We start from the raw sequence: 250,167 nt of genomic DNA on the forward strand, positions 1-250,167 counted from the left end.
TGAAGCTCAAGGGCGTGAGAGGCATCAGTGCCTGAGAAAGACAAGCCAGAAACAATAGCAACCTTGCTTTTGCCCTTCTTGGCTTCAGAAGCATCAGCCATATCCTCATCTTCATCCTTTGTCTTGGCCTTTTCTGAATTGGGCTTCGAAAGGTTCCAACGGTCAGGTTGCGGAGGCAGGTCAGGGAACTTGATGTCAATGACCTCTAATTCGCCGTTGGCGTTTTCGGTGCCCATGGCCCCGATAATACATCCAGTGACCAAGTTTACGGTCTTCAGCACATCGCCAACCAGCCTGATGCGGCCCGACTCATCCTCCAACATGACCTGGTCGTCTTGGGAGAAATATTTCGGTGTCAGAATAGGAGCGGAGATCCAACGCTACGGGCACATTAGCATTCCATTTCATAGTCGATCGGCAACTGATATGGCATACATCCTTGGACACGTCCTCCAGAATATTCGGCTTCAGTGGCATCTCCATGTATACGGTGCCAGTTACCCAGCACAGCTCTCCCTGCCGAACATCAAGCACTCTTTCAACTCTCTGTGCCTCCTCTTCACCAATCGTTGTGCCTGTCCAGGCCTCTGCGGCTACTTTGTCGATAGCTGGTTTTATCTTGGTGAGGCGCAAAAAGTACATATCACCATACTGCTGTTGGTAAGAGCGTTGCTTGTCGAGCACAAAGGATTGTAGGGGCTTGTAAACGGAGACGCTCCGGGTAGGGAATTGGTGGGAAGTTTCACTGAGGGATTCGAGTCAGTCCAGTGCTTGCTTGGATGGGTAACAAAGCACAGCTTACGACGGCTTTCGCAAGAGGCTCCCCTCGACATCTTCGAGGGTCACCATGTTGAGTGGCCCCGAAATGGGAGTATTTGCAGGTTGACGGTGCAAATGAAGCGGCTGAAGGATGTACAGGAAGTTTCAGGCAGTGGCAAGTTTTGTCATGTATCGTAGTCGTGCAATTGACTTGACAAAGAGCTAAATTGAAGCTTCCACCTGTAGGATGAAAACGCGTGAAGAAGTTTGGTCCACGATTAGACGCGAGTTGGCGTAAAGTGGCTAGGCAACGGATAAGGGGACTGATAGGGCCCATTAGTGGGCAAGCGTTCCACTAATAAGGGACTCGATGGGTCTCAGGTGTCATGACGTGCTGGATCTCAGGCGGAGGGTTCACTAACTGGAAACGACAACGATAGTGGAGTGCGGCCATAAACGATAGCGGGGTTCAGGTGATGGGCAGGAATCCTCATGTCCAACGGATCCCGCCTGTCACCGGCTGAGGTAACCAATCTTCGTATTGTACCTAATTTGGAGGGGGAACAGAAATCTCTGACTCGCCATTCTCATGACACATACTATCTGATTATATAAATATCATATCCTCACAAATTTATGTTCCAGGATTACTTTCAATCCTCTTCCCATTGCCCTAACCTCTCAATTTGGCCATCCTTCTGCCTCTCTCGTTCTCTCCCGCAAGACGTCACCACCTCTGGAACTCATCATGACACCTCCTCCTAAGCCTCCACGTGTTGAAGTCAACAACCTCTCATACACTTTTCCCGACTACTCGACTGGTGTCAACAACATCACTTTGGATCTTCCTCCGCGGTCTCGTACCCTTCTGATTGGTGCTAATGGAGCCGGTAAAACAACTCTGCTTCGTCTTCTTGCCGGCAAACGTCTTGCGCCCAGTGACACCATCTCTATCTGCGGTGTAGATCCCTTCAAAGAGGGTCTTGAGGGTGTCACTTATCTTGGACTGGAATGGGTCCTTAACCCCATTGTCCGAACTGACATCGGCGTCAATGAGTTGCTTCGCTCTGTTGGTGGAGATGCATACCCTGATCGACGAGACGAGCTGGTCGCCATGCTTGATGTCGACACTAATTGGCGTATGCATGCTGTTTCAGATGGTGAGCGTCGTCGAGTCCAGCTTGCCATGGGTCTACTGAGACCCTGGACGGTTCTGCTCCTCGATGAAATCACTGTCGATCTCGACGTTCTGAGTCGTGCTGAGTTTCTGGCTTGGCTCAAGCGTGAGACGGAAATTCGGGAATGTACCATCGTCTACGCCACTCATATTTTGGACAACCTCGCTGGTTGGCCGACTCATCTTGCTCATATGCACCTTGGTACTGTCAAGGAGTGGGACGAGGCTGACAAGATGCTCGCTACCATCGATGGTACTGTGGGTGCCTCCGGCAATAGCCGTCTCGGAGAGCTTGTCTTGAGCTGGCTTCGAGAGGACTTGAAGGAGCGGGGGCCACGGAGCAATATGAAACGTGGCCCTGAAGGCAAGACCTATGGCTTTGGAGGCATCCAGATCGGTGGTTATGGCGACGAGTCTAAGCAGCGCGAAGCATGAACTATTTCTTGCGGATGTTCTTACTTCGGAGCATTCTTAACAATCGCCCCGAATTTCATTTGTTTTCGGGTTGGAGTTTGGAAAGATGGATAGCACTCAACTGCATTTCTCGGCGTAGGGTCGCAATACGGGGAGGATTTGGTGGCATTGGTCACTCATGCATGGCGTTCGACTCAAAGGGAAACAGTCCTCAACCCTGTATTCTGCGGCGTTTGTTCTTTTCAACACTTGATGCATGACGACGGAACGATATGGCACTGGAAGTGCTTAGCACGGTAAATTTCAACCAAGAGTTGGCCAAACTAGACCAGGCTGATCATAATTTAACATATGGTACAAAGGACAAGATATTCATTTTCTCATCACCATTCATTGAAATGACTGCGACGTGGTTGGCCTGGAGCTGCCCTCGCCGTCTATTAATCTCCTCAGAACTGTCATTGTGTTCTTCAAAAGATCTGTAATGCCTCCGAGTTCACTAGCAGTCAGCGCCTCGAGCACCTTGATCCTATAATCCTGCCACGAGATGCGTAGCCCCCCGGAACTTGCCAATTGCCCAAGGCTACTCTGTGTCGGCGGTCCCTCATGCCTGGTGCGCAATGAAGAATCACTATCGACTTCGGCATCCTCAAGACCTCTAATACATCGTTTGCTTTGCAAGCTCAGGAGTGGCGAGTGTGACAATGAGAAGAGAGATGCTAGAGTATGAGCCTCGTCCACAGAAGTCACATACGATGACAGAACAGGCACGAGGCTCCTCGGAATCATGCATCCAAGTGCGTTGGGGTCACTGTTAGTAAAAGCCCTGCCACGCCAAAAGCAATTGCACATGTCCATAAGGTAGCCATTGAAAAGGCTGACAAAGATCCTGTTATATGATGTAGAGTCAATGCGGCTACTTTTCTCACGCCCCGGCTTGGTGAGCATGGCCATCTCGAAACCCTTCTTGTAAAAGGCAAGAATGGCACATATGCGTGAGACAATGGCCGCAGAACTGCTGAAGAAGAGTATGTAAATGAGGGATGAAGGGGGTAGTTCGATGCAAATGTAGTGCTTGAGGACCTGATGGCTAACGAGTCTGGCGTTTTGCTCATAGAAGTCAAGAATTGCAGAACGTGATGAGACAGAGGGACATGTTTGGCAGACTGTGAGGGCAAGTGGATTAACGTGTCGGACCAAGGCTGTGATAGTCCCACTGGCATGGTCTGGTACTGTGTCAATGGATTCAAGCAGAACTGTCCAGTGGTGAAGAAGGTTCTTGTACAGGGCGAGAAGCGCTAGCAGAGATTCCGGGCTATTGTCAAGAGTGGCAGCTTCCAGGGGCTGAAAGATGTGCTTGTATAGCCCTGGAGAGTGTCAGCGTGACGGGCCAGTCTGGAGCGGCTTGAACTGACCTTGGAAGTCCAGTAATGGGGAGTAAGATAAGATCTCAAAAATGGCATCGCGACGTCCAGATCCATCCCAAAGCGGAAGAAAACGTGCAAAGAAGTCGAGTAGGAGAGGAGGAAGGTTCTGGTCCTGGTCAGATTTACCTTTAGCCAAGTCAACAAGAAACATACCTTGGTAGAAATAACATATTCCCGTAGGATATCCAGCATGTCAAAGAAGGTGTTTTCGTCTGCATCGCCATCACGAACATCTTGCAGCACACCATTGAGCCAGTTGACTAGTCTCTGCTCAGATTCGCCGTCTGGCCTCAGAAGCATGAGCTTCTGCAACAAAGGATCTGCCAGAACAGCCACTAGTTGATTGGGGAGTTCGAGCTTGTCAAGATTTTTGACGAAACTTGCAACATTCTCGATTTCCTCTAATGTAACAGAATCCTAGCAAAGTTAGTACTTTTTCACGCAGCACAGCACGTTGTTGCAGACGAACCTCTGCCACATAAGACGTGTGGACTACAGGGATTGTTCTGTTTCTAGTGCTACGTCCTATAGGGCGATGAACACGGAAGCCATCTCGAGGTCGTAATGTGCCTTTTTCTGTTTGGTGAAGATGTGCATCCTGGATTTCGTCGAGCCTTGCTCGCCATTGTAGATCAGGGTGCTGAAAAATGGTCAGTAAGAGCAGTAGTAAAACGACAAGTAAAAACGAGCCTTGAAGGAGGATGCTTTGCCCCGAACCGCGTCTCCAACAATAACTTCAGGGTAATAGTCTTTGAAAACTCTTAGAAGACCGATCAAGGACGGGTCATGTCCAGTTTGCCGGGAAAGGCTAAGCCTGTGATGTGTGAGCGAATGACCAGGCGTCTTCAACTGCAATACTTACAAGGCTTGTATTCTGAAAGGCTGGACATGTTTGCGTCTGGTAATGAGAGCCAGGAGGTGGCTGAGGTTAGGTCTGGCCAGAGTTAGCGGATTGCTCGCGGCAAAGAAAAGAAAACTTACCGAGTGGCCGCGGTATCGAGGAGATTGAATAGAAACGAGTAGGTTTGAGAAAGCGTTTGTGGTGACTCCAAAGTGTGGTGTACTGTGATGAGCCACTTGAGAAGAGCAGCCTGGAGAGTCAGAGATGGCTTGAGGGCTCCGTGTCCAAGGCACGAGATGACTTGAAGAACAGATTTTCGAGAGATAGGTGCCACGGGATACAGGTTTCGGATGATAGCAGCTTGGCTTGCTTGGTCAAGGTGATTTGGAGTTGTGACGAGAATGATGAGATCGTCAAGGGTCTCAGGCAAAAGGCCCCATTCATACGATAGTGAGGTAAGACTAGCAATAGTAGATTTGACGTTGGTCTGGCGTGTTTTGGCGGGTATTTTGGATGCTACGCGGAATGTAAGTCAAGGCCTTTATACATTGCTCGGGCAGTCTCACTCACATTCAATAACTTCGTCAACGAGAAGACGAATCTCCTGGTGGCCCGCCTCGGCGGGATCTACATCCGTCTCCATATGCTGGTGAATTTCCTGTGTTTGCAGTTCTCAGTAGATGTCAGGCAAAGAGACGTACATGCGGTCCTCCGGGGCCGAGCGGCAACCTTGGGTTGAAAGTGAATGAGTGGGACGCCCCGGAAGACGGAAGACGCGTCGGCCAAGGAGACGCGTTTACGGTTTTCGGGGTTGGAGTGGGTTTCGTTCGGAGCGGGGCATGAAGCTGTAGGTCTGCCGTCTATATACAGCGGGTACCTAGGTAGACTAGGTAGGTAGGGGAGGAAATAAAGGTCAGGACCATGATCCTAAATGATGAAAAGACTTAAGTAACTTGGCATAAATTTAAGATAAGTTTAGGATATCTTTACTTAGGTTATTTTAATACCCTATATCAAGGTCCCATGTTGATTTACGGGAACCCACTTTCTCAAAGTCGTTGAGCGTTGGATAAATGAAGGCAAACGAACGAAGCTTATTTCAACCTCAATTCCGAAGAATATATTCAATGGTTTTCAGGACCTTTTCCTCCTAACCCGGAGTGTATTTTGAGTTCAACATAACGGTTCTCGAACGTCACGCTTTGGTACAGCGCCCTTTCAAGGTTCTACCGATATTCATCAGCACCTAGGCACAAGGCACCTAGTTGCCACAATTTCTGACCTTGGTGTAGACGTGTACCCAGAAATTCATTATGGCAGATCTGCATATCCTTCTGTATAATAGCTTGGTTGTTTATTTACTTGATCTATCACTTCATATCCTTTAGCATATTTTGCTACGCATCTTCATCGTTCGGGCGCGCGCAGTGCTATGACATATCCAGGTTTCAATCCCCAAGGTACGGAGTGCACATAGGAACTCGCCTGGCCTCCATTTGCCGCGGCATCAGTAACACGGTAACTCCAACCAACCTTGGGGCCGTTGAGGTTGCAGACAACCATCATCTATCAAGGCAAGGTAAATTGAGTTCACACTGCGTGTGGCAGATTGGCCTGATTTTGAAGCTTGCCTACACCATTACAAGGTAAAAACGGCCCGTCCCTGCCGTAACCTTCAGTAACATTACTCTTAGCCACTGTCTAGGTACTAATGTTTCTGATTCCTATCAAGTAGGTCGGTACCTTTAGCCATCATACCTAGTTACAACCTCAACTTATTATTTGAGGTTATTGCTAGATGCTTGGCAGAAAAGACGGGGCTTCATTTGTTCATATCTATTTACTCCTTTATCGACTTGTTATTATGCAACTCCATTCGATTTCTTACCAGTCTTTCCTCATCCTTGCCTTGACAACCAATACGGCACGATCCAATAGCCTACATCTCTCAACTGGCTGTCCATGGGCCAGCCAAACCACTGCTGACACCAGAAAACAACATCTCCATGGCTGCCATGGCGGTCAGCCTGGTACAGCCCTGGCCTATACGATAACTCCCACATTATCTAGTGCGACAGTCTTGTGCAACCGCCCGCATGTCATTGTGGTCTCGTTATGTTATTCCCTGATCAAGCCAACGGATCCGACATGTCAACTACCTATCCTAGCAAACCGCATTACTCAGGAATGTCCCTAATACGTCCGAATAAGAATAGAGGGGCCTCGCCCTATAGTTTCCTGCCTCTTTTCCAGAGTCAACAAGACAAGGGTCAGCCAGGCTGGAATGGTTGTGTCAAGCCCGTATACCATCGACTGACGCGCAATCTCTATGTACTTATTTGCTGCACCCGGGTCTCGTTCTAATTATTCTCCTTCCTCGTCTCAGGACCTGTTGCCGTGAGTCATGGCGAAGGTGTTTTTGGGCCTCGTGCCGGGGCGTTATCATTGATCCATGCCACTTTGCTGCAAGTAGCTCACCCGGTTCTGCCGACGTGCGTCTTTGTGTTACCATCAGACAGACAGCCTCTCGTGGGCGTCTTCCGCAGTCTTGACGGATCCTCGCCTTCGGCAATCCCATTTCGTCGACTTTTTGGAGCTCATCGACGCGGATTGGATGTTCTCTCCGCCATGACCTCCGACCGGCCTTGGCCGAGGCTCATATTTTTGATCAGGTAATCCTGACCGATGCCCTCATATCCTGGCAGCTCGAGAACTTTGTGTAGCCCTGGCGCTTCGAGGCGGCTGATTGCTCGTACATAGTACAGTACTCACTTAACTGTACCAATTGGTGTCGCAGCCTTCGTCCCATCTAACCCCACACTCATTTAAACCCTCCTCCCAGTCCCAGCAGTCTGGATGGTGGACAGTCGCAGGACCCTAGCAAACCTGGCGCCCTAAGGCCATCGTCGTCACAAAACCCGCATTTATAGATCACTCACTGCATTGCTATTGCTGTTGCTGTTGCTGTTACTGTTGCTTATTCTCCTACCCGTCCAGATTCAAATTATCAAAGCATACCCTCCTCTTCTCCTCTGTCGTGAGCTTCTTATCCAGCCAGACGGCCTCGATTATGAGTTTGAGTTTCCATTCTGTCTCTTGAGTCCTCTCATCATTGAGCCATTCTCCTAGCTCACCGGCGTCCCTATCTGCGGAGCCGCTCACAACAAACTCAACAATTCGTCGCATCTTTCTTCTCCAATATTGTTTCATACTTACTCTTTGGAAGCTGATTTATGCCCAAGGGGGTTGGGTTCTTGTGGAGACTACGCACTTAACCGAGACGAGTAGCTTCATCGACGGTTCCAAATCAGCCATGTAACTGTATCGTCAGTTTCGATACTACCAACCTACACACAGTTGAAAACCATGTCAACTATACAAAGCCAGAGCTCACCGGCTACTTTGCTATGGGATCACCAAGACTTGATTCCTCTTCAAAAGAACCTAGGTGATGAGGATTTGGTCTTGTTATTAACACCTGCTGTTGTCCCTTTAGACCAGAGTCCTGCCAATGCAAGTGACCCTTTCGAGCCTCTCGGCAAAGCACTTGCACGCACACATCCATGGATCCGGCATGTTCCTTATACCAAGGAGCGTGGAATTACCGGCATTCATGTGGCATTCATCAAGAGAGCACGAGTCGTTATTTTCGTGCTGACTGGCTTCTCGACAGAGGAAGGTTTATTTCAGCTTGAACTCGCCGAGGTTGCTCGTGAGGTGTGTGAAGAACGCCCGTTAGTGCTTGTAGCCTGCTGTGAAGTTTCGGAAAAGGGGGCCCGCGAGTATGGTTTCCCAACTATCGTTCAGTGTCCTGGGTACTTTGCGGCAGACTTACAAGCCGTCGCCGTTCTTTTGACAAGTGAACGACCGGCAACAGAGGCCACGCCGCCGACCGGTAACTCTCCTCCTCCGCCAACTTGGTCGCTCCTAAAATGGGACTACGACAAAGATCTCCCAGAAACCCACTCTTTATGGGAAGCATGTTTGCCTTCCAAATTCTATCTAAATCGCTCGACTCTTGGTTCTCTCTTGAAACGCGATGGATATGCCATGCATTACATGGTCAGAGAACCCAATCAAGGGCAGGCCGTTGGATTTTGTGCAACATTCACAACGTTTACGGATAGCAGCGGTGACCGACTGATTGGATCAGTAGCTGCTATCATCGTTCACAAAGACTTTCGGGGTCAAGGTGTTGGGCGCTTCCTCCACAACGAAGTCGTGAGCAACCTTAACAAGATTCGAGGTGTCGGAATCATTCAACTTGGAAGCACATTTCCAAGGTTGCTTTACGGTCTGCCCGCACCCGAAACCGATACGGAGTGGTTCGAAAAACGAGGTTGGAACATGAAGGAATCAACACCTGGAAACGGGCGGCGGGTGCTCGACTGGCTGTTGAGATTTGCCGACCATCCAGTTCCTGATCTGGCTTCCGCTGGCTTGACGTTCAGGCCTTGCCAGCTAACAGATTACGAGAAGGTTGTCGAGATGGCAAACAAGGAGTCGCAGAAGAGATATGGGTTTGGGTGGTACGACCAATACGCCAAAACTATGGACAGTTGTTATATGAATGACATTGTAGTCGGGCTTGAAGGGGAGAATCTGGTTGCTGCAGCAATAACATATTTTCCAAATAATGGGAGCCCTTGCGGCGCAGATATTCCATGGCCAGCCTCAATCGGACAGAGCATTGGAGGAGTTTCGTGCATCTGCATCAAAGGTCGGCCACAATCCGAAACATGTCATCTGACCTTGACTGACTGTTAGATTAGACGAAGACCCGGATATGGTCAATCGCCGTGACTCAGTGGCTACGAGATTGCTCCTAGCTTGTCGGCAGACCCTGAGTGAGAGAGGAATGGTTGGAATGTTTGTTGATGGCAGCAGATCGGACGAAAATGTCCTGCAGTCTTTAGGTCAGTAAGATACTCAGGACTTTCGCAGCTACCACTTGCTTACAATGAGACTTGGTAGGTTTTTGCAAATGGGCAGAATACAAAGAGCTTTGGCGCAAAGTCTAAGGTAGGGATGAATCTCTATCGCACAGGGGGGCCACACAACATGAACATGGTCAACAATTCTGTCAAAAGCAGCTGGCAGAAGGGAGACCTGTTATTCAACGAATTTAATCCGAGCTGAAATCTCAAATATAGCTCCCGAGGACCGCTTCTTGCAACGCTATCTTATATACCTTTCTTTTTATATCCGACTTTTACGACACTTGCCACAGAGTTACAACTTATATCCTCCTTTTTCCACCTCATTCAAAGATATCACGACACGACCCAACAAACGAAGCCCCATGGACAGCAGCATACTGCGCCGGCTGGCGTATTTGACTACCTCAGGTATATCATGGCGCGGGTCTTTTATGCAAGAGCAACGAACTATTTACCTTGGTCAAACATTGGTATCAGCCAACAAGCCTCGTTTTAATCCACAACCTATTTTCACGCCGAGGATATTACCGGGGATCTAGCAGAGTGAATCGATTTTGGATTGTGCGCGCTTCTATCAGCGGCTGACGTGCGACAAAAGACTATGATGGATTTTGCCATCCAACTTCGGAACCCTGCGATAGCAAATCACCAGGTGTGATCTGCCTGCAGTGCGCCTACTATCCCTACGTTGCCAACGCAGAATAACCCCTTAATGCATGTATCTTATAAACCCTATTGGCTCTTTTACTCATGTCACCATCCTTGAGCTCTCATTTGCTCACAAATGAGCCCAACCTCTGATCCTGTGCTACCGTCTTCGTATGCCGCCCAACCACCAAGATTCTTATGTCAAGCAACAACTAGAGCTTATGAAGTACCTACTGCTTTTGGGTGAGGTTTTGACTGCAACTACTACACGCGCCGCACTTGTGTAACAGTGACCTTACTGGCTGCTAGTGGATCAACAGGAGCCAGCCCGTTTGGTCTTACAAACACCCCAGGCAGTCATGCAAGTAGGCGGATTGTGACAACGAGACACTGCAGTCCACCAAGCATTATGGGGTTTTGATAGGCGGGTTTAAGCAGTCTGAGCGTTGGTTACACAACAGCCTCTCAATTATGCAGCGTTGTACGACGAAATATTTTCTATCGGCTGATCAGGTCAAATGAGCTTTGTACGTGGATGCGTAAGCTGCAGGCTTTCAGAAAAGTGATTTGCTCCAATAATCAACCGCCTTTTTGAGGTAAGGACTGTCAAGTAAATCAAGTCGCACTGGCAAGACGATTAAATGTCTTCTAGCAGTCTAATAATGTTCTACTTCGAGCGAGACACAGCTCCAGGGTATATCGAGGTGGGCTGTAAGCAGAAATAGACAGAAAACAGATTTGAAATAGGGATAGAACAGACAAACATCAAGTGTGACCTAGAGCAAAAAACTTTTGAACCCCCCCATGACACCTTATATATAGACAGACGCCTCCACCCCCCCCTTTTTTTTTTTTTTTTGAAAAACATAATGACTTTACTAGAATGACTCCTTGCTTCACGTTTCCCGCGCCCCATTCAATAACACATTTTTAGGCCCACTTGGAAAAGTCGACGGTGTCAGTGTGGGAATCCTGCCCGTGGAATGGCCCAATCTCGGTATCGTTTGTTGTTGTAGATGATGATAACATTGAGGATCGATGTGAGGTCTGCTCACTTGTGCTTGTGAAAAAGGTGGCTACACTTGTACGACGTAAACTCGTAAAGCTATCGCGGACGGTGCTGGCTGGTCGCGACGACGACATATCTCCCTGTGGCAGGAACTGCTGCTGTTGGTGTAACGGAGGCGCACCCCCGAGAGATGAATTCTGTGAAGCCGATGGTGTTATTTGCCCGGATTTTGAAGGTGTGTATTTCTCCCGAAGCCTTTTGATAGCACGGAGGCGACTTCTCCACGAGCTGACATGCTCACCGCCCTCACGGTTGGCCCAGACGTGAGAGAACACCGAAGCATTAAGAGCCAACAAACGGATCAGGCCTGGGAGAGCCTTAAGTGACACAATTTTCATCTCTGAAGCAGGCGAGATCTCAGGGAAGCCTGGCTTGCTCAAGACCTGAACGCGATAAAACGGCTGACTGTGTTTGGAAGCGTCTCTAGCAGCAATAAACGAAGCCCTTGACGCTGGTGTAATGACAATGTGGACAAAATTGAAGTCGCCCGGGAAAGTGTCAAATTTGAAAGGCAGACCCGAATCGTTGAACACAATGTTAACAAAATCATTGCCAATATGGCGTTTCTTCATTGTGCAACGTGGGTCATGTTCAAGGTTCGTAGGCATCTGTGTGGTAACGTGAAACACGATTTCTGTGACACGATCTCGCCAGCAAAAAGTATACTGGCCATCAGAGTCAAATTCGCGATCGAGCCCATGAGTGTTGAACGTCGCCCCCTTGAGCTTGGTCAATGTGCCAAGATTGTTGAGGAACTCCATGTAATCGCTGCTACCAGACACATTCCCAAGAATCTCAACTTCATCAGTCTGTCCCTCTCCGATATATATGACACCGACTTTGTGCCCATCAACAGTAGAGCTTCGATCAAAGACTCGAATGGCCCTTTCAACGGCATCATCCTCAGGGAGCGGAATAGGTCGCGCTAGATCATGACCTTGAGGGATGGACGACATCAGTTGTACCATGATGTGACTGGGCAAGATAGTATTCGTCGAGACTTGTCCCTCCCTGCTGATATCCACGTAATTAGGTGTTTGATGCGGAGGCGGTGGATCAAACGTTTCTCGAATCGTGAAGGCCGAGGTGCCTGAAGGCTGTCTCTTGACAATTTGAGCCCAGCCAGTGGTCGTGGCCTGATTTACGGTGACGATGCTATAACCAACCAACCATCTCTTCTTTATGATCTCTCCGAATCGATCCGATGTAAAGAGAGGGTCTTGGGATGATTCCTCCACATCAGCGTATGTATACCTTTGCATGAAGTCGATCGAAGTGAGTGCTTGTTCGTTATCTGTGTGCGCATCTTCAATCTCGTTATATATGTTCCTGACAAGCCAACCAACCAAGGTGGCACGGTCTGGCAGTTTTAACGCAAGGAACCAGAAAAGTATCACATGGTATGCTAATGCATACACATACTGCGGTAAATCGTCTGTCGCGCTTGGGTGTACGGCATCCGAAAGGTTGCCCGTTGAGGTTGCTGGAGTAGACGGTTCACTGGCATGACTGTTCCTGTTAGAAGCCTTTTTGTCCCTCACAGATTGCAGATAGCGAATGCAAATTCCAAACACAATCTTGTACTCCTCTTCTCTGAAGTTGACATACACGTTGTGTAAGCGGCTCAGACAAGCCAGGAACTCGAGGATGTGGATGGAGACATAAGGCTGGGTGATGATAGTAGACATTTTGGTCAACAGCTGAACCAGTGATTTACTTGTTGAGAGTGGCAATTCATGACAGCATATAGACAAGGCATGGATGCAGCATTTTGCACTCCGCTCCCAAGTGGCGATGCCATGAACAAATGTTTTGACTATTTCATCCTCATCGCCCTTTTGAAAGTGGTCATGGTAACTGAGAATCATCGTTAAACTGTGGAAGAGACAAATCGCCACATCAGCTCGCCTCAACCCTGATGCATTTGGAGGCTCTTGAAAGGAGTTGGTTCGGATTTGCTCGCATATGAGTCTTCGTAGCTCCTGAATCTGGGGAATGGCGTCACTGAAAATGGCATGGTTGCTGAGTTGTGATGGAAGGTGAACCAGTGCAAAACTGTACACCTCCCAGTCGCAACCGTGCAACAAGCCGAGGACAGCCTCGAGCCAAGCGGCAATATCGAGGGCAGTAGCCTCAATATTCGTTTTGGTCTCTTGGATTTCTTCATCCATCATGAGTTCAGCGGAGCCAGGGCTATGAGAAACTAGAACTGGACTAAACACGCCGGTCACGGTGTCAGGCAGAGCCTCTGGGTCCGGAAGGCTCCAAAGCTGATGATAGCGAGCTGCGCCACCACTACTGCCGAGTAGGCCACTTCCAGCAGCGACGCTTGCAGACCGAACGGGCATTCCTCTTTCATGGCCTTGCCCTTGGCTAAACGAAATACCGCGAGCAGACCTGGACGACCCAACATGTTCATTTCTTAACAAGCGTATAGATTGTACAGCCTCCTCAGCCTGCTTCTTGGCGTATGTTTCCGGGGTTCGACACAAGGAGGCGGCAACAAAATTAGTCTCAAGTGTCTTTGTGATGAAAATTCGGTTGGCCCAATCGGCACGCAGCCTAAATAAGAGCTTCATAGCGGTCAACCGAGCATCGACCTCGCAGTGACTCGACTTCACAATGTTTATCAACGCATGATATAGCCTCAAGGATTTCCCACTGTCGTAATCCATAGTCTGAACAAATATCTTCACGTAGCCCTTGGCAACCACGTTTGAGGGCGACTGTCCTTGTGGCAGGTGTTCTTCCGAAGATCCTTGAGCGAACGGACTATGAGATGCTGACGATGGAATCGGTGATTTGAGCCTGTCGCCAATGACGATGCCTCGGAGGGCATCGATGATATAATCGAATAACTCCATGTCACAGGATACTACAACTGAAACCATGAGCGACATGATTCCTTCAAGGACCAAAACATCCGTCTCTTCAGAAACATCTTGAAGGATGCTCTTAGCCAGTTGTGGGATGAAACTCTCTTCGGGGTCGTCGCCAACTAGATCCACGACTTCGTAGGCGTCCATGATGGTTTCCAAGGCTCGAAGCCTAATCTGTGAGGACCGATCTCTGTTGCCAAAGAATCCTTTTAAAACCAAGGTTAGATTTTCTTCCCATTGGAGATCTGAAGGTGAACAGCATCTGAACTGCTGAAAGTAATTCAAGACAGACGATGCAGTTTCGTCAGGGAGAAATTGATGGACTTCGGTTAGAAACGAAACAATGGTTGCCCGAGGAATAAACACATCCGATTTTTGGTTAATGAGCACATCAAGCTGTTTGATGAGGATTATAAGTTCTCGGCTCAGAGCTTCCTCAGGCTTCTCGTCCCTCACAGGACTCCGGTATCCATCAGAGTCGCGTGGCCCAGGTATTGCTTGTTTGGAGCATGTCGCGGCAGCCTCGAGTATTACCGACCAGTCCTCGTCGATGATTAAGCGATGTATGTGGCCGTTGCCATCGTCGAATAGAGCGTTAAGCAACTGAAGAATAGCTGTCAAAGTTTTGATGGAAGTGCCAGTTTTCGCAACTATTGTAAGACCATCCGCCAGTAACGCGAAAGGTATCCCCGGATAGCCGTTCTCCGGACTTTTGGACAGAACCTTTTGCAGTACGGCAAGGGCGCCGCGTATCTCTCGGTTAACATCCTTCTCCTTGGCCCCATCCGTAGGATTATTTCGTAGAATATCCAATAAAATGCGGATGGTCGCCTGTCCATTATGGCTTTTGAACAGATTTGAGAGTGTGTTCCAGGAGTCTTTTTGAAGACTTCCCACCATGCAATAGATAGAGCTGAGCACTTGAACACAGCCTTTGAGCTTATCTTCTGGTATAGACCCAAATGTCACAATTGCATCAATGACCGCTATGCACGATCTGAGATCCTCTTCCACGCTTGTGCTCATGCAAATTGCCAGTAGTCGATCGATCAATCCTGTCACAGCAGATTCATCTGCATTGTTGAAGCTGAACTTTATGACGTCGATGAGAAAATTGAATAACTGAGCGAGGTTCTTTTCTTCACCAGTAGCGACAGCACGATTTCGAGAAGCGCCCTTTGAACTCCGGGACACTTTCCTTCTAGCTGCACGCACCACGTTATAAGATTCCCATAGCCAATTAGTCAAAAGGGGAAGAAGTTCATAATCGAAGCCTGTCAAAATTCGGCCCCGCCGGGTTAGGTCAACAAGGGCAGCCAACTGTAGGTGAAAATCCTCCGAGTTTGCAGGGGCTGATAAGGTTGTGAAATATTCTTGCCGTTCGAGATCAGAGGAGGCCTCGTGCTTCACACACTCCGTAAGAAGCTCCCAACCAGCTGCCCGTGCTGCTGCAGGTTTTGCGGGATCGATAAGGTCTTTCGCAGCATACCAAATATCCAAGACAGGATTGAGAGGGTACTCGGCAATTGCGTATTTCAACGAGTTGGCGGCAGCAATGCGCTCGTTGGGTGAGCCGTTCTTGAGAAGCTCAAAGGACTCCATGTGACTAGAGGACAGCCCATGAGGTGGGTTGGTGGAGACGGCTGGGGCTGGAGCATGAACGAACTCGGCGGTCGGCTGGGCGTTTGCTGAAGAGGGTGATGCTATAGATGGCGAGGATTTGGAGAGCTTAGAACTTGTCAGACCCCGGAGGACATGGGCAAGGCCACCCTGACGGGACGTATCTGGGGATGATGGACCATCTCCTGGCTGCGGTGACATGTGCTCGTGTGAAGTCTCGTTGGAGTCTTTGTGACTAAGTGAGGCTAATCGGCGCAGCATGTGCTACCTAGGCCTGAAATTGGCCTGTAAGAAGTTGCGTGTATACACAGGATAAGGCGTGTTCATTAAATGATCAATGAAGGTTGTAGATGATGGGGCTTGTATCGTGCAACTCAGTCAGGGACCAGAAGGAATGATGATAACGATAAGTGTGACCCAATAACGCGGAGGTGGACGAGGATCCGGGATGGCACCACACGGCGGGCAGATCGGCGGGATGCAAAGGCGAGAAAAAGAGGCCGGGACTCGTAGAAGGACACACTGGCTAGAGCGCGGGGGGCTCGATCAATGACCAAGTTGCTATGATGGATGTATGAAGCGATTTGATTTGATGAGGCTGGAAGGATGAGAGAATATTGAAGAATGGGAGACGATGTTGGCAGATTACCGTTAATAAGTTGGTAAAGTTTGCGCTTGGTGAATACCACCCACCTAACTCTGGGAAGACGCAATGACAAGGCAGATCAACGCAGTAGGGTCCTTGCTGTAATGTATGGTACTGATCTTTTGCCCCCCCAGGGTACCGGGTAGCAGCTAATGGAAACGCAAGATTTCCTTACTAAGCCATAACAGATGACCCCTTTGGTGACATTTGAATGGCTGTTTCCTGAAGCACACGAACAGCTCAGGGTTTGCTATGTACGCCATGCCACCAAGCTGTAGGCGGTAAGGTACCGCACGTCAATCGCGCCAATCTGGAACTATGAAGGGACCCTGAGTCTGTAGAGAATGATATTTTGTTCCTTAGCTACAGCGTACCTGCAGTATTCTCTGGCTACGGTTGTATTGGTGTGGGTTCTGTCGCCGAGTTGGGTGACAGATCATGGCGCTGATCTTCTGGCTTGATTTCATCATTAAGTCTAGTAAATACATAGTCAATGAGATATACTGTCTTTTAGATTCGTCCATGAATGTGCCGGTATGTGTGTGTGTTTATGCATATCAACTGGGGTATCGCTGTCATCCGCCACAGAAGAAGTTGCCCAGATAGATGGATGTACCTTAGTACTTGGTTTCATGGGCTCCTGTCGATGCATACTTAGTACGTACTAAGTTAGATGCCTAGTGTAACAATTATTCAACTGCTACACCTAGGTATTTGCCTATCGTTTTGGGACAGTATCAGAGTTGTTATTCACGCAGAAGGGTTAGTACTTACCTAGCTTCTAGGTCTAGCATCAGGCCACATTGATGCAGAGAAATGCGAATATAGCCAACCTGTATTCTTGATCATTGGACTCCTTAGTACTGATCTTTTACAATACTCTGCGTCGATGATGAGCTGTGTTACTACGCACGGTAGGTCACCATTTGATAACAGTACGGTCTATTCGTACTATTATGCAGGTAGCAACGAGGTAGTCCCCGGGGAGAAAGAAACTCCTTGACTGCAAATTAAAGCGTCAAAGATAATGAGACAGGGATCTCACAAATCTATACCAAGCTCTAGCTCGGTGCTGAAGGCTTCAAAGCCATTTACTGCCAATAGCATCCCGCCAATGGAGACCCAGAAAAAATTAGAGCCGCCCGAGCTTTGATTTGCTTGTCAACCTGAACCTGCAACCTCTCAGCTCTTACTACCTACCTCCAAATTCGTCCTTCCCCATCACCACCGCTCATTTCTTTCTTCTCTTCGTCCTTTACCCTTCCCTCTTAAGGAGTCACCATATTAATACGTCCTCACCATGGCGGCCGATATTGGTCAGATCGCTCAACTTCTTGACGCAACTCTCGATCCTACAGAGCATCGTAAAGGTACTTGATCCGTTGCCCTGTCCCACTACTTTCGTTGCCCCGCGGTTTTGATTGGAAACTAATAAACAACCATCACCAACAGCCGAGACTGCCCTCAAGCAAGAGGCTACCAAACCGCAGTACTCTCTCAGCCTTCTCAACATTGTCAACTCCGGCACCCTACCGCCAAAGACTCGACTCGCTGCTGCATTAGCCTTCAAGAATTTTATTCGAACAAACTACGTGGTCCGTCTTGCCTTTTCCTCGACCGACCCTGCCCAGAATACTAAATCGCGAACTCCGTGTAGGACGAGGAAGGCAACTATAAGCTACCTCAAAATGAGGTTCAAGTCATCAAGGAGCGCCTCATAGGCCTCATGATCTCATCTCCCCCCAATATTCAGGCCCAGCTTGGTGACGCTATCAGCGTCATTGCAGACTCTGATTTCTGGCGGCGATGGGATACCCTTACCCAGGTGAGCTCGCAATATTGATGGGCATTCACAATATAATGTACTGACATCTTTTGGTGTAGGAACTCGTCAGTCGATTTTCCGCTACTGACCCCAAGGTCAACGTCGGTGTTCTCGAGGTTGCACATTCAATCTTTGCCAGATGGCGACCTCTCTTTCGAACAGACGAACTTTATATGGAGATCAATCATGTGATTGAGACCTTTGGACAAGCTTTCGTTCAACTTCTCGTGGTAAGTCATGGCGAGTGAATACTCTTGTCTGCTTCGTGCTCATGGTTTCTGGCGCATTAGACGATCGATAAGAAGATTGCCGAGAACAACGACAAGAAGGAAGTGCTGCATGGCTGGTTCGAGGCCTTGGACCTTCAAATCAAAATTCTCCATGACATGTCTTGTCATGATCTACCTCCTATCTTTGAGGAGAATCTCGGCAGCATCTCTGAGCTCCTTCACAAGTACCTTACCTACTCCAACCCCCTGTTGGAGACTGATGACGACACCGAGACGAGCATAGTTGATACGGTCAAGGCTGATATTTGCGAGATCCTCGAACTCTTCACCGTCAAATACGATGAGGATTTCTCCAAGTACTGTCAGCCTTTCATTGAGAAAGCGTGGAACCTTTTGTCTTCAACAGGCCCCGAGACCAAATACGACCTCATTGTCAGCAAAGCTCTGCATTTCCTCACCGCTATTGCGTCGTCTACACAACATTCAGGAATCTTCAACAGTGAGGATGTCTTGACGCAGATTGTCGAGAAGGTTATTCTGCCGAACGTGGCGCTCCGCGAATCGGATATCGAGCTATTTGAGGACGAGCCTATTGAATTCATTCGCAGGGATCTGGAGGGGTCTGATACAGACTCACGTCGTCGATCTGCTACCGATTTCCTTCGAAAGCTTCAGGAACGATTTGAAGCGCCTGTGACAACGGTGGTGTCCAAATATATCACTCACTACTTGTCTCAAGGAAGCAGTGATTGGAAGTCCAAGGATACTGCTATCTACCTCTTCCTGTCTATTGCTGCCAAGGGTGCGGTAACTGCTGCTCAAGGTGTAAAGACCGTTAACCCCCTTGTCAACGTCGTTGAATTTTTTGAGCAACACATTGCCCAAGATCTTGTTAGCACGCAAGGTATTGAACCAATCTCGAAGGTCGACGCCATCAAGTACCTCTACACTTTCCGAAGTCAGCTGTCCAAGGAGCAGTGGAAAGTGGCTCTAGGCCCTCTGATCCAGAACTTGAACTCAGATAACTACGTCGTCTACTCTTATGCTGCTATCGCAGTAGAGAGGGTGTTGTTTCTCACCGATGATTTGGGCAACCCCATGTTTCCTCGTGCAGACATTGAACCCTTCGCCAAGGATCTTCTCGGCCATCTTTTCAAGCTCATTGAAAAGGAATCAAGCCCCGCCAAGCTACAGGAGAACGAGTTTCTAATGCGTTGTGTCATGAGAATTTTGATCGTTATCAAAGACGGAGCTATTCCTCTGCTGGACAATGTGTTGACTCATCTCATCCTCATCACCAATGTTATGAAGCAAAACCCCAGCAACCCCCGCTTCTACTATTACCATTTCGAGGCCATTGGTGCTCTTGTCCGATATTGTGCCCCTAGCAATGCTGCTCTTTTCAACGAGAAGCTATGGGGGCCCTTCCACCAAATCTTGGTCGAGGATGTCACGGGTAGGTCACGCAGTTCCACGTTTGTGTATATTGCTAACATTTCCTCAGAATTTATGCAATATGTCTTCCAGATTCTTGCGCAGCTTCTCGAATCTAGCCCCTCTGAGACCATTTCGGAGAATTACAAGGCCCTGTTAGGCCCTCTCCTAAACCCCACACTTTGGGAGACTCGAGGAAACGTTCCTGCGTGCACACGTCTCTTGTCGGCTGTCATTCCTCGGGCGTCCCAGGCTATCCAGGCCGAGGGACAGATTGCGCCCGTGCTTGGAATCTTCCAGAAGCTGCTCAGTGGCAAAAAGTCCGAGGTACTTGCCTTTGACATCTTGGATTCCATTGTGAAGAGTTTTGAGCCGTAAGTCTTGCATTTCCACATGCTTGTATTGATATCTAACTCTTGGTTACAGAGCTGCCCTTAATGATTACTTCGGTACAATTCTCAGGCTACTCTACACGAAGCTTCAAGGAACCCCTGCCGAGTCTCTGAAACTCCGCTTTGTCCGCTTCTACCATCTTGTATCTGCTCGTCTTGAGGCTGGCTATGGAGCAGACTACTTCATCCAGCAGTCAAACTCAGTAGAGGATGGTGTTTTCACCAAGGTCTACCCTGTTTTTGTCCTTGGTGAAACAGAGAAACTTGCACGCCCAGTTGATCGAAAGGTTGCAGTTGTCTCTCTTACCAAGACTCTGTGTGACTCGTCATCGTTTGCTCGACAGTTCGCGAAGGGCTGGGCCAACAGCTGTCGCAAGCTTCTTTCACTACTTGTTAACCCCCCTACTGTAGCTGCTGGCGCTGGTGATGAGGTCGTTGCGGAAGCAGATGTTGATGACATTGGCTTCGGCATGTCCTTCACTGCACTCAACACCTGCAGAGTATTGGCTAAGGATGATTTCCCCGAGGTTCTGGACGTCACCAAGTGGGTAAAGGAGTACATGGCCAGCGCCAATCAGCGACATGGCGGCGCAATTGAGCGCTTCGTCGGTGAGCGATTGAGCCCTGAGGAGCAAGAGGCCATCGCCAAGTATATCCGATAAACTAGAGGGATGTGGTACGATGCATGTGGATGATGAAAAGGGGCCGAGGTCATCCTTTTATGGATGTTGGATGATATTGAATGGGCTTTACGAAGAATACCAGGACCCGAAGGAGGTTCGTGAATCCAATTGATGGATTTGACACGCAAGACAAAAAGGATGACAGTTGAGCAACCAAGCCAGCAACACGAATAGAGGGCTGCGAAGAACCCACATCAAGTGAGGACAAATTCCGAGTTCCAACCCCTGAGAACCATTCGCCAGTGATTTTATGTTCGTGACAATGCTATCACGTCAAAAGTAGTTTTAAAATGTATTAGATGGATGATGCTCTGGCCGTGGAATGACCTTTGTATGATGTCTATGGGGTTGTATATGCCAATGCCCATCAGAATCAAAGACACCGAGCAATGCTTGTGGAGACAGAAAGTCATCCGTGAACAGTAAACGCCTGGGGCCACGTACCCAATGGCCCCTTATCTCCGTCATAAGAGTCGTGACAATGCCATCGTTTGGTATCAAAATCATACAAGCAGCTAGGCTGCACCAAAAACTGCCCATATCCTTATCATATGCAATTGCATAACAGCAAAATTCAGAACTAGATATCGCTTCAGAGTCGTCAGAAACTTCCGCCATGGGGTCGAGTATTGTGGGATCGTCTCAGTATGTGGTCTCGTTGGTTCTTGGAAATGGCAATCTCAGAAGAAGGTGCCGCCTCTGCTGACAACGCCAACACTGTTGCGCCACCCACATCTGGTGGTGACATCACCAGAGTTTTGGTCTTGGTCTTGGTCTCGGGTGGGCACTGCAGTCCTTTCTGGATTCAGTGTCCCACATGGTAGGGCCGAGGGCTGGAGGTCGATCTCGCTGCTTCTCCGGGAACTCCTCCCACTAGCGTTCGTCTGGACGAACAGTAAGCTGCTGGTGCTCGATAGTCTTTTGGTAAATTCGGTGAAACTCAACCTTTTGGTAGCAGTGCTTGAAGTGGAGAGACGCTTGTCTCCGTTCGACATCAACGAGGAATCATCAGACACCTTGCTTGGGGGTGCAGTCAATTCCAGCCTGGCCATGTTGGCAATCATTTGAGGGGTGCTGTTGGTCCTCTGTGTGGGGTTCGGCCTCGTTTTAGCATGTGCAGTGTGCGGTCGTATAGGAGGTGACTGGGGTATCATCGGAGTCCTCGATACCGAAGAACGGCTGGATGGTGATAACGGTGCTGGGTCACGACGATCAGCAATAAACTGCAATGCCCTCTGTGTTGTCGAAGGTATCAAGGCCGGACCTCGTCGATCAGGAACCCCTCCGTACGCATCCTCATCTAAATCGTCCGAATCGCTATCATCATCCTGGCTAGAACTGTCAGAGGCCTCGAAAGCACTGCGCATTGCCAATTGTTGGGCTCGTTCGGCTTCTGCCCTCTGTTTCATTTTGTCGTCAGCTTCTCGCATCAATGCATCAAATCGAGCTAAGGAGCTCAGCTTCTCCTCGCCAGGCACCTCTCGCTCAGAACCAGGAATGCATCGCATCTGAAACGCTCTGTCCAAGATGGTTTCACGTGGCCCAGGCGGAGAGCTAGACTCTATCGCAGCGATAGATGGATGTGGCGGCTGAGAGCCAATACTGCTGCGACCGCGGATTGGCGAGCTCATTGTGGATGATCTTCCTTGCGCGGAGGTCCACCCCTCGATGAATTCCCCTTGATAATCTCCTGTAGTGTTGACAGGGGATGGCAAATCAGTTGGAAGGACCGTAGTGTAGTGCTGCCCAGGGATCGGGAAATTCATTTGCTGAATTGGATAATTGTTGCTCGAAGGAGAGGAGACATCACTGCGTTTTGATCGTAAACTGGGGGATTCAGAACTGAATGTGAGGGGCCGCTCTCTGGTGGTGGTGGTGGTTGTAGTTGTTGATTGTGTGTTGATAGAGCTCTTATGTTGAAGACTCCGTGGATCAGACCGGCCAGATTTGTTACCACTAGTCGGCCGGGAGAAATAATCGGAGGCATCGCGAGACATCGAGGCAAAGGGGTTGGAGAACTGGGGTGACATTGGGCTCTCTGGACTCATCGGAGATTTTCGAGCAAGAATGTTGCGTGCCCACTCATGTAAACTGACATGATGATCGTCTGGAGGCGTGCGAAACCACAGGGTCGTCGCGCTAGCTTCTTTGCTCGATGATATGAGACCGGCAGCCCGGCTCGAACGTCGTTTCTTTTCTTTGTCGGCAACGGAGATGACGAGAGTAGGAAGAACGGGACCTTGTTTGCGATGATTGATCTGCTGGACCTGACAATCGGTGATAGAGTTCACTGGCCATTGCTGGATTGGCTCATTATCGTCCTGAAATTCCAATGGGGTCAGCTGGGAAACATCGGACAAGATACTTATGGGCTTCATACCTTGTGTTTATAGATGAGTATGCAGGATTCTTCTATGGGTAGTTTGGGGAAAGATCTACTGCCCCCAAGACTGTTGTTGCGACCGTTGGAGATAAACTGTGACTGACTAGGGCCACCTCTGGTGTTACGCCTACCAACGACAACATATCGCAGCTTTTTCGGAGGACTGTGAGTTTGGGTGACAAATAGAGCAGCGCGATAAAGGAGACTAACCTTCCAAACAGCTCTTCCAAGTATCTGGCCGCGTTCCGGAGGGACCAGGAGCATCCCCTCCAAGTTATCCATGGTGAGTGAGCACGGTAAGAATATGCGCAACGCAAACCATGGGGACAATGTCAAGTCGGACTGGTTGATGCCAAAAGAAGCCAGCAAGTGGGATCACAGTCGCATCATGAGAACTGAATCATCCACGGAAGCCAATAGAGGGATAGAGTATCCCGACAAGCCAAGACTAGCAGAAAACAAACAAGCTCCCAGAAACAAAACTGAGAAGTATGGCTAATCGAAAACAAGCTGAGCGCAGAAAGACGAGACCGAAAAACCGTTGAGTTGGAATGCAGAGAAGAAAATTAGAAGAGTCGAAAGATCCAATGATGCTTGTGGCAACCGGACAGAAGCAAACTAAAGGGGACTCGGCCGGATAATGGAAGGTTCGGCAGCTGCTCGGAGACGGGACGGGCAGATCGGAGTAGCCAATTAAGGTACGCTACTAAAAGGTAAGGTACTCAGGACAAAATTAAGTTAGTCGTAGGCTTAGGTGCGAAGAGTAGTAGGTTAGTAGGTAAAAAGGAAGGTAACAACCATCCCGTTGTCTCGTCTTGTCTTGCTCAGAAAGTCGAATGGGATATAAAAGGAGACCTAAAAGGGTTGGTTGTTTGATGAAGAAGGGTTTTCGTTGGCGGCTTACTTCCCTAGACTACCTACCTAGGTACCTACTGTACCTACTGTACCTACGAAAGACACAAACGTTAGTTAGGTACCTGGGTAGTTCAGCTCGTTGGCTGGCCGTCTGATGAGGTCCTCTTTCTTTCATCGGATTGGATTTCTTTTAACCGACCTCCACCAGCCCCTGTTGGAGATGGGATGGATGCGGGAAGAGGGGGGCCATGATTAGATGGCCTCAGCTTCTGGACCTAATCCATCCTGGACAGCCCGTGGACGAGACATGGTTAGCACGAGGTTCACCTTTAAGGAGGATCCACCCTAGGAAGACCGGGGGTACGAGGGTCGATGCGGGTGGACTGGTACTAAGGCAGGTACGGAGGAGGATGCGTTACAGACAGGAGTCAGGCGAAATGAACTAAAAGTCTCGAACAGAAATGGAAGGAACAGCCTGAGCACCGCTGCACCGGTACAGTGGCTTCTCCAGGCATGCACAGTACTAATATCCTAGAGTTCAGCGAACACAACTTGCCCGGCTCCAGGTCCATACAGTCTTGTCTAGTAGGTAGTAGTCACCAGCATCGCTGAAAGAAAGGAAGACGTACGGATAGGTAGTTGACCCAGCCTGTAACCTCCTCGATTACTACTGGGTCCCTACCTATTTCAAGCCCTAGGCAACTTATAGTAGTAAGTCCCTGCTGACCACAGTACCGACTTGCTCATGCACCTGGGGCACGTACCTAGCTACCTACCTGTAGGTAGTGACTAAAACTTTTAGGGGACAATGCTGGTCTTTACTCTTTTCTGTCTGTGGTGGGATGGTGGGAGGACTGAGCGCAGATATCATATTGAGATCTTACAAAGTTTCAAGAAAAGTTAGTATCTGACCGTATTACCTGAGATTCTGCATCAACAACGTCGGGGAGCAAGAAAATAAGAACTGAACACACATTTAAGTTATGTCAGGAAATTCCCAATTATGGATAACTTTTGAGAAACTAGGCGGTTAGTCGGTCAACAAACAGTTCATCCCAGATGAAACTGACTCGGGTAAGCCTGGTGGATCGACCATGTTACTCTATGTACGCCAGGAGAATTTGACAACTGATTATTCCCAGGTATGTACCCCTGTGCTTACATATGTAGTGCCTACCTTGCTTGCCAGGTCGGAAGGGCATTTAGACGTGGGGACAATTCAATTCTCCTTTCCCTCAGTTCTTGAAGCTGTAGAAAAAGAATGTCTCGATGGGCGAAATCGGCAAGCAAATTCAGGCCGATAACTTAGTAAGTAGGTAGAACGGGAAGCCGTAAAGGAGACTCAGCCCATATATTGATAAGAAACCCTCTCCTTCAGTCACCAGCGCGTTTGAAGTTAAGCACTGCCCAGGTGCCTCATGTAAGCTTGGTAGGGTAGGTACCTAAGATATCGTTCCAACCTGTTTGCTGCAGGTAGCACGACTCAGGATACCTTAGCGCTTCTGGCAAGATTACGGCCACGTTATTCTCTGAATCTGAATGCTCACCTCACCTTCGTAAGCCACGAAGTGACTTGGTGGGCCGATCTCGCCGCTGGAATCTCTCTGCTCCAGCACCTTCAACACTCCCAGCTACATTTTGTCCTTCCGACGTCTGATTGCCCGTTATTCCCTCCAAGTCCTCATGAGATACGGGTGTAAACTCCAAGCCCATGTGGCCGCTCATGGTAAATCATGTTTTCAGGTATTCCCGACATTGATCGGTCCCAGGAGAACTGGCAACTACCTATGTATGGGGTATGTCTGTGAACACTATATCTGAGAAGCAAACGACATGATGAGGGTCGTAAACCGAAAATGGAAGACCAACTTTCGCCCATGGGTTCCGTGCCCATGTCACCGTGCACATACTGACGCTTGAGCCATTAATCATATTAACCCATGCCTGGATCGCCTAGGTGTTTCTCATCGCACGGTAATGCACTGAGTGCGGTATGTCATCTACAGGGATGCCCCAAGATCGAAAAAGCAAAGGCCTGCCTTATATCAATGTGCCTATCCGTAGTCGTAGTCGCTGCCTCCTGGTGTTTGAGTTGAAAGGAAAGAATCAAGAGCTTCAAGCCTCATCGACAGCGCTTTACATACGATTAAAGATCTTCGGAATACAGTTCAATCACGATCCATCTTAAGTGTTTTGCCGGTTCTTAAGGAGCCAGCACGTGGCCAAGGTCAGCACATCTGGTTGCTCTAACGCCGCGCTACCCCCACAGGCTCTAGGGCTCCATCGAAGATACTTAAGATAACTACCCAACCCTCAGAGAGCAAGAAAACATAGGACTTTATTTAATGTGCGGTGTCAAAAAAAACTCAGCAAAAGGTATCCTAAACTAGCAAAGATACCCTAAATTCATACTACATTCCCTAAGTCCTTTTATCATTCAGGATTCAGGTCCTGGGTTTTCTTTCCCTCTAGGCCTACCTAACTACTAAGGTACCTATGGTTTGATCTGGGACGCTGTACGGATAGTCTGCTATGGATGGTATCTATCTACATTTTGTCCTATAATTTTAATGGACAGACTGGCAGAGTCCGTCGCCCATTTTACACGCGGCGCCGGCCCATCCCGCCAATGGCCAAATCTTTCATAACGAAGGTAACATCAAGACATTTGTACACATGTAGTACTGTATGTAGTTCGGTAAACCAAAGCAACGGATTTTCCCCGGACTGTAGACTGGTGTTCGTGGCCACCATTCGGCCTTAACCTATGTTTGAGTATCAACAACGTACAGAGTAGGAGAAGTCGTTAAAATAGAAATAATATAGCACTCACTCTTTGATGATGCTGACTGTTCCTTTGGGCTGAGCGTCTGGTTGCATGGTACAATACCAGGCAGTCAGGCACAGAGTATCCGTACCTAAGGTAAACACAACACAATTACGGAGTACAATGAAATCCAAGTGCCCAGCCCTCCGGCGGCCGTTCCTGGTCCACTAAGCAGGGGTCATGGAAACATCAAATCCTGTCAGGATATTTCCAGGGGTCTCAAGGTGGCATCGACATCACTCTGGCCTTTTGCTCTTCGTCCTCTTCTTAGAGGATACAATTCCTCCATGTATCATCGTCAGATAACACGATGCCTAGCGACAGTGTTCAGAACATAAACCAATATCGAGTAGTCTTCTACCCTCGCGTCAGTGCAATATTAATATGATCATGACCCTGTTCGGAACAGGCTTGTTGACCCCTTTCTTACTGTTGAAAGACATGCTGCCGCCTCAAACAACATCTTTGATTGTCTCAACAATGTCAACTCTGCCTCCACTTCGGCCCTTCCTTTCTACCTCGGCCTTGCTCTTCATCCGTCTTTGGTTCCCGCGTCGTCCGTGAGCCATGACTGCTCCAACGTCAGGGGGGAACAGCCGTCAGGGTCTTAGCGTCTCTACGGGGTACATGGCTCGATAACGCCCGGTTCAGAACCATGTGTCGACAGGGGTTCAAAGGAAGCCAAGGAGGAGAAGTCTCGATGGCAACGAATAGACAAATCAATAATCAGTTCCGAAAATCGGGAATACTCTATGACTTTGTGTATGTTATTCTGTGCTGAACCAAGTGGAGTGGTGTTGATTCGCTTCACCGTCCAAAATGCATCGGCGGCGGCGGCGGCTCTGAGAGATTCATTGGGATTCGTAACTAAGGCACAGCTTATCTTCTAAGTTGAATCCTCGAGAGGAACTCCGAGTAAGTTGATCTTTCCCAAATCTGCAAAGAGGCTCAACTCTTTCATCCGCCACTTTGGATGTCAAGAAATGTATTCCATAGGAGATCCGAATGTTTCTGACTTAGTGGTTACTTTAAATGCCGCCTCTTTGATCCGTCTCTTGGTGTGGATGGGATGAGTGATTAGGGTACATTTACCCAATACATTCCTTCAAAGTCCACCAGTAAGGCTTATGACATTGTCTCCGGCCGAGCACTTTGACGAACCTATAGCTGAAGTCGTCGTGTATTATCCACAGCCGCAGATGCCTGTTTAAAGTCGGATAAGGGCTCTGTGATATCAGACTTAGATCTAAGTCCCCCGAGCTACACGCAGATAGATCCATGAACATCTACTCGTGTAGCCCAGTATCTCAGATGCTGTTGTGCGTTGATAGGCTATTGAGTGCTAACCATGGGTCATTACCGTGTCGACTCCTTGACTATTTCTAGTCTTGCATTTGCTAGATTGTAGTTCTCTCAGTTTCCATACAAGATCGATCTTGCGGATGCACAAATGGCGTGCCGTCCCGCGCTTGGCCTGGCCACCATCTCATCCATCTGCCCTGGTCCCAGTATCGCAAGGTCAGTTCATGCAGGCACTGCTGATAGTGAACTTAAATTTTATATTTAAGCTGAGGAATCTTTGTTCTAAATCCAGGCCTTATACTCCGTATAGGCAGGCCAGAATACTGAATTAGAAGAATCTGTAGAACTCCAAGCAACAAACAACGAAGGCAACCAGCCTGCATAACAACTTTGTTTTATGGTATTAACTAGTTGTGATTGCAAGAATTCGTTCGGATCACATCATTGATAGCAGTCAATGTACCGCGCCTTAACTACCAACCTAGGCGACCACTTTTGTTAGAAATGTTGTGAGGAACGATTTCGCAGTCTGTCTTGTCCAGCGCAAGTTAAGCTTTCGCACACGAAGGACACTCGCTCCGGGCTACCAAGGTCTAAACGAACAGAAACCGGGTTGTGAAGATAGGATTTCACATTCATGCGCCTGTCTACCTGAATACGGTAGGATGAGACACTTAACATATTCAGACATCTCGTTTTACACATCACCCACCATCCAGACCCAACGCCGAGACAATCGATGGCCGTTTCCCCGATTCGTCAAGGCCCATGATGATTATGATCGTGCCGGCGTAAGCAATCTTGGTGTGTTATACTTCCGTACATCCGCTTCCATCTACTCTATAAGCCAAACGCAAAGCACGCCCGCCGTGTTCTTCCTGCCAAAAAAAAGTCACTTGAATGCGTCAGGAGTCTTTGACGTTACCGCATTCATCGTTCCTCTGCTGTCCAACCGTTGCCTGCTTGATTATGACGAGCCCTTAATTCAACACTGGCCGTTTTGTTGGACCAACTGGGATTCGTGTTAGCTGTTGACTTACTCATTGGGTCTCCGTGGTAACGCAAGAACACTCACATCTTTATTCGGCCATCGTCTCCCGCTGACGCTAGCATATACGAGTCGGTAGGATTCCATGCAACAGCATTGCAGCGGGGATGATGGCCATGTAGGCGCTCGACTGCCGCACCCGTGTTTTTATGCCATATAACGATGTTACCATCTTCACTACCACTTAGGACAAAACTCTCGTTGGCTCCACCAAACGAGCATCGAATTAGATAGTCTCCGCCTGTATGACCGAAAAACTTCTGGACCGAATTCCGCGTCAAGAGGTCAATGAGCTGAGCTTCACCGTCGCACTTATTGACAAGAAGATGACGCGAGTCTTGGCTGATGTTGACTGATGTCGGTCGGGCTTTAAGTTCCATATCAAACTCCAGTTCTCGTGTAACAGCGTTATAGACGTGGATTGTCTGCTGATTGTCCACAGCCACGAGCCAGCGACCGTCTGGCGATCCACATAGGTCCTGGACTCTATGCTTTACCCCCCACTCGTACTGCTCACTCGTATCCAGGTTCAGAGTTCGAAGGCTGTAATTAGGATCTAGCGTTCCAACGACCAGTGACCGACTGTCCTGAGCCCAGACGCAGCCGCTCACAGGCTCCTCAAATTTAGGAAATTTCCTGATCAAAGTCCCGTCCTAAGCTCACTGTTAGTGCTGCTTTCGGGTATGAGAATGAGGAGTTGTTAATAACTCACATTAGTAGTCCACAATCTTGCATGCCCGTCCCTCGAGCAGCAGAGAATCAGAGAATCGTCAGGGCTAAAAACAATGTTTCCGACGCCGCCATCATGGCCGTCAAGAGACTCTAAGACTTTAAATGTGCGTGTATCCCATATCATAACTTCTGGGCTACTGCCGCACGCCGCCATCTTGGCTCCGTCATGGGAGAATTGTACTTGCCAAATCTCATCGGCCATATTCGAAAGCTCCAATGCGACCTCTGTTGGAAAGTTGCGTCTGTCACAGAAGTGGTCTGAGTAGAGCGAAGGCGATAACGCTTCAGTATGGTATAGACAGGTGTCGATCTGACTCTGCTTAACCTGCTCAAGAAGGACTGCCAGGCGATTTTCAGGGAGCATGACCGACGGTGATATGCATTCTTTACATGTCAGCAGGGAATCGAACAATTCAACAGGATACGTACTTGATAACTCCGAGAGCAACAGCTTTCGAGATTGGCCATTCGCACCATCCCACTCAGCCTTTGCCATAAGATCCTCGACCGAACGACACATGAGTAGACCTGATAGGAAATGCAGTTTACCAGTGTCATGGGATAACGGGGTCAACTCGCTTCGAAGTACTATCAGAGCCTTGCTTGTATCTTTCTGCTCCAGAAGTTCCAGAAACTTCTGTTGTCGTAACCAAAACCTCATGGCGTTGGGATCCGCGCCAGGTGCTAATACAAGGCCATTACCTAGGCCTTCAGTCTCCAACGAAGCGCCAGCAAGCAACTCTTCGGCCACGGGCCATGACCCGGTCAGAACAGCAGATCTGAAGCCGGCTACTGTTGGACTTTCCAGTTCGTAGCCACTCTCTTGGCTCACATTATCTGCGGCAGTCCGGTATCCCATGTCTGATAAAGCTTGTATCAATAGTCGGGTTACCTCCTCACGGTCATGGCCAAAATACTTTGAGGATCGTTCGTTGCGTCTAAGGACCGATGTGTTCTTATCTCGAGCTGAAGATCCGTTCATGGCAGTCTTGTTACCGTTTGTGACCCCTGAAAACACTTCACTTGATCCATTGGATATTCCTAAAGGAGCACCATTATGGGGATCAAGAATGTCACTGCCACCCATGGTGACGTTCCCTCTTCGTCGCTTTGCCCTGGGCTCAGCGATAAGATGACCGTCTGGCGTGTAGGATCGGCCGGTTGACGGTTCGAAACGGCGGTCAGGAGCCGGGGAGCGTTGACGTCGTCCGAGTATCCGAGCCGGTACTTGACCCGGAAGTCCTTCAAATCTGGCAGCCGAAGAATCTATATTCGCGATGCCAGTCTGTGTCTGATTCCGGTTTTGTCGATGGGGTTGGGGCGCGGTTGCGTTAGCCGGGGAGACGGCGGAGGAATGGGCGGAAGCAGTAGTGTTAGAAAAGTTCGAGAGAAGATGTGGCGTGTCTGGATCACTGGAAGTGGTGTCGTGGAGATTTGGGTGCGATGGCTCGCCGGAGGAGTCCAGGACGGCCTCTCCGCGGTTTCCTGCCGCGGTGGAATCTGGGGTAGCTTGATTAGTAGAAAACTGGCTTCAACCAGAAAATGCAGTTCAGGCAAAGTAATGAAACAACAATAAGGCGAGCACGATGACAAAGGGCAGGATGGATGTGAAGAGTCGTGGTATTGTGATGTAAGGTAGGTAGTGTAGGTATGTAATGGATGGTGGTTGGAAGCGGGAGGTGGAGGTGGTGGCGCTTGATAGGTAAGGTAGGTAGGTACCTAGGTAGGTTATGTTAGCAGCTGGGGTCAGTTAGCAAGGAGTGTGTGCATGTGACGAGGTAAAGATGCTAGAAGAAACCGCCGTCTTGATCTCTTATACATTAGTAGCTTGAGAAAGCCAGATACGATTCATGTCAATATTTATGAGTTCCAACGAGATCATCGGAGCTATCACTGTGGGCTTATTGACTACGTCCGCAGCTATGGTGTTATGTGTTGAGGTATGGCAGAGCTGTCTGAAGGAGAAGCATCCAAGGGTGTTCACGGCTCCCCAATTAGCACCCCGACAGGCGACAACAGAGGTGTACAGCACACCCAAGCTCATCTGCAACCCAGGTCTCCCCTGGAACAATTGCTCATTGTGGCTGACATTGAGGGCATAAACACCGGGATTTATGAATCAGAGGGCGCAATGAGTGGAGGCTTGCGAGACGAGATAACCTATTCAGCATTGCCTCTGTTTCCTACCTACTTTGATATCCCATCGCTTTTGATGGGTATTTTTCTTTCCCATACCCCAAAGAATAAATTATTTAGGCATGCATTCTCTTGTTGACTGCTAACCAACTCAAAGACCGCATGGAACCTCTTACCCATCCATCAGTTAGCGTCTCTGGCTTAAGACGCAGTGTCAACCCCACACCACTGCAGCCTTAGCTGATGACGTTCAAATCATATCGTCACCGCAAATGATGAGACACTCCCGAGTCCTGGACTGCGCCTGGCTGTGTGAAATCCCGATAATGTCTTACAGTGTGCTTTTCTTCGAGAGGGTGACCAGAAACTTTTATGTTCTTACTGCTCCTCTGCTGCAAGCCAATACATGTCCTACCACCATGCTGACAGTTCTCGAGCAAGCTACTGTATCAGTACCCGTTACTTTGGTAGCTACCCATGTACCGGCTTATCATGCACAAGACGGACATCTTGTGGTTGTAGCTCATCCACTACTTCCGCATTTCATGCACATGACCCTTCCCCTATACCATGTTAGGGTCTAGATACAACTTCTTTTTCTTGTCAAATTAACAAATTAGAACTGAGGCATGGCTATCTAAGGTCTATCGCCGCCTGAAGGCTGGCATCGAAAGACCCGGCAAGAACTGATTGTATAAGCAAGGGTCTAATAGTGCAAGTGTCCTTGAAGCACCATATTGAAATATGTAAAGCACCAACGAAATATGATTGACAAAAACAAATGAACCGCTCCTGGGTTTGGCTGAATAGGATCACATACATACTAAACCCAAAGTCCATTTTAGGTCGCTTTCTGAATGTACCTTCGAACGGGTGTACCTGGGGTTCGAACATCTACCGGTACCTAAATCGAGGCCTCCAGCCAGGAAACAGTATCGCCATGGTTTCTCTTAGGTATGCCGCCTCGAGGAAGGCAACCATTTTTATCTTTGGGGACCATCACAGGCTGACGTGTTCATCAGGCTACAGAGTTCTGAGCTTCCAGCCAGAATGATATTCAGGGTCGTCACGTGCAATATCATTGATGGGAACGCTAAGCTTTTGGACCAGTTATGTAAGGCAATAAAAGCTGAGATTGGGAATTCCTGCGCCACACTATGTGGCACAATGTAAGGACGTAATGCGGCGCGCAATTCTTAGTGCCATTAGGCTCGTGAACTCGCTGTCGTCTTGGGAGTTCCCTCCTTTATTCTAGCAACACCACCCATCTCTTATATACAACGACCTTGCACCCCCGAACGCTGTTCATTCTCACGACTTGTACGCTTGAAAAACTTGCAGATCAACCAGGGCTGCTGTGGTACCCTGTTCCAAGCTTCCGCACCGTTTCCCGTTATCTTTTGCCTCGACCGCTTTCTGGAAGTTAAATAAACCATTAACCCTCCTCCCCCACCTATCGTTTTCAACTCGCTCGATTCTACGCATCGTTCAAGCGTACACAGCCTCAAGCTGGAAGAATCAACGAACATGAGCGGCACCCTTGCTTCGCAGGGCGGCATTTCGGATCCCGCCCTGATCCAGTTAGTCACGATGCCTACCCTCCAACTCTACCCTACCTCTAACTTCCATTGATAGACTTGTCAACAAGCTTCAGGATGTTTTCGCGACTGTTGGTGTCAACAACCCTATCGATTTGCCTCAGATCGCCGTGGTGGGAAGTCAGTCAAGTGGAAAGAGTTCAGTTTTGGAGAACATTGTCGGTCGAGACTTGTGAGTTTGCTGCATACCGCCTATGTTAGGTCGCCATGAGACTGACCGCCCCTCCTAGCCTGCCCCGAGGCTCTGGTATTGTAACCCGACGTCCCCTCGTTCTTCAACTCATCAACCGTGCGCCCCAGAGCAATGGAGTCAAGGCCGAGGAGGTCGATACCACCAACGACAAGCAGGCCAATGCCGATGAGTGGGGAGAGTTCCTTCATGCCCCTGGGCAGAAGTTCTACGATTTTTCCAAGATTCGAGACGAGATCTCTAGAGAGACAGAAGCCAAGGTTGGACGAAATGCCGGCATCTCCCCCGCTCCCATCAACCTTCGTATCTATTCTCCCAACGTCCTCACTCTGACCCTGGTCGATTTGCCCGGACTTACCAAGGTCCCAGTCGGAGACCAGCCTCGCGATATCGAACGACAGATCCGGGAGATGGTTCTCAAACATATTGGCAAGTCCAACGCCATCATACTTGCAGTCACTGCCGCCAACCAGGACTTGGCCAACTCGGACGGTCTCAAGCTGGCACGAGAGGTTGACCCTGAAGGTCAAAGGACGATCGGAGTCTTGACCAAGGTTGATCTGATGGATGAGGGAACTGATGTCATCGATATTCTGTCGAACCGTGTCATTCCTCTTCGACTGGGCTACGTCCCCGTTGTGAATCGAGGCCAACGAGATATTGATAATCGAAAGGCCATCAACCAGGCGCTCGAGGCTGAGAAGAACTTTTTCGAAAACCATAAGGCTTACCGAAACAAGAGCTCATATTGTGGAACTCCTTATCTCGCGCGCAAACTTAACCTCATTCTCATGATGCACATCAAACAGACCCTACCTGACATCAAGGCCCGCATCAGTAGTTCTCTTCAAAAGTACTCAGCTGAACTGGAAAGCCTCGGCCCCTCTATGCTCGGCAACAGCGCCAACATCGTTCTGAATATCATCACCGAGTTCACCAACGAGTGGCGCACAGTTCTGGATGGTAACAACACTGAGCTGTCCAGCACTGAGCTTTCGGGAGGTGCTCGTATCAGCTTTGTCTTTCACGAGCTTTACTCGAACGGTGTCAAGGCCATTGACCCATTTGATGTCGTCAAGGATGTTGACATCCGTACCATCCTCTATAACTCTTCTGGATCTTCTCCAGCACTATTTGTCGGTACTACCGCTTTCGAACTGATTGTGAAGCAGCAGATCAAGCGATTGGAAGACCCCAGTTTGAAGTGTGTTTCTCTCGTATACGATGAACTTGTTCGAATTCTGTCACAGCTTCTCGCCAAGCAGCTTTACCGCCGGTACCCTCAACTGAAGGAAAAGATGCATGGCGTAGTAATTGCTTTTTTCAAGAAGGCTATGGAACCTACCAACAAGCTCGTCAGAGATTTGGTGGCTATGGAATCATGCTACGTCAACACAGGCCACCCCGACTTTCTGAACGGTCACCGAGTAAGTCAATTCGCTTCTGAGCTTACTTGAAATGGCTCTAAACTGATATCTCAGGCAATGGCGATGGTGAATGAGCGATACAACCCCAGCAAGCCTGTTCAGGTTGACCCAAAGACTGGCAAGCCACTTGCATCAACCCCCCGGGCTGCCAGCCCGACAGTCCCGGATCCCGATAGCGCCGGCAACTCGGGCTTTTTTGGTAGTTTCTTCGCGGCCAAGAACAAGAAAAAGGCCGCCGCTATGGAAGCTCCTCCACCCACTCTCAAGGCTTCTGGTACCCTGTCAGAACGCGAGAATATTGAGGTGGAGGTTATCAGTACGTTTAGATGAAGGGCTTGGCATCTATGGCATAATACTAATGACTGTACAGAGCTCCTCATCTCCTCTTACTATAACATCGTCAAGCGAACCATGATTGACATGGTCCCCAAGGCTGTCATGCTGAATCTTGTGCAGTAAGTGTTTCGCAGCCAGAGGTTCCGTCAAATCCCCTAATATCAGCGATAGGTTTACCAAGGACGAAATGCAACGAGAGCTATTGGAGAACATGTACCGAACCGACACATTGGACGACCTTCTGAAGGAGAGTGACTTCACAATCCGACGGAGAAAGGAGTGCCAGCAGATGGTTGAGTCTCTCTCGAAGGCCAGTGAGATCGTCAGTCAAGTACAGTGATGTGGTGATGGACGAAGACTCGTATCATGACTTCCCTGCTCAGCATCGGGGTCAGACTGAGCCCTTCTGCCGCTTCTCCACCTACGAAGTAACCGCCCCAGGGAGTTCACTACCCAGCAGTCGTCTCCCGGCCCCTTCTCATGACGTCCTAAGCATCACTTTATTTATATTTTTCGATACCACACTTTTCAGGGAGAGGCCTGTAGTAGACTGCTTAATGACTTATATTGGGATGCATGGCTTGGCCCTTGCATACGACAGGGTTTGCAGGCGTGGTTTTGTCTTGGGGCGCTGTTGACGAAGCGGGAGTAAGTGGCGGTAATGTGTTAGCTGTCCAGCTACTGGCTTGCGCTTTCTACCAAGCTTACTTGTTAGTTCTGAGTGGATTGTGTAGAAAGGTCCTGTTGTAGGTAGAATATATAATCATTGCCCTTCTGAGTGTGCATCCAACGCAACTCTCTCTTTGGTGCCTCTGTCCTAACACACCAGTTTCCTGGTCTTTCTACCATTAGCGCAAGCCAATGATGGCTTGTATAAAACACGACACTCATACTCAGTACATGTTACAGCTTGGAAAGCTCCTTGAGTACAAACCCTCCCCGCTCCAGTACATACTCGGTTCCGTTCTCCCATCCCAGCCATTTCCTCAAGACTTCTTCCCCCCCTGCTCCAGGCTTCAGCAGATTCGCTCTATAGCCGTCTCCGGGTACACCTGGGCCTTGTCCAAGCCGAGCTGGGTCTGCATGTCCTACGCCCTCTTTCACGGCAAGACAGGGCGTCTCCCGCAAGGTCACCGCCGGTCTCTGGTCACCTTCCCGCTTGGGGTCATTCTCTAGTTCGCTATACTCCAGCACAGGGGTGCAACACGCATCAGTACCATCGAAGACTAGTTCCCACTGGGCACGAGTCTTACTTCGAAACCTATCTGTCATTAAATGCCGAAGCTCGGGCCAGCGATCTCTGTTGTGCTGATCCTCTTCCCATCCTTGACCAGCAATCTCGAGCCCACTTAAAAGAATGGCAAAGAATTGCGGTTCAAGAGCTCCGACAGCGACATATTTGCCATCCGATGTCTCGTAAGTGTCGTAAAAGGGAGCACCTCCATCGAGCAAATTGTTTCCTCGGCCACTGTTGCCCACCATCGTCTTGAGCGCCATTCGAGGAAAAGTGGTCAGATATGAGCTTCCATCCACCATATTTGCCTCGACAACTTGTCCGCGGCCAGAAGATTGTCTTGAGATGATGGCCATCAAGATACCTTCAAATAGCATCGCTCCTCCACCAGCGAAGTCAGCCAGGATGTTCCACGGCGGATGTGGCTTCTCGCCATCTCTGCCCAGCATTCCCAGTGTACCTGAAACGGCAAGATAGTTAATGTCGTGACCTGCCATGAGTGCGTACTTTCCATCACGACGGAACCCAGTCATGCGGCCATATATAAGTCTTGGGTTAAGACGGCACAGCTCCTCCGGACCCAGTGACAGTTTCTCAAGTACGCCTGGACGAAAAGGGTCAATGAGGACATCGGCCTCAGCAACAAGACGTCTTATAAGCGCAACGCCCCGCTCTGATTTAAGATCCACGGCTATGGAGGATTTATGCCGGGCTAGCATGTCTTCTGTAGGCGCAGATGCGTCGGGTCGAGCACGGTCTATGCGGAGAACCGAGGCGCCTGCGTCAGCGAGCAACATGCCAGCATAAGGTCCTTCAAGAAAATCGGTTTATCAACTTTGCTCTTTCATTTGTCTTTGATGTACTCACCAGGAGCAAGACCAGCGAATTCTAGCACCTTGATGCCAGTCAAAGGAGGATGCTGCAACATGGTAGTCGATGTTGAAGGTAAGATGAGATTAAATATGCAGCAAAAGGGCCAAACCAAGGCCTTCACTTACATCAAGTAAGACTAAAGGAACAATATCTGACTTACAACTAGAACGAAGGGGATATATAAGATCCAATGCCTACCTAAGTACCTACTAAGGTAACAATTCCCCGCGGTAACACCATCAGCCGAGGTTCCACAAGTGAACAATCAGGAACCATAAATTAACCCAGACTAGGTAACGCCGCAGCCGTCCAGTCCCAGATCCTTGGCTACTTAATGTTACATGCCGAAGTGGAGACGGCTATGAATGAACTTCACTGGAGATGTGTGAGATTTTGGATCAAATTGAAGCGGCAACTCACACCAAAGAAATTTTGGCCAAATTGAATTACCACCTCTTCCCCGGAATGAGCCCTTGAAACTATCATTGAACGATGTAGCTTAAGTCCTCCCCAGTCTCGAAGAGCGAGACAGAATAATGATACCAAGTGATTTGGCAAATGGGCAAAGTTTGAACAATTTGAAAGGATTAAGTTTAGATACAATCCAGTGGACCAAGAACACATGTCACAGCGCTCTCATTTTCTTTGAATCAAAAGTGTCATGTTTCATTCTTCGTTCTATCGGGCTAAAAAGGAGAAAAAGTAAAAAGGAAATAGGTGAGAAAAAAACTATAAGATCCAGGCCCACGTCTATCGTGAAGAAAACCCAAAGTGATCCCCTTCTTGAAACCCCGCCAACGCCCAACAGTATGCAAGCCCTGATAGTAGCCAAGAATGAAACTCCGTTCCGTGCAGAAGTAGTTCGACATTGTGCGAGACAATCGTGATGAGAAGATCAGAGAGCCTTGATGTGAGCCCAGCTCGGGTATTGCGGCCTTTCTGATCGATCTCTTATCTCGCTCCAGGCATCCTTGAATAACTGTTTAGAACCAATCACCCTGGTCGTGCATGGCCTCGGCGACCTTGATGAAACCGGCGATGTTGCTACCAGCAATCAAGCTGGGAAGCTCACCCTCCTTGGCCTCGACGTACTTCTGAGCAGTCTCAAGACCAGCGACAAAGGCATCCTTCATGATGGCCTTCAGGCGGTCATCAACCTCCTTCTCAGTCCACTGGATACGCTGGCTGTTCTGGGCCATCTCAAGGCCAGAAACAGCGACACCACCACAGTTGGAGGCCTTGCCGGGAGCGTACCAGAGCGCTTCAGCACCCTTCTCCTTGCGGTGAGCCTCGAAGACATCAATAGCCTCAGCAGTGCAACCCATGTTGGAACCCTCAGCGACGATGAAAGCGCCAGCATCAACGAGAGCCTGGGCCTCCTCCTTGCTGACCTCGTTCTGAGTAGCACTGGGGAGAGCAATGTCGACCTTACCAACATGGACCCAGGGGCGGGCGCCCTCAATCCATGTGAACTGTCCATCGTGCTCGAAAGTGGTCAGGGCTTGGTGCTTGATCTTGAGGGCAGCAATGTTGTGGATTTGCTCGGGTGTGAATGAAGAACCCTCCTTAGCGACGAGAGCACCCTTGGAGTCGGAAAGAGAGACAACAGAACCACCAAGCTCGATGATCTTGAGAGCAGCGTATTGGGCGACATTTCCGGAGCCGGAGAGAGCGACACGCTTGCCCTCGAAGGTGCCACGGTTGGCGTGCTTAAGCATGTACTCGACATAGTAGACGAGACCGTAGCCAGTAGCCTCAGGTCGGATCAAGCTACCACCCCATGAAAGACCCTTTCCAGTGAGGACACCCTCCCAACGGTTGCGAAGCTTGCGGTAGGCGCCAAAGAGGTAACCGATCTCTCGGCCACCGACACCAATATCACCAGCAGGAACATCAGTCTCGGCACCAATGTGCTTGGACAGCTCAGTCATGAAAGCCTGGCAAAATCGTCGAATCTCGGCATCAGACTTGCCCTTGGGGTCGAAGTCGGCACCACCCTTGCCACCACCCATGTTGACTAGAACAATGTTAGCGAGTCTGGTTCATTCACTTGTGCCAACCATCGCCCCGCAATATGCAGGGACTAGATAAGCGCGGTGATGAGGTCACTTACGGCCAGTCAGGGCATTCTTGAAGATTTGTTCGAAACCAAGGAACTTGAGAATGGACAGGTTGACGCTGGGGTGGAATCGAAGACCACCCTTGTAGGGGCCAAGGGCACCGTTGAACTGGACTCGATAACCGCGGTTGACCTGTAGGTTACCCTTGTCGTCGTTCCAGACGACACGGAACTGAATGACACGCTCAGGGATGGCGGCCACAGCAAGGGCAGTACGATACTCGGGGTGCTCGTTGAAGAGAGAGCTGTTCTCGAGGGCAGAGGCGAGCTCTGGAGATTGCAAGTCAGGGTTTGTGTTCTCATTGATGTACATAATGGGTTACCTACCGCCATAGGCCTGCTCGAACTCGGGCTCTTGGGGAAGGTGAGACATGGTGTTCAGCTGCATTTGGGATGTGTATCGAAAGTGGTGATTGATAAATAGATTCCTGCTGGGAACGAGATTGCGAAGAGATTCGATACACTTTTCGAGACTTGTTGAGTGTGAGATAAGGAGGGAGGGAAACCGTCTTGAAAAGCGATGGGAAGGCGAGGTTTATATGGTTATCGAGGGCTGCGAAAGAATGGCAAGAGATGGTCGCTTGGGTCACTCCATCACTCTTTCCGTCATGGCATCGAGGTCCGCGTCCGCATCCGATACAAGACCGATGCCAGGACGGGATAGATACATGAGCGCAGCGCAGCGCAGCGTGGCACGCACGCACGCACGGCACGGCACAAACATGCGACAATTCGTGTTCAGAGATAAAGGACGGGAGTCAGAAAAAAGCTCACTCGATAGGCAATCGCGTTGCCATTATCCCATCTAATCGAGTGACAAGACACACCCTAATCTCTGTCGTTCCCGATAAACCCCAGTCTAGCGTTACACCCCACATCGACATCGACAAGGAGCCTCATCACACACCCCTGGGGGGGGTTCCAATTTTTTCCAATGCTGTCTGGTTTTGTCTGGAGTTGGGGTTGGGGTTGTGGTCTTGCAAGTTGAAGAATTTGGATGTGGTAGACATGGACGAAACACATGTTATCGTAGCATGCCCTTCCTTTTCCTTTTCCTTTTCCTTTTCCTTTTCCTTTTCCTTTTCATCTACCATTCACGGTAATAGAAAGACTCAAGTCACCGCATGAGATTCATGCCTCACCTTAGCAACTCACATGTGAGAGCACTAGTTAATCTATTACTACTACACCAGGGTCTTCGCAGATGCCGTGAGCTCCTCCGTACAAACTCCGTTTCTTCTCCACCATCCCATCTGGCCAATGGATCTCGGGCTCTCATATGTCGCGCGCCTACGGGTACCTTACTAGCCTTCCATTCTCACGGGCAACCAGGGCATCGTCAACCTCCGATATTCGCTCATTCACTCCGGCAATGTAGGTCCTGGCTGCCGTCGTACCATGCCCTCTGCAGTAAAGATCAAAGACGCCATGTTTTCAGCCATTCATTATTCATGATACGGTTCCTATTAGCCAACGCCCATTATTCCAATCCATTATCAGATCCCCTCCATTCGCTCTATACGGAGTACAGCACTTCACCTCCACGCTTGCCACCGTCGCTCTTAGACTTGCGTGGTGGGGGTTCTGTAAATTACATGCACATCTTATCTTGGCTTGTTTGAAATCATCATCGACGTTAATCCGTTCATCAATGCCTTTATTAATCACTTGCAATTCCTGCTCAGCGCCAAACTGAGCTGGCCTGACTGTTGCACTACTCTCAGTATATCCCCAGGTAAGCATGGACCTTCTCAGCTAACAAATAACCCCACACGACATGTAATCATGGTAGGTCCCTTGCTGCATCCCACGCTCAAAGGACGACTCCAGGATTTTATTTTATTTTATTATTTGAGGGATGATCTGTGTGTCTAGCGGAATGAGAGAAAGTGCCTCATCCCCAGCCCACCACACTGCTAATTAACCTAAATCTTAACATTAAAGTCCTGTGTCGTGTGTGTGTGTAGGTACGTAGATGCATCAGCCAGGTTCCCGGGACTTTAGCCTGACCAAGCGCGTCAATTCAAACAATCCATTACCAATTCCCAAGCCAAACTTATTCTTTATATCTAGAAAGGGAAATATCTTTTGCCTTCTGTCGAATCAGCGGCAACCCTGAATGCGGGAATAGCTCATACCGTTGCATCTTACCCTTGTCCCGTCACCGGCGTCTTCCTCCGACCCAGCGAACTTGGAAATACAGCATGCGCCGGGATAATTATCCTTGTCCACTTCCAGGTTGCTTCAACCATCTTGTTCAATTATTGTCAGTGATATTCGCCGTGGCCCCATTGACGCGCAGCACATATCGACACTCCCCGGACCCTGAACTGTAACTGTAACTGTTACCTAGTCTCTATACTATCAAGACATTCTTATTGGCCGCCTTGTCATCTTGTTTGAAGAATGAATTGACATCAACTCTTCTTCCAACCAATGGCGCTCTTGATCAGCCAACGTCGGGAAAGGATCTATCAAACCACAACACAAACCATCATATGTTGCCGAAATCCTTTCCGAACGAATAATTACTGGCACGCTACAGTTCGTTCAGTGGCGGGGATACTAGGATAAAATAATCCGGGGGAGCCTGTCCTGTCACAGCATTCTCCTAATTCATCAGTACGGATACAGCGCCTGTCAAATTGTCAGAGCATGCCTCCCCGGACCGATTAGAAGACTTTAGCTTCCGTTTCATCCCTCGCCATGCTTTTGACCGAGACTACCTCGCTCCCGACAACAACAAATTTTGGTCTTGATCGTGAATGTTTAGCCGTCCACCGTTTACGGAACTGGCTGATCCATCCGGACATACATCTCCATGAGAGAGAAAGTCTGAGACCAGATGCTCCGGGTGCCCTCCGAAAACTACAAGGGCCAGTCGAAATTCCCGGCCTTCATCACCGAACCACTGCAAATCGGCCATAGCCCGAGGATTAAGCACTGGCCACATTCATCATGAATCTGTTCCCTCATGAATTGCCCCCAACTTCCAGCTCATCATGACTTATGATACCCCCCTTCAGGCTTCAGCACCCCTCATTACCCTTGGGCCTTGGGCTATCCAATCGTTCCGATATGTTCCGCGGCCTCCTCTTCCTTCCGATCATTACTTGACTCTCAAAGTTTTACCATTGCCAAAATTATTGTTAATCACCATCGGTCTGCTCACGGTCAGGGTCTATCCCGCGGAGAAGCTCCCAGTGAACTTCGATATGCTTCGGGAGGTTTGGCCGCTCAGCAGCCCAGAACACATGATGTGAGAAAGTATCATCATATCATGCCATTTGTGTCTAGTTTTCTTTCTCGCCGAAACACTTAGACTTATGCTATTCTACTGCTTCCAACCCATGCATTGTGACTGAAATTTCTCAATAATCTTTTGATGCCATTGCTACGTTGCCTTTAAACGCTCCATCGTCATGTTTAGTAGTAACACTTGGTCCTTGCTTTTCGTAAGGGAAATAAAGGTCTCAAACGCCTTCATGTCCAAAGCCGTGTACTTTATTCTGTCTTAAATATATGCAACGATACCTGCAACAACGTTGAGCCCGCAACCCCAACCCCCAGAACGCCTTACCTACACAATACGATTATAAACAATGCCAAACTCATACCTGCGCCTATACATACAATATGTCTGTGTCAAGCCGTGATTTTATAACACATCTCTTCCATTACAGCTCAGCATGCCCCTCCACATCTTGCCGCCCGCACCCAGAGATGCTTTGGTTCCCTCTCCAGTGATTCAGCAAACAAAAATAGACATAAAAATGGCAAGGCGACGGCTGCGAATGTTGAACAGGTATAGATGCCTGAAGAAGCATCCCTCTCACCACATGGCAGCCTGATCGGCGTCGAAACGTGAAAGCTCGCGGCCAGCATCCTCAAGATCCTTTTTAGCTTTCATGCGCATGTAAAAGATGGGGCAATCTTTACTACTGCAGATAACCTCGCAGTGCATGCTGCCCTGACAGCGCTGGCACTGGGTCCATAGTCGCCCGAAGCGCACCTCCAAGTCTGACACGCGATCTAGCGTCTTCTTGTAAAGCTCACCAACGCGAGGTGCGCAATTAGAGCACAATGCCCCCTGTGACTCTTCTTTCCCTGTCAGAGGTTTCTTGCAGCCCATGCATGTTTGTGTCTTCTTTGCAAACTTCATAAGACCTCCAACAGTGGGAGCTGCAACCGAGATTGTACGGGTATGATCTCCTGTAAGTAGAGAGCGCGCCTTGGTCTCACCGAGAATCGGCTCAAAGATACGGCCGAGTGGCTTAGCTAGTTGATTATCCAGGTAGTATCGCGTATCTATCGGCACGTTGTGCTCAAGCACGTAAATGGGGTCCTCCGACTTCTCGAAGTTTTTGGCTCCAGCTGGGCCTCGGACCATGACGTAGGCCACTCGGTCACCGAGTCCCGGTGCCGAGCCTGCATCTCGCTTCTTCATGCGTTGCGCCAGCTCGACGTGCGCCTGCTTTGCGGCATAATCGTCCTTTGTAAGGGCCTTTGTGATGACCAATTTCGACATGTCGACCTTATTCTGCAGCAGATCGGCAATCGTCTCTTTGACGTATCTAGAAAATTTACCATTAGCATTCCGTTTTCTCCCCGCATTGCCTGATGAGGTCTAATAACCTCTAAGAAAAGAGGAAATACTGAAGCATCATTCGAGAAAGAACTTACTCTTGGGCACCTTGAACATCTTGGTCGATTAAGATCATTCGCAAGACTTTTTCGATGACCGTCTGGACCAACAAACAGTTGTCACGTCGCACCGTCTCAATACCCTTTGTGTCCATCTTGTCATACTTCTCTGGTTTAGTCCAGTATAGGCCAGCATATCGCTTCTTGTTGATCAGCAGATATGGGAAGTATACTTTTTCGAACTCGAGTTTGATGGGTTTGATGAATTTCTCCGAGACGTATTTCGAGGCTTCCTCACCAAGCTTCATAGCCTCCTGCAGGTCTTTGGTGCCAAATTTAATCATGACGGAATCAGTATCACCATAAATGACCTGAGCGTCGTGAGAATATCCGTTTGCTATGTTGTAACGGTTTTCCACCTCTTCCTTGGTCTTCTCAATCATCTTTCGGCCAAAACTTGTTGTACTACTGGCAATTTCGAGACATGGGAGTTTGCCTGTTGTAGCACCAGTCAAACCATACACACTGTTCGCGCTGACTTTCAAAGCCAGTTGTCGACCATTCAACACAGCCTTCTTGAACGGATCTGTCTCAACCGCCAACTCACGCTTGGCCTGTTTACGGGCCGCGAGAAGTTCCTCAAGAATTTGTGCCAATAAGCCCTTGCGTTGCTTGGTTGTGACAAAAGTGTCTCCAGTCGGTGTGACAATGTAATCCTCGTCTTTCTGGAGATTGAAGGCTTCAATCGCCTTCTTACTGACCAGGGTAGTATAGCAAAGGTTGTGAGCTTGCATGATACTAGGGTATAGAGAGGCGAAATCCAGCGTGGCGATTGGAACATCGTAGTAACCTCGGGTTGGCTCAATGACTGTAGCTCCTTCATACTGTTCATCAGAAGCCTCTGACTTGAGATTGGGAATTACAAGCTTTTGTTCTAGTGCTTTTCGGAACAACTGACTGATGAACTTGACTTGCTGACCCCGAGATAATAAGAAGTTGAATGGCACCCCTGTGACTCTTGCCATTTCAGTATAATTTTCCACGCAAGAGAGTTTATCCATTAGCCTTTGTGGGAGGTAGGCATCTTTCAGACAGTATAGCGCTAAACGTCTTCGAGACTCGGGTGTGCCGTTGAAAAGCTCTGTGATCATTGTATGGTGGACATCCTCCTTCTGCTCGCCAAGGAAATTGGCACACACGGAGTTCAGGGTGTAACTCCTGAGGTGATGATCACGCTGAATCAGTTGGAGAAGATCCAGTTGTAGTCGACCGTTGGTGTTTGTAGCTTTGGTATCTCGGTTGCCCATCTGTTTGCTGGAGAAATTCGTCTCCTTGGCTTTGGATTGCATGCTAGGAATTCGAGTCCAGTACTCGAAACCAGGTACCTTGAGATGTTTCGCTCGGTCTAGCAAATATGGGAAATCGAAGTTGGAAATATTGTAGCCGGTGATAATATCAGGGTCCGCTCGTATAAGGAACTTCTGCCAGTCACTCAGCATTTTCTCCTCCTTTTCGTACTCAAGAATCTGAGTTGCCACAATAGAGCTCGTCTCTTGCAAACAGAATACGTTTCTGACGAATGGCTTCTTTTCTCCATATTGTGTAACAATATTTGCGATCTGGATGACGGGATCGTGGTTTGCTTCCGGAAAAATACCCTTACGGCCGGCACACTCGATATCAAAAGACAGGATACGCAACGGTGCCATCTTTGACCATTCACCGACGGGTTCGTGTGCTATGAGGTCGAGGTAGCTAACTTCAGCTTCGATTTGACAGTTGGATTGGCGAACATGATCGGGGATGATTTTGTACGTCTTAGCGGGAGCTTCAACCCACGACATTCCTCGGACCTGGGCGGATATTAGATCATGTAGCCATAACATCGCTTTTCTCATACCTTGCAGTCAACCATGAAACGCAGTAGAAATTGCAGGTTGTCAAAAGTTTGAATTTCGCCATCGTTCCTCCACATGCCTTTCCAGTTTGCATTGCCACTTTGAATCGTTGTTCGGACTTTGTTGATGAATTTGGGATCTGTCACGGTAACCTTCAGGTATGGTTTCGATTGGTTCCCTTGAAATCCGTAAATGTTCTCTCTCATAGCAAAGGCGACTGAGTGGATGGTCGGCTGATGTTGAGCGACCTGAGTCTCCAAGTATGCCTTGAAAGCTGCACAGTCTTGTGGTTGGAAGTTGACAGGTGCGGGAACATATAGATAATGCTTGAAGTCGGTTACATGCAGCATGACTGAGTTTCCTGCTTCATTGACACCAAACAGCTTGACGGTGGCCCGCCCACCATGTAATGTACCCTCCTCGGCTTCAATAGACTGGAAGCAGAGACTGTCACGCTCCGGTACGAAGTCAACTACAGGCGGTCTATCCCATGCCTGATCCTTCTCGGTGTTGTTACGCTTGCGGTCCGACAAGTCCTGGCTGAGCTTTTCGAGGACTTCTGATTCAAATGCACTCTTGAGCTGAGTGGATGTCATTTTGGATCGACGGTCATGCTGAGAGCTGGGAGCCCGGGCGGCAGCAGGTGATGACGGTATCGTATCTACTTTGCGCTTCTTCGTTGAGGAGGGAGACGATGTGATGTTCTGGCGAGTGTGGCTCTCGCCCAGAACTCGTTTCTGAGGAAGAACTGCACTGGCCATGGTGGATGAGGAAGGCGAATGCGAAACACGAAGAAAGAACAAGTCGACGTCGGAAGAGAAAAAGACAAGAAAACTGCTATGCAATCAAGTATTCATCCACTGAAAGGAGAGTGAAGAGTGTTTGACAACGTCTTTGGTGGATTATGATTGTTGACACTAAACGGTTGGAGGGGAGACTCTCACAGGGGAGATTTTTGATGGGTTTGACGACACGACTTTAATTGATAGCTACCGCGTAGCGCGACTCGTGTTAGTCGTGACGTGACTGACCCCACTTACTCGCCATGATCACGTGAACAGGCGTCATATATCCTTCTCTGAGACAGGGGGTGAAACCTACCTACCCTAGGCCATTGATAAGTGAGATTAATTGTATAGGGCTTTCTAGATCCCTTACATGGAGAGTCTATATATGATACGACGTGTTGCATTCAAAGGCCCTCTGCGCGCATAGCATCGTGGAAGTCATCGATATGCTGGACTCTTCTGTGGTCGCTAGCTGCCTCACTATTCCATTACGACTTTGAAGAGTCCCAGGATGTATGCACCTAGAATTGGCGAACTCGCCAGTTTACCCCCAAGTAGGATTAAATACGTCAACATCTAAAGTGCGACTGCTGCACAGGTTTCCTGCGGAAGCAGGCGCTCATATCACAGAGTTTGGGTCCCAGAAAAACGATACAAGACTAGCAGAACTAGAGGTTTTCGACCATAGATCGTCTACTAAAGGAGTGATTGTCAAAGATCAACCGCGGTCAGCGGCTATTGGTAGCACGATGATCTGTTCCGAACTAGCGCTTAATCGTACTGGGCCAACTTAAAGCGAAAGTGAAGGATTAGTTACAAGGCCTTGTATATTCATATTTTGAGTAATGGCTGCGAAAGCGCTTCCACACAGGCCAGGCAAATTGAGTCATGCTGAAAATGCACATATCTCAGAGACTTGGCAGCTTCTTAGGTAATTGTCCCTTACAATGGTGTTTCTGAACGCAAACGGCCCCTGGCCGTGCACAAACGAAAACTCCATGGAAGGACTGATGTCGTACTTGAATTTCCTGGCAAGGGTTGCACTGCCAAACTCAACTACAAAGATGACTGCCGAACACATCTTGAAAGGTATCACATGATACTAATACCTCGACGTGACAGTTGTCTAGAGACTTTCATGGCATCTATTCTTCCTGTCAGTTCATGGGTTGCAACACGGGCTGATAGCAGGTTGCAAAACTAGGGGAAGAACACATTCAGACATCCATTCTATAAGCATCCGTACTCCGTCTCGGGAGATCAGTTAAGCCATGCATAAAAAGAATTCATCATCTCACCCAAAATGGGCTAAAAAGGATCAAGCATCGAAAGAACTTACTCATTCAGATAAAAGGGGGCCGACAGCATGTTTTAGAGAAGTCATCTTCATGGAACCAGGACTATACGTGTGAGAATCTTTGTATAGACGGCGAGGAAGAACTTATATTCACAAAGCAGCAACAAGCGGGAAGTATTATAGCATTTAAAGCACTGTGAAGCTGCCAGGCATATCATTTCCTTTGGTCACAAAATCGCTGACTTGCGGGGTATCGCGTGACATTGTGCGATGTTGGTTGGGCCTGCATACAGCCAAGAGCTGCAATATCATGTAATAGTATCGCTGACCCCATGTCTCATATCCATGTACAAGTGTAGTGTGATGGGTAAATGTATGATACTATGCCAACAGCAACAGCCTGCAGGAATGTACAACTGGCTGATGGTGGTCAGTAAGTCACATTCACACCACTTATTCCGAGAGTTGCCGGTAAGATCCTGGTATCACGCGCAAGCACACGGTGACACTGGACAAATCATTTCTTCATTAATCGACATAAAGAAAGCAAGAGGTAGCATTCTCCAACATCCCTATAGTGTTTCCAGTGAAAGAGCATGACCTAACTGCTATGTCCAATGGTGTCGAGTCTTGCAATGAATAAAATTGCTTATTAACGTGCAGGCTACTTTCTAAAGCTGCGCACTCTTTAACCTGATGCGATTTTGTTGGGTCTCTGCCGACCCAGCCTCTATTCATTATCAACTTATGAAGAACTCTTGGGCTCCTTAAGATGCTCAAAAGATCCCCAATCGCACCAATCGTTGATGGGCTGTTCAAGGTTAGCCACTTTGTCATCTTGTGTAGTAGTGATGAGAAACTTACTAGGCAATTGAGATACTTGCACCAATCACAGGTGTCGTGATACTTGTAAAAGTTGTTCAGGAGAACAATGAAAACGACAATGATCATGACGAGGAAGGCAGCTCGAACCAGCCACCAAGCCCACCAGAGTGGCTTGCGCCCCTTGAAGAAACCGACAGGGTTCTTGAAAAAGTGAGGGGGCGTCTCGCCAGTCTGAGGAGAAACGGCTGCGTACGACAGCTCTTGGCCCATCCGCCGTCGAAGTGAGTTGGGCGAGTGCAGGACACAGACGCCAAGCGAGAGTCCCATGAGAAAACCGCCAATATGGACAAAGTTGTCCAAGCCGGGAAGAAGTCCCAAGACAAATGCGATTACCATATCAAGAATGATGAAAAGAAGGTCCTTGACGGGGTTGCGTCTGTCCTTCCATGAGTACAGAAGATCGAGGAGGACCAAGGCAATAATGCCAAAAAGGGCACCAGAGGCACCCACAGATGGCTGTCCTGGCGGCGCATAATTTCCACCCATGATGTTCCCGAAAATCCCAGCACTCATGTAAACGAGTAAAAACCGCACTGGCCCAATGGCCATTTCCATCTCTTTCGCAATGGTGAGCTGCAGAAGAAGGTTGAAAATGATGTGAATGAGACCGGCGTGCATGAAAATTGAGGTGATGAATCGGTACCACTGGTTGGGCTCGGGACTCTGGTTGATATCGCCATTGAACTTAGGATCTGGCACGTCACCCCCGAAACCGCAGACCACATGAAGAGGGCAGAAACTGTCGTCCCTGGTAGCATTAGGACAAAGTAGACCAGGTAGAACGGCGCCCTTCGCATTCTTGTCCACACTTTGGATACCCTTCACGTTGCGCATACAGGGGGCATAACGGGCGCCCATGTTGATCAGTAAGCCGGGAGATGGGCCGATAAATACGTTGAATTGCGGTTTGATCGCAATGGGAGTTCCTGTTAACACGCCTGTGAACGAGTCAGCTGACAGTTTTCCTCCTACATCAATCTTCACATCTTACCCATTCTTGCTATTTCGGCGATAAAAACGGCGATTTGGACAAGAGAAAAGATATAGACAACCCAAGGAATCCTCTTCTTGTTAGAGCCAATCATACCCAATTCGCCCAAGCGAACCTTGCCCTTCTTGCCCTTCTTCTTAGACCGTCCAGGGGCGTCATAAATATGATCATTCATCTCGGGGTCGTCATTTTTGGCGGCCCGATCTTGAAGGGGAATGTCTTCCTGGCCGTAAGGTCGCGCAGCGGCAGCCCCTCCAGCATAGCTTGTATCTTGATAGAAGCCTTGTTGGCCAATGTCAGCCGTACTGGAGCTGGGAGTCGGTCCGGTGTTCGAGTTTGCCGGGTACACATGATCGTCAAAGACAGTGTCGAAAGGAGACTGACCAGTTTGGCCAGGCTGATTATGGCTTGAGCTCTGACCAGAAGGGCTAGCATAAGTGCCCGCAGGAGGATATTGTATATCGTTAGGCGAGTATGGTGTTTGCTTGGTCGGGACAATATGCGTGGCAGTATCGGCAGGATAGATCGAGGTGTCGGGAGCATAGTGTGAGTTGTACGAGCTAGGCTCATATGGTGGCGCTGGTGTAGAATGCGGCGAAGGGGTTTCGTGATTCTGATAGTAGGGAGAAGCGTTGGGGCCGGCGCCATAAGGAGCCTGTTGACTTCCACCGCTGTAGTAGTCGTGTGAAGCCATAGTTGACGAAAGCAAGAGATTCTCGAGTAACGGGGACGAGGTTACGTAGGCAGTTGATGGGAGTAAGCCGCCAAGCGGCAAAGAAAGGAGATACAACTGCGACAAGCTGTTTCAGAGGGGTCGGGACGGCGTCACAGATCAAGAATCGGTATTTTGAAACTCGGCGAATGATCCTTGCCCTGATCTTTATTGACAACAATGCGTGGGTGTATGTCAAATTGGCTTTGTCGTTTCCAAAGTGAAAGATGTTGAACCAGAAAATGTATCCCTCGCGCTAGGTCAAGCTTAGGTGGCTGGTCAGAATCCAAAGTCCTGAACTTCAGCTCAACGGGTTAGGTAGGCTTGAGCGGGTTGTTTCAAGGGTCGCCAGGGACGAAGAGACTGGATTGCGTGGAAGCTCTCTTTTGATTGGACGACTGCCTTACGCGTGGAAGCTGTGGGCCCAGTGAGTAGTAGCCTGTTCTATTTGCGTCGTCGTAAAAAATCGCCAAACGAGTGAAGCACAAGAGTGAAGATGGGAGCATCGAAAAAAAAAAAACAGGAGAGGAAATACTTGGGAATACAACAAATATGCAGCTTAACTAGTTAGGTATCATTATTCTGAGGCAGCCTTTAGCTTAGGTAACAAGAGAATAAGGGCATATTTGTTCTATTCTCGCTGACTTGTGCCCATGACGAAACCACTCACAGCCGAGTGACGTACAAGCCGGGGCTGTGCTGACAGCTGTAAGCCATGGATCCCTGCAACCAAAGGTCGATCACTGGGAAGAAGGGTTTTTGGGTGGTGCTGTGCGGTTAAGCCATTGAGCCTCACTCTGGTTAATGGATGTTTAAGCGCCACAGCTGCTTAATTTAGAACAGTAACCTCTATTCATGGCTGTTTTTGTGGTGGTGGCTAATGTGAGCCTTTGTTGATATCTACTCGCTTATGGATCACAAGAACACTTGTAATCATGAAGTACTGGGAATGCTGATATTTTATTAAATGTTAACTTCGATTATTCCGTATCTGCGAAGGTAAACCCCGATTAAACTCAGTAACTTCCGGACTGGTAAGAAAAACACCACGGCATCTCTTATTTATAAGTAATACTACAGCCCGTCAGCATAAACACTTACTGGGACAGTAGTGTAGCACAAACTCATGGATTACAATTTACTACCTACCTGTATTCTAGCTTTTCATATCGCAGGCACATGGATACTAGGCCCAGTTGACGCATTTTCATTGTCTCAACCACATCACCAATGCATTTATGGTGAAATACTTGTCTTCCAGCCCGTGGCTAACACTACAGCGCAACGGACCACAGCCACTGCTAAAGCTGACGAGTCTTCCCGTATTCCTTGTACGCAGTGGAGCTCGTTGATGGCGTGTGCCCATATCGATCAGTTGTACGGGTTCCGATGAGATCTTTTGCAGTGGACAACAATTTACGCGTTGCGCCTCGTCCTATTCCACGCCAAGCTCCGGGAGAGAGAGATCCCTTGTGCAAGAAGTACAGCTCCCAGCTTGATGCATACCAGGAAATCCACCCCAACCCTCACATTCGATGGCATAACGAATCACTCCAGTGGGATGATCTCAACGCCAAGACCATTGACAAGCAAAAGGTTCCAACCTTCGCCCCCCTCCCTTCCGCGTTGGGGGACCGGGACACGACAACGCTCGATTTGTCAACAGTGGACACGACGGGTCTGGTGTGGATGATGCAAGCAACACTTCAGTATCGCAGCAGCCAGCCTGCATTGACTGAAAACTTCTTGACAACACCTTGCACTGTGAATTGCTGAGTGCTCATGTAGCACTCCGGTCAGTGGCCCGATATGCTCCTGTTGAGTGGCTGATGAGTTGGGTAGATGAGATAAGATCGTGATTATACAAACTGTTGTATCGTACATGACATGAGCTGCCCTATATACGTTGTCCTAGCCCTCTTCATTGCTCATTACAGTCGTATTGCCCTGGCGGCCCTTCGCCTTTTCCGTTAATAGTGGTACAGTTCGGTCTTGTGCATGTCGCATTTTGTCGACAATGGGTATGCGACCAGATGATACCCTCCAGTGTTGTTTGGACATCTATGCTGTCTCTCCTCAGTTGAGACAATGTTATTTCTTCCCGATCGATGAAGCGTCGTCCGTTGTGGTCTCGTCATCTTGTTTCTTGGCACCCTTTCCCCAATTTCCACTCCAGACATCAGCGACTTGCTCCATGATGATATCGCCAATACCCTTGCCCTCTTCCATCTTTTGTTGATGCTCTTTCGCACGCTGCTCTCGCCAATTCTTCTCCTCGCCTCCCATCCATACATCGTTGAGTGCCTTGGCCACACCCGTCTTTTCCTCTTCGCTTTGTGGATTCTGTTGGCCTAACCTAGCTTTGAGTGCCGCCTCGCGCTCTCGGTGCTCACGTAGCAGTCGTTGGGTGCGCTGAGCACCTTCGGGGAGTTCGGTTCCGAATATGGAGCCCACACGGTTGCCGAACCGTGAGTAGATTGACGAGCCCGTATACTCGTAGGCGAGCTGGTTTGTGGCAAGAGAGAAGGCACTGGCGAGGACGAAGAATCGAAGATCGATCTTTCGTGGTGGGAGTAGCATGGCGAGAGGCGCAATAACTGCGCCAGCAATGGCAGAGTTGTGAATAAATTCATTACGCTCGGGCAACGGAGGTTGCGCTTGGGGCTGATCCTGCGACATTGCGATGTTGGTAGTGGTCATATAGCAGTGTCGGTTCGACTATCGCTGCAGCAGCACGATCGCAAACTGAGTTTGCGTGGGTTGGGAGAATTGAAGATGCGAAAATCTGCCACTAACTTTTTCTCGCTGTCTGGTTGGTCGCCTTGTCACGGCTATGGGAACTTGGCTTACCAGCCAATCCTGGTGAGAAATCAGGTCCCTTCAACCTCCTCGTCATTGTAGGGTAGTCACACTACAGCAAAGTGTCATTCGAGAGCAAATGGCCTTGCCATTTTTTGGTTTTTGATTCTGGTAACAGTAATACAGAGAAATCCGAGTCCTTAGTTTGGCGACTTGTCTGTTTTAGAGTTTTCTGATATTGCCTCTGTCGGCGCCTTTGCCAGTCTAATTGGCGTTTAATGTTGCTGGAACCTTTTGATCCAATAGCTGTTAAGATTTCTAGCTTATGACCAGGATATTGTCCATCGACATTCATTACTACCCCATCACTTCTCAATACATAGATATAATGAAATGCATGACTTGCCTGTTCATACAAGGCACGGGCAAGATATGCAGAACGTGTGTTCACTGAGTTAAGACCATGTGAAATTCAATTGCTTTCGGGTTCGTTACGCCCTCCCACAACACGGCGAGAACTGCACAGCTAAGCTGCATGATCATGGCTACTGCCGGAACACTCCATTGCCGTTTTGAGAAGGCATTGAAAGACAGAGTAAGGTAATCGGTCCATAGGTCGAATCACGGGTTTCCCATTATGGACGTCGTTGAGTTCCGCTGGCAATTTCCGGTAATTCGTGTCGTAACAGCCCTCGGATCATATCATCGGTCACTGATGGGGAGTTGCCCGACATGCTAGAGTAATATATGTCACGAAGCAAGAGAATAATCATATACATCATATATAAGTACCCAATGATATTCAGATCATATGTCAATCTCGTCGGTCGTCGTCGAACGCCTTCTTAGCGTTAGGCCTAACGATTAAGAGTCCACGAGGGATCACATCGCAAACATAGCTTCTTTGGGACAGAATGCAGATAACTTCCCGGGCAATTCTTCAGCTCAGTGATCAACAACATCATCTGTCCGCCAATAACCGAGGTAAGGGATGCATCGTTGCCAGCGGCAGACTTCGACGACACTAGACCATCAAAGTCACACCAAAACTCCTGAAAACCAAGCCACCGGTGCTCACTAGCTACATGTGAGAATTCAATGGTCCGAACTGCCGCCCCCAGCCGTGCCGTGTTTACTAACTCCACCTTGACTACCGGCATAAGATCCTGCCGAGCAAGCCTAAGGGACAGCAATCTGGCCACATGGTTAAAACCTTGTGAATATGTGATGATAGAAATCATCACATCAGGCTCTTAATGAAAGGATGTACCGGGCCGATAGGCGCATGCTACTTCAAGGTTCCATACCTAGACAAGCCTTTACACAGCACTTCTCGACAGGAGAAGTCCCCGACGGGCAATCTGATTGAGATGCATGGCCATCATTATGGCGGATCTCGATGTAAAGAACAGCCTCAGTGACTACAGTGTCACTGACGTGAAGAGCAATTCAATAGAAAGCAGGGTATTGTAACAGCCTTGCCGAGTCTTCACCCAGTGCCAGGTGGGCTTGACAAACGTCACGGAGCTAGGTGGACAGCTGATCCCCTGTACAGTCAAACATGATAGGGACTAGCTGTTGGAGCATAAGGTTCGCTCAAACGAAACATATAAGTATGAATTTAGACATCACGGTACTTGATAAATTCATGTGACGGCGAAAGACAGTAGCGGCTTGGAGGACGTTACTATGCTACCCGTTTCTTAACCAATGAACCACCGTTATTTATTAGATGTGAAATAACGCGAGGGGCGGGCGCATTTTAGACAACTTGTACTGTAAAGATTGGCTTTCCGTGGTTATAACCTGTGGAAAATGAGGCTTGATAAGCTCCATGCTAGTGGACAAAGTTTCCTATATATGTTCCTGTACCTGTGAGCATTTTCAGCTCATGTACATATAGTCTCTCGGCTGATCCTTATTCGATTAGAAACACTTAACTGTAGTACCTACATAAGACTTGCAACAAGTGCCTTCCGCTGGGATTCAAATACCCACCACAGACCACTCAAACATCGGAGAATCAGAGGTTCAGAAGGTTGCGATCACCTACTCATACTCGCTGCTACGGGAACCCAATGCCATTGGTAAAATTACGGAATAGTTCCTTAATAGCATATCAAATATTAGTACTAGAATTATGGGTGTTGCATCTTCAAACCGTTTGTGTGCGAATTTACTCGTAGGTATTGCAACAAACTTACAAGAATCGACATACTTTCTGTCAGACGCACTGTTTGCTTTACCCGAGGATAACCTAGTATAGAAACAAGGCCACTTGACTGTGGGTATAGGAATAATGGATTATGAAATGCATTGTGTCATATGTTGGCCGGCGCCAACTCCCGCGTAAACTCTCTCCCTGTCTAGCAGAACAGTTGCGATCTCTAGTGATGAACGGAAGTTCCGCACTACCGGGGTGGTAGTAAAACTGTATCCTTTGATCGGACCTTTCCCCTCCAATATCAGCTACTACTTGTTTGGCCGACCGCTCGACGTTTATTGAGGCTGGGAACAAGACTCACGATTGACTCGCGTTCTTAGTCGATTCAGCACTGGTTTCAAATCTCCAATAGCTCGTGGCGTTTAGAAGGACTGACTTGGTAGGTCAGTGCCACGCCTCCATGCAGCCATGCAACTTTCTCCCTTCCTTTTTTTTTTCTTTGACTAAATCTGCCTTGAAATAGACTAGCTATCTATGCCGTAAGAATACAGACCGTTGTACAATGCACGTGGCGGATACATCTCTGAGCTATTTTAGACTTTGTTGAGATGAGATTAAAGGCGCGTGGTAATCCCGGCTGCCGAGGCCACGGACTCAACTGCCAGATGAGGTTACATTGCCGATTCATTTTCAATCAATGTCTTGCTCGCATTCTCTACCGTTGTTAGCCTAGGGCGATGCTCTGTGGTTCTCTCGGCTGGTTGTCGTATTAGTGACTGATATTATGCGTCCACAGGCTTGATTTAAACCCTTGTCCGCGTTGGTGTACAATTTGTGAACTTTAAAAGGTGTTGGCTCAGCAGTGAAAAGATAAACAAGAATGTTACCCAGACATGAGTCAGGAGGCCGCAGCAGTTGAGCTTGTACTTTGTCTTCATGATCGACTGAGAATGGAGTTCATTGCTATGTTATATCCACATTGACTGCCGAATGGCCCAAGACGTTGACGCATGACTTAGGCAACTGTCTTAACATCTCATTCACTGACACGAGCGCTTCTGGAAACAGAGGTTCCTGTGGGCCTCTTGGCGAGCCATCCAATGGTATTGTATAGGGAGGTGGCTTCTATTTGTCATCGCCGTACCTAGTGGTTCAAAAAAAAAACAACCCGCATGAGTTTCAGTGACAGATGCCGTGACAGCCCTTGCTTAGCCCACCAATCGGCCGTTTGTCCAATTCGGAGCCGACGCACACGGGAGATGGCACAGCCAGAGATGTAATCAGGGCTGGCTGATGGCTTGTGGAATGTCGAAACGCACTGTAACGCAACACAACGCAAAGCATCCAACTCCGGGGAGGACTGGTTCTTGGCAATTCCAATGTTACAGCTGACAATGCCATGCATGGATCTCCATAGAGCAAAGGTGTTTCAATATCAGGACAAGTGCGCACTCATTTGCCAACCTGAGATGATTGGTCATTTACCGACACAAGACTAACTCTAATATTGGGTAAAGTATTTTTCAATAGTAGTTGGCAGTTGGCAGTTGCTCAACAAGGGAACGAGGCTTGGAAACTGAAACAGCAGAGCGTCCGATACTGTCACGTTCCGGGGATGTTTGAGAATCCCTGGAGGACAGGTAACGTTATACGCCAGTTTGATGGTTGGACTTGGATACAAATGGAACGATCAGCGGACCAATAACACGATTGATAAATTCTGTTAATATGGAGAGACCGGCATGGAGATCTGACTCGAATAGGAGAAAAAATTGTCCACAACCATTAAGGGCAAGACTTGGAGAGAAGTAGCTTGAGAGGCCAGGATGAGATAAAGCCTGGCACCGGGAGACGCCGTCGGCGGCCAATGTGGCCGAAATGTGATCTTCACGAGCTACTGTGCGGTCGACGTGCCCGGTGTGGAGAGCCGAGCCGAGTATCAGGGGCACAATTAGGAACCATGACTAGCATGGGTATGTGCTGATGCTCATGGACAGGCACAGGGCAAGGCCATACCGGCAGAAATGGGTTGCAATGTTGCTGTTCCATGAGGACAACCTAGCCTAGGTCAACGGACCGGGCCCCGTGCCGTAAAGCATGTTGGCTGAGAGTGTTGCGACATCTTAACGATCCCATAAGGCTGAAGATGGTAACAAATAGATTGACTGATACCAAAAGACGATAAAAACATCATCAGGCTCTTTCCCTGAAGCCCTCAATCCTCGACCTCGAACACTGGGCTCTCTGTCTCAGAACGTCGATATCGAATCGCTCAACCTATTCTACCCCGCCTCAACAAGCCAGAATTACTCGTAAAATGAGACTAAAATTAAGACAAGTAATGATAGGTGTCTGACAAATTGTACCGTCCCACCGGGAAGTTTCTCCTAGGGGAGCTCGAGAGAGCTAGGTTTATCTCTTGGCAGAATTGAGCATTGCCGACTAATTACGGAGTAGTCTAAAAGCACTGATACCTTCAGCGGAAGTTGCCGCCTGGCTGGGAATGAAGCTGGATATAGTATGGAGTATGTGTTGCAATCACAAGACGCCTGTACATAATGAGATGCTGAACCTCCGGTGGTAGCTATTGGCCGCGGTAATGAGATTCACGAATACTCAACAATCAGTGCAAGCGCTGCAAGGGATCTCAGACTAATACGGACGATGAGACAGTCTAGTCTTCAACTACGCCGCATGATGGGATGGCCAAGAAAGTCCCCTCCCAAGTAATGGCTGAAAACCTCATACTGCACAGCGGGTGTATTGTGCAGACCAAAAGGGTACGTAGCCCAGCCGGATGATATGGGGTACCAACCCGAAGGAGAGGCTATCGAGATCTAGATTCTCGAGATTAGACGAGTACACAATAGTACAAGCTGGAGTATTATTATGAAGGCTACTAAGCGCCATACCAGATTGGTATACAGATACCTTAAGAACTGAGACAGGCTGGCACACATTCTGAAAGCATCCATCAATCAGTGTCACTATCTGTATCCGTAATTCCCTTATGTATCCATAAACGTTTCTTGTCTTGGAACGTTCCCAATGTGGAGGGTATCTAAGAGTCGGGTTGTCCATGTGTAGAGGCTAGAGATCTAGAGAGGGAGAGGGCACCCAGAAACAGTCGGTGGCTGACGACAAGAAGCTCCACCAACGATAACGAGAGAGTGAAACATGTTCTCGAATTGCAGAACTGTACTTTGCTGTGCTGTCATTTTTGCTTTTTCCTCTCGCAGAACCAATGTGCTATAAATCCCATAGTCTACATGAAAATCACTTGCCAGCGAGCGGCCAAGCCTAGGAACCCCACTAAACATCGGCCAAGTCAGCCACCTCACGGGCTGTTGAACGGGTTCAACGGAAAGAGGCCGGCAATAAGCTGGAGACCTTGGAGTACAGGAGGCACTGTCTGAAAAGGAGTTCAGGGCGTCTTTGTATCGTGCCCACAGCGGACATGCATCGGAGATATTACATGTTGTGATGCCAAGATCAAACATCTTCCCTAGTGCTACAGCGCTGACCCAACTCGCTGGGCCCCCCCAAACACACACAGCTGGGAGGATCACATCAGTATCAACGCCAACATGAATGCTTGCTCGATCAAGGAACACCCATGATGGACATGGGAGAGAAACAAAATGTCAGATGCCCTTGTCCCCCACCGCCACCGCGCTAAGTGCGCCCCTAACAGCCCTGCAACTGCAGAGTACAGAGCGTCAATCCATCTTAGGACGGCTTAGCTATCCTTGTGCGACCAACAACAGGAACGCACAAGCGCCCCCCTGTCAGATGTCAAGTCCCTATTGGGCGAACAAGTCTCGTTCCAACGAAGAAGCAAGCTCTGGGGCGCCAAAAGGATGCACTAGAGCGGCGCTGGGGAGGGGAGGGCCCGAGGCTCATGATGGGACGGGTCCGGGCCTGTCCCCGGTCGTCCCAAAGGCCAAGTCTAATCAGCCATCCTTGTCCTGGAGTTGCTCAAAGGAGACAGGCACAGGCACAAACTACCTAGCAGGACTCGTGGCTGCATGTTCATAGTCTAACTATGTACTCACCCTCACTCAATGTCGCACTCATCTCGGGGACTATGTCGATGTACCACCACCACAAGTTCCGTCCATGGATCTTCACCACCCAATCCACTCACTATCACGGATTCTCAGCTGGAAATGGTCAAAACTCCCATAAGCACCACTTATGTGCACTTCGGTACATTACCTCTCCAACACCCTGGCGCCTGTGGCAATGCCTTGGAAAACAATACCCGCACCTCTCTCTACGCAAGTAGTCCAGTCACTCACAGTGGTACCTCCATGTCCTCGAGCGATGCGTTTTGCAGCGGCTGTCTCGCCTGTCCTGCAACGGCTTGATCTTAGCGATGGTTACACAGAGCGTGCTACTCCTAGTTTGGCAGAGCCCGCCGTACCAGAGCAGATGATAATATGGGTAATGCCTAGAATAAACCCACCGGCGATCCGTAGCCCGTCTCTGTTTTGACTCGTGCAGTCAGTCAGTCAGTGTCTTTTGTCTCACGAGGGAACCCTGGACTTCTTGTCCCATCCAATGCTCCGCCAGACTCCCATGGATCTGCTCTCGAGCACATTGCCCCAGGCCCTTTGTCTCTATCCCCGGCAGCGAAACCGATGACCTCAGCCTCTTTTCCCTTCTCCTGGTTAGGAGTGGCGGTGATATCGGTATGAGCCCCATCTATGCCTGTTAATGGATGCTTGATCTGCCCCTGGGATCACAATAGCATTTATGGAAAAGTGATGAGCTATAGAAAGACCTCATTGCGCCCGAGAACCGGGGCTGACACTCACTATCCGCCACTGTTGGGCTGCCCTTATGCGTTTCCATGCGTATCGACTTAGCCCTGTGCTCATCTCTGTGACGACTTGCCTTACTTGCCTTACTTTAGTTTCTTTTGCTTGCTTGTCCACTCTTTGCTACTAGTCCCTCCCAAATCCTTTTATTACCCCGGCTGCTTCTAGTCCTCTGCCACCTTTTTCTTGCAGAAACTTTGATTGTTGACTACCGCTAAAACTACCCTTTCCCTCCACCCTCCTCCGTTTTCTCGGCCGAGAAACGGTTCGATAGAAGACGTGTGGTCGTAGAGCTACCGTGAGGTGAAACGATACCTTAAGGTATCACTACTTACTTGCTGGGTTGCTGAGGAACCTTTACTGTCTAGGTGTACTTATGGCTCAGAGTTGGGTCAGAGAGGAATCTTCATCGTCTCATTCCGAGAGAGCGGGGGGAAGAGAACAAGCACAAGCATATGCACACGCACACGCACACGCACAAAGGCAAGCAAACTCGCATGTATCCTTTACAAATATGAACCATGCGTCCTCTTCGTCGTCAAGGGACAAAGCAGCAGCAACACCAACAACAGAATCACAAGCACAGGTGCAACCTGTTTCAACATTGACGACTACGATCTTCCCAATAACCGATCTGACCACTCATCCGTCCTCTATTCCCCACCCTGCCAGCGTCAACACTTTCAATAGCATCGATATTCCCTATACAGAGAGCTCTTACAGCAGCAGCAACGTCTCTCCTGCTTCAACGAGTACTCCGGCTACTCCTATTACAGGTGCCGGTAATACTGAACGCATCGCTACCACCAGAAGCCCATCTGTCTCTGCTGCCAGCACTTCAACTAAAACCACTTCAGTCGCTTCGACTGCCTCAGCTTCCTCCGACCTTGTTGCACCATCAGCAGCCCCTCCAGCTAAAGCAAAGCGTGTGCGGACAAGTAAGCCAAAAGTCAAGACGGGATGTGCCAATTGCAAGTTCGTCCCCCCAATCCTTATCCCCTATTTCTCAACCTTGGTCGTGTTCGGGTGTAATGGTAGCCAAAATCTCACCTTTGTGGCATTATAGACAAAGGCGAATCAAATGCGACGAGGCTCGTCCAGCTTGTACGCAATGCGTTCGAAGCAACAAAACCTGCACAGGCTACCCACCCCCTAGTCGCAGTTCTCGTCCGTTCGAGGAGATTCGGATCGCTCCAAAGCCGATGCCAGCATACGATGCCCAAGCATCTTCAAGCACTTCCATTGCTCCTCTCCACGGCGACTACCATCTCCTGCCACGTCGGGCCCATCAAAGATCAATTTTGAGGACTACATCCCCAGGGACTACTTCGCCGTCACCTACTACTTACCATCCATCCTCCGTTATGCAGATACAACCAAATGAATCCTTCTACCTTGACATATTCCGCTCACACACTGCTAACGAGCTTTCTGGCTTCTTCAACAACCTCTTCTGGACGCACTATGTATTACAGGCGTGCCACTCTGAAGATGCCATCAAATGTGCTGTTATTGCACTGGGTGCTCTGTATCAGACTCTCGAGCAGACAGCTGTCCTAAACATGCACAGTGGATCGGAGATGGGTGGTGACGCGCGTGTCGAGCTTGTCAGGGGTCATTGGCAAGTTGCCATCAGGAGATATGGTGATGCATGTAATGCTTTGGTGAAACTAAACACCCAAGACCAGAGATCGCACAGGACCTCGATCATGGCGAATGTGCTTCTGGCCTGCTTTGATTCCTTTATTGGTGATCACAGGCAGGCCATTCACCAGATCCAGACGGGACTTGGCCTGCTCGACATCTTCCGCACTCAACAAAGACAAAGACTCCTTCCAGTTTCCGAAAATTCGCTGGAGGAGGAATTGGTTGTCATTTTCACTCGCTTGGCGATTCAAGCAAAGTCCTACGATATGGCATTCCACTTCCCCCAGCCGTTCAGTATAAGGCTCAGCTCACAATCGCAAACACAATCTCCTGGTCCGAGTGGCACAACTACCCCTTCGCAAGAGGAGCCCTTCTCGATCCCAGAAACTTTTACATCTGTTGTCGAAGCTCGAGTGGCCTGTGATGCGTTAAACGCTAGAATTATGAGATACATCGAGGAACTTTTCGCCATGAAGACCGACCTCAAGAGTACCTTACCCCAATCGTGGCTTGACTATGGTCTTCATTTCAAGGATTACCTAGACGCTTGGGGAAAAGCGTTCGACAACCTATTTTTTACACGGCACAATCCTTCTGTCAGCCTTCAGGAGAAAGCTGGCATTGCTGCACTGAAAATGCTGTCCACGAATTCAAGAATCCTGTACCTCATGATGTTCAGTGACAAAGAGTCTGACTTCGACAACTTTCTTCCTCAGTTTCAGACAATTGTTGATCTTGGTACCGAAATAGTCGGTGACGAAGAGAGGCGAGCCGCATCCCGTGATTGCCCCGATCCTGAGCACTGCCAACATCGCCAACGGGAAAATTGGCAAAGTCAGGAATTGTTCCCGGCCATGGGATTCTCAGCTCCGCATCTCAAGCCCAGGTTCGCAGCTGACATAGGAATTGTTGCTCCTCTGTTTGTCGTAGCAACCAAATGCCGCGATCCAGGAACAAGGCGCCGAGCTATTCAGCTTCTACGCAGCAGTGCCCGCCGTGAGGGCATGTGGGATAGCGAGATGGTTGCAAATATTAGTGCATGGGTCATGAATCTTGAGGAGTCAGAAGCGCTGTCTATGGGGGTCGAGTCATATCATGTCGACGGCATCACGAGGCCCATACCACGAATAGTCCCCGAAGAAAAGCGCTTCACAATTCGCTCTGTTGACTTCGACCTTCGAACTCGAGTTGCGGACCTTCAAGTTGGCACTCGCGGTCTGCCACCTGGTATTCCTGATTCTAAATTTCGTCAAACTCGGCTGAACTGGTAGCGAGGCCAGAGGCGTATCGGTGCTCATATTCGTGTTGTATAAATGGTTTACCAGCCGTGTATATAGACATGATCTTTCAAGGAGGTGGTGTTTCGGACTCGGAGTTCAAGGAGGTTGGGAAATGTGTTGAACTAACATATCTATGTTGCGTTATCAATGCAACAAAAACTCTCTTGGGAGACAGACTTTAATAGTACATACAGCGTCTATCATGCATGCCATTCTGGGTTCTAAACATCTCAAATTCGCGCTATTGCTCACCAGTGCCACCCACGTGTAAAGGTGCGAATTTCCATCTTCTACCGGTATTACAAGGGTGGTAGCTCCTCTCGACATATGGGACACTGAAGTCGAAATCGCATCCAACCTTCCAAGCAAGCACTGTGAAATATATGCCTGCAAGGCGTGACCATGTATAAACGACGAGCGAAGACGCCAGCAACGCCGGTGTCTTCGTCTTCGGCAGTGAGCACGGGCACCTCCAAGACTTCACGACAAATTGCGCAGTCGATACTCCTCGTCGTGCTTTGCTTCTTACTGCCATCATCAACTGATGATCGGGCACGCTCGATACCAGGTGTGTCATCAACAACCAAGCCAATTGGCAAACCACCAGCTTCGAGACTATCCTCGCGAAGGACAGGATGGTAGTCCCAAGCATCAGGGGCCCAGCCAGCGGGAATGCCAAAGCGGGGACCGATAATGTCTTGTGCGGCAAGAATGATAAGCTGTATCCAAAGCCAGGCGCAAAAGACAAGGAAGGCATGCCGATCTGAGCGAGCATAAAGAAAATTGTCTTCTTTGATCCAGAAATAAGCTACGGGGAGGAGTCGTAAGATGGACTGGCCAACAACGAATGGCCAGGCAAGAGCTCGCCGGCAGTTTCGACGAGTATTACGGAGAATTTGAGGGATCCAGAGGGATAGATAGACGAGGACACACAAATTCAGGAACAATGACCTCAGATTGGGATACCATGTTGTAGAAGAAATGGCCAGGAATATAATACACAGGGAGGAGAGAATCATGCGGCCGATGATGCTCTGGAAGGATTGGGGGGCTTCCTCAGCACGTTGCGCAGTTGTGGCGCCAGGGACTGCAGCAGCAGCAGCAATCTCGGCATCAACATCTTGATCGGAGGGAACAATCACAGGCTGTTGCTGAGATCGAGGCGGGGGAGGCATGGCCGGTTGGTGTGCTGTCACAGGCTCCGGCAAGAGTGATCTGACTGAAGTCGTTGCAGCGGGTAGTTCGGTGCCATTGGTGTTATCACCCATGCTGTTTGCTTCCCGCTCACGTCGAGGCCGGGCTTCAGGGAGCTGAACTTCATGGACTTTGGCGAGAAAGCTTCCACCAATGGTCATGGACAGGAATGCGGCAAACAAGAGGGCCAATGTCGGCAGAAAGGTGGCGCCAGCAGATGAGACCCAAGTTGCAGCAGCAGTGAAGGTCATGCCGTCAACCATGAGCATCATGGCGATAGTCCAAAAACTCACTCGGCCCATGGTCGACGGGGTACAGGACTCGCGCATCTGGTTCTTGAGGAGATTGACCTGACCAAATACAACGATTGCGTAGACAAGAATCCATGTTTTGACCTGGTATAGTTGAACCTCTATCTTCATGCCTGTTAAGTGCTGGGCCTCGCTTGGGCCAAAATCTGGTGGTCCTTTGGTCTCTAGGAAGAAGCCGCAGTCTGGAGAGTAGATGATAGCTGACATTTGGAGTTTGGGTATCTTCGGGATGGGTGCGCCAACAGGTGATTGTAACTCCGACTCAATAGCGTCGATAACAGCCTCTAACGCGTCCCTCGATGATTCCTGGGAATCTATGTTGAAATGGGTCCGACTTGGTGGAAAGACTTGCGCATACATAACATATTCGCAGTGTGGCGATGGATTAGTAGTGTATAGAGGGTTTTCCAGATCTGAAGTCCATGGCACAGTCTGGTCTGCATATATGTTCTCCCTCTTTGTCGCAATGGTGTGGGCAATCGACTCGTTAAGTAGCCTCTGACTAGACTGGAAGAAATCCTCACTTGGTGTAAGGTGCGGCAAGCCGAATATGCCCTCGAACTTCTCGCTGGTGGTGGTCATCAAAACCACACCCTGACGTGGCCAATGAACACCCCATAGCCTCATTTCCCAGTCATGGCCAGAGCCATGGGTATCCTCAATAGTCGTCGTGCCCTTGACACTCCGTATGAGACCCCCGGCGACGGGGACGCTACTTTCAGTTGGCAATTGCTCATACTCGTTGATGGTTTGATTCCCTTCTAGGCGCAGCATCATGCGACCAGTGCGACCAGTGATGTTACGCGCCCAAGGCACGTTATCACCAATCCAGTCCATATCAGGAGCAATTTTGCTCAGATTGTAGCTGTTATATCCTCTAGAGATAGAGGCTTTTGGCTTGACCCATTCTCCATGAACAGTCCCTGATGCATTCAGCCATATAGGCTCACCATGTCCAGTGTCCCACAGATTATGTTGTCCAACAGGTGGTATGGCATGTCGGCTTAAGGCCAAACTCCGCTCACGGAACCTTTTCAAACCGCCCCAAGAGAGGTTGTCATCCGCACGAAAACCCGTAAGATTTAAGAAAGACGGCTTCGCCTTGGAGTCCTTCCCTAGGACTGGTGCGAAATCGCCCCATCGCGAAGCATTCAGCACGTCCAGAGCATCCTGAAAATGATCAAGTCTCTCGCCAGCGAGATCGGAAAGAGTCAGAGACTGACTTGAGTAGTCGCTATCGGGAAAGACGAGCCATATAATGAAAACAATAAATATAAGTGTAGCGATTGGATGTTGGGCTTGAGGCATGATGGATGGATGACCCACGATAGCAAGCGACTATCACTGTATCATGCTAAATTTGGTTTAGTCGTCGATCCAAGACGACGTGGTAATGACTGAGAGATTGAGTGTGATGAGGAAATAGGTTCGTAGATGTATGCGGTGGCTGATACTTGGTGGCTGGTCAGCCTCTCCTCATAAGATATTGTTTGAGCTATGAGACCTGGCGTTCATGGAAGTGGTACGTATCGCAACTCAGTGGTTGTAGCTGATGAGGTGGTGCTAAAAAGAAATGCCGTATCCGTCTATTTTCCGGCACAGTATGAATAGGGGCAGTTCAGCAGCATCAAACAAACCAGGTACCGCCAGACACAACTACCAACGCACATATACACGCTCACAAGACAAACATTGCATCTCAGAATCCACTTTGAGCACCTCAGTATCTCTCTATTAGACTCTTTCTTCTTCAGTTTTGTTCATTCGACACACCGTCCTTTCATCCTCCTATCCCAATATCATGATGGCTAGTAACGAGCCGCAACCAGATCCAACAGCCAACAGCAAGACTGAAAATGTATGTTTTATTCTTCCGCGATTCAAGCAACCACATCTGGATTCATTTTGTGCAATATCGCACTGAGAACGCTTAAGTTGGGCTGCAAGGCCTTCATGGATAGTTTCAACAGCACCGCTGACTCGTTCTTTGTCACAGCCTTCAGATGATGCTCGCGCCGATGTCACAGCCGCTGTTGAGGAGCTCCTAAACTCTCTGTCTAACAAATTTGCCGGCGTCTCGTCAGAAATCTTTGCGAAAAGTGAGTATCTAAGGGCTCCTGTTCCGCATCATCCCGCTAACATAGTGTGAAGTGGATGAGATGTCTCGGAGGCTGGATAATCTCGAAGCAGCTCTTCAAGAGAGCAAGGCGAAAGATGGAGGATCAACAAAGTCGTCGTAAAATTTGCGTTCAATAAGAGATACACGGTGTTTGGGCTTTCTCTTGGTTGTTTCGATTCATCACATGCAAATAGAAGTGCTAATATGTCTCGTTACGATTTTATCATGTCGAGTCTAGTCGACTAAGATCCAAATACATAAAACCCTTTGATTCGTGACTTCCTCCCCGCTCTCATTTATTATATAATGGTCCTTTACAGTTCATCCTTGATCTCTTCGGCCTTCTCCTCGACCTTTTGGGTAAACTTGCGAAGAACGTTCGTCTTCTGCTGAATCTGGTCACGCTTGGTGGGGGCCAGTCCACCCTTAGTAAGGATGCCGTCCAAACGAGCGAGCTCCTTCGACACCCAGTCATTGTTAGAGCTCAGCTTGTCAAACACGCGCACGTAGTACTCGGCGTATGTTTTCTGAGCAGAATCGGTGAGGGTCTCAACCTCCTTCTTGACCTCCTCGGCGACGTCGGCGATGGCAGCACCGCCTGTGATCTTGGCCACGAGCGTGTCAAGAGACTGAACGGTACCAGCAACAGTGTCAAGACCACCGCCGGTGACTCGGTGAGTTCCGGCATGCTCATTGACCCAGTCAACAAAAGCTTGCTCACTGCGTCCACTTTCGTAGGCTACAGCCTTCTTGCTGCCAGCAGGGAACCACTTAATGGTTGGGTAGGACTTAACACCTTGCTCCTCAGCCACTGCCTTGCTGTTGGGGGCTTCAGCGTCAACTTTGGCGATCAGGACATTCTTCTCGTTTACGAATGTGTTGGCGAGGTCTTCCCAGGTAGGGGCGAGGCTCTTGCAGTCTGGAATATGTCAAGATTAGTGAGATTGAACGAAAGCATGGCGCAGGGAACACTAACGTCCACACCACGGAGCGGTAAAAGCGACAAGAACATGCTTGTCGCCACCAATGGCCTTGGGAAATGTCGCATCGTTGAGGTAGGTAACCTCGCTGGGCAGCTCAAGCTTCTTCTTGGGTTTTACACCAGTCTTTTCAACGATGAAATTGGTCAGACTCTCAAGGTCGCGGCCAGACTTGTAATCCTGAGGCTTGCTGCTCTTTCCATCGAAGAACTTGAGGGTAGGAAAACCCTGGATACCAAATCGCTTGCCAAGCTCACGCTGAGCATCAGCGTCGACTTTGGCGATTTGGACCTTGTCCTTTGCGTACTCGTAGGTATTGGCTAGGTCCTCCCAAACGGGAGCAAGCGTCTTGCAGTGTCCACACCACGGAGCGAAGAACTCGACGAGCGTAGGTTTGCCGGACTTGAGAACGATATCGTCAAAATTAGAGGGAAGTAATTCGATGACGGCGGATTTGGCTGCGACGGTAGCGGCAAGGGCGCTCAGCACGAAGCTCTTGATAAGAACCATTTCTTATGATGAACTCGATTCGATTGTCTTTGGATATAAGAGAAGTAAAGAAGAGAAAAGAAAAGCAAAATGAAGCAAAGCACTGTCTGCAATCAGATAGGTGCTTGTTTCTGGAGGGTTGCTTGGAAATCCACCAGAGATGCCAGCTTGCATAGGAATGTCCGGTGTAGGTGGATATCCCTGTAGGTTAAAGCGGGACCTAAAGCTACCTTGAGGTGAGCTGGCGCTGTATTGGTCAGCTATTGTACATACAACAGCACATAGTTTGGATTACAGCCTTTTCGATGAAGTGTCCTCGATTAAAGTTCTCTTTGGTTCTCTCAAACTCATCATATCGGATAGTATCCTTGGAGTCACTATTTACAGAAATTAATAGCCCTCAACCTCAGGTGTGGGCTACTCAATTGCCTATATGCTGTGTGTTAATAAGAATCTAAGCACAACTATCGTATAAATTCAATGATGCAGCAAGGTGAACGAGACTTGGCGGTTTGGAGCCTGCGTAACAGACAAACAAAGTACATCGAGCATCTTCATATAAACAGGCCGTCGATGGGCATCTAAACTTAGAGCTTCTTGAACTACCATGTTCACGATAAGAGTGCTGTGGTTCTTACAAATGACCCCGCCGAGGCTCTTTTAGCTTCAACCCCAGCTTCCAAGTTGGATTTTCTAAAGAAATTTGAGAATATGCTTGGCTACTGCCTGAATCTTTGCATAGATTCACATCAGAAGCATTGTGCATATAGGCGGTCAAACGAAGTACAATCTTCACGGATATTCCTTGAGAGCAACTCGCAAGCAGAAGGCAGCTCGCGATCCTTGACAATCCCGCCGTGTCAGAAAAGAGTGACCACCCCAGCAGCAACATGATACTGCCCTCACAATGATACACAGAAAATTCAGGGATGGTATATTCAAGCTCATGCCGAAATCGAGCTTAACCTATTGGTGCGAACAAGCCCAGACACTCATGTTCGTTTGGTCTTCAGTGGATGTCAGGGTAACCTTGTTGGACAGCTCCGTGTCAGTGGAGGAGGTGAGCGGGTCCATGTATTGTCCCGGGTCATTGATAGTCCGGGGTCCGATATGCCCTGCTTGAACTGGGGCTGCGGACCTAGTAGGTGCACACAAGTCAAGTGTAAAATTTCCAGCGGCAACCAACTCGCGAAATCAAATCATCCCGCAACCCTTCGAGCTTTCGGCCTTCAATCATCACCGCAACGATGTCTCACGAAAGCGTCTGGAACTCCCGACCCCGAAACTACGGCAAGGGCTCTCGCAGCTGGTACGAATATATATCTCCTTTGCCCAAAATTCCATGCGCCCGATGGCGTCGAAATCATCGACCGAAAACAATTGATGCTAACATATCGTAGCCGCGTCTGCAAGCACAAGGCTGGTCTCATCCGAAAGTACGACCTCAACCTGTGCCGTCAGTGCTTCCGTGAGAAGGCCAAGGATATCGGCTTCAACAAGGTGAGTTTTAATCGAGCTGAATCACTATGTGCCCCGACACCCAGGGCGACGTCCAGTCAAGTAGTGGGAACAACGAAACTGACCCAGGATTGCCTTCAGTACCGATAAACGATCATGACGCCCGGTTTTCTCGTGTAAGGGATGGGGGGGACTGCTAGAGAGCAAAGTATTGTGTGGATGGGGAGAAACTCTCAGCAGAACGTCAAAGGCCTCGCGGTAACAAAAAAGAGCACTCGGAGGGCGGCCGCTTGGAACAGGAGTTTTATGGCTTGCTTGGGTCCCTCAGGAAGATCGTGCGTTTGACGAAAATCCTCCGAGGATAGACGAATACCATTGCATCGGACCTCGATCATGTCTCTGTGTCCTGTCTTATCCTCCAACTTTTGCGCATGACCAGCCTGTGGCTATGGAGTGCATCGGGTCAATGTGATTAATGACAATCCTAAAGAACAACTCCAAGTGCTGGCCCTCACGCATCCTTGAAGACCCTGCTGTGCTCATCAAATGTTGATCCAGTCATCGTTACGTGTCACGGCCACAATCACCATCATACTGCCGCAATGGACAAATGATTGGAGGCGAAACGATTTTTTAAGTTTATAAGTCTTATTACTGCCTCCCCTAGATTTTATCTAATTCGGATCACCAAGAAGGTGGGAGGAAGCAGAGCGGAGATCTTTGAGCCCCAAGGCCAGCTAAATAAATATACAGGAGCCAAAATGGACTCAAAGAAAGACATTGCATGATTGTACATAAGCGTAATAATTCGTACACCGTCCCCGTTAACCTTTTCATTTCTTGTCTAAAGCGCCGCTTATTTGAGGATGCGAGTGCAGAGACCAGTAGCGACAGTTCGACCACCCTCGCGGATGTTGAATCGCTGACCAACCTCGATGGCATTGGGGTGACCCATGGTGACAACCATCTCGGTGTTGTCGCCAGGCATGACCATCTTGCTGGAGGCATCCTCAGTACCCTCAGGGAAAGTCAGGTCAATGGACTCATCTGCGGTTCGGAGATAGAGCTGGGGTCGGTAGTGCTCCTGGAAACCGGTGTGTCGGCCACCCTCCTCCTTGGAGAGGACATAGAGGGAAGCGAGGAACTGGGTGTGAGACTTCACGGTGCCAGGAGCGCAGACGACCATACCACGGCGGACATCCTCACGGCGAACACCTCGGATGAGGAGACCAGAGTTGTCACCAGCCTGGGACTGCTCACAAGACTTCTTGAAGGTCTCGATGTCGGTAACCTTGGTCTTGATAACCTCCTGACCCTTTCCAACAAGCTCGATCTCCTGGTCACGCTTCAGAACACCACGCTCCACTCGGCCAGACACGACAGTTCCACGGCCAGCAATGGAGAAGACATCCTCGACGGACATAAGGAAGGGCTTGTCAAGGTCACGCTCGGGGGTTGGGATCCACTCGTCGACGGCAGCAAGAAGCTCATCAATCTTCTCGGTGCCAATCTCAGGGCGCTGGTTCTGGAGAGACATGAGAGCCGAGCCCATGATGACGGGAGTGTCGTCGCCTTCAAAGCCATAGGTGTTAAGAAGCTCGCGCATCTCCATCTCGACGAGCTCAAGCATCTCCGGGTCATCAATGGCATCGACCTTGTTGACAAAGACCACAATTCGCTGGACACCAACCTGACGAGCGAGGAGCAAGTGTTCACGGGTCTGGGGCATCTGTCCATCGGAGGCAGCAACTACGATGATAGCACCGTCCATGTTGGCTGCACCAGTAATCATGTTCTTGATATAATCGGCGTGACCAGGGCAATCGACGTGGGAGTAGTGGCGGTTGTCGGTGGCGTACTCGATGTGTGCGGTCGAGATGGTGATACCACGCTTTCGCTCCTCAGGAGCCTTGTCAATGGCACCATATTCAAGGAAGTTGGCGAGGCCCTTGTCGGCCTGTCGCTTTGTGATGGCAGCAGAAAGAGTGGTCTATGATGAAGAGTCAGCTGGGCTTTGAGAAAGAAAGAGAGGGGAGGGGTTGTAGGATCTAGAGGACGCAGTCATACCTTGCCGTGATCGACGTGACCAATTGTACCGATGTTCACATGAGGCTTTGATCGCTCAAAAACAGCATATGTGCGGTAGAGGTTGAGGACACCGGATGTGTTCTGCTTGCTGAAGGCGGACTGAAGAGGGTTGACGGGGTTAGCCCGTAGACCTTGTCGGGCGGTGCGCAGGAAAGGCGCAAGGGATCGGAAAGCGGTCGACATTGTAACGGCTCCTCTAGATAGTATAAATGACAATTAAAAACGAGACGGGGCGGAGAGAAAGGGGAACAGAAGCGAGAAACCCACGATGGTGCTGTCGGGGTGCACGATAGAGACGGAGATGGAGATGGGACACGGCTATAATGAGGCCTCGAAATTTTCTCGAGCTATCAGGTCAGGCCTCTTGTCTCGCTCTAAAGGTGTCTGTTCGGGAATGGATATCTGGTGGAGCCAACCCGCCAGTTTTACACCCACTCAGACCACAAGGAAATAAAAAGGTAGATCACGTGGAGTTGATGAAGCTGATATTCCGTAAAGTTCCTGTACTTATGACCTATTTACTACTAAATACAAGGTATGAATGTTTTGTTTTTTTTTGAGAGAGAGAGAGAGAGAAGCTGTAAAGCTTTATGGTTTCATAGGCGTATGAGTTACACTTTTGTATTGGCGGCAATGGTACCCTTCAGGTTCCAGATTCCTACTAATACACTGGAATGTCTCGACGACTCTGGATTATATAAGTAGTGTACTTAGCCTACTATCCGTCAATGCCCTCAGGGCGTTTTAAATAAGTCTCGGGATCAGTAGGAATTGAATTACTGTAGCATATCTTGAGTGATTAGGATTCTTCTTCATTAAAGCAATTCGCGAAGCACTGCCAATCATATACATTCAACAATAGCATAATGCCATGGAAGTATCCTGTACCCTCATCTTATTTGCGGGTTCCAGAATTTGACCAGTGAGACGGGTCCGTCGGAGAAGACCAACTAAAAGGAACCTTCCAAGTCGCGCGCCATATAAAAATCTCAACCGCAGCACCTCAACTCACAAGCTTCGACATCTTTCCCTCTCCTCACTGAAGCATTACTCCTTATACTATTCTGGCACCATTATTCCCGTCGCTTTCAACTGCAACACCTGGACATCTTCACCAATACGATTATCAAACTCACCTGCTTGAAACGCGACAGTCTCTTCAGACCCTCAACAGCGACCACAGCAACATCCTAGTAGAGCAGGTTCATTCACAAACCCATCGCCCATTTCAGAGTACCTGGAAACGCTTAAAATGGATCCTGTTGGTCAACAACAGCAACACCAGGGCGAGCAGCCTGAACTCAATGCCTTTGGAAAACTCACTGCTCAGTTCCTGCAGTATGGAGCAAATGCATCCAACAACATTTCAAACGCCTTCGACAGCATGGACACAAAAGCATGGCTCCGTCTCACCGTCATTGTCGGTGGCTATATGCTGCTGCGCCCCTTGTTCCTCAAGTTCGTTACTAAGGGGGCTGTCCAAAAGTTGGAGGATGATGATGCCCGCGAAAAGCGCAAGGCACAAATTTCTCCCAATGAGCTACGTGGTCTAGTTGAGGATGAGCCTGAGATTGACGAGGAGGGCGATGGCACTGGTGCCGATTGGGGCCAGAAGGCTAGAGTGAGGCAGAGGACTATGCTGAAGGATCTTCTCGAAGCTGAGGAACGAAGGAGGGAGGAAGAGGAGGAAGATAAGGATATCGCTGATCTTCTAGAGGACTAGACTCTGGTCATCTGGGCTTCTTTGGGCGCATTGGTGGGGAGTTTCTGATTTGGTTGATTGAAAGTGACAAGAGGGTCATATCGTGGGTTGCAAGCACATCTCCTAGACTGGCCACTGACTTGATCGAAAACTTGGACACCTCCACTTCGGTTTCTCGTAAAACGCAGGTTTCCCAGTGAGGCTGATTCTTTTGATCAGAATGAATCCCACCAGACCATACTGATGATCTGAGAAAGCGGAAGAATGAAGCAGTCTGAAGCATAATATTATTACATTTGTATAGTCTCGCCGTTGTTTGGGACCATAGAGATTATTGAGTTAACGTACGGAGTAGAATGACCATGCTTATTCGATAGGTAAACTATATCTAGAATACAACCAGAGGTTCCAAGCGAATGTGGTTCACGTTGACCGGGGAACAGGCACAAGGGTCAAGTAGTCAAGCATGGCAGCGCTGGAACCACACATGTGAGAAAACATTAAGACAGAGTCGACAATCTAACCCGAGGAATACAATGATAAATTGTTTTTACGTGTGGATTTACAAGTATTTATGGCACCTGCAACTAGCGACAGCATTATCTACAAGCACCCGTGACTATAGGCACTTAGAGTAGGCTGCCGTATACCAGATTTTGATAGCCCTGCAAGGCATGAGAGCACTATGTAAGTGCTGGGCATAGGCGTTGGCCCTCAGCATAGCCGCGATTGTCCCACTCGAATATACGAAAGGCATTATTATCTATCGATATGACTGGCAATCCTTCCAGCGTTAGATAGCGACTAAAAAGAAGTAATTGTCCTGGAGGTTATTTGAAGTACCTAATCTGGTGGCATGTGAAGATCCGCCTGCTGTATTACTATGTACAACCGTTCGATGCTGCATGAAGTTCTCTGTCCGGTTACCGACGGGAGACATGATATCCATGATCCATCTTGTGGTGATACGTTACCCTTGAGCAAATCGGTGATTTTTAGAGTGGCTTTAATGGCGTGCAAATCGAAACGTAGGAGGGGCAACCTGGCGGGGGTATTGGAGAGGGGTGGCAGGGTAGATGCCCGGGCAGCTGCCCACCAAGAGGTACTTCGATTTGCGAGATCTGACAGCCAATTATTAAGTACTTCAAGTGATGGATGCTATGTCATCTGGCTTCGTACTTCGATTTGGACCCAGACTGCGCCCCAAGGCATCTCCGACACCTTCTCGTTCCTTCTGACGTCGCCGCCTTGAAACCAAAACTAGAACCGACGAAGTAGATCGTGTCTTTTTCTGCATTTTTGTTTAGGCTACCAGGCTTGAGCTTATAGTTTCGGCTTCAACATTTACTTAGAGCGTTTCTCAACGGTTGGTTGATAGACCCGGACTGCGAACCATTTGGGAGCGCCCGCACCAATAACAACCTAACCTTCCCGTCTCCAGCAGGCCTGTGCGACAATAGAAAACAAACATCAGCAAACTGCCCGAACTGCGGCCTGATCCGAGCAGATCTACTTGGTTGTCCTTCGTTTTATGATCTGTGGTCACAGTTGCTGTTTTTGTTCCCCCGGTAGTGTATCATGATTTCTTGATTTCGTGCCGATCAGACATATAGACGCTTGCATCATGGGCGAATCGTTTGACATACAGAACCTCCTCCAGGCGGGTTACTTCACAACTTCTCGAGCCAAGAGTCCGAAGCCGTATGGTCACCGAAATCGTTCAAGAGAACTACTACTTACACAGAAAAATAGTCCATCATCGCCAAAGTTAGAGGATCGTCCTTCTTCTCAACCCCCACCGTCGCAACAACCACCATATCAGCTACCTTACTACCCTTTAATACCACGACCACGGTCCGCCGCGCCGGCACGAGTACAAAGAGTTAGACCACCGCCTCCGTCTGTGGAAGATGAGGAAGTCTCTCTCAAGCGAGAGCATGGTGTGTGCCTCGCAAAGCATCAGGAAGAAGAGCCCCCATCCCGCGGAGATATTGAACAGAACCCTATGATAATGGAAGTTCATGAATATAACCCTGAGCGGCGGTTTGTCATTCTGACAGGATCATCAAGCGGCTCAGAAGGTGGTGAAGCAGAAACGAGGGTTGGGTCGGACAGGAGACGTGAGACCGAGAGACGAAAAGAAGAGGATCGACGCAATGAGCCAAGCAGGAGGCCTGAACCTGAACGAAGGGCTGAACCTGAAATGAGGAACGAAACAAAAACTCCTCGTGCTGACCGGTTCGAGAAAGCCCAAAGGAACGAGCGACTCGAGCGAAAAGATCGGCCATCGGGTGACGCATACACAGACACAATATCCAGCCGGAGATACGATACTACTCTCAAGGCTGATGTAACAACGAGCAGGGAGCGTAGTCGACCACCGTTGGAAAAGAGACGCAGTCGGCAGGATCTACCTCGACTTGAAACTGAATTTAGAGACGACCAACTCCCCGAAAAATACCGTACTCGTCCTTCAGCCAGCGGACGACATGACCAACCCCCTGCACGACCCCCAAAGATTCCTCTTGACCCCCAGCTCGCACCTGAAGTTATTAAAAGTAGCGCCAGCGGACGGGATCAAGCGTACTATGGACAGTCTCAGAGTGCTTCTCGTAGGTCTCCCACTCGACCAGGGCATGTATCAAGCGCCCCGAATGAGCGACGATATGATAATGGTCACACCCGTACTTCTTCAACCGCTTCCACCTCAAAGCGTACGAATGTCGAGACTGAGAAACCGACACGCCCTCTTTCAAAAGAGCGGATTGGAGATACGTCAGCTCGCCCTCTTTCCAAGGATCGTGATGAGCAAGCTGCTCGTCCGCTTTCAAAAGAAAGAGTTGGAACTGAATCCTCTAACCGAGGCGATTACTTGCCAAGAACTACCAAGAAAGATAGATCCCCTTCCTATGGGAGGACTGATCGTGAAGATTATGGAAGATCATCGACATACCCTCCTCGCGAGCCAACACGGGAACCAACAATAAGACGTGATGACCGCCGTGATGATCGAGGCGATGACAATCGCTCTGGCGACGATCATCCAAAGGGTCCACGGGAATTGCACCCAAGACGTAAGAAGTCTGTCGTGTTGCAGGATGAACGCGAATCCCAGCCAAAGCTGGAAAAGGTTGATGTACCAAGTGGTCCCCGATTGAGACCACGAGGACCTACGATGCCTATTCCAGTCGTTATCCCTACGGGTTCGGCAGTCTCGGATGATTTTACTCAAAACTTACGACCTGCGTCAACGTTTCCAGTTGCTCGAGATGAGCATGTTCTTCCAGAGAGGCCTAAAAATGAGCTTCCATATCCCGTGGACGAGGATACTTTGATCGACCCCTTCGATACCCGCAGCAAGTCTGATAGGATTGGTAGGCCACGATCCCAATACGAACCAGACCCAATCTTATCAATGCCCGAGATGCCAACGCCTATTGCCATTGGCCCCGAAATACCACTTGAAGCCAGGCCAGCATCAGCTATTCCATCTGCCACTCGCTCTCCAGCTTCTTCGCAGTCATGGCAACCTCCAACATTCGACCCTAATCGAGATGGCGTTCGCCTTGAGAAACCGGTGGGGTCTGTTAGGCGTCACTCGGAGCATCAAGAAGCGACAGGTGTAACCACGTTCCCCGAATGCCGCCGCAAGCACCCCGTTGCAGGTTTGGTGGATTGGCTTACACTGCCTCGTACAGAGTTCAACATTTGTCCTGATTGTTATGGTTCCATCTTTGCCAAAACCGAATACCGAAAGCCATTCCAGCCGATGCTTCGCCCCTCGGCTCAAGCAATTGCATGCGACTTTGGCGTTGGACCATGGTATCGTATTGCCTGGCTCCTCACCTTGAAAAACGAAGTGCCCGATCTACGACTCTTTCATGAGGTTGCCAAAGCCATATCTACCACTTACAGCCTCCCGTGCCCTGGAGACAGAGTCACTACCCGTAATTGGCTAACGCTCTGGAATCCATACACTCGACAGCCTGTATATGATTTTACCATATGTCCCCAATGCGCTCAAATTATCCAGGCACTGTTCCCCAATCTGACTGGCATTTTCATTCCTCTGGACTCCCGCTCAGAACCTACTAGGGGGCTTTGCGCGATGCGTTTTAAGCCAAAAAGAAAACGTTTCGTCATGTACTTTGACGCTATGGAAACGACTTCAGACCAAGCTCGACTGGAACAGGAAGAGCCAGACCTTGGCACACTTGCACAAGAAGTTGAGAAGATGGCCGCGGTGAGCGAGTGTCAAGAGGACAAGCCAATCACCAACGGATACTGGCATATCATGCAATACCTTCGACAGTTCTCTGTCTGTGGCGAATGCTTCGATGAGGTCGTCAGGCCATTAATAAAAGACGACAATGTCATCGCTCGCAACTTTTATATGAAGCCACAAAAGCTGCCACTCGCAACCTGCCAGCTCTACTCTAATCGAATGAGAGAGATTTTTAAAAAGGCGTGCCGGTGGAATGACCCCAAGTACCTAGAAGCCAAGGTACTTGAGAGGATGGATGTCGAAGCCATGATTCACGAAAAACTGGCCAAGCTGGACAGATCCAAACATGAAGACGAGGATTGGGTTGAGGAACAGGTAGATAAGTATATTCAAGAATGGAAGAGGTGGGAATGATGGGTTATGACGCAAGGGACACGGTAAGGTGGTATATCTGCATCTTGGGGTATTTAGAAGGACATAATGATGACACGTACTTATGCTAAGACGGAGCGACTCGGGTGAGCCTTTATGAGAACGACACGAACATTATATGAACAAACAAACAAACCTTATCCAAGTGATACCTTAGTACCTTAGTGTTGTCAGTGTAAGCCACGATGATCACCCCATAGAAGTGCGAATAGTACCACTCGCACTGTCATTTAGTGAGATAGAAACTCGCTACTTGAAGTGGGGCAGACTTAGGGTCTCCCCTTCCCACCAAACCGCAAAAATATCCTAACTGAAATTTCGTGAGCCTCGCAACCTCCCACTCCATCACCAATTTCGACGCCGCACGACCCGAGGTAAGAACTCAACGCCAGCCGTCACAATTGACCTGGACCTTTTTCATACTAACTCAAGCATCATCAACAGGTCCAAGTCTCAACCTTCGCAATGGCTTCGCGACCTACCGTCTCTATCATCGGCAAAGATGGTGCTCCCACTGGAGCTACCCACGCCATTCCCGCCGTCTTCACCAGCCCGATCCGACCGGACATTGTCCAGCAGGTTCACACCGGTATCGCTAAGAACAAGCGACAGCCTTATGCTGTGAGCGAGAAGGCTGGTCACCAGACCTCTGCCGAGTCTTGGGGAACTGGTTAGTACACGATGTCTTTTTCACCCAGATTTATGGTTTAAGAGGGGAAATTTTCTGTGGGCGGGGAGAAAATCACGGAAGAGGACGAGGGAGGGACGACAAATGCTATGGGATTGCACAGCGATGAGCAGAACAACAGGCTAACCACATTGCAAACAGGTCGTGCTGTCGCTCGTATTCCCCGTGTCTCTGGTGGTGGTACTCACCGCGCTGGTCAGGCTGCCTTCGGTAACATGTGTCGTTCCGGTCGCATGTTCGCCCCTACCAAGATCTGGCGCAAGTGGCACATCAAGGTCAACCAGGGCCAGAAGTAAGTCTATTTTCGACGACGAGGCTCCTAATTCCAAGGCTAACGTGCAACACCAGGCGATACGCCGTCGTCTCTGCTCTCGCTGCATCCGCTGCCGTTCCCCTGCTCCAGGCCCGTGGCCACCAGGTCAACTCCGTCCCCGAGGTTCCTCTGGTTGTCGACTCCGCCGTCTTCGAGGGTGCTGCCATTGCCAAGACCGCTGCTGCTTTCGGTCTTCTGAAGGCTGTTGGCGCTGGTCCCGATATCGAGAAGGTCAAGAACTCCAAGAAGCTCCGTGCTGGTAAGGGCAAGCTCCGTGGCCGACGCCACCGCCAGCGACGTGGCCCTCTTGTCATCTACGACCCCGAGACCGATGGCAAGGAGCTCGTCACTGCTTTCCGCAACATCACTGGTGTCGAGACCTCTCCCGTCACCGCTCTCAACCTCCTCCAGCTCGCCCCTGGTGGTCACCTCGGCCGCTTCATTGTCTGGACCTCTGCTGCCTTCAAGGCCCTTGACGAGATCTACGGTTCCACCACCGAGGCCTCTGCCCACAAGCGTGACTTCCTCCTTCCCTCCAACGTTGTCTCTCAGGCCGATCTTACTCGTCTGATCAACAGCTCTGAAATCCAGAGCTCTCTCAACGCTCCCAAGGGCGAGGCTGTCACCCGCCGATCTGCTGTCCAGAAGAAGAACCCTCTTAAGAACAAGCAGGTCATGCTTCGCCTGAACCCTTATGCCTCCGTGTTTGCCCAGGAGGCTCAGAAGAAGCAGAACTAAAATAATTCTCGACTTGCTGGGTGTGCAGCGGGTTAAGACGGAACTAGATGATGGGTCTTGCATGGTTTGATATTGAGGCGTAATGGCTTCTTTGAAGGTTGAGCTCTCTTAAAAATGAATCAGAGATATGATACGAATTACAGCCTGACTCGGCATTGGTTCCACAACTTGACGCTTGTTCGCCGTAACTGTGAATTTCCCCTACTACGTTTGCTTGCGGTGATTGTCGTAGTAGCAGTTGTTTTTGTTTCATGATTGATAACATACACACATGTAGCATCGAGGTTGACCTGTACAGTGACATGTTCCATGTTGGTAGCCTGGGCTACTTTTCTTGTCCAATGCTCATCATCCAGTAACTCTGTTCTTATATCTACTCTAGCTGGGCAACTCTTCAAGTAGCTTCTCAATCTGTGCCGTATCGTTAATCTTGAAGAATTCACCCACAGATCGTGCAAATCTGCTTGAGCCGTCGTCAATATTCCGGTCGCTCTCCGCTGCAAAGCACAGTCGTATATACTGCCAGCCACGCTTTTCCCGAATCTCCGGTGTGGCACTGAACATGCTACCAGGGCTGCCTAGCACCAGATGAGGTGCATGTGTACTGTGGATCAGAAATGCATTTGCCAGTGCGGTGCCACCAATGATAGGGGCAACGTCACCCCCTCTGGACTGGTAGAGAGGGTGCTTCTCGAAGTGGACACGCACCCAGACAAACATCCCTCCACGGGGCCAGTCAAAATCGAACAGGCGTATCTTGTTGACGACGCCGCCGTCCAAGTCTGGGTTTTGGGACGCTGACTGCCTCGGAGAAAATGAGTTCTTCTCGAGGATAGAGCACATTCGGGTCATGCGGCGCTCATACTCGCCACGAAGTCCCTCAAGCCATCGCACCCAACCATCAAGCTGCCAGCCAGTAAACGAGGGTTTCTCTGATTCTGGGAGAGAGGAGTATGTCTCAAGAGCTGATGAGTGGGGGCCTAGAATGGCTTGAGCAATGAGTGCTTGGACGAAACCTGAGGGCTGGCCAGTGCTGGTCTCTGCGATCCTATTCATCAAGAGTCAGCCAGCCTTTACGATATCGATTACTGAGATACGGGATAACATACCTAGTAAGACGTTCGATGATTGCGGGTTGCGCAGTGGCGTAACCCAATCGGGAACCAGGAGCAACTGTCTTGGAAAAGGTATCGAGACGAATGACACGGCCGTCAACATCAATGCTAAGATATGATGGAACAAGGGAATCTATGAAGTCGTAGCCAGATGACTTGACTATCTTGTGTGAATCGGCTACTGAGGGGATAGTGTAGCCCCTAGCTTTGGCTTCGTGTACTGCAGCGGAAGGGAACTGCAGATACCAATACGGGTCATCTTCAACAATGATGATGTCGTACTTGCTTGCCAGCGCGTAGATCTCCTTTCGTCTCTGAACGCCTACAACACCACTTGTAGGGTTGTCGCCCATCCTGTATTCAGCGGTCAGTATACGAGCGCGTTCTTAGTTAAGCCAAATTACTCACGTTACCGTATATAAGAAATGTGGCAGTCGTCCGTTTCGAGGATTCCAGTTCTCGAGTACCTCTCGCAGACCACCAGATCCTTCGACTATCATACCTTCTTCGTCAATCTCAACTGGAACAACATTGACTCCAAGAGGCCGAGCTTGAGTAAGGACGTTACCAAACACAAAGGTCTCACAGAGCATGCCCGGCCGCTCTTCCACGGGATGCAACCCCTCATACCAGGGGTCAACCAGGAGCTGAAGGACCTTTGAGAACCCATCCGTGCCACCATTGTTGAGAATGACATCCGCGCCACCTTGGTATGGAACGCTTGGATGAAGTACTTGGTTCGTGAACTGCCTAATGAAAGAATGCAGCGGCGGGTAGCCAGTCACCTGTCCATACTGAAGGGCAGTGGCAAGGTCAACCTTCTTAGTTATGTCTGGCTCGTTTAGAATCTTCGGTATAGAGATCCTAGACGATGTTTTGTTGTAGTCTGGATTTCTGGGTGCGTTTTTGTCTGGACTGTTGCTGTGTCCAATAACACTGCCTGAAAGAGACTCAGTTGATGGCTCAACCTTGTCAGGGTAATTCGGTGAGGGCTCCCAACGGTCCGCGTTGGATATCTGGGCTTCCAAGGTATCGAAGGGGAAATATTTGACATTGGGCATTCCTACCGGCCGTGTTAGTACGGACGTGTAAGACGGAGGCTAACTCAAAGTTTCGGTGCTTCGGTGCCGGGATTGTCGATCACCGACCGAATCCTACTCACCTCCAGCAAAATTGCTGATGCCCGGAATCTGCATGAATTTGTAAAAGGCCTTGATATTGCTTGGCTTGCGATTTCTAGCCACTCTCGAGAACAGGTGCGACAGGTCTTTGGGCGGAGGTAGAGCTTGGAGAGCCGTCGCAGCTGGCGAAGCCAGGGCTGTAGCATCAGTTGCGGATGGTGCCATTGCCAAGATCAAGACCAGTTGGCTTTTTCAGAAATTGTTAAGTTTTCAGGCAAGACCTTAGAAGATATAAAGGCAATCAATATGGAAGAATGAAAGAACACAAGCAGATAAAATGAACGTTCTTTTCCCCTCTTCAAGTACCCTTGACGTTTCTTCGCGTATCTCTAACCGGATGTTCTAATGATAAGGCAGTCCAACTATTGCCCTGACTGGGTTGGACCGGACCTGTTCAATCGCATTCCCGATGGCCGAATTGCCCCAAAACGTTGGATCCATTGTCCTTCCAACTGCATTACAAATCCAACCCCGACTCCCGCCATTCTAACCCACCATCACAACATCATTGCACTCGCACCATCCCCAAAGACCCCATAGTTTGCCGAATCGGATATGGAGTGAGTGGGAACCACCACCAACGGTTTGCTCTGCAGTCTGAAGCCCCTGTCCTAAGCATCCTATCACATCGTCTGGGGTCAAGACGATATTGAATCGCAAAGTCCTAGACAAATGACGAAAGTGTATTGCGAATTTCCGTAATACCTCGTCCTTCAGTCTTAATCAGAGCTCTTCTCCCTCCTTCTCCACATCAGGTTGAGCTCCAGGCTCATAGTGAAATCCAATCTCCTCAAAGGTCTGAGCCTTGCAGCCTAGTTGCTCGAATCTGGCCTTGGCTTTGAGGAACATGCTGCGCTGCCACATGAGCTCGTCATTCCAGTAAGGCGGCTCTTTTCCTGGCCGCTTGGCCTTCATAACCCAATCGTGCAATTTGTTGATGTAGTGGCCATCTCCGTTGGGACCAAACACATGCAAAGCGTCGCCTTCCTGCTTCTCCAATGCCTGGCTCCAAGCTTCCATGGCTTCCCGAGAAGGGAGCTCAATGCTGTTGGACCACACAGCTGAAAACAGAGCTGCTTGGCTCTCACTCAGCGGCCAAGGGGCTGCTTTCATGTTGAGACCTGGGAACACGAGGGTTGGATGGTGAATATTGAAAACATGTTGGTACAACCCATGCACACCTCGGCCTGTGGTAATGAGCTGGTGGCCTAGATCCCCAAGAAATGGGAAGCTATAGAGGAAGCCGGTGCAGAAGATGATGGCGTCAATATCCGTCTCAACTCGGCCATCCTTGAAACGGATTCCCTTCTCTTCAACCAAGAACTCCTCAACCTCTGCTGTTTCCGTACACCCAGAATGAGCTAATCGATCTGGGGGTGTAGGATGTCGCACTGACAAGATAGCAGGCTTTCTACACTCCTGATTGATCTGCAAAGCAATGTCGAGCCCAGACGGGCCATTACCAATCACAACTACCTTGCTGTCTCTAAACGGATGGGGAGTGCGATACTGTTTGGAGTGCGTAATCACTCCGGGGTACGCCTCGTTAAACTCTTCCAGGTTCTTCATATTGGGCAGATAGGGTATAGAGTAGTGACCGTTCGCAACGACCAAGGCATCAAAGGTATCCGTAGTTATGTTGCCGCTATTGATAGTTGACTGTGTTTCAACCTCCCATCTGTCCCGGCCGTCTCGCGCTTCCAGAGTCACCCGCTCGACACGTCGACAAAAACGAATTAAGGGTTTGACATCCTCTGCATACTTGACCAGATAGTCCTCGATCATAGGCCTCTCGGGGAAGAGCTTGGAGTCCTCTGGAAAGGCTTGGTCGGAAAAGCTCATGACTTCTTTTGGGATATTGGCGTGTAGGTTCTCGTACATCGGCGAAGTGAAAATCGGAGCTGATGTTGAATTCCATTTTATGGGGTTTTCAGGAGGGCAATGAGGATCTTCTTGAGGCACAGGACAAGTTCCTGGGGCTAACCCATAGTATCGCCAAATGCCGCCAACATGATCCTGCTGCTCGAAGATAACAATGTCCTCGAAACCCTGCGCAATGAGATATTTCGCTGCCGCAAGCCCAGAAGGACCAGCTCCGATGATTGCGATTTTGTGGACGTCGAAAGGCGTCGGCTGAGTCAGAGAGCCCATATTGTAAGAGGTGAAGCAACTAATAAGGCAGCGTCCCGTCCCAAACACGAACCAATTCTTCACTGGTGTAGAGTTGTGAAGCAGAAAAGACAAATCAGCAAATCAACGAGTTGCCTAGGTAATCAAATTCTTCTATGGGCAAGCCTGGAGGGAGTCATCAGCTTTCCCTTGCCATCGAGATACGCCTAAACCTGAGTGGGGGTCAGGAGCCATTTCGACTTTGTCCCGACTCTTTTTACTGCTTCTGTTAAGTCACAGTAGTTCGGTGGTTTCCATTGGAAGTCCTGGCCTGTTGTCGGCCCCAGAGCCGCATAAGAGGCGCCGTCTAACACCCGGCGATTTTTCAATAGCACCTCAGTGATAGACTGATGGGCTAGACTGCGATCCCTTCACCGCCTTCTATTTTCGGTCATATCCCCACCACAGCTTCCTCCTTGCTCGGAAGCTTGCATATCGATTTCATTGTTCCAACAACAATTCACACGTCAACGAGCAAATCAGCGCCTCGGACGCGATTAATAGGAGCTTGACCAACGGAAAAGACATACGAGATGCGACAATCATAAAATCATAGAAACAACAAATAAAGCTGTCGCACATGGTTTAATACAGCAACACAGTCCCTCTGGCTTTTTAGGTCCCGCAGACGCGACTTACATTGCGACCAAACCACGATGAACAACTCGCAACCCACAACATCACTACTCGACCAGGGTGAACCTATATCAATCGCCCAGCTCAGTCCGGATGCCCCAAATCAAGACGCACGAGTTATCATTGGTACCGTAACTATCACATGGCCATTTAGCATCCTCAACAAATCTATCGCATTTCTTTTAGCTGAGCGAGACTTTCGACTCCGACGCGAGAATGGCCAGGTGCGGATCCGTTTCCATGGCGCAGCCGCTAGAGCGATCGCAGATGCATCGCTGGGGGCAGGGGATGAGGTTCGTGTGAGCCTGCAGGGTGTCAAGTGGGAGAAGAACGAGACGCAGACTCAAGTCGCAGGAAGCACTCTTGCATGGCAGCTCGAATTCTCAAACCGCTTGGTACTTGGAATCCGCCGACCTGGAGAAGAACGAGACACATTGCTCACTATCGACGCCCCAGACGCGGAGACGGGAGTTACTACCACCAACGGCCAAATTGATGATACTGACCAAGTCGACACGCTTACATCCGTAGCCGAGCGACCTGCTACACCTACGCCTTTGTCTCCAGAAATCACCTTGCCTCTGAAACGAACTGCTTCATCGACTTTGGATCCTCTTGAATTCGCTTCGCCTGCTTTCCTCAAACGAGCGCGTGTCTCTTACGGCGCATTATTCGAAGGCGATATAGACATGTTAGATGACGAAGTTGGCAGGACCAAGTCGAAAAAGCGCACACGGTTCAGTCTACCTGCCAACTCTTGGCGTTACACTAGCCGATCCCCTAGTCCTGAGCCTGAGAATGATCATGAAGAGGAAGATAAAGAGGAGTCCTATATGAGTAGTGTCTCGCAGCGCAATGGCGAGACAGAAGATACAACCATGAACACACCACCGCGACCGGCGATGGTAGATCAAGGTAGCCAAACAGTATATGTTGACTTTACTCCAATGGCCAGTGTGCAGGTTTTGGCTGAATCCAGACCAGCGTTTGGGTTGACTCAGACGACTCCCACACCGTTTACCCGAACGAGACCGTTTGAAAGGGACGACTCTCTTATGAACCAGTCTTTACCACTCGCAGAAGACTCGACAACACCACAGGGGACGCCACAGGGGACAGAGGAATATTTACTGGGTCATGCCCCAAGTAACATGAACACCGATATGGCTTTTAGCTTTACCCCACAGACCGTACTCTTTCCTCGGGCAACGGGCTATTTTGCGGAAGAAAATACTCGAGATACTGTAACAAACTCGTCCAGTTTCGCTTCAAGAGAAGTAGATTATCCAGCTGAGTACCTGGAGACCGAAAATCTCCCTCAGAATGCTGCAGAAGCTCTTGCTGGTCTTGCTGGTCATGAACCACCGTCCTCTTCACCCCATCTAAATCCTTTTGGTGCTGAACCAGCGTTTCACCCTACGTTTGCTGCGACTTCACAACCGCCTCAGACTGCTCGGGCTGTAGGATCATCCCCTGGACCTCGCTCTGTAGTTGCTAGTAGTGACGCTGAGAATCCAGTCGAAATCTTGAGCTCTTCGCCATTAAGGGAACAAGGGTCGCCGGAGTCTGGTAGAGACCGCCAGTTGTCTCCCTCGCGAGAGAACACGGATATGAACACAACCGCGAACGTATCTCCAGAACCCATACTTGAGGAACCGGCCGGTGAAGCAGAGTATTATCGCGACGGTGGTGATGAGCCTGGCGATGATTACGACTTAAGGAAGTACTCCCGCACGCACGACGACGATGACGACATAGAGACATCTGAAGAGGACCCCGATCTAGATACCAATGACCCTGACACACAAACCATGAACCCCGACGAAGATGACAGGGATGGCGATGAAGATGTCGTAAATTCACAGGAATACCTTGACGACGAGTACGCTGACACGTACGAGCAACGATCCGACATTGAAGCAGAAGAGTACGAAGGGTCGGAAGGTGATGCTGAAGGTGAATATGATTCGGATGAATATGATTACTATGATGAAGATGGCGCAGAAGAGGAAGCATACAATCGCCCTCCCGCTACCCTTGTTTCTAGGGAGCCCATTGTCATCGACCTGCTTTCAGATTCTGAAGATGAGGAAGCACCTGTACCAGAACCAGAACCAGAGACAACAATGGATGTAGAGGCCAAAAATACAGACGACAACTCAGCACCTGGCATAGAAGAGGCGGAAACATCACCAATGACCAAGATAGAAGGAGATTCTGAAGTCCCCAAAACAGATGGGATTATGGCTGAAGAGGAAAGCCAGCGTCTGTCGCGGTTCGATACGGTCGAAGAACCCCTATCTTCATCAAGCAAAGGGGGGGAGCAGGCAAGAGAGACACAAAGGGTTGACAGCCGGCAAATGGGTTCAATGAATGAGGGCCAAGTCCCTACATCTCATAATGAAGGCTCAACCAAGAATGAAGCTGAAGTTACCGAGGCCACCATTTGTGCAAACAAGCTTCGGGGTGACAATGAGATCATAGACAAAGCAAAGTCGCCTGTCCCTGCAACTGCCCCGCGGAAGTCTCCCATCGCAGAAGAATTGCAATCCTATGGTTACGAAGTTGGAAAGGAATCAAATCCAATGGAAACGGAAGCATGCGATATCAATATGGGGAATGCCCCTACACTGCAAGGAGAAGAAAAAGGGCATGAGACAAAAAGCATTGCCTCTGTTCGATCTGCTGAGACGAAACCGCTAGACGAGACCGCAGTTGAGCCTGAAGTGACAGTCGAAGCCATGGACATTGATGAACTACCTCGCAGACCCAGTCCAACAGCAGAAATTCTTGAGGCCAACATCGATACTAGCGAAGAAGTAGACACCGCGACAACGGAAGCTCCTCGCGAAGCATTAACACATCCCCAAGAACCATCTCAACAGCCACAAGAGACCCTATACGATGATGTAAGATCGTCGAGTTTTTGCAAAACGGTGCCGTTGTCCGGCGAGAGTCAATCTGTGGCTTTCGAGATTCAGAAAAATGTCGAATCTCAGACATCCCAAGATCTTGAACATTCTGAAACACATGAAAACATATCGGACCACTTGTCAGAGATGGCAACTAACTCAGGTTCTGACATGGCAAATGCCTTGTACCAAGTCGACAGGGATGGTGTTGAGAAGCCAAGCGATGAGACACAGCCTGAAAATGGTGGCCAAATTTCCCCTCCACCAACGCAGAACCCAGAAGTCCAAACCCCGCCAGCAGACAGCATCAAATTCTCACATGACAGTTCTGTCGAACATCTTCCTACTCCTGGCGGCACACAGCAGGTGATTGAGGTCGAAACAGTCGAAACAGTCGACACACTTAGTGTTGTCACTCATGCCCACCAGATAACGGAGGAGGATGAAGGACCAGAGGGTCAGATCATGGCCGAAATATTACAACAATCTCCCATGCGATCCAAAACATACCTTCCTACTGATCCTGCTTTGTCCACAGTATTGTCGCAAACCAGATCGCCTGACCCCACTGGGCCGGCTGATGGGCCACTTATAGGATCTTCCCAAGACACTGATGCAGCATCTGAAGTCATTTTCGCCAAGTCTCTGCGACCTCGGCGACACAGGCCAACTAAATCATCAGGTGGTAATGACCACGACGATCCTAGCCTGGCTTTTATCACAGCCACGCCCACCTTGAAGACCTCGGACCGTGAAAGTAAGCCTAGCAGTCCAGCCACATCAAGCAGCAAGACACGAAGTAAAACCCACCAGGATGATCCCAGCATCCAACTGGCAGGTGGCTCAGTGCAGGCAGATGCAAAGAGCAAAGGGAAGAGAAAGGCAACCGACGATGAGAGTGTTCACAGCGTGGACAACAATTCACCAGGATCCCAGCGAGTGCTGCGTTCGAGAAATGACCACGGTGACCCTAGCATACTGCTTGCTAAAGGGTCAAGTCCACCGACTCGCCAGACTAGAAGTCAAAAGACGCCAGATCCAAAGCGAGAAACCCCTAGGCGTGAAACTCGCTCGGTGTCGAGAAGTTTTCACCGGCAGGATGAATCCCCGAATATGTCGTTCGCCTCGCTCAAGTCACCTTCCATTGCTGGCTCTACAGCGACTGTGCCTGAAGAAGAGGATGTCAAAACTCTGAAAATGCAGCTGGTCAAAAGCCTGCGAACGAATTTGCCCGACTTTCTGTCGCTTAAGATGCTCAGCAGAAACTCAATCGACAAGATGACGGATATTCTTGCTGTAATAACACAGTCACCGCCTCCTCCACACCGACCGAAGCACGGCCCTCGGGATTTCATGCTCACTTTGTGTCTCACTGATGCGTCGACCGCGCCGACCCAGGTCCGGGTGGCCCATATCTTCCGGCCCCATCTAACATCACTACCGGATGTCGAGAGTGGGGATGTTATCCTCCTCCGCCGGGTCAAGGTGGTGTCGATGAAGGGCCGTGGCTTCGGCGTCCGTTCCGAAGATGGCTCGTCCTGGGCTGTCTCGAAATCCAATGAACGAGAAATTCTTACGCAGGTCAAGGGTCCACCTATAGAAATCACCCCGGAGGAGATCGAATACGCCAAGGGTCTGCGGCATTGGTGGAGCCTCCAGGATGACAACGCTATGGGCAAGATCGAGACGGCGTCCCGGAAGGTGACCGAGGCAGGTAAAGAGAACGCCAAATGAGTGGACGGGCATAAGAAGAAATATTGTGGATTGGAGAACGTGGCATGGATCTCACTCGCGGCATATAGAAAAAGGGCATAAATGCATTGCTTTCGTTTATGTATTTTGGGGATTTATGACTGATGGTGTTTTGGGAGCAAACGACGTCAATAAGCAACCTTTTGACATAAGAAAGTTGCTAAAAGAATCACATCATTCTATAGCTAATTATGCCCGAGGGCTGACATTGTAACTATTTGTGTAATTCGATTCTTTTCTCTGTATCAATACCAACGCAGTCACGGGCAAACAAGTGTATCGAATCTACTTATGCCGAGGATATGTTCACCACGTGTAAGCTGCGAGCAAGCTTAAGTTTAAGGTGCGAGCAGAGCTGATGGCCCGATATCGGGATGATGTGACTCTTTTGCGAGTTCTCAGACACTTATGGCTTGTGACAATGAATGAAAATTCGTCTAATTATAAGTAGGCAAATCATTGTAGGAGTCATGAGGTGGCGTCAGGGACAAGGTTCGGTGGAGTAGGATAATCTGGGGGAACGGAGGCTTCACACCGGACAACTAGATGGGAGCTAGGACGAACGGCAACGGGACTTCTCCAGATGTCAGACGGGTATGTTGTGTTGATGGTAGCACTGGATTCTCAAGGTAAGGCAAGGTCAGGGAGTTCTATGGGGTACCTAGACATATTTAGCACGGAGCCGCACCCTCGGTACCTGTCCGTGAGTGGGCACGGGGTAGGCACGAGCTAACTTATGAAAGAAACACGCCTCAGACATTCTCTGGGGTTTAATTTGAACTTGCTAGATCCTGTATCCGTAGAGGGGTGTATTTGTTTATGCTAAGCGAGGCCGTTTTGAAGAATGTGGTTGCAAGTGACGTTTGTTTTTACTCATTAGAGCAATAGTTGCCCATGTCTTGGTTCCTGAAGCTAAAGGCATGTGAGGCGGGGTAGCTCTTCGTTCTAAAGGGAGCTCGGGGAGTGTGAGGAGGTTCGGAGAAACGGAACATGATGAATGTCTACATGTTGATTGATGTCGAAAGAAGCTCGGGGTGTGCAGGGAACGAGCTATCCAAGTCTGGCTGGTGTCTTGCCGTCCAACAACTATGATGTTTCTTCGGCAAAGATTTAGTGATATACTTGGTGTAAGGCTCAAGCATCACATGGACTATCGGTTTATTCTTGCAAACCAACCTACTGAAATGGTGTAAGTCCTGATGCGGGTACGGGAATTTTCTTTGCTTGCTTGGATGGCCTCCTACACTGTACACCTAAGTCAGACAATGACAATTCTCAGCTTGGCCGAGGCAAGCCGATCTATGATTTGGGAGCATATGAAATCAATAGGCTGCTGCTCTTCAGACACCAGGCATGTCAACAGGGGCTGTGGCTCCCAACAGAAAGATGTCGTATTTAGGCCGAAGTAAACCAGGGCCAGACACTTGCTAGTATGATGTGGTTGATATCTCTGGTACCAGTGGCTCACTTCCAGCTATTGTTGAGCTTATTGACGCTGAAGATGCTCAAAGCCGCAACAATAAATTGGCTTTCTATTGAACATATCCATTTCGGCAAGACTAGCCATTACTTGCTACCCGTGAATTTAGTCTGTCGATCTTTGTCCATCGAGGAGCTGATTTGATATGCCACAACGGTCTAGATACCGTGATACCGACATATGTCCCGCGAAACATGTATGCTAGGAAAGCATAGCAGGTAATTCGGCATTGCGGAGGGTTGCCCGTGAACATCAAAGGTGAATGCTTGCTAGTCTACTAGTGCCGAAATACTCCAGGGTAACATCAATCACGACCAGATGAACATAAAGCCATGATCCTTTACAGGCCGAACCTCGTCCGAGAACACAGACAACATGTGCCGTGGCTTGGACTTGTGATTATATGTGTCATCACATGCATGGATGCTTATTGTGCTGGGGAGTTATTGAGTTTCAGTTCAGTAACATAAATTTTGTTGACGTTTTGACAAAGCCCCGATCTAGACAAGTCAACAAGATCCTGGAGAGGATAGACGAATGCGGGGTGACGGCATGGCATCCAATAGGCGGGCTGTCTGGAAGATTCAAGGCTAACCTTCTATCAATCGTCTCATTTTGTGTGAGCTGAATGACTCAAATTGAGTTGGGAAAGAAAGTCACGAGTTGTAGTAGCGAATACTGTTGAGGAACTGTCGACAGTTTTGGCACAGCAATGGTAACTCAATGATTACCAATGCTTCCAGACCAAAAGAGAAAACCCCTTGGAATCAATTAACCCAACTCAATTTTAGCCAGGGACTGAGTGGAACTCAGGTGAAGGGAAGAAGAAAAAAAAAAGGTCAGGCATGGTGAGAGAGAAGTGGAGTCACCTTCCTGGAGATTCCGTGGTGAGACGCGCGAGACCTTGAACCTCTAGAGGTTAGGCGTACCCGAGCATGCCCCTGTCTCGCACTTTCCCCGCTGGATCCATTTGTCGATCTCCACTATCCACATGTACATCAGCAAAGTACCCGCCGAACTCTGATAAATGCATGAAATTAGGCTCTGCGATGCCAGTGGATCACATTTCGGGAAGACGGCCTGAGGCCGGGGTGGTTCAGCGCTTCCTGCCTGACCCGCGGGATTGCTTCTGGGCTGGATGGGCGCTAGTGAGGGCATCCACTCGGGCAAAGTCGGAAGACTTTTGATAGAAACTGAGTTATTGAAGTCGGGAGACATTCCCTAGTTTTCGTCTGACCCAGGGAGGCGGAGCCCAAGACGTGCATGCGGAATAGCAAATGAAACAGTATCTGAGCCCAAGGAGGTTTGTTGAAATGATTTGTGATTTGGGTCTGAGGAGAAATCAGGTATCACGGAGGAATCAACAAAACTTGATAGGTACCTGGGCAGAGGATGAGGGATGCGCATGAGCTATTGCCTCTTTGGAACAAATTTTCACTAAATGACTGATGGCAGTAAGTTTCTAGGGTTGTAGAGTGTATCTGATACGTAATGTCACTTCTCCTACAGCCAACCGTTGGGGAAACGGCAGCACTCTGAGCACACGCTGCTAGACACTCATTTCCCGTCAATTTCAGGCCAGAGTGAATTTCGGTGAGTCGGCCTGTGAGAACCCCATTTACGAGATGCGTTGGTAAGCATCCAAAGATAGGTATCTGTTGTGGCCATGGCGCTGCAGGCACATGGACTTTGCTGACCGTATCTTACGTACGACGCAAAATGATAATAATAATGCAACTCACCGTGTGTCTAATAAGCATGGGGGAGACGCAAGATGATGGCAATCGATCCAATCTCAGCAAAAGCAAGCAAAACGGCAGCACATGCAGGCCTAGTGTGCGTGGATCAGTCGCACTTCTTTCCAACGGCATTGCTTCTTACTGATAACTGCAGCACACAGTAAAGAGCGGAATCAGACTCTAGAGTATGTGCTGTTACTGATACGAACATTGAGACAAGTCAGTTCATAGAGAGATGTATCAACAATTGTCAGACCCTGAACCCAGCAAGGGACAATATCGTCCTGATTACTGGGGTTTCTCTTCGCATTTTACATGGCTGCATGATATCCTCCTCCCAACTCCGTACCCCTTTCTCGGCCTCAAAGGGTCGGGCCGTTGACGAGTGGTATGATTTGTACATATCTAGAGACCTGCCTGTACTGCTTTGCTTATGAGCAACAGAGAAACATTCGAAACTGGAATGACGAGATTATCAATGTACATAACTATTGCAAGATATATGTTCCTGTTGTGAAATGCTACCTTACGTTTACCAGATTGAGATAATGCCCCATAAGTCCCCGCAGCTTTGGCACCAAGCTCGAAAACAAACCTATTGCAACTTAAAGCGGGCTAGAAAATTGGCGTGGATTCTTATTCTGCTGTTTATAGCAACAGAGAAACACTTCGATACTGCGTTCTCGCGGAGGAAATTTATAGGTACGACAAGTCAAAATCTACAAAGCTGTAGAAGAGAGAGAGGAAAAACATCAAGAATCCCCTCTTACATACCACAACAGCGTAACGGCGCCTAATGTAAATTGCATTATGGTACAAGTAGTCAGATCAGTGGACGCGTAAGAGTTTACCCTGGAAAGACAGGCCGAGTAAGGCGCTTTACGCTTCAAGCTGCAAAATGAAGTGCCACTTATTAGCAGGACAAGTGAAAACACATAGAACACATATATCAAATTCTTTCAGACTTGCAGAACTTGCAAATCAGTCTCCAAGGTCCAATCACAACCTCATTAACAGACGTAGCGTCCACAACGCCCCGTCAACCGGAGGAGCTCCAGAGAGGGGCCTCCAAGAGTGGATAATATCGGGTGTCCGGTGGGGCCCTCGCCGGGGCCTTGTGCGCCGAGTTTGATGATTGCGAACCGAGACCTTGTTCCGAAAGCACGACATCGGGTCGCAGAGCGAGACGTTGTGTCCATATCAAGGTCAGTCAAAAGATCGATGCAAATCCAAGCATGGGCTATTATTCGGTTAAAGACAACGCAGGGATCCTTGGGCCTCTTTCTTGTTTTGGTTATTGCAATCTCTTTAAACTTGAGCTTTGAGGCTCAATACTTTCTTCGTGTCCCTGATTATCCATTTATCCACATTAACACAGAAATTGCCGTCCACTGAGTACCCGTTCCTTTCCCTCTGATGACATCCGTGGAAGTAAAGCCCTGCCAGTCTCATGTTTTTCATGATCCCCCCCCTTGAATCTCATCTTGTCAACCATGTCTGACATTTTTTCCTTTGCGTGTTCTAGGTTCTAACCAGGGCTTGGGCAACGATGTGGAACCACTTAAGTTAGCCCCCGTAGTCGGCGCCGTTGTCCTTTGCTGTGCCTCCGTTTTCCGTCCTCAAATGCTCGTCGTGACTCTGCCAAAGGTTATTTTCCTCATCGTTCTATGACTGAGCACGGCAGTCGTCGGCCTGTACCCTGGCTTGTGAGAACATCAGTAGAGATACCGGCGCCGATTGAATCAAGATACGGCCGGCGGTAGATTTTTATCTGTAGGCAATAGATAGGGTGACTCGGTTTAGGGCTATTGCATGGCAAGTGAATTAATCAACCTCGAAGTCCTGGAGATTATCCCACATCTCCTCTCTGGTCAATACTGTATTTACTCAATTGCCAATTGTCAATATCGGATATCTTCTTGTTATTCAATGAATCCCAGCGCCTATGATTCTTGACAACACGACTTGACCCCCACCATCACCCCATTTGGACCGTCGTCAAGTGGTTTCTGCGCCCATTTACACATACCTACACCGGTGTCCTTACTGAGCCTCACCAAGGTAAATCGACCTATATCCCAAGAGAGATTGACTGTATGGAGTGTTTCGCCGAGCGTCTGGATCTGGCTTCTTTTGACCGAGATGCGCATGTGGAATGCTCTTGAAAGTGGCCATATCACTGATCGTCTAAGGACTCGACAACATCTCACATCCCAGCGTAACGCATCGTGAAGCGGACGTTCACCCGCACATCCATAGGGGCACACGGGCTCTGCTACGCACTCCACAGTCAAAGCCACCGAGCAGAGAACGTAATTCAAAAGTCAAGTGACTCATAGACACGGAAAGATAGAGGTAAGTTTGAACAAGCCATGTTCGGGACTCTTTCTAATACCGAAACAGTTGCCAAGCTCCCCCAGTATTTGGCGAGTTAGAGTCCTGCCTCAAGAGGAAAGAAGACAGAAGCTCGACCTGTAGCTTCCGCAGCCAGGGTCCTCGTCTCAGTTCCATCTCCCCAGCAAAGTACGTATCAGCCAGATTTCTGTCACAGCCGAAGAGGACTAGGTGAAAGATACATCTTTCCACAAGTCACCCGCTAGTCCCCCCGATACATGAATATCCCCAATCCTCCTGCGTTCCACGCGGTATCCCAGCTTAGTGCTTCCACTGGTCCCACCCTCTACTCACCTTTCAGCCCCAATGCCCAAGAAGAAAATTCCCCCATGCGGTTATCCCCATCCATAACAGCTCGGGTTTGTGTGCTGCAGTTGATCTGTTGACCTCAAGTCGAGCTCAATTCATCCAGTTCAGTTCGAGTTCTCATTAGGAATTCGAACTGTGATAGGGATGTTACTTGCTATACGCCCATGTTATTTCTCACACCCACGATCTATCCCCATCATGTCTCCCGTATTCCAGAGGTTACCTCATCCCCTCCCTATCCTTCTCATCGAATGAAAAGCTGCAAGGATCTGCTACGTTTACTCGGTCGCGCCGTAGACTTTTCGTTGGTGCCCTAGTAGTGTACCGGTACCGAATTACATGGCTAACAGTCCACTCTCAAGGTGACCAGGGCGTATTTCTGGAGAAAAAAGTGAAACCGCTTTTTGTCCGTCCATAGGTTGCCATCCGTCTTGCTCCGTCATTGTCATCGCTGGTCATCCTCTCCTCAACCTCCCCAAAAATTTGGGTTTGGTTTCGCAAAAAATTGGCTGGTGCTGCGCCTGTTGCAGTTAATATCCCCTTCCTACGAGGTCAAGACACGCCAAGCAGCAGTATTTGCATAAACGCACTCATAATCTCATTCTTACACACCTCACAGCATCAGATAAGCGTCGGCCGCAACATTTGTTGCATCACAATCCCTTGATTCATTCACTGATTTCTCTGCCCTGCCTGCCTGCCCTACACCACCCAACAAGACGCACCCCCGTTCCCCGAGCTTACCCCTGCTCCCTCTCCCCCATACTCCGGTATCTCTGCGAGTTTCTCATCTGAGGTACGGTACCATTGCCATACCCAAACCCAAACATGGGCCAAACGCTCTCGACCATGACAGTGGCCTCGCCTTCGGGACCCGGTTCCGCCCAAAACGTCTTAAACCGACTTTTCTTCGCTAGTGGCCCCTTGCGCTCCGCGACATCGTCTACTTTGACCCGTGCTTCCACCCGCTCGTCTACTGTTGTTCCCCCAGCCGCTGTTCTCACGGCGACTACTAATAATCGCCGCCCTCGACCCTCAATCCCCAGGCTCTCCTATTCATCCTTCTTTCCGTTCTCATCACCCCATCTCTCATTGTCTATGTCCATGGCGTCTTCGTCTCCTCATAGTACCGCCAGCTCTGAAATTGCCACACCTCGCTCTAGATCATCAACAACATCATCCCCGTGTGTACCCCCCTCCCGCCCCCCGACCCCTCCTCCCCGTTGCCTATAACTATATCTAACCTCCCCATGTCTTTCCAGACGAAGACTTACAGATTCCAATCCAATGTCCCCCGTCGACCTTTCCAAGATCGAACAAGAAATCAAGATGGCCGCCCTTGATCAACACCGTGGCTACGTCCAAGACCACTATGCCGAGGTCAAGCAGGACCGAACACCTGAATATGTCGACGAGTCCAATGCTGCCGGCTACCAGATTGTCCGAGAACCTCTCTGGAACAAGGGTAAGCCGTCCCATTCCACCTAGTCAATTGCAACAACACTTGTTGTCACCACTATGGCGCCAGTGGCCTTGCTACCACTTGTAGTCATGGAAGGTGTCTGTCGCTCGTGACGAATTCCTTCTTCGCCGGCTGTGATACTTCAACCATGCTAACAATTCTCTGTGCAGGACTTGCCTTCACACCCGAGGAACGCGCCTCCAAGAACCTCACTGGTCTCCTCCCTCACACCATGGAGAGCTTCGAGACCCAGTGCGCCCGAGCCATGAAGATGATTCAGACCCGCCAGACACCTATCGACAAGTACCTTTACCTGTCCACTCTCAAGGACCAAAATACCGACCTTTTCTATCGTCTCCTCATCGACAACATCCGCGAGCTCATGCCACTTGTCTATACCCCCACAATCGGTGATGTCTGCTTGCAATACTCTAGCATTTACACTCGCCCCGAGGCTCTGTACATCTCTATCAAGCAGCGAAAGTCCATTCGTGCTATGCTCCGAAACTGGCCTTGCCAGGATCCTGAGATTTGTGTCGTCACCGATGGCTCTCGCATTCTTGGTCTGGGTGATCTCGGTATCAATGGTGTCGGCATCTCTGTAAGTCGATCGCAAAACCACACTTGAAAATACTTCTAACCAGGAACACCAGATCGGAAAGCTTGCTCTTTACACCGGCGCTGCTGGCATCCATCCCTCCAAGACCCTTCCCATTGTCCTTGACTGCGGTACCAACAACGAGGAGAACCTGAGAGACCCCTTCTACCTGGGTCTGCGACAAAAGCGACCTTCATACCCTGAGCAGCAGGCTTTCATGGATGAGTTCATGGAAGCTGCCCGTGAGGTTTTCCCCAGCATGGTTGTCCAATTCGAGGACTTCGACAGTGAGAAGGCCTTTGGTTATCTCGACCGTTACCGAAACCAATATCGATGCTTCGTAAGTGAACCCATAAATATGATGAAAGTTCGGCACTGACATGATCTTGATAGAACGATGATATCCAGGGAACTGGTGCCGTCGTGTTGGGTGGATACATTGGTGCTGTTGAGCAGTCTGGTGTTCCCATCGAGGAACAGCGACTTGTCTTCATGGGCGCTGGCTCTGCTGGTGTCGGTGTTGCTAAACAGCTCGTTGAGTACTACACACGCCGTGGATTGAGCGAGGCTGCCGCCCGCGACAAGTTCTGGCTCGTCGATACCAAGGGTCTTGTTACTAAAGACCGTGGTGACCGCCTGGCTGAGCACAAGAAGTACTTCGCCCGAACTGACAACAATGGTCAGCAGTACCGTACTCTTGAGGAAGTCATCGAGTATGTCAAGCCCAGTGCCCTCGTTGGTCTGACTGCGACCTTCGGTGTCTTCACCGAGCCTGTTGTCCGAGCTCTCAAGCACTCTGTCCAGGAGGGTGGCCTTGAGCGCCGTCCCATTCTCTTCCCTCTCAGCAACCCTCTCACAAAGGCTGAGTGCACCTTTGAGCAGGCTATTGAGTGGACCGAGGGCACTGTCCTCTTCGCTTCGGGCTCTCCCTTCAACCCCGTCAAGGCCAAGTTTGGTGACGAAACTCACCACACGGTCTACCACCCCAACCAAGGTAACAATGTTTACATTTTCCCTGGTCTGGGTCTCGGTGCCATCCTGGCCAAGGCTTCTCGTGTTACCGACGAGATGGTTTACACCTCTGCCGCTGCTCTGGCCGGTTCCCTAAATGCCGATGAGGTTCATAAGGGCCTCATATACCCCCGCATTGAGCGTGTCCGTGATGCTAGTGTCATTGTCGCTCGTGAGGTCATGAAGGCTGCTCGACGTGGTGGTGTCTCTGAGCTTCCTGAGTCCCAATGGGCTGAGTGGGAGGAGTGGGGTGATGTTGCCCTGACCACATACATCAAGCAGCGCATCTATAACCCCCTCTGCTTTGCTGATGCTAAGACGCATCTGTAATCATGTGCACACTTGTGCATGATTTGCAAGCATTGTCATTTGAGGGGTTGGGATAGGCCAAGATGTACATCTCGACCATGAAGTGCTCGTCGTCGGGATTGCGCTTGCAAATGATTGCGGTATTTGAGTGACTTGAGTATACCTACTGAGCTGCTTTGCAGACTTCAATGCCAAAGATCAGCTGTGGGTCACTCTTGTTATGTCATGTTATGCCACACGCTATAGTCGGTGGCGCCTAGTACTCTGCTGAGCGAGCCTCCGTGATGAGGCTTTTTTTTATTTTCCATAATCTGCTTGACGTGTTAACGGCTATTAATTTTGTTTACATCTGGCATGGACCAGACAGGATGGGAATAGAGGCGAGGTTAAAAAAGAGACGGAAGAAGACTTTACATACCAGTCAACGAGATATTCGAAACAAGCATTGCTGTGCCTTGTGTTGCCCTTTTCTATCATGACATTTGACGTGCTGACCGTGCTGACCGTGATGAGATTGTTGTATCAAAGGATTCAACTAGCCATGAAGCATTGCTAGGTGAGGTGTCGGTTGGCCACAAAATGCCATGGATATATCCTCAAAATGGGGTTGACTGTCCTGAGACTTTGGGAACCGGCGCTGGAAAGCAACCTATGAAGGTGCTAAAACCCCAGTCATTCCGTGAAGCACCACGACATGCCCAAAAGCCTGGGCATGCTTTGCTTGTCTCAGCATGAAGAACCAAGTTCTGGCGAGGGTGTGTTGAGTGACTCCAATGCCCCTCCGCGCTGTTCACGTCGATCAAGGCACAGGTCCCTGATATGTGACTGTAGGCGCACCTGTTATCGTGGAGGTGGCCATTAATTATGCTGTAAGATGGTTGCTATGTCCTGGATTGCCAATGGGTATTTGTGTGGTTTCGGTCCAACTTGTTGTTGTTCAGCAGAGGAATGAATGATGATACGAGATACAAGAAGATCTTCGAAACTTTGCTTGCGAAGTGCGATCGCTCAGGCCGGTTGTTTTTTTTGGTTTGTCAAGCTACCTATGTTGAAACGCTGGGGAGATTGATTGTTAGGCCGCCGCAAATTGATGTCCGAGAGCATAAATAGAAACTGAGGCTGTTGAATGTCCAAAGCGAGGCATTGATGCCTGTAGGAAGAGTTGAGGTAAGTCAAGGGCACCACTTGGACCCAGAGAAATGCGGCAGGATCGTGATCGTAACAAGGCAGGTGAATGTGAAGGAGGGTTACAACTTGTTGGGGGTAGGTGGTTTTTGTCCCTCGCACAACCTAAGTCAACTCGTAAGATGAGAGGACGTCAAGGCCGGTTGATAACCGCAGCCGCTTCAGGACGTCGGTAGCCGAGCCAAAGCTCGCCTGGAGGTTCGGGCATGGCGTTTGCCAAAGCCGAGCAGGGGGAGTCTACATATGCAGTGCGACGGCGCGTGGCTGCGGCAGAGGGCATAGGGCAAAAGATGAGACATATTTCTGTCATAGAAAACGTACCCTGTGCCATTGGGCAACGGAGACTGTTGGTGGAGGGGTTTTGTATTTGAGCAAGGCCGTGTTGATATCATGTAGCGATTTCTTCTTCAACGGTATTGTATTTACGGTAGTGGGCGCGCCTCAGGTACCCTTGGGATCGTTGTATGTGGAGTCCGTCTCGGACCCGGGCTCCAGCTTTCGATAATAACGGCGGAGGGCGCGGAAGGTTGGCGGATGGGTGCAGTTGAGATGTTTTCTTTTTGCACAAACTATCATACTGAAAGGTGCGCTAAACTATTTGTCAAGGAAATTATGTTGCTGTCTTCATTTTATGCTTCTTGTGCCTGCTCAGGGACACATGGCAGGTTGAAACACCAATTATTGACGTCTAGATGGTATAATCGATGACCAAACCAACTCTCAGCTTCGATCAAGCAGCCTGTTCCTGGTTCGTATTACGCATGAACCGCCCGAGAGAAAAGCTCCGTAGTGGGGATTTCTTCATTGACAAACACGACATTTGACGTGGATTGTGGTAAATCACTTCTCAAATATTGACGAGTTGTTGGGGAGTGTCAAGAATGCCCGAGGGTCCCGAGGATTCTACGAGACCGACCGACGTTATTTCCCTACAGTCATCGGTCAGAAGTGATGTGCTTAGACAAAGCTGTCAGTCATTGTTGATCTCGGACCTGAATTCGACGTCCTTCGCTCATCATACATCTGTGCGTAGTGAATACGGCGAATCGTGGCATGATCGTCAACCTTTGGTTTACGGAACATGTCCAGGGCGGGAGATCGGCCACACCACCACCCCGGCTCGTTTACTACTCCGTACAGATTCCTGGAATAATGCGGAGGGTAAAAATGCTAAAGTCCTACGGAGAAATACCGATATTCAGGGTGAGGGTGAAAATCATCTATCAAACCTAGTCCAGAGCTCAACCATCAGGGCCGGTCATGTCACAAAAAAAAAAGAGCCCCTGTCTGGTCTGGGCTGGGCTGCGTCTGCATCTGCATCAAGATGGCTTTGACCGGCACGAGACGACACGATGCACAACAAGGCTCATGGCCCACTTGCACCCCATGGAGAAGCATATGTAAATAACCTGCTGAAGAATAAAAAAAGCGGAAAATGCCTGCTCTCATTGGAGTTTGATCTCCCCTGCCTTCATGGCTCAAACCTCGAGGGGCTCAACTTGACCAGGCAGGGTTAGCCGGATGTCTTTTCCCGCCCCCCTTCGAGCTTAGGCTTACAGTAGCCCTCCGTAGTGGTAACCAGTGGGCTCGGGTTGTGGCCGATGGGGGAGGTGATCTCAGCGCCGGAGGCACCGGGGGCCGGAAGGGGATCCACTGCGGGTTGAACTCCGCTTCAGGCGGGCGACTGACTTGACCTTCGGTGATTGATTTGCATCGCGATGATGTGGAGATCCCCCGACGTCTCACCTTCATTAGCTTGTTCCTAAACTGGATGTTCACCTTGGAATCCGAGGCGGTCACAAGAATGAGACTCAATGGTTAATACTCCGTACCCACAGAGCACAATATGTATACCCACATGACCTTCATGACCTTGACGAAACGGTGAAGAGAAACATACTGCAGTCAAGGTGTGGGCAAAGGAGTGTAAGAATCAGATGAGGTGAGGTGGTGTAGTGAGGAATTTTCGTTCCGTGTCTCCCATCATCAGCCCTCTTTAATTTTAGATAGATCACCTTGCTGGCCATCATAATCCATGCAAATCTGCAAGAAGACATAAACCTGCAGCATCGGTTAAATTTGTTGAGGGATGGAAGTTGTATTTGCTTCTTCCTTCTTTTTATATATGTATATATGATGAAACATGACTATAAAAGATGTGAGAAGTTCAAATTCAAGTCACAAAAACAAATGCGTACGGAGTATATTGAGCGGGTTTGTTATGTTGCTCCTACACCGACTATTGCATGCCTGATAGAACAAGAAGAACTCGTTCAAATATTAAGCTTCAGTGACCCGGAGCAACCCGTCAACTTGCGCCGTTAAGAACCTGTAGCGGTGTTGGTCTTCTGTGGATGCTCACGTTCACACCCTCAGACGTTTTGGCATGGCATTCCTTCCATGCAAGTGGAAATGTACTTTCGACAGAGATTTCACAGCCTCGTGATTCGTCAACAGAGCTACCCATCAAGGATGTTGGTTGCTTTTGGATAGCCGAACGTTGCCGACTATTCTCCGTTATTGGCCAATGTGTCTGACGTAATTCGTGTCAACACGAATTGATTGGTTCAGACAATGCCCAGATTCATCCCTGCCGTACCGGACCAAAGGCACAAGCACCATGATATTCTTGGGTTTAACAAGAGCGTCATAGTTTTTGACTTCATGTCAGTTGAATAAGTAGTCTCTCGCATCTCGCTGCGTACTGCTACCAGATCTGAGGACGCATTTATAAAATAGCAATTCCAAGAAGGTGGGTCTATAGGGAAAAGCTTTGATAAACTTCATGATGACCCTAGGGCAAGGCTTTTGAGAGCGGATAATTGAGGTCCGGAAGTGGGCCAGCTCCAAAAGAAGAGGACTTGGCAAGGACTACGGCATGCTGTTCGTGAACCATGAAGACCCTGGCAACTCTGGGGTACCCTCCTCCGCACGGGTTGAAGTCCGACGTTGAGAGGGCTGAGGGCTGATTCCATCGAAGACTGCAATGGAAGGATGACGAAGAGAACAACCCTGGTTCGAATGTTGAACCGATGCGATACACAGTATCGATGTCGTCGTACTGTAGGTTTGGTTAATTTCTTGTTCTAACAGGCCGCATTTCTGCGTTTGTAGCGCCTCGTGATGTTTGAGCCGATTCGATTCGACCTTTCCGATTCCGAAGCCCACGCCCACCCCTGCCGACACTGCAGCGGCTGACTCGATTAGGATGGTCAAGGACTATCGGTGATTGGCTTCTCCACACTGCACTGACAAACTGTGGGGAGAGGAACGCTGTTGGGATCGGGAGCGACACATTGGGCAGTTAGCACGGATACTGGGGACGGCAGCTCAGGTCAGTTCTGGTCAATTGTTTCTCAGGGAGAGCTATTGGACTAACTTAGCTCGTCCAAAATGTGGAATCAGCATATGGAAACATTGGGCCTGCGGTACCTATTGGCTTACTTACGTGGCCTGTTTCTCGAGACTCATTGTGGGGAGAACGGGGAAAAAGACAGTCACATCATGAAGATGAGGGACAGCATGTGGGTACTGCCGTACTGACATATCTCTCCAAGTCGGGGTAAAGTTTGGAGAAGTTTTATCAATACGTGATGAGACAACTGAACGCCTTTCGAGTCAGAATACCACAAAAAACTTACTGTGGCTTGGGAAATGGGTCAATTGAATTGCTTGTTTCTTTTGCTTGGCACATAATAAGAACATTCGACGTGAATGTGTCGCTCTCAGACTGATGTCGTCAACATCACCTTACCATATCCTCGGATCTCGAATTATTGCTGGATCTAGAGAACCCCAATACTTGGTAACGCAAAGAGCTATACTGGCGATCTCTTCGATATTCGTCTTAGCTGCTCATCTGATGTGTATGTATTGTCGCCAGCTTTAGAGTTGTCAGCCTCTTCAATGCCGGTGCTGCAGCGCCCGTGCTTGCGTGGAGCCGGCATCTCATGAGGTGGGAGGTGTTGTGGACGTTCAATCTTGAGCTAAGTATCCGGCTGGTCCAGCGCATGATACATATCAAGAGAAGCAGGATCGCTTTTGATAGGCTTCCAAACGTAGTTGAGGATGGATAATGGCAAGATTCATTAATCGCGAGGTGAAGGTCTCGCCGGTCGTGTCCGTCCATACCCGGCAAGATTTTAAACGCTAACCCCGGACCAAGAGAGCATGGCTCAAGAAAGAGACTTGCATCTGGTCCCGCAAACGCCAAGTAGTGGTCTCGACGCCTTGGTGGCTGATTAGAGTGAAAATGAAAGGAGGGGAAGAAAACACCATACTCAAGGGATAGATTCCGGCGGACAAAGAATTATACATGAACCAGACGTCTTCTAATTAATTGAAGCTTTCCTTCCACTATCAAAACTCCCAGAGCAACCTCTTTTGTGAGACTGGCATGCTAATAACGATGGTAGGGCATTGTCAAGGATGAACGCAATTCCAAGTCCAAGTTCACTAGCTGCCAACAAAAAGTCAAGTGACAAGTGCCCAGACAGATGACAAGATTTCGTCAATGCCCAGATATGAAATGCTTGGCTGTAGGTCAGAAGCTGATCATCTACATGAAATCCTCGTAGCTCACGATTACATGGTTACATCTCGTTCCCTTGGCTTATCGCACAAACGCAAATCCAACACACTGACGTTGAGTTTCACTTTTATTTTCTTATCCTTTGGTAATGTGTAGCTCTGCCGTTGTATCGTCGCCGATAAATCCCCACATCCACGCGCACCCCAATGTGACGGCGAAGGGTGCCACCTCCAGACTTGCCCCCTGCCAGAGGGCTTTGCCAGCTTGGGAGTAGCTCTCCGCTTACAGTAGGAACAGCCAGCGCTAAATTACCCATCATCCAGGTTCTTCTTGTGGACTCGTTAGGCCCACCCTCGATGAGCCCTGTCCTGGACGCTCAAACGCCATCGACACCCTCGCCCAAAGACCCTCAAATGCCTCGTACACGCCCTCCTCCACTTGGCTACCTTGGTGCTTGTGCTTGTGCTTGCTCTCATCGATCAAACTGCTTCTTGTCCCCTCCGTGACTAACATGGCTCTGCCAGACTAGTGACGAGAATATAATAACCTTCCGCACCCCCCACCAACCATCCCCCGGATTTCCATCCCCTTGGCTTCAAACTTCTATTTGCACCAGACCTGTTGGTGATCCTCTGTGCCTCTGTGCCTCTGTTCCTCTTTGATCGTGAAGCATCCCAGATTATCTCACTCTGACGGGGATTAGGCATTCGCTCTAATTCAGATTGAGGTCGACATCTGAGCCTCAGCCTGTCCCTGTCATCACTCTTCCAGCCTCGTCTACCTTACTTCCCATCAGTCTCGGGGTAAACAAAAGACAACAACCAAGCTACGATAGGCGTATTGAATCTCGACGACAAACGACTGAAACTAATCTGAACTCTCCACTCTACCGCTCATATCTGGCCAAATCGAAACTTTCAATGATTCATCACAACGACGACCACTGCCCTCTCTCACCATTTTAATTTTTGCAACACCTAGTACCGCCACATCGAGGACCTTCAGACAGCATTACGTACTCATTGAGCTTTCAGTGACGAGCTCATACACCAGGAATCACCATAACTGGAGTTGTCAATTGACAAATACTGAGCTTGCACGAGATCAAACATCACAACAACTATAGCCATGCAAACAGAAGCTTCACAGGGCTCGGCTGCCCCGCCATCGCCAACGGCAACCTCAGTAAAGGCTTCCAACGAAAAGAACAGCAAGAAGAGAGCATCGCCTTCTGGTGACTCGGAGCAACCGGAAAAGATCACAAAGCGACGCGCTGCCCGTGCTTGCGTGTCCTGCCGGGCACGAAAAGTCCGATGCGACGTAGTCGAAGGAGCCCCTTGTGGAAACTGTCGCTGGGACAATGTTGAGGTACGCTTCTAGCTACTAACTATTGGATTCTGGACCAAACAGGCAATCCCCGCCCTGGATTTGAGAGCAAGACTGACATATGACCAGTGCGTTGTCCAAGAAAGCCGCAGGCGAAAGTAAGTTATCCCAACGTTTTCCGGGCATCGTGTTCCGATCGACTCCATTCCGGCTCCTTGAACCGTCTGCCGGTACGAATGGAGCTCATTCGAAAACGTCATGTCGCGCAAAACGCCCCGGAGAAAAAAAATCACGTTGGGTTTACGTTGCTAACCGCCGCCGCAGGAAGAATCTTTATACGGCCAGCACAGCGGGCCAGTCCGTCTCCACAGAAGCTCAGTTGCGTTGCAAAACAACGGCCAGCAACGGGAATCCTACAGGTCCCAGCAAGAGTGCGACTGTGGGCATGAGCACAGCCGACCTTCGACGTCCCAGCAGCGGCTCAGCCATTTCGACTAGCAGCATTGACGCACCCAGTACTTTTCTGAACAGTTCCGCCCTTGATAGCCATGTGCCTCACATGATATGTAAGTTTTTGCGCTACTTTCCACTTCCAACCTCAACCCTCATTTTGTGCGCCGTAGCCAGCCCTCTCGATTGGCTAGTGGCTTTCTTTTTTGGGGGAACAACTCCGTTCTCCGCATTTTCAGCCGCCCCTGGCCCGTATTCTTCATGTACTCCACAGTGCTTACATGCCCGATCACATGGAAATTTAACGACGGTTGATGATGGAATGCGCGGGAACCGAACGAACTATCGCTGACCACAAGACCCAGATCAACGCTCTGGCTACCGCCGAGATTCCAGCTCACTAAATAAGATTCAGTCAATAGAATCTAACGCACACCGGTCGTCATGGGGTAGCATCATCCCGGACCCTGCGTTCTTCGATAACTTGCGTACCACTCAATTGCTCGGATCTCTCGAAGAGAAGGACACCCCGGCTCCTCAGTTCCCTGCATTCTTACGACCTCTGCCAAATAAGATCGCGCCTGAAGATGTCGATTATCTCAAGATCAAGGGCGCACTATCGGTGCCCACCCTGCCACTGCAAAATGCACTCCTTCAGGCTTATGTCGAATACGTGCACCCATACATGCCGCTTATGGACCTGAACAACTTTCTCGGCATCATCAACAGTCGTGACGGAAAGAATGGTCAGACAAGTCTCTTCCTCTACCAGGCTGTGATGTTCGCAGCGTCAGCCTTCGTAGACATGAAGTACCTTCGTGAGGGTGGTTACACCACTCGAAAAGCAGCTCGCAAGTCCTTCTTTCAAAAGACAAGGGTGAGCAAGGGCTCCGACCACGTGGAACTTGCTAAACTAATCCGCCAATAGTTACTGTACGACTTCGATTACGAGTCAGATCGCCTCGTCCTGGTACAAGCTTTGCTTTTGATGACGTATTGGTATGAGACGCCAGATGACCAGAAAGACACATGGCACTGGATGGGTGTGGCCATCTCATTGGCACACACTATCGGCCTTCATCGAAATCCCGGGTCCACCAGTATGGCCCCAGCAAAGCAAAAGCTCTGGAAGCGAATATGGTGGTCTTGCTTCATGCGAGATCGCCTCATCGCTCTCGGCATGAGACGGCCCACGCGTATTAAGGATGAAGATTTCGATGTGCCCATGCTCGAGGAGAGCGACTTTGAGATCGAGGTCCTCCCCGAGAACAATACTGTTATCCCAGCTAGCTGTGCATTGGTTCGCAATCTCGACATGCAGCGAGAGCTGGCTATCATGTGCATTGCCAAAGCTCAGCTGTGCGTATGCATTAGCCGCATGCTGAAGGCTCAATATTCAGTTTTGATCCGGGATAAGATGAAGCCCGAAAATACTACTAACAGCACTATGATGCTTTTCCCTAATAAGCAATTAGATAACGTTGAGAGCGTTACCGAGGTGGACCACGAACTTATGGCATGGGCTGAGTCGCTACCAGCCTGCTGCCAGTACCGCACTCTAACACCTTTGGATGTCAAAGACGGACGATCAACGATTGCTGTTCAGAGGACACTCCTGCACATGGTATACTACACTACCATATCGGCTCTGCACCGACCCCAGTTCCTGCCATCGTCACCTCTCCAGGCCCCAACAACATCCCGACAAGTACAAGATATGTCTCGACTACGTGTTCGCGATGCTGCGATGCATATTACCCGAATGGCTACGGAGCTTCACCAATACCGATTGGAGCGATTCTTGCCAACGACTGGTGTCACTGTTATTCTTCCTGCAATGATCATTCACCTCCTCGAGATGAAGAATCCCACGCCCCAGGCTCGGGAGCGTGCCACACGAGGATTCCGCCAATGTATGCGGGTTATGGAGAAGCTCCGAGAGGTTTATGCTGCTGCAGATTACGCAACCGGGTTCCTTGATGCTGCTCTGCGAAAGGCTGCGATTGATATCAACTCCAGCGTTGCACCTTCAACTCTAGCCATGATGAAACGGGTACCAATCGAGTTCAGCGCTCAAACACCTCCTCCTGAGAATGCGCCATACATGACTGCTTCCGAGTCGCTATTTAATGAGAAGCCGAAGGAGCCTCGGCCTGTGGCGGCACCAACTATGATGCCCCCAAATACTGTCAACGCTGCAGCTTTGGAGATGCCCACAAACTCACCACCCCAGACGGAGATGGAGTCTCCTGCCGCTGGCTTGACACCGAGCGTCAGTGCTGGGTCAGAGGAAATTCAACTGGATGTTGACAACATGGATCTCGATTTCATGCAAGGCCACGACGAGTTTGACTGGAATGCTGTGGCCGGAACCGATTTTGACGTTGACCAGTGGCTGCAATTCCCCCCTGAGGGTGTGAACAATCAAGACGATAATTTGATCGCTGGGGTATTGGGCGTTGAGGAGCCTACTATGTCGGCAGAACAAGCGCTGACCTGGGCTATTAATGCCGAGGTCGACGCAGCCCGGCAAACCGAGAACCGCGAGATTCCTGCACCGGCATAGTTTCAAGACACCTCAACTTCGGTATTGCAACGCAATTCTGGATCAATGATCTTTTGGACGGAGCCTTACATTTGTTTCATTTTTGCGTTACCTGTTGTATGTGTCTGAATTTGAGACAGGGCGTTAGGATTGTTGCTCCAGGCGGCGCATTATGTTTTTGGGGACGGGGGATATGATTTAATGTTTTTAAGGACATCAAAAAGCAACGCTTGGCACGACTGTTGATGAAGACATTGATTTTGGCGTTTGATATCACCTACAGACAGGAAAGGGACGCCCCCAGGGGCTCAAACTTGTTGTTGCTGGTTGTTTTTCTTGTCAACCTGAAGATGTATTTTGTAGTTGAATGGTAACGAAATCCAAGTTGAATCATGAGTACCTGATGTGACATCTGTTATAGTGTCTGTAGTTCTATTTTAGCTAGTTATGGACCCCTGCATGCCCTAAATAGTAGGAAAACTTTTGTATTGTAGGTACTCAATGTTAACGAAAGCATGTAGTTCCGTTATCCTGTCTACTCAGCTCAATATGACCAATAAATGCAGGGGAGCACATTGACTATGGAGAACAAGAAATAGCGGGGTTGAACCAATGGACCTCGCAGTGCGTTGTTATTATAGGGTGTCGGCTACATGAAGCGAGAATTTGGCATGGAGTATGTAATTTAACTCGGCAGGTCATGAATTGGAGGTCGATTGGGTATGGCGCAATCTATTTGTTGACATTGAAAACTAGCATCATGATGGCTGACAGGGTGACGGTTAACAGGGGCAGATAGGTACAAACGAGACGGGGGTCTTGTGATCATGACTGATAGATTAGTAGGCAAGACATGAACAGATGAGATGGATGGAAAAAGTGCTTTCAGAGGAATGAGTAGCTAACTTCGAGTGTCTCTGCCTATTCAAACCACCCCTTTTTTCTGTCTTGGTGATGTGTAGACAGGCACAGAAGCTGCGGATAAGATGGTTCAAGATATTGAAGACTGACAAGGGCCAAATCGATCTAATTCGATGCCCTGGCTTGGTCGTACAGGGCAATCGAGCTAATAATATCACCGTTGACGGTTGATGGGCCAGCCTGCGATGGAATAAAGAAGATCTCCTTTCCATCTACATTATGTACGAGGTGGTCAAGGTCGTTACCTAGCCAGGTCTTGGCCTCATATTAGAGAGTGGAGGAAAGGGAGGCGAATATGGGGCGTAACCGAGCCCAGGCGAGAAGAAGGGCTTTTCTCTTTGATTACCTCTAGCTACTTACTACTTTAGCAGCTGTAACTAATGCTGGCACGTAATAGTACCTACTTGAATGCAAGACATGGATGGATGTCTAGCATCCGTCAGGTTGGTACCTGGAGGGAAAACACTAGGTGCGCAGCAGTCTATGTATCCTATAGTGAGTGTCCCGAGCTCATTTTCTCTCCCTTGCAACGTAGGCCTCTCAACCATCATCACTTCAACACATCTTCTTTTCCTTGACTAGATCTTGCGACTATGGTTATTATTCTTTGTATTCTTGGCATCTTTGCATTATACCTGATCCGTCAATTGTCGTTGTACCTTTCTTTGCCGCTTCATCTTCCCTAAGTTTGCTCTCTTTCATTGAATGATATCCCTCCCTTGAAGCAAAGTGGCCGCAGCTCCGAAGCTCATCGTTCAACGTCACCAGAGTTGACCCTCCAACACTTTTATTATATTTATTGCTTTTATCTCTGTGCATACTGTTTGCACTCTTTTGTTCACTCGATCCTCAAACTCTTACCAGTATCTCTAAACAAGATCTTGACCAGATCCGGCCATTCCATCGTGCCAACCAACAGCCTAGCTCTTGCAAAGTTCCAACGACGTCAAATTGACGATACTCTGTTTGAGCTGCGTTTCTATTTCACTACATTGCGCACAGGGCATCCGGCCGATCGAACCGATTTTCTTTTTCCTTCCTATCCATGATCACGAATCGTGGGTGACGAACCAGTGGTTTTGGATTCATTTGACCAGGGCGCTAAATACGACAAGCTACTTGCACAAGCCCCATCCTTGCCGCCAATTCAGTGTAAACCTCATTTATTACAGGCCTCCGCAACGAGACGCAACGCGACCGTGGCCCACACAAGAACCTCACACGTCAACCCAAACCACGTCTAACTCAACTCTTCTTTGCGCAACTCTTTGACCGCCATCTCCCATCGGCGATTGCTTCGTTCCCTTACAGCTCCCTCTAAGCTCCCAGAGTGGCCTTCCAAAGGCCCTCTTTGTCGCTCCTTACCTCTTCGGATCCACTTTCAGCTTGCTTTTTTCCCTTTCCCTTAAGCCCAAGAGCTTTGTCAGTTGCGCGACTCTGTGCCACACACAGCTTCACTTCTTGAATTCGTAACTAAGCGGTCTTCCAACCTGCATGAAACCTTGCAGCCTTTGAACAAAGAAGCTCCACCTGATCGCATTCACTAGCAAACACCACAAGGACTTTTCCGACCTGACAGCGACCTATCTGACGACACAATTTCTGACGTATCTTCTTCGATATGGGCATCAAAACCTCCACTCATCCCCGCCCCATCGACATGTCCCCAGGTTCCTAGACAGATCATGATTCTACGATCCATCCACCCGATTCGAGCCTGTCTGTCTGCTGGATAATAACCATGACCGATCTCAACGCCCAAGTCGCCAAGCAGGCGCGCGATGCCGCCGCCACTTCACCGGCTCCGAAGAACAAACTTACTGAAGATATTATTGTGAATCTCGGTCCTGCTACTGTCGTCGATGCGCTGAACACAGCCACTGGCGCCCTTCGCACGTCCTTGGATAATGCCTCTTCTAAGGAGCGAGATTTCATAAATCGCACCGCTCTTGCGTCATACACAATCTGGGGATGGTTTGAGGAACTTCAGTCTTGGCCGTGGCCCTCCGAACCGGGGCCTGCTGGATTTCTGATGCCCAGCGATGAAGAGCGCAAACGAAAATCAATGCAACTTACCGTCCCAGGGGACGACGAGGATCAGTGGATGGGGAGTTTGCTTGCTCGTGATGTGTCGAAACATGAGCAGAGGCTGGCTCAAATTCAGCGTGATTTGTCAGACCTTGATCTCGAAGACATCAAAGTCCATGTCCTCAACCATCATATCCTGCCCTTATCCAGACCAGGTACACCGCTTGCTGAATTCACTGGAGCTGGTCAGTTATCGCGTTCCAGCTATAATCGCATGGAGGACCACACTGCAGTGATCACAGCGATTGTTCTGAAGGCGCTGCCCGTCTTGGATAAGTTGACTCGCTTACTACACACCTGGAACCTACGACTTTGTGCTCTGCGTCGCATACCAACGGTTCTACTTGCCCTTGAGGACGCTGAAGTTGCACTTAAATCTGCTTTTAAGGCCATTTCTATCCCCACAAAAGACACACCCAAGAAAGACGACAACACTCCTTTGCAAGATTCCGCGCTTACGAGGAATACATTTGATGTGATGAAGGCGCATCTCGGCGAACTCATCGTCCGTCCGGGTCGGTCGCTTGATTATATGCTAGACTGCTTGGAAGGACTACCTGACACGCTCCCCAGTGATTGGTTGGATCGAATGGAAGCTGTAGAGTCGAGCTACGGCGAATGGGTTGTGGTTTGTGAGAGGAAGATCAGACACACTGAAAGGACTGCACCCCCTGAACCATCGGGACCTCCCCGCTCTCCTTCACCAGTGAAGAACAGCAATGCATCTGACAAGTCTACTACACTCGTTGACAGTTTGACTGACGATGAGTCTGATAACGATGATGAGAGCTCTGCCAATGCTGGGGCTGCTGTTGTGCCCATCCCGTTGCTTCTACCGCCCAAGAAGGTGGCAGTCACTAGCTCCGACAACTCAGCTATGGAACCCACGAAAGCTAGGGTGCCTTCTGGCGTTTCGGAGTCGGAGACAGTTGTCCCAGAGTGGTATAGGAGAGATCCGTCATCAGAGAGTGAGCCCGAGAGCCCTTCCTTTCTCCCCATCGAAGAGGTCGACGAACCCTACGATGACGAGAACCACACTTTTGACGGTACCAGAGACGTAATGCCAGTCCAGTCACAATTACCAAGGCCAAGCATCGAACAAGACTTTAACTCCTCGATATTGTCAACTCAGTACCCTGAAACACCTGACCACAGCTTCACACACCATTTCGATCGAGATATCTCTCCTGAATTACCACCGCTTCGACCCCTCCCTCTTCCAAGGCAGAAGATTGATCCATCCCGGACTCTTACTGTCACTCAGCCTTCGTCGAGCTATTTCGGCGGCCTATCTAGTGATCCACCTGAGGTATCCGCTTCTCCTGACATTCCTCGGACCCGAATTCGTGAAGCAGAGTACACTCAGGCAAGCCCCCCTAGTACTCCGCCCATGTTGCCTGTGAATTCACGGGAATCCTCTTTGGCACCTCTAGATAGCCCTCTATTGCCAGATCGGAACATCGATGATCTAGATATGTCCAATATGCGAATTGAGGATTCGTTCAACGAAGACTTTGACGATTCATTTTCAATCGCTGAGTATCCCACTACTTTCGACCGCCGCAGTAGCGTTGGCGATCAACACCTGCAACAACAAATCAGTCAGATCATTGACTCGATACCCGCCAAGATCAAGCTAACTAATGACTCCTCTTCGAGAGTCAACCTGAACCCCCCGGATGTGCAGCTGCCACGCATCAGAAAGAGGCCTTCCATCGAGCCTTTCCGAAGAAGCGCTTCGAATCTTTCATCCCGTGCTGGTACGCCCTCGTTCACCCTTTCGCCTGCCAAGAACACGAGGGTACGAAACCGTGGCCACCATGAGATCAAGGTCTACCATCTTTCTCGTTCGTCCGGTGAGGCTCCAATTAAACTGTTCATTCGCTGTGTTGGCGAACAGGGGGAGCGCGTCATGGTTCGTGTGGGTGGCGGCTGGGCAGATCTAGGCGAATATCTCAAGGAGTATGCTAGCCATCACAAACGCCGATCTGCTACAGCCAACGCCAAAGTCGAGGTTCTTCCAGAATCTCCTGGGGCATCAAGGTCCAATATGGGGTCAAGTCCAAATGGACGACCTCAATCTGCGGTTGAGTTATCCCCTATGTCTCCATTGTCTGTCCGTAAGACGCGACGGAGCGTTGGTGCCGTGGGTAGCGAAGCACCTAAACTGAATACCAAAACGTACGCCTTTGGCCCTGCTCTTGGTGAGGAGGATCCCTCAGAAGTGTTCAACCGGTCGCGGTCCAACTCTCACCTTGATTGGAATGAAGACGAGAGCTCTTTCCTTGGACTTGCGGGGCCTACAGGCAAGAAAGTTGAGATGAGTGAGGAGAACAAAGCATGGGTCGCAAGTGTCAAGGAAAAGGTCAGAATCGCTAGCGGCGAGCGAAGTCGGCTGCCATCAACGAGCAGCCAGTTTGGTGAGCTCGGTAGAATTGGTGGCACAAAGCGACTATTCCTCAAAACTGAGGACCGTCGGGAATCGAAAGGCGGTCGAGAATCAAGAGGAGGCCGAGAGTCACGGGGAAGTGTCAGATGAAGCTGGTATAACAGCACGAGCAACGAAGCCTCTACTCTTGTGTTAACATACTTGCACTGGACCACGAACCTATGAACCTTAGCATTGAACACGCACAACGACTATCATGGGGGCAAACTTTTGCTTTGTGGAGTTGGGGAACCACTGGGACTCATCATACATGGACTTAGCATTTGAATTTTTCCTTTTGTTTCGATGATACGGTCTTTCCTTGGACGAACTGCGGACAGTGTAGACAGTCAATACCCATATTTCCTATTTGTTATGAGATCTTAGCGTAGTACTTATTTAGATATGTGAGTAAGAAGAAACGTGAAATATCAATCAAACCATCCAGGCAAATTTTGGTAATCACTGATGCTGAGCCGCAATTTGACAATGATTCCAAGTCTAAAAAGCAAAAGTTCATTTCGATTCCATAACTGACCGTTGTGGTCAAAACATGCGTAGCACCATAGCTTGACCTAAACCCTACCCATAACAAGATCCTTTTCTGCCAGACCCAATGCACCCGGTTTCCGAAGCCCACCTTTTGTTCCCCTTCAATGCCAGTGTATCCGATTTTCAGTTCCCGTTTTCTCTCCTCTCATCGTTTTAGCTCAATCATCATCGTCTCCGGCTCTGCGGGCAGCGCGACGTTTACCCTTTCCACCCTTGGGGTTACCCTTAAAGTGCTTCTTGCTTGATGTCATCTGGATGTCCTTGGGGTCAAGGCCATTCTCGAGAGCGACCGCTGTACGCGCTTTGCGGCCTGACAAGTGTTTACCCGCCAGGGGATCTTCTTTGCCCTGCTCCGAATACTGGTAGTTGAAAGGTCGGCTGATGTGACCCTGAGAGCTAGAAGGACCGAAGAAGCCCTTGTCGATTTTTTTTGACTTTGGGCCTGCAGGTAGGGGAACATCGACAGTAGAGGCAAGGTCAACAGCATCGTCGTCCATAGCAAGGAAAGGTTCGCTGCTGGCTGGGTCGATGACTGAGAGCTGATCCATAGCGGCACTTAGGGCAGCTCGTCGTTTCTCAGGAAGGTGCTCTTCATCATAGAGACCTCGGTTGAAGTCGGCCGCATCACTAATTCCAGGAGGCGGTGAAACGAATAGCAGCTTACCATTTACATAGTCCTTGAGGATATATCGAGCAGCGCGGGACTCATCAGGCTGACCAAGACCCTGGGTCTGGAAACCACGGGCACGGGCATATGCACGGAGGAGCTCAGCCGCCGTAGGAATTCCTGTGCCACCTTCCTCTATGGCTCGGGTGCGGATATGAATACCATAGATTGCCTCGAGGAAAGGCTGAGGGATTCGCTGAGTGACGAGGCCCACAGGTCCCTGGAACTCGCGAAGCTGGTCGATGGGGAGAACACCGTTACAAACAAGATCAGCCTTGGTGGTGGCAAAGTTGGGGAAGACAAGACCAGGACAATCGCAGAGGATGACACGTTCGCTGAGGTGAATGGTCTGGAAGTGCTTGGTCTTTCCTGGAGTTGAGGAGACTGAAACTTTCTTTGCACCAATGAGAGCATTGATAGTAGAAGATTTACCAACGTTGGGGTAACCAACTAAGCCAACCTGTAGCTTGTGATCCGAGCCTGTTAATGCATTAGCTGAATTGTTTATGGAGTTTGGTTTTCGTGGTATATCTCACCTGCGTCTGCGGGAGAATGTTTCAGGAAGATGTCTTCCAGCTCTTGAACTGTAAGAATCTGTGTATCAATGTCGTCGGTTTCCTCTACCGCGTTTGCCTCTTTATTAATTTGGCTCTGTTGCACAGAGTCTTGAGTCAATGGAGCACCCTCTTGTGCTTTTTGGTCGCTACCCTCGCCTTCTTCCTCCTGTTCAGATTCTGACGAAGACCCAGCGGGCGACTCATCTTCTGAATCGTCGAGTTCCCTGGCCTCGTTCTCTGCCTTAGCCAGCTCGGCGGAGAAAAAGCGATATGCAATGCCAGCCTCCTTCAGATGCTTTGCCCAAGCCTTTCTCTGTTTGGGTGTCATCATATCTGCCTTGTTGATGAGAAGAAGGTTCTCTTTCTTGGGATCAACAGCCTTGACATATGACTCAAGATCCTCAGAACGGAATAGGAGAGGGTTTCTGGCATCGACGATCTGGACAATAAGATCCGATCGTTCAATGACTCGCCAGAGCTGTCGCCAAACCTCTAGGTTTCGCTCAAAAGGTGTCATAAGAAGATCGTTATTCTCTTGCAGCTCTGCCAAGCCACGCCTCCAGTTAAGGAAGCTCTCTCGCTCTCGTGCGTCCAGTTCTTCAGGTGTTGTTGTAGAATCCCACTTGGGCCTTCGGGGGACAGTCAAACGACCTTTATGCTGCTTATGCTTTCCAAGGACATCTCTCTCCTCATGTGCTGAAAGAAGGTACGGGTTCTTTTGGTCTGTATGAATAATCTTGACATTGTTGGTCTTTTCGGCTGTGAAATCGGTACCAGCCAACTCGGCGGTGGCCAGGAACTCATCCAGATCGCCTTGCTCCGTAACGGAGCGCATCTTGACCCACGCAGCATCCTTCTTCTCATTGACAAGATATTGTTCGCCTGTGGCGTGGTTTGTTCTGGTGATGGCAGAAGTTCGCTTCCTGTCAGTTCCCTTGCCTTTGCCGAAGCGATCGTTCATGAGGGCGTTGCCCAAACCGACCGAGTTCTTGGACTTTGCCAGAACCATTTTGACGTCGATATAGAGTGTAGTATTCGGTTGGTGTGCTTCGGCAGTTAATATACGAGGAACGGCTGCTCCAAGTCGCAATACCTCTTGAGGTTTTGTTGATTTTGTGTAAAAACTGAGTTGGACTGATCTGAGAGGGCTGTCTACTGATCAACTCTGTGCCCCGCTGAATAATGACTGTTCTTGGAGGGGCAAATGGATTTTTCGGGGTCCGTCACGGTGTTTCAATTGCTGTTTCCGCACTATAGGCTTACGCTATAATTGGAGGTTTGACACTGTGTGAATGATCTGACAGGGCCTGGGATAACTGTGGAGTATATGATAAGGATTTTTTCCCACCCCGCTAGATTTTTGTACCCGGATGAGTGTTGTCTAAGCCCAACATCCACGCCCACCTAACAACTAAATTCTTGTTGCTTCAAACCGTCAAGATGCCCCGAAAGTGGATGTAAGTACCCCGTGGTAGTCATGAAACCATAGTATGCTGATACAGATCGTGCAGCGACAAAAAATCTGCCCAGCACTTTACCCTGGTGCACCGACCGCAAAATGATCCTCTTATCCACGACGAGAATGCACCTGCAATGGTGCTCAACCCTACCCAGGCCAAGAAGGGATCATCCAAATCGAAGGACCTCGACGACCTGGCTTCTGAACTAGGTTATGATGCCGAAGATATCCGCGCGAACGAGGGCGAGGCAGCTAGTTATGGTGTTTACTTTGATGATTCTGAATACGATTACATGCAACATCTGCGCGATCTCAACACTGGTGGCGGAGAGGTTGTTTTTGTGGAGTCGACGGCTACTGCAAACAAAGGCAAAGGAAAGCAGAAACAATCACTTGAGGATGCACTCAAGAAGCTGGACATTGAGCAGAACGCAGGCGATATTCTCGATGACGAAATTCTTCCATCCAAGAATCTCACAAGGGTGACCTACGAGGCCCAACAGGATATTCCTGATTCTATCAAAGGATTTCAACCCGATATGGATCCGCGTCTTCGAGAAGTCCTTGAAGCTCTGGAAGACGATGCATATGTTGACGATGGTGACGACGATATTTTCAAGGAGCTTGCCAAGGATGGTCGTGAACTGGAAGATTATGAGTTTGACGGCGCAGATTTTGACGAGGATGACGGCTGGGAATCAGATGCGACAGCCAAGCCAAACAAAGAGTACAAAGACGACAACATCCCTCAACTCGTACCGACAGAGCAACCCGAGGAGGGGCCCTCTCAAGATTGGCTTGAGGATTTCAAGCAGTTCAAGAAGGAGCAAAAAGGCGGCAAGGCCCCCATTGCTCCATCACAGTCTGAGATGCAATCTAATTGGACGACAACTACTCACGGAGGCCGACGCAAGAAGAGAAAGGGAGCCCTTACGGATAACTCGAGCTATTCAATGACCTCTTCATCTTTAGTACGAACTGAACAGATGACCCTCTTGGACGCAAGGTTTGACAAAATCGAGGAGCGATACAACGAGGATATGGAGGATGACATGCAGTCGATGTCTGCTGTTTCAACTATGTCCACTGTTCAAGGCCCTGTTCGTGGCGACTTTGATAACATCATGGATGATTTCCTTGGAAACTTCACAAAACCTGGAAAGAGGACAAATAAGAAGACTAAGGCTCAAACAGGCCTCGAGCAATTGGAAGAGATTCGTAAAGGATTGGGGCCTGCTCGAATCCGCGGCAGGATAAAATAATTGAGAATTTGGCACATGGGAGATCAACCAGATTTGAAATTTTGGACTGGAATAAAAGAACGGAGTTTCAGGAGTAAAGGGATTTCAATGAGACATGTGTTCGCAAATGTAGATGGGATACGCGGCTGATTTACGTTCTACTATGGTACGAACTTCTATGTACCTTTGCTATCACGTGAGAGTGGGTCCAGTGCAACAAGCAAACCATAGCTCTCTAGAATAGGAACTAGCTCAATGGATCAATTCTATCTCCATCACTCAACCGCAGCTTGTTAAAACATTCACGTCACACCACTCATAGAGAGGGCTTTAACTCATCCTCATGTCCAGACGATTTCCTAGATGAGTGCGACGCTTGTTGCATCATCAAATCAGATGTTTTCGACTTTCGGCCAGCCAACGCGGAGTCCGTCTCCAGCGTTCAATCCCTTTGCGACGAACTCTGAGAACAAAGGCAGCGCATTCGGAATTGATAGTACAGGCGACTCGTCAAAGACGAAGCGGACCAAGCGATCATCAGCATTTGGCGACCAGAGCGACAATGAAGCAAAGCGCAAGGCGAATAAACAGTTCAAAAACAAGGATGCCAATCTGAGTGACGGAGGTGGCAGGAACAAGAACCGGAAAAGCGACGAAAAGAAGAAGAACACTGATCTAAAGAAAAATCTTTCCAATACTGCCACCTTCTCAAGGAAACAAGCAGGACAAAACACGCGGAGCAATGGATCAACTCCTTTTGCGGCGACGCGTATCGAGTCGCGACCAACTTCATCATCAAGCGCCAACTCCGACGATGAGCCTATCCCCGATACCTATCATTCCGACGATCCGCAAGCGAAAAGGGTATACGAGCAACTGCGTAAAGATGGCATTCACCCTCCCCAGTGGCCTTCACAACCTGGGAATCCCAAGAACAAGGCTGAAGTGACAAAGTTCCGCGAGAAATACGAAACCTACCGCAATAAGGCGCGCGCATCTCTGACGAAGGCCGGACTGATCGATGACCCAGATAAGCGCAAAACTCTTCAGGATGCTATCGATTTCAAAGGCATCTGCGAGGATATGTGCCCTGAGTACGAGAAGATCACGCGAATTAATGAAATGGACGTTCATCAGCCCGAAAAGAATCCCAAGACTACATACGCCAATACACGTCGCATGGTCAAGAAGCTCGCTCGCTCCGCCGCTGGTCAAGAAGCGCCGTTGCCCATGGACGTTCGATCCGTGCCGGCCCTCAAAAGGACATTGGACTATTTAATTGACGACCTGTTACGTGACGACGGCAACCTACCAGTCTTGCATGGGTTTTTATGGGACAGAACACGCGCGATCCGCAGAGATTTCACCTTTTTCTCGTCACTCACCCCCGACGAAATGAAACTTCAGGTCTATGTTTTGGAGAACATCGCGCGGTTCCATGTTACGGCACTTCACCTTCTCACTCGAGACGGCAAAACACCCGAGGACTTCGTAGAGCAACAGGAATTAGAACAGCTTGGGAAAGCCCTCTTGTCCCTCCGCGACGCTTACGATGATTGCAACGATCAGGGCATAAGATGTGAGAACGAGCCGGAATTCCGGGCATACTACCTCATCTTCCATGCCTACGATTCGAACATTATAGAAACGTTGCAGCGCCAATGGAAACCAGCCCTTTGGAAGGACTCCAATGAGGTTCGTACGGCCGTCCTACTCGTTGAGGCTCTTCAAAATACCCAAGACTTTCACGGACCTCTGAAGGATGCGCCGTCATTAGCAGCATCAGCGGCATATCAGTCATATTTCAGAATAGTTGAGGATCCCAAGGTTTCATACACAATGGCTTGCTTCGCAGAATGCCACTTTCCCAGGCTTCGTCGCGCTATCTTGGCCGCCATCAATAGAGGTCTCGCTCGGCCCAGGGAGACGTCCAAGGACGTTACTGCTGCAGTTCTGAACAAGTTTCTTCGTTTCGATACCATCGAGCAAGCTGTTGAATTTGCGGAGCTTCACAATATCGAATTTGGCCAATGCGATGAGGACCCATCCGACGCCAGTCGCCAATACGCGAAACTGGACAGTCGTGGTTCTTTACCTCACCTTCGCCTTCAACACCAATTCTCTTACTCTCTTGTGGAAAAGAAACGTGGCTCAAAATCACTACCAGAGCTGATACATCAAACAACCTATCAAAGCGCAAATCCCCCCAAGGCTGCAGTTAACGGTTCATCCCAAGAAAGCCTTTTTGTTCCAGAAACAAAACCTACTCCCAACAATCCAACAATTCCCACTGGACCCAAAGCTACAACGCCAAACCCATTTGCATCATTTGGCAAGCCTAGTGAACCTGGAGGGGACAATAAGCCCATCAATGGCAACTCAGGTAAGACTCCATTCCTACTGTTTAATTTGCGCCAAAGATTCTGCATCCCATGGTTCTCTGCATGTTCGATTACGTGCAAAGACCTTTACTTTGCAGGCGAATAGGAAATCGCATTCAGCCGGAGACTCGACAGGCCACAGTTCTTGAGATTTACTAAGGACAACACATTGGCTCGAGACGAACCACTGGAAATCTGGCAAAGACACGCCTAAACCACTGGTTCTGACGTTTGTATTCGCTTAGGGACTACAATCAACGGAACGGCCTCGATTAGTGCTTCTGGTTCACAACAAACACCATTCCAGAAACCCCCATTCGTATCTGGCTTGGCTTCGACAGCCAAGCCGCCTGCGGTCAACCCCTTCGCACACACATCTGCACTTACGCCATCCTCCGCCGGCAATGTTTCTCATCTGCCAGCACCTACCCCCGAGCAGCCACCTCGATCTGGAAATGGAAACGGGCCAGTACTGAACCCGTTTGCCTCTTCTTTCAAGCCACCAACCACTTCGGGTGAGCAGGCACAGAGCAGTCCATTCGGTCAGGGTTCTGCCTACAGTGAGAAAGAGACGACATCAGGAACGACCTTCACCTCACTGCCAGCCCCTACAGCGGTCGCCTCGACAGAGAACACTTCTAGCAAAGTGATAGCAGCGGACAAGCCACAGCTCCATGCTCCCACCATCACCTCAACACAACCCGCGAAGCAACCTAGCATCAACATATTTCCACCAACGCCTCAACTGTCCTCAAGTCCCTTTACTACCGTAACACAACCTCAAAAATCATCCACACCGAGCGACAGCAGTGCCACATCACAAGCGACGATACCCCCAGCAGCTTTGAACCTGGGCAAAACAACTACGTTAACTGGAGAACAAGGCAAGCCGGCAACGAGCTTTTTTGACACACAACCCTCAACCACATCTACGCCTCAATTTTCGTTCCCTTCGGTCGGAACCTCATCTTTGTCCCATCCTGCATCAAATGGTGGTGGCTCCCAACTGTCAACAACCCCAACAGCTGCACAAATAGCAAAGGAGCCTATCCGCCCTCCTGAACCATCATTGCCACCTCGTGACCTCTTGGGTGACTTTACCAGATGGTTCGTAACTGGCGATGACGGACTCATGGACGAATTTCAAGCATTTATGTTGGATAATATACTACAAGGCGTGTATCGAAAATACGTCAAGGAAGAAGAAGCCAGGAGACAAAAGGAGGAAGAAGAGCAAGCACTGGCAGAGGCACAAAAGTTTCGCATCTACAGCTTATCAGTCAGGTACTTCTATCGCTGGAAAGAGATTGCGCGTGATCGCCGCTTGAGCCAGCTTCGTCGTAGCGGTCGAGAGCAGATGAGAGCTTACTATGAAGCACAGCGTGTAGCGCAAGCCAAGGCTCAACGAGAAGCTGCTCGCCAAGCTGCCCGAGAGCAGGCTGAAATCGCCGAGTTGAATCGACCAGAGGAGCTGAAGGATCTACTTAAACACAAGAAGCCAAGTAAACGCCGTCAAGCAGCAGAAGAGGACGCACTGCTTGCTTCCGGTGTTCTATCTGGAATTAACAACGAGCAGGAAGCTGTGGCCAGGATTGTGCGTAGAGCGCCATCCGCCACCAGCTCCATTTCCAGCAAACAATCGAGCTCATCTCTCGCAAGAAGTGGTTCAAAGACCAGAGCTCTTCGGCAACAGTTTGGTGATCAATCGGCCACTTTCAGACGCTCGCTGCCTCCCGTTGTTTCTCGAAATGCCGAAAGTCCAGAGCCCAGTAATCGTGTCAGCAGAGTATCCGAACGCTGGCGACTCAAGGCTATGGGGATTGTGCAGATGCCTGATGGAACTGCTCTCCCTGAAAGGCTGGCGAACGAGATGCAGTATGGCAAGAAGCAGTCAACGGGCAGTATGGGCCCGCCTAGCAGTGGTTTTAAGCGCCGGGCCTCTATAAGTGGCCTTGGTCATTCTGAGGAACGCCATCGATTATCTGGGTCGCACGGCACCGTCGATACCACCGAATCTGATAGTTCTGCGACAAACAAGAGAAAGCGAGCCACTGACGACGATGGTGAGCTAGCTCAGGATGACCAGACCAAACTCAGCTCGCATAAACGAGTAATGAGCGATGCGCAAACCCTAATCGACGAACTCCGTGCTATGAGGGAGGAGATGGAAGAGGGAGCGACTTGGTTCAAAGACCAGAATGATAGAATGCAGAGTGAACTGATCAGCAGAGGCTCGACACCCTGGGATCAAGATATATGAGAAATTGTACATAAAAAAGCCAAGACTGTTGATGACGAAGACGGCGGTGCCATACAAAGTATATACTCCTGTGGTTGGATGGAAGGGAGTTGCAACACTTGAGTCTTGGCGGTTACTCCAGGTACCTGTGTTGATATGAGGTGATGGCATGATTTAGTGCTGGTTGGGAAAGGCATTGCATTATAAGGAGAAATGGTCAAGCAAATAAATACACACGTCTGCATTTCATTTCATTTCAAGTCACATCACGCATTCGCTGCCTTTTGACTGATCTCTTATTACAGCATCTCGCCACTAAAGCCATATCCATAATTAGGTACCGTGTCTGTTTACCCATGAAACTCCTCCGCTCAGAAATGATCAACGTAAATAAGCACCAGTACATGAGTTCACGGTCGTCTGGCCTTTTTGGGTGGTGGATCAAAGACGATCCGAATATTCCGTGTTTCGCTGGGAGCCTGTGAATCTCTGGACTGCTTTTTCCTCAGAAAGCCTTTGCCTGAACCATTACTTGGTTGTTGCACCCAGGGATTGTTGCTATCGTGGCATTCACGTGGGAATGTAGCTGAACGGGGCGTTGTGATAGAGAAACCGGGGCTAAACAGCGGGGATGTGATCCCCGGTGTACTACATTGTGGCCCAGCTGAGTTTGACAACAGGGGAGCGTTTGTACAGCTTGATACGCTCTCTGCTGGAGACGCATCCTCGCGATAGGGTGTGTGTAGAGGAGCTTTTGTCGGAGGCGGGTGCGGGATAGCGGTAGTGACAATGCCGAGTTTGTGGGTATCGTTCAGATTTCTCACTGCACTACGTGGGTTCCAAAGTGCAGTCTTTGACAGGTTTCGTTCTTCATCCATATAAGGGGGGAGGTCGTGGAAGCCGGGAGTCCTTGGTGTAACATGTGTCTGGCAACGGAACGAGAGAGAAGAGCGTCTGTTGCGTACAGAATGCTTTTTGCGTTTCCGATGTTGCATGAAGATACAGCCTGCAGAAATGAGAAGGAAAGCGGCGGCACCAACAGCGATGGCAGCAATTGAGGTGTTGGGAAGGTCATGGTTATCTCCTGGTGCAACAGAGGCAGAGGGATCTACAATCGAGATGCTCCCCTCGCTGAAAACAGTGTCATTGAGTCCTATAGGGGTTCCTGGTTTGGGACGCTGTTGGCATCCAGCATTGAGGGCAACAAGGACTAGACAAAGAGATGGTTAGATGAATCAAGCAGCTGGGTTAAGGAACGGCTCACAATTCGATATGATTGTCTGCGAGCTATCTGCCTTGACACATGCCTGGCATTTATCAACTGCGTCACCGAGCATGGCTTTGTCATCAGTGTCACAGTAATCATACTGTCCTCTATCGTTGGGTTCGGTGATGCCCTTCTTCAGAGCATTCCCAATGGGGCCACAAGCTTCAGATGTGACACAGGGGCCGGAACTGATGCCGGTTGCATTTGGGTAGCCAAAGATACAGTAGTCGAAAGAGTAACGCATATTGTCTAATGGCGCAAAAGTCAGATGATGTTGAACAGATGAGTCCTCAGCATGACTTACACAAGAACCAATCTTGGTCACTTTCGTCGCCCTGCTTGAAAGCACTGTCCTGCAAACAAGCCAGACATCTTTGGAACTTCTGGCCTGCTGTCTTCCTCTTGAAGTCATCGTCATCGCAGACGATCTCGTTGCCACGGGTTTCGTACGAATTGGGATCTGACTGGTCAAGGCAAAACTGGGAACAGGGAGAGTTGGGTGTGACTTGTAGAGCCGAGACCGGCATCCAGAACAAAAAGAAAGGGACAATGGAGAAGAGGAACATCATGGAGGTCCACTGTGGTGTTTAATGTTTCAAGAAGAAGGTCGCTGTTTCGATAAGCGACAAGAATACTATGATGGGTATCGAGGTCGATCTGAGGCCAGGCCAGCTGTGAAACAGCTCGATTTGAAAGAGAAGAAACGGTATTAAAGAAAATGAATACGGTGGGTTGGTATACCAGATACCCTTGTTACAACATGTTGGTATCCGTCGTCAAAGATAAGGGCATCGCAATACAACCAACACAAGTACGAATTAGAATGAGTGAGCGAGCGAGGAGCAGAAAGGAATGAGAAGTGGAAATCTAAGGCGAGAATTCTTGAGAACAGAGGGGAAGCAGAAGAAGCGAGCTGCAGCCCTTCTGCATATTAATTAACTTAGCTAGTATACTTAGATTCCCTACGGATAGTGTGAAGAGAAAACGAGAACGTGGGTGTCGTTCTCCATCACTCGATCGAGAGCTGCAGATGCAACGCCATGCACCACACTTCACCGCACTAAGATGCATACTCTGCCCTATATTGCACCTTGCAGGACTCAGCTGGAGTTGGCCAAGGATTGAACGCGACCGAAAAGGGGGTCTGATTGCCGCGCTATGGCTCCCAATCACCCAATTCTCGGCTGAGAAGTGCCGCCAACTTGTCTGTGCCGCATCGATCCATGCTTGTGATAGGAAACAACTATTCCCCAGGCGGTATCGAGGCGGTCCAAGCAGCGAACAAGGATTGAGGGTTAGGTAGTTGGGTGGTGAAAAATGGCTACGGGCGCTTAAGTTGTATGTATGAGACACAGAAAAGGTGGTGAACTGAGACCATCCAAACTGTGCCTGTTTACGGAAGATTTTCTGTGGCCTCATTGGTTCGTGCCTGGAAGTGCCAGAAGATGGCTTTCACAAGCAGCGAATCAGAGACAAGGGAAGCGGCAGTGTAGTTCAGGGCGGTTATTAGGTAGCTTTAGGGGCCCAAGCAGCCCCAGCGCTTAATCAAGGCTGGCTCTGGACTGTAACCGTCATCACCAAGTTCATTCATCATCATCACATCACACCTGCGAAAGTGCCTGGAAACGACTACAAAGAAAAGCGCATATGAAATGAATCAAAATGAAATCTAGTCTATAAGCTTAACCAAAAAAACGTCCCATAAACACCAAAACTGCCGAATATTTCCTTCTCGATGCCGGTTCTTTTCTCATTCTAGTCGTATTCAAGGCCATATCCAATGGCATACATGCATCTCTTGCCCTTCCCGCACCACGCATGAAACACCATGAACTGTCCATCTTCCGAACTTGTGCCTCCACCAGGGCCTTTCAAGCCTAGAGTTGGTGTCTTGAGAAATGGAGCTTTCCCCCGCCTGTAAGGGCCCTCGACTCGGTCACTTATGGCATACTTGAGATCATAGGCATCACCTGTGTAAATGTGGCTACTGAAGAAGAGCAGATACTTGCCCTGTTCTGTCCGTACCAGACTAGGAGCCTCAACCAGGGGCCCATCCTCGGAGACGATCCGGTCCAGGATGTCCACAGGTTTGCCGATTGGTGTGGAGCCGTCCTTTGTCGAGACCTCTTGGAGTCGGATGGGAGTTCCCGAGCCGTCGTTGAGAGCGTTGCCGTCGACTTTATAGACGACATATCGTTTCTTTGTGGACTCGTCAAAGAAACCCGCCGGGTCGATTGCGCCGCCTTCGTCACGTGGGCAGGCGAATGGTTCAGGATCCATTGTATATGGACCGGTGCTGTTGTGGGATCGTGCAACTCCAATGCAATGTCCACCTTCTGGAAGTTCTCCAGAAAAGTACATTATGTACGAGTCATCCTCCAGCTTCCGCACGTCAGGGGCCCAATAATTTCTGCCACTCGTCCATCCATCTCCAGGGAGGGCATCCTGCTGGAGATGAGTCCACTCGCCCATGAGATCATCTGCCACAGCGACCTGGATGTGGTAGCCACCACCGCTTGTTGCAAAAGACACCCAGTGGTCGTCTTGGTCTTGAACAAGACATGGGTCGGGGAAGTTGATATCTAGTCTTGGGGAGAAAGACCTTTCGCGACCTTTATGTCTTCGACTCAAGTGCTGCTTTGGTGGTGGCAATATGAATGGTCGAAGAACGGGAGACGATGTTTTTGTTGGTAGGGCTGATACAGTGTCGAAAAGAGAGATTGAGAGAACGAAGAAGATGATTAGCCCCCAGGGACTCGATGAAGCAGACATGACGGTCATATCTTCTGAACTCAACCCTTTCTGGGACGCTGGCGGTGCAGCATATAAATCGTTCAGCTGAGCCTCAATCTCGGTATCAGTCAATCTCTATGTCATGTATAGTCGATCACTGGGTCCGAGTAAAGCTGAAGGCTAAGTGATCAACACGCTCTGACGTTGAGTTGTGAATCCTTGACCCAGATGAGAACTTGGCAAGTATTTATATCCCAAGGGAAAACAGACTTTGCAGAAGAAGGTTTGAGTCGAATACGCCTGCAAAAGTGTAGATAGGCTTCTGATTCAATGACGGGTCTTGTTGGGGGTATTTTTCATGTATGAGCAACTCTAACTGATCTCCGGGACAAGAAACTTTAGATATCAGAACCTTAGACGAGCAAACGCACAACTAACCTCCGAGTTTTCCTCACTTTATACTTCTGCTCTTACAGCCACAGGCCAAGCCATGGGACCTACTTCCACCACTTACTACGTGACCCTCTTTGCTATCACGCCAATACACTCTCATGCAGGACAGAAACGGCCAACTAGACGCTCTCTTGACAACAGTCTAATCTTAAGCCCATCCCTGATCTTAATAGGAGCAGGCAAAGGAAGGGACCAAGAACTCAGCCAGTCCAAGTAAACGCCCAAGCCGGGATATCCCTCGCCATCATGCTGTGCCATGCGCTGGCTAACAGAGTTGCAGCGACTTGAATCCTATGCTTAGCGAACAGGTTGCTGCGGTGGAAGTCCACTCCCTCAACTATGAAACAGGGACAGCTGTTACTCGAGATGCGTTGCTGGAGCCTGATTCGTCCAATGTTTCCACCTAGGCCCAATGTTCTGTTTGGCCAAGACTGGTTCCTTTTTGATCTGCGACTAATACGACAACGGTTGGATTGTTACTCGACCGCACGTATCAGGGACTTTCCAATGTTCCTCCTGTGGAACCCTGACTCAACTAGACTACCTGTGTCTTATGCTCTCAGTTATCTCGTGCCCAGAAAAATGTGTCATCATACTTACAGTAGCCTCCTCGACAACACATGCATTGCCCAGACTTGATGGACGTTTCATGACGATGGGACCTCAGATCGGATTTCAACAATGCCGTAACACCAAGAGCCACCGTACTACGTGACCGCTACATTATGTGTCATGTGTCAGTGTACCCCAACCACGCATCAGTCCTTACACACAGCGGTCACAAGCATAAACTACGGCAGATAGACATGATTCAACCTCATGCATTCACAGGTCCTAGACAGAAGGTTCCCACAGAGACATGCAGTAGTTTTATCGTGCTTTGCATTGAGTGCCTTGCATCTACTCCTACCAGGATTTTCGAACCAAAAACGCCATGATAACCCCAAAAACATTTTCAAGCAGCCAAAAACGGCACGAGAACAAGAATATGGTACAGCGAGCAGACCTCTCCTTGCCAGCAGAACCTACATCTCGGGTATCAAGATCTGCCTTCAGGTTTCGGCCCATACCCAAACTTGGCCTGTATTCCATTAGTCGCTGTCGCTGTCCATAGCCTCGCCCTTGGCAGCCTTCTTAGCAGCCTTGGCCGCCTTTTTCTCTGCCTTTCTTCGTTTGCGCTCAGCCTTCTCTTCAGCAGTTTCGCCATCGTGCTTCTTGCGCTTCTTGTCCTTGCTGTCATCAGCAGCAGGTGAAGAGGGAGTGGCAGCCTCCTCCATGGGAGTATCCTCAGCCTCGGAGGCCTTAGCAGGAGCAGCGGCGGCGGCGGCGGCAGAAGCATCGCTGGTGCTGAAATCCTTGTATTCGGAGCTCCACTTGGCAGGAGTGGCATCGTTAGGGCGGCCGTACTTGTCGAGTTTGCCGTCAGCCTTGAGCTTCTTCTTCTCAAGAGCAACAGGGCCAAGACCCCAGCGGCGGGGGTAGAGGTCGCGCTCCATGATGCAGCGCTTGACCTTGGCAACGACACCGTGATCGCAGGTGGACATCTCGACAGTGGACATCTGAGCGATACCTAGAGCAATGGCTTCACCCTTGGTGGTCATAAGAACGACCTCCTCGTGATGCTCAATGGCAGACTCTGTCAATGAATTAGCAAGTTGCGACACGAATTATCGCTTGAGGACTTACCGTATCGAAGAAGACCGGGAAGCATGAGCTTGGCACCATAGCAGACAGCGTTAACAGCACTGTCCTTGACAACAAGTCGCTTGTAAGAAGTCAGGAGAGTCTCAAGAGGAGAGATAACCTTGCGAAGGTAAGACTCGTCGCGGGTGTTATCCATTTGCCACTGGGCGTCGAGAACATCGTGGAGAGTGACCAGGCCCTTGGACTCATCCATGGCACCACTGCGGACACGTCGAAGCTCCTGCATGTGGCCACCGACACCGAGAAGGAGACCCAAGTGGACACAGAGGGTTCGGATATAAGTACCGGCCTCGCAGCTGACCCAGAAGACACCGAGGTGTCGGTCGTTGTCGAACTCGATAAGCTTGCTCTCGTGAATGGTTCGAATACGGAGCTGACGCTTGACGGCAGAGATCAAAGGGGGTCGCTGGAAGAGCGCACCGGTAAGAGTCTCGAGAGCGCGGGCGAACTGGGCCTGGCCACCGGGCAGCTTGTCGTGAAGGCGGATGACAGCCACATACTCCTTTCCGGCACCCTGCTGGGACTTGACAAGACGAGTGGCACGGTCAATGCAAACGATCAAGCAACCAGTGACCTTGGGATCGAGGGTACCACTGTGTCCAGTCTTTTCGCATCTATAGGCAATATCGTTAGCAGATAGCTCGACTTGGACGCGCACTTTGACGCGATACTCTTGGTTGGAAAATTTTCGTACCGTAGAATGCGCTTGACCCAAGCGACGACCTCGTGCGAAGAAGGGTTAGAGGGCTTATCGAGGTTGATGACACCAGAGCTAATGTATTGCTTAAGATCGCGCTTCAGGGGAGAGCAGCCATTGGGGATGGGAGTGAAGTGGCCTGTTCGGACAAGAACTGCAAGTTTTGAAGATTATCAGTTAGTCTTCTGAATCTCAAGAGATCAATTGAGGCTCAGCAGGCCACAGGAAAATATCAAAAACGCGCTTTAATCATCGAATTGTATCAGGAAACTCACGCTTGTCGTAGTTCTTGAGTAGCAGAGGCCACTGGCTGGTGTCGAGAGAAGGAGTGGTCGCCTGGGGCTTGATGGTGTACTCCTCCTCCTCTGTTGTCGTCTTCTTGACGACCGCGACCTCCTTGGACATTTTGAACGGATTGTAGTTTCCCTTTTGGAAATTGTGTGATATACCGGGTGAAGCGCGGCAGGTGCTTCTTTGCGACAGGAGGGAAGAAACGGAAGGTGCGAGTCGTTGGTTTCCTCAGTGTCTTGCCCGGTGTTGTTGGAAGCTTCCAAATTTTTTTTCTCTGGTCGGATTTCATTGTGGGGACCGAAAGAAGCTGCGACCAGCGTGTGGCGGTGATTTCACACTAATCCCGATGTGGCTACATCGTCTCTCTACTTACGCTTTAGAGCCACAGTCGACGCCACACCAGCTTTTCACGACCCTCATCACGGAGGAACTACCATGTTAACTAGTAGTAAGTACTATCAACCTTACCATTTTATACAATGGGCAACGACAAGAGTATACTTCTCAATATCTAGAGACTACGATCATGATTGGATAGCTGTTGGTATCAAAAAGTCTGGCAAAATGAAATTGGTATCCCTGCTATCAAACTCCAAGCGTCCAATGGCAAAGAACGCAGTTAATGTGAGTGAATTAATTCTTTCTTCAAGTATTATGGCCTCCTCCCCCTGAAATCGTCATCATAAGTGTCTTGATATCCATGCCCTTGACCTTGGTATATCTGGCCCTGGTGCACATCTCCATGAGCGAAGTAATCGGGTTGTGAATATAATCCCTCGAGGTGCTCGGGTTGGTAAATTCCAATGGCACCATGAGACCGGACATCCACAGGATACATCTCGTATGACTCGTCTTTATCTTTACCCTTTGATTGGGGAGTGTTGAGCGACGAATCATCGCCACCAAGAGCTACACCAATTTGTGATCCTGAGGGACTCGGGTCAGGTTTGTACATAGAAGGGAACATCTCAGGATACGGATGGGGATTGGATGCATGGTTAGGCATCGGCGGATATGCTTGTTGGTTTGGGTTCATCACCGGCCATTGGGCTAGCTGCAGCTCCGTGGCACTGACAGGACTGCCGAACTGGGAGCCGTAAGGGGAGACATATCTTGGGAATGTCTTTTCGGATCGAGCGCTGACGGGAGATTCGTCCCAACTTCTGAATGGCTTTTGGCTTAAGGGTGTCTCTCGCATATCGTTGTCGTTAGAGATGTGCAATGGTGTAGGCCAACCCTTCTTAGGCCAACTACCCTTGGTACGGGGTCGGGTTTCGAGCTGTCGCAAAAAGGCCCGTCTTCGTCTCTTACCGCGCCAGATGATACAAAATCCAAGGACAAACAATAGAAATACCACACCTCCGGCAGTGATTCCGACCTTAGCACCGAGACTGATAGGGCCTTGGTCAAGCCAATCCGGATTCACAGAAGCTACAGGTGTGGGCTCAGTGATGTTGACAATGTCCTGAGAGAAGAGGCCGCCATCAACAGATACTGTAACTCCAGGTTGTGGTTTTTGCTCGCATCCAGCTTGAAGTAGAGTAAAAACTATTATTCATCAGCGTTTGACCAACCACAGACTTATGGCAGATGCTCACAGTTAGCTAAGTAATGGTTGTCGCCCGCCCTTAGGCAATCTGTACATCCATCGAAGTCAGGTGTGTCTTGAACAGGCCAGGTATCGCAATAATCGTAGCTTTGAATGTCTGAAGATAGATTCTTGTACTCAACGGCTTGGCGGAACGGTCCACAAGCTTTTCTGTTCATATTGTGAGCTTCAAATCGATAGAAGGCGATCATAAAGGACGGGCTAGCATACGAGGTTAAGCAAGGAGTATTGATAACTTTATTGTTACCAGGAACACCAAACAAACAATATGAGACCGCATAGCGTACATTGTCTGAAAACGATCAAGTCGTGTTAGCCACTGGGGGAAATATGTACACAGATAAGCTTACATAACAACCATTGCTGGTCCGTTTCGTTGTTTTTTGTGTGATAATCACTTCCAAGCTCACATGCCACGCATTGCTGATAAACAATTCCCGCGCCACTCTTGTAGTCGTCTTCCTGGCAAACGATATCGTCGGTGGTAGTGGCATCGAGGACATTGCCACACAGAGTCCCGCATGGTGAGTTCTCCGCTACCAAGATGGCGGCGACAGAGCTGAGTGTGCCCCAGGCTGATACCAAAGTTGAAGTTTTCATCGTAGGAGAATAAGGCTGTAGAACTTGGCCAGCTCGTGGGCTGCAGATTTGAGATTGACTCGACCAAAGCGGGGGTGCTGGTCACAAATGAAGAATCTCTTGTGTTACATGAATGGGGTCCGACACAGGTGAATCAATTCTGCAATTTTTGAAACGCCAGGATATTGGGGGCGAAAGAGCGAGAGATGATCGTGGTGCTCTTATAACAAAGATGAGACAGAACTGAACCGCTCATCTGATGTGACAAACGGCTGTGCCTGGAACCAACGTGTGAAAACGGTGGGAGATCCTGCAGCGGCACATACACGGCGGCTGGGAAATATCAGAACATTCGATAACCCAGCTATGGTTAGTAGTGTGACAATCTGAATGATGAGAGTGATGAGTTGCAACAGTGCGGTGACAGCAGAGTGCAGCCGCCAGTTCTTAATGCCCCAGCATCTCTTGTCGCACGCGATAGTGATTGGCACAAGGAATGCCTGGGGGCGGAAAACACCATTGGAAGATCCGCGGTACAGCGGCACTCTATATCACAGTATATTGAGAGCAAGAATCGATTGGGATTGGCCACGGGTGAAGGAACGCTGTGGACATTGTAACCTTTGGCGTTGATGAGAGGGAGATAAATGAGGGGCCCAGCCACTAAGAATCGATATCACCAACACCACCCTGCCTAACCGGGGGCTTATGCAGAGACCCTGAACTTTCACGCTAGCGTCAGCGGCAAGAGAACCAATCACCGGCCAGTATACCCTTGTCCGGACGGGCTACCGAGTGGAGCGGAGGTCTCCCGGGGCTAGGCCTATCAACAGTTACTGGTGTACATACGTCCTCAGCCATACGGCATTCAATAGCTCCAATTGTTGCTGACATGCTCATGGTATCCGTGGGCTTTTCTCTTCTAGTAATTGTGCAAGCACCTCTATCCCAACCCGAGAGATCCAATGAAGGGAACCTCGCGTACATAGACGTACATACCAGATCATAGGATTCTAAGTGACAATTCTGATCACTGAGTCAGGGCAATAAAACCTGACGCTAGGGAGAATCACTTGTAGGTTTACCATATAGGAATTCCGCAATATGTTCTTCAGCTTTTCCATCTTGTCAGTGGCCTGGATTCCGCCTCTATGGATATGCAACCCGGTGCGGTTCATTCACAATCTCACAAATTTCTTATTATAAGCAGGCTTTTGAGCATTATAAATTCTTATATTTAGTGTAAGTTATGTCTCTTCGATTGAAAACAAGGGACATTATCTACATGACACTCAGACGCGAACTCATACCGTGGCATCATCGTCCATACACCAACGCTACATATCTCATAAAGAAACCGAATGTGATTGAATGAGGTTATACGTAACAGCAATAGCCAAGCCAACAACAGGCTCAACCTTAGCTTTCGGGGGACAAAGGTCGTCATATCCCACAACCCATTAACCACGGCATGATAGGTTCCTAGCAATACCACAAAGGTATCAAGCTTCCAGCTACTCGTGAAGGCAGTACCAAACTCCAAATTTCTCATTGACTATCACATGAATTCCCCTGCAAAATACCAAGAATAAAACAGATGTGCTAGTTGGTGGCATAGCAGCCTGTGTAATAATGACGTTCTCGCCAATGCAACTGATACAAGCATCGCTCTATGCGACAGAGTTGGCGGTAATATCCACCAATCCCAGAGCGTCCGTTTCGGCGCAACGGGTCGTTGGTGTTTTCTCGGGGCCATCCAAGCTGTTACTGAGAAGTGGCTCAACTTCTAATCCATTCGTCATGAGAACCATCGCTTTGGGCGTAGAAGGATTGAAAGAGGGCGTAGCAGGCGAGCGCCCAGGGGTAGAAATAGTCTGAAGAGTTTCCGCAAATGACCCACAGTCACTGGCCTCGGCTGCTTCGTTCTGCGGGGGGGCACTTTGAGCCATGTTGTCTAAAGGATTTTCTAGTTGAAGCTGGCTCGCATCGCCTGAAGATGCTCGTCGAGGTGCTGCTGGCTCTGGTTCCAGATACTGTGGGGTACCAGCACTGGAAGCTGGTCTCTGTGCAGGAGGCGACTTTGGAGGCGAATGAGGCGGTGGTAAAGGATTGCCACCATTCACGGTTCCATCAGCAGTCGACCTTCGACCATGAACAGGGCAGTTGGGACAAAGAATTGCTTCGACACGTTCAAACTCAACAGGGACAGCATCACTAGATCGACGCCGCCCGGTCTGGATAGACGAAGTCCTATCAGTCTGTCGACTACTAGATGCATGTCTGTGGATTCGACGGTGCAGTCTGTCATTTCGCGTGGAATCTGCTGATGATGCTCGTTCAGTGGTTGGAAATATAGCATTAGTGGTTCCATTGGTGGGTGAAACTTTCGGTCCAGGTGTCCGTCCTCGACTAGCTGCACGTGAAGCAGGGCGAACCTTGTTGATCTTCGACTCGGGTGTACCAGCCCGATCGTTGTCAGCAGCACGAGCCCTGTTCATAGCGAATGAGTTGCTACGCTGGCGATGTGCTGCTGAGGACAAGGACTGGCAGTGGTTCCTGTGCTCGTCCTCGAGGATGCTGGGACTGGCAGCAATGCGAATCATGTGTTTTTCACGTTGAGGGTCGGGTGTGTCAGTCATTCTGGGACGACTGCCAGTTCTGGAGGGGGGAGACTGAACGCGATCACCAACAGGAGTACCTGCTGCAGAGCCTGCCCGCGTTCTACTCGCTGATTCAGCTCGGAACGATATGCCCTCCAGGTGTAATGAAATAGCTGCGTTGGTTCCCCTATCACCTAGAGATGATCCAGACCTTTCATGCATTCTCGAGCGGCTAGCATTGCGAGACTTCGGAGACGATGGTCGTGCCAAAGACCTGTGTTCTGTTTCCGTCGGTTGTGCTACTCCCTTAGAGTTGACGGACGCCGAGCGTGCTGATTTACTGGTTCTGGTTGTCCGATTTGATGATGAATTAGATTGAGGGGACTGCGACTGGAGATGGCGAGGGTCTATGGGGGTCGCATTCTCCTTTGCTCGATCTCTGACAGTACTGCGGTTAGGGGTGTGCGCATTCCCAGTGATAGCTGGCCAAGGGAATGGTTCAGGCCTCCTCCCAATAGGTGTCCCAGGCGTCCACCCCCCGACCCCTAAGGGAGTTCGCATGAGATTATCATTATGGGACCAATAAAACTGCTCCGGTGAGACAGGGGAAATATCCTCAAACGGGGTGTCTGGGCTGAATGGTCCGGCGCTGTGGATCGTGACGTCGCCTCCATATATCAATTTCTCGGAAGAGAAGAAGTTTTCTGGGTAGCCACTCAAGGGGGCGCCACTGTCTGGGTAGGGAGTGCTTTCTTCAGGAGGTCGAGGATTTGTGCGGATGGTTCTCGTAGAGGCCTCAGACTGTTCAGACTTCATGGAACGAATTGATCTCTCTGATCTTAGCGATGCAGCGCTGATGGGGTGATCTGGAGGGTACTGGTGTGGGAGAATCGGAGGTGATTCGGGAATAATCAGTCGAGGCCTGATTGCCATAGGAGTTGGGCTAGGGGCTGACGGCGTTGGAATGTTGAGACTATCTGTTCCTGGGGACCTCGCTGAGTTGCTTTTGACCAGATCGGGCTCTCTTGGAATAGTGATTGCTGGTGGGTATCGCTTTTTCGATGAGGCCCTTGGACGATCGTGAACAAAATCATCTGGAAATTGCGGGGGTGGTGGAAGGGACGCGGTAAGGGTTTGAGATGATTCCTTCCCATTAGATGACCCGTTGTTGGAATTGCTTTGCTGGTCCTCGGTGGGCTTGTTCGACTTGTGAGCTGGCCCGTTTTTCATGTTTTCCTCCAGTCCACCTGATTGCTCGAGGTGACCAGGTGCCTCCATACCGGAACCCCTGGCATCTGGCCGATACACAAGTTTTGCGTATGGCGAGTTGTTAGTGTCGACAACCAAGAGTTCCTTTTCTCCGCGCCCCAAGAGGCCGTAAACCTTGACCTCCCCATCATGTATACCGATCACTGCGCTTGTCCCGGCGTAGAGAACTTCTTCTTCGTTGCCACAACGATTACAGAAAATGACTATAATCTCTTCTTGAGACTCAGCACGAATGAGGGGTTCCAATCGAGTAACCCAGTAAGTCAGTGTTTCCATGTCCGGTTCGTTTGGCATGCGTGTAAAACGTCGAGGGTCGTCTCGAGTCATCCAAGCCATAGAAACAATCACCAGATTTGACTCGACTTCAAGAATATGATGTGCGAACTCAAAAGCGTGCCACGGTGCTTCATACTTGTATGGGCTATCACAAGAGTCAGTAATTCGTCTACGACATTGAGTCTTTTGCCACGTACTTGAGGTCCATGCCTTTGAAGAAAGATGTTAGTGAAGGCTATGTCGAGAGATTGAGGTGTACTTACAGATGCCTATTGAGGTGTTACCCAGTCCAGGAATAAAGCCGTCATAAAATCCCCGGCCTCCTTCCAAGGCCCATGTCTCATCGGTGTGGTAAAGAAAGTTTTTTCGGTAGTTGGCTATTGTTTCACCATCACCGTTGACAACAATGGTCGAGTTGTAGTATTCTGGACCCGTTGGCCACTTCGGTGAGACATCGACTTTCTCGGGGTAGCCAACAGTGACGGTGCAGTTATACTTGAGAGCGATTGTCCTTGCCCAGAGAGATGTTATGCCGGAACCTGAAGGTTCGAGAAAGGGAGTGATATCTTGCAGCGACTTGAAGTTATACCCTTCTCAAAGTATTAGCGTCTAGTATTTCAATACGCTTCTCAATAGAGGGGCAAGAGAAGAAGGAGTTGGCTAAGAACAGCTGGAAGTCCTTGATCAACGTCTTCATCCTTGAGGGAAATTACCAGAGAAAGCCAGCTCGGGCAGAACCAAGACATCCAGATCTTCAGGATTTGCCCTTGACAAAACGGCATCCGCACGATTCAAGTTGTTGTCGACGTCTCCCACCTGGGGCGCAAATTGCAAGCAACCGATTCTCATATCTGCGACAATTGATCGAACCCCGCAGCTGCAACACGCCTCGGCCTGACGACGCTTGTGGTGATCGAAAGGGAGACTTCAACGAGCTCAACTTCCTCTGCAACAGTAAACAAAGTATAAAAACAATAAGGCTCAAACACGCGGTTCAAATCAATAACAAAACATCAGAGGCGATCGGGTCGGAGAAGGTGAATGGGAAAAGAGAAGATGCGAAAACGATCTCACGACACTAAAAGCGGAGGACACCCAGTTAAGCATAGACCGCGGGGGCCAAAGCGATATATGAGACTGATGCTCGGAGGCTGGTATGCCCCTGTATTCGTTATTGGTAGAACTAATATTAAGTACGTAGTGTTGGGCTGTTGGTTGACAACTTGTGGTCATCAGCTTGAAGTGATGCGATGATGGATAAACGGCAGGAAAATGGGAAGCAAGGGTATAACTGGCTGCTAAAGCTGGAAGGGAAAGGTCGGGTGCGTCTATGTTGACTCGCTTCCAATCAGAACCATTCATTAGACGCCTTGGATTGACCACGACATGGATTAAGAACCCTCCAGGCTCCTCTTCCGGTATCCCTGTTCGTGACGATCCTAGCTTCAACGTTTTCTTCCACTAGAACTGGCCACTGAGAGCAACTGTGACAGCCCCTAAGACTCCATCATGGGCCTTGTCCAGGGAGGTTTCCCGCACACCGCAAACAGGGCTTCTTCGAGCCCACCCAAGCGCCTTACGAATAAATCAGGCGAGAGTTGTAGCCGAATAGACGCTTGTGGCTACGACACGAACAATATCCTCCACGGATGTCAGGTTCAAGTGCAAGCCGATGCCATTTTTCCTCTCGTCCTCACGCGAGCCCAAGTCTTAGTTGCTGCTCCCACGCCTCCAAAGTGCATACATTTTGACAGCCCGCTTTCTCCCCTGTATTCCCCACACTCATCTCAACCATGACGTTTTAGTTGGCCACCTTCAATATCGAGATGCTCACAAAGTTCGGAGTAGAAACTTTGGCATATGACTTATTGGTACATCTTTTAACAGCGGTCAGCGAGCTTCAGTGCCGAGTCATTGTTTCGAAATCTCGTACATTCTGAGCTACAGTTCAAAAACCACTTCAATATTGTGAAATCAAACCACGTTATAGACACCACAAGATAACGTCCAGTACACATGTGGTTTGGCATACTGCGTGCATCGAATAGTTGGAAATGAAAAATCTTAAATAACGAGACGTAAACTCTGTGCCTTGTAAAGACAGGGGATTTATACTTTCTGTTTCGTTTCGAGCTGGCGATACCAGGCACATCCAGATCTTCTCAAGGTTCCTTGCTCCAGATATGGCATCGTGTCCAGTTTCTTCATTTTCGCGACAACACGCCAACCATGTGTTAACAGGTGTCTCGGAGCTCATTGGTTTCCGGTATTTCGGTTCAAGGCGCGAAATGCCAGCGTTTTATTCGCAGGCTGCGGACTTACGGGGTCGATTTGCCCAATAAGGGAAGATATGGCATTGATGCTGCTGGGTCCTCATGCAACTCCCAGGTAGGATTTTCAGCTTGACAAGTGAAAGTACTGAGTGTTGGTTGTCCCCAAAGTCCCTACTGGTCTCCAAGCCAGAGAACATGCACAAGACCTAGCCCATGTGATCAGGCCAGAACGGTGAGGCACGAATGGAGGCTGGGATGTGCCAGCGCTTGCGATTGAGGCCATTCATATCTCGATCAAGAGCCTAACCTGAAACACATATGTCGTTGCTAAGCTGAGTTCGGCTGTTTCTTCATAAACCTACTAATATTCTTATGTTTCTGTCGGAAAAGCGGGAATTGTTCACCTCATATAATATTTCGTTTGACAACACGTCCCCCTCACATCATACTATCAATTGATACGAATGCAGATGGAAATCATTGTTTAAGAGAGGCGCTGAAATTGGACAAGAAGTTTGTTGAAAACGAGACAGTGTGTTCGACGTGAAACTACCTCAACTTAGTATCTATTGTGTAGGGTATGGTTCCCCATAGCCGAAGCAAAGTCGCGTGCAGCATGAAAAGGTACCACCTTTTCTTGCCTATTTGTCTTTGGCTGGCGATAGTAGCTCTCTTGGTGGCGCTCGGGTTTGATAATTCAACACAGTTTTTCAGAATTGTACTGGATGGAGAAATTCATCATATGTGTGGGATGAAACATGTTTCGTATGCCAAAGTAGGAAACACAGATAACGCCGCTTCTCCCCGAAGAACTGTAAAGTTAATCTTCTAGGTACAACGCCTAAAATCACACAACGGCGACCTTCACCAGACATCTCAAACATACCAATATATACTAGATTGGGTTTTGTCAATATTTCATATACGTACATAGATAGAAGCTGGAGGGGAAGAGAAATGAGCAACAAACTCGAGCAACCACACAAACCCCTTGTGGAGATTCAGTCGTTGGCTCGAATTGGAAAGCAGTAACATCCTTGCGGTGTAGCCATTAGGCGAGTAACAACGCTCGGTAATCAGCACTCGAGGAAAGGTTGAAATGTTGGGTATAGATGCTGGTGACAGTCTCGCAATTTTGGACAGGAAAGGTACATTATCTTAAATTCCGGGGCACCGGCATACTATATAAGACGGCGGGATCATACACCTACCTACTTACCTTACAGAACTCCTCATAATGTTTCCTCTGACTTTACCGCAGAGCTCAAAGTCACACATTCAGAGAAGGAGAAACTGATATTTCAGTCCTTCATGCAACCGCCTGTTTTCTCTAACCAATCGCGGATATTGTAGATATCCACACCCACACACTGAATGTCATGCAGCCTCTATCACAGTCACATCACATTGTCAGCAAGTGACACTACTGTAGATGGTCAGTGGTGCTAATTTGAGCCACGCGAGCAAGGAAATGCTGATCTTAGAACGAGTCTCCAGCGCGTGCGCGGCAATTAAGCGCTTAATTCCCACTAATCCGATATTACTCGAGATTGAGATAACTAACGCGGAACGCGGCAGCAGTGGATACGCACATCTTCACTAATAGTTCAGGTTGGCTAGAATCACTGATTATGGGACCAATAAGCCCAGGCGTTTGGGCTGTAACTTCAAGCTGAAATAACCCTTCTCTCACAAAATGGTAATCTGTAATGCATGTGCATGTGCTTGCCCCGCAGCCTACAAGCTTAACGAACGATTGCATGGCCCTCTTCTGTTTTGGGTACCTTGATACCTTGGCCAAGCATCGGCTAGGGACTACTGGCCGCACATAGGGCCGGCGTCTACAAATCCATTCAACGCGCCATGGGTTGCTTACCAGCCTATCAAGAGCCTCCCAGCCCTGGCTCAATTGAAGGTCTGCAGCCGCTTGAGAAGTCTCTGCATGATTTCTGATTGGTAGAGCAAGGCGCCAAGCATTTGAACTTCGAACTACTGGAGCCTATTGGCTGTCGGCGATCATTTTGGCGGTTGGGCATTCTATTTTTGGACTTTGTCGTGGAAAGGCGACTATCTGCCCTATGAAACAATGATATCTGAAAATATTACAAAGATCACCTCCAGAGTAGGCAACTAGGAGTTTAATAATACTGTGCTTGCTTATGAGACCCCTGCAATCCTTCCTACCAGGTGGTGTCTAAAGATTTCGGTTCTATCTCGATAAAATCGTCTTGACACCCACATGTCTTGATCAGCGGTGTTTCTGATACTACATCCAATCTTCCACCAAGAAGCTTATCGTTTTCTTTTATTCCGAGATTGATCAAGATTGGGAATCGCACATCAACGTCGACATAAGCATTGGATATTGTGTTAGCACCAATCTGGCGCCTGTCATGCTTGGCTGTTGCCCTTGAGTGACTCATGACCACTGTGACGGTCCTAGCATAACTTCCCTCCAACCGAAACACCCACGCTTTCGACATGCATATCACCCGCTGGAGCTTCAGTATCGTGGCGCTGCTCTCACCTGCCACCATTGCTCTTCAAGCAACGCCCAACTCTGAGTGCGCGGCCCTCTGCTCCGATGGCTCTAACTCAACTCTCAACGACGCCAGTGCTGCGAGAACGAATTCTTCAGATATAGTATGCGAAGACGGAGAGTACACAGAAACTGGAAATGGCATCAGATTCAAGAACTGCCTAAATTGTCTCCAGAAGAGTGAGGATATATGGAGAGAAGAAAGTGACGTTTTTTGGTTCCTTTGTAAGTCATAAGTGAAAAAAGCTTCCAAGCCACGTACCCCAGCTGACACTCCGTGGCATAGATAATGTACGATACGCATTTGACGTTTGCCTCTATTCCTATCCCGATGCAGCGAAGACTGGGACAATCAACTCGCCCTGTAACATTGAGAGCTCATGTGGATCGCTTGAGGATGCCTTGAAAACATCCTTACTTCAAAGAACAAGTGACAATCAGTTCGGATATTGCAAGGCCGAGAATTCTATCATCGAAAGCTCCAGCTACAAAGAGTGCATTAGCTGCCTGCAATCAACATCGAACCAAAAATTCCTCGCAAATTGTTTGTCCCAGCTTCACTTCCAATCTTAGCAGATCACTAACAGGTTCTTAGTTTTGGTAGCTCTGAAGGCAGGTTGTATACAGGAGCCAGAGAGGGGTGATATAATTGGTCTTAGTGGGACCGTCTTTGCCTCATCACTCGTTAACATCACCGATCCTAGCACCAACAAGACTCTTCCCGGTGACGGAGGTGCTGCTGTTGGCTCTATGACCACTGGCACAATCGTCGGCATCGCAGTGGGGTGTGGTCTGGGTGCTGCTGGCCTTGCTTGGCTCCTCTTCATGTACTGTCGACGAAGCCGGAATCGTCGAGGGACAGCAATCAAGATCTCATCGCCATCACCAGATACCCCAATGAACGACCGTTCAATGTATGGCATTCAAAAATCATCTTACTTTCACGACAGTAGGAAGCAACCACTGCCACCTATACACGATCCTCCACGTGCAGGAGGACACATACGCACAATGTCCAATGCACAGTACTATGATGGGCTTGAGCGCGATGAAGAAGATGGGCTGGGAAATGTCAACTATCACTACGTGCCATATTCAAAAAGTAACGGTCCCAACAGTGCACTACCAACACATCCTGCATACATTCCGCGGGTAGTTAGCAAACTTCCCGAACCACACATTGCCACACACACCCGCAAAGCCAGTGCTCCCGACTCTTATGCCCTTCAAACCTATCTTAAGGCCACCGACGACTTCGGGCTCAACCGGGGGAGTATTAGTGACGCCATTTCGAACAGCACAGTTTCACAGAATGCCAGTAGGAATCCGTCGCCTGCTCGCCAGAAAGATCTTCTTGAGCCACTTGTCGCTTCGGTTCCAGCGCCTATAGCCTCTCAAGCGCCTAGACCAAGGCTTCCTTCTCTGACCTTTCCCTCCCTTCATAAACTTGTTATTCCCCGAAAGCAAAACCCTCCAGAGGTCAACTTGGTATCTGCGACCCCGATCTCTGCCGACCCTGACCCCTGTCGAGAAATGAGAATCTCCAAGCCTCTGGCTGTCCTTGATCCTCGGTTCCAGGATCGACCTTTAGGCGGGGGTACTATCCTCGCAAATGAGATTCCTGTGGGATTCAGTGACGAATATCTAAAGAGGAGAGAGGCAAATAAGTCGCCTATGCTGAGCGGAAATAGTCGCGTTTATGGTTGAGATATCCCATGAATTCATGCCACTGCTCAACGACAGATAGGGATAGTGGTTTTACGGAAATGTCAATTGGTTTAAGCCTGGAGTTACTTGGTTAATATATCCTGGCACGGTACGCTCTAGATCGATACGGTACAAATGGTGGGGCTCAGGAGTTCATAGCGATAAACATTCTTTTATTTTCATGCGTACACTGCGAGTGGCGGTTGTAGACGAGTGTGTTTCAGCCCAGTCTCTGGCCTGGGCCACGAGACCGCCACGAATCTGGCAAAGGGCCTGTGTTGACACCAGTGCTACGTTCAGAAGATGGTGAATTACCGGGTCGGACGGCGGTACTGAAACCTCTGGCAGTGATTCTTGGTGTCTGCACAAGACGCTCAAGCCAGGCAGGGGTTCTCAAAAGTCTAGGGCCGTTCCCGAACTCAGGCCAGATTCTTGTGAGAAAATCGAACAGATGGGCGGCGAGTAGACCCTCAATTTCGACCAATGCCTTCTGTGGTCCTGCCATGAGCGCGGTGACAACGATCATGCAGATTGGCAGAGCCTGGGCGGGGATGGTAAGAACGAGATACTGTGTTTTCTGGCCACGTTGGTCTTGAGTAGTGGTGTAAACCATGGCAAGAATGAGGCCGTTCATGTACAAGAAGCTCGTAAGTCCGGCGAGGTAGTCGATCATCTAGCGACGTCGTTAACCTCAGTACAGGCACATGGCATACGGGTACGTGTTTGGGATATTTGAGTTTTATTGCTATGATATAAAAATGTAGGGAGCTAAAAAACCACTCGAGTGAATTGAGGATCACACGAGCCATCCATATAGACATCCCACCATGCCTACACCGCAGACCAACCCGGAAATGCGAATGATGGGTGGTCCGAAGTGCAGGGGTGATCTTCCTCATTTCCAGGAACCGTGATAGCTGAAGAGGCAAAGCACTATCCGGGCAGATATATGAGGGGGGTTTTGAAAGGAACACATGGGAGAGTAGCAATGCACGGGTATGTAGGCGCAGGCTTACCAGAATTACGGTGCAGACAAATAATATGTAGAACACAAGATCGACCTTGCGTGGGAAACGTGGGTTCCCCATCTCCAGCTGCACGCTATAGCGATACAGAAAGAACGAGTTGAAGAGCAAGTTGATTGGCTGCATTTCGACCAAGAAACATGTTACGAGTCGCCAGATTTGAGGCGGAAACATCCAAAGATAGGATGGGTGATATATCAGACGCGTGGCTGGTAGTAGCCCGACGATGCAACCAATGGAGGTCAACACTGTAGCAGTAATCAGATTCCTGTGACATAGTTAGCGAGTGCTATCGAGAACACAAATGAACATGCGACGTACCGAGAAACGGGTGGCAGAGCCCAGTAGGCGGCCATCACATTGTCAGCCATTATGGGCAACTTTGCTCAATCCGGCGACGGTAGTAGTAGCAGGTCAACGATAGCTGAGTCAAGAGTACTGTTTCTGCACAAGGAAGAAAAAGAAAACAAGTGGGGGTTCAGCGGACGTTTTATGTAGAAAGAGAAGAAACATGGGACTTCGCAAAACCAGGCAACCAGGGACTCATGGTTATTGCTTGCGTGTCATCTTCGTTCTTTGTTTTTGGAAGAGTGTGGAAGGAGAGAAGGTAACAGCTTGGAAAAAATTCCAATAAATGAACAATCCGCTCTAGCGGGGCACCAGATCGGGGCCGACGTTCCGCCGAGATTGGAGGCCCTAGGTGTGGCTAGTAGGAGCTCGCGCCACACTTGATGAAGCGTGTGTCATAGAAGCGGAAGTGACCGGGCTTCGGGATCTCCAAGCTCACGAGGATATTGTCTGATATCGCTGTAAAACTTTTTATTGTATTCACTCATCAATCGGCTCTGGAGCCCTCTCAAATACTGAGTTCTGGACACTGGACACTGAGCCCTGAGGCACCAACGTCACAAAGACAAGATCAAGCCATCATCATGCGTGCTCACGATGCTATGCAGAGCGAGGAAGCCAATGATGCTGCTTGGGAGGCTGCCAGAGGAGGTGTTGCAGGTGCAGTCAAGTGGGGAATAGGTGCCGCAGTGTTGGGTGCTGCTGGGTATATCTGGTCGCCGTTGTATCGGTCCATGACGATTCAATTCAAAGTGTAGGGCTCATTCTCACAGCTGATCCATCCTGTTACTGACCTTTTCAAGGTATTTACAAATGTGTGGCATGGTACCTGGAGCCATGATCGAGGCAGACTCACGGCTCAGGGCATACGAGCACCGAGTGAGAATGCAGCGGCGGTTGATGGGAGACAGGGCCAAATGGGAACGGTATGAGGAAGAATTCATCAAAGGTGACGGCAAGTGATCGCCTCTGGCGCGGAAGCAGAGTCCCTATGATCTCAATCTCTCACTGGAAAGTCTTGACTGCAACTGCTTGGGGTATAACGGCGTACATATGTCACATTAGAGATGACCATCGAGTCGTCTGTGTAAATCACATTACTTTAGCATCTTTCCTTCGCTTTCTCAGTCGAATACCAACTCCAACGCCAATGATGCACCCATGTCTAGATTCATCTCCATATTCTATACCCGAAATCGCTTAGGATCCATGTTGATTTTGCATAGCCGAACGACGCATCCGCTGAGTTGGAGTAGTGTTTGCACACCTTCGAGGACCTTCATATGTGTAAAGCCTATCTCTTTGATAAACTCCAGCTTTGCATGTTCGCTCAACGTGGGGATAGTTTTCGTAACCTTGAACATAGTGCTAATAATGTCGTGGCTTGAGTAACCTAGATCCCAAAGTTCTCGGAGTGTTTCCAGTGCGGAATCAACATTGCCTTCATAGCAAGCCTTCAGCATCGCCTGCACCTTGATTGGATGAGGCGAGTCAACAACCTTGAAGACATTGTCTCCTGAGACGAATCCAAAGCCGGCAAAAGTAGATTGAAGGTTGTTGATAGCTTGTCGCATATCTCCCTCGGCACTGAAAACCAAGGCTGCAAGCCCATCATCACTATATTCAACCTTTTCCGCCTCAATGATTTGCATGAGTCGCTTTACGACTTGAGCGTCCGTTAACTTGGCGTATCGTAGGATGGCGCATCGCGATTGGAGGGGTTCGATGATCTTGTTGGACTGGTTACAGGCGAAAGCAAATCGTGTAGTGTTGGAGTAGATCTCCATAGTTCGTCTAAGGGCTTGCTGAGCACCCGAAGTCATGCTGTCGGCTTCATCGAGAATGACCAGTTTGTGACGCCCCGCAGGCAGAGTGACCTTCTTTTGGGCGAAGCCCTTGATCCTGTTTCGAACAACATCAATACCTGGATATGTTAGTGAGATTTTTATCGCATGGGAGGATCCAAGTACCTCGCTCGTCACTGGCATTGAGCTCCAAGACCGCTTCCTTGTAAGATTCACCTAAGAGCTGCCGGGCTAGACATAGAACACTGGTGGTCTTTCCAATACCAGGCATACCCGAGATGATCACATGGGGCATGTTGCCCTCTCTAGCAATGATCTTGAGTCTTTCGATCGTTTCTGTGTTTCCGACGACATCGTCGAGGAACACTGGTCGATACTTTTCCACCCTAGGAACAATGAGTGAGCAATTCTTCAAGGGGCATGAATGGCATACCAGGGAAGCTCATAATTTGTGGTCCCATTAGAAGAAGCTTTGAGAGCCGCCTTTGAGGCAGAGTTCGACGACTCGCCACGATCTTCGGGTTTTTTGGAAGACATTTTGGGTATGCTGTTGTGGTAAAATCGTCGATCCTACAACTGAAGCCTGAAATGGTATGTCAATCACTTAACGCGACTGAGAGGATACGGACGCGTCGAGTAAATGGTCCGTGCGCAGAACCTAGAGTCAAGGTAGGGCCCCACTTATGCCACCGCTTTCTACTTTCTATGGCAAAATCTTGTCACTGCGATAACTTTTTTGAGTCTATCAAACAGCAAACATATCACCAACCAACAGTATCTTGAATCCACAGCTTCTGGACGATCCACGACGGGAATACCACTGAAGAATCACGAAAACCGCAGCGACTTCAATTCTCAAGCTTCACACAGTATCAAGCAGCCATGGGTGTTCAGAAAAAGACTCGAAAGTTCGCAGAGGTATGTATCCTTATCGATAAGCAGCGCAAAAGCTGCCCAAATTTCAACATATCCACGAGATGAAGATGGGGCGCGCAAACATCAAGCACCTCAAATGCTGACCGCAATACGCAACAGGTGAAGCGAGTTATTGGTCGTCGCGATGCCAGACTAAAGGAAAACAAACTCAAGGCTGAGCTCGCTCAGAAGGAGAAGGAAAAGAAGACCATCAACGGCGAGCTTATTCGAGAAGCGCCTCAGATGCCCAGCAACATGTTCTTCCAACACAACACAGCTCTCGTTCCTCCCTACAACGTCCTCGTGGATACCAACTTTCTCAGTCACTCGGTTCAGCGAAAGCTCTCTCTTCTCGACTCCATGATGGATTGTCTCTATGCGAAGTGTAACCCTATCATCACTTCCTGTGTGGTAGGTCCCCAGCCCCAAGTTTGAACCCTTTGGACCGTGACTAATAGTTATTTCCACTCTTAGATGAGCGAACTTGAGAAGCTCGGACCTAAGTATCGCCTGGCCCTAAGAGTTGCAAGAGACGAACGATGGACACGGCTTGAATGCGACCACAAGGGCACCTATGCAGACGATTGCTTAGTCGACAGGGTGCAGAAATCCAGAATCTATATCGTGGGGACAAACGATAAGGCGCTCAAGCAACGGCTACGAAAGATTCCTGGTGTGCCAATCATGAGTGTGGCAAGGGCCAAGTACGTGATAGAGAGGTTGCCAGGTGCGCCTGACTCCTAGGTGTTCTTTTTGTTGTTTGGGAATGGGGGCTTTGCATTTACGAGTTCACGACGCATCGCATAGCTTGGTTCTGGCCAGCACTAATGACGTTGAGCCTGGTCACTATTTGAAAGGGTTATTATGCGATGTTCTAGGGTAGCTAGGTACAAAATCCAACAGGTATTCACCCTCGTCCGTAATGGAATGATAAGCCACAACATATTTAATTGGATGTCTGGTGTTCACCTGGGCTGTGCCTCTTGTGTTTTAAAGTCGGTTTACTTTAGTATGTAACTCCCGTAGCCCAACGATCGTTGTTGAAGTCATATAGTATAACCCGGATATAAGTGGCCATGCATTCTTTGGTGACATGTGATTGGGTGTTTATCAGCACCTTACTATTGGCATCTGACATTCATCTTGAGATACGCAGTCACATTCAAATCTCTGTCAGACCGTCAAAAACGACTTACAGAAAGTGAATACTACACACTATCTAGTATTTTTGACAATTAAATCGTTCCTCAACCTTCGGAAAGCTTTCACGACAGCGCATTATCTGACGGAGATGGATTCCAGCCCAAATGATAATGATCAGTCATCAACATCTGAAGCCCGCCAGAAGCGCTCACGCGTCCTTCTTTCATGTGCGCCATGTCGCAACTCAAAGTTGAAATGTGATAGAGAGCAACCATGTGGGCAATGCTCCAAAAAAGGGCGCGCATCTCAGTGTACTTATGCCCCAAAACCTGAACGGAAACGACCCGCCAAAGGCATGTCCGCACGTTTGAAGCGTCTCGAGGGCATGGTGCGGGAGATGATGGACTCTGAAGGTTCAGCCCCAGGAACCCAAGAAAGTACCGGAGCCGGCGCAGGATTGGCGAATGGTACTGCCACAGGACCGGACGTCCAAGGCCATGTCGTACACAGCAAGAAAGGGGCAACCTACATTGGCGCGACGCATTGTATGGCAATGCTGGAAGATGTACGTATTCATATAGGAGTCTGCGATGACCACAAGGAGCTGGGGCTAACATTGAGTAGATTGAGGACTTGAAAGACTACTTTGAGCAGCCTGAAGAAGCGGGAGAGGATCAAATCCTAGACGATGAGATTGATCCCACAGAAGTCATGTTGAACACAAGAGCTGGACCAAGGAACCGAGAGGAGCTGCTTAGTCGCCTACCGGAGAGAAAGGTCGCAGATAGACTCCTTTCGCGTTACTTTGCGTCGATGAGTCCTTCGCAACGTTAGTATGTCCCGCTAAACACCCAATGCTTTTACTAACATTTACCAGATATTGTTCACCGGCCAGTTTTTACCAGGCAGTATTCTAAGTTCTGGCAAGACCCTAACGAAGCATCATTGCATTGGATAGCGCAATTATTCATGATGCTCAGCCTTGGCGTCTTTTTCAATAAGTTTATCAACTCAAGTGAGCTCGAGGGTGACTCTCCTCTCCCAGCTCAGGACAGGATCCGTCACTACAAGGCTTGTGCTGGATGGGCTCTCGTCTGGGGCAAATACACCCAACCATCCTCGGCGACACTCCCAGCGTTCTTGCTCTACGTCGAGTCATCTTTCCTCTTTAACCGTGCAGCTCAAATGAACTGTTACGTACTCTCAGGCGTGTGTATCCGTCTGATGCTCAAGATGGGTCTGCATAGAGACCCAAGTAAGCTGGCGAACATCTCGCCTTTTGAGGGCGAGATGCGGAGGCGCATGTGGAACATGGCTATTCAAGTCGAACTTCTGGTTTCTTTCCACATGGGCCTCCCAAGCATGCTGCAAGGTATAGAAACTGATACTGCAGTACCACGAAATCTAGACGACCATGACTTTGACGAAGATTCGACGGAGTTGCCTCTTAGTCGACCACCTACAGACTGGACCTCCATGACATATCCAATCCATAAGACACAGATTCTTCGGGTATTTGGACAGATCGCGAGACAAGCTCATGCTCTGATGCCGCCAAGTTATGCTGATGTTGCCAAGCTCGACAACTTGCTGCACGAGACCTGGAAGAGTGTCCCATCTTTCATGATGGTTCGGCCACTAGATGAGTGTGTTGGTGATCCGCCAGTTCTGCTCATCCAACGTTTTGGGTTGACAGCCCTATACAACAAATGCCGTATTGTATTGCATCGTCGGTATCTCGCAGAGGCAATTCCGCAACGTGAGCATGATTACTCACGCAGGCAATGTCTGGAGGGTGCTTTGTCGCTGCTCAATTACCAACACATTATCTGGGAAGCTTGCAAGCCAGGTCACGTATTGAGCCAGCATGGTTGGTTTGTCTCGTCCCTCGCGGTTCATGACTTTCTCATGGCCGCAATGGTGCTTTACCTGGTCATCAAGAATGAAAATTACTCAGAGGTTGGAAGTGACTATGACTGGATGCCGCAGACTGCACCAACGCCAACTAAAGATGAGTTAATATGTATGATCAAGAGGTCTTGGCTCATCTGGGCAGATGTGTCACGAGACGCAGTGGAAGTCAAGAAAACAGCAGATACACTGGCTACAATGTTGGCCAAGCTCGGAGCTTCAGTTGAAGAGCCAGCAAGTGCCCTTGAACAAGCTGGTCCCAGTGTCAGTGGTGATAACGACTACTCTTCGCTTGGGGCTCCATCTGTAGACCCTAGCACACTGGGGTCGATCGGAGGTGATCCGGTACTGCTCTCGAGTCTGGGGTTGGGTAAGACATCCCAAGAAATATGATAGATAAGAGATATGCTTACAAGGATAGGCTCATCAACGGGATCTGCATCAGACCAGACACCCCTGGATCTCAATCTGGCAGGAGATGCAGGAACTAGCATGAACTTTACGAATATGGGGACAGAAGGTCTTCAGTTTGATCCGGCTTGGATGGATACTGCAGCTAGCAACATGGACTGGGTAAGTTGCGTCGTAGTCGTTATCATGAAAGCTGTGTATTTGGCAAACTAACAATCTTGGCAGCGTTACCTCGACATATCGCTGGCTCACAGTCATGATGCTGGACGCAACGAAGACACTGGTCAGACGTGGATAGAGAGGGCACCACCATTGGAACAAATGGATATCATGAGTTCAGGAATCTGGATTCCAGATCATCCTGAATCCACTTGAGGACGATCAAGCAACATCTTGAGAAGTGTAGTTGATGTTATACTAGAATTGGTCATATTGGCAATCTGAAACCAAGTTTTGATTACAACAGCTTATCGTATCTCGTTGATAACTTGCCGAGTCAGATAGTAAGATGAGAATGCTGATAACGCTTGAGACAGATCGTCCTCCGGGTATGTCACCACTTCAACAAACGAAAGGGTGGTGTGGCCCTCACGAACTGTTACAACCATCGGGCCATACAATACATACACAACATTCCGAGCTAGGTCCGCTTTCTGGGGAAACGAGATCCGGGGGACTAGCTAGCAATCCCCGCATAGCACTTAGATGCTGATGATTTGGATGAAGCTCATCCAAATGGGAGAGGATTCAGGCTTCTCAGGCTTGACCTTTGTTTCTTCTTTTTGCCAACACGCAATATTGCCGCAGTATTTGGTGATTGAATAGTCGGCACAAGATCATCATTGTGACAGTATCACCAATATTGCGAAATGGCTGACGTGTTCGGCTTGAAACACCCACCGATAAGCAAGTCAATACACGATATGATAACAACTGAACCCAATCCATAGGATCATGGTGATTACAGGGATGTATGACGTCGATCCGGGGAATTGGTTGATAAAATTAGTGGCGCCGTATGCTCCGCGGAGATGGTCATATCAGTTTGCGGCGTCGGGATCCCATCCGTCGACACAACATAAACTTACACAACGCCATATAAACAGCACGGAACGCCGGCCGAAGTATACTGTACGTTCGAGAATATCGGCTTACAGTGCAGTCGAACATTGAAAGTAGTATTGATTGATCAGGTCGTGTGATTGTGTTTGATAGACCGCCAATTCGCAATTAACCTTCTAGAACAAAATCACGGTTCTAGAGCATGACTCCCGGGTCCATACGCCGTGTATTGAGCAGGTGACCGGCAAACCACCCCTGAGCCGATTAACCAACCCTTGGAAGACCACAAGGTACTCATGCAAATCAAAGTCGCACAATAGCAACGTCAATCATTGTTAGCAGCGTGAAGTCCCAGCCATGGACTGTTTCGACCATCTTCTAGGCTGGCTCGTAATGAATAACATCAGTGATATTGGTATGGAATAAAGTAAAAATATCCCAAGGAACTCGGAAAAAGTCTTCACGCATCCAATATGTTAATGCTTCTGCCATAGCAATAATACCATGACAGTACCGCACACTAGGGGAAGTTATCCGCCACGATGGAGAGCTCTCGAAAAGCATAGCATAGCAGAAGATCGTTTCGTTTCGTTTCATTTCATTTCGTTTGCGAGTCTGGTGACCAACAAGGGCTTCTTCGCCATCCCGCGACGCCGCTATCAGTTGCACGAACAAATAGGCAGCTTGATGTTAGACGTGTTGTCAAGTTGATGAGAAATGGATTCGGGTTGAAAATTTTTGACTGGAGAGCCGTGGTACTGCCTGGATACTTTTACCTAATTTGAACGCTACTTCGGCACTTCTTCAACCACCTCCACTTCTATCGTGGGCAGCTTTCTGCCCTGGTCTTGTCTTTTCGGGGTTGAATACCACCAAATGTCTGGCCGCCGGCCAACTGGGTATCCAGTTCCAAAGGAGAAAGAGACCAAGACCTGGATCATGGACCTGGACCCGAACCTCAATCTAGTAGCGGGAGCGTGCGTTCCTAGCCGGTTCGCTCCCGCGGGGATGCGAAGATCTGTTTCGTTCGTAGAGGGCAGGCAGGTCAAGTCATGGATCGTTTGTTGGTCTCTCAGTAGCACCGGTATAATGTTCCTCTGCTGGTTGGTACGACCGGCTGCCCGCTTAGATTGCTTAATACTCTAATAAGGTCGATCACGGGCAGAGCCTCAGAGTGGTCTTAACGGGCTTGGCAATTGTTGGTGACATTGTGATTTGATCGTTCATGATTGTGAAGGTGGAAGAAGGTTAGAGAAGAGGTTGAGAAATTGAGGGAACGTTTGTAAGTCGATAGATTAGATAGGTGTATTCCGAAGTGAAAAACAACTGCCATTTACGGATAATATTGCTGGGACTGATAACTAATAAGCGCCTGCCCTATCAAAGTTCGGCCTGTCGGTGACAAGCTGAAAGTGCAAGAAGTGACCTGTCCAATATGCGAGCCTGATACTTCAGCTTGTGCGTCAACCTATAACTAACTGTCTGGTGTATTCCGTGCCTAGACAGAGAGCATTAGCTAGACCATCCTCCTTTTCTACCAACTCATGCTAGTATGCCTCGGCTGCAACGCAGTCACCATCATGAAATGAGGAGAAGTGAGGAGTGAGGAGTGATGAGGTACATGAGACATCAGCTCCCCTCTCCGACCTGATATTGGATTCATGATAGTGTGGAGGAGGTAGTATCGCGCCATACGTGCCAATCGTGGGGGAATCACTGCGCCGCAGCGGCCAAAAATGGAGAGGTCAATTTCGTGATGGACTTGTCTGCTTAATCTGCGCCGTACTGTTGGGTGATGAGGGGTTGATTTAGCAAACAGGTACTAGACCAGGTCAATATTAAGGGACGGACCAGCCGTGGTCTTGTGATGCATTCACCAGGCTAACATGAACCGAAAAGGAGAAAGCAAATTACTCTAAATCTCTATCTATATGTCCCGACAACAACGTTGTAGATGGAATCGAGTAAAAGCTATGTAATGGGAATGAGGACCGGCGCCTATTGGCGAATGATGGTGTTGGGGTATGGCCGATTCCGCAATCTGGAACCTGGAGCATCCCCGTCGTTTGTCAAATTGCCTCTCTTGTCATGACATGGATGGCACTGCATTTGTCTGGTTTGGTTGTTGGACCTGGACCTGGAACTGGAATTCCTCCTTGTTGGACACCGACACCTTCATGGTCAAAATGACATTTCAACTCGACGACAGATATGCAAGAGCTGCCAAGATGTTACCCAGATCGGCCGCTCACGAGTCGAGTCGAGTCCCCTACTCACTTTTTATGCAGGGAAATATTAACCTACACCTATCCGACGGTAGGCTGACTTCATGGCTGATACAAACATGGGGCGCTAAATAAGCTTCCATGTCAGTCGACTCCGAGACACCGACCTGGAGATATCAATCATCAGTGAGTTCTGGGCGATAAGCCCAGCGCCCTGGATCGCCGATTCAGAGACAAGCTTGAACTATTCTTAGTGTGATTGGCCACCCCCGGACTTTCAATCTGTGCTGGGTTTGGTCCATGAGAGGGTCTTATTTGGAGTTTTTAACATTTACGAAGTGGGAGACCGAAAGGAAGATGAGCTTATTCACAGCCAGATGTGAGTGAAATGAGGCCCTCGATGGCATTGGCGGAGAGGCAAATGGGAACACGAGTTTCGGTGGCATTGCGTCTAAACCTTCGCCTTCTAACGACATCCAGCAGGCTCTCGAGAGGTCAGCTCGTGGTGTAAGATTGATAGCGATAGCCTGGAAACAAAGAGGCTCATACCACGAGCAATCAATTTTTGCCCCGATTGGTCCAAGATTGACCATCTTGGCCGATCCTCTATCCACCTTGACGGCTCCAGAAGCTTTTTCAAGGCGTAGCCGCCCGATTTGAATTTTCTTACCATTGGTGACCCTGTTGCCGTGCGCGTCCGGCATTGGCTCCAGCTTTCATATTGGGTGGTGAGTTAACGTAACGCCTCTGAATTCCCGGAAACCATTATTTCCATCGTCATGAGGGTAAGGTAACTTGTACTTGGGTGGTCTGTTTTGACGTCCGTAAATGGCCCACCGAATGACTGCGTCCAACTACCATGGGAGTGCAGCCCTGGTGCAGGGGCGCCTGTAGGCGTCACCTGGGGTCGAAAAGGCAACATCAGGTCTCTTTATCTTTCGTATCTTGCCCTGTCCTGAGTAAGGGAGGAAAATCTCTTCATTTAAAAGGACGGTCAAGAGTTAAACCCGTTTCATCCGGAGAGGTACTTGGTAGAAGTACTGATAAGAAGAATTCGGAGTGGTTCCGTCTAGGTTCAACAAGGTTAGAGGAGGAGGCAAGGCGAGACAGGTGACTTGCTGACCGAAATCCTAATGGACAAAAAGGGCAACTGTTAATGTACTCCCGTCATGCCATGATACCTGTGTCTTGGCTTGGGTCGAACCATCCACAAAGGTACCTGGATAGTGCAGGGTACTTCTGTAGTGACGTTGAATTAAAGATGGCGTTTCTTTTCAATCCTCTTATCAGTCGGTCGAGTCGGTTTCTGCTTGCCGGGTCCGGGTGTGGTTATGGAACTTCTGGTCACTTTAATTCCCATTGTGACGATGAATCCGGTCTTCGTTATCGCCTGGCGCTCGCCCTCTATCCTCCTGCTTCCTCTAGCTTTCTATTATCGAACAAGCCAAGCTGGCGAGCATCCATCCCCAGTTTCCAACCCGCAATCTTGAATCTTGTTCCCCATTTCCCCATTCTTTCCATCCTGTTCTACTGCGCTTCTGTACGCATAGTCAGCCCTGACGCCCTATTTGTGTAAGCTCTTGAGTGTTGTTGTTATTGCGATACCCCGCCAAATCAGGAACCGTCCTTGAATGAGACAAAGTTAAATACCCGCAGGATGAATGATAAGGAACCTTAGACAGGCAAACAATTTCATTCGCTGCCCTATGCTACGGGGTTAATCGTCACGCAGACAAACTGAACTGTAGCGTATACTTGCCGCCAAGCTTGAACTAATACCTAAATAAAAGTTGAGGGTAGATTTTCCTGTACAAGTTAATAAGTGGTCAGCTTAGCTTAGACCCCTCATTCATCGTCAAGGTTGTTCTTGATCCCTTGATTCTTTTCGAGCTACTTGCAGCTTTTGTCTTGGCCCTCTCCAGCTACAACCTTTTTGGACTTCATCGACGCCATCATATTTTTGGTGTCGGCCCCAGATCGTACCCACGAGGGCCTTTGTGTGTGGCTTCATTCAGTGATACCCATACCTGTACCCACCGACCGAGTGTGAGTGTGAGGTTAGTTTCAAGGACTCGGCGCTATCTCTACACCTTGGCTGTGATGTCGCATACACCCCCTCGCTATCAACCTGCAACCGCACGCCATAAACCGACACCACCCATACCGTACCATACCTTACCTTACCATACCATCCATACCTACATTTGAATACCTTACATAGGTATAGGTTCTGCTCCTGCTTGGGTTTGCTACGCTGCCTTACTTACACACACCGACCGAAGTCGCTCGCAGCAGCCGACCTATCTTATACTTGCGCAGAGCCCAGCTCTCGTGTCTATTCGTGAACGACGACTTGACCATATATCTCTTGCAGGAGATCGACCTTGACCGGTGCAACCGAAACCCCTTGTTACAGCTGCAAGTCGAATCATCCTCTCGACTCAACCCATCTCAATTTGACTTCATCATCTGAGTTCTCGGCTCTCTTCGAACCCTTTGAAGCTGCGTCGTCGCTTACAGGACCCTGAAAGCACCACGCTAGAACCTTTTCCAATTCCACCTTCACCCACAATCGCACATTGGGTCAGGGTTGTTTGTTGGATTACCATTTCCTTACCTATTTAAATCCACCTAGGAACTGGGGCGCGCACACTGCACTGCACGCTGAGCGCAAGCCTGGCCTGGCGCAAACGCCGCGACGGAGCATCGTGACCTCTTTTTTATTTCTTTTACTGGGGTTTCGAGTTTACTAGTCGACAGTCGCTTTGTTGTGTCCTGTCTGGGTTTCTCTATATTTTCCTCCCCCTCTTCTCTCTCTTCTCGACTTTCCTCACGATCTCCTACTTCTCCGTCCTCAGCTTTGAGCAGACCACCGCCAATAAACACCCTGCTGTCTGCTGGTGGTTTGGCTTCCGCACCTGCATTGGGCTCACCCTCTGATCCACCACCACACTTGAGTTTTTACGTACAGACTCTCGCCTGTACCTTTCAACTTTACCTTTCACTTGGTGGTCATATCCTGTTTTGCCTCCCAAGCCGGCATCCCGTGGGCCACCCCCGACTTAATACCGGCTCTGGCTCTGTTCCGACCTGTCTCCGCTCCGTGGCCGGTGGCTTCTGCCCTCGAGTCAAGTTCCGATAGCGACGTGATATTTTCTTTTTCTTCCCACTCACACAGAGAGTGCATCAGCGCACTGCTATAGCATGCCCGCTCAACTAAACGGGTCCATGACCGCCAGCATCCCCATTCGAATACCCGGCGACCAGGTCCAGGCTCAGGCTCAACCTGCTGTTTTTTACAAGCAGCACAAGCATTCCAGATCTTCTTATTCCGATTCTTCTCCGCTCGCAAATTCAAGGAACAATTCTTTAACTTTCCGTCCTTATAAGAGGCTCATGTCAAACCCAGACAAGACCATCGCTGTCATCAACGCCAGCGGGCGACAGGCTGCGTCTTTCATCCGCGTCGCCACTGCCGTTGGTTATCATGTGCGCGCTCAGTTGAGAAATCTCGACGGTGTCGTCGCTGCTGAAGTTTCGGGGAATCCCAATGTTACCGTATTCGTCGGCGAGCTCTACACAAGACATCAGCCCTCTGAAGCAAACCGTGATGTTACCAAACACGGCCCGCTGGCCGGTGTCGGCGTCAACTACGACTTGATCGCAAGTCTGTTCCGCGGCGCACAACTCGCCTTCATAAATACAACGTTTTACGGCGATGAGATTCAAATCGGAAAAGCCCTAGCCGACGCCGCTAAGCGCGCGGGAATTCAACACTACGTGTACTCGTCCATGCCCGATCATGGTGCTTACAACCCCGAATGGCCCTCATTACCCCTCTGGGCTGCCAAGCATGAGGTTGAGCAATATGTGCGCAAACTCAGAATACCAGCCACTTTTGTGTACACTGGCATCTACAACAACAATTTCACCTCCCTTCAGTATCCCCTTTTCTGCATGGATCTGCAAAAGGACGGCTCGTTCAAATGGCAAGCGCCTTTCCATCCCGACGCCAAGCTACCCTGGTTAGATGCCGAGCACGATGTTGGTCCCGCGGTCCTGCAAATCTTCAAGGATGGGCCAAGCAAATGGAACGGAGAGCGCATTGCACTTGCATACGAATACTTGACACCTAAGGAGGTGTGTCGACTCTTCTCTAAAGGGGTCGGCCGTCCTGTGCGCTATGTGCGAGGCCCCATTGAAATCAAGGTTCGAATCCCTGAAGGCTACCGGGAACAGCTCGTCGGTCTTGAGAAACTGTTCGACCCGAGTCAGAAAGACCCTCGAAAGCAACCACCTTACTTCGGTGACCCCAAGGTCGAAGTCAGTTGCCCAAGTGAAGCCTTGGAGTTGTGGGAAGGCCCTCGAGGTATCGAAGAATACGCACGTGAGATGTTCCCCATAGAAGAGGAAGCAAATGGTCTCACATGGATGCTGGATGATGATGCGAGTGACGATGAAGAGGTGCACAATACAGCAACCCATGTCGAGCAACTGAGAATCCACGACGGGGACGATGATAGCGACGACGATAATGACGACGGCCTTGTCATAAAAGGTCGCAAGCGGGACGAGGAAGAGTGGTTAGCATAATGGAAACCCATGGCGTCTGGATCTTGGCTAAAATACGACATCAAAAGCAGGAAAGGGGTTAAAAAAGAAGAGTTAGTCCATCGGAATCTAGAAGCCCAGTGCTGAGACGATTACGGAACGGAGCAGACCTGGCGACGCGGCATTGCATTTCGGCAGGAGTTGTGTTTTTGGAGAGGCGTCTCTACCGGCGTAGGTTTGGTCTAGGAACCTAAACGATTTTATTATGACTTGTCAATGGATGAAATAAAAGTAACGAATTACCTTTGCCCTCGATTTTGTTATGCCTTTAGCCTGTGATGTGTGTTGAAGTTGGCAGTCATTTGTAGATGATGCTCGTGCAACTCCACGAGACTGAGGTCCGATACCAGCAGACTGGTCCGATACCTCTTGCTTGAAGGCCACCATCAATCTAAATGACTGGTGCTTGGCTCAAATGTCTGACTGCTCTTAAGTAAGACACACCCAACAACGAGCTGGCAAAAGAGTGGGTGTCGGTAGAACGATAGCATACAAAGTGAACATGGAAGACGGATGGCTGCCTCAACGGAGCTAAAATGAAACAGGGAGCTCAGCTGCTTCTTATATACGATTATCTTAGAGCCAGGACTAATGGATTAATAAACGGCCACCTCGTCATGCACAACACCACTAGGTTTATCTGGCCCCTTACATCAAGATGCTGGTTTGTCATAACAAGGTTTAACAGTATATCATGGCAACACCATTTAGCACCCCCGCGTATCCGCCCTCCGTACCGTTGAACGTGGCTCCCATGTAAGACCGCGTGGGGTTATGTTTATTCTCGACAGACTTGCTTTGTAAATGGTTATCATATGTGGTTCTTCTATGCTTTCTTGGTGAAGTTTAGATCATATGGCAAGAATCACACAAGGACCGGAATTGCTACATTGACTACCCCGGAATCAAAGACTCGCCAAGATTATCGCCACGGCGGTCGAGTTACACGCTGCGTGGGGGAGAAATCCGGGGTGACAAGGGGATGAACTCTCCGTTATCTAGCATGATTAGGGGCAATGCAGGAGAGGGTGGTCAGGGTGTTTATCTGTTATGCCTCTCCTTATCTATCAGGACTCTAGGTCCAAGATCATACAAAGATCTTCAACAACGAGACAATGAGAGCCAGGTTTTTGTGAGTTACAGAATAGTCAACAACGAGTTTCATTCTGTGCATGTCAAACAATTATGACAGAGATCAATGCTCTATCCGCTCTAATCATAAACCCAGGTGCTCAGACACTAGGATATCACATGCCTCACCTGCAACTGATAAGATACACAACTTGGTACAGTATTTCCTATCAAGGCCGCGGAGTCGAGTCGGATATCCAGAAGCTTCAGAAGACATTCAAGGCTTGATCACAAGTGCCCTCGGTCGTTGAAGGCTAATCGAGCCTCTATTATTGCCAAGGCGAGAAGATGACTGGAGTGGACGGTATAATACTCTTGCCACCGACATATTTCGAATATCAGAGATATTGATCCTTGCTGGCTATCCACGATAAGGAGACTACTGTTCTTTTTGAATTAGGCTAGGGGAGGAAATAAAACTCAGGACCTTGATCCTAAATGACAAAAAGACCTAGGCAAACTGGCATAAGTTTAGGATATTTTTGCCAAATCTAAGATACATTTTGTTGAATTTATTTTGATATCCTTTATTCAAGTCCCATATTTTCTTCGATAATCTCGTCGGGATCAGCTGGGTGATATACGTTTTGTTTATTGATATTGTCACGTTCTTTTTCGAACTGCTCTCCTTCTTCAGCGACCACTGATGGCCCGGGGGTTATCGTCTGATCGCTCTTTCAGGGCCTGGAAGTTTGAACAGGAGCATATGGTGATCATCTTGCTGGGCTTATTTGCACCTTTTTGGGGGGCCTGGGAGGATAAGGACTAACAACTTTAACAGAAAACATATATCGGTGATACCGTGCTTGAAGTACTAATAGAATCCGTCATCTTAAGTACAAATATTTATTTTACCATCACTATTGATTGCTTAAGAAGTATCCACTAAGAGTTAAGAGTAAGGAGATTATAGTTATACAGGAAATAAACAGGGATATAGAGTCAAAGAATTTATAGACAAAGAATCAGGATCCTGAACTCAGTAATTATATCTTTCAAGTAACTTACCAATACGCCACCGAATATTCCACCGAGTTATGCGAGGTATTTGATAGGTATCTAACGTGGACTGTCGAACTACCGGATAAAAGAGGCTCGGTTTTTCTAGGCAGTTAGCTAACAGCTTTTTATTATATTAATTATACTTACCCCTAGTCTCCCGTTATCGCTCTCGTTGCTCGATATCCTCAGTAATTATGAACAGCTGTTCCCCCTGGTTTGGTTGATTGTGGGAGACAGGTAGTTCTGCGAGACATAGTGAAGCCTCTTTTAACCTCTCAACCTTATCACAGCCTCTTTCACAAGAGTAGTTCGGGGCTTTTCGTCCCAGTCTCGCAAAATTCCGGGACCACGACCCTAAAGGATGAAATCTTTACAGAACTTTAGGATGAACTTAGATAAATTTTGTATTAACTTGGGAGAGCTTTTTCTTAGTTACTTCTAATACCCTGGTATGTCTTCAGCCATTTCCTCTATGGCAGACGTCGTGAAGAGCATCCTGGGAACACACCATCTCCAGCCAATTGATCTTATCGACCTTCCAATTGTCGATGAAAGCTTTTGTTTCTGGGGTGTCTACCTGGATGTCGTACTCAAGAACGACACAGACCTCGTCGAGGGTGTTTACCTTGGCTCCAGTCTGGGGTACAAAGGGTAACAAAGGGTAACTTGGGATCTCCGGTCGTCGTGTCGCCATTCACCGAACGTTCTCATTGAGAAATCATAACGACCTGCCAAGAGATGTTAAGTGTCACCATTATAGTGTGGCCTGCAAAGACGATGTCACTCCACACTTCCGAACAGTCTCACTATTTGAAGTGACCCGTGGCAACGCGGTTGCATCAATTCTCGCTGAGCACGGGCTTATGATATACCTCTCAACAGTGGCATGGGCATACCCCAATCAGCTGAATCTCTTTCACGAAAGCAGGAATGGAATCCAAGGTCTTCCTGACTTCAGTGACATCGGTCTGAACAGGGCCCTACCCTTAGCCCAAAATCAACATTGGTTACCTTGCAATAGGACCATTTATCAAGGATGGCTGAATGGAAAAAACCAAGAGGACCAAGTTTTAAATGTGGCCGCCCATTCACCAATCTGCCAGATGAAAAGAGATGGAAAGGCTTTTTCGAAGCGAGACGTTGCGCTGCCTGTTGGCTCCATTGATGTAAGCACAAGGAGAACTGCCCCGATCTCATTACTGACGCAAGGATGCACGAGGTCTTTGGTTGGCTGGGGCAACCCTAATGTATGTGGGAATCCAGCATGCGAAGAGCCAAGAACTCCTGCAAATATGCGCAAATTTCGTTTTTGGGGTCAGGATATGCGATGCGCAGGTTGTTACCTGCATCTAAGAACTCACGGCAGCGATAACAATAGCCCGAAATATGGGCAGACGGCGGCGGGTCATCGCAAGTGGGTAGAGAAGGGGCACGACGATGTCTATGGAACATGTCGTGTACCTAGCCAGATTGATAGCCACCTCGTTGGAGGGAAAGGCTGGAAGGCAGCATCTAAATACCCGGCCTGCGCTCGCAAGCCAACCAAGAAAGAAGATGAGGAGTGGAGGGAGCTGTATGGGGATATCAGCGCAATATGTGGTGTAGACCGCGAGTATACCATTTTCATAATGCGCCGCACGGAGAAGAGGGCTTGTGCTCTCCTCCAAACCAGGAAAAAAGGGGATAAAACATCTGACGAGGTCGATGAAGGCGCCTCCCAAGACTAGAGCCGATATACTCCTTTAACATTAGCGTCTTCTAGACACGCAAATAAACTATTCCCTCCTCCCCTCCTTTCTCACGATCTTGGCAGATGCAGGTGTTTCAGGCAGCAGGTCGCTATCTTTAACAGACCGATGCAGATGAATGGCCTGCCCTTGAGCTTTTCGAGTCCAAGAACGTGAATACCCCAGGGACGGCCCGTTCATTGAAGAGTAGGAAAGGACTTGAAGAAACCGATAGTAGGGGCATGTTAGAGGATAATAAAGCTTCTATAATGCCAGGGGAAAACATAAGAGGGCATAGCAAGAGTACTCCGTAAAGTACCTCTTCTTGCGGGAAGAGGTAGTCAAACGATGCAGTCTTCAAAGCCCGATGGGTCAGAGACGGTAGTTGCCACGTGAGAGGTTGGAAGTATACGACATCTTCAGGCAGGGAATATGAGATGGTACCCATTGAAAAGCTGTAGGACGTGAAAAGATGGTAGAAACAGCTTGGTGCAGAGATGCCTTGACCAACCCCTTGAGCCGTTTTATGACCATGTTCTTCTCCCCATAACAGCTATGCACGAGTCGCATCGTCGCAGGTCCTATTTGTTCCTAATGTCATAGTCAGTGCTGGTCTATTCCGCACATGGTCGATATATTGCTATGTAATGGGCTGCTGACCATTCTTCTTCTTCTTCTTCTTCTTCTTCTTCCGCACTCAGCGTATAAAGCGGCACAGACTAAGGTTTCACAGTCATATCCTCGACTTCAAGTCCTTGGATGAGTTGGTGGATGCCTGGAACCATAGCTCCATCAACGAATTCAATATCGGTGGTGGCCTCGGTTTCGTCAGTCCATTGCTTTGTGTTTTGATAATTTCGTGACAACACCTTTCCAATCTATTTTTGTCTTCTCTATTGACAGGTATTTGGCATGTATGGCTCCATGTTCATTGGTGGCTTGCCAGCAAACTATCGAAGTCTGGTAACCCATCCGCCGTTGTCAGTAAGAATTGGATTGACTGCTTCTTCATCTCCAAGTTCTAGAATTTCGGATTGGTCTGGCGGCCTTTCTAGGAGTTGATCAAGCACCACATCAAGCTCATCTGCGTCGTTACAGCTCTTGCTTAAATCAAAGTTATATTTGTATGTCTTGTATATATTCAAGTCAATACTGTGTATCACATATCACGTACATTATAAATTTCACAAGGGAGACAAGTTGAAGTCAAGAATGTATCATTTCTTGCTCATGAGAGTTATGCTTGTCGACTGCATTTTCATCTCAGTCGAGATTTAAAAACATAAAAACAAACAGATAGCAAAGGGCATTCATAATACCCCCCTCCACAATCTGCCCCCATTTCCCATGGAGCTCAGCATGCCCCTTCTCTAGATGATGACATGGTAACGCCGGCCAATCTTACGAGCTTAGGCCGTTTTCGACTGCCTTGACCATGTTGTAGTGCTCCTCAAAATCGTCGCTGATAAGTTGACACTTAAGTGTCCGGTTGTTGACTTGCAACTCGTGTGGGATGTGAGGAGGGTGGTCAGTCCCATCCTTGGCAAACCGGACGGTATGCATTCGTGCAAGGGAAATGATAAGCTCCGAGTTGTACTCGTCGACGCGGGTTCTCTCGCGCATATCCCAGTTCACAATGGCAGCGTCAATGGCCTTTGCCATTGTGTATCCATCTTTAAACCTGACAAACTCGGCGCTCACAGTGAGGCCACTCTCATCCTTCTAGCAAGTCTTAAAATCCTTGCCTTGAGAGTTTGCCTCAAATGAGACGTTCAAGTATGCACTAGCGTTGGCCATGCGATGGGGGTTCGTCTGGAAGTCTTGGCCTTGCTTCTGTTTTGATGGCGTGACGGGTAGATTCTTGATGAAGTAGCCGGCGGCTACAGACGTTTCCTTGAGTTTCTTGACGTTCAAGACAGGCATAGCGATCATGTTGTCATCTGAGTTCCAGGCAAAGAACACCTTTTCAAAGAAAAGGTCCCGCATTTTATCAGTGATAGCCTGGGCGCCTGTTCCAGAGACTGGGCGAGAATCACACTATTCCTGCAAAAGATCATGGAAGCTAGATTTTTCCTGCTCTGAGAGTTCTTCCGCTCCAAGGATAGTGGTGTTGGCCGCACGGTTGACAACTTGTCCGTCGGACATGATGATAAGTGTTTCCTGAGTCCAACCGTCAGTCAAAGACTCGTATGAGTTAATAGGGTTGTAGGCTTACCGAGATGCTTTGAAGAGTTCTTGTTTGAATGTTCACGAGACGGAATCCACAGGATGTGAGAGCAGATGGTTACGTTCAAGTTTTTCTGTTTCAGAATTATCGTAATTAAAACCAAGTTGAGCGAGCGCTTGCTATTGTTGAAATGAATTCTATTGTCGAGTGATGTTCGAGAAGAACAATAAAATAAACGTGGGACCAGTTGACCATGATGAGCTCTTGTGTAACACGCTAGACACACTGGTTCAACGTCCCTTAGAGGCGGCAGTGCCACGGAGCTTCGATATAAACTATAGTGATTCCATGGTTATATTCACCTTGGTTCGTTTCGGTCACCAAGGTCAGTCATTTCCACGGTGAGTAAATGCAGATTAAGTAGTATGAGGTTGGGGCATACGAAACACGAAACAGGAAACGCACTTGTGGCACAGCTCATATCGAAACTTGGAATACGCTACTGCATTGTGCCGACGAAAATTTCATTCTCTATTGCATTTATTCGCGTTTTATATCCGTCTGAACAATCAATATAAGACAATATGTCAAGAAACAACGCTAGACCACTCCCACCGAGAAGGCGACCCCTACAAGAGCGCTCAAACAATGTCACTGGGTTATCGGCAGCTCAAGAGAACCTCAAAGACAAGAGTAGCAAGTCCAATGAACCAGAAGTAGATTCAGTGGTTGATCTCAACCAGATAATTGAGGAGATCATTGACTTATGTGATACTGCAACAGAACAAGGTGTGGATCCCGATGAGGGTAAGGAGGAGGAAGACAACATCGACTGGGTCACTCGACTCAGGATCAACAAGCAAAAGCCTCCAAAGGACCTGAGTCCATTCATGCCTAATGGCCAAATTTCAATCAATGCTGCTAATGTTTAAAGATTCAACAATAAATGCATCAGTGTCACAACCAACCCCAAAGCTTTCGCAGTCCAGCAAGACCTACAAGCCGGAATCACTTTCGCGGATCGAGCAATGACTCAAGTAGTCATTGAAGTATTCCAAAGACTTGAAGTCTAAGACCTCACGAACGCATTCTCGAGAAATGTCCCTGATGTGGTGAAAACCATACTTGGCGCTGAGGAACTTCTGCCTACAGATCTTCTCTACCTTCCCCTCGTTGATAGTAGCTTTCGACTATGGGGTTTATATGTTGATATTGCAATGAATGCTGACACCGATCAAGTGAAATGAGTATATGTCGGTTCAAGTGTTGCATATAAATCCTATATTGGCATCCAAGAACGCGTCAGGCATCACGAACGACAAGCTCAGAGAGACTATAACACACTAACTACCTGAGAACAAAAGATTAAGGCACTATCAAGCGATATGCCGTGATGACGTCGAACCAAAACTTCCAGGTTTTATCCCTTTTCGGAGTAACACCTGGCAACAATATGGCCACAACTATTGCAGAACAGGTCATGGTATTGTTCTTGGGAACGATGCCATCTGCTAACCCTGTGCAAAAGCAGTTTTTATGTGATCTTCGCGCATTGATACCTGGACTCCCAGACCTTGGAGAAATAGGACTCAACTGCGCACTACTTTACTCTATGTTGAATGGCTGAAGAAAACGAAACAATTGAGTCAATATTTCAATTGTAGACGCCCTGGTGCAGAGCATTGGGCATTTGGGTTGTATGGCCCTGACTCTTGCTACAAAAGTTGTTTAGTATATCGAAGAGCTCACTAAGGGTTTAATCCAAAACAGGGGATAGATACTACCAGCGATAGGTTACTTGGAAGCTAGGTCTACGGTGACTTGTCCGTAATGAGGGTTAGTAACATGACTCTGAGCACCACCTATTCTCTGAACTTCAAGCCAGCCATTGACGTGGCATAGTATTGAATTAGGCCTTTCTTTTGGCAGAATAAAGAGTGAAGTATTGGATTGCATGAGCTTCACACTTGCAGAGAAGCCTCAGGTAGTCAGAATATTCAAGACTACCCATCAATATTAACAGCCAATTGGTCAAGGATTCTACCTAACTTACCATAACTCTTCTAAACATTCTTCTAAGATATACTAAACTTACCTAAAAGTTTTCATTACTTAGGATTCAATCCTAAGTTCTCTGCCGTTCCCTAGACTAGAACAAGCGGGGATACCTCACACGTCACGTTGTAAACAGAGCTGGTACTCAGCAGTTACTGCGACACATTACAAGAAACCCATACCAAGTTGATTCATGGATGTATACTATAGCCTTGATAACATGAAAAATACCTCAAACTCATGTAATGCAGCATCTGCAAGGTTCCCCTCTGTCTGGTCTTACTCATCAACTCGCTTGCTCCCCAACGGAGCCTCCTCATCGGCAGTTGCACCAGCATGGCCCTCAGGGAGGGCATTGAGATCATCCTCATGAATGTCGAGGTCTTTAAATTGCAGCCAGAAGCATGTCCCGGCAATGACGGCGAGGATTGCGACGACACCGTAGTTCCAAACAAGAAGAGGATCGGCCGCAAGACCAACAAGAGCCTGACCGAGGGCAGCCGAGAAAGCTGTCATGAAAAGAGCCACGGCCTGGACCATGGACCGCATGTTCTTGGGAGCCTTTGAGAAGGCATACTCAAGAGAAGTAATAGAAGCGAACACTTCAGAGAGAGCAATAAGAACATAACTGCCTGTTTGAGCCCAGACGTTGATGGGGGCTTCTGCACAGTTGTCCATTTCACCTTTTGCTTCACTCCAGATTTCACCTGAAGCATACATACCACACTCGGATTTCTGGTAGATATAGTGCTGGACAACAGCAGCCCATACCATAGCAGCTGCTCCAGTGAAGAAGCCAGCTGTGATCTTCTTGATGGGAGTAAAGCGAATACCAGCCTTTCTGAGAGCGGGATAGATGAAGAAGTCGTTAAGGGGAATGAAGATCAAGAGAGCGAAAGGGTTGAGGTTAGAAAGAATATCGTTGGGAACACCGTGGCGCTGCATTACGGCAGCCTGGGAGATAAGGTTGTTATTGACTAGTAACTGTTAGTTCAGTTGTGCTTTGCGTGTAATCTTTCGACTTGATTGTGTATGTAAGAGTTCAGAGCAATGTGGTATACAGAAGGGGGTGAGGAAGGGAACATACTCTGATTATAGCAAAGCCAGAAGATGGGATACCAGCAGAATACAGCGCAAGCGTTGAATCCTCGGCTGAGCTCATCGACCCAGGCGTCGTCAAAAGTCATCCACTTGGGACGGTTTTCATGGCTAAAGTTAGATGGCTTAACTCTCTCCCAAAAGTCATCTCGGTGAAGGTTCTTCCAGGTTGCAAATGGATTGATGCTCCAGCAACCCTTCTGGGCCATAAACCAGGTCTTCAGAGCAGGTCCAAGAACGGATCCTGCAGGGGGGCGCCGCTCATAATTGTGGCGATTTAACCACATTACGAGCGGACACAAACAGAGCATGAATGTTGGGAGCGTATAAGACAACCAAAACCCGACATATTTCTCGGCGAAGACCATCTACTGGTTGATTAGACTTGTTACGTATGACAGGAATAGGTGTCGGGGTCCGGGTGGTGAGTGAAGCTATTCCGAGGTGGCTGGTTGGTGTTGCGCCCAGACAACCCCTGAATGCATTTCTACACAAACCGCCCTTCAATTAATCAGAAACACTCACAGTAACCTGACCGACCAAAGCGCCAATGTTGATTGCGAAATAGAACCCTGGATTGTGTCAGTTGTGAGTTGTCAATCGTCTCGAGAGCACTCACACATGTAAACCCGTTCAATGGTCACGGCAGGGTCAACAACGACACGCTCACCAGACTTCAGAGTCTTAACATGCAGGTATTGCTCGCCAAGCTGCTCAACAATGAGAGGATTGACATTAGGTTTGAATCCACCAGTGCCGAAACCGATGACAATGATAGCAATGATCATGGCGCCAAGTGCACCACCTTGGTTAGAGATAACTGGGGGGATCGCAGACATTATGAGAATTATGTGGCCGATAATGTCAATCCCGAGTGCCCAGCTGATGGTTTTATAGCGACCCCAGTACTGGTCAGCAACATAGGCACCGAGAAGGGGCATAAAGTATTGCCAGAACTGGTTGAAGGTGGTGATTCCGGTCGAGGCGCGCTGCTCCATTCCGAGAGCACCAGGCTGATCAGCGTCAGCACCTGTGGTAGAGCCTTCGGGGAGCTTATGCTGAATGAAATTGGTGACTTTCTGAGTTAGTATGACTGAACTTATGTTGTCGAGGCTGAGTGAAAACTTACAAACAACGGTACAGCCATAATAAGAGAAGCGCTCGCACAACTCGATAAAAGCAATACTGAACAGCTTCATGGGAATCTTGTTTGGGACCCGGCGCAAAGTGCCTAATTCCTCAGCAGTCGGAAACTGACCATCTGGTGTGACACCACCAGCAGGGGCAACAGCTCCCGCATCTGCAGTGGCTGGACGAGGGTCGGTGACGATAGAGGCTCTCTTCTCGGCAGAGATAGAAGCTCGCTTCTCGTCAAGGACCTCAGCTCGGAGACCGGCCACAGTTATGGGCTCGGCGAGACTGTCTCCTGCAGGCGCCATGGTGGTATGTGTACGGATGTTTAGGTCCGCAGAAATGAGACAAGATAGAGGTCAATACAACAGCACTCTGCCAGATACGAGCCAGAGAATTCTGTCACGGGGAGAGACGTTTTATATCTCTTTGGAGTGTCGGACAATGCTACCATAATGGACCTTGTACACCGGATAGAACCGAGTACGATCGGCATCGAATAAGAAGCCAGAGGGGGGCAATTGGACAAAGCCAAGACGCCAGATCTGACGAGAAAACGCGAGATATGCATCTTGAAAGTCAGGAGGACGTATCAACTGCAAGGATGCAGAGAAAGAAGAAGGTCGTAATTGCTACCTACTATAAAAGGCTTGATACCAGGAGCCTCACGACAAGGGTGGATTCCTTCTCATCCTGCCAAGATATCTCATGCAGTTTGATAGTCGATACAGGATTTCACGGTCATCAAGGAAGCGATGTGCATACTGTTGGTTGGTCATCTTATACAGAGTACCACTGTATATACAATCTAAACGCTCCACGTTAGGATGAGGTTGAACTTTTGCAGTATACTAGCCTCACATTTACTTGGCAAAGACAAAAAAGTTCTTAGTAGCGTCCTTTAGCTTGCCAATGCAAGCCAATGTTCGGGAAATTTATTTCTGCATCTGGGCGATATGGTCTGTGTGAGACTTGAGGACGCCACCTAGGCATTGACATAGGCTAACATTTTGAAGCTCTACAGCTGTGAAATTGCATCAATGAACTCAGAAAGAGTTGTGAGACCTTCACCTCGGGTCGTGAGAATCTTTTTGATAAGGACCAGAGTATCGAGGTATTGATGACTTCGACTTGGCAAACCGTATAGTCCTTATCTGTGGGATCCAAGTTAGGATATGACTCCGACAATGCGACACAAAGGTTACGGAGCTAAACTCAGTATGCATCTGAAGCAGTCAAAACGTTCCTGATTAGCCAGTCTGCAGCCGCCCCGTGATAACGAGGATGCCAAGACAGACACTGGGGGGGCTAGGTGCTGGTGGTTGTTACTCGATCTTGGCATAAGAAGATCCATGGAACGTTAAGAACTTTTGTAAGTCTGGGCATGATAAATGGGGAATAGATAAGTAGGGGATGGCATTGGATTTCCGTGTTGCAGTCGGTTTAAGGTTGTGAGATCGGCCATGATAAGGGCTCGTACCAATGGGATACGAAAATTGGTCCAGGGCACAGTACTGTACTACGACTTATACCCAAATGATTTACTAGTCGATGGTCCTTTTTGGCTTCATGCTTCCAGGTGGTGACAGAATCTTCCTCAAAGGCTCGAAGGACCATTGTACATAGGCTAGTATCATTGGATCAAGATATGCCTGGACATACTCCGTATACAATGTCATTTTCTTGCCAGTCACCAAGGACATCTACCGTATTATCTACCAGACCACCACACGAGACCATCCCCAGCTCTTTGTTCTGTAGACTGCCACCTTCCTATTCCCGCCTAATCGCCCCGCACTGCGATAATCCTTGAAAGCAGCTTAATTTAAGCTTCTTTCAACGAGCAATCACCCGCAGCAATTCGATTGGACAGCATCAGTAAACTCACCCATACAGAACTTTCTGATTGCCAAGTCGCCGCTTCTGACAACATGATCAGAGAGACAGCCTGGAGTAGGACTGTGTTTAGCATGTGTAATTTCCTCAATATGGCAGTTGTGATATAGAAAATATGGTAAAGCGGATATCATCGGATAATTGATGCATCGACAGCCTGATCATGTTGTAACCTAAAAGCGGTTGGTCCTGGCAGCTTCGTCGCAAGTACATCACTCTCGAATTATGGCAAGTATCATGAACCCCAAAAATCTGAATAATGCCAGGTTCAGTAGTCAGAAGTGGATATACTAGATGGTACATCTCGTTTGTATGGTCCCAGGTATGCTCCTTGAACAATGATCCCGTGCAATTAGTGGTTTCCCACTTCCAGCACACACTGCCTACCGTTTGCTCGACCTGTTTGTGCCCAAAGATGTTCGAATTACCCAGTACTTCATGCTTCGAATACTGGTAACACTTCGCCATGGGTCTTGCGTTTTTACCATCGTAAATTGACATGCCGTTTTGCATCAACGACGTGATCTCTGTGCCGGAGTCTTGTCATAAGATGTTTTCTGTTCCTCTTCTTTTTCGGTGATAACCTGTCAGTCTAACGTTGTATATAGCCATAACGCCATCGTAGAATTTGAACTTAGGGAGAAACAGGGAGTACACAATTTACATTACCGAACAGCAAGCCGCCGACTCATTGAGACAACCAGAAGGCTCTTCTTCAGCTATAATTCTAAGTCAAGGCAAGTTGAGATATGGCATAAAGTGTACACCTATGTATCGTTACAGAGCCAACACGTTGTGGAAATTACTGGCAATGATTTAAGTCATCACTTCTTGCCTTGGAGTTCTGTTGACGCAGACCATTTTACCCAAGGATGGCACGATAAATTTGATGGGGTTGCCGATCAACAGACTCTTCGATAACCCAGAACTCGACTTCATCAGGTGAACAATGAAGAAGAAGAAGAAGAAGAAGAAGAAGAGTTCGTACGCCCAAACAGCAATACAACTACGGACAATGGGCCACCAGACTCCGCCAATTTGTTGTCAAGCCTTCAATGGACATGTCGCAGTCCACAGCAAGATACCAGTTGACAAAGAAGTCGACGCTCTACTCAAAACGGGTGTCTTCTTTTGATAGGACCAAACAATAGGCGAGCCTGAGCGACATAGCCGACAATCTTGTTTTACCCATGGCTACCTATGGTCCCAAACCCAGCAACCTATTCAACGACTTGAAACTCTGAACACCGCGAAGGTCTTCTCTCCAACGTTCTTTTGGTCGTGCAAGGGATTTTTGGAAGGCCAGGCATCAGCCAGTCGATCTTCCCAACCAACCATACGCCGATGAAAGCTTCTGTTTTTGGGTACGTATAATGAGATATTGAAGTTATTACCTATAAAAGATGGTCAAGAATGAGTGATAAGTTTTGCACACGTCACGCAGACACTTGCACAGCACTGTTGGTCGCGTAATCGAGAAAGATGTCTGAAACAATTTTAGGACCCTCACATGAATCCATTCTAACTGGTTGGTATCTTTCCGAGAAGATAAAAAAGTCTAATAATACAGCCGTGACAAAAGCCCTTTTTGATGATCCAAGTCTATTGCATTTCTTTTAAGCTCCCGGATTGGTAAACACCAATTCCCTATGATCGGAAGGTCATCCATTTCCACGGGACCCAAGCATTCCCTTACAGCTTGCCCTTGAGCAAGTTGTTGATCATCTCGCGACCAGTGATGCGAGTGGTATCCCAGAGGGTAGGGAAGTCGAGGGTGCTGGACAGGCCGTCGGCAAAGCCAAAGAAGAGCATGGGAGGGATCCAGCCTCGGGCGTACTCGAGCGCGAAGCAGCCCTCGGGCATCTTGTATTGCTTGACATCGCCGCGGCGAAGGTGGTGGATGCTGCCGGCGGGATACACCTCGGCCTTGTACTCGCCAGGGACGTAAGCTAGCTGAGTTCCAGAAAGGATGTGGAAGTAGTCGTCGGCGGTGTGGCGACCAGTGTGACCTTCGGTACCGATGGCAGTGCCTGTTTGACAGAATGTTAGCGACTGATATGCAATTGCAGCAGACAAACATACCAAAGATGATGAGGTACTCGGTAACACTGGCGTGGATGATGTACATGGCACCCATAGCACCACCAGCGTTGTTAAAGACCCATTCCTCCTTGAGGTTGATATGCTCGGGAACCTTCTCGTTAAGCTCCGTGACAATGTACTGCACAACCGATCGGGTGTCCTCTCCGTGCTTAGCGATGGCTCGCTTAGATAGATCGTCGAGGTGATCGAGGTCGAAGATGTAGAATTGGTTCAGGTTCTGCTCGACAAAGTAGACGACAGAGCTCAGGAGAGCTGTGAGGAGACCGAGAACCAGGAGGAGCTTGTTGAGGCCGCTGCCCTGCGACGCGGCCGTCGCAGAGGACTTTGACTTTGACTTGTTCTTTGCCATTGTGTTGACCGACCAAGTTGAACAAGTTGAAAGGAACAAGTCGTCGCAAATCAATCGCGTGAAGAAGGGGGCTATTAGTCCACAATTTCTGTTGAGCCCCGGAAATTAACTTAATAAGCCGTTCGGAGCTGGACCCTGGGGCCGCCCGGCCCCGGGATTAGCCCATCAACATCTTGACCGTTCCGCATCGCGTTTCCGACCGCAATTTTCTAATCTTGTGAAATCTGTCTGCCAGCTCATAGCTTCGTTTTCGTATTTGTATTCGCGATTATAAATATCCCGAGCCTCGTCAAATATATAAATCTATTGGCTATCTTTGCAAACCATCAGAGAAAATGGCACTGCTTTTCCCCATTGTTCCTCACCGCAACCTCTGTGTATGCGTGGTTCTTTCAACGCCGTACAATTACACCTGAAAACTGGGGGAGAAATAGAAAAGAAAACCAACTCCAATCCCAATCCCAATCCCAACCCCGCCGCGATAGCTTCTGTAAATCGCTAAACATTCCTTCATGCCTTCCAAGTAGAGTTACACATGCCGTCTTCTTCCTGTTGGTTTCTAATCCACGTCTGAATCTCCCATGACCTCTGTTCTATCGGCATCATCCACGTCTTCGTCGTCGTGAAGGACTGTCTGATCCTCAATCTCGGCATCATCCATTGTGACGTCTCCCATGGTAATGTCGCCAGCCGTCATGTCTCCCACAGTGACATCCCCAAGTGTAACATCACCGTTAGCATCACCATTCTGTTTATCCATTTCGTCATCCAGATCAAGATCTACATCGTCCTCTTCCGGTTTCTTTGGTCTGGGTCGCTTGACTGGGGCAATGACACCAAGTTCCGATGATCGCGGCCCCCAACGAGCTAGACGTCTTGTCGCCCGTCTCAACGCCCCGACGTAGGCACTAACTTCTTCGCCAAAGTCATCCTTCTCCTTTGTAAGAAGACAAAGACCGCCCACGCCCTTCTCTCTGAATGGCCCTGGAGTCTTATCTCCATATGTTAGGTTCCGAGGAGTTGAGGTTTCATCATCACTGTCTTCGAAAGGATCTTCTTGGACCTGTAGTCTTTGATAGGCTCTGAAAACGGCACCATCTTGTCGTCTGAGTTTTCGGCTCTTATGGTGTTGGCGGCGAAGACCACGGTCAAGAATGTACTCGACCCTTTGGCTCCTGTTTCGCTCAACAGCGAGTTGATGGGCTGTTGGTGGGCGGGGCTTTCTTGCAACAACACCCTCATTGACAGTATGTGCCGGAGATGAACCCTCGAAGATCTGATACTTGAGGGGTGCACCTCTGCGATTAGAGGCAAGACCGCGACCAAGCCCTCTAGGTGGAGGTGTTGATCGTGTACTATCCATATCAGACTCGTGTTTCGAGGGCCTGATGCGGGGGAGGATGGCTGGACCCTCATCAGCGAAAGATGGTCGCATTTTGCTTCGCTTGTTGTCCCTTTCATTGAGGAGAGCCTGGTCCATTTCAAGAATCTTCGCCCTCATCTTCTGTTTGGAACGTCCAAACTCAATCTCTTCTTCGGTGTCTACGTTCTCTTTTGCTTTCTCTTCTGGGGTCATCTCCACGAGCTCAGGTACGCCCTGGTTTGCAACATCCAGCCCGTAGTCGACTCCAGGCCCGAAGGGATTCTCCTCGCAGCCTTCTTCCGTAAAATCAGATTCAAGATAGAACCACATAAGCCAGAGGAATGCATTCGCTCTCGACTTGCTCGTGTATTCAGTCCTCATGATCAGGTCGTGGAGTTCTCGATGGCGAGGAAAGTGAAGCTCGGCGATTTTCTGAGCTGTGTTGCACATGACAAATATAAGATTGACGGGATTTGTGCGAGGAGTATCCAACTGCTTAATTTTGTCGAGAGAGTTGGGCTCCTCTCGATCTTCTGCACCGCCTTTAAGAATAGACTTAAGACGAGGTGCATCCTGAAGCTGCTTGTAGGCATGAGGATCCTGGCGAGCTTGAAGCGATGGGATGGCATGGTATGTACGGAGCTGAGCTCTCATCTCAGGAAAGACTGGAAACGTTAGGGGTGGTTTCAAGGGTGAGGAGATCGACCTTACAATTCAGAGTGGTATTCATTCGGCCCATGTTGACAAGAAGACACACCATAGCCATTCCTTTTGCGGCTTCTCTGTCACTTAACAGTTTATCGCGAAGCACCTTGCTGGTCTTTGAGCTGCGGGACATTGTATCGATATACAGGTCGGCAAAGCATTGGCGCTGGAGTCGTTTGGGCTCATATGAGTTGGTAAAAACACATTGCTCGTTGTCGAACACGGCCTTGAGGAAGTCGTATTGAATGTCTTCTCTCCAAAGAGGCTCGCCATCTTCCTTCTTTAGATGGCGTATCTTGCCAATCGTCGGTTGATTTGCGGTGTCCTTATTTTGTGATGATTTCGTTTTACCGCGCGACGATTTCTCTTGAGGATCTGGAGTGGCATTGGCCATCTGAGTATCATCGTCCTCGGTCATGGCTCGTGAGACAAAGGATTTGGCTTCGGGCTGACCGGGTGAGCTGGGAGGATCAACCTCAGATGTCGCGGCAAGAGAGGCAGGAGACGCCATTGTAGGTGGTTGTGGCTTTTAACAAAAACGAGGGTATTCGCAAGGGGTCGCGAGAAATAGAGGTCCAAATTCAAATCGTCTGGATTGATCAACGGCGCATCGCGAAAGGACAATTCGGCTAGACTATCAATGTTTGGCAGGGAGATGGAGGTGGGGATTGATTGATGATGACTGTGCCGAAGACCAGATTGCGCGCAGATTGTTTGCGGGTTGCGAATGCGACGGTGATGATAGCGTCAGTAGTGGTGTTTTTGAATAAAATAGAACGAGTCAAGGTTCTGTAGTTTGTTGATACTTGAGGTTGGGAAGAAATGGAGATGGGAATGGAAGTGAGAAGGGGAGTTGTCAGTTCCTCTCCTCAGCCTTTTCCTTGTCTTGCGTTAGTTTGCCTGGGGCAGCAGAGACGCCCACGAGCCGGGAAGTTGCTGAGCGCGTCACGGTACATTACCACAGGAGCCCGTCGTACCTGATTCACGACTAGGGATTCCGTACTTTCCATGGGTCAGGCAGGGAGGTGTTCGGTGGAGCAAGGAGGCTGAAAGTGATGTGGCTTGGAGCAATATTGTGGCGTTATCATATCTTAAGCATGGTCCGTGCTGGTCGCGCTGCAACGACCCGAGCTAATAAGCTGTAGCAGCGGCCTAGCATTATGTTTTCTAGCAGGGGATTGTGCTCCCTCATCTCTTTACATCAACAAATCTCATACCAAAGGGAGCGACCAAGCTCACCACGGCTTCGGCCAGGACGACATACATACTAACCAACAGGGATATTGCCGACGGGATAGTCTCCTTTTTAAAGGTCCAAGACATCGCAGAGAACTGGCCAGTCTTGCAGAGCGCTCAAGAGACTGAAGGACATGCAAACAAACAGAACCAAATTCAAAATCACTATTGTCGGCAGCAGTCCACGACGTTTAAACTCCAGGCACCCAAACCCAACATGGCCACTCCCGTCAAAACGACTACCATTGGCGGTCCTCCAGTGACCGATAGCCCAGGCACTTGGCGTCACCCACGACTCAACGAGATCGCCAGGCGTCGTAATGCGACGACCTTCTCCGAGAAGAATGTGCGCCAGATCGCCTATAACGTCATTGCGCTGCTAGGATTCTGTTCTTTGCAGCTCCTAGCCAAGCTCAACATTGGTTCTGAAATGTGAGTTTTCGCGAACGCCTTTTGCGACCGACCAGTCGTTAACTCCAATCTTTAGTGTTCCTAGCTCTTTTAGGACATACTTGAGCTGGGCATGGTTCGTTCTCAACCTCGTACCATTTATCAACATTGGCATCGCGTGTCTGCCCTTGATTCGACCGAAAGATGATCTCTCCGATATCCCTCTGACACCTGCTCAGCGCAAGCTGCTGGGCCTTGACCCCTCCTCGACCGCCCCGACCCCCGATGCGAAGTTTAGCACACCTCCTCGATACTCACGCACACCTTCCATAGGTGGCTCTGTTGGAAGCCGAGGAAGCTATAGCAGCTCACCTCTTTCTGGACGAGGAAGTCCTCTCGTACAGGGAATGGCTGGCTCACCGTTGGGCAGCCCTCTTTTCCAGAAGAGCGTCAACAGTTTCGGCAATGGAAGAAGGTCTTCTTTTGGATCAACGAGCCCATTTGCGGCTAGCTCTTCTTCCAACCTCTTCTCAGATCCTACTTCTCCCGGTTCCGCTGGAGGCAAGCGAACAAGTGTCGGGCTGAACAGCAAGTGGTTATACGAGAAGGGACGGCGACCATCAGGTAATGCCTGGAACTTGTGAATCAGAGCTGAATACTGAAGGGAGACATTTTGGACAAGCATGTTTGTGATACAGGAAGGGCTCAAGCTATGTGAGCCTTGCTATTCGTCCAGGAGACATTGTGTTCAATGTACATGGAATATGTCTTGTTAGAAACCCATGTTGATATTCTCGTGACGGCTTCGCAGCAGGGGTCAGAAAACTCCTCAATAACAAAACTAATGATTTAAATGCACCGCCCGGCCAGTGATTTAAGAAGATCGCTGTGGAGATACCAAACTGGGTATTCCATAGGCTCGGAACTGTACGGTTGTCTTATGCTATGCGTAGGGAGGCAGATATTCTTGAGAATAGAACATTTCTTATGCCTCTGCAGCCGCAATCGACCAGCGGAGGAGTTGACAAATATCCCAGGCCAAATTCATTCAGTGCATTCCAATCTTGACAACAGGGCGACCAATGAAAGCGTGAGCTTCTGACTTGGCCGCGATATCTTCTGCCTCCTCCATCGTGAGCAAAGTCAAATGACTGCGTATTCCATGCTGAACTACAAATTCCATCATCTCTCTAGTCTCACCCATGCTACCATGGACTGTTCCCTTGACGAAAATCTCTCTCAAGATGAGATTCATGGGGTCGAATTTGAGACCATGCTCAGGAAAGCCAGCAGCGACTAATATTCCTCTTGGTTGCAAACGCTGAGCGGCCCAGTCACTGGCAGCATCATCGCTAGTGCACACAATGGTAGCTTTGAGACCAATTCCGTCGGTAAAGTCGGAGATCTTCCGAATAGTTTCTGGGTCATCAAGCTTGAGTACGAGATCCGGCTGGAGGTGAGAGGGAACTCCAGAAGCGAGCTTCAGACCAACCTCATGGCTGTCAATAGCTATCACCCTATAGCCTCGAGCCTTTGCAAATTGAATGCCCAAGATCCCAAGGCCACCTATACCGATGATGCCAATGGTCTCGCCCTTTGTTGTATCGGCCTGGTTAATGGCGTGCCACACAGTTGCCTGAGATTGGTTGTTAGCAGAGCACGGGCAATAGAACACTTTCAACTCTGGGAAACACACCCCGGCACACATCAAAGGGGCCGCCTGCTCAAAACCTATGCTGTCAGGCAAGGACACCACAGCACCATGCCAGGAAACCATGTATTCGGCAAAGGCTCCATCACGACGAATGATGCCACACATAGTCCTATTATCACAGAAACGTGGATCGAGCGATCCAAGACTCTGCATAGCCCATTTGCATCCGTTACAGCCCTGACAAGGATCCATAAAGTTTGTAACTCCCACACGATCCCCTATATGCCATATCCCAGGTACATCAGAGCCAAGAGCGACTATTGTTCCGGCTGGTTCATGAGAGCCAATGAAAGGTAACGATACCTGGGTTATGCCATGATATACCATGAGATCGGTGTGACAGAAACCAGCGGTTGCTACACGGATGAGAACTTCATTGGGCTTTGGCTTGGGAACTGGAACATCATGGAGAAGGGTGTAGTTTTTATGAAACTAAATACGTCAACGAGTGCAAAAGCACGAGATCTGGGTAAATAACTTCACCTCAACAAGTCTTAATGCTTTCATCGTCTGAGGCACAGTAACGTGAGCCGTCATTATTCCGATATTCTTGATGAAAGGTACCGGATTACAATGGTTAGATGAGAATAGTTGTGGTGTTTAGTTTGCAAACAGTCAGACGAATTCTCCAGGTTAGGCACAACCTTGGATAAATGAGAGTAGCTTACAAAGGAGACAGAATCGGAGTGGTGAGACAGCAAATTACGTGGTTCTCATGCTGACATGTCTTGGCTATTCTAGATTAAGCCAGTTGCCATTGTTTGTTTTTTTAACCAGTTCAGTGATTCCCACGACACATCTTTCATGAACTCATATTTAGATTTCATTCATTGAACCAAAGATTACCCAAAACCATCATACGTACAATTATCTGGCCTGCTGCGTATTTACAACTTGGTCATGAAGCTACTCTTCTCATTCTCAAAAATGTTGGTGAGGGTTCCAATATGAGGCAGAATCTCAACCGCAAATTCGTCGCCGTGCCGGAGCGCATCCTTGGGAGTTCGGCCCATCCCAACACCTGCGGGGGTGCCAGTGACAATGACAGTTCCCGGGGGAAGTGTAGTGCCTTGGGACAGCCAGCTGATAATTTTAGGGACAGAAAAGATGAGGTCGCTGAGTGAAGTCAGTGGGGAGATTGTATAGCTGTGTATGGTGCTACTCACTCAGTGCCGCTCTCCTGATACACTTCGCCGTTCTTCAACCCTCGCATGTGAAGCTTGGTAGGGTCTGTAATAAGAGATTTGAGAACCAGTGTTGGGCCTATATAGGGAATTGTTAGTTCAATCAACCATAACTTTAGATCAACTTACCTAATGGACAAGCCCCATCAAAGCTCTTTGAGAAAGACCATTGAGACTGGTTCAGCTGTTGAGTACGGCTGGAAACATCGTTGGCGGCAGTATATCCAAGAACGTAGTCCAAAGCTTCGGCCTCGCTGACGTTCTTAGCTGTCTTACCAATTACCACAGCCAATTCTGCCTCGTAATCGCCAGACTCGTCCACCTGGCTCAGCTTGGGAATGGTTCCACGAGCTGGCCAAGGATCCACGATCGTTGTCGCTGGTTTCCTACCTACAGGTCAACTCAAAGTCTTGTCTTATGTTACTGATCAGCCAGACTTACATGAAGATGACCGGGATTGCTGGGGGATCAAGTCCACATTCGGCAGCATGCTTTCTGTACTAATCGCGAGTGAGATCCTGCAATTTTCAGAAGTAGCTTGACATACATTCAAACCGACACACCGAATAGTACCGATCTCATTTTGGGCAAGAGGGGACAGAATGCGGTCAATGGTTTCGGTAGTACCAGTAAAGGATCCTGGGGACAGGACTGATGAACCTGACCAAACATTGACAGCAACCTCTTGACCCTGGCGTAAGGCAGCACCAACATCAATATCCCTGTCTGCTGGCTGACCGATAAGGATCTTGGAAGGACTAGATCTCGGTACAAAACGTACGAGACCTACAAGAGTTGTTAGGGTAATGCCTTAACGGACTTGAGATGATCTACTTACGCTGGAGGGCAGATGAGGCCATAGTATCTACTGCGTATGGCGTGATTGGGAAACCACTTTAGATCAAAACAAGTGAAGATAGAAACCAAGAGATCGAGGCCTTGGGCTCTTTATAAATGGTGGACTTAAGCCTAGCGACAATCAATGAACAAGTATTATTAAGGCCGGCTTCGGCATGTTAATGTCCATGTAACAGCGTGCGGGAGATGGGGTCCCGGCGGGGAGACGCCGGACTGCTATCGGTTCGGGTAGAAGCCCCGGAGGGAACTAATGGAAAGCCAAAACATCCATAACTACGGAGTAGGTACCCGTATATATATGTATTGTATACAGATCCTTGCCCGTCGGTATACTGGCAAGTTGTTAGGTAATTGACAGGCTATATGGAACGGAGCCTTTGGACAGGATATTAAATATAGGTAAGTAAAGCACTCTCTATTTCATCCTTTATACTTGCTAGGCTTCAGTCAGTAAACCTATATCAGAAGATAGAACACAACGACACCAGTAAACCACTAACATTTTGATAATGTACAGCAAAAAATTAAGCACTACTGCCCTAAATCATATTGTTCAAGGGCCAAAAAGGATGTAAACGTGCAAGATGCAAAAGATAATGCGTGATCCGAGAATCGAACTCGGGACCCTCCCATGGGAGAGGAGGATTTTACCACTAAACTAATCACGCTTCTATTTGTTAATAGATGCAAGAGTTGATAGCCTATGTAGGGAATGGATGCTGAGCTGCATCCTGTGTAACGACAAATTGTTATCTGTCTACCGATGTTGGAGAGTTGAGACGGAGCAAACAGGCGATTGCGAGCTTCTTATATCAGTCGGGGCGGATAGGATCCGCCTCTGACTTGCTTAAGATTGCTTTGTGGGGCAGAAACGAACCTTACTGCATTGGTTTTAACTCTCTTCCGCCGCGACGTTGACTTTGGCCCAACATAGGTAATCATATTATGGATCGAAGCTCGAAGTACCGTGTTTTACATGCAAGTTCGGTATATGATCTAATCAGTTGCTATACGCAGGATGGATGAGGGACAGCACAACAGCCCAAGTTTTGGTATACCGGTACTGGATGTTGACACGGCACCAAAGAGGGCAAAGGCCAGCTGGTACTTACGCTGTCCACGTCTGGGAAGTTGATACAATTCCAATAGACGATATATCCTACAGTGGTACAACGTATGACTGTATGAAGCTGGTCCAGGGGGTAGAGTTCGGATTCCAAGAGCGAGGTTCGTGTGATTCTCACGTCAAGGTAAGGAGAGAAAAGTCGGTCCTTGGAGGGGCTTCTCTCGAGCCTGAGCTATTACCAAAGTGGGCCATTCTTGTGGAACTGTTTCTGACGGAGCCCAGCTTGAAGCTTCGGGTACGTACTGGTCATGGCCAACCTGAACCCCTCCACCAACAGTCGCCCACCTGAGCTGCAACACCTCGCCTCAATATCGTTAGGTATTCTACGTCACTACATAGTATATTTCTTTTGGTCACATCGCTACCAATCCGCGAACCGTTCCTCAAGTCACTCACCCTACAAACGCCTACCATGGCCAGCAAGGTTGACCGCATAGTTGCCCGGCTACAGGCCAAGATCGAAGAGGGCGATTATTACGAAGCTCAACAGCAGACCCGTGTCGCGGCATCTCGTTATATCAAGACCTCCAACTGGCCTGCCGCGATCGATATTCTCTCCAATGTATCCCAAGCCTTGCTGCGCGCGGGGCAGGGTGGCAGTGGAGGAGACCTGTGTGCTATGCTGGTCGACGTCTACAAGCAGGCAGAACTCAAACCTGATGCTACCGCCAAGGGTAGACTATTGACCTGCCTGCGGCTCTTCGAGGCTGGCGAGCCTACGAGGAAGAAGTTTATCGGTGAAATCATAGCGTAAGTGCTACATTGTTGTCTTGATGAGCTATCGCGAACGATCATACTGACATTATTGGGGAAAGTTGGTCAGCAAAATTTGGCGAATATCCAGCTGGAGATCCTGAGCTTCACCATGTCGCCGGCTCACTATATGCCGAGGAGCACGATACATACGAAGCCGAGAAACATTTGATATTAGGAACCAAGGACTCGCCCGAGATTCTGACAAAGATGGAATATAATTGGTACAAGGAGAGCGAGCCTCATCAAGCGGCTCTCTTCGCCGGCCGCGCAGTTCTCCCATATCTCCTCGTTGGCAATGTTCGTGCTGCCAATACCTGCTACCGCCTCTTCACCAGCTCCCTCTCCAACGATAACCCGAACCTTGGTGTCCAAGACGTGTCGAGCTCCGCTGGTGACATCCGCATCTTTCCAAGCCTGCCTCTACTCAACTTTCTTGGCTTTCTCCTTCTTGCTATCCAACGCGGCGCACCCGAGCTCTACCGTGCTTTGGTGTCCAAGTATGCCACACAAATCAACGAGGCGGGATCATGGGCCGAGGCGCTTGAGATGGTTGGAGAGATGTACTTCGGCCTGTCCAAGCCTCGACAAAGCAACCCTCTTATGGATATAATGAGCGGTTTCTTTGGTGGTGGTGGCCAACCAGAAAAGCCAAAGCGTAAGCAGGTTACGCAACGGCAAGATGCCCCCGCAGCGGAAGGTCTGGACTAGATAATTTGAACTGTGGGCTTGGATGCTGATATACCATATTGTCTTGAGAAAACATAGACAGCAGGCGTTGGAAGTTAAATAAAAGACTGGGCTAACCACGGGGCTGTTCTTCTGGTTCAAACATCCAATTGTCTTCGGCAAGGACTGCCACTTTGGCTCGTAGACTTGTTCTCACAGCTTCAAGAAGTTCTGATGCGGCGTTAGTACGATGAGAATGACAAAGACAAGACATGCCGCACCTTCAGGTGGTTCCGTCATCGCATGACGATGCATCTGGTGATGTTTAACTGCTTCTGCCAGACGTTGTCTTTCCTCTACTCGCATTTTAGCATGGGTAGATCTCTAGTCCTGCGCATGTCTTACTCTCACACTCTTGTCTATGGTCGAGGGGCAACTCATCCTCGTCTTCCATTATCGGTGTCGGAGGGTCCCCGAGCTCAATTTCTCCGTGCTTATCACGAACTACAATCTCAGATGTATCAGATAAAATATCGACGTCTGAATGCAGTGTTTCGGCAGACGTAGAAGTCGATCCAGCGGTAGGTCGCCGGGTCAACTGGCTTTGGAATAGATTACGACGAACGCCTGCTGAAGAGGCGCCGTTACGAGAGCGGGGAACCCCCGTGCCATTCGTTGTTGTCCGTGTTCGATCTGCCATCGCGAAACCTTCAATCTCGTTGGTCGTTGTGATATGAAAGAAGTGTAACTATCCAAGAAGTTGAAGGCGATCAAAGATTGGTTATGTAAAGGCAGATGTTATGTCACCTTCTGTTGACTTTCTGTGGGGTGTCCCGGGGTGTCTTCGTCTAGTCATCTTAGCTACTTCATGTTAGGCTTACTCCATCCTTTTCTTCTCTTCAGCCTATCTGGTCAGGGCAGTTGCACAAACACTTGTGCCTACCTCCAATAAGCATGTAAAGAGCTTAGTGTCACTCGCACAATTACCTACCTTAATCTACTAAGTAGGTAGGCAATCAATAAGCTCCTCACTTCCACTAGGTATATCTTCATATTCATCGAGTCTCATGCTTTTGGACACCCGCTATCTCCAAGCTCAAAAGGCGGGATTGCATTCAACGTGTAATAGCCACCCTCACTCCGTCCTTACAAACATTAAATCTAAACCATTCTTATTTCAGAAAAAGGTATACACTCGACATGTACCGATGATAGTCGAGTTGCGTTCAGGTATGTTGTCGCCAGTACTATTTGCCATGTGCTCCTGTATGCGGAACATCAGTAGGGCGGCCATGTGCCATTGGTGTAATATGCCGTAAGCTCTGTCTCTTAATCGTACAGCTTGTCTTTATCTCCAAGAATGCAGCCTAGCCCATCAATACGCCTCCGGCATCACCCGAATTCGAAAGTTTATTCTGGCCGCTTTGCGGTGCTCCTACAGGGAGAGGTTGTAGGAGTATTCGTCTTCCATGTTCTGGCTGATCCACAGGACGACAGAGCTGTGCGGAATTAGTGAAAACATTCGATTTCCTGGGATAACATTCTTCTTACCTAACGCCAACAAGAGCGTTACTGAGCACATTCTCAATTCCCATACCCAGAGCAGGCATAGCGACGCTGGGCACAACGAACTTGAGAACAAAGACGGTTACACCACCGGCCATTCCACCAGCGAGAGCAGCAAAACCCAAGAACAGAACCACGCGAGCCTTCCATGCTACCCCATTTCCGCTGTAGCTGAAGGAATCGGCGCTTAGGCGTTGCTTTTCGACCGAATTGATGATAAGCATGCCCAAGCTGGAGAAAATAAAGGGCAGCCAGTCAACAAACTTGACATGGATATCGGAGCCGTTGCGTGATGACTTGGACCAGACTGCGGAATCGAGCATGATGTAAAAGGCGATGGAGAACTAAAGCGCACCAGGTGGTGAGTACCAAACTATTGACAAAACGAGCGCATGAAGTGGCGCATGATGCGTTGAGAGAGCCATGCAAGAAGAACACCAAATTCTCAAGCAGGGGATAATTTTATAGATTCAACGTACAATAGCTCCGGCGCTGTAGACACCAGCATTTCGGGCCCAGACCGTGTTGAGCCACTCAGGCCGTCGAAACTTCCAAAGACGTTCTTCCTCCATGGCTACAGATTATGTGCGTTGGGAAAGGTTTGGTTCTTGTAGTTCAGTTGTCTGATGTTGCAGTATCGCTGATCGTTGACGAATGATCGTGTTGACGATAGGTGCTCGGGACTGGAGGCTGACAATGACGAGGCTCACGCGTGGACGGGACCGGCCTTGCTTTAGCGCCGATTGGGATCACGTGATGCATCTCTGTCTGGAAGTGTGACTCGGTGAAGTGGGTCATGATCGTGGAGACATTTCGCGTGGCTGGGTGTCATAAACTGCAAAACACAAGAATCCACTCGCGGAGACGCAGAAGATCTCCGTTGTAGAGAGCCATGTCACATTGATTACCCCGCTGGTCGGTGCGATGCTCGCTCCGCTCACGCAGGACCCTGAAAACAATGGAGTTGAGCTGCGGATAGTGACAAGTATCACCATCGGGCATGTACCTACTAACACAAGGTCTTGTAAGCTGTAAGCTCCAGTTTCGCTTCATACCTGATAGATATTTAGGGTCAGGGCATAAGCAAGGGACCGAAATATAGTGATGTGGCGCATATGATATTGATCAAGGCAAAACTCTATTCAGCTAAACATTTTACTTTGCATGCCGTTTCAACGGTGTCCAACGGTTCGGATACAGCATCTCTATCTGCAAGATAATGCATCAAGAAGGGTAACGACAGGAAGCCACTTGAACAAGACCCAACCGTGGCGGATCGGATATGCAACTAAGTACTTGTCAAATGTAGCAGGACATTGACAACCAATGGTGCCTGTTACGTTCATAGCCGGACAACAACAGATGCTGGGTACCTACCTATCATATATTAACTTGACTGTACACACCACGCTTTCCATGGGGCAACCATTATTAGACGAGGCTCTCAGGCACAACACCAAGAGCCATCGAGGTTCGTGGGCCAAAACAGCCAGCCGCTGGGGATCCAAGGCTGGCCACCATACCTGTGTGGCGGCGAGCCGTGTCTGTCAAGTTTCACCGAATGAATCCAGAGTGTTGATAGCCGCTGCACATTCAAAACAATTGCCGCATTAGCCTCTAGGTATTAATAGGCCGCAGCTCTCCTGATATTTGCAGTGTTGCTAATGTTTTTCAGACAGACGCTATAGAACATGGGCGAATAAGATCCTCCCAACAACACCTGGTCTAGACCTATTCGATCTTAAACATCAGGTGCACCATTCTCCTTTTTACTGGCCTGCCCTTCGCAAACACCTGGCCCACGCATTGACAGGCAGGCATTAGGAAGGTACAGCAAGCCCCAGTCCCTGCCCGCTTCTGTCTCTGTTGTGCGACCCCGTCTTTTCAGTCCCTTCCCCGTCCCATCGCTTCAACCCGATCTTCCCTCTATCATACAATTGCTAACGCGATTTTTGGTAGTGCGTCTCGCCCACTCGCTTGGTTACGCCCACTCATTCGCTCGCCTATGCAGTTATTACATTCTTTATTTCTTTCTTAGTCCTTGTTGTATCCCTTCGTTCGAGTTGCAGGTGGCCGGCACAGATAACTTCACTAATTACCCATCTCTCGCTTGCTGTCTTCACTCCGCTCGCCCCCTTGCCAGGACAATAGACGCGGCATATCCCTTCGGACGTACACATTGCTATCGAGCAATAAGTCGCCTCCTGCTTCCGGATTCTCGAAGAAACACGCCTGTTTTTCTACGCGCTATTTCATCACGGGAGCACACATCTGCTAAATCAACGCTCGACCTCCCCTTTCGACCACCCTCGATATACGCAATTTATCTCACCCACCCTGGATCGATCGCAAAATAGAGTCTCACACGATCGTTCGGCGGTTCCTGACGCCTATCTCACGAGAGATCTTTTCCAACAATACTTAATATCGATCCTGAGGACGTAATTTGTTTGGATAACCATTCTGAGAGATAGCCGATTGAAACGACTACTTCAGCATGAGACCAATCAACTACCTACCGAGACCTGACCTTTTGGTCTCGGTGTTTGCCTCCATTTCAATGTACGGTGGCCTGGTTATGGCTCAAGATACCAAGGATGACCCCAAGAATAATGATCCCTCTGCTGTTCCTGAGGCGACCGATTCGAAGAATAGCGATGCCAATAAACCCACCAATACAGCCGCTGAGGCAGCTAGTACTGAGACGAAAGACAACGCGAAGCCTGCGTCAACGAAAGACGAGCAGTCTTCGAAAACGGAGGAAAAAGAAGAGCCCAAATCTACTGCGAAAGATGACTCCAAGTCTACTAAGGAAGAGGATCAGGCTAGTACTGCGACAGGAGAGGGTCCAACCAAAACCAAAGACATTCAGTCCACGATCACATCCATTGCTTCTTCTGGCACGGAAGAAGCTATGCCTACCTTGACAAGATACAAGCCAATTCCTACTTATCCAGCTCCTTCGGTTCCCCCTACTAACAACGCTCCTTTCATGCGACACTCGAGTGCCCCTGACGGTACCGTGTTTATTGCAGTTGGTGCTATCCTTGGCGCTCTTGGGCTCGCCATCCTACTCTGGCGTCTTATCGTTGGCATCCTCCTCCATCGGTCTGTTGAGCGAGCAGCCAAAGCCCAACATAGCGAGAACGCAAAGACTGGCTTTCCTGCGCCCCCTGCACCCTTCTACAAGTATACTGATACCGGATCGACAATGTCTCTCTCTGCTGGTCGTGGCGTGCGACGAACCACCCGTGGACCTGTTCTATCGTCAACTCCCAGTGCCTCCAATCTGTTTTTCTCCCCAACTGCCGCAGCATCAGGCAACGGGGCTGGCAATCGTGGCTCTGCATTTTTGCCATCTGGTTTTTATGCGGCTGGCACGAGCTCTCCCGGTGGCCAACATGAGAATAACATCAGCATGACCAACTTACGCCCCGATTCACGCGGTCACTTTGGCACTCCTTCACGACATACCTTGAATCCAAGTCCTCCAGATTCACCTTCATTCCAAGGCCGAAGGGATATCAGCAACTCGACCCTCAATCTCAATCGACCACCAAGCCAACGCGCCCCTAGTGCGTTCCTCGAAGATCTTCTCGCTGACGATCCTTCGAGTCTGCCGCCTCCACATATGCCTGCCTCGACCGCCAGGCGCCCATCCTATGGCAGTGGCTCTCCTGGCGCGCACAACCGAATCTAAACCGGTATCAAGCGACTTCTATCATGGAAAACTTTACATGCGAGCGACATCATGCTTAAGCGTCCTTGTTACCAGAGAAAACATTTGATGTTACAGGAGGGGCATCACCTTTGAATCATTTTACAACAGCGGCGTCAAGAGAGTGGCATTTTTCTCATTGGGATATGGCTTGTGGATAATTCGATACTCAGTCATGAGGGGATATAGGTGTAACGATCCTCGGTAATGTGTACGTGGTGTTTTGAGTCGAGTTTTGGGCTATTGTCGACGATGCAATAGTTCAGCTTGGCTGTAGGCGATGGTGTAACTTTAAGCCTTAACCACGGCCGCTATCAGACCACCAAAGTTCTAGTCTATGTTTGGATAACTTGGGGGAGTTAACGGTTTTGATCCATACTCCAGAATTATCTTCTGGCTTTCTTAGTACATAGTCCTCTTCAACATGATATCTTCATTTCCGCCTGTCTTCTGTGACTAACGACAACCAAACTTGGGAGACAACCACGAATTTGATGGGTGATGGTACACCAATTGAGGTAGCCTGGAACTTCCGTTATGAAAGAGAAACGTTGAACAAGTGCGATGTCTCCTTTTACGAGAATCCGTTGGTCTCAATCGTGAAACACCTACGTATACAAATTTGCTCTCACGACTGAGCGAAGTTAGACATATTGCAATCAAAATCAGTAGTTGCCAACATAACATAGCTTTAAGTTTGTGACAAATCACTCCTCTATCTTGCAGGTAGAGGGTATGTTAGGCAAGAAACGCCATGATTATGAACAGACTGCACTCATATTACGCCGTATGTTGTATGTCAAAGGTAGGCCGTTCATACTATCATGTGCTCATCATCGTACACTCTATTGCGTTCTTCGCCGCATACCACATAAAACCCCATTCCTGGTATTGCGCTTTAGCCGACGCCATACTCCATGGCTGTTGGTCCCACAAGATGTACCGTTCTTCATTATGCATTAATAAGTTATTTCATCCTTGAGTCGTGCCCTGCCTGCGCCTTGACTAACCGAGGGGCATAAACAATCTAAGCTTGGGAGGTCGTTGTAGCCCTTTCTCCTCAGTTATTATCGTTCAAAACTGTTCTTTGTTACTGTGCCCTTCCAGAGACCGTCTTTCCGGATGCTCATCAACAGGTAGGCTGTAAACCGAATCACGGCGGTCGGGCTGGGGTTGCTTTGGCTTTGATTGCTCCTTTTCTTTTCGTTCTTCCTCTTCCTGCTGTCTTTCTAGCGCCTCAATCTCTTTGACAGTCTTTTTGCTTGACTCGACATCCTCTTCCGCCTCTGCCAATAGTAATCTCACTCTCTCGATCCTCGTCATGGCCCCTTCTAGTTTATCGAGACGTCTTCGTTTCTCTTGATCTCGTCGCTCCAGCTCATCCACGCGCTGTTCTAACTTTGCCCGTGCACGTCTCTCCTCGGCGACCATTTCATTTGCCTGCTCGAAGAGGGCAGCGCTAAGCTCCTCAACCTCTTGGCTGGTAGCTGCAACCTTGCCTTCGGCTTCCTTGCGCAAGCATTGTTCTCGATTGAGCGCCTCCAGAAGATCTTCGGCTGATGGAGATGGCGGGGGGTGCAACTGTTGTGGGCGGTGCGATTGGCTGCTTATGGAACGCTGGTTGGAAGGCCGGGAGGGGTTGGTGTCGATAAGGGGAAGTTCGTGTGACTTGCGCGGGGAGAGAAAAGATGATAGCCGGCTGGTGCCGGTTTGTAGGAATGACATGCGAGGGTTTGTAGGCGTCGCAGGGAGTTGCTTCTGAGTTGGCGATGAGGGTAGCTGAGCGCGCAAATTGGCAAGTTCATCTTCGTAATCGGCCCAGCGATCGACGGCGGCAGTGGCCTTCTCATTAAGAAGACGGACTTGGTTTTCGAGATCTTCGATACGGGCCTGGGCCTCAAGTAGTTGAACTTGGCTGTGATCGAGAGGTAGTGAGTAGCCACAGCCCGGGCAGCACGGCGTAGAATCAGCGGAGAGAGTGGGCGCTGCCATTGTCATGACCATTGTCGTTGACATGGCCGGCGCCTATATGATGTTGTATGTGAGCCGTCGGCGGTTACTGAAGATGCAGGGCGGGTGCTAAGAAAGGCTTGTAGATGCGATAAACCGTACAATCACTGAGAATATGCCAGCGAAGCAATAATAGCCACCAAGGGATGAATATAAAAGTCGCGGGGTGTTGTTTCAAAAAGAAAGGTTTCAATGGATACAGGGATAGTCAGCCCGAGTGTCCCTATTTTTGTCGCTGAACCGAATGCGGGCAGTGGCTTTGGCGCCTTGGACACGCGATAGCTTGAGGGGCGGGGAGGCGCTTGGGCGGCTGAGCAGGCGATTTCAGTGGCGCGTGTCTTGGTGATCAGGGTCCAGTCGTGGCAGGGTATGTATTTCAGACTACGAAACAAATGGCGTTTCTTGTATACCCACGCATGTTACAGTAGCAAGCCGAGACCTTGGGAGTTGATGTTATTTACGTTGATTCCTTCATGCACCAAGACCAGGCAGTTGATTTCCCAATCTGCCCTGTTTGGGTAGTCATTTGTTCCACTACTAGCAAAGACATAGGCAGTCAAGCGCTAAAGAACAACAAACGATATTTCATGACTCAATCTCGTATCAAATTTCTGTTGGAATGAATAAACAGGGTCAAGTCACGTCACTATATCTGATCATGTTACATCCCATGCGATAACTCTGGGAATACGCTTCTCGGGTGGTATGAGCTTTAAATCATGTTGTTATGTTGATTCTGGGGCAGGCCCAACTCATTTTCGCCTGGCGGTCCTGGGCTCAATTCTCGTCGTTGTGGATTCTTCTTCGACTATCCCAAGCCCCGTCTCTTTTATCGAATTTGAGCGAAGAGCCCAGCCAGACGAATTGGCATTTATGCGAGACGCCTCGCGCCATGAGATGATAACAGAAAGCCATTGTATGAATGGAATCCGGTGGCTATAATGATGAACACGTGCCTTGTTCCCTGTAGAATATAGAGTTTGCAGGTGCACTTGTTCCGCGGCGGATAGGTCTCCTAGCCAGATTATTCCGAGACAAGCGATGTCGGGTGTCCTTGTTGTATCAAGACAGCTCTCAAACGAAACTACAAGCTCAGCTTGGCTTTGCAACCTTTCGAGGCTCGCAAATGCCTGTTTCGGGATCTCTGTATTCTTTCCAACTGATAGGGACCATATCATTACCCGCCTCACTCGTAGCCATAACAACGCCCAGTTCGTTCGAAGCCGTCGATAGGTAGTAGTTGGCCTGGTCTCCGAGGGATATCTGGCACAAATATGTCAACACCACCACCTTATACCAAGCAAAGGGGAAACTCACCACTTGCGCGCGGACAATGTCGCCAGGCTTAAAAGACTCGTAAATCTTAACCTTATCCTTTTCTGTTGCCCTTACGTCTTGTACTCTGATCACACCCTGCCACTCTGTCTGCAACACTGTGTCGCCAACTTGCTGAATAACCACAATCGCTTGCTTTGGCATTAGGCGCAGGACTCGTGCAAGGACAATATTCTCGACGTCGGGCAATATCTCGCGCTTGTGACCATGGCGGGCAACGGAGATAGTAGCCAGCTCCTCTGTCGTAGGTGCAGTGATCTTGTTGAGACGCTTTTGAGGGCCGGGGGTCTTTGTCGGGGGTGTCACAGTGACTCGGCCAAGCAGAGAAGAAACTACATTGCCTCCGTAAACATGTGTACCGGGCCCCGGCGCAAATTTGGTGACCGGGCCCAGGATATTGCCGGGCAGGGCAACGGAGGGAATGTCGTCGACAGCCATAACCCTCGATTTAGGTGCTTAGGTGAGCTTGCGGTGGAGGGTGTGAAGGGTTTGCTTCATTCAGCTCCCGCGCGGTTGAAATTGCTTATTCACCGGAAGTCGTCAGCTCAATCTTTGCGGAATATCGGAGTTGGGTGTTGGATGACGAAAGCTCAGTTCAGCCTTGCAGTTATGCAGTCTCATTGCATCCAGACTTTGCTGAAATTCTCCAAATCCATCGGGACGGCTTTCAATTGCGGGGCCGACATTGAAGCTCATGTGTTATGTAAGCGCCAATGTGGTGCTTAAGTCCCTGCCGACTAACTCCGTCCTACACATATTGAGTCCGCCGAATCGGAGCCGGGCTTTCACTCAAGAACGCCATTCGACGACAAGTCTATCGGATCTTAGTGTTCCTCCTCGCTTACACGATGCAATGCAGTAGTCCGGCTACTAAAGACTGCATGGGCGGGGAAGCGGTAAGGTCTTTTTGGCACGGGGGGATAGGTTTCGTCATGGAAGCAGGACAAAGGCCAATGCTGAGCTACCATACCTCGGATTCGAGGTCACCAGACCAGAGAGCCGTTATGCTGTGCATGGCATGACGAAGAGGTTATGCTGAGTGACTGCCAGACTCCTCAGACACTGGTCCTAAGTCGGTCATCAACTCGTCTCGAAAGAGCTGGTCTAGATTCCAGCCATGGTTTTGGGTACAGTCGCAACGTGTTTACCATGCATCGACCGCGCTGAGCAACCAATCGCCAATGTTGAATATTCATCTTGTACTCCGTAGCGTTCGACTTGTTCAACAGTCAGCGCTGTACAGCCTTGACTTGTACGATGCCTGTTACGCCCCCCTAAACGGGTTAAACTGACAACATCTCCCAGCAACAGTTACCAACTTGGGTAACTTGTCACAATGACACGTTCTGAAATCTATAAAACGCAGATGTATGATATCTCGAGTTCGAGGAATGGCTTCTAGTGCAAACTCGGGTAGTGGGGGAGGTGGTTCCATGCGGGATCTCCACACCCACGCCCACGCCCCTTGGCAACAACTGGCTAATGAGAGGCACTTCGTTTTCGTTCGAAGATCCTAAAAGGGTGTTTTGCTGGTCAGAGCTCACCTACCTAGTATACGCGGACACTGAACGAGTTCCAGAGCGAGAGGCCGAGCCGAAGAGCACCCATCATGATGTTATTCTCGACGAACCGAGCCACTTGCAGCCCAGGTCTCTGTTTCCATCCAGTCACTTTGTGTCTTCTCTGTTGTGATAAACACCATTTACAGAGTTGCCTGAGTCAATTCGGTGGCTCATTGCTTGTTATTTCATCATGAGCCTCTCATAGCCGTCATCGAAACTGCAACGAATCCATCCTTCACGCAACAGGCACCGGCCCCCTTGGCGCTATCTCCGCGTGGCAGGCACCCAGGATTATTGCCGTAATCCGAATCTGTTGAGCGTCGGTTCAAAAGGTCTCTAATAAGAGGCTGATTTTACAGTGCTTTGTAATCCATTGGGTCCTTTGTCTACTCTCTTCATCGACCATACAGGCGATGCAGCCACACCCAACCCACCCACACCCCCTGTAGACGGAATCTTTTTGTTACTGTCATTTTGACGAGATTCTATTACTTTTCTAATTCGCCCTTATTCCCTTTCCCTTCGTCTTAAATTTTCATCTGTCTCTTGTGTCTTTTCTCATTTTATCACGCCAAGATCTACCTGTGGGCCGTCCATCAATCGGTTTTGTTTCTTGGCAACCCATTACGAGGTTGTATCGCGATCTCAGAGACGAAAGTATATTGTTTCCGGTTCAATTCCGTCGCCTTTTCACTCCTCATAGTGTCATTGGTCTCACGACGACCTTATACAAAGTTGACATTGCTTGTGAGACTGTATCTGGGTATTATTAGATATAGGCTTTAGCCGCGAGCCTCAGAGCTATTCCACGACTCATATCTGTTTCAACATTCACGGGATATACGAGACTGATCCAACGCAAAAATGCCTGATCCTGTGGACAAGGAGCTTCAGCCCTCTGATACCCAAGCCGCTTCTTTCCCCCCAACAAATTTCGAAAAGTCCAGCGACTCAGATGAGGACAAGATAAGGGAGTTTGGAGAAAAAGACGCCGAAAGAAGCGAGAAAATTGATGAAATCACTGAGAAACATGAATCAAGGCTTGCAGATCTCGAGGAAATCAAGACTGGCGCAACTGAAGCTTCAGCAATTACACCGACAACATCAGGAACTCAAGCGCAACAGAAGAAGCCATGGCATAAGAAATTGAATCCTCTCCGCTGGAGCTCGCCACCTCCGGTTCCTGAAAAACCAATGCAGAGTAGGGAACATGATGCTGGTTTCCTAAGCAAGTTAACATTCCAATGGATGGGACCGTTGATGCATGTGAGTTTTAACACTTTCTCAAATTCTATCTCGCTGGTTATACTGCCGATCTGCAAGCCACCAATTTCTGATATGCGGCGCGGCCCGTCTTACAACGCCTTTGCTGACTCGATGATATCAATAGGCTGGCTACCGAAGACCCCTGGAAGAGAATGACATCTGGACTGTCAATCCGGACAGAGCCGTGGAACCACTGACTCTGCAAATGAAAGCATCGTTCCAGAAACGAGTTGAAAGAGGTGACAAGCACCCCCTATTCTGGGCTATGCACGAGACTTTTAAGGGGGAATTTTGGACGGGAGGCGCATGTGCCCTCTACACCAGCATCATCCAGGTCATAAGTCCATTCACCCTTCGATACCTGATTCAATTCGCTGCCGATGCCTATGTAGCGAACAAGACTGGTGGGCCTCCACCCCATCTTGGTAAGGGTATCGGGCTGGCCTTTGGCATCACACTGATGCAAATCACCCAGAGTTTGGGAACGAACCACTACATCTACCGAGGCATGACCGTTGGTGGTCAGAGCAGAGGAGTTTTGATTGGACTTATCTATGAAAAGTCGCTGGTCATTTCAGGCCGCGCCAAAGCCGAGGGTGCTTTACAGAGCAACGCACCTGGTGCAAAAGACGATGCTGAAGACAAGAAGAAGGCCAAGAAAGCCAAAAAGGCGAAGCCGGATGCGTCAGATGGAACAGGCTGGGGAAACGGCCGTATTACTGCTCTGCAGAGTGTTGACACGTATCGTGTCGATCAGGCATCAGCTCTATTCCATATGGTATGGACGTCTCCTATTTTATGTCTCCTCACTCTAGCACTCCTGCTCGTCAATATCACCTACAGCGCCCTGGCTGGTTACGGTTTGCTTGTTATTGGAATGCCGTTCTTGACGAAGGCTATTCGAAGTTTGTTTCACCGGCGACGAGCGATCAATCAAATTACCGATCAACGTGTGTCTCTTACCCAAGAAATCTTGCAGTCAGTCCGATTTGTCAAGTTTTTTGGATGGGAGAAGGCTTTCCTCGAACGTCTCGGTGATTTCAGAAATAAAGAAATCCACGCCATTCAGATCTTGCTTGCTATTCGAAACGCACTCAATGCCGTCAGCATGTCACTCCCCATCTTCGCCTCCATGCTGTCCTTCATCTGCTACTCCCTCACGCATAGCGGTCTTACGGCTGCCGAGGTTTTCTCCTCACTGGCTTTGTTTAATGGTCTCAGAATTCCTCTGAATTTGTTGCCTATGGTTTTGGGTCAAGTAATTGATGCGTGGGGCTCTGTTCAGCGAATTCAGGAGTTTCTGCTTCAGGAAGAGATGGTCGAAGATATGACAATTGACACCACAGGTGATGATGCGATCCGACTGGAAGGCGCCTCCTTTACTTGGGAAAAGTCCCACAAGGAAGAGTCCGAGAAGAGCGAGAAGGACAAGAAGCAGATCCAGGCTCAAACTCCCCAGCACGAACCTTCAGGTGATGACACAAGCACTTTGGTCGAGGAGCGAGAGCCTTTCAAGCTTCAAGATCTCAGCTTTGGTGTAAAGAGGAACGAGCTTGTTGCTGTCATCGGATCAGTTGGTAGTGGGAAGAGTTCTCTACTGTCTGCACTTGCTGGCGACATGAGGAAGACTGATGGCCACGTTACTTTCGGCGCATCCAGAGCTTTCTGTCCTCAATATGCTTGGATTCAGAACACCACTCTCAAGAACAACATCATATTTGGTAAAGATATGGACAAGAATTGGTACAAAGAAGTCATTCAAGCGTAAGTTCCCTCCATTGTCTCGCTTCAATTGTCGCTAACATACTTTCTAGCTGCGCGCTCCAGGCAGATCTCGATATGCTTCCCAACGGCGATATGACGGAAATCGGTGAACGTGGTATTACCATCTCTGGAGGTCAGAAGCAGCGTCTCAATATCGCCCGAGCCATTTACTTCGACGCCGATATCGTTCTTATGGACGACCCCCTTAGCGCTGTTGACGCTCATGTTGGCCGTCATATCTTCGATAATGCCATTCTTGGCCTTCTCAAGGATAAGTGTCGCATCCTGGCCACCCACCAACTCTGGGTACTCAGTCGCTGTGATCGCATCATTTGGATGGAGAACGGCAAGATCCAAGCCGTTGATACGTTCGAGAAACTTATGAAGGACCATAAAGGGTTTCAGTCTCTTATGGAGACAACTGCGGTTGAGGAAAAGCGAGAAGAGGCCACGAAACCCGACGATGGCGAGCAACCCACGGCAGACGAGAAAAAGAAGAAGAAGAAGAAGGGAGCTGCCCTGATGACCCAAGAAGAAAAGGCCAGCTCGAGTGTCTCTTGGTCTGTCTACGCTGCCTACGTCAGGGCATCTGGTTCCATATTGAACGCTCCGTTGGTGCTATTCCTCCTTATTGTCTCTCAGGGAGCCAATATCGTGACAAGCCTTTGGTTATCATATTGGACTTCAAACAAGTTCAATCTCTCTACGGGTGTCTACATCGCTATCTACGCAGCACTTGGTGTTGTGCAGGCTCTCCTCATGTTCGCCTTCTCTGTGGTCCTGTCCATTCTGGGAACGAAATCGAGTAAGGTCATGCTTAGAATCGCTGTAACTCGCGTCCTTCGTGCACCTATGTCCTTCTTTGATACGACACCACTTGGACGAATCACGAACCGCTTTTCACGGGACGTTGATGTTATGGACAACAATCTTTCGGATGCACTTCGCATGTTTCTGTTGACTATGGGTATGATCACATCAGTATTCATCCTCATTATTGCGTTCTACTATTATTTCGTGATCGCCTTGGTCCCTCTGTACATTGCATTTGTCACAGCAGCGATGTACTACCGTGCTTCAGCACGAGAGGTCAAGCGTTTCGAATCCGTCCTCAGATCACACGTCTTTGCCAAGTTCGGCGAGGGCCTCACAGGTGTCGCGTCGATTCGAGCCTACGGGCTACAGGATCGCTTCGTTAACGAACTACGTGAATCTATCGACAACATGAACGGCGCTTACTACATTACCTTCGCTAATCAGCGTTGGCTCTCAATGCGAATCGATCTTATCGGCGTACTCCTTGTCTTTGTGACAGCCATCCTTGTTGTTACGTCCCGTTTCTCGATCAATCCTTCCACTGGCGGCCTTGTTCTGAGTTACATCCTCTCGATTGTTGGCATGATGCAATTTTCTGTGCGTCAACTTGCCGAAGTCGAGAATGCTATGAATGCTGTGGAGAGACTTTACTACTATGGTACTGAACTTGAGGAGGAGGCTCCTTCACATACCGTCGAAGTTCGGAAAACGTGGCCCGAGAAGGGTGAAATTGTCTTCGATAATGTCGAGATGCGATATCGTGCTGGTCTCCCACTTGTCCTTTCAGGATTGACGATGCATGTCAAGGGCGGCGAGCGCATTGGTATCGTTGGGCGTACTGGTGCTGGAAAGAGTTCTATAATGAGCACTTTGTTCCGTCTGGTTGAGATCTCTGGTGGTAAGATTACCATCGATGGTCTCGATATTTCCACCCTTGGACTTCACGATCTCCGATCCCGGCTCGCGATTATCCCACAGGATCCCACTCTCTTCAGAGGGACTGTCCGCAGCAACCTCGATCCTTTCCATGAACACACTGATCTCGCACTCTGGTCTGCTCTGCGCCAAGCGGATCTTGTTCCTGCCAACGCTGCATCGCCCGAAGAAGCACGCCGTACAAACGATCCCTCACGTATACATCTCGACACCCCTGTCGAGGAGGATGGCCTCAACTTCTCGCTCGGTCAAAGGCAGCTCATGGCACTCGCACGAGCTCTTGTCCGAGGCGCCCAGATCATCGTTTGCGACGAAGCCACTTCTTCGGTGGATATGGAGACAGATGATAAGATCCAGGCTACTATGGCAGTTGGGTTCCGCGGCAAAACGCTTCTGTGCATCGCTCATCGCCTGCGAACCATCATCGGCTACGATCGTATCTGTGTCATGGATGCAGGGCGTATCGCTGAGCTGGATACACCGATGGAACTGTGGAAAAGAGGCGGTATCTTTCGCAGCATGTGTGATCGCAGTGGTATCAGGGTCGAAGATATACACGGTGCAAAAGAAGAGATGGGTTTGGTGACAGGAGAGAGCAGCCAACAGTGAGGTGCTGACAGCATTATAATCATGAAAATGGTGTTCAAGCATATAGATTTGATATAGTCATTCATATTTGAAAGCGCAATGAGCCCGAAAGATGCGGCATCTTAGTTCATAAATCAGAATACAGTTATTTCCATTCGTTGCGGATTTATATGTATTATGTGCATAATTTCCCAACCCACAACTACTCTGCTTAGACTGATAGAATGTGTGTGGGCAAGCCCCGTGCGTCCTAAGTGAGATACTGTAAGGACTGTCGGAGTTCTGACACCAAATTGCACATAGGAACATCCAGGATAACATGTACAGCACTTGATGGGTCTGCTCGGATCGTCTGAAAGCTGGGGAATGAGGACACTGTTGGAACCCGAGCGATCCTTGACGAAGCGGTGCACTAAAGACTGGTCTTGATACATAATAAAGATATATTCTTCGTAGCTTGCAAAACGCGGAACGCCTGGCATAACATATGACGCTTTAGAAATATTCTAGTCTAGCCACTCTTTATAGGCTTTGCCATTTAACTCAGAAACACCACCTCGTGTCGTCAGTTGGCCTGGCTATATGTACTTCTTGCAACGAGCAACATTCCACGGCTCAGTCCTCAATGCCGTTCCATGACTTCTCATCCTCAGACCTAATTGCGGTTTCAGACTTTGGCGTCTCTGATTTGGGTTCCTTCACAGGCTTGGAGTCCTCCTGAGACTCAAGAGCTATCGCCTTTCGAGGCGGTGATTCTGTCTCGTTTGGGGAATTCGATCGTCTTCGCTTTTCTCCCTTGTTGGGACTTTGTTGCTTGTCTTGTTTCCATTTAGGTGAGCCATTGCCCTTCGACTCATTTTTCTTCTTATTCGACTTGTTACCAGCGGGTGGTTGTGGCTTGTTCTTGCTCCAACTCTCGAGCATACGAGCAACTTGAGGCCCCCAAACCTCTTCACCCTTGGCCAGATCCTCATATTCGAGACAGTTGTCGTTCCCGACCTCGAAGTCGCTCTGGCGTGTTCGAGCAAGCTCTGCCATCAGGGCAGCTGAATCCAGCTTAGCCCCTAGATCATGGCAGAAGCTCCTGACATAGAATCCAGATGTTACAGTCAACCGCACCTTCACGGCGGGAGGTCCTTGGTCGCTCCACGGGGGAGGTGTGCTTGTATCAGGCGACTCTGGAACCAGGTTCGACCCCTTATTAGAGTATGTCGGCTGTGGTAGCTGTCCAAGAGCGCCAGACATCATGGGAGGCTCTTTGGATTTTCGCGATCGCTTCGATGGTGCATCTTTGATAAGCGCGTCTTGGCGCTCCTCAAAGCTGCGCTTGAACGATTCGTGCGCCGCTATCGCTTTATCGTCCTGTTGCTTCTCCTCTGGGCTCAACTTCTTGTTGGTCTCCTGTTGCTTCTTAACCCTCCAGACCTGCTCCGCCAGGTTGCGCTCTGCAGCCTCAGCTTCCTCGGTTGGCCATCGGTGATTGTGCTTCCCAGGCTCGTACCATTCCACCAGCTCAATGCCCTCGACCTCGACTTCTCGACCCTCGATCTGTCGTGGGATGGGCTTGCCTTCACGCGCATACTCATACAGAGGCTTCCCGTTCATCTTCAACGCAGAATATAGGGGCGGGATCTGCATCTGACGGCCCCTGAACGTTTCGAGCTCCTTCTCAACTTTCTCACGAGTGATATGCTCATATGGCCGCTTGGTCAGAATGCGACCTACTCGATCGTAGGTATCGGTCGCGGCGCCAAATACAACGATGGTCTCGTACGTCTTAGTGCATTCCAGAAACTGGGGAAGAGACTTGGTGGCGGATCCAATGCCCAGGATGAGAACACCTGTAGCAAGGGGATCCAAAGTTCCTCCATGGCCAATCTTGACCTGCGAGGCTTTCTTGATGAGCTTGCGACGGGCGAACTCTTTGCCGGATTCGCTAATGCGCTTTGCGACCTCGGAATCGATCAATGGCTTGAAAAAGCTAGAGGGATTGAATGCTTGCTGGCATTCGCGAATGACTTGCGCCGAGCTTTGGCCGCAAGGCTTGTTGATGGCTAAAAGCGATCATGTCAATGCAAAGTTCGCTACGGAACAGCGTCAGCAATTCACCTACCAAAGACGCCTTCTCGGACCTGGTCCGCTGCCATCTTCAATGTCTTTCGGGGAAGTCGCATAAGCCCTCCAAAGGACTAGATATGGCCAAGAGGAGAAAACAGTAGAGAAGGGAGGAATGGAAATTGTTGAACTTGAGGCCGCGGTGGAGCTTGTTAAGAAGATCCAGCGCCCGCCACCAAACGCACCACTCACTTACTTTGACCTCAGAGCTCGATTCATTGTCTTCGGCGCAGAAAAAAAAAAGTCTTATCAGCAGTAGTCCCCGCTTAAAAATTACCAGGAACAATTAAAAGTAGTCTAGGCTACAATAAGTCATGTTAAATGCCTATGCGAACAATAGAAACAGGAGAAGCTTGGAGCATGCTTTAAGCACAATTGTACGGATACAAGCGATTTGTGAGTTCGTGGAGCAATTAAGATTTGTAACTGCCTTGAATCCGATGTAAACGTTTGAAAGTTCCAGGCTCACCGATTACCTGTAATACGAAACAGGAATACACATACTGCCCGAGTAATTATTTCAGCTTTAGGTCCTGACGAGCTATTATCGGCAATCCTTGATTGGAGCAAAGGCACTTTAGCCAACGCGTTCTAGTGGGACACCCAAGAACACCTCACCTTAGTACCTTGCCTACCAGAGGAGGAAAGAAAACTCAGGACCTTGACCCTAAATGATAATAATATTTAGATAATTTAGCCGTGGTGTAGGGGAGTCTTACTAAGTTTATTTTATTACCCTGTTTCAATTCTTGAGTTTTCTTGCTCCCCTAGGCTTGCCCCAGGGAGTAAGAAAACTTGGAGGCTCAAGGAAGGGTGTCAAAAATAACAAGCCGAACGGCATGGAGAGGTCATGTCAAGTGTCACGAGTATTTTTGTCTAATTGGATACAGGTCCAAGCTTTCTTACCTTCCCTCGCCTACCTCGTGCAGGCCCTTTAGAAAACAATTACCCCTGTAACTTTAGTGGGCTGTCAGTGATCTGCCCCGCTATCTTGCCATTTGAAGCGCGACCGCGTTTCTGTGTAGGCCTGCCGACTGAATGCTAAGTTAGCTCTCATCAACTGCACATTTATTGTAGTTGCAGTCCTTCTGCACCACTTTCACATCACCAACACTTCCCATTCTTGCTACGAACAAACCACTTCTCGCTACTCCATTGACCGGTACTTTCAATACAAGTTGAAATTCATCAACATCTCTACTCCCTGCCTACCGGGGCCGATTTACTCGTGCGCTCTCAAATCAACGACCAGCAAACGTCTTAACGCCCCATTTCGATGAGCGCTCTCGAGGCTTGAACATTGCAAACATGGTCGGGCGCCCCCGCCGGGCGTCTACGTCTAGTGTCGATACAGAAGATGAGAGTCAACGATCATGGAAGCAGGAGAAATCGGTGCTGCGGTTTGACCCTGGTGGTGTGGACTCAGATACAACCTTCGAGATCAATGATGCCGTCGTTCTCAACAAAGATGGTCACACCCTTGAAAACGCCCTCGATGTCGCTACTCGCGGCCCCTACATCATCCGAGGATTGCTCCATATTGAGGAGCAGTCGCAGAGAGCACGCCGTTGGTTCTTGCACCCATGATTATGATGTAATGAGATCTAACTGTGCATCACAGTCATAATGAAAGTGCGTTCTTTGACACCTTTCGAAGTCAGAAAATGCGGCCAATTCTCTATCGGAGAATCCGAAAGCGGTTCTCCAGTCATATGGATGCTGGGTGCTTGTGGATGGTTCGAATTAAACCCTGCGCCAGCATACCTCCCCATATACAGAAAGATGCAGGAGGCTATACGGCTCTACTATAGATTGATGGCAATTTACAGGGATAAGAAACCCAAGAAGGCGAAGAAGAGCAAAAAAGATGCGCTGAAGGAACTCTACCAGGTATTCCATGAGGTACGTATCGCGGTCCCTCGTATGCTGCTTAACTACCTATACAACGATCCTGACTCTCTATTCAAGTATGCTGCCAGTATAGGAGATGGTTCAACACTCGAGGAAGTGATCACAAGATGTGATGACCATGCTTCGTTTCTGATTGCTCAATGCATCCAGGACCAGAGCGAGGTCGAGTGGTTCGTGACCCCTTTCTTCAAATGGTTGATAAATAGACATCAAGTGAGTACAAGATCCTTTGTCGTCCGGACTACTGAATCTTATCAATCTTTTCAGGATCTATACAACAAAGAGCTTGAAAGAATGAACAATCCTCCGCAGCCCCAGAGATCCCCCTCTGCTGAGGCCAGCAATCCCCCTGTCTCACAGATATTGACCTCCCGAACTCGCAATGCTTCTTCGGCCCCGTCGACGGCTCACGACGCAACCCCAGATATCATTCAGCCTGAGGACAGTTCTCCCCGACGACGATACTCAAGATCGCGGTCTGCTACTCACAGGCCCGAAAACACTGCCGTGGACCTGTTCAGCTCTACACAGATTTCGAGAGATGGGTCAACAAGGCCGGCCAGCGTTCATTCCTCAGCTAGTGTATCAAGCGCCCGTATGAGCCAGGCACCTGGTACGGTGGATGCCAAGGACGATGCTTTCCGGAGCGTTCTTGATGCCCTTGAGTGGATTCGCGTAGAGATCAGCAACTCCAGGAGCGGACATCTGAGCATCCCAGCTGTGACTCAGAGATTCTGGTCAAACTTCAGTTTCCCCACATACAAAGGGGATATAAGGCCATCATATAGGGTGCCTATCTCGGAAGTTCTCCATTACAACGCGCATGCTCTCTTACAGGTTCTTAACAAGGATAAGTATGATGGCGAATTCTATTCCTGGCTACAAGAGCTCGCCCAAACGCCTTTCAACCCTGTCTTCATTAAACCATCAGATTTTCCGTTCTACGTTAAACGACGTCAGCCATCTAACAAGAACAACCCAAGCAAAACAGCACCCCCCTCGCAAGCTAGAGCCACCTCTAGGAACCACGATGAAGGGCCTTCAACTCCTCTTCGCTCTTCGCCTGCAGGTAAGAGCCTTATGCGACCAGGTCGTCCATCTGGTATCAAGTCCAGTCTTCGTCTGGCAACCACTTCTAGAAAGCGGCCTCACTCTGAAGTTGATAGTGACTCTGAAGATGAGGGGTCAGAGCCGAAGCGATCCCACTACTTTTCTGGTGAGGAAGAGACTATGGGTAATACCAGTCACATGAGTCTGTCCGAGGATGAAGATGCTCAAGAAACATCCGAAGGCCCTGTCAAGATTTATCTAAGAGCAGACAACATACCTACGACCGTACCACGTGGCCCTGGCGAGACATGGGTCTGCGAAGAAGAGGATTGTGGATATGTGGTCCGTGGCGGTGATATTCAAAACTGCCGAGACCGTATCAGACGCCATTTTAACGAGCACGAACAGCAGATGGATCGTGTAAACCTCGCCAGGACCGAAGCCACTCGCGGTCACTTGCCTGTAAAGTATGCTTATTTCCCGCCCTTTCTGATTGTCGTTGAGTTACACCCCCCTTGCATTACCCAGCAAAGGCAAAGCCCGCCTATAGACCAAGTTGCTACTGCAGCCTCAACTCCAACACTTGCGAACAGCCCTGTTGCACCCTCTCTTCAGCCACGAACACCAGAGTCGTCTCCAACCAAGACTCCTGTTCTTGCGAGCAGACACAATTTTAGGTCCATTATAGATGGATTCCGAAGGCGCGCCCATCCCGTGTCAGATAACATCGATAAACTGACATTTTGATCATAGTCACCTAATGGACAAGCTCAAAAAGCTAGGTGAGAAGTCCCAGGCCGCCGAACAGCTTATGGTCAACGAAATCGTGTTACCCCAGCGCATCAAACGAAACCTGCTTGTTTAATCATATCAGACGACACTTGTCGGCTCTCGGGCTGAATCATACTTTCTGCATCAGCCCTATATTTTGTTTCAAAGGAGATACCCTCAGCAATGGCGCAGCGTCGGTTTACTAGGACGAGACCAGTATTCAATGGTCATGCAAGCAGAAATATCTTGGGGATGGTGCAAGCCAGAGCTCAATCACCATTTGCGGATACTCACTCATGAGTGAGCTTAGGATGGGCAATATTGTAAACCAAACTCAAGTCACGAATTATGTATTAATGCTACCAATCCACTTATACATGTGGATGAGATACACCAGGTCACATAAAACGTTCATAATATCTGCAGTATATAACTTAACAATGTTTTGTCGTAAGATAACATATCCCTTGAAATTATGTAAATTACCTGAATTTCGTACCCTGTAGTTTCAGAAATGACACTCCGAGTAAGCTCCATTTTAGTACACGTATATCTATCGCTCCGTGTTCGAAACTTTGCAGTTCGGTCGTCTAATTTTCTACTCCATCCGTAGCCATCTTGTCTTTACCCAAATTCTTGCTCACCTCGAGAACAAAGGCCTCCTCGATAGCACCCATCCTCTTAAAGACACGCAGCCATCGTTGTCCCCATCGCCGGATCATGGCTTCGCGATCGCTTGATCCGTCACCTCCCTCCATCAGCTCATCCTTGCTTCCACCAGCCCAGCTAATGAGAGCATCATTCATGGCGCGGAAAAGATCCTGAGTCGATTTTATCTCCTTAATGCGCGTCTCCTCATCGGTTTCGGGTGCAGCGACAACATCACGGCTGCGACGCGTGACTTTGAAAATCGTGTTAAAGACTAGCTCAAAGATGTGAGGTTCGGTGAGACTATCACCACCATCAGTGCCGTTGGCTGGCGTGCTAGCCACAAGAGCCCAGTCTACCACGGTAAAAGGGGTCAAGATGGAGTAGTTGACAAGTTTTTCGATGATTGAGAGAGCAGCACCAGGGTGTGCGTGCCAGTAACTCATGACGGCAGAGATAATTTGGGCGCGCGCCGCATCGGAGGAATTACCAGCTTCAAGTAATCGACCCTTGGTTCGCTCGATACAGGCAAGGACGTGGCTTAACGACTTGGAACCAACCCAGCAGACGGCGGTCATAAAGACATCTGTGCTGGCAACAATAGGGTCCAATGATTGCTCTGAAGCTTGTGTTCGAATGCTGTCGAAAAGAGGCTGAAACTCCTCATCTGGTGCTTTCCGTCTCAGGAGACTGGCGATTTCCTGGCCCTCCTTGGAGAACGGTGTTTCTGAAGCATGTCAGTAAGCTGCACTGGGCAATAGAACTCGATACATACCAGGATTCTGAAACTTGAAGTCGGGAACATCTTTCTCTTTCTCAGGGCCTACCAAGGGTAGATAGGGTTCAGGGAGGGTCTTCTGAATTCTCTGGGCAAAACTCAGTCTCACCTCCTTGTCGAGGGCACCCTTCAAGAACCACTTGCTGGGATGGGCATTTGGCAGTTGCGCATCATCGACCCATTCTGCCCACTTCCAGGTGAAGCCAAAATTACTGAGATGGTGGGAAAACCAATCCATGAACCGATAGCTCAGCTCCAGATCCATTTGAGGGCTGTTCCGGTAGAGATATCTTATAGCCCTACCAAGACTAGGGGCAATAGCGGCTGGTGCCAACTTGCAGGCCTCAGTGAGGACTGAATGGTAGTACACCAGCTTTCGCTCGGGCGTGGGCAGTTGGAACAGCTGCGAGAACACTGTATCGACAGCAACATCCTCTGGCTTCCATGTGTTTTTACCATCGGGAAAGTTCTTCAATTCATCAAAAGGAGTGGCACGCTTAACAAAAGTGCCGTCGGCGAAATAGCAATCCAGGTCCATCAAGTAGCGAGCCGTCACATTACGGTTGAAGTCCAAGATGTTGATCGTGTCAAGAAGGCCATCGCGAATAAGGGATGCAGCGATGTCGGTCACAGCTGGGACAGAAGGGATATCCTGTTGAGAGTAGACTGAAAAGTATATCTCTGGAAACAGAGGTCGGGGCCCGGCAATAACTGTTGCGGGAATGGCGATAGCGGGAAGCGCGTGTTTAGGCGCATTCGAGAGTTTGTCTTGAGCCTCGATATCCTCCAGTGGCATCTCCCAAGGTCGTGGCAAGCATGATAGTTCCCAGTTCTTGGCTGCTTCAGACTGGAGCTGCTGTTGGAGCAGCATACAAACACTAAGGGACGTGCCAGGACTCTCTTCTTTGCCCTCAGGGTGATAGGGATCAACAAGTACCTGGAGGGCATGAGGTTCGGAAGCAATAATGTCTGTCTTCTCCATCAACTCCGCAGCCTTTTGCTGAAATTGACCAGGGGCGGACACCATGATGTAAGGGATGGTAAGGAGAATTATCTTGACAATTTCGGTACCAATAGTCTGTCATAAGTCAGTAAACAGATTCAGATTGCCACATCGTTGAACTCACGTCGTCCGAACTGGCTGTTTGGAGGTCCGCAGCTCGACTGAATAGCTCCTCTAGGATGGGAAAGAGGCCATCCCCTTCCATCAAAGACTGCAGACAAGCCAGAAACTTAAGAAGCAACTTTACATCACGCCATTCGCCCTGAGCGATCTTGTCTGCTGTCATTTGCCCAATGCGAGCGAGGATCTCGTCAACGAACTCAGGCTTCAGGGTATTGATGATGTGAACAACGGCGGCAACGAAGGGCGTCTTGAGAGGCTGCTCGAGCAGAAGTTGCGTCACCAAGTCGAGAAATGTCTTGCGAAGATTTTCGTCGTCATGATTTTCGGCCACCATATGTGCAATGGATTGAACTTCTTCAGCCCATCTGCGCAAAGGAGAGTCTGCGATGCTCAGAAGCTGCCGTCGGACGCGCACAGGAAGAGGTGCCGAGTCAACCCGTCTTCTCTGATTTCGGCGATCGTAATGGTCGTCATCATCTACATAACAAAATATTAGCAGGTAAATTGAAGGGAACGCGACAGCTTCGCGTAGCTTGCATCGAGCTGAGCTCAGTGCAACACACCTCGATATCTTCGCTTGCGGTAGCCGCCTGGTCGTCGATCGTAGTCGGCCATGATGCGCTTCTCGTATTTGAAAACGTAGCTGCTTGTCGAATCTCAATGGTGGCTCGTAGTGATGATAAGTAAAGTTTGTGAGATCAAATGCGAGGCTGCGTCACTGCTAAAAGTTTGGGGGACATCCACTAGGGACGGAATTAAGTAGAGTGATATTGGTAGCTGCCCTGAGGTGCATGAACTAGCGTGGGATTGGAGCATTGTCGTACGAAGCGAAAAGTACCGCGAGGCTAACACGCTAACACCTGAGCTTAGTGTGAATGCCTGAGGCAGATATATGTAACCACTGACATAAGTCTGCTTGTGTTCCCAACACAGCTATGATTCAGAATCATCAAATAAACGGTTCATATGAGACCCTTCCTTTGGCGGTATTGCGAGGCTACAAAGCATGCGGCCAATTTACAGGCAGCCACTTGATTTCGAGCTTGACATAATATAATAGACTCGATACTCAAATTTTAATTTCTAGACATTGGCGATCACTCAAGTAAAATGATCCTCGAAGAGTACCAAGTAGAAACCAAAAAACATGGATTTTATCAACTTGCGCAATTGAACTCTATACATAAAAGCTGTATGCTTTCCAGAGACGTCAATTCAGAGCTCCCCACGTGCTTCAATGCGTCACGTCATTCATTCTTCTGCCTTTTATTTGTGATTCATAAGCAGTCCCTTATTCTTTATATCGTCTTGGACCATTGACGACTAGACCAAATAATGCCAAACTCCTCCACGTCGGCGGGAAAGCGAGAGTAAAATGCCACAGGGCCGTCCATGGCCAGCTTCAATTGATAAATTCGTTGCAGCGTTGAGGACAATATTGGTTGCCAGGTTATGTTCACCGCAGGCCATACCAGACCAAACCTTTTCAACCACTCAGGCATCCCCAACCAATCCCAGGATCGGAACCCTCTGGGCAACCATGGCAAAGGCATAACGCGGTACCAAAAGAAGAATTCAACAAATGTCATCATCGCCATTCGCAAAGCCAACCATAGCCGAATAATTGGGTTCCTCCCTTGAGACGCATACAATAAAAAAAGAGCACCGATCATCCTCATGCATCGAAACGTGGTCTAAAAACGTAATTCCCTGTGATATGCATCAATGGGGTTATCCCTCGTCGTGACTAGCCTTAAGGCAAAACTGAGAGCGGGTTCATATAAAGGGCACGCACAACGCCCAATCCCCTCCCTGCCGGGAAAGACTCCAACGCTCACCAGAACACACATGCCTTCTCATCTGGCCCTCGACGCCTATACACCGTGCCTTGTATCAAAGACCGACGCTATTAGCTTCAGGACCATGTAGCGCCTGCCCGCCATCTGACCCGGCCTTAGCCTGGGCCATCGCTCCCAACCACTTTTACTCAGCTCGGTACTGGGAGTGGACGAGGCAGGACTCTTCCACAGCCGCGGAGAGCCTGAGAAGGGTGTAAGCAAATGCAAACTACCCTTCGCCTCGACGCGAGGCCGGCTCAATCGAGTTTCGCCATCATCTCCTGCTCCGTCAAGGGTGTGAAGTGGTCGATATCAAGGCCTTGAGATGCTAGCACGGGTCGGATGTGTGCTGGAACAAGCTTTTGGTTCAGGCTGGGGGCGATTGAGAGTTCTGGATCATTGTTAGCTATCTTGCTGATGAAGGTGTCTGTGGAATCTCATCATACCATGACGGGTGAAATCGAAAAGTGCAGGGAGTTCACGAAGCTGGCCAGTGCCGTGTCGCGAATCAGGAAGCTTTGTATTGGGGTCCCGAAGTTCGTCAAAGAAAGGGTGAACCATAGCATCGATGGCTGACTGTCGCTCGGTTGGGGTGTACTCAAGGAGGCGGGCGATGAGGTCAATAGCATTGGCATCCGCCTTTCGGAAGACCTTGTTAAATGGATGAGGCTTGATCTGGGGGAACTTGTGCTCCATGTAGTTGGGGTTCATGGTTCGAATTTGTTCTCGAGTAGGAGTGCCCAGGACCTTGATTATTTCGACGAGCTGATCAATGCCGGACTCGCCAGGGAAGAGAGGTTGACCAAGCATCAATTCAGCCATCACACAGCCAGTAGACCACACATCTAGGCCGGTTAGCAAAGAGGTATAATTAGTATTCGTACAGAAATCTTACCGATCTTTGTGGTATAATTTGTCGCACCAAAGATAAGTTCAGGTGCACGGTAGTACCGGGAGCAGATGTACGAAACGTTGGGCTCATTAGGGACCAAAATTTTCGCACTTCCGAAATCGCAAAGCTTAAGGATGCCGCTGTTGGGATCCAGGAGAAGGTTCTGAGGTTTGATGTCTCGGTGACAGATGCCCTGGGAGTGAATGTATGCCAAGGCTCTGAATAACTGGTAGATGTACAACTTGACCTCCAGGATGGGCATAGTAGTTTTCATCTTGTTGAAAAATCGAGAGGCTCGGTAGACGGTCTCGGGCACGAACTCTTGGACGAGGTTCAAGTAAACCTCATCTTTCTATGAGGGAATTAGCGGATTGGGCGACGTAACTGGATGAGCAAGATCCCATACACGTTCACCATTGGAATAATAGAAAGCCTTCAACTGAACAATGTTGGGGTGGCGGACAATGCGCATGATCTGGAGCTCACGGTTCTGGATTGGAGGACACAATTAGTAAATGGCCCGGACAAGTTGGGTTGGTGCCTAGTACCTTGAATCGCTTGTCCTGAAGAACTCGTTTAATAGCAGCATCCTCTCCGGAAGGGGACAGCTTGGTCTGGAAAACAACACCGAAGGAGCCATTTCCAACAATCTTGCATTGCGTGTATTGCAGATCCCGAGTTTCTCCAGTCACTCCATCTTGGACCTTCTCGCGGATCACCTCTGCAATTGTGTCAGTTGAGCGGTCATCTATCAAAACAGGCACAGATTCAGGCCCAATGGCAGGGGTTGGTATACTAACCTCCCATCCGGAGGCTGTTGAAGGCGTTTGGCCGATGAGCCGACATTGTTTGGATGCGTATATCCTATTCGAAGCAAAAATGCAGGCAAAGTGGGCAAAGTCGCCGGGGCGGTTCAATGCAAGAGGGATGCTTTGTGTAGTGGGAGCCGTGATGGGCAAAAAGAGCGGGCCAATGTTGGTGACTTGATTGAAAGAAGCTGAATCGCAAGCAGAAGCTTGGCCGATGATGATTTCTTAACAAAGGTCTGTATTTGCGCGAGACGAGTACAGAACACTTGGATGACGATGGACGAGTAATGTCTCGGTCGAACAGGGTATCGGCACGGGCGCAGAGGGGCGACTCGTGAGGTTAATTCTGCACTCAAAGTTTGGCAGCCGGTGGATTTATGGCTGGTAAAACGTCTGCCGGCTGTCGGAATAGACTATTGACCGTATGTGAGCTGGAGACGGTGACAGGGACGATGCGCAAAGAATTGGCAAGGCCAAGGGTATCTGGGGAAACAAAGAGAAAACCGAGGGGGAGAATCGGTGGTGTTTTTGGTGGCACGGGACAGGCTGGAGGGGGGGGCGGGGCAGAGGGGAAGGGAGGGGAGGAAAGGGAACGGTGGGCGCGAGAAAGTGGGCAAGAGACGGGGTATAAAAAGCTGTTGGTAACGAGGGAAAAAGGACGCCGGGGGACAGGGCCTAAACATAGATCGAGTACTAATGGAGAGGTAGAGCCTAAGGTGGCGACGCAGGTGAGGGACGGACAGGCCGTGTTGGGTCGGGTCTCTCTTTTCCAGTCCCAAAGACAACTTTTCGCTGACTGAGCGCGTGGGTACAAGCCCGAATTGATAAGTTTTGAAGCAAGGCAGAGTGGGAAGAAGAGCGAAGAGGTTGAGATGAGGAATATGCGTGCATGCGTGCGGCAGGATGCGCTATGCTACCTACGCATGCATTCAGTGGCATGGATTTGTTTGGGTAGGTTTTGGATCGATTTTTTTTTCCCTCTTCTCTGTTGTCACCTGTTTCTGCACAGGCTGCTGAGGCTTATGCAAGGGTCAAGTGGTGAAGGAGCTTCTGCAGTCACATTGACCTTGATTGAATGAAGCCCAAACGTCACGCTTCCAAGCTTGAAAGTCAAGCACTTTGCTTTGGCGACCTTGAAAAAGCGCTGAGCACGAAGTGATGGATAGCCAGGCGTGTACTTGGTGCTAGGGGAGTGCGGGCATGGAGGCTGGCGCAAGGCGGGTCGGGGCGGGGTGCTGGTTAGATGGAACACACTCTTGACAGCCCGTTGACAGAATGCAGCCAGAGGTCAAGGACAATACGACGAAAAGCTGTTGCAAGCCAAATGTTGAGGGAGTATAAGACAGCAAAAGGAAAGTGAATAGGTGCATGAGGAATAGAAGTGCCAGTGCTGTAGTTCACGTGAAAGATATGTACTTACTGTGGTCCGTAATGCAATCGACACGGGCAGTGATGACGATGATGCACAGTTGGAATCGTGGAGTTGGTGACCTCGAGATCTAGTTACGGCTGCTAGCACTGACCGATCGTGAGATGCGTCAGATTTTCGACTAATAAGGAACAAAGTGACAAGGGCCTCTGATGTTTGTTGGAGAAGGGAAAGACGTAATCAGATTGACTTGACACGAGGCAGGGTGGTTGCTTGTGTTCATGTGAGTGCAATCGGGTGCGGTGCAGTACTGTGCTTTTGGCGGCGTATGTGGTGGTGCAGCGGCTAGGTACTGTGGCAGGGCCAGGCAAGAAGCAAGTCAACTTGAAATGCGGCGAACTATAGTATGAGACAGTGCAGACCCGACGAGGCTCTTGTTTCTGGATTGTCGAGTTTGACGAGGATTTGCAGAAAGCGTCGACGAACGGATGAGTGCACTACAGCAACAGAAGGCAGCGGCGGGAGCGAAGGATTAGATTGAGAAGCGGCTCGAGCGGACAGACGTAGCGCGGATGCGGCTTGTGATGTGGCCCAGAACGGAAATTGTCAAGCCAGTATGAAGTCTGAAAGCCCCCAAAGTATGCCAAGGGCGATAATTGAGAATAAAGGAATATGATGGCAGAGGAGGAATGCTTGACGTCCAGTGAAATGAGCTGAGCTGGGCTGGACTGAACTGAGCTTTGCTGCGATGGTGCTGAGCTCTGCTGGGCTGAGGAGCTGTTCTGAATGGGGCTTGGGCGCGAGGACCTAGTCTAATGTTGCGGAACCTGACTGGGAGAGCTTGGGTGGACCCGACCTAGGCGAACGACGGGTAGGAACCTAAGATGACACTCAAAAATCAGTGTCTCGGATGGTACTCTTTGACTTAGGCACCTGTACATACTGCTGCAGCTTGAGGTGGTTGTTGAAGAAGTAACTCCGGGGACTTGCGGGGCGTTTTCTGCTTAATCGATACAGAGTGACGGCATGGGCATGGGTAAGGATAGAAGCAAAGGTCAACAAAAACCTCTAGAGTTTAAGATTTAGGTCTGTCGTTAGCCTAAGATGGTTGTTTGTGTTGAGCAAGACGTGTAATGAAGTGGTTTGGGAAAGAGGGGGCACTGTTGGTGTGTGAGGGGTCAAGCAACAAAGCTGGAGCAGAGAGCGACAGCAATATACATAGGTTCTGTCATTCGTCTCATTACCAGGCAGACATGGATGTCTCTTGATACACTGCAGTTTCCAGACACGAGAAGCGAAAGATGCAAGCTATTCGGGACATGGGGCCTTGAGTCGTGAGGAATACGGATGTTGTGTGGGATTGCATGTAGGTACCTTAGGTTGGGAGCGAAATGGGAGGATAAGGTAAGTAGGGAGTATCACCATTTGGTATCCGTAACTGCAGGTTCGTTGAATTAGTACCTACCAGGCTTTCAACATGGGAAGCTTAGTACCTAGGTATAGCATTGATTTTTGGGGAAAGTAGTCACCAGCGAATGGCTCCAGCAGCACAAAGGATTGGGCAAGTACAGTTGTGCTGAATTAAGATAGCCATCTTGGATTACAAATTTGATGCTATTTGGGAATCAATACCACCTGCTAGGTGTCGAGCTGGGTTCAATTGGCACGAAGAAAAACATGAATGTCTTGTGAGCAACTTGACGCCCATTCAAGGAAGACCCGCAGTGTTGGGCTTGCTCATGTGCCCATCTTGAGACTGGTCTGGAGGCATAATTGGGAGGAAGGCCAGGTACCCAGGCGCTAAAGTCCGGCAGGCGAGAGTCTCCCTTGTCTTGCATCAATGAACCTGGCTCTAGCCCACTGAGCACCAGACTTGCAGAGTTGGGTAAGCTCGATGAGGTGCCGCAGGGTAAGGTACCTGCACAGTAGTCTGTACCAATCAGACAGGGACTCAGTGGATGGTGCTGATGTAGGTATGCTTGAATAGTAGGTACCTACCTCAAGTGCACAAGCAGAGCACCTTAACGTTGGCGCCATGATCTTCAGTAAATGTCGTTGTATTTTTATTATATATTTTTCGCTCCTTTCTATCCTGACAACCAAATGCAGCCGATTCTCTATATATCTGCAATTTACCTACCTACTTTGACCATAGAGTACGGAACAGGTTCAGATTGTACTGAACAAAATGATCCGGGTTTCTTTTCGTGCCAAAGGGGATATGTGCATTCCTCATGAAGGACAACACAAGCTCATATCATTTTTTGAGAATATTACGAATCATATTGTTCTATTGTTAGCCATCATGTAAGATCCAGTATACCTCAAGAAATTGAGGAAGAAGAAAAGTCCCAACCTGAATACAGCGGCCAGGAATTCAACGATAATAAACAGATACAAGTAGTAGGAATAGTAGCATGTACTGCACCGTCTGCACAACTACGGATAGGTTTGTAGGTAGGTTGGGAGGTCCCCTGGTGGGCTCGGCAATGTAATAAAGCATTGATCATTAACTGGCACCTGATGTCCTGAAGATACCTACAAGGGGTGCTGTCTTCAACACACGAGGCAATGATTGATATAATACTACAGTCTAACAATAGGTTTAGAAATACTCGCGGAACCCCGTGTGAATTTGAAAAGTCAAACTCGGATTGACTAGAACCGATCGCCCAGGGAGTATTTTAGGCCACATGATTTCTAAAGTGGTCTGGCCCAACTGAAGTTCAATTCGCCAACAACCAGCAGATGTCATGTCACCTCAACTCACTCTACGTACAGCAAATTGCCTCTTCCATCCCGCCTCATCTCAAACCTCCTCGACTCGAGATCTTTTATCCGCGCACGACGAAGCCAACAAGACAAGCTAGCAATTGTTTTGAGATATCCACTCGCCAAAGCTTGTCTGTTTATTGAGCCAGAGTGCAAGTACAACTAACTACATTCCCATATTCCGTACCTGGCAACAATTGTCCAGGGATTATCGTCGCTAGATCTTTAGATGCCCCAATGTTACCAGTCTTCAATCTATCGATCAAAAAGCAACGTTAGCGACTAGGGGGTTGTCGGACAGAGTAGAGAGACAGCTAACAGCCCCCGCAACTCCCCTAGCATTGGGCCGAATCCACCGGGTTTTCTTTCACGGTTGGTTCCCACCTCATGTAGAGAGAGTCGAGATGACGATGGACGCTTTCTTACACTGAGCACATGCTCCTGCGGGGCCGTGGCACGGTGAGGCTGGGTGGATCCCTGACGTCTGAAACTTTGGAACCTCGATAGATATCCAATGAAGCAGTGGTTAAAGGTTACTGTTGTTGTGCCCTAACGGTTCGTCCACAGGAGCCACCATAATCCTGATGGATATTGGCTTTTCGAAAGAGCTGAGGCCTGACTTGGATAGTTTGGGGATAGTACCCTCGAATAGATGCACAGCATGGACATCAGCTTGCCTTCGGATCTGTTCATCCCAGTGCAACCGCAACAGACAATTCCCGTTTCTCATGAGCTATGAAGTCGTCGGCGCCAGTGGTTGGATGGTAGGATGGCTGGGCGGCGATTGGTGGTGTCGAGGCTTGATTAAATGGTGGTCAATGTGGATACAGGGTTACTTAAGTGTCAACGCCAACGGTGATCTGCTTCAGGCCAATCATTGGGCCAGACGTCATGCTGAGGACGTCATTCTGCAAAGACCAACCGTCCGGATACAGTGCCGAAGTGCTTTATGCCCGCGGGCTCAGTTTAAAAACAACAACCAAGCCATGCGGTGTCGAAACGGAAGATAGATCTTGCACAGACGAACGGACGGGTGGATTTACCGTTTTGGAATGACAGGCGAGGTCACGCCAAAAGCCGATGCGGCCACGGCACATGGATGGCTAGCATCTCACCACGAGACCATGATCTTGATGACGCTCATCAAATAGCCTCCAAAGGACTCGAACACTAACAAACGCCCTAGTCATCCATCAAAAGCCCCTGGGAACGTCTCCACTTAGAGCATGCTGACCACAGAACCGATGGCGGCTCTGGACCACTCAGAGGCTCCTGGCAGTCGCGGAACCTGGCGAGGCATGCGAGCACCGTAGGAAGGGAGTTTCCCAGGTGGTGGGCAATCTTGCTAGGTGGGTGGAGGACTGCGGAATGCAGTCGGTCATGAGACCCCTCATATACAACGCTAATGGCCATGGCCAAGTTTAGGTTTGTGAAAAGTGCAAGGTGCATCTGATCAAACATGAAGGGGGGAAAAGGGTCCCTGATCACTATGGCCAATCATCAAAGTTATCAGAGCAAAGTTGAGGTCCTCACAAGTTGTTTTGACGACCTGGAACCAACCATTGGAGTCTGAAACCAATGAAGCATCGTTACTTAGTATAGCTGATTCTCCAAGTCGCCAAATGGAGGTCAACAAACACGCTTGCGGCTCAATTGATAGACTGGAACTCGGCAAATATTCCTAAAGGCCCGCCACGATTCACCTTGCCAAGTAGGGACTCTCCGTAATATCATAAGGGGATAAAACGTATCGTAAAATTGGGCTGGCCGCGGTGACACCGGGAAATGAATCAATGAGGGGTTTTCAACCTCCAATGTCTTGATATATGTACGGTTTCGCAGCCAACGAGAAAGCAACGCCACTAAACATGTCAGCATGACTTTGGAGGCGCCTTTTGGTTCCAAACATTGGGTCTCGAAGTCGTGATATCTCCAATTCTATGTCACCTGACATGCGGATGAGTGGACCTTAAAATTGGACAGGACGACTAGGATGGTTGCCGTCAATTTGAACGTCGTCGATCGAGGCCGATTGGCAAAATCAACGATGAGACGGCTACGGACCGTGACGACAAAATACAAAGTTCAAAATAGAAACCAAGCCATTGCTGGTAAATTGTCAGCTGGTAGTGAGGTTAGTGTTCAGCTAACTATGGCCAGCAGTGTCCCAAATTTACATGAACGTTGAGGGTTAAAACATAGATACATTCGAGACAACGACAGCAAGGGGCTATCTTTGCATATGTTGGATTTTCTGACAGCGCACAGCGCACCCAAATATGGGCATCGCCGCTGGATGTTCGGGAGCCATGCCAGCTGTCAGGATGATATCGAACGTTCGTATGTACACGGCTTGTATGGGGTGTTGCTATATCAGCCCAGTTTTCAGCCTCACTGTTAGCGCTCATAATCGAACTCATGCCTTTTTTCTGGACGTTTTGCTTGACTTGTCAAAGGGACTGGCATCGTCGAGTTAAAACTGAATGACTTAACTCCGAACCCGCTTTTAGCTGACTCTCGTCGATAATAACCCGGTATTAGCAGTGTGGTTCACGAGCTTGTTAGTGTCAGTCAACATATTTCAGTATAATCCGTACGTGTTCAGTTCGAGCCAGTTGTTATACCAAGTTCCCCCAACACCCCCTCGCACAACTCAGCAAGGGTTCACCAGCGGCTTTGGCGATCCACGGCACAAACCAAGTAGAGATCCGTGACACCCTACCCTTATGTAAACCTTGCAAGTGAGATGGTAATTACCCTTTTGATTCACCTGAGCTGCCGTTCCGCCTTACTGGCAGTCGCCATCTCGTCTGTGTCGTACGTGTTGCACCGGCGCGTCGAAGCTATAGTACCATTACATGTCTAGTGTAAATCGTTGTCCAAAAAGGCCGCTTTATGTTGGTTGTATCCCTGATGTATTTCAGGTTCTCATAGGTCTTCTTGCCAATGTATGGCAGTAGATATATGGCCAAAATGGTATCATTGTTTCACACAAAGCATCCTCACCATGGGACAAAACATGCTGTCTAGAAGCCGAGGAGTTATCAAAGCTTGAAAACAAACCCCTAGACTATAATTCTATTCCTCAGGGCTGGGGCCGTGCAATCTCAAATGGACCTTGACGCTTGAGCATATGAACAGCATGATGAGGCTGGGTTACATGGTCATCACGATAACAAATTGAGGACTGTAATCTGACTTCCATCAGAGAATATCACCAAGGTGACTTTCCCCTTCCAAGAAGTGAAACACTTGGAAGCTTGAACTGATGAGCGGAGAGCTACCCCATCGTCGAGCCGGTGAGCACATCAAAGTACTATTGGATAGCATGCTGTACAGACTCGTTAGATACTCTGTTAGTCTATGACAGTATCTAAAGAGCCCGAGACCTCCTTCAGATATCCTGGAAGAATGAATTTATGCTGCCCCGTTCAAAGCATCGTTGAGTCCTTCTCGTGCTGACATATCCTTCTCCTACGCCAGCCCATGGTTTCTGTCGTCAAATTATTGGCTACGAAGCAAACTCAACACTCGGTCCCGGATATATTTCGCCATGTATGAAGTCTCCCGTAAGCCTATTGGATGTTTATCGCCGGTCTCACTCACATACAGGCGTTACTGTTATATCGCCACCGGGGCAAATTGTAGAGCGTGGCTGGAGTTGGCAAGCGTTATTTTATTTCATTGCCAGAGGCTTCCATTGCTCGGTAATGCACGGTTGACATGGTGTGCAGTATGGTCCAAGTATATGTTCGAATGCAGGCAGTGATGCTGCTTGTCATATGTGACTGCAAACCGGGGCTTTACCCAGGTTCCCCGGTTCTAGAGTTTTCTTATAGAGTATGTACCCATGATCTGACAAATATAATAGAGTAGTCTCTCGCATTCCCATATCTGCCAGGGCTTCTTTATTCTATACTACATAGGCGAATGATGAGGATATGATGACTCTGGTTGGAGATCAATGTGCATATCCGCTGCTGTAATAAATGGTCTATTGATTGATTCCCAGCCATGAAGCAATGCTCATCACATGGCCTTCCGTAAGCATATGTACCCCCCAAGAAAGATAACTCAGCCAGCCAAAGGGCACACTCATCTCATCAGTCCTACGGTAACAGCTCACGGCCCCCCTGACCCCTGTGCACACGCTTCCCTATCCAGCGACGTGCATCTTCTTGATCCAAACCCTGGCCATTCTCCAGGTACAAGGCATCGGGAGACCACAGCGTTGTATTTGCACGACCGTAATCCTTGAGATTTTATCCTTATTTAACCTGAATGTGTATGTATGTAACATAGCATGAGCATGTGCCCTATCCTGGACTGCTCTGAGGCAAGTCCTGCCAACGCAACATGTTTGGATGAAGTATCAAGCCTGGGATATCGAACCACGCCTGAGTTGACGCAGCGTTTTGGTCATGTTCAGCTGGCGTACGAAGACCTCTATTAGTTTTTAGCTATTCAGGAGTGTCTGAGGTATTAACATGATGCAACCGTTGCAAGCAATAGAATCAGAGCTTTTTCTTAAATTGGTTCATTTGGCCCTAGCCCATGGCTGTGCGGGTGTCAGGACAGACTTTGGCTGCTACAGGCTGGTAATACTGTCGACGTGCTTAGGTAGTGAGGTAAACTTCCAACCAGAATATGTCCGATCTGACAAATAAAGTCCCGAGACTTGCCAGGTCACATTGGTGTAGTTGAGGCTACCCTACATGCTAGGATATGAATATCCGTCTCTTATGATGAGCTCATCTCACGTTACGTATAGCTAGCGACATAGCATTCTATAGCAACAACCCATAACCGCGACGAAGCAAAGGACTCATGGTGCCGATCAATGCTACATAGATTTCTTAGCCCCCCTTTGAGCCGAGAAATGAAAGAATTGTGAAGTTAGGGCCTCTTTCATCGACTGGAGCTGATAAACCGAGCTGCATGTTGAAAGAAGCAAGCAAACATGCCTATCAAACATAACTTGTCAACACCAAGTGCCTGATCATTAAACACATCATGATCAGTATGTTGGGCCCCGAGGCGCCACACTGATGGTGACGTGGGAGTGTTACTTGCTGAGAAGACAACAGGCAAGAAGCAGCCGGTATCTCTTAGCCAAACATGTGAACTCGTCCAGGCGGCAAGATTTACAAGGCTAGTCTTCATCGTTGACTTTGTCGGCAACCATATCCTTGGCAGTGTTGATAACCTTCTCAGGAGGTCGTTCGACATGCTCAGCAGGAGTTCCAATGCCACTCGGGATAGGGGACAGTTGTGCACTCACAACTCCGCTGCTAGGAACCGGAATTTTGATATCTTGAGGTGATCCAGGTACGATCTGGGGATCCAGGCCAGGAATATGTATACGCTTAGCCTCATTCTGATATGCTGCTGGGATGATCTCGATGATCTCGTCGCGTGGAAAATTGATGACTGGGATGTCAGTGGTAGAGCAGTGCATTAAATAAGCGTAGAGAACTCGAAGCACCGATTCGTGGGCAATAATGAGAAGGTCGTGCTGTTCTCGCTCGAGTTCGAGAATGATGGGCTCCAGGCGAACAGCCAGATCATGGTATGACTATTGATAATTAGCATTGAGAAGATGACTTACTTCACCAACCCGTAGTTGAAGCATACCTCTGCACGCGGATAACGGTGGTGGTAAGGGTCTAATTCGTGCTTTTCGACCTCATCGGGGTAGATCTGGCGAATCATACGCTCCGACATCTTCTCGCAAACGCCTGGGTTGATTTGACTGAGTTGTGTTCGCTGACGGACCTTGTAGCCTTTCTCCTTTAGGACGTCAGAAGTTTGCACCGTACGCATACGAGTCGATGTCCAAACGGTGAGTGGCGGTAGAGGCACATCTGGACCCCCTTCCTCGATGTTTGTCAGACGTTCCTGCTCTCGATGCTTCAAAAGAGCCTCGGACATTTTTTGGGCATAATCTCTCCCCTCTTGAGACAGAGGGGCATCGGCCTTGTACGAGTCTTCTTCTGCCGTAGTACCAGCCCGGGCGAAGAAGGTTTTCCGTGATTTGATGTGCAGGTTGGTGAGGTAGAAGACGATTCGGTGAGCAAGATAATTGAAGCTGACGTTGTTGTAGAAGAACTTTTCCCCGGCGTTGATCATCTTGATGTAGTTCAATTCCTTCTCATTCATGGTTTCAAATACGGGAATCTTCATCTCAATTCTCTGAAGGTATAGCTTAGCGGCTTCATCAGGTTCCATACCAGCGAACTGCAGTCAACATTCAGCATTGGTCATGGTTGGATCAGGCAGATGGTATGTACTCACGTCTGGGGACGAGATCTTGACATTTCTTGCATTCTCACGAAGGATGCGTTCATCATCGACAAAGGACTCGATGAAAAGAGTCTACTGCGTCAGCGATTGCTGAGACCCGACAAGATGGGGTGATGACTTACTTGAACATCGTGCTTCGCAAATTCCTTGGCTAGCGAACGCCGTCCATTAGCAGTAGGGTTTACTGCATCGTAAATGGCGACCTGGCCGTTGTCGTGATTCAGCCAGGAGTATATGTCTTCACGGCATTTCTTCAGGATTTTCTGGCGGAGAATGACAGACGCAGGCGACGCGTTCGGGAAGAAATAATCATCGGGAATAGATCCATCGGGGCCAACAGTTGCTCGACGGTAGTCGCCGAGGTGAAAGATACGAGACTTCACACCAAGCCACCCCAAATAACGTGCCATGGAAACGCATATATGTCTGGAGGTTGTTAACTTGGACCAGGCATAGAATCATTAAACTTACGTTTTCCCACGTGCAGGTGGTCCAACCATGACAATTGCGATGCGGCCAGAGTGAAACAATCGGCCAGACATGGTGCTGTATAGCTGAGCCGGGGCCAAGTCTTGACCATGAGGAATATCATGAATGGCATCAATAAATGTAGAGCTCTTGCGACGGTACCGAGGGGCATTGGCCGCAATCTCGGCGGTTCTGTCAACATCAGCTTCATCGCTTAACAAATAACGAAAAAGACATCTGTCTTTGGCCAAGGTTCTAAGAAAGATGGGGATCGACATAAAGCAACACTCCAAATCACAGGGTTCCGTGATTCTAGGAATGAAGATGGTATCGACTTGAAGTTGAAAGATAAGGAAATTACCTAGGTATCTAGACACGGGGGGGAACGAGTGAAGAGAAGAGATGAGAAAGGATAGCAACATACAAAAGAGTATCCATCTTGTCTCTCGTCGGCGATGCCTATACACGATGCTTGTATGGCAAGATTTTTGAGAGGAAAGACGAATTCGAGAACCCGAAGACTCTGCTGAGGCTGAGCCAAAACGGACAGTTGGCGGTAATTTGGGAGTATAGAGACAGTTCAGGCTTTCGTTGGGTTCAGATAAACACAGTTCTATTGGCGGTAGAGCGACAAGAGGAGGACTGCCGCGCCTTGTTTTTGGCGAAGCCCTCAACAGCCTCGATCGTTGAGTGTGATGGATCTTCAACAAGGGTGAGCCTCAAGAAACAATTAGTGGCAGAAGCCGGCCTTTACCGGCGGGGTCAATATTTAAAAGCGAACAGGCCGGTCGTCTGATGCTACTACGATGGAGCCTTGGGTTGATCAGAAGGAAATTTCGCGTCTGAGGTGAACACGATAGAGACAACCTAAGTGAACATGAGGAACGAGGAGCAGAAAGTAGCAATCGGTTGGTGTTGAAGAATAAGGTAGCACCTAGTTATGCCACAGGGAGGGAGCTGGAGATCAGGTGCAGGTACTCTCCGAAGTATCTATACCCACAAAGAGGGGACGTCATATCTCAGATATGCGTTGTAAAGAATGCAAGGCGAACCCTAAATCCCTGAGATATAAACCCGCCGGAAAGTATACAGTACATTGCACTACCAGAATAACGATAACGCCGCTTCTGGCGCAGCCTACCTGATACACAGTGAACAGCTGGGATGCTTCTGTAGGTATCCGTACTTTCCTTTGATTTATCCCCCTCCAGCTGTAGGGTACCTTATCCTTGGGCGTTAGGCTGTACTAGCCACAATCTCTCGGGATGGACAGTTGGAGACGCCACAGCCGACTCGGCATCATAGGTGGCTCGTGCTCCCCACCCAAGAGCTGTCCAAGCCAGATGAAAATTATTCTCCATCTCCATCCAACTGCGCTCGTCATCACGATCCTGGCGTTCAGAGGCCTCGGCATTCAATCGCTTTCGAGGGTATTTTAACAAGTCCTTCTATTTCACTAATTTCGCATCACCAAATTTCGCTCGGGCTGGCTGATCGTCCACCGTCGCTGTCCACTATCTCTTTGTTCGCACCTCTTCCGACCTCTTCCCGTCCTCGCTTCGGCGCACCTCAGTCACAATGGCCTCCGCAGCCGCATTGGATCCCGTCAAGACGGCCCTGCTTTCCAATCCCATCGCTAGCGTTTTAGGAGATGCCCTCAACTCGTTTAACGAGCGAAGGGCCAAATTAGGCCTTTCCAACCCAGGAACTATCGAGAGTCTTGCCAAGGAGGTTCAGCGCGATGTCTTCCTCAACAATTACATGTTCACCGGAATGCGTGCCGATCTCACAAAGATCTTTAGCATGGCTCCTCTCTTCCAGGTTTCCCACCAATTCGCCATGGGAGAGCGTATTAACCCCTACACATTTGCTGCGATGTACGGAACAGGCAAGGTAAATACCATGAGCCACGGTATTTCTGCATAGTAGGTCGCTGATTCATCGACAGGTCTTTTGCCAAGGTAATCTGGATAACGAGGGTTCTCTCTCCGGTCGATTCAACTGGAGATGGTCCGACAAGTTTGTATCCAAGTCTCAGATCTCCATTTCTCCCGGTGGTCAGGATATGGCGCAGTTCGAACACGAGTATACTGGCAACGATTTCAGCGCATCCCTCAAGATGCTGAACCCTTCTTACCTTGAGGGTGGTGTGACTGGCATCTATATCGGAAGCTACCTCCAGTCTGTTACTCCCAAACTCGCCCTAGGTCTTGAAACTCTCTGGCAGCGACCTGCCCTTACCCAAGGCCCCGAGTGCGCTGTCTCTTATGCTGCCCGCTACAAGTCCGCAGACTGGATCGCTACCGCTCAGCTCCAGGCTGCTATGGGCACCCTTAACACCTCCTACTGGCGACGACTCTCGGACAAGGTGCAGGCCGGTGTTGATTTGAGCCTCGGCCTCGTTCCCTCTGCAGGTGGCCTCATGGGTGGTGGCCTTCAGAAGGAGGGCGTCACCACTATTGGTGCCAAGTACGATTTCCGCATGTCTACTTTCCGGGCTCAGGTGGACTCTAAGGGCAAGCTTAGCTGCGTTCTGGAAAAGCGTGTTGCACCACCCGTTATGATGACATTTGCTGCTGACATTGATCACTTCACGGTTTGTGCCCTAATTCTCATCCATTCGACCGTGTATTGACAACCACTCTAGCATCAAGCCAAGATTGGGTTGGGTGTCTCAATTGAGGCAGCCCCTGAGGAGCTCCAAGAGCAACAGGAGTCTCTTGGCTCCCAGCCTCCCCCTAACATTCCCTTTTAAGCCCCGAGCTTAAACTCCTCTAAAGTCCGCGACGACGCGGCACTCCCCGCTCAAATGAGTGATATATCTTAATGATCGCTCAGCTGTGAGCAGGCCAGGACAAAGTTTCGACCTCACCCCAAACCCTTCTCACCACACTCGATGTCTTATTAGTCGTCCTCTTCGTCTCTGGTGATATCATGACTTCCCGGCCCGAGGGAGGTGGCCTGGCCAGCATTAGGTCCCGGTCCAACCCCTATGTGCTTGGAAGTTGAGTATCTGTGTATATTATTGTTGTGGACTTGCATCGTCCTGGTCATGTGTATGAATTTCCTGCAACGCACATTACGGAGGGACGAAAAGTCAGTCATCGCACTGTTCTTGTTTTTAAATAGTTTTGAACGAACTCCTCATCTCGGCGCTCATGGCGGCTGCGGTTGTTTTAGTTCGACGTGTTGATGAGTCTGGATGAGCTGGTGAATATCAGGGCAAGCTACGAAGAGATGGCCTCCCTGCTCATGTATATGTGTACAAGGAAATAGACAACTTGAAGCTACGTCTTTCGCCTTCTCCTGGGGTATATGCGAGAAATGGTCATGGATTTGTTTGACTGCTTTTCGCACAATGTCCTTCAGCACAAATGGTAGACGTTATCACGGGATATTTGTCACCTGAAAACATTTTGAGGCTCTAAAATCAAATATGAAGGCTTTTCTCGCCATCGGCGTGCGGTATCATCTCCGATTCTTGTGCTCATTATCTCATACATGCGTGTATCATGTTCGAAGTACCCCCTAAACTTCGAAAATTAGCCTTGCGACAACAAATTGTCACAACCGCCCAAAAACGCCTTGCTAATTACCAAAGTTCTGTTCATTTTTTTCTTTCGCAAGACCAATACGGGGAAAATAAAGGAGGTCTTCATAGGGCACCAACATCACAAGACCATCTCTGCGTAACCTGCTGTCCAACTTCATACTAACAACAAAGTCGCTGCGTTACCCCATCCCTGTTCATCTGTTTAATCCCGTGCCAGTTCTTCCTTGTAAATCGAGACTCCTATAGCTATGTATGTCCAAACACCAGAATGGCCGTAAGTATGTGAAGTATAATCTAATTGCAATCTCTCTCGTAACGTGGTTATCGGGATGACGTAACAGGATGACTGCTACATCACTGTACATTCTCGTTCAGGTTGGTCGCCGCTCTTATTCTTTACTTTGTCTTTGGATTTGACCCTCTTATGTCCATGTTTATGACCATGGTGACGATGGTGATGCTGTTCGGGCTCTGGTTCGGCGAGTTGCTCTGTTCCATCCACGGCATCCTTTGATTCCTTTGACTCTTTAGATATCTCTGCCGTCAAGACACCCGTGGAGTTGGCAGAAGACATGCCAATGCCATTGGCTTCATCTTTGGGCTCCGTCAAAGGCTCTTTGCTAGGCCGCATGAGACCGCCCAATCTGCTCATCGAGAAACTAATGCGATTTTCTCCATTCTGGCTACTGGGCCGACTTCTGTTAACCAATGTGAATCTAGATGCCGCGCGTGATAACCTAGATGCTGTCGATTCTTCGTTAGGCGTGACAGCTGGAGAGTGGGAGTTGGGGGTATGTATGGTCGAATCGGTCCAAATAGCGCTGGGACGCCGCGAGTCCCCAGCTAAAGACCCCGGGTTGCGATCGATATCTTCGCTTCTCCGTGGTCTTTCGCCCTCCATAGAGAGGCGAATACTTGGTGGTTTACTAGACAAAAGTTGTGAGTTTTCCAAGGTCGGTGTACTATCAAAATAGCCTTCCTCCAGACTACCCAATCGGTTGCTTCGTGAAGGAGTAGGAGGCAATTCAATGCTAATTTTCGAATCATTGTAGGAGGGCGGTTCTGTCTCTGTCTCATCCACAGATGGAGGCGAGACTTCGACCATCGGCATAACCTGATAGAACAGAAGATAAGGCATTTCCTCCTTCAATGCTGACCTGATATCTTCCACATAACTGACTCGGTTTTCGATCTGGAGGTCATCGAATTTAACCCATTGTGCTTCCTCGTAATCCGGTGGGGGGTCGAAATTATGCCGTCTATTGTCTTTCAATAACTTAGGGGCCACTCGGGCGAACGAAACATAATGGCCACTTTGTAGCGAGTCGCCCCGGTGGCAGATGACGGACTGTAGGACGAGCTTATAGTCCGTGTTCAGAACGTTCATATCTTCCTCGGCCTTGGGTTCATCGGCTAGCATGAAATGGGGTAGTCTCAGACTATCGGGAATGTCGATAAAGGTATTGTGACGTTTCGGCTGGCCGGACTCAGTCATGGCGTAACGCTTGAGACAGATGCCAACAACAGGCCTTTGCTCAAAGTTCAATGCGACCTCCGTATTATTTCTGGGCTCACTGCTTGAAAGCGCATGCCAAGCTGAACTATATATTAATATTCATACTGGGCTCAATGAGGTGGCGCAAACTTACGAATTAGACGAAAAAACTGCCAGGCTGGAATAGTAACTGCTTTCACAACTGTCGAGCCTTTCCTCATAGCCTTTTGAAGCATTGTGACATTGTCTGGGGTAGAGGGGCGACCGTCTTCATCCAACACTACGCGCTGGATAACGCTGGTTGACCTCGTTCGCATGCTTGGCTTGTTCTTCACTATTTCCACAGTCGTAACCTCTCCCTCTTCTTCATCATCAGGAGTGCTCCCGTCCTTGACATTGGGATCTGCCAGCAGAAGAGGAACACCCTTTTCCGAAGTTGGCGTTATCTCCAATGGTGTATTTACCAAAGGGGATGTTGGTGTTGATGCTTCGCCGCGTTCTTCAGTGATGATGCGAATTGTATCCCTATGCTTGAGTGTCGGTGTCTCACTTCGACTCTTCTCTTCTACCCCGAGCTTCTTCCCGTCTTCGCTATCTCGCTTAACGTCTACCTGGGCGTTGAAGTATTCTTCGAGGCAGTCTTCTAATTTCAGACCCTTCTCCTCAGGATCTGGCGGTACAGCCAGATTCAGGAGACGCTCGTAAACAACCTTGTGGTCGTCCTTGTCCTTCTTGCCTTGGTGGAAGAGATCGACTTGCAGTGAAAGTAGAGGTAGCTGTAAAGTTTCTGTTATGAAAGCAAAAGCCTCCGAAGTGTCTTGCTGTTCAAGCATCCGTGCATCCGACCATCCACAGTCAGCCAGAGCGTCCTGTATTAACTTGGTCTGTTCAAATGTTAGTTTGAACATCACTGAAATCGTGCCTATGCCACTCACCATATCCGTATGCACTAATTTCCCCGTCCTCAACATATTTACCCACATCCGCAAAAGATTGACGAGTTTGTTGCGATTGTCTTCTTCTGGGAAATCATTCTTGAGCATACACTCGAAAGCATCAATTTTGGCGAACATTGAGAACAGAAGTGCATCAAGATAGCAAGTCACATTGCCACGGTTCTCGGCACCCACCATATCCACGCTGGGATCATATGGGACAATGATACCCGCTGCAGCCTTTTGCTCCATATCGATAAACTCAACGGTCTTATTGGGGTCGTGGTCTGCAAACTTGGTTGCCATGATGTCGGTAACATGGTCGGCGGTGACATTGGTTATGTTGAGCTCGTCTAGTCGGCGTAAAATGTCCTCGATCTAATAGAAGGCAAAGTTAATGACACGATCCTTCATGCTGTGATTGGAATCGTACTTGTGCGGTATCCTTCTCTTTCTCTGCTTCTGCTTTTGCTCCCTGTTTTGCGCTGTCGTTTTTGAACAAGGCCATGAAAGCCCCAGCGGAGAGTGGTCGAGGCTGGACAGTTGTTTGTCAGAATACTCCATCTTGGACTATAACAAGCTCGTTGCTGGATGCATTTCCATAGACCGCCCATCAAAGAATTCCCATCCAGGCAATAACGTACCTTGTTTTTGTTGCTAGCGCTGTCAGGAACCGTTGGGACAACTGGCGCTGGTGTAGCCGACTTGGATCGCCGGCCATTCTTTTCGCGCTTGCTGAGAAACTTTCTGGGAAACTCCTTCATGGTGTTTGAATAGCAAGGGAGAGACGAATTTATCGATCAAAAGTAAGAGAGGGACTCGTCAGGTTCAACGAGGGAGAAACAAGCCACAAGTCTTCATTATCGGGGGCGCATCCGTTGTTTGGGAAGGGTCGGGAAGTGGCTCGAGTGCGACGCGCGATGGGTGAGATGGAATTGTTCGGTTTACGGCTTTCAAGTGTTCGACAAGCGAAGGAATCGATGGAGGAAGAAAACACAAAGCAAGTGTTTCAAGCTTTAAGAAGAGAGAGGGGTTTTCAGCTAGTAGGAGCAAGAGAAAAAGTGAGGAAGCTGAAAGATATCCTTCAGTTGGAGGGACTTGTGTACTTGAAAAAAAAGGCCGAGACTGAGTGATCAGCAAGGCAAGTCGGGCGTCGGAGCGCAAGTCTCAATGGCCAAACAGCCCACGGGAGCTCTTGTTGAGGGGCTAGAGGGGGTGACCTGAAGGTTATCGTACTAAAATAGAAGGATAGGCACCTAGGTTGATAGTGGCGGGGGTGGGACAGCCTCTGAGGTAAGGTTTAAGGTAACAGTTGCAGGACCCCTGTGCCCTGTCAATCCTGTCACTCCCGTCGGTAAGGTACTTAGTAAGGAGGTTTACTTTTTCTTCCCTGCCTTTTGTCTACCTATGGAACAAAAAAGTGGGCAAAAGGGTTTGTAGCTTAGTAGGTATTATTCAATTGCCTCGAACAACTAAGGTAGGTACACTTCAACATTACACTTCATTGGCTAGTGTGACCAGTTCAACGGCGCTGATATCCTTTCTGTTTTTCCATTCCAGGCCGGTAATCAATGGAGCCGATCCTAGCCAATTTCCGCGCAATAACAAGGACAAAAACGGCGGCTTTGCAGGGCGAGCTAAGCCAACGAGGAAGTTGGCAAATAGATTATGAAAAAGTCAAGTGATTTACAAATTACTGAAGCCTGGCCAACTCAGCTCTAACATTCACACGTGTTATCATGTGTGATGGAACACTCGTCTGTGCATCAGCTCCCCTTCTCCTGATGGACCCTAGGTATTTTGGCCACAGCATCATTGTACATGTGTAGTAGGTTCTGTAATCTTATTCTCTAAATCACCTAACCCACTCGATTCTACCTTGGCTAAACTCAGCCAGAATTATTGTAACACAACAGTTCCACCAAAACACATTTTGTAACAGCTCCAAAAGGGAGATACTCTGCATCATTCGGTGGCTTTGCATTGCCATTGTTACCATGATCGTCATCTTACTGCACTTCGTCACACCGTCAGCCCTTCTATAATCGTCCGTCTGGCTCTATAGACTTTAGGCTGAGATGATGCACTCACATCAGGGCTACAGGCACAACAGAACTGGTGACCTAAGAAAAGCGGACTATGCAGGCGTGTGAGTATGTCAGGCACAGCTAAATACCTAGGTAGACGCATTCGATCGAAATTGGATCTCTCATTCGTATCTGAATACGTATGCAATTAGTCCCTGCGCCAAATGAACCAAAGGTCCCTCTAGGAAACTGAAGGCTCTTCGGTCTGGTGCTGCGTATCATTAACCACAACCAGACGAGTTCCTGGTGGCCCGGGGAGCCTGATCTAGGCATTGCCTGACAATGCCTGTAAATCTTTGATCGTGACGTATAGGCCTTAAAGATTACTAGACCGCTCCTCTGAACATCTACTCCAGCAGTTAGATCGACCACTGTGTCGGATGTTAAGTACCCCATGTTTGTCCGACAACGTATGGTTGTTGATGCTTTCGGGCCGCCCGTTAAAAACCTGGTCCATTGGGAAAGCCACCTACCTGTATCTGAACTCGGTCGCCAGATCGGTCCTTGCTCTCGAGAAGGACGGAGATAAACCGGGTCGACGGGACCACGGGCATCCCGCATCCAGCTTTTCGGGTCCGCTGACTTTGCTCCATGTTTTAAGGCATCTACCTGAAATACTGAAGTACGTCGTCGGACTGTTGCATAGTCCGAGACCGATAAACGTTGGTGTAAAAAGGAAAAGGACTCGGGCAAAGCGATATCGTCCATTTACTCAAGGACAAGACTATTGGTGGCATCGTAATTATGCTCTCTTGGACTACTAATACTAGACCTGGTTTTTAGACCTGGGTAATGGAGGGGTGATCGGAGTGCTTCGGAAGGGGTGAGATGCTCAGGACTGAGCAATCAGATAATAAAAGCTAGCTCAAAGAGAGCAGGCTCAATTACCAAGCTTACGTATTCAGAGTAAGGTAATTTGTATAGGACGATCTTCTTTTACTTCTAAACATACTTGGGTATGTAGGAAAATGAGAATTAATAGAGAGTACCTATGTTGACAATGAAATCCGTAAGATTGCAACTCTGGCCACAGATCTTGAAATGAGTATTGATATTACGCTTTCGGTAACAGGAGAAGGGGAATCAAGAGGACCAGGTTTCGATTCAGTAATGAGATTTATCACAAGTCTTAAATAAACATGAATTTACTTACCTTACCCAGGCATTCCTCAAACGATGTACGGTGTAAGAGTACAGCCACAATTTCTGATAGGTACCTCATGTGGCGCAGCCAAGCGCTAGCCGCTTAGATGGAAATTTCCAAATCCACGCGACGACCACACATCTTTTCGACGACGAGGAACTCCAATCTACGAGCCCATGATGACCACGGTACGAGAAGGAGCTCGCATGGCGAGCTCATTGGGACGAAGGCATCTGCCTCTGAGGACAGGTTCCGTTTGTGTGCAGCGCTTTGTCTCGACCGAGGCAAAGAAGTCCTCCGCTCTCGCAGATCTTGACAATGCTTCGTCTTTTGCGACAGGTTCTCCCGACGAAGCGGCTATCCAGGCCTTCAATTCTAGAGAAAAAGCTGCAGAGACGGGCAAAAAACTTCCCGGCAATAGGTCCGTAGCCCAATTGCTCCCTTGACTGAGCTCGAGTTGATTGACTTGCTATAGATACCAATACCATCCTCCCAAATACTACCGTGGTCCTCTACACCCCGTTCAGGTACCCAAGTCCTCCGATCCGACTGCTCGAGACTTCGTTCCCGGTCCTTTCAGCTTCCCTCGATTAAAGCACACATACGAAAGCACGATTGCGCCAGATCTGATCGCCATGACATATCAGCATACCCCGCCAGGTTCAGAAGTTCCTGTTTCCAACAAGGGTAACTTGAGGGAATGGGACGAGTCTTCGCCTTACCACAAGAATCGACCTCGCCGAGGACCTCGAGGTGGTGGCTCTTCAAGGCTAGGCTTAGTGGAGCGCCCAATTGAATGGCACAACGTACCTGATATCGAGGCTATCACTATCAACTCATTCGCTCCCATGGGTGCCCAGAACAAGGAGTACCTGCACGTGTGCCGTGCTGTTATCCAAGCCATCTCTGGTGCCTTCCCTGAGGTCACAAGAGTCAAGCATGGCGTTGTTCAGTGGGGTGTCAGGAAGGGTGACAAGACTGGCTGCAAAGTGACGCTGAAAGGTGCTCAAGCTTACGACTTCCTTGATAAGCTCATTACTCTGGTCTTGCCTAAGATCAAGGACTGGCCTGGTATTGATGCTACTACTGGCGATAGTGCAGGCAACCTGGCGTTCGGTATGAAGCCCGACTGGATGGCATACTTTCCTGAAATCGAGTTCAACTACGACGTGAGTGCTTATACACTAATCAAGACAAGGGTGAGCTAATCATGAGTAGATGTACCCTGCACGACTGATGCCTGGATGCGATATATTCATCAAGACGACTGGTACATCAGATAGGCAGGGCCGTCTTCTTTTGGAGGCACTCGGCCTTCCCTTCTATGGCAAGGCTAGGCACTAAATTACGGTAGGTGTCGTTGCAAGGCGTTGGAAACAAATGTCAACTCTAAGTAGTTGACATGTAGCATAGATTCATGTACCAAGACGAATGTATCATAAATGAATATTTAAAATTCAGGGCAGATTGCCTATACCATTCTATTTTAGTACCCTCCGGGGTCTTCATCTCTCTTGCCCACGCCCTGTGCTTCAGCCCAACGCCCCAACTCCGTCCCAATGCAACCGTTCGTTATGTTTTGATGTTTGATCCCACCAAAGTTTCTCAAGCCTTGCCGATCTTCTCGCGTAATCCGTTGACCACCTCGTCGACAGCCTCCATGCTTGTGGCATCGACCTTGTCAGTCTTGTGACCCCTCTTGGTCAACTCATCGGCAAAGAGGTCCATCGCTGGTTGGTAATTGCGCACCGCTGAGCTCAGCGCATATACAGCCTTGCGACGAACATCGTTATGCTCATCCTCCTGGGTCGCTAGGTTTACAAGTAGCGGAAGCCCTCCCATAGCGAGCAAACGCTCCTGGGTGCGCTCGTTGTTCTGTACAGCGGTTCCCACACACCAGGCTGCCATCTTGCGCATCTCTCGCTCGTCATGCTTGAGCTGGTCGAGTAGTGGGGTCCACAGGCTGAGATTTGCGATATTGTTTGCATTGTCGAGTCCCTCGATAAGTTGCTCAAAGTTGTCAAAGGCGATGAGTTTGTCGTCAAGAGAGACCTGCTCAGCATCGTCCGATGTGATTATATCCATAGAGGCCCTCATAAGGTCGGCGTCAGAGGGACCGCCCATGAGCGATGCCATGAGTTCTGGTGTGAGTTGTGTGGTGGGAGCTGGGGCATCAGGGTCATTTCTGGTGGCATCTGATTGCTCAATACTCCATTTGAGGAGTTCGTTAAGTCGCTTGTCATCCATGTCTCCTTATTTTTGTAGTGTGTTTCTTGATATGTTGTTTGAGCTGAGTTTGTTGAAGGAGTAAGAACAAAAAACATCAATCTTTTGATATTTGCTTTCAATTTTCAACTTTACCAAGCATATCGATTAGAATTTGCCCATTTCTGGAATCTTCAAGAAGACTCTAATCCAGAAACGGTCTAGCTCAAGACAGATACAAAGAATACCAATTCTCCATCAACCGACCAATTATTTTCTCGCAGTTCGATAAGGATACATTGCAGCCCAATCAGTGCCTTATGATGACTTGTACATGCGTTTGAGTCAAACAACATAGTAGTACCAAGCTTCTGCTGGGGATAGACACCGCAATTCAACTGACAACAGTTCTACGTGGCAGAGAATTATTTCATCATAGCTCCCCTCCAGCTCAGCAAACCTGCCCCACCTTGCAAGGTTGCCCCTCATCGCTGCTTTTGTGGCCGAGACGGGAGAATGAGCTTAAAGCGAGAGCGAAAAAGGCTAAGAAAGGATTCTGTGTCAGATACCACACCAAACAGCATGATTGACCAGAAGGCATTGTGGCTGGTTGAACGCGCGTGTATTGCGTTGCATGACACTTGCAGGAGCCTGGCCGCAAGGCTACCATAATACTGAAGTCTAAAGTCCCATGTTCGAACTAATGGAGCCTAGTCAGTGGACGCATTTCGCATCTTCGAGAGGCGCCGGAGATCCCGCTGTTCGTAGGTAAGTAAGCGAAGGCATTCATTCTCACAGCCTTGCTACTGGCCGACTGCTCCCGCTGGTGGGTTTCCCCGGCTGGGCTGGGCAGGGGCGAGATACAGGGGTCTAATTCAGAGTTTAGGAGATCTATTGATTGTGAAGCCAATATTTGACAGCCTCGTGGTTTAGGGGTGCTCATGAAGCGGTGTTGAAATTAGGCTGCTAATATGAACCACACTCACGATAGCGAACAAGATATGGACTCGATGGAACATAAACTTGTCTCTCAATACATAGTAACGTTCAGCATCACGTCCTGATTTGTCGAAGAAGTCTCTATAGTGAAGCAGATGATACGGCTGCGTGATATCGAGGAGGTTCTCGCTGCCAACTACAAATCCCTACCTACCTTACCAGGGCAGACCAGTCGGAATGAACGGGTGAGTCCTGTCTCTTCAGTAAACGAAACAGGCCCTAACGCGTATTTGGTATGGTTGGTCAGCAAGAAACTTCTTCAATACAAAAGCTCTCTCCGCGTAACTCTGCCCTGAACGAGGAGGTACATTGCTCGATTAGCCACTTGTGCTAATTATGGAGTGGAACTCGGGACCTGGAAGCTGGGTACCGGTTCCAATCTGCGGAGCATCTGGAGATTTGGCATGGAGATAACAGCCCCTTTTCAGTTACAAAACCCAAGTCCTTGGAAGCCTTGGGATGGTTGTTGGTCGTTCTGGATGATGAGATCCTGCAGATAGACATTCCGTTTATGGATGGGCCTCACCCTGGAATGAAGATTGGACAGCATCTCTGAGCTATGTGTGGCTGGGGCTGACCTGAACAGGAGCTATTTGCGTAGACCTTCTCGATGATACAAAGATGCCTGGGATACCTACTAGGCTGGCATATTATTTTCAAGTCAATGATGTCTAGTAGAATGCCACTCTGAAGAACGAGTCCTCAGCTGAGACGTTCACACACTTTGCCAAGAGAAATAAAAGGAAGCCTCAGAGGCTGCAGCATTAGAAAGTTCCCTAGCTGACGTCTTCGCCAGCTCGCGTGGCGGTGGATGAAGTTCTGCTTACGACGTCACCTTGTACAGAAAGGATAAAGTCAGGACGGTGAAGCGGCCGTTTTACTGAGTCGGGACCTGCTTGCAAATGTCTAGAGCTTGACAGAAAATCACTACCTGATCCGAAGGAATCACTAGATATTCTGACCTTGAATCACGACCACTTGCCTCAATATCAATTCTCCAAGGAATTGGCGATCACGAACCTCTTTTACTTTTGTAGGTAAGCTCTCCACCTCAGCCACCGCTATAACCATTCCACTGCGACCGCTGCTCTGCAACCACTGGGACAAAGTTGCTCTCAGGGCATCCTTCTCTGCACTACGACCACCACGAACCAATCAGTAAAGCGGCAAGCAGCTTGGAAAGACCTGTTTTTCTGGTTGCCCCGCCTAGCCCGCCTCTATTTTCCCCCTTAGCAAGAGTGCAGCTCTCGCTCCTGCTCTAGACTGTGCCTCGTCTGCTCCGTTTCCCTACCCAATTCTGGTAGGCGGTCTCTTCAGGTTGCCCCCCCCCTTGTCCCCAAAGTGTCCACCTCAGCAATTCGGGGCCCGCCCACAACTTTCTTGTGACAGCGTCGCCCGGCGATACTTGTCTCCTTTCCCCCTCCCCCATTCTCCCGCCTCCGTCTCTTTCCCTCTCCCATTCCATTCCAAACTACTTCTCTTCAACTCTTCTAACCCCCGACCTCCGTCTCCTTCTCCATTCAACGTCTCTTTTCCTGTAAGCTTGCTCTTCCACCTACTGATTACTACATCTTTCGTCTCTTTTCTTTAATAGCTCTTCGTCTTTTCTTCTTTGATTCTTGGCCGCTAATCCCGTTTCTGGACAGCTTTCTCATACACACACCGTAATCCACAGCCATGGAGGGTACGTCGCATCATACCGCGTCGCTGCATCGTCGGATCTAAACAATCCGTTTTGAGCATCGCGAAGATCATCTCCAGACTCATGCTGACTTGCATTCCGCTTTATAGAAGAAGTTGCTGCTCTCGTCATCGACAATGGGTAAGCTCCCCCGCCTGTCTCACCGACCTCTGGACTATCTCTCCCCGCCTCTCTGCTCCTGGACCAGATCTGCCACCGCATCGTCCGATGCCCGACACCGGCCTCGACATTGATGCTTGGGAGTGCTTGGTCTTTGAATTGGTGCTGAGCGATCCCAGCATGTCCATGTAGCTAACTTGATATCAGTTCGGGTATGTGCAAGGCCGGTTTCGCCGGTGATGATGCTCCCCGAGCTGTTTTCCGTGAGTACCCCACTTTCTAGCCTCTGCGCCCAAAGAATTGATATCGCATGTCCTGGGCGCAAGTTAACCAGAAACCCAAATCTAACGTTGTAAACAGCTTCCATTGTCGGTCGCCCCCGTCATCATGGGTAAGTTGTAGCTATAGCGGCAATTCTGCCGCCTTCCTGGGGCTGGCCACTGACAAGTTCTCAGTATCATGATTGGTATGGGTCAGAAGGACTCGTATGTTGGTGATGAGGCTCAGTCCAAGCGTGGTATCCTCACTCTGCGATACCCCATTGAGCACGGTGTTGTCACCAACTGGGACGACATGGAGAAGATTTGGCATCACACCTTCTACAACGAGCTGCGTGTCGCCCCCGAGGAGCACCCCGTCCTGCTCACCGAGGCTCCCATCAACCCCAAGTCCAACCGTGAGAAGATGACCCAGATTGTCTTCGAGACATTTAACGCCCCAGCTTTCTACGTCTCTATCCAGGCCGTTTTGTCTCTGTACGCCTCTGGTCGTACCACTGGTATCGTTCTGGACTCTGGTGATGGTGTCACTCACGTTGTCCCCATTTACGAGGGTTTCGCCCTTCCCCACGCCATTGCCCGTGTCGACATGGCTGGTCGTGATCTTACCGACTACCTCATGAAGATTCTTGCTGAGCGCGGTTACACTTTCTCCACCACCGCCGAGCGAGAAATCGTCCGTGACATCAAGGAGAAGCTTTGCTACGTCGCCCTCGACTTCGAGCAGGAGATCCAGACTGCCGCCCAGAGCTCCAGCCTGGAGAAGTCCTACGAGCTTCCCGATGGTCAGGTCATTACTATTGGTAACGAGCGATTCCGTGCTCCTGAGGCTCTCTTCCAGCCTTCTGTCCTTGGTCTTGAGAGCGGCGGTATCCACGTCACCACCTTCAACTCGATCATGAAGTGTGATGTCGATGTCCGAAAGGATCTCTACGGTAACATTGTCATGGTAAGTTTTGTGAGAATGAGCTGTCCGGAATTGTTCTAACCTTGATTCAGTCTGGTGGTACCACCATGTACCCTGGTCTCTCCGACCGTATGCAGAAGGAGATCACTGCCCTTGCTCCTTCTTCCATGAAGGTCAAGATCATTGCTCCTCCCGAGCGAAAGTACTCCGTCTGGATCGGTGGTTCCATTCTTGCTTCCCTGTCCACTTTCCAGCAAATGTGGATCTCCAAGCAGGAGTACGACGAGAGCGGTCCCTCAATCGTTCACCGCAAGTGCTTCTAAGGTATGCCAAGCTCCTGGTGACTGGGAGGATTCTCGCTAACTTACTAAGCTACCCGACCGACAAACCAAATCCTCCCGCTCGCGCAACGACGATAAGATCATGGAGGTGGCGACAGACACTAAGCTTTGGGTGGTTGGCAAACGTCCAAGTCGACTCTCATATTTACGAAAAGTTTTTGACATGGTCAGAAGGGTGGGCGTTGCGCTTACGAAGAGATGTGATGGCCCCTTTGTTGTAGTTGCGCGTGTAATGCGTGCCTAGGGGTAGAAGCCGAGGTTGACATACAAATACTTTTTTACTTTCCGCTTAGAATTTTTTGAAATGAAACGAGGTGATGACATGATGTCTGGTCCCTTGCGTACATTAAGTATGTCCACATACATGGTATCGTAATTAATTCTCACAAGTGCTTCCGAAGAGCATTGATTACGGCGCTTTACTTGTGGTGTCTAGGGGTTGAGAAGTCTGGTAATTGTTTGCGTCGTCTGTGGTTGGATCATGCCCCTCTGCAGAAGCGCGAGTTGTGTCTGACTGCGCTTCAACTTCAGCAGCCGTAGCGACCCTCTCTTCCTCGAGTTTCTTGTACTTCCTACGACTCTTTTTCGAAGCACTTGCAGCTTTCTTTTGCTTTACCTTGCCGACAATAGCCGATCGACTCTGATCCCCGTTGCGAAGTTCATCAACACGTTGCGCGAGTAATTCACGTGCATGCTTCCGGTTCTGGTCTCTCGAACGGGTTGCCTGAGACTTGACGACGATGCCAGTGGGTATGTGCTTCAGCTGAACTGCGGAATTGGTTTTATTCTAGTGTAACAACTGCGTAAGCTGGAAGAACTTCCTAGGACCGTGATCAAGAGCTGGGGAGCTAGAAAAAGAGTATGCGTACAATCTTTTGTCCGCCAGGACCGCTGCCTTTGACATAGGACTCTTCGATCTCAGACTCAGGCGGGGGCTTCGGCCGAGGAGGGAGAGCTTTCGCCAGGCAGATAGATGCATTGTGAAAGGTCCGTATTGGAAGTGCTGGGGGAGTGCTGTAGCGGATGGTTCGGATGAGTTTGAGCGGCATCATTACGATGCCATTGAATGCAGACATTCAACCAGAACATCAGATGTTTTGTGGCAAGGTCGTGAACTAGAGTCGTAATTCAGATTATAAGATGAAGATTAAGCACTGTGGTCGATGCTGATTTGGGCTTCCTGTGCCACCAGGAAGCCACAGTCACAGTCACAGCCACGAGCCAGTCGCGTGCGTATCAGCAGCCACAGCGAGATGGTGATCCAGTAAATTAGAGACCCGCACCCCCTGTAAGTTTCAATACATCGAAGCCTTAGCACTTCGCTGCGGTGCCTCCGGTACCCAATTTTCGGGAGCGTCGGTACGATAAAGGCACAAGGAGCCCAGATAAAGGAGAGCCGGCCTTTCCCTGGTCCTTATCCTTATCCTAATCCTGTATTCTCCATTGCTTCAACCTTTTCCCCTGAACCTACCACTTCAAGTCATTCATTTCAGCACACGGCAATTCTACGACGACGGCTACCGATATCTGCGATTCAAACACGTATTTTGACCCTTCAACTCGATACAATGGCCGTTCTTGGATCATTTCGCAAGTGGTTGAGCCTCAAGCAATACCAGCTGGAGGTCACTTTCAGTGTGTACATGTTCACGCCCTGGGAGAAGTTCTTTTTCAGTATGTTATCCGCAATCCCATACGTTTCAAGTTGTCGTTTTCTGAAGACTAATTCACCGCACTAGGCTCCATTGTTTTTCTGCTCTTCAGCTTGACCTTCATCGCCGCCTGTCTTTACCTCCCGCATCACATTTCTTTCCTTGTCGGTCGCGCCTGGTACTATATCAATGGAGAGCACATTGATGTTGCCGAGGTGGTACAGGAAGCTGTTAAAGATATGTCTGCGAGCGCGCTGTCCGGGACAACTGCAAGCGTCGTAGATGTTACCAAGGAGACAGTCGAAACGGTTGTGAGAGAACTATAAAATCCAGCTCTGGATTGCTTACGCGAAATCCTGGAAATGCATACATGCTGGACATTGGCACATAAATGGCTTCGTAATGAGGAGGCTCTGCATAAATGAGTCGTAAGAGCCGGTCTTTGGCCAAAGGGCCGTGAGAGATGGCTCGAGTTTCATCTGGTATACGATATAATGGATATGGATCTACAAAACTTTAGCCAATAGATGGCTGTAATGATAATACACTTTTACTCAACAATCCTACTGTTGATCCCACTGCTCGGTCTGTACAAAGATGAGCAAACCTCTGCCCTCGGTGTGAAGGAAATTTCTGGTAACTCGTAATCATAACTTTTGGTTCTATGGGTCTGCAGACACCTGAAGATACGCCTGGCTGAAGGCATATACTCTGAGTGAACTATCCTCTCCTGCAACTGCCACTTCAAATGGCCTCTCAGCCCCCTCTCGTACGACAGGACGCCAAGCAAGCTGGTGAACAGCCTTGGGCAAACAGTAACTAGAGGTAATGTTAGCAGTTGGTTCTTTTATATCGGTGGTTTACAAGCACTCACTCCTCATATGCGGGCTTCTCAATGGCATCAGTTCCATCCTCCTTGATCAGGCAAAGACTTAGTCGGCCAAGTTCTGTGCCAACTGCCAAGATAAATCTAGCGTCAAGAACCTGAGGGACAAAATCGACCGATGTCACAGGGGATGCAGTCGGGATGGAGGCTGTCTGAGAGAACTGAAGCTTTCCATCTTCGTTTGGCTTCGCGGCCCAAATGCGCACTTGCTTGTCACGGCCAGCAGTTGCGAATACTGGTGCCCCAGACGACGCAGGCGCCCACGCTGCGTCAAGTACCATACGTGTGTGACCCTTGGGGTTGATCTGCAGCAGCTTGTACGCAGCTTCATCCTCAGGCGCACGCTCAAAGACCGCCCATTGGCGATCGCGTCCTACACTCAGGAGGAACTGGTCGTCAGAGGAGAATCGAAGGCGGGTGGCTGTTAGAGAGTGTGCGGTCAGAGGCGGCCTGAGCTCAGTCCAACGATTTGTCTCGAATAGGCGAATTACGGCGTGGTTGGTCGAGCTGGCTTTGCATGCACTGGCGACGAGAGTGCCATCGTGGCTAGCTGCGAGACAAGAAATCTCGTAACCGTGTCCGTACAGCTTCTCGGTTTCCGGCCATAAGGTATGTCTTGAGAGTGTCTCCTCAAAAGGAGGGTGATCGATCTCCAAATGCGACTTTTTGACTATCGAGGCTGGATCCATGGCCTCACGATCCCGGTCATCGATGGGCTGAATTTCTTGGTCGTCTTCCACGGCATCAATTGCCTTGTTAGATAGTCCTAGGACTGGCATGTTGGCGGCATCTGGCATGTTCTGAACATCCATACCACCACCGATGCCTGCAAGGCGGTTGAGCATCGAGGCAACAGCTTTGGGTTCGCTAAAGACACGCATGAGTTTCTCATCTGCCCCTGAGACGAATTGAGAAGTTCCCACAGAGTCAATACAGTTAAGATCATAGCCGTGAATCTGAGGCCGGGACATTTCATGCCATGTCTCATTCCCCGGTCTGTCCCAGCGTGTATGCAGTCGTGTGGTTTGGTCAGAGCTTGTTGACAAGAGATACTCACCATTCTTGGCCCATGTTATACCTGTAACAGCTCTGGTATGCCCAGAAATAGCAACACATGGCTGCCAAAAGTCTTCCGCGGGGACATATTCCCATCGTCTCCAGCTACCAGTACGGCCGAGGCAGGCTACTGATTTACCATCGGGAGACCACAAGCCAGTCCAAAATCCGCCTGTGCTTCCAGTTGCTGTTGTTGCACCCTTCTCTCTGCTAATCTCACCAAGTCTCGCCATGCTGACCCAGATTCCAGAGCCAGAGTCAGCTTCCCAGATGGCGAGCGAGTTATCGGCCGATGTCGAGAGCAGCTGTAGCTTGTCGTTATCCTGTCGTTTCCAGCGTGCACTGTATATCCAGTCCTCGTGGCCCAAAAGAAGTGCTTCGAAAGTAACAGAGAAGTCCTTGCCGGCGGACTGAAGACGATGTGCCTTGTTGGATGGTGACTTTCCGGGGAGGTATGCGTCACTGGAAGGGTCCGAACCACTGGCAGCAGCAGCGGGCAGCTCCCTCCCCTGGTGGAATCTCCAGATACGGATGTATTTATCCTGGCTCGCTGAGGCGAGTAACAGATCACTGTCAGGGGCACATGTCTCTTTGGCGAAGCTCAAGCTCCGTATCCAACCCTCATGTCCTGTCAAAGTGGCTTGCACATTGAACTGAACATTTTCTGACTTAACCTCAGCTGTAAAAATCTGCACTATGTCTCTTGTACCAGCGGATGCCAGCACCAAAACATCGTCTTCGTCTCCAGCGTAGCTGAGTGATAGGCACATGGGGAAGTATTTGGGTGTTGTCTTGACGCTTTGGAGTAGAGTGAACTGGTCATTCTCGAGGTTCCATATTTTTATGGAGGCATCTGCACTTCCAGTTGCGATAATCCATTTCTGGGCCCCCTTGATCCTCAAGGCAGCGATACAGTTGATGGCAGCAGTGTGCTCGGTTGAGGTATGGATGGGCTTGAATTCATCCCTGTTGCGAGATGCTTTCCAGATGATCACGGTCTTGTCGTCTGAGCCAGAAACGAGAAACGAGTTTTCGTCCTGGTCTCCTTCGGAGAGAAACGTCAAGGCCTTGACAGTGCTCTTGTGCCCATTGAGCAGCTTTGTGACTCCCTGGGGAGATTCCGACTTCACATATGTTAGTATCAAGACACCTAGATGGTCTGCCAGAAAGAAGCGCAAATCAGGGTATATTGACATTAAAGCAGCAAGGTGGCTCGAATACTAACCAAAGGTCGCCATAACGCAATGTTAATATCGGCTCCAAAAGCCAAAATCCCACATTGACTCCAGTCTGCAACAGCGGTCTGCCGGTTGGCGCCCGAGGAGAGATATTCGATGGAGACGGGTCTTGAGCCCATTGTTGTCCCTATCTCGCCTTTCGTCGTCTCTGACTGAAGTCGTTATTTTTAGAGGTTGTAAGGATGAGTCTGAAAAGTGTGTGCTTCTTGACTTCTGATTGGCTGTAGAGACGTCCTTCTGAGATTTTTGGACGGGTGTGCTTATGTCATTCGATTTACGCTTGCAGGTGGCTTCAAACGCCAACACAAGAAAAGCAAATTAATGTCAACTGCTTCTACCAAAGGTCACGGGGTTATTGTTACAGAGACACCAGTGGCAGCATTCTTCGTCGCGACACGATTATCTCCGTTTGTTCACTCATCTTGTTTTCTCTGCCGAACTGAGAATCTAGCGTTTCCATTGTAGAAGGGTAATTCATCGTCAGCCTCTTACACCACGTCTCTTGGATACCTTAGACACAGTTTCACTACTGCCAACCACTACCTCGGGACCACCTTTTACCCACTACTGCAAAAGCAAAGTCACGATCAGTTGGCAGCAGTAGCATCAGGATCACGCTCCCAGATCGTCACTTGACTTCAACTTGCACATCTCTGTCACAATGGCCGAGTCGACATCGGGCCCCAAGCTCAACATCGACGTCGAATTCTCGTAAGTCGTTTCTCCAAGATTTTCATCTTGCGTGTATTATATGATCTATCAGCTCCCGCTTGCACGGTCTTGACTCAGAATCAGACTCAGACTCGAGCCCACCCCCTTCTGCGCCATCAAATTTTCTCCTGGCGGGAGTGTCCACATGAACCACGCTTGTGCCTGGATCCTCGCTTCCAGCGAGTCTCTTCTCTGCACTTTCTTCGATCCCTTTGCTTTTTCCTGGCCATTCTGTTCACTGGGCTAACATTGTGGCACTGCAGTGGCGGCCTGGAGATGCTCTTCTCCAACAAGAGGCAGCATGCTCTGGCCATTCCCGCGGCAGACCCGGACGGGAAACCCGTTGATATTGCGTATCTGATCGGCCATCTATGTCAGAACGTCATGGATGATTCTCGCAAAGATCTTTTTGTTCTAGACAACCACCTGTACGTCTTGGCTACATTGCTCTCTATCTCCGTTCATGTCTTCGTATCACTATACACACTCCCCTTGACCATGGCCACGGCCGTATTGGTTTGAACAACACTTCAATTCATCTCCTACCTCATTTGCGTGTCTTTGTCGCTAATAGGGGTGGCAATCAGTCGACCAGGCATCCTGGTTCTGATCAATGATGCAGACTGGGAGCTCGAAGGTGAGGAGGCCTATGAGATCCAGAGCGGTGACAACATCTTGTTTGTCTCAACGCTACATGGAGGTTAGATTGCTGCACTCTTCGTCCGCTTTAGGCCTCAAAATATCACCGCAAGTCGGTCAGTGCAGTACCGGTACGGCTTTTATTGAAGAATTTCTACATGCATGCATATGTAAAGATACAAATCCACGCATTCCTACGTATGCGTACAGAAAACACAACTCCCTTGCATATCGAATTGTTGAGAAACAGGCAAGGGCATGGACATGGTATGCATTGAGCGCATGCACAGCCAAGTCCACAAGAGGCCAGTCTCGGGCTGACTTCACGTTTCGACATGGCGGGACTGATACGCGAATGTTGGGTACTTGCTCCTTTGGGTCTCACTGTCTTGCCTTTGTTGTCTCCCGCCTCGTCTTACCTGTGTATCTTGCCACTCCGATGAAACGACCATCTTATGTGGACAATGAATGGATCACACTCGTCGCTTGCGCGTGTATCTGCGCCTGCACTCTGCAACGGCCTTTAGAACTAACGACTCCAGTCTCTGGTCTAGGCGCATCGATCTTAGTCCCAGCAGAAACCCATCTTGCATCTTAAACCACATACACCTTACAAGGAATGTGCATTGTGTGCACAAGCAGCATCAACGGCTTTGTGGAGGCGAAAAAGGAAAACCCACTTTGGCTTGCATGCCTTGCATCTACAGCCCTTGAGAGTTGAGACCAGCAAAAGCCTCATTTCTTTAAAACTGGGAGGGAAAATGGAATGGCGGACAGTGACACGACGGGCCGTGCCATTGCAACGTTATCTACGGCGGTGAAGGGAATATCCCACCCAAAGTGCTCTGCCACATGGTTGAGATGCAGAGGTACGAAATGAGGCTTCATGTGCGTATGCACGAGAGTTGATCCATTTTCATGTGCGTTTGCTAGGCTCTTTGGAAGAAGCTGGCCATCCAGGGGAGACGGAGAGAAGAGAGTAGAGGCGGGGCGGTGAATTTTAGGGGAGGGGCCCTTGTCGATCAAAGCCAGAAAGAGAGGTATGCAGCCCTAATCTACATCAGTCTGCATTTTGTACGCATGCTATGTAGAGCGAGCGTTACTGTAATTGTGAGCTGTGGATAAACCATCTATTGTTCTCTGCAGGAGTTCGAAGTCTTTTGGACGTAGGCAGTAGTCTGAAGAAACCGAGAAACTTCAGGTATAACTTGCAACTCGTTTTAATAGCAAACGGCATATACATCACCGTCACATGAATTCACATGGCATCTTCACCTTTCATATCAACTCCTACAATATCTCTTGCATGCTGCCAATATGCGTAGTCATACGTCGCCTCACTTAGGTACGGATGTTCTGTTCCTGATGGACATCTTCCCCCCCCCCCCCCCCCCCCCCACAGTGAGCATTGCCTCTTCTCATATGGACAACCCTCAACTGTAAGCGAGCATCATTATCCATACTGTACCTGGGCTCTCATCACTCATCTCCATCTGAGCCCCTGACAACTCGATCTCGGCACCAGGATCATCATCCTCCATCGAGGCCTTACAGCTCGGCTCAGCTTTGTCAATTTCTCTCTGATGACTTGGGCAGCATTACAGCCCCCAAGGTTCCTAATCTGGGTCATCCATGTCTTGGCTTTACTTGTAATCCCCCGCCTTCTTGATCAGTAGCCAGTGACTTGGACTAGTGAGTCCTTTTGGAGAATTATGCTATCATGTGTCCCTACAATGCTTGGGTGGCAGATTTCCAAAGCAATCGTCTTTGCCATGCACTGTTTTCCTTGCTCATTTCATAGCTTACATTAAGATAGTTATGGTTAGGAGGTTATTTTATTTCGGGCTGGAAAGGTCCAGAATGACGCGGTAATCATTTGAGCCTACGATGCTAGGTGCCAGCAGGCATCTCTATCTCAGCAGTGATGTCCTGCACTGGTTTGTTTGTTTGTTTTCCCTATCAATAGTTGTGTCTTTGATCATAGTGAAAGGCTCCCGAAAGTTCTTCTAAGAATATGTTTGTCAAATTCAAATTATCTACTATCTTGACGCCAATGTCTCGATTTCGCCCCCCTGTGGCTACTTTCGACCTTTTTTTACTCCCATTTCATTATTTCAGATGCTGCCATCTAATTTTGAGTCTAAAAACTCGAAATTCAGTTTACCAACCCTCGTAAGATGGTCTAATAACCCAGGGTATATCCTTTCATACAACTCCAAAAAGCAATTGAAGCCAGTGCGTACACTCGCGTATCGACAACCATAAAGCAAAAACGAAGAACTAATGAGGCGAAAGAAACAAAAAAGACAAGACCTCTCTGGCAGATGAAACCGCCTTTTCCTAGACCGCCGTAAATCATGAACCAAGCCACCCGCTCCCTTACATCCTCTTACAAAGACCGCCAATTAATAGAATGATGAGCCAAGCTTTCCTTAAATGAAGGAAACCGGAGAGGCTTGTGCAGGGCTTGACGCAATTGGTATCAAAAGAGCAAAAGGAGAAAGGTAAGGGTGAATCCCCTGCATCATTGTGTTGAGACAACCACCCAAAGAAAATCAACCGCTTCGTTATGGCCTCCAGAAGGGTCCATTTTTTCAACTCCTTTTATAACACCCGCTTCTGTAAATTCTGCTTTTTTTTAATCGAAAATTCAACCGCTGGTATGCCTCCCGTATGGTAGTACTGTTGTAAATTTGGTGAAATGAAATGCGTGACGCTCCCGAGTCATATCCAAGTTGTGCGGTATCTCTGTCTCATGATACCAACCATGAGCTCTCAGTACATGCGTCCGTGGTAGCCCATTTCGCGCGTGCTACCGGTCTCATAAAGCATGCCGTTGTTGTTCGGTGGCTGGATGTGGTGATGACCGTGCATGTCATAAACCTCATAGCCACCATTGTGAGTCTGGCGAGACATGTGGTTGATAGGAGCGGGGTGGCCTCGAGTCACACTGTAGGAAGCCAGGCTGCCCGATACAGGGAGTCCGTGAGGAGTCACTGGTGTTGAGGCAATTTGAGGAAGGGGATATTGGGGCACAGCTGTCATGGTGTTGGCAGGAGGGGACTGGGACGCCTTGGTCTTACGGTCAGCAACCGTGCGGGCTTTTCCTCTACCCTTGATCCCTTTGTTGCTGTTCTTGTAGTGCGTGGCGAAGTACTCAAAGAGCTCGCGATCGGCTTCGGTGACTTCCTCACCCGAGGCGATGATTTTGGCGAACTTCATTGTAAGCTTCTTGAGTGTCTTCTTGTGGAAGTTGTTTTGGTGCGTCTGGCAACTGATTAGAACATCATCTATTTCTGGGCCCTCTACACATACCTTCATGTTTCCAAGTTGTGAGAATGTCTTGTTACAATCGTCGAGAATGCAAACAAAGGGCTTGAGGCCTTGGTGAGTCTGTAGGTGGGCGCGAAGGTTGCCGCGTTGAGCAAAGTGGCGATCACACTTGTCGCAAGCAAAGGGGCGTTCGCCAGTGTGACGACGTCTGTGAGTCTTGAGGTTGCCAAGTTGAGAGAAGGTCAGGTCGCAGCCAGGAAAGTCACAGTTCTAAAGGTGTTAGTTGAAAGCGATCAGCCGTGGATGTTTTCACTCACGTATGGCTTGATGCCAGTGTGTGTCCTGCGATGAATGTCGAGATGGGTCTTTTGGGTGAAACTCTTCTGGCAATTGGGGCCATCACAGCGATATCTCTTTCGAGATGTCTTGCTGTCCATAGGACCTGGTGTTCCTTGACTTTCAAAGCTTGCCTCGGAGACAGGAGACATTCCAGGAGTGAGTGGTTGCTGCACTGTATCGGCTTGTAGGTCTGCCTTGCGTTGGATGGCTTTCATCAGCTCATCCACTTCTGTTTCGAAGTTGATCTGATCACCAGGGTTGAGAGTTTCGTTGGAGGTGATAGTCTTTGAGCCCATAGATGGGTTGGTGCCCGAGGATCTGACAGTCGAGGCTTGCGAGTCGCTCCGTGCCGGGGAAGGTGCTTGTTCGGCATATGTGTACTTCATCTCCCGAGAATAAGAGGGAATTCGACCGTGGTCGTTATCATGTCCCATAGGTCGGCGATCATTGTATTCTATTTTGAAAGGCGTTGAGTGGTGGGGAGGCGTAGGCGGGCCTTGGTATCCTCCAAATTGGTACGGATTGGGAACCTGGTAGTGAGGTGCCGTGAGACTGTTCGCCGGACCTGAACTGTAAGGTGGCTGAACCATGTAAGGTGTCATGACAGGTCGTTGGAGAGGACCAGTAGTGGTGGCTCGAGAGTCAAAAGGAATCATGTGTGGAGATTCCATCATGGTATAGTCGCCAGGAAGTTGTTGCGACCAGCGCCCCCAGTTGGGAGCGTCTGAGGATTGAGCTGTAAGGGCCATTTGCCAGTTCAGATCAGCCGTGCTCTCAAAGCAAGACTGATGGTTTCTGTTGCTTGGACTGATTCAAACGAAGCAAGTCAAGAAAGACTTGGTGTTGGTTGAGATGATCAAGGAGGGCCGGAGCAGAGTGTATGAAGGCAACAAGAGGGACCTCAACTATAATAGAAGGATGAATATGATGTAGAAAGAAGCGATTGTATAAGAATGTCAGGTCCTGGGTATGGTTCTTTGTGAGGCAGACTTGACTGGATGGTAGAGAAATTCAGAGGAAAGGCCCAAGTATATATCCTCTGGCTTCAGAAGATAAGTTGATGTGCGACAAGGGTCAAAATATCTTGAGCCAATAGAACGGTAAAGGTCGGAGATCCTCTCTAAGGCGGGTCTACCAAGTCTAGCACTCTATGGCCAGGCCCTGGGATTGTAACAGAAGGTAGCCCGGGTCTCGTCATAAGCTGGCCTGCGTCGTAGAGTGAGAACTTCAAACCCCTCCCCACGCGCGGGTACCAGGCATGGGCAAGGGCTGGGGGTGGGTGGTCGATCTAGTCAGGGCGCCGCAAAACCAGAGAGAGGATGGGGTTTCTGGGTCAAAAAGATGATCAAACGGAGGGGTGAGGGACAAGAGCTTGCTTTTGGGAGATGGACAAAACTAATCCATGTCTAGCTCCTCTATCTAGACTGGACCCCAAGCAGTTGTCTCTATCACTTTGATATCTGAACCAGCCAGGTTTAAAGCCACAGTTGAGACATTAGTGTGAGCAACAGCAAGGGGAGACAGACCCCCGGGAATTTCTATTTGAGAGCTGAGTTGACCTCTCTCTTTTCTCAATGCTAAATCGATCTCACTTGGCTCCATCGATTTGGGCGGCCGCCAGTTTGATGGAAGTAAAATAGGGATTGGTCCTCAGTGTTTTATGTTCTCCCATCAGAGTCTTTACTGGAGAACGACCTCAAGTCATGCTCCAAGTCAGATGCCGCAATTGATGTTCAACTCTTCTAGCTCCAAAGTCTGTAT

General features: G+C 49.2%; 76 protein-coding genes and 1 non-coding gene across 77 annotated transcripts in view; 33 read left to right on the top strand and 44 right to left on the bottom strand.

Annotated features, from left to right (window-relative positions):
• The window catches only part of FMAN_04237 (uncharacterized protein), a gene marked incomplete at both ends in the record, with an annotated part of 1,677 nt that extends 828 nt beyond the window's left edge, over positions 1-849 (bottom strand). Inside the window, 3 exons of the mRNA XM_041829078.1 lie at positions 1-380; positions 436-745; positions 803-849. The exon at positions 1-380 is cut by the window's left edge and continues 554 nt beyond it. Of these exons, the coding sequence (XP_041679876.1) occupies positions 1-380; positions 436-745; positions 803-849 (737 nt within the window). The remainder of the gene's footprint in view (positions 381-435; positions 746-802) is intronic.
• Positions 850-1,507: 658 nt separating this feature from the next.
• On the top strand, positions 1,508-2,371 carry FMAN_04236 (uncharacterized protein; the record flags this gene model as incomplete). The annotated part of the gene is made up of 1 exon (XM_041829079.1): positions 1,508-2,371. The coding sequence occupies one exon, from the start codon at positions 1,508-1,510 to the stop codon at positions 2,369-2,371; it is 864 nt and encodes a 287-aa protein (XP_041679877.1).
• Positions 2,372-2,740: 369 nt separating this feature from the next.
• On the bottom strand, positions 2,741-5,261 carry FMAN_04235 (uncharacterized protein; the record flags this gene model as incomplete). The annotated part of the gene is made up of 8 exons (XM_041829080.1): positions 2,741-3,717; positions 3,766-3,883; positions 3,931-4,194; positions 4,247-4,417; positions 4,468-4,591; positions 4,640-4,711; positions 4,759-5,134; positions 5,189-5,261. The coding sequence occupies 8 exons, from the start codon at positions 5,259-5,261 to the stop codon at positions 2,741-2,743; spliced, it is 2,175 nt and encodes a 724-aa protein (XP_041679878.1).
• A 2,723-nt stretch (positions 5,262-7,984) lies between these two features.
• Positions 7,985-9,639, top strand: FMAN_04234 (uncharacterized protein; the record flags this gene model as incomplete). Its single annotated transcript, XM_041829081.1, has 3 exons — positions 7,985-9,338; positions 9,391-9,534; positions 9,593-9,639. The coding sequence occupies 3 exons, from the start codon at positions 7,985-7,987 to the stop codon at positions 9,637-9,639; spliced, it is 1,545 nt and encodes a 514-aa protein (XP_041679879.1).
• A 1,497-nt stretch (positions 9,640-11,136) lies between these two features.
• FMAN_04233 (uncharacterized protein) lies at positions 11,137-16,035 on the bottom strand (the record flags this gene model as incomplete). The annotated part of the gene is made up of 1 exon (XM_041829082.1): positions 11,137-16,035. One exon carries the CDS (start codon positions 16,033-16,035, stop codon positions 11,137-11,139), a length of 4,899 nt encoding a protein of 1,632 aa, XP_041679880.1.
• A 1,685-nt stretch (positions 16,036-17,720) lies between these two features.
• Positions 17,721-20,963, top strand: FMAN_04232 (putative importin-alpha export receptor; the record flags this gene model as incomplete). The annotated part of the gene is made up of 7 exons (XM_041829083.1): positions 17,721-17,790; positions 17,873-18,015; positions 18,078-18,245; positions 18,305-18,475; positions 18,536-19,931; positions 19,980-20,283; positions 20,336-20,963. The coding sequence occupies 7 exons, from the start codon at positions 17,721-17,723 to the stop codon at positions 20,961-20,963; spliced, it is 2,880 nt and encodes a 959-aa protein (XP_041679881.1).
• Positions 20,964-21,789: 826 nt separating this feature from the next.
• Positions 21,790-23,649, bottom strand: FMAN_04231 (uncharacterized protein; the record flags this gene model as incomplete). The annotated part of the gene is made up of 4 exons (XM_041829084.1): positions 21,790-21,868; positions 21,930-23,305; positions 23,365-23,517; positions 23,578-23,649. 4 exons carry the CDS (start codon positions 23,647-23,649, stop codon positions 21,790-21,792), a joined length of 1,680 nt encoding a protein of 559 aa, XP_041679882.1.
• A 5,632-nt stretch (positions 23,650-29,281) lies between these two features.
• On the bottom strand, positions 29,282-31,218 carry FMAN_04230 (uncharacterized protein; the record flags this gene model as incomplete). The annotated part of the gene is made up of 4 exons (XM_041829085.1): positions 29,282-29,363; positions 29,427-30,052; positions 30,112-30,515; positions 30,561-31,218. 4 exons carry the CDS (start codon positions 31,216-31,218, stop codon positions 29,282-29,284), a joined length of 1,770 nt encoding a protein of 589 aa, XP_041679883.1.
• A 2,576-nt stretch (positions 31,219-33,794) lies between these two features.
• FMAN_04229 (putative VpsA protein) lies at positions 33,795-36,158 on the top strand (the record flags this gene model as incomplete). Its single annotated transcript, XM_041829086.1, has 6 exons — positions 33,795-33,847; positions 33,903-34,037; positions 34,096-35,482; positions 35,537-35,798; positions 35,853-35,937; positions 35,990-36,158. The coding sequence occupies 6 exons, from the start codon at positions 33,795-33,797 to the stop codon at positions 36,156-36,158; spliced, it is 2,091 nt and encodes a 696-aa protein (XP_041679884.1).
• A 563-nt stretch (positions 36,159-36,721) lies between these two features.
• FMAN_04228 (putative alpha-methylacyl-coa racemase) lies at positions 36,722-37,980 on the bottom strand (the record flags this gene model as incomplete). The annotated part of the gene is made up of 2 exons (XM_041829088.1): positions 36,722-37,863; positions 37,920-37,980. The coding sequence occupies 2 exons, from the start codon at positions 37,978-37,980 to the stop codon at positions 36,722-36,724; spliced, it is 1,203 nt and encodes a 400-aa protein (XP_041679885.1).
• A 928-nt stretch (positions 37,981-38,908) lies between these two features.
• On the bottom strand, positions 38,909-40,432 carry FMAN_04227 (putative glutamate dehydrogenase (NADP+); the record flags this gene model as incomplete). The annotated part of the gene is made up of 3 exons (XM_041829089.1): positions 38,909-39,942; positions 40,039-40,314; positions 40,372-40,432. The coding sequence occupies 3 exons, from the start codon at positions 40,430-40,432 to the stop codon at positions 38,909-38,911; spliced, it is 1,371 nt and encodes a 456-aa protein (XP_041679886.1).
• A 3,444-nt stretch (positions 40,433-43,876) lies between these two features.
• On the bottom strand, positions 43,877-47,347 carry FMAN_04226 (putative DNA-directed DNA polymerase III; the record flags this gene model as incomplete). Its single annotated transcript, XM_041829090.1, has 3 exons — positions 43,877-44,618; positions 44,728-46,541; positions 46,589-47,347. 3 exons carry the CDS (start codon positions 47,345-47,347, stop codon positions 43,877-43,879), a joined length of 3,315 nt encoding a protein of 1,104 aa, XP_041679887.1.
• Positions 47,348-49,416: 2,069 nt separating this feature from the next.
• On the bottom strand, positions 49,417-51,241 carry FMAN_04224 (uncharacterized protein; the record flags this gene model as incomplete). Its single annotated transcript, XM_041829091.1, has 3 exons — positions 49,417-49,482; positions 49,536-50,494; positions 50,548-51,241. The coding sequence occupies 3 exons, from the start codon at positions 51,239-51,241 to the stop codon at positions 49,417-49,419; spliced, it is 1,719 nt and encodes a 572-aa protein (XP_041679888.1).
• A 2,109-nt stretch (positions 51,242-53,350) lies between these two features.
• On the bottom strand, positions 53,351-53,938 carry FMAN_04223 (uncharacterized protein; the record flags this gene model as incomplete). The annotated part of the gene is made up of 1 exon (XM_041829092.1): positions 53,351-53,938. One exon carries the CDS (start codon positions 53,936-53,938, stop codon positions 53,351-53,353), a length of 588 nt encoding a protein of 195 aa, XP_041679889.1.
• Positions 53,939-61,559: 7,621 nt separating this feature from the next.
• Positions 61,560-63,963, top strand: FMAN_04222 (uncharacterized protein; the record flags this gene model as incomplete). The annotated part of the gene is made up of 2 exons (XM_041829093.1): positions 61,560-62,020; positions 62,112-63,963. The coding sequence occupies 2 exons, from the start codon at positions 61,560-61,562 to the stop codon at positions 63,961-63,963; spliced, it is 2,313 nt and encodes a 770-aa protein (XP_041679890.1).
• A 308-nt stretch (positions 63,964-64,271) lies between these two features.
• FMAN_04221 (uncharacterized protein) lies at positions 64,272-66,785 on the bottom strand (the record flags this gene model as incomplete). The annotated part of the gene is made up of 1 exon (XM_041829094.1): positions 64,272-66,785. One exon carries the CDS (start codon positions 66,783-66,785, stop codon positions 64,272-64,274), a length of 2,514 nt encoding a protein of 837 aa, XP_041679891.1.
• Positions 66,786-67,281: 496 nt separating this feature from the next.
• FMAN_04220 (uncharacterized protein) lies at positions 67,282-67,717 on the top strand (the record flags this gene model as incomplete). The annotated part of the gene is made up of 3 exons (XM_041829095.1): positions 67,282-67,335; positions 67,474-67,576; positions 67,629-67,717. The coding sequence occupies 3 exons, from the start codon at positions 67,282-67,284 to the stop codon at positions 67,715-67,717; spliced, it is 246 nt and encodes an 81-aa protein (XP_041679892.1).
• A 193-nt stretch (positions 67,718-67,910) lies between these two features.
• On the bottom strand, positions 67,911-69,086 carry FMAN_04219 (putative protein disulfide-isomerase precursor; the record flags this gene model as incomplete). The annotated part of the gene is made up of 2 exons (XM_041829096.1): positions 67,911-68,515; positions 68,573-69,086. 2 exons carry the CDS (start codon positions 69,084-69,086, stop codon positions 67,911-67,913), a joined length of 1,119 nt encoding a protein of 372 aa, XP_041679893.1.
• Positions 69,087-70,312: 1,226 nt separating this feature from the next.
• Positions 70,313-70,673, top strand: FMAN_04218 (putative 40S ribosomal protein S29; the record flags this gene model as incomplete). Its single annotated transcript, XM_041829097.1, has 3 exons — positions 70,313-70,374; positions 70,466-70,565; positions 70,665-70,673. The coding sequence occupies 3 exons, from the start codon at positions 70,313-70,315 to the stop codon at positions 70,671-70,673; spliced, it is 171 nt and encodes a 56-aa protein (XP_041679894.1).
• Positions 70,674-71,379: 706 nt separating this feature from the next.
• On the bottom strand, positions 71,380-72,794 carry FMAN_04217 (putative translation elongation factor EF-Tu precursor, mitochondrial; the record flags this gene model as incomplete). The annotated part of the gene is made up of 2 exons (XM_041829099.1): positions 71,380-72,513; positions 72,591-72,794. 2 exons carry the CDS (start codon positions 72,792-72,794, stop codon positions 71,380-71,382), a joined length of 1,338 nt encoding a protein of 445 aa, XP_041679895.1.
• Positions 72,795-73,863: 1,069 nt separating this feature from the next.
• FMAN_04216 (uncharacterized protein) lies at positions 73,864-74,334 on the top strand (the record flags this gene model as incomplete). Its single annotated transcript, XM_041829100.1, has 1 exon — positions 73,864-74,334. The coding sequence occupies one exon, from the start codon at positions 73,864-73,866 to the stop codon at positions 74,332-74,334; it is 471 nt and encodes a 156-aa protein (XP_041679896.1).
• Positions 74,335-75,937: 1,603 nt separating this feature from the next.
• On the top strand, positions 75,938-78,952 carry FMAN_04215 (uncharacterized protein; the record flags this gene model as incomplete). Its single annotated transcript, XM_041829101.1, has 1 exon — positions 75,938-78,952. The coding sequence occupies one exon, from the start codon at positions 75,938-75,940 to the stop codon at positions 78,950-78,952; it is 3,015 nt and encodes a 1,004-aa protein (XP_041679897.1).
• Positions 78,953-79,435: 483 nt separating this feature from the next.
• FMAN_04214 (putative ribosomal protein RPL4A) lies at positions 79,436-80,709 on the top strand (the record flags this gene model as incomplete). The annotated part of the gene is made up of 3 exons (XM_041829102.1): positions 79,436-79,640; positions 79,800-79,950; positions 80,007-80,709. The coding sequence occupies 3 exons, from the start codon at positions 79,436-79,438 to the stop codon at positions 80,707-80,709; spliced, it is 1,059 nt and encodes a 352-aa protein (XP_041679898.1).
• Positions 80,710-81,087: 378 nt separating this feature from the next.
• FMAN_04213 (uncharacterized protein) lies at positions 81,088-83,170 on the bottom strand (the record flags this gene model as incomplete). Its single annotated transcript, XM_041829103.1, has 4 exons — positions 81,088-81,757; positions 81,819-82,178; positions 82,233-82,887; positions 82,987-83,170. The coding sequence occupies 4 exons, from the start codon at positions 83,168-83,170 to the stop codon at positions 81,088-81,090; spliced, it is 1,869 nt and encodes a 622-aa protein (XP_041679899.1).
• A 558-nt stretch (positions 83,171-83,728) lies between these two features.
• Positions 83,729-85,156, bottom strand: FMAN_04212 (uncharacterized protein; the record flags this gene model as incomplete). Its single annotated transcript, XM_041829104.1, has 1 exon — positions 83,729-85,156. One exon carries the CDS (start codon positions 85,154-85,156, stop codon positions 83,729-83,731), a length of 1,428 nt encoding a protein of 475 aa, XP_041679900.1.
• A 674-nt stretch (positions 85,157-85,830) lies between these two features.
• FMAN_04211 (uncharacterized protein) lies at positions 85,831-90,456 on the top strand (the record flags this gene model as incomplete). Its single annotated transcript, XM_041829105.1, has 1 exon — positions 85,831-90,456. The coding sequence occupies one exon, from the start codon at positions 85,831-85,833 to the stop codon at positions 90,454-90,456; it is 4,626 nt and encodes a 1,541-aa protein (XP_041679901.1).
• Positions 90,457-97,224: 6,768 nt separating this feature from the next.
• On the top strand, positions 97,225-99,797 carry FMAN_04210 (uncharacterized protein; the record flags this gene model as incomplete). Its single annotated transcript, XM_041829106.1, has 5 exons — positions 97,225-97,580; positions 97,659-97,861; positions 98,029-98,459; positions 98,512-98,796; positions 98,850-99,797. 5 exons carry the CDS (start codon positions 97,225-97,227, stop codon positions 99,795-99,797), a joined length of 2,223 nt encoding a protein of 740 aa, XP_041679902.1.
• A 6,823-nt stretch (positions 99,798-106,620) lies between these two features.
• FMAN_04209 (putative cutinase transcription factor 1 beta) lies at positions 106,621-109,834 on the top strand (the record flags this gene model as incomplete). Its single annotated transcript, XM_041829107.1, has 5 exons — positions 106,621-106,860; positions 106,948-106,976; positions 107,143-107,384; positions 107,634-108,145; positions 108,197-109,834. The coding sequence occupies 5 exons, from the start codon at positions 106,621-106,623 to the stop codon at positions 109,832-109,834; spliced, it is 2,661 nt and encodes an 886-aa protein (XP_041679903.1).
• Positions 109,835-112,475: 2,641 nt separating this feature from the next.
• On the top strand, positions 112,476-115,361 carry FMAN_04208 (uncharacterized protein; the record flags this gene model as incomplete). The annotated part of the gene is made up of 1 exon (XM_041829108.1): positions 112,476-115,361. The coding sequence occupies one exon, from the start codon at positions 112,476-112,478 to the stop codon at positions 115,359-115,361; it is 2,886 nt and encodes a 961-aa protein (XP_041679904.1).
• A 599-nt stretch (positions 115,362-115,960) lies between these two features.
• FMAN_04207 (uncharacterized protein) lies at positions 115,961-118,035 on the bottom strand (the record flags this gene model as incomplete). Its single annotated transcript, XM_041829110.1, has 2 exons — positions 115,961-116,949; positions 117,006-118,035. The coding sequence occupies 2 exons, from the start codon at positions 118,033-118,035 to the stop codon at positions 115,961-115,963; spliced, it is 2,019 nt and encodes a 672-aa protein (XP_041679905.1).
• Positions 118,036-118,466: 431 nt separating this feature from the next.
• Positions 118,467-119,747, top strand: FMAN_04206 (uncharacterized protein; the record flags this gene model as incomplete). Its single annotated transcript, XM_041829111.1, has 2 exons — positions 118,467-118,483; positions 118,538-119,747. The coding sequence occupies 2 exons, from the start codon at positions 118,467-118,469 to the stop codon at positions 119,745-119,747; spliced, it is 1,227 nt and encodes a 408-aa protein (XP_041679906.1).
• Positions 119,748-120,089: 342 nt separating this feature from the next.
• Positions 120,090-124,367, top strand: FMAN_04205 (uncharacterized protein; the record flags this gene model as incomplete). The annotated part of the gene is made up of 2 exons (XM_041829112.1): positions 120,090-122,109; positions 122,353-124,367. 2 exons carry the CDS (start codon positions 120,090-120,092, stop codon positions 124,365-124,367), a joined length of 4,035 nt encoding a protein of 1,344 aa, XP_041679907.1.
• A 389-nt stretch (positions 124,368-124,756) lies between these two features.
• Positions 124,757-126,179, bottom strand: FMAN_04204 (uncharacterized protein; the record flags this gene model as incomplete). The annotated part of the gene is made up of 3 exons (XM_041829113.1): positions 124,757-125,556; positions 125,611-125,862; positions 125,918-126,179. The coding sequence occupies 3 exons, from the start codon at positions 126,177-126,179 to the stop codon at positions 124,757-124,759; spliced, it is 1,314 nt and encodes a 437-aa protein (XP_041679908.1).
• A 1,189-nt stretch (positions 126,180-127,368) lies between these two features.
• Positions 127,369-128,385, bottom strand: FMAN_04203 (uncharacterized protein; the record flags this gene model as incomplete). Its single annotated transcript, XM_041829114.1, has 1 exon — positions 127,369-128,385. The coding sequence occupies one exon, from the start codon at positions 128,383-128,385 to the stop codon at positions 127,369-127,371; it is 1,017 nt and encodes a 338-aa protein (XP_041679909.1).
• Positions 128,386-129,890: 1,505 nt separating this feature from the next.
• On the bottom strand, positions 129,891-131,605 carry FMAN_04202 (putative centromere/microtubule binding protein cbf5; the record flags this gene model as incomplete). The annotated part of the gene is made up of 4 exons (XM_041829115.1): positions 129,891-130,435; positions 130,486-131,117; positions 131,198-131,354; positions 131,476-131,605. The coding sequence occupies 4 exons, from the start codon at positions 131,603-131,605 to the stop codon at positions 129,891-129,893; spliced, it is 1,464 nt and encodes a 487-aa protein (XP_041679910.1).
• A 538-nt stretch (positions 131,606-132,143) lies between these two features.
• On the bottom strand, positions 132,144-133,700 carry FMAN_04201 (uncharacterized protein; the record flags this gene model as incomplete). The annotated part of the gene is made up of 4 exons (XM_041829116.1): positions 132,144-133,039; positions 133,090-133,250; positions 133,311-133,392; positions 133,451-133,700. The coding sequence occupies 4 exons, from the start codon at positions 133,698-133,700 to the stop codon at positions 132,144-132,146; spliced, it is 1,389 nt and encodes a 462-aa protein (XP_041679911.1).
• Positions 133,701-135,349: 1,649 nt separating this feature from the next.
• FMAN_04200 (uncharacterized protein) lies at positions 135,350-138,673 on the bottom strand (the record flags this gene model as incomplete). Its single annotated transcript, XM_041829117.1, has 4 exons — positions 135,350-137,969; positions 138,022-138,034; positions 138,088-138,414; positions 138,538-138,673. 4 exons carry the CDS (start codon positions 138,671-138,673, stop codon positions 135,350-135,352), a joined length of 3,096 nt encoding a protein of 1,031 aa, XP_041679912.1.
• Positions 138,674-142,578: 3,905 nt separating this feature from the next.
• Positions 142,579-144,343, top strand: FMAN_04199 (uncharacterized protein; the record flags this gene model as incomplete). The annotated part of the gene is made up of 3 exons (XM_041829118.1): positions 142,579-142,861; positions 142,923-143,180; positions 143,232-144,343. 3 exons carry the CDS (start codon positions 142,579-142,581, stop codon positions 144,341-144,343), a joined length of 1,653 nt encoding a protein of 550 aa, XP_041679913.1.
• Positions 144,344-144,563: 220 nt separating this feature from the next.
• On the bottom strand, positions 144,564-145,739 carry FMAN_04198 (uncharacterized protein; the record flags this gene model as incomplete). The annotated part of the gene is made up of 3 exons (XM_041829119.1): positions 144,564-145,016; positions 145,360-145,636; positions 145,690-145,739. 3 exons carry the CDS (start codon positions 145,737-145,739, stop codon positions 144,564-144,566), a joined length of 780 nt encoding a protein of 259 aa, XP_041679914.1.
• Positions 145,740-146,300: 561 nt separating this feature from the next.
• Positions 146,301-146,679, top strand: FMAN_04197 (uncharacterized protein; the record flags this gene model as incomplete). The annotated part of the gene is made up of 2 exons (XM_041829121.1): positions 146,301-146,470; positions 146,520-146,679. 2 exons carry the CDS (start codon positions 146,301-146,303, stop codon positions 146,677-146,679), a joined length of 330 nt encoding a protein of 109 aa, XP_041679915.1.
• Positions 146,680-146,900: 221 nt separating this feature from the next.
• Positions 146,901-148,058, bottom strand: FMAN_04196 (putative replication factor c (40 kDa subunit); the record flags this gene model as incomplete). The annotated part of the gene is made up of 3 exons (XM_041829122.1): positions 146,901-147,640; positions 147,687-147,907; positions 147,955-148,058. The coding sequence occupies 3 exons, from the start codon at positions 148,056-148,058 to the stop codon at positions 146,901-146,903; spliced, it is 1,065 nt and encodes a 354-aa protein (XP_041679916.1).
• Positions 148,059-148,403: 345 nt separating this feature from the next.
• FMAN_04195 (putative FCF1 involved in the pre-rRNA processing steps of 40S ribosomal subunit biogenesis) lies at positions 148,404-149,180 on the top strand (the record flags this gene model as incomplete). The annotated part of the gene is made up of 3 exons (XM_041829123.1): positions 148,404-148,439; positions 148,557-148,847; positions 148,911-149,180. The coding sequence occupies 3 exons, from the start codon at positions 148,404-148,406 to the stop codon at positions 149,178-149,180; spliced, it is 597 nt and encodes a 198-aa protein (XP_041679917.1).
• Positions 149,181-149,934: 754 nt separating this feature from the next.
• FMAN_04194 (uncharacterized protein) lies at positions 149,935-152,276 on the top strand (the record flags this gene model as incomplete). Its single annotated transcript, XM_041829124.1, has 5 exons — positions 149,935-150,144; positions 150,204-150,408; positions 150,457-151,860; positions 151,912-152,063; positions 152,127-152,276. The coding sequence occupies 5 exons, from the start codon at positions 149,935-149,937 to the stop codon at positions 152,274-152,276; spliced, it is 2,121 nt and encodes a 706-aa protein (XP_041679918.1).
• Positions 152,277-158,416: 6,140 nt separating this feature from the next.
• FMAN_04193 (putative nitrogen metabolic regulation protein nmr) lies at positions 158,417-159,781 on the top strand (the record flags this gene model as incomplete). Its single annotated transcript, XM_041829125.1, has 1 exon — positions 158,417-159,781. The coding sequence occupies one exon, from the start codon at positions 158,417-158,419 to the stop codon at positions 159,779-159,781; it is 1,365 nt and encodes a 454-aa protein (XP_041679919.1).
• Positions 159,782-162,404: 2,623 nt separating this feature from the next.
• FMAN_04192 (uncharacterized protein) lies at positions 162,405-163,659 on the top strand (the record flags this gene model as incomplete). Its single annotated transcript, XM_041829126.1, has 2 exons — positions 162,405-162,583; positions 162,693-163,659. The coding sequence occupies 2 exons, from the start codon at positions 162,405-162,407 to the stop codon at positions 163,657-163,659; spliced, it is 1,146 nt and encodes a 381-aa protein (XP_041679920.1).
• Positions 163,660-165,060: 1,401 nt separating this feature from the next.
• On the bottom strand, positions 165,061-165,645 carry FMAN_04191 (uncharacterized protein; the record flags this gene model as incomplete). The annotated part of the gene is made up of 2 exons (XM_041829127.1): positions 165,061-165,381; positions 165,430-165,645. 2 exons carry the CDS (start codon positions 165,643-165,645, stop codon positions 165,061-165,063), a joined length of 537 nt encoding a protein of 178 aa, XP_041679921.1.
• Positions 165,646-166,410: 765 nt separating this feature from the next.
• FMAN_04190 (uncharacterized protein) lies at positions 166,411-166,758 on the top strand (the record flags this gene model as incomplete). Its single annotated transcript, XM_041829128.1, has 1 exon — positions 166,411-166,758. The coding sequence occupies one exon, from the start codon at positions 166,411-166,413 to the stop codon at positions 166,756-166,758; it is 348 nt and encodes a 115-aa protein (XP_041679922.1).
• Positions 166,759-168,160: 1,402 nt separating this feature from the next.
• On the bottom strand, positions 168,161-170,418 carry FMAN_04189 (uncharacterized protein; the record flags this gene model as incomplete). Its single annotated transcript, XM_041829129.1, has 5 exons — positions 168,161-168,858; positions 168,969-169,347; positions 169,505-169,551; positions 169,599-170,054; positions 170,109-170,418. 5 exons carry the CDS (start codon positions 170,416-170,418, stop codon positions 168,161-168,163), a joined length of 1,890 nt encoding a protein of 629 aa, XP_041679923.1.
• A 3,280-nt stretch (positions 170,419-173,698) lies between these two features.
• FMAN_04188 (putative C-8 sterol isomerase erg-1) lies at positions 173,699-174,458 on the bottom strand (the record flags this gene model as incomplete). Its single annotated transcript, XM_041829130.1, has 2 exons — positions 173,699-174,036; positions 174,089-174,458. The coding sequence occupies 2 exons, from the start codon at positions 174,456-174,458 to the stop codon at positions 173,699-173,701; spliced, it is 708 nt and encodes a 235-aa protein (XP_041679924.1).
• A 559-nt stretch (positions 174,459-175,017) lies between these two features.
• Positions 175,018-177,037, bottom strand: FMAN_04187 (uncharacterized protein; the record flags this gene model as incomplete). The annotated part of the gene is made up of 2 exons (XM_041829132.1): positions 175,018-176,486; positions 176,533-177,037. 2 exons carry the CDS (start codon positions 177,035-177,037, stop codon positions 175,018-175,020), a joined length of 1,974 nt encoding a protein of 657 aa, XP_041679925.1.
• Positions 177,038-177,979: 942 nt separating this feature from the next.
• On the top strand, positions 177,980-178,796 carry FMAN_04186 (uncharacterized protein; the record flags this gene model as incomplete). Its single annotated transcript, XM_041829133.1, has 2 exons — positions 177,980-178,194; positions 178,250-178,796. The coding sequence occupies 2 exons, from the start codon at positions 177,980-177,982 to the stop codon at positions 178,794-178,796; spliced, it is 762 nt and encodes a 253-aa protein (XP_041679926.1).
• Positions 178,797-179,001: 205 nt separating this feature from the next.
• On the bottom strand, positions 179,002-180,403 carry FMAN_04185 (uncharacterized protein; the record flags this gene model as incomplete). Its single annotated transcript, XM_041829134.1, has 3 exons — positions 179,002-179,118; positions 179,222-180,298; positions 180,350-180,403. 3 exons carry the CDS (start codon positions 180,401-180,403, stop codon positions 179,002-179,004), a joined length of 1,248 nt encoding a protein of 415 aa, XP_041679927.1.
• A 350-nt stretch (positions 180,404-180,753) lies between these two features.
• FMAN_04184 (uncharacterized protein) lies at positions 180,754-181,910 on the bottom strand (the record flags this gene model as incomplete). The annotated part of the gene is made up of 6 exons (XM_041829135.1): positions 180,754-180,982; positions 181,033-181,129; positions 181,180-181,436; positions 181,492-181,550; positions 181,598-181,836; positions 181,889-181,910. The coding sequence occupies 6 exons, from the start codon at positions 181,908-181,910 to the stop codon at positions 180,754-180,756; spliced, it is 903 nt and encodes a 300-aa protein (XP_041679928.1).
• Positions 181,911-182,505: 595 nt separating this feature from the next.
• tRNA lies at positions 182,506-182,576 on the bottom strand. The gene has a single exon. It is a non-coding gene; the product is annotated as a tRNA-Gly (tRNA).
• Positions 182,577-183,446: 870 nt separating this feature from the next.
• FMAN_04183 (uncharacterized protein) lies at positions 183,447-184,498 on the top strand (the record flags this gene model as incomplete). The annotated part of the gene is made up of 2 exons (XM_041829136.1): positions 183,447-183,784; positions 183,850-184,498. The coding sequence occupies 2 exons, from the start codon at positions 183,447-183,449 to the stop codon at positions 184,496-184,498; spliced, it is 987 nt and encodes a 328-aa protein (XP_041679929.1).
• A 91-nt stretch (positions 184,499-184,589) lies between these two features.
• On the bottom strand, positions 184,590-185,156 carry FMAN_04182 (uncharacterized protein; the record flags this gene model as incomplete). The annotated part of the gene is made up of 3 exons (XM_041829137.1): positions 184,590-184,687; positions 184,738-184,812; positions 184,862-185,156. 3 exons carry the CDS (start codon positions 185,154-185,156, stop codon positions 184,590-184,592), a joined length of 468 nt encoding a protein of 155 aa, XP_041679930.1.
• A 735-nt stretch (positions 185,157-185,891) lies between these two features.
• On the bottom strand, positions 185,892-186,594 carry FMAN_04181 (putative VPS68 Protein involved in vacuolar protein sorting; the record flags this gene model as incomplete). Its single annotated transcript, XM_041829138.1, has 3 exons — positions 185,892-185,955; positions 186,008-186,366; positions 186,502-186,594. The coding sequence occupies 3 exons, from the start codon at positions 186,592-186,594 to the stop codon at positions 185,892-185,894; spliced, it is 516 nt and encodes a 171-aa protein (XP_041679931.1).
• A 1,925-nt stretch (positions 186,595-188,519) lies between these two features.
• Positions 188,520-189,722, top strand: FMAN_04180 (uncharacterized protein; the record flags this gene model as incomplete). Its single annotated transcript, XM_041829139.1, has 1 exon — positions 188,520-189,722. One exon carries the CDS (start codon positions 188,520-188,522, stop codon positions 189,720-189,722), a length of 1,203 nt encoding a protein of 400 aa, XP_041679932.1.
• Positions 189,723-190,814: 1,092 nt separating this feature from the next.
• On the bottom strand, positions 190,815-191,756 carry FMAN_04179 (uncharacterized protein; the record flags this gene model as incomplete). Its single annotated transcript, XM_041829140.1, has 1 exon — positions 190,815-191,756. The coding sequence occupies one exon, from the start codon at positions 191,754-191,756 to the stop codon at positions 190,815-190,817; it is 942 nt and encodes a 313-aa protein (XP_041679933.1).
• Positions 191,757-192,842: 1,086 nt separating this feature from the next.
• FMAN_04178 (putative CSL4-core component of the 3`-5` exosome) lies at positions 192,843-193,523 on the bottom strand (the record flags this gene model as incomplete). The annotated part of the gene is made up of 2 exons (XM_041829141.1): positions 192,843-193,013; positions 193,068-193,523. 2 exons carry the CDS (start codon positions 193,521-193,523, stop codon positions 192,843-192,845), a joined length of 627 nt encoding a protein of 208 aa, XP_041679934.1.
• Positions 193,524-195,511: 1,988 nt separating this feature from the next.
• FMAN_04177 (putative ATP-binding cassette transporter protein YOR1) lies at positions 195,512-200,038 on the top strand (the record flags this gene model as incomplete). The annotated part of the gene is made up of 3 exons (XM_041829143.1): positions 195,512-195,913; positions 196,038-197,677; positions 197,728-200,038. The coding sequence occupies 3 exons, from the start codon at positions 195,512-195,514 to the stop codon at positions 200,036-200,038; spliced, it is 4,353 nt and encodes a 1,450-aa protein (XP_041679935.1).
• Positions 200,039-200,632: 594 nt separating this feature from the next.
• FMAN_04176 (uncharacterized protein) lies at positions 200,633-202,164 on the bottom strand (the record flags this gene model as incomplete). The annotated part of the gene is made up of 2 exons (XM_041829144.1): positions 200,633-202,071; positions 202,131-202,164. 2 exons carry the CDS (start codon positions 202,162-202,164, stop codon positions 200,633-200,635), a joined length of 1,473 nt encoding a protein of 490 aa, XP_041679936.1.
• A 1,276-nt stretch (positions 202,165-203,440) lies between these two features.
• FMAN_04175 (uncharacterized protein) lies at positions 203,441-205,958 on the top strand (the record flags this gene model as incomplete). The annotated part of the gene is made up of 5 exons (XM_041829145.1): positions 203,441-203,699; positions 203,754-204,034; positions 204,101-204,256; positions 204,311-205,560; positions 205,847-205,958. The coding sequence occupies 5 exons, from the start codon at positions 203,441-203,443 to the stop codon at positions 205,956-205,958; spliced, it is 2,058 nt and encodes a 685-aa protein (XP_041679937.1).
• Positions 205,959-206,454: 496 nt separating this feature from the next.
• On the bottom strand, positions 206,455-209,031 carry FMAN_04174 (uncharacterized protein; the record flags this gene model as incomplete). The annotated part of the gene is made up of 4 exons (XM_041829146.1): positions 206,455-207,239; positions 207,288-208,368; positions 208,418-208,893; positions 208,980-209,031. The coding sequence occupies 4 exons, from the start codon at positions 209,029-209,031 to the stop codon at positions 206,455-206,457; spliced, it is 2,394 nt and encodes a 797-aa protein (XP_041679938.1).
• A 683-nt stretch (positions 209,032-209,714) lies between these two features.
• Positions 209,715-210,089, bottom strand: FMAN_04173 (uncharacterized protein; the record flags this gene model as incomplete). The annotated part of the gene is made up of 1 exon (XM_041829147.1): positions 209,715-210,089. The coding sequence occupies one exon, from the start codon at positions 210,087-210,089 to the stop codon at positions 209,715-209,717; it is 375 nt and encodes a 124-aa protein (XP_041679939.1).
• A 422-nt stretch (positions 210,090-210,511) lies between these two features.
• On the bottom strand, positions 210,512-211,992 carry FMAN_04172 (putative glycogen synthase kinase 3 alpha; the record flags this gene model as incomplete). Its single annotated transcript, XM_041829148.1, has 6 exons — positions 210,512-210,645; positions 210,701-211,099; positions 211,150-211,498; positions 211,553-211,636; positions 211,695-211,867; positions 211,947-211,992. The coding sequence occupies 6 exons, from the start codon at positions 211,990-211,992 to the stop codon at positions 210,512-210,514; spliced, it is 1,185 nt and encodes a 394-aa protein (XP_041679940.1).
• A 9,256-nt stretch (positions 211,993-221,248) lies between these two features.
• Positions 221,249-222,941, bottom strand: FMAN_04171 (uncharacterized protein; the record flags this gene model as incomplete). The annotated part of the gene is made up of 5 exons (XM_041829149.1): positions 221,249-221,671; positions 221,731-222,333; positions 222,391-222,471; positions 222,522-222,825; positions 222,871-222,941. 5 exons carry the CDS (start codon positions 222,939-222,941, stop codon positions 221,249-221,251), a joined length of 1,482 nt encoding a protein of 493 aa, XP_041679941.1.
• A 1,504-nt stretch (positions 222,942-224,445) lies between these two features.
• Positions 224,446-225,622, top strand: FMAN_04170 (putative mitochondrial import receptor MOM38; the record flags this gene model as incomplete). The annotated part of the gene is made up of 3 exons (XM_041829150.1): positions 224,446-224,760; positions 224,816-225,463; positions 225,515-225,622. The coding sequence occupies 3 exons, from the start codon at positions 224,446-224,448 to the stop codon at positions 225,620-225,622; spliced, it is 1,071 nt and encodes a 356-aa protein (XP_041679942.1).
• A 1,147-nt stretch (positions 225,623-226,769) lies between these two features.
• Positions 226,770-229,614, bottom strand: FMAN_04169 (uncharacterized protein; the record flags this gene model as incomplete). The annotated part of the gene is made up of 5 exons (XM_041829151.1): positions 226,770-228,016; positions 228,070-228,799; positions 228,851-229,228; positions 229,284-229,385; positions 229,495-229,614. 5 exons carry the CDS (start codon positions 229,612-229,614, stop codon positions 226,770-226,772), a joined length of 2,577 nt encoding a protein of 858 aa, XP_041679943.1.
• A 2,646-nt stretch (positions 229,615-232,260) lies between these two features.
• FMAN_04168 (uncharacterized protein) lies at positions 232,261-233,425 on the top strand (the record flags this gene model as incomplete). Its single annotated transcript, XM_041829152.1, has 3 exons — positions 232,261-232,502; positions 232,557-233,250; positions 233,300-233,425. The coding sequence occupies 3 exons, from the start codon at positions 232,261-232,263 to the stop codon at positions 233,423-233,425; spliced, it is 1,062 nt and encodes a 353-aa protein (XP_041679944.1).
• A 261-nt stretch (positions 233,426-233,686) lies between these two features.
• FMAN_04167 (putative FES1-Hsp70 nucleotide exchange factor) lies at positions 233,687-234,328 on the bottom strand (the record flags this gene model as incomplete). The annotated part of the gene is made up of 1 exon (XM_041829154.1): positions 233,687-234,328. One exon carries the CDS (start codon positions 234,326-234,328, stop codon positions 233,687-233,689), a length of 642 nt encoding a protein of 213 aa, XP_041679945.1.
• A 2,634-nt stretch (positions 234,329-236,962) lies between these two features.
• On the top strand, positions 236,963-238,594 carry FMAN_04166 (Actin; the record flags this gene model as incomplete). The annotated part of the gene is made up of 6 exons (XM_041829155.1): positions 236,963-236,969; positions 237,077-237,107; positions 237,294-237,349; positions 237,447-237,477; positions 237,542-238,313; positions 238,364-238,594. 6 exons carry the CDS (start codon positions 236,963-236,965, stop codon positions 238,592-238,594), a joined length of 1,128 nt encoding a protein of 375 aa, XP_041679946.1.
• Positions 238,595-239,021: 427 nt separating this feature from the next.
• Positions 239,022-239,661, bottom strand: FMAN_04165 (related to polypeptide chain release factors; the record flags this gene model as incomplete). Its single annotated transcript, XM_041829156.1, has 2 exons — positions 239,022-239,399; positions 239,482-239,661. The coding sequence occupies 2 exons, from the start codon at positions 239,659-239,661 to the stop codon at positions 239,022-239,024; spliced, it is 558 nt and encodes a 185-aa protein (XP_041679947.1).
• A 519-nt stretch (positions 239,662-240,180) lies between these two features.
• On the top strand, positions 240,181-240,590 carry FMAN_04164 (uncharacterized protein; the record flags this gene model as incomplete). Its single annotated transcript, XM_041829157.1, has 2 exons — positions 240,181-240,286; positions 240,352-240,590. The coding sequence occupies 2 exons, from the start codon at positions 240,181-240,183 to the stop codon at positions 240,588-240,590; spliced, it is 345 nt and encodes a 114-aa protein (XP_041679948.1).
• Positions 240,591-240,926: 336 nt separating this feature from the next.
• Positions 240,927-243,563, bottom strand: FMAN_04163 (uncharacterized protein; the record flags this gene model as incomplete). The annotated part of the gene is made up of 3 exons (XM_041829158.1): positions 240,927-241,083; positions 241,139-243,330; positions 243,432-243,563. 3 exons carry the CDS (start codon positions 243,561-243,563, stop codon positions 240,927-240,929), a joined length of 2,481 nt encoding a protein of 826 aa, XP_041679949.1.
• A 542-nt stretch (positions 243,564-244,105) lies between these two features.
• FMAN_04162 (uncharacterized protein) lies at positions 244,106-244,860 on the top strand (the record flags this gene model as incomplete). The annotated part of the gene is made up of 3 exons (XM_041829159.1): positions 244,106-244,155; positions 244,419-244,583; positions 244,743-244,860. The coding sequence occupies 3 exons, from the start codon at positions 244,106-244,108 to the stop codon at positions 244,858-244,860; spliced, it is 333 nt and encodes a 110-aa protein (XP_041679950.1).
• A 2,709-nt stretch (positions 244,861-247,569) lies between these two features.
• FMAN_04161 (uncharacterized protein) lies at positions 247,570-249,155 on the bottom strand (the record flags this gene model as incomplete). The annotated part of the gene is made up of 3 exons (XM_041829160.1): positions 247,570-248,061; positions 248,110-248,337; positions 248,385-249,155. The coding sequence occupies 3 exons, from the start codon at positions 249,153-249,155 to the stop codon at positions 247,570-247,572; spliced, it is 1,491 nt and encodes a 496-aa protein (XP_041679951.1).
• Positions 249,156-250,167: the final 1,012 nt, after the last annotated feature.

The sequence above is a fragment of the Fusarium mangiferae genome (assembly GCF_900044065.1).
Source record: "Fusarium mangiferae strain MRC7560 genome assembly, contig: FMAN_scaffold003, whole genome shotgun sequence".
Taxonomy (NCBI): Eukaryota; Fungi; Ascomycota; class Sordariomycetes; order Hypocreales; family Nectriaceae; genus Fusarium; species Fusarium mangiferae.